This window comes from Sus scrofa, chromosome 7 (genome assembly GCF_000003025.6).
Source record: "Sus scrofa isolate TJ Tabasco breed Duroc chromosome 7, Sscrofa11.1, whole genome shotgun sequence".
NCBI classification, from domain to species: Eukaryota; Metazoa; Chordata; class Mammalia; order Artiodactyla; family Suidae; genus Sus; species Sus scrofa.
In genome coordinates, this window is record NC_010449.5 from 30282348 (window position 1) to 30514202 (window position 231855).

A 231855-nucleotide genomic window follows, 5' to 3' on the forward strand; every position below is an offset into this window, starting at 1 on the left:
ACCTAACTCCCTCCTGCTGCATTGGAGTCTTTCTTCCTGCTCTGACTCTGGCCTCCCTGGCAAGGGAAGCAACTTGCCTGCCTTTTCCCACCCACTGGGTTGGCAACTCAAACTCACCCGGCTGCTTCTATGACCTCTCCATTTCCAAAGAATCCCAATAGGAGAGGGCAATTGTCTTTGAAATCCTGAAGTTTAGAATTTGTTGAAATATATCAAAGTGAGCTTGAGGGTGCAGGGGCCTGGGGAGAGCCCAGCAGGCCTGGAACACCTGATAAATGTCCCCTTGTGGAACACTGACACAGCCACCACCCTGGCCTCGGTGGCTGATGGGTTTCAATTCTGGTTTCCCCCAAACCAGGCCACCTGATGGAAACATTTCTTCCTGGTGGGGCAGTTTGTCTAAACAATAACTGTCCCCTGGCAGGATCTTTCCAGGTGACGAGCTGAGCACAAGAGAAGGCAGGGCCCAAACTCAGAGCCCTAAGTGACCCTATGTGCTCAGAGGAGCTGAGCAGGGCTGAGGTCAGAGGCTGAGACCCGGGCAAGGGTACCGGGCTCTGGGACAGGCCAGAACAAGGTGTGCGTGACCCCCTACCTTGAGGCCGGTATAGGTCCAAGTCCAGGAGTCCTCCCACACCTTCTGGAACTTTCTCAGGCTTTCGGCTTGGGGTTATGAGTTGGCTAAAGGTGCCACCCCCTCTCCACGATTGCAAAACCCTACATGTCCTTTAAGCCAGTTTGTTCACAAAAGTTCAGCAAATTCATCTGGCTGCGAACCTGATGTGACAGCGAGTCACAGTCACTGGGGGAAGATCCTGTTTCACAGCAGGAACCTGAGCCAGCGTGTTTGTTCTGGGGACACAGCCCCAGGTTGCCGGGGGCGTTGCCCGGCCCGTCACCTGTGCCACATCTTCCTTCTCAATTCCAAATCAATGGGGCCCCGGGGCCTACGCACCTGTAATCATCGCATTTGGACCAAAGCATTTTCAGGGCCCACAGCACAGCTGTACTGAGCGCCCCTCCAATGGAGCAGAGAAAGCAGGCAGGGCAGACTCTGCTCTGCTGAACCCCCCTGCATGAGACCAGGTGCCGGCCCTGATCGGGTGTGTAAGGACTTAGGGGGCAGTAGACACAAAATCGCTAGAGGGTGGGGATATGAGGAAGGAAACTTGGGGGAGGGAGTTACCAGCGCTGCCTCAGGCTCCTGGGCATCGAGGAAGGGAGGGGCGATGATGGCTAGGTCAGGGCCCCCAGAGGAGCGGGGCACACAGCCAGGCTGTGCACTGCACATCTGACCCCCTACGGGCTGCGACCATGCCAAGCATCCAGTAGGTGCCCAATAAATATTCATTTGTTCAATGAATGACTGACTCCCCCATCCCCGGCCTCTGCAAGAAGGCCTCTTCCTCCTGTCTCTGCTCCTCTCACCCTCTTTTTTCTGAGATTCAGGATGTTCCAGCCTCTTTGCCACGCTGCAATTTAAAGCTACTTATCATCCCTCTCCCTCCACATGTCCGAGGACTGTCAGCTGTGAGCCAAATGTCATTAGGATGGATGTCACCAGCGGAAATGTCAAAATACAATTAACATCTTAAAGCCCCTCCCACCCCGCCCTGGGCCCCTTGGCCGGCATGCTCCTTCTGCTGAGTGGCAGGGCTCTGGGTGTCAAGGGAGCCACCAGGTGACAGGCGCGGAAGGGGATGGAGGAGGCGGGGGAGGGGACGGTGGGGGGCAGCCTGGAAAGGGAGGGTCTTTGCTTCCCTGTGCCCCACCTGCAGCCCCTTCTCCAGATCCTACGGTTCTTTCTCCGGCTCCACACACTGCGCCAGGTGCCAGCCCCAGCCACTGGCCACAGCACCGCATTCTATGCCACTGCCCTACTGTGAGCTCAGGGGCCGTGATGCTGCTGCCACTCACGGCTCTTTGGGGATGAAGGGAAAGAATGGGGCTGAGGCACTTCCCCAGTGGCACAGCAGGTTAGCAGTCCGGCATTGTCCCTGCCGTGGCACGGGGTTCGATCCCTGGCCCAGAAACTTCCACATGCCGTGGGCATGGCCAAAAAAAAAAAAAAAAGAATTGGGCTGAGAAGCGCCTTTCAGGTATCAGGGATCCTGAGCCGTATCTTGTCCTCTGCACGGCCCCAGGCCCCTGGCTTGGGACAAAGGCTGCACAGCCTGGCTGCCAACTGACTGCTGGGCTAGGAATTCCTGGCGGGCCCCTTGGTCAGTCCCCATACATGGTACCCTTGGTCCTCCTTGGGGACTTCCTGGGCAGCACTGGAGGAAGCCCAGCATTTGCTTCCTCCTAAGGTGACAGCTGACAGGACAGAGCTAGAAACGACAACCCAGGACCTCTTGCTAGTGGAGCCTCAGGGAGGCTGTGTGGCCTGTAGGCTTTCATCCTCACAGCTGGTACCTGCAGGGGGCTCCCCATCCAGAGCCGGGGCAGTTAGGCTGCCCCGGAAGACATCCCATGGGGGGGGGTCATGGTCAGGTCATGAGGCTGGGGTCACAGGGGCCCAGCCCCACCCCCACACTCTCAGTTATCAGAGAAACCTGGGTCCCCCACACAGGGGTTCTGCTCCCCTCTAAGGCAGCAGTATGCACACAAACACCTCCCCTCCCCACCTCAGCTTTCTCTTGCCTCCTGAACCCACAAAGACCATCCATCACCTAGACACCCCAAAAAGGACAAAGCAGTGCCGAGAAAGGAAAGCCCACACCCGCTACTACCCTCGTGGGCTGCATTTTAATGGCGTTTGATTGGATCGGATGTGCTTTTAATTCCCTCCTGGGACATCAGAAGGAGGAGGGAGGAAAGAATCTTTAATTCATCAAACTGAAATATTAATAGAGCTCCAGCCAGCTGGAGTGGGGTATGAGGCCCCCACACCTGAAGACATAGGGGTCTGGCAGGAGCAAGGTGGGAGAGCGGCTGGGTGGGGAGGTGGGGTTCAGCAGTTGTGCTAATGGGCAGCCAGCCCAACCCAGAGAACCCCCCCACCCCGCACCCAGCTCCACCCCCCTCGCTCAGGGGTCTGCACCACCCCTTCAGGACACAGATGAAGCACTGAGGCCCAGAAAGGGGAGCCACCAGGCCAGGGCTGCACAGCAGTCCCACTGTGAAGCTCAGTCTGACCTCTGTCCCTGGCCCCAATTCTGCACAACCCCAGCTCCCAGCCCCTAAGCCCTTGGCCCACGGCTTCTCTGGCCCCAAGTCCAGGAGGAGCAGGGGTCCTAAAGCACTGGCTCCACCAAGTGTACCCTTCCTGCTGGGTGGCCTTCCCAGGGGCAAAGGCTTTTCCCAGTTAGTGCAGAGGACACCCCCACCCCCGCCGCCTCCCCGAAGTTAGGTGTGAGTGAGGAGGAGACAGACAGGAGAAACCTCAGGGGCACAGAGTGGAAGCCAGGAGCACGAGAGGCCCCATAGGATCCCGGCAGGCCTGTGTCAGGGTGTCGAGGACTGTGAGCTGGCACAGGCCGACCCTGGCCCCACGCTCCCTGTTAATGTGCTCTGTGCTTAAAGGCCAAGCTCTTTCTCCACCTGAGCCTAGTACACCTGCATTCAGCCCCAGCTGAACACCCATCACTGGGGGCCTTGGCTAAACACCCACCACTGGGGGGCCCCAGGTGAACACCCACCACTGGGGCTCCAGCTGGTCCCTTCACCTCTCAAGCCTCAGTTTCCTCCTTGAAAAGGGGGGGGACAATGAAGCCTGCCGCCCAGGTTTCCCAGATGGACAGCTGGGGAAGACGGTGTGTGCAGCTCCTGGTTCCCTCCAGCCTGTGTCCAGGGCCTTCTGCCCTCATCTCACCTCTATGGCTGAATCACCTGCTCTTCACAACCAGAAACCTCCTCCCTGACCTTCGAGGCCCAGCTTAACCATCACCCGGGGCCGAATTCCTGGGCCTGCAGTTCACTGGTTTGCCTTCCCCAGACTGAGGCAGGATAACCCTTTACCTTCCTCCCATATCTTCAGTCCCGCTGGTTTAGAGCCTGCAGTGAACCAATGTTACCTGGATAGACAGGTGGATGGACACACAGACCAACAGATGGAGAGATGGTCCTGCCCCCCGCCCCCGCCCGCCCCAAAAGATGAGAACTCTGGAAGCGCGCGGGAAACGTGAGACAAAAAGAAGAATCAGCTGGTGGGGACACGACTTTTCTCCCGGCCCCTGGGGATGGCTCAGCACCCGCCTGGCCACGCCCCGCCCGGCCCTCAGGATGAGGAGCCCATTCGGCCGCGGCCCAGCCCAGAAATGCAGAGAGACCCCTCCTCCCTGGGGACGCCCCAGGCGGAGATTGGGCAAGGGGAGTCCGCCTGCCCAAAGCGGCAGCGCCGGTCCCTCCCCACCAAGCCCGGCCCGGAGCCCCAGCCGCAGCGAGGGCTCCCATTGCAGGCCAGCAGCGCCGCCCGGTGGCCGAGAGGCCTCACTGCACGCGCTGACCCGGCCCAGGCGGCTTCGCGCGCATCCAAGCGGGACCCGGGCGCAGGTCTACGCTGCCCACAGGACTCGGCGCCTCCCCGCTCCGCCTCCCGGAGAGACACTGGAATTGAGAGGGGTGTTTCTCATCCGAGCAGATTCTGGGAGGAGGCAGAGGCGACGGCCGGGGTCTATCTCAGGGCTGTTTCCCGGCTGGGCACCGGCCCTCGGATTCGTGCGCGGCGGGCCTCACCTGCGGGGGCGCTTCCTCCAAATCCAGAGGGACCTGGGCTGACCCGGACAGGAGGCGGTCGGCAAGGGACGTCCTGGATTCCTCGGTGGGAGGAAGGCAGAGTAAGTGGGTTGAGGGTGCAATGAGGAGAGTGTAAGGGGAGCAGAGAGGGCGCGACAGCCGCCGGAAGTGACACCCTCTGTGTTCCCAAGATGTGCCTGGCCCCTGGTCACCGACTTCATTGCACCTTGGAGTTATCTGGGGCGCTTTTAAAATTCCCGAGGGCCACACCCCGAACATAAGAAATCAGAACCCGTGGGAGGGCGCAGGTTTGATCATCCTGGTGATAAAGCGCAGCCACGTCTGAGACCCCGGTGCCCGCATTGCAGGCACAAGGCTGGCAGGCTCTGCCATGGGGTAGCCCTGCCATTTCCACCACAGCCCTGAGAAGTTCATGGATGGTCTGCTGTTCCCGGAGGCTCAGAGACCCTAGCAACCTTAGCAAGGCTCAGAGACCCCCTGGGTCATGCAAGCTAAGGCTTATGCAACTGAAAGAAGTTGTCCCTAATGGCAGCATTATTCAGGTAATATTTTTACTAATAGAACAGCCACGTCCTCCCCCGGGCCAGAGACTGGGGACTGAGTGGACAGAGCGGAGAGTAGGGCCAGGGGCACCCCAGGACAGGAGCTGTTTCTAAATGTGGAGGTGCAGTGGGGGAGGGGTGTGGGGGAGAGGTGCCTGTTTCATATACTGGGGCCAACCCAGCCTGGGGCTGAAGCCAGAGCAGCTACCCTTTCTTTCTTTTTTCTGTTTTAGGGCAGCAAGTATGGCATATTGGCATATGAAGGTTCCCAGGTTAGGGGTCAAGTCACAGCTGCAGTCGAATCAGAGCTACACCACAGCCACAGCAACATCAGATCCAAGACGAATCTATGCCTCAGTTTGTGGCAACAGCAGATCCTTAACCAGGGCCAGGGATCAAACTCACACCCACTATACCTGGTTCTTTTTTTTTTTTTTTTTTTTTTTTTTGTCTTTTTGCCTTTTCTAGAGCGCTCCTGCAGCATATAGAGGTTCCCAGGCTAGGGGTCAAATCAGAGCTGTAGCCGCCAGCCTACACCACAGCCAGAGCAACACAGGATCCGAGTGGTATCTGCGACCTACACCACAACTCACAGCAACGCTGGATCCTTAACCCACTGAGCAAGGCCAGGGATCAAACCCGCAACTTCATGGTTCCTAGTCAAATTCGTAAACCACTGCATCAGGACAGGAACTCCTATATTGGGTTCTTAACCTGCTGAGCACAGCAAGAACTCAGTTCAATTACTTTTCTATTGCTTTATTTTTCTGTCTTCTAGCACTCCAATTATGTGTATGTTGGATCCTCTTGGCTTATCTTTAACCATCTCTTTGTCTCCGACATTTTTTGGCTTTGTTGTTGATTTTATTTTTGTTCTCTCAGATTTTTTCATTCCTTTTATGATGTGACTGCCCCTTATTACATTTTCAGTTGAGTACCTTGCAGTTTAATCTGGTGAGATGACTTTGACTTTTTCTTCTATTTCTTTCCCATGTTTGTTAACTCTCATTTCCTGCTACTCATTTTTGGGCCCATTTCTGTATGATGCTTTAAAATTTCTGATTTAAAGTGTTTTTTCATATCTACAAAACCTTCTTTAAAGATATTTAGTATAGGCTAGAGTTTATATTAGAGTTTTCCTCTGCCTGGTGTTTTTCTCGAGAACTCTCATCAGCCGAAATGACTGATTCTCATTTTCTATTTTTTTCTTTGTTTTTTTCTTTCTTTTTTGCCTTTTTAGGGCCGCACCCATGGCATATGGAGGTTCCCAGGCCAGGGGTCAAATCGGAGCTACAGCTGCCAGCCTACACCACAGCCACAGCAACACAGGATCTGAGCCACATCTTGTGACCTACACCACAGCTCATGGCAATGCTGGATTGGCTGACCCACTGAGCAAGGCCAGGGATCGAAACTGTGTCCTCATGTATGCTAGTCAGATTCGTTTCTACAGAGCCACTATGGACCTCCACCTGCTTTTCTCTGTTAATGTTGAAATGTCTTCTATTTCCTTTGACCAGAAATAAAAGGCATTTGTAGAAAAGATGAGAAGTTTGGGTGACACTCATTAGGTTTCTCAGTTTAAGATCGCCCTGGAGTTTTCCTTGTGGCTCAGCAGTAACGAGCCCCTACTGGTATCCATGAGGATGCAGGTGAGGACTTGGCCTGGAAGGAACAGAACCCCCTTCAGCTGGCACACGGGGACTGTGGTTAGAGCGGCGGGGGTGGGGGGGATATGGTCAGGCTGCTGGAGGAAAGTGCATCTTTCCCTCCTTCCCCTATGGATGTGGGGGTTCCTTCCCACTGGGTCACAGGGCAGTTCATAAACCATGATCCAGGCACATGATGACAACCAATCTCTCATTTCCTCTTGCCCCAAATCCTGGAAAAACAACATTGGGCTGGGTTGGGGCAGGGGTGGGCAAGACAGCCTCCAAGTGCCCACCACAACAGGCTTCTCTGAGATCTGGAAGGTTCCGTCCTTGGTGTCTACCTGGGCAGGTGGCAGGCCCTCCCCTAGCCCCCGCCCCCAGCTTCCCTGTCTTACTTGGGTCTGAGCCTGGTTTTCTCTCTAGGTTCACAGGGTTTCTTGAGTGCACCTTATTCGACCCCTAGCCTGGGAACTTCCATATCGTGCAGGTGCAGCCCTAAAAAGACCAAAAAAAAAAAGCCTACCTAGATGGCATTGTACACTGCCTGCCACTGCTTGGCTTGGCTCAGATCCTTTGCAAAACAGAGCAAAGCCAAATCCGAAAAGCCGGGACCAGTAACTCAGGGGCTTTAAGTCCAGTGGGTGGTGGGCCAAGGGCAGAGGGGAGGCTCTCGATGAGAGGCCACATGAAGGACGTGGGACTTGGACTCAGGACTGGGGGCCCAGACTTAACCCCAAAGCTTGGCCTTGACCCAGTCACTTCACCCCTGAAAGCAGCTGTCAGGCAGCAACAAAATCTCTCTCACTGCGCAGCCATGGAGGGAGAGCCATTATAACCACAAAGGCTTGGGTCTGGTGGGGGGTGTCGGTCCCCAGGGCCAGAGACGACCTGAGATGGGGAGCCTCGGCCCTGAGACCAGGTGACTGGGGTCCAGGCCTGCGTACAGCCTCCTCCCTCACTTCCTGCACCTGCTGCCTCCAGCCAGGCCTCAGCAGCAAGTGTTAGCAGCCAGGAGACCCTTCCAGTGCAAGTTCAGGTTAACAGACAGCCATCCCTGTAGGGACAAAACTGCTCCCTCCCACCCCTGAGGGACCTCAGGACAGAGGTCAGGACAGCTCGGCTGGCCCCCCCTGCTGCGCCCTGGAACACAGATCCTTGGGAGGTGAGTACAGCCCCTCCTCCCGCCTTGGAATGGGTTCCAACTTCCCACTGACCACTACTGGCCAGCAGAGGGCGCACCAGCATCCCCTTTGGTCACTTCTTTCCACCCCTTCCTTTATATATAAAGTTTATAAACTGGGGCAGATGTGAAGGGAAGGACACCAACCCTCCATTTACTGAGCACCTGCTCTGTACCAGGCGCTGTACCAGACCCCTTCTATCTTTCAAGGAGCCCTGATAATAACCCTTTCAGGGAACTATTATTACCCCATGTACAGGTGAGGAAACCGAGGCTCCAAAAGCTGTCTTTGGAAGCGTTTTCTGCCAGGTGTGCACAGCTCCTGGAAAGGGCCCTCCTGCATTGACTCAGCAGACTGGAGGCTTTTTTTTTTTTTTTTTTTTTTAGGGCTGCATTGGCAGCATATGGAGGTTCCCAGGCTAGGGGTCTAATTGGAGCTACAGCTGCTGGCCTACACCACAGCCATAGCAACACCGGATCCAAGCTGAATCTGCAACCTACAACATAGCACACAGCAACGCCAGATCCTTAATCCCGAGCGAGGCCAGGGATCAAACTTGCAACCTCATGGTTCCTAGTCAAATTCGCTTCCTTGCGCCATGATGTAACTGCCCAGGCTAGAGGCTTAAACTAAAAGGCCTTACAAAAGCAATGCTAATGGAAACACTCCCTCCGAAGAGGCCGTAACCGCAGGCAGGCCAGGGGGCCCTGAGAGAGAGACTCCAGCTGTGGGCCTGAGCCTCTGGGAGCCCTTCACTCTGGCCTGCTCTCCTCAGCTGGCCCGGGGCAAAGGTGTCGGCCCTGGGCCTTCCAGCTTTGCCCCCTCTGGGCCCTGAGGGGCCCCCCAGTTCTGACCCCCATCACATTAATTCATCATTAAGCCCATTTTACTTGAGGCCACACAGCTTGCTTGTATCAGAACCAATGAGAGAAGGATATGCGATGCCCGACTCCGAACTGCAGTTTGGCAAAGTCACTTAAACAAAACGTTTCCTGCCAGTTCAGTGCTGGGTGCTGGGGGCACCAGTTGACTGAGGCAGCCCCTCAAACATTACTGCCAGTGAGGCAGAGGCAGAGGCTGGGACTCACTCAGGGAACCCCAAAGCCACAACCCTGTCGGCAGGCACCTCCAAGGCTGGGCTGCTTTTCCTGGGAAAGGTGTGTATCTCACTCAGCATCAACAGGATGGACACACAACTCCTCACCTGCTCCAGGGCTCCCTGCTTAGCCAAATCCAAGACAGGGAGCTCTCATTACACAAAAGCCAGTTAGGGTGAAGCCATGTGCTTCACTGAAGACATGAATGCAGGACTTTTTCATAGTAGTTTTTTTACTTTTAGAAAGTATATAGGAGTTTCCATTGTGGTTCTGTGGGTTAAGGGCCCCAGTCTTGTCTCTGTGAGAATGCAGGTTCAATCCCTGGCCTCACTCAGTGGGTTAAGGATCCGGCATTGCCACTGGCTGCAGTGTAGGTCACAGATACAGCTTGGATCATAGGTCTGCAGCTCCGATTCCATCCCCTGCCCAGGACCTTTCCCATGCCACAGGTGCAGCCATAAAAAGAAAAAAAAAAAAAAGCATATGGATGATAAAACACTTTTAAAATACAGAAAGGCAGAAAAAAATAATAACCATCCATCATCTCACCATGTAAGAGGCAAGACTGCAAAAGACAGAAAACCTAAGCAGCAAAGGGAGGCTGTGCTGCCTCAAGGATCAGACCACAGACAGCACAGGAGAGACGTAATCCCACCGTCCCTTGAAACTTCTTTCATCTCTTGCCGGCTTTCACTCTCTGCAAGCCTTCTCCCCATGCAGGAGCAGCACGACCTCAGTCTCCCTGAGCTCACATCCTTGTGGTGCTGCTCTGAAGAGGAAGAAGCTTCTCGGAGTCTCCGTCGTGGCGCAGCAGAAACTAATCCAACTAGGAACCATGAGGTTGCGGGTTTGATCCCTGGCCTTGTGCAGTGGGTTAAGGATCTGGCATTGCCATGAGCGGTAGTGGAGGTCACAGATGCGGCTCGAATCTGGGGTTGCTGTGGCTGTGGTGTAGGCTGGCATCTACAGTTCTGATTAGGTCCCTAGCCTGGAAACCTCCATATGCGGTGGGTGCAGCCCTAAAAAGACAAAAGAAAAAAAGAAAGGAAGGAAGGAAGAAAAGAAAGAGACACAGCCAGAACTAAAAAGAAAAGCAAGGCTATGCTTAACATAAAGGGATAGTTCCTAGGGTTCCCGTCGTGGTGCAGTGGGTTAAAACTCCGACTGCAGCAGCTTGGGTCATTGCAGAGGCCAGGTTTTGACCCCTGATCCAGCGCCGTGGGTTAAAGGATCCAGCGTTGCCGAAAACCTGCAGTTCAGAGTCAGTCCCCAGCCTGGGACCTTCCATGTGCCATTAAAAAAAAAAAAAAAAAAAAAAAAAAAAAAAAAAAAGGAGTTCCTGTCGTGGCGCAGTGGTTAACGAATCCGACTAGGAACCATGAGGTTGTGGGTTCAGTCCCTGCCCTTGCTCAGTGGGTTAACGATCCGGCGTTGCCGTGAGCTGTGGTGTAGGTTGCAGACGCGGCTCGGATCCCGCGTTGCTGTGGCTCTGGCGTAGGCCAGTGCTGCAGCTCCGATTCAACCCCTAGCCTGGGAACCTCCATATGCCGAGGGATCGGCCCAAGAAATAGCAGCAACAACAACAACAACAAAAGACAAAAAAAAAAAAAAAAAAAAAAAAAAAAAAGAGGGAGTTCCCGCCGTGATGCAGGAGAAACAAATCCCGCTAGTATCCATGAGGATGCGGGTTTGAACCCTGGCCTTGCTCAGTGGGTCAGGGATCCGGCATTGCCGTGAGCTGTGGTGTAGGTCGCAGACTTGGCTCAGATCTGGCATTGCTGTGGCTTAAACTGGCAGCTACAGCTCTGATTCCCACCCCTAGCCCAGGAACATCAATATGCCATGAGTGCGGCCCAAAAAAAGAAAGAAAAAAAAAAAAAAGAATAGTTCCTGAGGCGTGACTGTTTTGGGAACACGTTGGGGTCCAGCATTCATTTTATAATCATTCTGTCCATTTTTGTCTTATGCACTTTGCTGTACATGTGTTATAGTTTGTAATTGTTTAAAAGTTCCAAACAAAACAGAGCTGGGAGTGCATAGGACTCCCAGCTTCCACCGGGAGATGGACTCCAGGAGGAAGGAGAGTCTGCAAAGCATGAGGAAACAACACATCGAGTGGTGAACACACAAGGAAGCTCAGACAGACTCTATCATATAAAACATGGATTTTTTTTTTTTACCACGTTTAAAAAAATGTTTTAGGCTGGAGCAGCCACGAGGCATGTCCAAGAGCCACCACAGGTGGTATTAATAAGGACCCTGGGAAAGGTTGTGAAAAGGCTGATGTTTTGCCCCACTTGCGAGCTAACTAGTTAACCAGTCACCGTTTCACCAATGCTGGCAGAAGACAGGCAAGTCCTGGGTGGATACAGGACTTTATTACTCACAGCACAGCAAGCAGCATGAGTTCTCTCTTTACATCTTCCTTTTGGTCCCAGAGGTCCTGTGGGGCCCACGTGCAGGGCCCACGCTCTGTGATGACTCTCCTGCTAAGGATACACACACCCTACCATTCAATTAGAAAAATGCTAGCAGGGCCAAAAGCCCTATGGGCTTCTGAGAGTTTTCTCAGAAAACATTTCAGAGGTCTGATTTGGGCACCAGGCCCTCCCCTGTGACCTGACTTGCCTAGACCTGCTCAGGCCTCATTACTGAGTCTCATGCCCATGATGGAATTTCCTCACTGGCCCTGGTCTAATAACTGGGCCTCTGGACTATAGCTTTAACCCAAAGAAAGCCCTTCTGGCTTCCCCTCCTGCAGCTGCGGCAGACATCACTAATCCATCCCAGCACCAGTCCTCAGTCCCTGTCCAGGATCAGATGGAAAGAGGCCTCTGGCAATATTTGCAACCAGTAGAAGATCTCCAGAACTCCTTTATGTCAGCCAGAAAAAGATCACTAACCTAAAAGAAAAATAAGCAGACACGGATCCAGCGTTGCAGCTGCAGCTGCAGCTGTTGTTGTACCCCTAGCCTGGGAACATCCATATGCCGCATGTGCGGCCCTAAAAAGCAAAAAATAAAATGAGTTCCCTTTGTGGCTCAGTGCTTAATGAACCTGACTAGGATCAATGGGGATGCGGGTTCAATCCCTGGCCTCGCTCAGTGGGTTAAAGATCTGGCGTTGCCATGAGCTGTGGTGTAGGTCTCAGATGCAGCTCGGATCCCGTGTTGCCAGTGTAGGCCGGCAACTGTAGCTCCAATTCGACCCCTAGCCTGGGAACTTCCGTGTGTGGCAGGTTCGGTCCTAAAAAGCAAAAAAATAAAATAAAATAAAAATAATCTTTAAAAAAAAGGAAAATAAGCAAAAGATTTGGACAGAACTTTGAAAGAAAAGGAGCAGCCCAAGGCTATTATACATGAGAAGCTGTTTAGTCTCACTAGTAAGCAGAGAAATGCAAATTAAAACAAGAACAGAATACTACTTCACACCCCACAAATGGGCCAGAATTAATAGCCCTCATGGGAGCACGTGGAGAAACTCATGGAGTTACATGGTTTGTTCTCGGGAGTGTGAATCGGAGAATGATTTGACAACATTTAGTAAAGTTGAAGATGCGAAAACATTACGAACAGAATTTCCTCTTCCTTGCTTGTCCGGGGAGGCATGTTTAAGAAGATTCGCTGTGCCCATTGGTCATAATCAGGAACTATTATTCTTAGCAGGAGAGCAGATAAATGGTGGTCGGCACAGAACAAAAGCCATGCAGAGGTTACAAAGAGCGGATTCGATTTGCATGGAGCAGCCTTCATAGGTCTCCAAGCACAATGTTGAGATAAAGCAATTTGCAAAATGATGTTACATTATGATACCACTTATGTAGAATTTGGAACACAAAACAATACTGCATCTTGTTTACAGATGTATACCTACTTGGCAAAAGTTTTAAAATGTGTTTGGGAATGAAAAAAACTTCAGGGAAAGGAAAACGAAGCTGGCTAAAAAAAAAAAAAAAAAAAAAAAAAAAAAAAAAAAAAAAAAAAAAAAAAAAAAAAAAAAAAAAAACGAAGCTGGGCTTTGGTTCTTTCTGTGACATTTTTTTCCTTTCAAAAAATACATATGTACAATCGAAAAAACTAAGTCAAAATGTTTGAACAAGATAAACTAGTTGGAGGATTATAGGTAACTGTTGTATCATTTTTCTCTTTTTTCTTTTGCTTTCTTTTTTTTTTTTTAGGGTGGCACCCACGGCATATGGAGGTTCCCAGGCCAGGGGTGGAATCGGAGCTGCAGCTGCTGGCCTACACCACAACCACAGCAACACGGGATCCGAGCCATGTCTGCAACCTACACCACAGCTCACGGCAACACAGGATCCTTAACCCACTGAGCGAGGCCAGGGATTGAACTCTCAACCCCATGGTTCCTAGTTGGATTCGTTTCTGCTGTGCCACAATGAGAACTTATGTTATATCATTTTCTGTACTTTTCTGTGTACTTCAAATATTTCAAAATTTGTAATTAAAAGCAAAGCCAAAAGACAGTGCTCTGGTCATGTAGTGATGCCAGGCAGGGCAGGGGGATGGCAGCCAGAGGTCACTGTTCGCATCCCTGCCTGGACTCCCATCTCTGACACATATACCCCCTACCCCCAACAGTGTCCCACAGCCCCCACCTGACCACAGGCCTGGCTGGCACCACCTGGATCTCTGGCAGTCACCTGCCCTTGGTTTCCTCCTGAAAAAACTTCCTGCTTGCCCCCCCATCATATATTCTCACTGGATTCACACCCACACAGCCCCCCACACACACACCTCCCTGGGCCCACAGGGCTGAGCAGAAGACACAGGATTTAGAGCCAGGAGACCTGGGTTCAAGCAACAATTCGGCCACATCTTGGCTGTGACATTCCTGAGGGCCATTTCCAGAGGCCCTCTCCCTCCAGTGGGACTTCAGCAGCCTGGACACTGCTGGTGAGGGTCCCGAGGCCTCCTAGGGAGTCCCGAGGCACCCAGAATACCCCCACTGCTTCCCACAGCACTGGGCTGCCCTGCCTGGAGCTGTCTCAGGGCCGTAGACAGACTGCCCTGCTGACCACCAAGCTGCCTTGGAGTGGGAGGCCCTGCAGGAGCAGAGCTGGCCCAGGAGGCTTGCCTCCTTTCACCGCCAAGCTCAGCCTGGACTGTCAGGGGCTGGGCTGTCCGCAGCTCTCACCACCTGTCCTCAGCCATCAGGAGAGAGTGGATTAGCTCATCGCCATGCCGGGCTCTCTGCCGGCCACAGATGAACATCTGGAAAGGTTGTGGGATTCAGTCCGTGGGCAAGAGAGCCTCAGTGTGGATGCTGGAGTGGTTTTTCCACTCCTGAGCCCCAGGGAGAGCTTCACCTCCCTCCGGGCCTCCCTGGACTGGCTCCCCCTCGATGCTTCCTTCCCTGCCTTTTCTCCCCGCCACAGGCCTCAGACGCCCTTAAGCCTTGGTTTTTCCTCAAAAGACAAGAACAAGGGTTAGGGGTGAGTCGCAGTGCCACAGTCCAAGAGCCCAAATTGGCCCAACCCCAGCCCACGCGCCCCTCGCCAGCCGCCCCTTTCAGAGCAGGCGTGGCAATGCCGGATGTGACCACGAGGTGGCGCTAGGAGGCCGCCCGAACTCGGACCCAAGCGGGCCACGTTTCTCTTTGCCGCAACCCAGTCCCCACTCACTATCCCCGCTCGCCCGAGGCTCTGCTTCCTAGGGGACCGGGCTGGTGGGCAGCTAGCTGGGGGGCGGTGAGGGAAGCGGTGCGGCCGCTATGACAAACCCGCGGAAGGAGCCGAGTGACCGCTTCGATCCGGAGCGACCTGGAGGGGGACCGCACCAGCGTTATCCGGGTCCTGGAGGGGTCCCTTTCAGGTGTGCAGCGCCCTCTCCCTGCAAGCCCATTTGGGTGAACCTTGCTACTCCTGACTGTAAACGGAAGGGGCCGGGAAGAGAACATGGAAGAGAAATAGAAGACATTGCCATTGGCACCCAGCTCTGCCTGCGCCCGGCCCTGGCCCAGCCTCTGTATTTCTAATCTCTACGCAGATGCTCTTATCACGAGCTATTCTGCACGCCTGGTGGGACTCCGTGCCCTGTCCAGGCTGCACAGCTCTTGGTGGTGGGAGGGTGGTGGGAGCTTGCTGGAATCACAACTCAGGACTGCCACCCCGACCCCCACCCCAGACCTCCCCGTCCATACCTGGGCGCCCCCACCCCGGGGAAGGGCACAGGTGCTGACCACTGTGCTTGACCAGGAGTCACAGCCCAGGCACCAGGCATGTGCCTAACCCGAAGCCCAGGCTCCTACAGCCTGAGGAAGCTGAGTCCCAGGGACGGGATCCCCACCCCACCCAGTCCCACCCCTGAACTGGACTCACCTCCCCCACACCCCACACCCCACACCCTCTATGGGGAAGCAACATGGAGTTCTGGAAAGATCAGGGGCTTTGGAGCCCCTGCAGACCTGGGTTAAAACTGCTTCTGTGCTGACTGGCTCTGTGATCTTGCCCAAGTCGTCGGACCTTTCTGGGTCTCGCTTTGTTCATCTGTAAGATGAGTGTGCTCACGCTCATCCTGGAAACACCACACCCGTGAAAGAAAATTCCTGGTGGGAGTAGATGCTCAGTAAGCTCTGCTTACTCAATATTTATCGATCCCTGTTTTGTGCCAAGTCTTATTTTGGGGTTCAGGGACCCCAGACAATGAGATGTGACTGCTGACCTCCAGGAGTGACTGTTGGGGAAGATAAAATTCGTATCTCAGAATTCAGGCAGCATTTTGCTGCTGTTGAATGTGGAGACATTGAGATGCTTTCAACCTTCCAGACTATAAAGGTGCTGCAGGTCGCAGCCATGGTGGCTACCCTGTACTGACACATACCATGTGCCAGGTTCTTCACCTACCTTTATTCAGCAGATACCTACTGTGGGCCAAGTGGGTGCCAGGTACTCTTCCGGGATCTGGGGATCAAGGTTGAACAGGGCAGTGACCGCCACACGGAGCAGACAGCCTAGTGGGGGACAGAGGACAAAGAAGTCATGACACAGATACACTCGTATTTGAGGTAAGCGCCTCAGAGGCACGTGTGCCAAGCCAGTAGCAAGGAGGGTGTGCCGAGGATGGGGCAGTGGGAGCATGTGCCCTGATGCAGGCAAGAGAGGGTGTCCCCAAGTTCCCGTTGTGGTGCAGCAGAAACAACCTGACTCGTATCCATGAGGACACAGGTTCAATCCTTGGCTTCGCTCAGCAGGTCAAGGATGCAGCATTGCTGTGAGCTTTGGTGTAGATTGCTGACATGGCTCGGATCCCGTGGTGCTGTGGCTGTGGTGTAGACCGGCTGCAGTAGCTCTGATTCTACCCCTAGCCTGGGAACTTCCACATGCCTAGGGTGCGGCCCTAAAAACCAAAATAAAGGGGGGGAGGGGTTGTCCTCAGTAACAAACTGTAAAACAAAAAGAAACCACTAAGCAATTCTAAACAATGTCCTCCCCCCAAAATTCTTCTGTGATTTAAGACCTCAATGATTGTTTCAGCTACTGTTGATTTTTAATAAAATATGTGTAACTTGCAAATTAGCACATTTTTATTACTTATCCTTTAAGCAGCATTGTATTCTGTGTGTAAAGTGTTTGGGAGAATTCTCAGTGATTTAGCCACCCGCACGCAAGGGGACCCAGCCACCCCTGGTCATGTGTATGCAGAATTGTTTGTGTTCACTTCAGAGGAAAGCTGTAGCTGGAATCTCTATTGCACTGGCCTTCATTTAGCTAGAGGGTTTGAACTAAATATTGGGGTTCTACGTGATTTTTTTTTGCTTTTTTAGGACTATACCTGAGGCATATGGAAGTTCCCAGGCTAGGGGTCAAATTCAAGCTGTAGCTGCCAGCCACAGCCACAGCCACAGTCACAGCAACACAGGATCCGAGTCACATCTGCAGCCTACACCACAGCTGGATCCTTAACCCAATGAGTGAGGCCAAATATCAGACCCACGTCTTCATGAATACAAGTTGGGTTCGTTTCCACTGCGCCATAGCAGGAACTCCAGAGCTTTTATTTGTTTAAAGGTTTTCAGCTGAGAAGATATTTGAAAGCTGCTAGAATTAATCCCAAAAAAACAGACATGGATAGGACTGTGGTTTCTGGAATTTATTGTGAAATAGATTTTTTTCTGAATTTCTGCCAAACTTATCCTTATGTTTAAGGCTCTCCCTAACTATTTGTGTATCTGTTGCTTCATGTGAGAAAAAACATTTGCAAATAAAAATTAATAAAGTATTTCTTTGGTCAGTTATGACCAAAGGTAATTTGACAAATCTGCCTAAGCTATTTCCTGAACATAAATATACAAAGATAATTTTGACAGTCATTGACTAATTTACAAAAGGCTGGAAAACAGAAAGTATAATGTTATTCATTACTATGCATTTTTCTTTTTTCAAAGAAAAGACAATGTAATTTAAAAAGTGTTAATCCATTACTTTTTTTTTTTTTTTTTTTTTTTTTTTTTGTCCTTTTAGGGCCACACCTGCGGCACATGGAGGTTCCCAGACTAGGGGTCTAATCAGAGCTGTAGCTGCCGGCCTATACCACAGCCACAGCAACAGGGGATCCGAGCCATGTCTGTGACCTACACCACAGCTCATGGCAACGCCAGGTCCTTAACCCACCGAGCGAGGCCAGGAATTGAACCACATCCTCATGGCTACTAGTCTGGTTCGTAAACCACTGAGCCACAACGGGAACTCCCTGTGGAAACCATTTGACTCGGGTGTGAGTTTGACGTCCTGACTCTTGCTCCGGCAGAGAGTACTTCTCTCTCTCTTAGAAGTGTTGGGAGTCCACCCAGGGCAAAAGCCCAGGTGGGAAGTGCTTCCCCATGAGAGACAGAGCTGGCCTCACCCAGCGGGGTGGGGGGCAGTAGCTCCGTTAGGGGTTTTCCTCACCTAAACCGTGGAGAACCCTCCCTGTCTACCGAGCAGCAGAGACGGGAGCAGTTGGCTTGTCAGGGCCCCCTCCAGCTCTGAGCTCCCTGGCTCTGTCTTGCCACCTCACTCCACCCCAGCACAGCTGCTCCTGCATTCTGGGGAGAAGGCTCAGGGGAGGGACCCCTTCTTCCTGCGGGGGGATGGTACACGTAAAAGGGATGGAGGCAGGGGCCAGTGCCCCTCGAGGCTCCGGCGGAAGCTTACTCTGCCTGGCATTCCTCACCACGGAAGCCCCATTGGGCCCTGAGGATGGCCCTCGGGCGCGGGGGGGCAGGTTTTGACAAAGGGCAGCCACACCACCTTGGCAGTTGGGGTTACTCAGAGGGGAGGCCAGACCACCAAGTGTGACTTGGGGGTTTGAGGGTCCCTGAGGAGGAGCCAAGCCGGGTGACACACTCAGTGGTTTTAGTGTAGCTTGGGGCTGCGGGTGACAGATGGTTTGTGAGATCAGTTCATCAGGACTAACGGGCTGTGCCGCCCACAGAACACACCGGGCGCAGATCTGAACGGAGCTTTCTGGAGACACTGACTTTCAAGCCAAACATGATTCTAATAGGGAGAACTTCAGGTACCTTGAACAAGCTGGTGGAGGCTATTTGGGGGAAAGGCAGGGATTTTTATCACCCTTCAAATCCTCAAATGACCCTCCTTCCAATTCAATTTAAAAGCAACTGTTGCGCACCTAAAGTATGCAGCTGAAAAAGCCACGATCGCCACCCACTGCTGGCAGGGGTTTCCATTGGCCTCCCAGGGCAGGCTCACTTCTTCCAGCAGCTTTTCCAGAGCGTCCCCCTCCCCTGCTCCTTCCTGCTCCCCGTCAGCCAGCCCCCAGGGGTTAGCCCCCCCCATCTCAGGTGTTAGCCACCCCCGCCCCCATTGAAACTGTTCCAGTGTGAATCCCTGATCCCCAGGCTGTGCCCAGCATGATGCCAGGCACAAGGAAAGGCAGATAAACCAAGGAAGGGGCTGTAAGGGCAGAGGCAGAGAATAAGGGCACAAGAAGACAGAGGCCAGGCCCTGGGTAGGGGTAGGATTCAGCTGGTGAGCCCGAATGAAAGAGGCTTTGAACAGCTTTGGTGCTGCAGCCTGGGGATTCTAGGCACCGAAGTTAACCATCATCAAGCTTTTTTTTTTATTATTATTATTTTTCTTTTTTTTTTTCTTTCTTTTTTTTTTTTAGGAAGTTTTTTTCACCTTTTTAGGGCCGTACCCTCGGCATATACAAGTTCCCAGGCTAGGGGTCCAATTGGAGCTATAGCCACTGGCCTACGCTGGAACTGCAGCCACAGCAATGCGGGATCCAAGCTGCGTCTGTGACCTATACTACAGCTCATGGCAACCCCAGATTCCTAACCCACTGGGCGAGGCCAGGGATCAAACCTGCATCCTCACTGATACTAGTCAGATTCGTTTCCGCTGCGCCAGGACAGGAACTCCCAGGAAGCTTTCTTTGGGCTTCAGTGTTTTACATGTATGTCCTTTTTCCGTCCTCAGGACAAATCTGTAAGATGGAGATTAGCACCCCATTTGACGCCTGAGGACACTGAGGCACCACAGCGACCAGGTGGCAACGCTGGGACTTGGATCTGCCCCTCTGGCCCTAGACCCACCAGGAGCGAACACTCTGAGCACTTGCTGTGGCCACAAGCGGTGTAGATGGCATGAGGCATGACTCTTACTCAGCACAACTGCCTTTGCTGGAACTTTTCAGAGGCCACGGCTATGCTACACTTCCTCCCCCCCCCCCCCCCCCGAGAAGAGGCATCAGCCTTCACTCGGGCAAAACTTTCAGCTCAGGGCGGGCACAGGGCAGGTCAGCAGCAGGTGAATGAGCCACCTTGGGAATGGCTCCTCGGGAATGGCTTCTCAGGCCCCATCAAGCCTTCAGGTGACTGCAGCTCCAGCCAGCATCTTAACTGCAATCTCACGACAGACCCCAGTCTAGAACCATCCAGCAAGGCAGTTCCCGGACCCCTGATGTCCCCTTGCTAAGTTTGGAGTTATTTCTTTCTCATCAATAGGTAACATACACACTCATTCAGGGCGCAGGGCCCCCTAGCTGTGCGACTGGGGGCATCTTCACCCCTCTGATTGTATGTTTTCTCCAGCTCAGACCTTTCTGCTCAAGCCCAGATCAATGCAATCAGCAGCCCTGTTTAAATGGTCCCTCCCTTAGGCGTGGGACCTTGGCATGGCCTAGACAAATGTCTCTTGAAGCCACTTCCCACCATAGTTCAAGTCCTCATGGTCTCTGGCTTCAGTTACTAAACCAGTCTCCTCACTGACTCTCCTGCCTTGTTTGCATAAGGCTGCAAATAACAAAATCCAAAAATATCAATGGATTAGGGGAGGCAGGTAGGGGGACAGATGGAATAGGTGAAGGAAAATAAAACATACAAATTTCCAGGTATAGGAGCTTCCTTCGTGGCTCAGTGGTTAACGAATCCGATTAGGAACCATGAGGTTGCAGGTTCAATCCCTGGCCCTGCTCAGTGGGTTAAAGATCTGGAGTTGCCGTGAGCTGTGGTGTAGGTCACAGACGCAGCTCAGATCCCATGTTGCTATGGCTCTGGTGTAGGCCAGCGGCTACAGCTCCGATTGGACCCCTAGCCTGGGAACCTCCATATGCCATGGGCGCAGCCCTAGAAAAAAAAGACAAAAAAAAAAAAAAATTCCAGGTATAAAATAAATAAATCACTGAGATATAGTATATAACATGGGGAATATAATCAATAATATTCTAATAACTGTATGATGACAGATGGTAACTAGATTTATCAGAGTGATCATTTTGTAATATATAAAAATATCGAATCACTATGTTGTACACTAGAAACTAATATAATAGTGTATGTCAACTATGATGCAATTATAAAAGACATGAGTGGATTATACTAGACAGAAGTACATTTCTCTCTCACATTCTGGAAGTCCAGAGGCAGGTGGTAGAGAGTTAGCCTCGGATCCCGCCTTGCTGTGGCTGTGGCAAAGGCTATGAGTACAGTGCCGAGAACCCAGCCTCTTCCTATTTGGTTACTCTACAGGGTGTGGCTTTCATCATCAAAGTTTCCTCATGGTCTAAAATCGCTGCTTGTGCTCCAGCCATCATGTCCACAATCTAGCCTTTAGAAAGAAGTAATTGGAGAAAAAACAAAACATACCTTCCATTTAAAAACATTTATTTTTCCATTGACCACATCTAGCAAGGAACGCAAGGAAACAGTCTATCAGTCTCTTTTGAGGGTCACCATATGTCTGCTAAAAATGCAGTAGTGGTCCCCAGGCAGAAAGGGCGGTCAGGCACGAGGGACAACAGCAGTCTTTGCAGCACCCTCCACACTGCGGCCTAGTAATAGTTTTATGCTTACTTTTGTTTGTTTGTTCTTCATTATAAAAATAATATAGCACAGACAGCTGAGGCCCAGAGAGGAATCACAGGGACTTGGGGGCTGTGCCAGAAGTGCCTTTGAGCCTCAATCCATGAGGACACAGGTTCAATGCCTGGCCTCGCTCAGTAGGTTAAGATCTGGCGTTGCTATGAGCTGTGGTGCAAGTTGCAGATGTGGTTCGGATCTCAAGTTGCTGTGGCTGTGGCGTAGGCCGGCAGCTTCAGCTCCAATTCGACCCCTAGCCTGGGAAACTCCATATGCCACAGGTTTGGCCCTAAAAAGACAAAAGACAAAAAATAAAAAAGTTAAAAAAAATAAAATAACGAAGTAGGGTAATCCCACTTTTTTTTCCTTTTTTTTTTAGGGCCACACCCGTGACCTACACCACAGCTCTCAACAATGCTGGCTCCTTAACCCACTGTGAAAGGCCAAGGATTGAACCAGCAACCTCATGGTTCCTAGTCAGGTTCGTTTCTGCTGCGCCACAATCGGAACTCCAGTCCCACATTCTGAGGAAGCAAACTCTCCTAGTTCATTTCTTGGAATCAAGAAAAATGATTATTAAAAAAAAAGAAAAATGATTATGGCTCAGATTCTATGTCTCAAACCTACAGAATAAAGGTTGTTTTCTTCCTTGTAAATATAGAACTTCCATTGTTATGTGATCGTAATGGCAAACAAAGATGGAGTATGTTTGAGTTGCTTAGTTTTTTAAAGATGACATAATGTGAAATAAATGAACCTGAATTTAAGATTTAGCCTTAAGTGTTCCCACTGTGATACAGAGGGTTAAGGATCTGGTGTTGTCACAGCTGTGGCATAGGTCGCAGCTGCAGCTCAGATTTGATCCCTGGCTAGGGAACTTCCATATGCTGCAGGGGAGGGAGGGAAAAAAAGATTTAGCCTGTAGGGTACACACAAAATGATAACAGTGTTGGGAATGAGTATGACGGCCTTTCCCTATGGGTTACATATTTCTGTACTGTTTAAACCTTACAAGAAGCGGGGATTGCACATGTAATTGAAAAAGAGACATTTAAGAGACATAAATAAAAATAGTCTATACCCTCCCTAAATAAAATGTATGTGCTCATTTTAGAAAACAGAAATATATTTTAAAAATTTTTTTCTTTTTCTTTTTCTTTTTTTTTTTTAGGGCCACACCCATGGCATATGGAAGTTCCCAGGCTAGGGGTCGAATCAGAGCTGAAGCTGCCAGCCTACACCACAGCCACAGCAACGTGGGATCTGAGCTGTGTCCGGGACATGTACCACAGCTCACTGCCACGCTGGATCCTTAACCCACTGAGCAAGGCCAGGGATCAAACCCAACTCCTCATGGATACTAACCGGGTTCGTTACCACTGAACCACAATGGGAACTCCTGTAGCATTTTGGGTGCACTTACTCTCTTCAAAAAAATTATATTATTGCTATAAAACATTCCATAATATCACACTCAATTTATTTTAGCAATTCCCTCTTGTTGGACATTTACATTGTTTCCTTTTACTATTATTATTAACTTTTTTTTGTCTTTTTAGGGCCACACCCGGGGCATATGGAGGTTCCCAGGCTAGGGGTCCAATCGGAGCTGTAGCCGCTGTCCATAGCCACAGCAACATCAGATCTGAGCCACATCTGCAACCTACACCACAGCTCAAGGCAACACCAGGTCCTTAACCCACTGAGCGAGGTCAGGGATTGAACCCTCAACCTCATGGTTCTTAGTAGGATTCGTTTCCGCTGCTCCACGAGGGGAACTCCCAATTATTTATTTATTTATTTTTCTTTGCTTTTTAGGGCCACACCTGTGGCATGTGGAGATTCCCAGGGGTCAAACCGGAGCTACAGCTGCTGGCCTACACCACAGCCATAGCACTTGGGATCCAAGCCGCATATGAGACCTACACCACAGCTCACAGCAACGCCAGATCCTTAACCCACTGACCAAGGCCAGGGATCGAACCTGCATCTTCATGGATGCTAGTCAGATTCGTTAACTGCTGAGCCATGATGGGAATTCCACTATTATTATTAATGACAGAATGAATTTCAGATTCTGGGACATAAATTTCTGACCTCTTTTCTAATTATGTCAGAGGCAAGATTCCTAGAAATGGGATTAGAAGGTCAAAGGGCTGAACCCTCCACAAGCACTACACACGGCTCAGCTGCTTTTCACAAAGGTCAGACCAACTCCATCCCCTCAGGTACATGTGAGTGTGCTCGGTGTACTGAAATGCTGTCAGCATTGGAACTCTCATATCACTTTAAAGCTCTTTGCCATTGGAGGAGAAAAGCAGTGTATCTCCCTTGCTTTTTTGAGGGGGGTATTTTTTAGGGCCACACCCATGGCACAAGGAGGTCCCCAGGCTAGGGGTTGAATTGGACCTACAGCTGCCAGCCTATACCAGAGCCACAGCAACGCAGGATTGGAGCCACGTCTATGACCTATACCACAGCTCATGGCAACGCTGGGTCCTTAACCCAGTGAGTGAGGCCAGGGATCAAACCTGTGTCCTCATGGATACTAGCCAGATTCATTTCCGCTGCTCCACAATGGGAACTCCCATCGTGCTGCTTCTTAAACTCGTGAGCTAAATGTTTCTCATCATCAAAAAAGAAAGAAAAGAAAAGAAGAGTTCCTGTCGTGGTGCAGTGGTTAATGAATCCGACTAGGAACAATGAGGTTGCGGGTTTGATCCCTGGCCTTGCTCAGTGGGCTAAGGATCCGGCGTTGCTGTGAGCTGTGGTGTAGACTGCAGACACGGCTTGGATCCCGAGTTGCTGTGGCTCAAGCGTAGGCTGGTGGCTACAGCTCCAGTTGGACCCCTAGCCTGGGAACCTCCATATGCCGCAGAAGCGGCCCTAGAAGAGGCAAAAAGACAAAAAAAAAAAAAAAAAAAAAAGGAAGAAAAGAAAAAATAAATGTTTCTCATCAAATGAAGCTAATAATCCCACACCTGTACCTGCTTCACAAATTCACTGTGATGATTTAAAGAGCGAACAGGCATCCGAGTGCTTTTTACGTTGTATATCACTCTGCTGAGAGTTACCATCTCCTACCTTCGGAAGGAAGGAGCAGGATAATGGTAGGAGCTCTGAATTACTGGGTGCCAGTGCTGAGCTGCTTGAGTGTCCGCCCCTGCAGTGCAGCAGTCCGGGCCCTGCCAGGATATGGGACTCAACTCAAGGGCTTCAAGGCGCTATAGAGGAGGGACTCTTTACAGGGGTTCTGGTGGGGTGAAGGGGCTCAGTGAAGGGTGGTGTGGCCCTGGGACCAGCAATGGCAGGTAGTTGTGACTCCCAAGGCTGAAAGGGCCAGGGGTAGAGGTGACACTCCTGGAGCTACAGCCAGACCAGGGGCCAAAAGAGGGTCAGGACAGAAGGAGAACCCCGGCTTCTCTCAGATCCCCTGCAAGCAGTCCTGCCCAGCAGAAAGCCACCCCGAGAGGGCCCAGGGCCAGGTGGGGAGGGGAGGGAGGAAGAGCAAGCTCGGGGAGACAAGATTATGCTGCACGACTGCAGACTCCCATTTGGCAGATCAGAAGTCCGAGGCCCAGAGACAGGGAGTAACGTGCTGGCTGTCACACAGCTGACAAGGTGGAGCTGGGAGAGAAGAACAAGGCTCCAAGGCTCGAGGCAGCGGTCCCCCGGCCCAGCCTCCCAGGAGAGGCCACCAGCCTGGGCGTCGGCGGGACCCAGGGGAGGCAGGACCCAAGCGCTCCGGCCTCCCCCGCCTCCTCCCTTATCACCTGTCCATCCTCCCACCTTCGGTCGGTTATCCTGGGCCTCCGGGAAGGCTTTTGGCTCGCTCTTTCCCGTCTCCGTGTCCTTCTCCGCGTTATGCACCTCTCCTCCCATCCTGTCTCCTCTCTCCCTCTTGCAGCCTCTGCGACAGCGGGCCCTGACTTTCATCCCTCCCGCCGGGGCTGTTTGTCGGCAACTCTTCTCCAGACTGTACCCCGTGCCCCTCGCCCCCGCCCCCCCGCCGCCAGAGCCTGTCTCCCGAGCTCTCTGCCCGTCCACCCCGTCCCCGCACGCCCCGCCCCTGTCGCCGCCAGTCCCTCCGCCCCTGCGGCAGGCGCGGTGGCAGGGCCGGGGGCGGGGAGCGCAGGGCTGGCGGGGCGCCCGGCCTGAGTCACACGCATGAGGCAGCGTGAGTCAGGCGCGGAGGGAAGTCCCTACGGAAGGGGCTTTCGGAGCCGCAGTCGAATCGCAGGGAAAGAGAAAGTGTTCCGAACGCTCCTTTGACACAGTGACCTTGTGTGAGCCCGAGCCGGACACACCCCCACACCCTCCCCGCAGACGACAACGCGCACACCGCCAGCCCACCGAGGCGCAGGACCCGCCCCGCGCGGCTCCCAGGTGTCGGCCCCGCGACTCCGGAGGGTGGGCAGCCGGCGGCCGGGCAGCCGGCCGCCAGCATCAGGGTCTCAGCGGCTCTTCCAGTCTGTCCCCTCCACAGGGTGGTCCCTCTCCTAGCTTCCAGCACAGCTCACCTGCAGCCAGACCCCCAGACCATTTGCCCACAGGTAGTGGGGGGCAGGGTGTGGAGAAGGACCCCTTGGGGGTGGACCCTCACCTTGCGGAGCCCTGGGGGTGCTAGAAGGAGACAGGCAACCTGGGGTCCTGTAGGGATGAGAGATCCCCTCCCTGGTATCCCTCAGACTGACCTGGAATCAGATGGGCTTCATTCAATTAAACAAATATTTATCGAACACGTATAATAGACAGCAGTGCCAGGCTCTGAAAACCTGAAATACAACCATGAACAAAACAGGACAGCGAGCAAAATATGTCAACTCCTGCCCTCCAAGAGCTGACATTCTGGGTGTGGGGTGGGGAGACAATAAATAATAAATAAGCAAATGATCTAGACCAGCCGCTGTCCAACAGAAACAGAATGGGAGGCACACATGCAATGCGAGCTATTAGGACGGTAAAAAGAAACACATGAAATTAATTTTAATAATAGATCTCATTTAAACCAATATACCCAAATATTATCATATATAGAATATTAGTATTTTGACATTTTAAAAAATGCTTAGGCTTGGAAAGCCAGTGAAGATGTTATAGTACTTCTAGCACATCTAAATTCAGACTCACTACAGTTCAAGTGCTCAGCTGCCACCTGTGCCAAGTGGCAACGTGGTGGGCAGCAGAGTCTAGGGGTTAGGGCTATAGAATTTTAAAAAGTAGAGCAGGGTAGTGGGTGGGGTGAGCCCAGTGGGGTGGGGCAGGATTCAGCAAAGTGAGACTGCAGATATTCTGAATCCTGGCTCTTCCCCTGGCCTTGGCAAGTCCCTGACCTCATAGATGAGCCCCAATTTCCTCATCTATGAAATGGGGACACGATTGCACCTGTGTAGATTGCAGTAAGTCATACTCATTAGCTGTTATTTTTGTTCCCACCCCCTCCAGCTGTCCGTAGCCATGGCCAGTGCCCGGCCTCCCAACCTCAGAATCACATCCCCTGTACTCCTAATACTTAATGGGCACCAAAGGCAGTCTAGCCCCCTACCCATCCCCTAGACCCTCCATCTTTTATCCATTTCTACCCCTTGCCACAGCAAGATACATTACATCTCTGAACCTCAATTTCACTTCCTGTGTGATGTGTACTTGAGCTCTTGAAAGAAAAGTATTATAGGGGAAACAAGCCATCAACTTAAGCTGGATCAGGCCAAAGCCGAGAGGGTGAGGCACCAAGGTAGCAGCCTCACCATCCTGGAAAGATGAATTCCTTCTTTAGAAACAAGGATTTCTGCCCTCAAAAGCCATCCTGTTCCCCCAAATTCCCCTCCCACTAAGAGCAAAACTGCCAGAAAAAAAGGGATGCATAGGAACTGTGGGCAGAGCCCAGGGAGCAGAGGTGGAGGAGAGAGACAGGAAGGGTTGGGGATCACCTTGACACCCCCCTCCAGGGCAGGAGATCCACAAGCCAAGGGGAGGATCAACAAGCAGCCAGTTCCCCAGGGCCTCTGGGGCTCCTGAGGCCTCAGCAAGGCTGGAAGGGGGGATGGGAGCAGGGCCCAGAAGTACCCAGACAAAGGAGGCAGCGGGGGTCTGGGCTACAGATGCAGACCCGCCCTCACTCCACCCCACTCCCAAAGCCTGGGAACTGGCAGGGCACCCTGGATGGTGACCCAGAAACCTGGCTGTCCGCAGCTCCTGCCTGGCACTGCCCACATGGAGCTCCACTGCTTCCGGCAGAAGTCCCTGGCGGCTGCCAGCAAAGCAAGCCTTTGGTTTTCTTTGCTCACAGGCTCACCCTCTACCCCTCAAGACCCACCCGAGATGCTCTAAGGCTGTCCAGATCCCAGCAGCAGGATTTCCCGCCATCAGGACCTCAGAGATAAGGCCGGGTGGGGAGAGGGGAGCAGGGAGGAGGGCCTAGGCCAGCGATCGCCCGTCGGAATGACAATGCCCCCCACCAGGGGCCACTCAGGTATTCGAGTCCCAGAGGGCCACCGACCCCCTAGTGGCTGGAAAGTGAGAAAGTAAGAAAACAAAGCAGCGGCCACTCCGTATACAGTGAGCACAAGGCCCTGGAGGACTGAAGACCCCCAGGATTCGGTTGGTTGGAGACGACCCGGGGCTGGGTGAGCAGGGAGTAGCCAAGTTGCACGCCAGGCCGGTGGTGCGGAGGGGAGCCGCCTGGGCCCCTCCCCGCCGCCACCTCCTCTTAGCCGGATTCTAGCCCAGCAGGCTCGCCCAGCTCTGCCCGCCTCCCGCCTCCTCCGCTCTCCCGCCAGTGGCTACCTCCCCTCCCCCACCGCGCTCCTCTCCCCTCCCCCAGCTGCCCGCTTCCTCCGCCCCTCCCCCGGCCCCCATCGCTCTCATTCATCCATCCATTCACCAAACTTTTGCAGAGCGCCAAGGCCCCCCTTAGGCCTGGTGCGAGGCTCGCGGTGTGGAGAAGAACCAAACAAAGCCCTGGAGGATGCCGGCGGATCCCGGGCCTCGTGTGGGCTCCTCCCCCCACCCCCAGCCCACCGCCTCCTCAGCCCGGGCCCTCCGCCCTTCGACCTCCGTCCACCCTGCCTTCCCGGGCACGTCGACTCTGCTGCGCGGCCCCCCCGTGGGGCTCTGAGCCCTGCGTGGCGTCCCACGTGCTTCCGGGTCGGGCGGCACCCTCTCCTGCTCGTTCCCAGTGTGGAGACCCAGAGCCACGCTCTTAACCCTGAGAAAGGTTCACGGGGCAGATTCAGAGTTGGCCTGGAGGAGACAAAGCCCCGTGAACCAGGGCACGTCTCCCCCTCAGAGGCAGAAGGAACCAGGCAGGACTGGGGCAACTCCCAACTCCGGAGAGCTAGTTATGGAGAACAGTCCCTTCTGAAGGCCCCAGGGGTCACTGTTCCCCTTCCTCAGCCAGCGACATCATCCCACTGGGAAAGCAGGCAAGGAATGGACAAGAGAAACGGAAATCAGAGCAGATGAGAATCTCCTGAAGCTTGCGGGCCTGTTCCCAACGTGTGACATGGGTGGGAGCAGGTGACTAAAACCACAGGACTTCCCAAGTCAAAGGACTTGGTTAATGAGTTGACGTGGACATCCAATCCGTGGCTGAGGGAACCAAACCCAGAGCAGGCCCTCAAGGACTCGGGAACACACCCCAGCGCCCAGGTAACGAAGTCACAGGCCCAAAGTCACTACACTTCCTTCCAGCGGCTCACATGCACAGGGCTTTTAAAGGCCGCGCGGCATTTATTTATTTATTTGTATTGCTTCTTAGGGCCGCCGCCAGCATATAGAAGTTCCTAGGCTAGAGGTTGAATAATAGCTGTAGCCGTTGGCCTACACCACAGCCATGGCAACCCCAGACCCTAGCTGCATCTGCGACCTACACCGCAGCTCACAGCAACACTGGATCCCCGATCCACTGATCGAGGCCAGGGATCGAACCGCATCCTCGTGGATCTTAGTCGGATTTGTTTCCACTGATCCACAAGGGAAACTCCCTCCACAGTCTTTAAAGTGTGTGTGTTTACAGCCATTCCTGAGTGGGAGGAGGCAGCTTGCATGGGGGAGCATTCTACCTGCAGAATCGGTTGCACTGGACATTGTCAGAAAGTTGTTTAGGCCAAAAGGAAACCATTTTGTTCCATGCAAAGCATAAATCTTACAGAATCCCAAAGCACACACTGGTGAGCTGCCACCACTGCCCAGTCACCAACAAGCCACCCAGCCAAGGGGCCAAGATGGTTGTCAGGGGGCTGCCAGTTTCTGATGACTAAACCTGAGATCGAGGGGGGAAAATCCCACACTTTCCCATGGTTGGTGGCAAACTATAAAACCCAAAGGTAATGCCCACTAGAAATGAGTCTGGGCCCCAGGGGAGCACTTGAAAATGATGGTGCAGCAATGGTGACTTTCTGAGACAAAATAAAACAGGTGGGCCTGTAAGGAGCAAAAGCCCTGACTCCCTCTGTGATGGGCCACTCCATCACTACTACGAGGATCTGCTGGGTTCCTTGCCCTTTTTTCTGCCTTGAAATCTGAGGACAGAACCCTAAACCCCTGCCCTGTGGCCTGAGGCCAGGCCAATCACTGGGCTAATCGTTCTTTATTCAACACTTTTTTTTTTTTTTTTTTTGTCTTTTTGCTATTTCTAGGGCTGCTCCCTCGGCATATGGACGTTCCCCGGCTAGGGGTCTAATCAGAGCTACAGCTGCCGGCCTACACCACAGCCACAGCAACTCCGGATCCGAGCTGCGTCTGCAACCTACACCACAGCTCATGGCAACACTGGATCGTCAACCCACTGAGCAAGGGCAGGGATCAAACCCTCAACCTCATGGTTCCTAGTCAGATTCATTAACCACTGCGCCATGACGAGAACTCTTTTTTTTTTTTTTTTTTTTTTTTTTTTGTCTTTTCAGGGCCACACCCGTGGCATGTGGAGGTTCCCAGGCTAGGGGTCTAATCAGAGCTACAGCTGCTGGCCTACACCAGAGCCAGAGCAACGCAGGATCCGAGGCACATCTGCAACCTACACCACAGCTCCTGGCAACGCCGGATCCTTAACCCACTGAGCAAGGCCAGGGATCGAACCGTATCCTCGTGGATATTAGTCGGATTTGTTTCCGCTGCGCCATGACGGGAACTCCCATTCAATACATTTTTTGAGCTTGAATACTGTGCTAGGCCCTGGGGATACCCAGTGAACATAAAAGATAAAATTCTCTACCTTCATGGAGCTGGCCTTGCAGTAGGGAGAACTGAAAGAAAATGTAATACATTATCACTTTTATTGATAATAGTTCAGTAGAAAAGTTAATTATATAGCACGTTAGAAATTGGAGTTCTCCTGTGGCACAGTGGGCTAAGGATCTGGCATTGTCACTGAAGCAGCTTGCGTCACTCGGGTCACCAGAGGCTGGGTTCAATCCCTGGCCTGGGAACTTCTGCATGCCGTGGGCCTAGCCAAAAAAAAGAAACTGCTAAGTGTTACTGGGGAAAAACATTCACCCCACTTTACAGGAATAAAGTAGATGAAGGATTATTGGAGGAGATGTGGAATTTTAAATAATATGGACAGATAATTTTTTTTTTTTTTTGCTTTTTTTTTTAGGGCCACACCCACAGCATATGGAGGTTCCCAGGTTAGGGGTTCAATTGGAGCTACAGCTGCCGGCCTACACCACAGCCACAGCATCGTGGGATCTGGGCAACATCTTCGACCTACACCACAGCTCACGGCAAAGTCAGATCCTTAATCCACTGAGCAAGGCCAAAGAGGGAACCCGAAATCTCATGGTTCCTCGTCGGATTCGTTTCCACTGCACCACGACGGGAACTCCTGGACAGGTAATGTTGAACAGAGGGTCCTGAAGGCAGTGAGAGGGCAGGCCCTGAGGATGTCCAGGGGATGAGCACGTCAGGCAGGGGGCACGGTCGGTAAGTGCAAATGTGGTTCTGAGGTGAACTCATTCCTGGCAGGTCTGGAGAACACCATCAAGGCAGTTTGTGTGGCTGAAACAGAGCAAGCGGTAGGAGAGGAAGAGGGTGAAGGGGGTCAGATTACAAGGCCTTTGTGAGGACTTTGTTTCCACACTGTGTTAGGTGGGAGCCCTGGAGGATTCTGAGCAGAGGAGGGACATGCCCTGTGTTTAACAGTGGGAATTAGGAGCTTACAAAACCACTGGAGGAACTGGAGGAGTGGGCTCTGGGCTGAGCCTCCTGGAACAACACAACCAAACTGCCCCTCTCCGTCCTGATGGAGGTGGGTGGGACATCAGGAGGTCCCACCTGAATGGCTGAGCAAGAGGCCTCTCTGCCACCATCTCCGCCTTTTTATTTTTTTCATTTAATTAAAAAAAAATTTTTTTTTTTGGCTGAGGAGTTCCTGTTGTGGCTCAGTGGTTAACAAATCTGACTAGGAACCATGAAGTTGCAGGTTCAATCCCTGGCCTCATTCAGTGGGTTAAGGATCCGGCATTGCCATGAGCTGTGGTGTAGGTCGCAGACGTGGCTCGGATCTGGCGTTGCTGTGGCTGTGGCGTAGGCTGGTGACTACCGCTCTGATTAGACCCCTTGCCTGGGAACCTCCATATGCCTCGGATGCAGCCCTAGAAAAGGCAAAAAAAAAATTTTGGCTGAGCCTGTGACATGTGGAAGTTCTCAGGCCAGGGATTGAACCTGCGCCACAGCATTGACTTGGGCCGCTGCAGGGACACCACCAGATACCTAACCCGCTGTGCTAAAGGGAACTCCCCCATCCCTCCCTCCTGACCCTCACAACACTGGTGGGGAGATCTGTGCTGTAGAAAACATCACATCTCCAGGGACCACACAGCAGTATCTCCGTCCCCCAGGCTTCCTCCCTCCAAATTTCAGTCTTTCAAAGGGGGACCTAATTCATCTCCCAAACTGCAGCTTCAAAGGAGTGTGGGAAATGGTGCCGAATGCCAGCCCACCGTATCTGCCAGATGCCCTGCTCCCCCACTCACTTTCCAAGGCCTCCCGGGATGCTCCAGCCACAACCCTGTGCTCCCCAGGCTCCTTGTACAGCAGGTACCACACCGATGAAGCCATGTATTTGTCTGTCTCCCCAACTCACTCAAAGTAAGCCCTCTGAGGACAGGAAATGTAGCTACCTAGTTCAAGGTCACATTCCCTCTACTGGTGCTTGAAGGATCAATCTGGCCAGCCTGGGAGAAGGCAGCAAGCCTACCCAGCCTAGGAGAAAAAGCAGTGAAGAAGAAAGTGGTAGAATCCCAAGCTATTTAATCTCCCTGAGCCTCAATTTTAAAACTGTGGGTACAGCATTACTGACCTGATAGGGGTTGAGGAATCTGAGAGAACATATGCATTTATTTTCATTATTTTTTATTTTTATTATTATTCTTAACGCACTGAGCGAGGCCAGGGATTGAACCTGCGTCCTCATGGACACTAATGAGATTTGTTTCCGCTGAGCCAAGACAGGAACTCCAGAACATATGCATTTAGTGTGTGCTCATCAATTCCCCCTTCTCCTGAGTTTTTTCTGAAGGTTGGAGAGGAGCTGGGCTTCCTTGGGTTCCAGCCCTGAAGAGGGCTGATGAAGCTCATGGTGTCCTGGGGCCATGCAGGGTGGGCTGCTGGCTCAGGGCAGAGGGATAGAGAGGTGCCCGTCTCCTGGGCCCTCCTATTCATTGGAGAGTCTTTCCCTAGAAAGTTGGAAGCAGAAAAGGCCCTCCTCCACTCTAGGCCTGCCAGGCTTCCTGGCAGCAGAGCTTGTGGTCAGCAGGGCCTGGAGGCCGGATCCTGCCAGATGACCAGATGTACTAGTAGCTGGGTGACTCTCCAGGAGAGTGGTCAAACACTGTGTCATGCTTCCCTGGGCCAATCCTGTTGATACGGTCCAGGTCAACCTCGTTAAGCTGCTAGTCTAGTCCTAACTAATAGTAGCTGCTTTCGTTCTCAAGTGCTCTGCTTATCTGTAACAGCTGGGCATACAGATCCTATGATTCAGAAATTCCTCTCCTAAGCATGGACCCAACAGAAGTTTGCATATCTCCTCACGAGGGAATACACTGGAACATTCACAACAGCACTGTGTGCAATAGCCCCAAACCAAATGTCCTTCGGCAGAATGGACATGTAAACTGTGGTATATTCAGGCCACGTAACTCTGCAGCAATGAGAAAGAACATTCTGCAGCCACGTGCAATAATGTGAATGAACCGCAGACATAACGTTGAGCAAGGGAAACTAACCCACACGAGTACCTGCTATATGATTCCATCCATATAATGCACCTGAAAAGTGAAACCAGAGGATGCTATTAGAAGTTGGGACGCTGATGACATAAGAGGGTCTGGAGATAGTCTCTTCATCTGAGTGCTTGTGACACAAAAGTGATCACTTTATGAAAAGGCCTGAACTGAACAAAGCATCTGTGCATTTCCTTTTTATCTTTTTAGGGCCACACCCACGGCTTATGGAGGTTCCCAGGCTAGGGATCCAATCAGAGCTGTAGCCACCAGCCTATACCAGATCTGAGCCGCATCTGCAACCTACACCACAGCTCACGGCAACGCTGGATCCTTAACCCACTGAGTGAGGCCAGGAATGGAACCTGAAACCTCATGGTTCCTAGTCGGATTTGTTTCCACTGTGCCACAGCAGGAACTTCATCTGTGCATTTCCTGTATGTATAGTTTCCATCAGTACAAGGTTTACTTTAACATGTATCCTGGTTTGGACAATGGGTTAAAAATTCCTGGAGTTCCTGTCATGGCTCAGTGGTTAATAAATCCAACTAGGAACCATGAGGTTGTGGGTTCCATCCCTGGCCTTGCCCAGTGGGTTAAGGATCCGGTGTTGCTAAGAGCTGCGGTATGGGTTGCAGACGTGGTTCAGATCCCGAGTTGCTATGGCTCTGGCACAGGCTGGTGGCTACAGCTCTGATTTTACCCCTAGCCTGGGAATCTTCATATGCTGTGGGTGCGGCTCTGAAAAGACAAAAAAAAAAAATTCTTGTCCTCCTCTGCCCACCTCCTCCCACCTACCGTCCATGTTGGGCTGGACCTCATACCTCACCTCTGTGCCTTTCAGAAAATCCCAATTAACCCAAACACTAAATGGAAGACCCACTCACACCAGTCTTTTTCTTTTTCTGGCCTTTTTAGGGTTGCACCTGCAGCACATCGAAGTTCCCAGGCTAGGGTTGAATCAGGGCTGCAGCAGGCAGCCTACACAGCCACAGCAATGCTTGATCCTTAAACCACTGAGTGAGGCCAGGGATTGAACATGCATCCTCACAGATACTAGTTGGGTTTGTTCATTACCCCTGAGCCACAATGGGAGCTCCCACACGAGTCTTTTCCTCTGCTCTTCTAAGAGCTGCAGTTGACTCGGAAGCAAAAGGTGAACTGATAAGCCACTATACTGACTGCAAGGATGAAGACATGAATCCCCAAAGAATGCTCAGGGACACCCCAGCCTCCACAAACCTCTGCATTTCCAAGCCACAACTGAGAGACTATCAGGCTCTGCTACTCTACTTAGCAAGGCAGGAAAAGAACTAACAGACATCAGGAAGAATTTTCAATAGCCCAAGTGAAAATGAGCTTAACCTTCAGCTGTCCTGAAAAATAACATTGACCCGAATTCCCCATTCCCTGGACATTCCTGTTGGGTTCACTGAAGTTCATTGGGTTGTCCTTGTGAAAATGGTATAATCCAATTCGGACAGTAAGAAAATGCTTCCTGTGGGGAAGCCTCCTTCTGATATGACCGATTCCCCTGGCACCCCTGGCTTAGGCCTTGACCAAAGGGGTGGATGCCCCAGGCCTAGAATAACTCCCTCTCCCAGCCTGCTCCCCATGCCCACCACCCCAGTCCCATTAAAGCCTGCCCAAGTCCATCTCCTCCAGACTTCTCTGACTACCGGAGCTCCCCTCGTCTCTCCTCCTGCAGCACCTGAGTCTCTCTTTAAGCATCCAATCCCTGAATTCAAATGTCAAGAGTGTAGGAAACATTACTTTGTTCACTGAATGTACCTCCAAGAGCTTGGACTAGTCTTTGGCACATAGTAGGCCCTCAATAAATACTGACTGACTGAAAGCTTTCCCCTCACAGCATCTCAGGGACTGTTACTCAGCTTTCTCTGGTGTTTCTGGTTTTGATTCCTCTAGATAAGAAATCTGCTGGGGCAAGAACCAGGTCTTATTCATCTTTATCCCTGCCAATCACCCTTCTGTTTAATATATACTTAGAGCGAAGAAAGGAAAGGAAGCCGGTGCCCAGCATTTGCAATCCAGAAAGAATGGAGGTGGGGGTCACTGGGTAGAGCTATTTGGATTCAAGGGTGTGGGTCATCCTGCAGAGGCACAACCTCCTATATTTGCCTATGATTTATGAGTTATTTATACCTGCCTCCTTCCAGAGGGTTTGAGCTGGCTTACAAAAACAGACATGACACAAGGTAAAGAAACGAGTTGGGGAAGAAATCAGAACGAGAGGAAAATAAGATCAAGTCAGCTCCTTAGACGTGGGCCAAAAAGTTGGCCAAGTTTTCCCACAGCCATCGGGGGGTCGGACGTCCCTCCTGCTCAGAGACCACCACTGGGCACGCGAGGCCTGGAGAGAGGTCCCGAGGCCAGCAGCACCCAAGGGAGAGGGCCTTGGAAGGACCGCCGGCCTAGAAGCCCGGGCGGCCTTGGGGAGGGCTGTGGAGCGGCGACGGGCGCTCGCTCTGGGCGGCCTCTCCCCGCCCAGGCGTGGAGGCCCGGGGTGGCCGGCAGGAGCCCGCGAGCCGAGCAGGTAGGGTAAGAACTTAAGGATCGTTCTTCCACTCAACGCTGCGTAGGTTCTCCAGCCAGCAGCTCAAGGCCCTCCGGGCACATCGCCTCGCGGCCTACTAAGCGCGCGCTCGGCACACGGGGCACAAAGATGGAGGGAGCAGCGCGCCTTCCCCACCGCCCCACCCCCACCCTGCGCTCCAGACAAAGGGGCAGGCCGCCCCTCCCCCAGCCTCGCCCTCGCGGTTCCCCGCCACCCTCCGCTCCCTTCAGGCCGCCCTTCTGTGACTTCCTCTCCCCTCCAGGGACAGCCCGGGGACTTCAGAGGAACTGCCTTTCACCTGGGCGCGGGGCGGGGAGCCGGCGCGCGGAGGGCGGCCTCCCGGCCCACCCCTAGCCCGGGTCGGCCCCAGGCCCGCGCCCTCCTCTTTGAACCCACTCCATTGGCCCCCAGCGCCTTCCTGCCCCGGCGTCCCCGCCCCCACCCGGCCGAGCACGTGCTGCCCCCGGCCCCGGGTGGGGGCTGGGCCCACTCCCGACTGGGCTCCCCACCCCCACCGGAAACATTCCTGAAACATTCCTGAAACTTGGAGGCCCGGCCCCTCTGGTTCCCCACCCCGCCTCCACGCCGCGCTCAGGGTTTTCCTGGCGTTCCCCCTCCGCCGCCGGCTCGCCCCCTGAGGAGGGGGCTGGGCCGGGGCCTCGGCCGACCCGGGAGGAAGAAGGGGAGCAAAGAAAAACATGAGTCACAGCCGTGTGTCACTGGGCCGCGTTGCAATTCCCTGCCTCACGGGAGGTGTGGAAGGCCGCCTCGGGGATCAGGGGCGGGGAGGTGCGCCCGAGGAGCCCCCGGCCCGGCCTGCAGGGTGCGCCTCTGACAGCGCCCTTTCTTCTCCCACCGCCCTCCCCGCCATCTTCCCACTTTGGTTTCCTTCTCGTTCGTGCAACAAGTCTTTGTTGCGCCGGGCGGGCCAGGCGTGGCGGGTACCGCGTGCGTAGACCCAGTCCCTGCCCTCAAAGCGCTTCCACGCGACCACCGGCTCCCGCTATTTTAAAAATGAGTCACGGCGGAAGGAGCCAGGGCACCAAGTAGGACCGCTTGTCTCCCAAACACCATCCGGGTCACCTAAAGGAATGACTCCTTCAGGTTTGCCTGCAAACGAGCCAATCGTTTGCCTCGCTTTTAGGGCTGCACCTTGATTGTGGTTCACTCGGGCCCATTAAAAAATTTAAACTCTGGATTTCACAAGTTTCACGTGTCAATTTCACAAGGCCCCTATTTCACCAGCCAGCCAAACGCGGATTGGCCCCGAAATGCACAGGCTGACACCTGTCCGCCCAGGGGAAATCTAGGAGCCGCGTATCTGGGCGAAGGTGGCAGCGGGTAGGCCGCGGAATTCTCCAGCCTGCGCGATTCTCTCCACCCTTGCCACCCGCGCACGTCCACGCGCCCCTGGCCCACACGCCCGGCAGGCCCCTAGAGGTGACTCTCCCCGGGACACCGTTTCCACGAGTGAGGACGCCCTCCCCCGGCAATGGGCTCCTTGGTGATTCCTCTCAACAGCTCCCCACGTCTCCCGGCCCGGGTCCGTGAAGACTGGGCCGTGGCCTCGGGTTCGCAGCCCAGGCCTCCCGCGCGCCCGCCCCCAGACGCCCAGCACCGCACGCCCCTCCCCGCAGTCAGCACCCACCCGCGCGACGGCGGCTGGCTGGCGGCCGCCCTTTTAAATCTCCGGGCTCATTTGCATGGTCCCGCCCCCCTCAGTGACACGGCTGGCGCGGGCGGGCCCGTCCCCCCTGCCCCTGGGTCGCTCTTTTTAAGCTCCCCTGAGCCGGGGCTGCGCTCCTCTAATTGGGACTCCGAGTCCGGGCTATTTCTGGCCCTGGCGCGGCTCCAAGAAGGCGTGAGTTCGCGGCCCCTTCGGTGGCTTCTTTTTTTTTATATCTATCATTTAATTAAATTATTTATTTATTGAGGCCGCGCACGGGCCGTGCCTAGCTTCCTGCCCCTCGCCATCCTTCGGGGGAGGGGGAATATTTTTGTCCTCCTGCCTGGATGTGACATATAAATACCCCGCGGGGGCCTGGGCGGCGAGCACGCGGCGGCGGCGGCGGTCTCTTGAGCGCCTCTGCTCTCTCTCCCGGTTTCAGATCCGCATTTGCTACCAGCGGCGGCGGAGCCAGGCCGGTCCTCAGCGCCCAGCACCGTCGCTCCCGGCAGCCCGGAGCGCGCACCGCAGGCCGGCGGCCGAGCTCGCGGTGAGTCGTCCCCGGGGCCCGCGGCGGCGGCGGCGGAGGGGGGCGCCCGCGCCCCCGCTGCACGCCGCCCCTCCTGCGAGCCGCCCGGGGCTGCAGCGCGCGCCTCCGGCTTTATTCCCAGGCCGGGGCTGCGCGAGCCGCCGGCGGGGGAGGGCCGCGGGGGCGGGCGGCTGGGCCCGGCGGCGCGGGGCGGGCGCCCGCACCCCTTCCCCCGCGCCGCGGGCGCCCTGCGGGGGGCGGGGACCCGGGAAAGGCGCGCGGTGGGGGAGGGGGGGCGCGCGGCTGCGGCGAGCGCGAGTTCTGCACCCGGCAGAGCCCGGTGCACCTCGCGCGGCCGCCGCTCCCGCCCGAGCCCGAGCCGGGGCCCGGGATGTTGGGGGCGGGGAGAGGAACAGGCTGCGGCGCCGCAGGAGAGTGGGGGGCCGGGCGCCCCCCGCAGCCTTGGGAAGTTCTAGAAGTGAGGCGGATAGGCAGGAACCCCGCAATTCGGCCTAACTCCAGTTCGGCCTTACTCCGCAGATGAGGCCGAATCGTAGGGAAGGGGGGTTGGGGCTTCACCCCGACCCCACCTCTGGCCCGGCCCGCGCCTCTTCAGCCCCCAGGGCCCGGCCTGCCCTCCGCCCCCACAAACTGGTTTCTCTGCTTTGCTGGGCTCTGTTGGAACTAGTCCCTTTGACTCCCCGTTTCCATTTTTTTTTTTTCTGGGGCTTTTATTTTGCGGGGAGGGCGCAGAGGGTGGTGGCTTTCTTCCTCTCTGCGCGCGCCAGGTTTCCTGCCCCAAGGCGGGCTTGGGTGCCCCCTCTGGCAGGAAGTGGGGCCGGGTGCACCCGCGTGGCGGTGCATGCAGTCGGGGTGCACCGATTTCCCGCGCCTGCAAGAGCGGCCTGTGCCCCTCCCCCCGCGCGCGCTGGCCCCTCGTCCCGCCGGCCCATCTGCAACCGCCGGGCGCAGACACTTGCAGAGTCACCCTGGGCCAAGGTCTGGAGCAGGGGCCACAGGGACTTAGCCAGCCCCCCGAGGGGTGAGGAAAGCGGCGGGCTAGGAGTGTCGCTGGGAACCCATTCCATCCTGCTGGCCAACTTGCTCCGTGACCTTGGGCAACTCAGCAGCCCTCTCTGGGCTACTTTTTTGGGGAAAACAAGGTAGTTCCAGGCTGGTTTCCTAGGGTCATTCCTGCAGATGGCCCTGGCATTTGTGGAGCCCACATTGCCAGCACAGTGTGTAGGGAGGACAAGCTGGAGGCTGGAAAGGCCTTAATGTAAATCAGTAAGGATTTAAGGAAGGATCGAGGTTGGGCCCTAAACGTGGCTTCACCAAGCCAGGCCTCTCTGATGTTCAGAAACAGGTGGAAGAGACAGAGCATTTGTCGGTCTCACCAGAGAGGGCCTCAGGCCTTCCTTCAGTTTCCTGGAAGCCTCCATCTGGGGTGGGGGCGAGTGGATTAAAGGGTCCCCAGCAGCAAGAGGTGGGGGGAAGCACCAGATGATGCAAGAGCTTCCAGGGACACCCACCAGGATCCCCAGGCAGGCCGGCCCAGCCTTGCTGGGATTAGGGGCTGGCTTCGCCCAACTGGAACCCCCTCTGAGGGGGCCTTCAGCAGACCTCATGTGAGGTCAGCACTCATTTAGCTGATTAATTTTGATGTTTAGTTCTGAAGGGGGTCCTGTGGTGTAATATAAGATTCTAATCACTGCCTGTAATTACAGAGCAGGCCAAGCCACTAATGATGGAGCAGGGTAAATCACCAACCACCTTGTTTAAAAGGGTCTTCAAGTCTTGAAATATTATAAAATAGAATAATTACCAGACAAAGTCTCACCGTCTGGAGCATTTCGAATCTTGAGGATCTGGGCCTTGGGCCCTGTGAAAATCACGAGTTTGCAAAAACGGTTTTTCCTCTCATTGGGTTAAAATTGGAAATTGTCTGAATCTGAAAAGGGGGAAGAAGTCATTTTCAAATGTTGGCCTTCTCGTTTTGATTGGAGTGAAGATTTCCCTTGTTTAAGAACTTTTAACTTCTACTTGGTTTGACCTGCAGTCTGGAGAGGGAGTTGAGGCAGGTGCATTATCGTTCCCCCCGTTTGACAGATTGAAGGGTTTTCAGAAGTGGAGCCATTTGGGCCCACCCTTCGCCAAGGCCAGGAAGAGATTGGTTATCAAGGAGGTGTGGGACCATAGGCCTCCCTAAGACACATCTATCTGTAACTGGGGCTAACTGGGAGGATAGGGATGGGGGTTGGAGTCGGGAGGACCCTCACTGTCCTTTCTTAGCCTCTGGAAGAGACTCCCAAACCAAGGGAGATTTTAGGTAAACTCCGCTAGTAGAGCTGATTAAGCCTAAACAGGCCTCTAATGAGGGAGAGGATGCTAGAAAAGAACCAGGAAGCTTTTAGGATCAGGCCTGCTAGGGCTTCCGGGGGCCAGCTAGCATCTTTTAGGAGGGTCCCTCTCAGGAGAAATCCCCACCCCGCCTGTAAGCTCGCATCAAGGAGAAAGATCTTACCTGACTCCACATGGGTGGGGTGATGGGCAGGAGGAGACTGGTTTCTTTCCTCCCCTCACCCACTATGTTTTTAGCCCCCTCCTCCCTTCTCAAATTGTCCCCACCTTTGAATCCCCAAGGCTTTACCCAGGGAGAGGGCAGCAGAGAGAACTGGTGGGGCAGGCCCCAGCCCTGGCCGTGCTGTGGCCCTGACGGGGCTCGGTCCTGAGGCTGGGGCCCTGGCAGATGGGCGGTACTGTGGACAGGGTGGGCCCGTGGTTGATGTCCATGGCTGTGGGGGGTCCCTGGGCTCCCCCTCTGCTGCCCCCTTGTTCCCTGTGAGCCACCCAGGCTCGGCTTTCTCTTAAACAGGAGGGGCAGCTTGGTGGAGGGAGGGGGCTCTGGCAGTGTGAGGACACCCATCTCACCCACACCTTTGCCGGGGGGGGGGGCACCCATGGCCAGATCTGAGCTGGCCCGGGCCCTGTGGGGGTGGCAGGACAACAAAGAGCCCTTCTGAACAGGAGATAAGGAGCTGATTAGGGCCAACGGCCGGGCCCGCCCTGCGGCTGCATTCTGGGACTGGGCAGACCCCCCCATCAGCCGGAGTGGGAATCAAGGGTCCCCTTGGGAGCAGGCATCCTGTTGGGTGTATGGAAGATGGGGGTGGGTAGGAGGTGGCTAAAGCAAGATGCTTTGTTTCAAACAACTTTTCCTGTCTCCCAGCAGCATCCCAGCCGTCGCTCCTCCACCTGCTCTATAGACAAGGAAAGATGAGCGAGTCGAGCTCGAAGTCTAGCCAGCCCTTGGCCTCCAAGCAGGAAAAGGACGGCACTGAGAAGCGAGGGCGGGGCAGGCCGCGCAAGCAGCCTCCGGTGAGTCCCGGGACTGCGCTGGTAGGGAGTCAGGTGGGTGTCAAACCTTTGCCTCTGTTTACTTCTTTGGGCTAGGGAGGTGCCAGGCGTCTTGGCAGCTGAGAGCAGAACTGGCGGGGCGCAGAGTCCTTCCTGTACATGTGTGTTCTGTCCACACGTGCACATACCTCTCAGAGGAGTGCGAGCCTCTGCCAGGGTCCAAGCCGAAGGGACCCGGTGGTCAGGCAGGCCAGTGCTCACACCGGGGTAAAGCACCCAGCCTTTGTTTCCACCTCATCGGGGCACAGTGCATTTGTGAAACGTGGTAAAGGTGAATTATAGAAACGCGAAATGACACATGTGTAAGCCCGGGGTTTTCACTTGTTATATTCCTCACACACAGTATTAGCCTGTTAGTTTACTCCAAAGGTTTCTAATTACTTAACTTACTGTCCATTTCTCTAGTTCCTCATTCCAGTACAGTAAAAAGTTTCTGGGCTAGCACCTGTTCATGGGCCTCCTTGAGTGGCCCTGGGTTGGGCTCTGCCTCCACTCTCTAAAAGGAAATTGAAGCCCAAGAAGTTGACAGTGTTGAGGAGTTGGTGCAGAGTGACTCAGAGCCCTGATTCTGTCCCACCCCTCCCCCCAAAGGTCACGTGAGGTTAAAAGGCCACCCTGGCACTTTGTGCGCCCCAGGGAGCTTGGCCCGTCAGGCTGTGGGGACCACCTGTTATATGGTGGAGATCTTGGTGTCTGTTACAGGGGGGCAGCTGTCCCCAAGTGAGGGGCAGCGGCTGGTGGTGAAGCCCAGTTACTTCCTTTTCAGGGGGGAGAGGAAAGGAATTGAGGTCGATCCCTGGCCTTTAGATGGCAGGCAGTTTGTGTACCTGGGCCTCCGGCTTCCCCGTCTGTAGGTGGAGAGACCTGGCGGAGCCAGGGGTCATGAGAAGTCTAATGGGTGCTGGACTCGAGCTGCCTCATGGAGGGCCCTCAGCTCGTGGGGAACTTGTCCTCTTCATCTGGTCCTTTGGCCTCTCCCAGCCTCCTGTTAGCGGCGGTCATGGTTGTGGGGGGATCAGAAGGGGTGTTGGGTTACTGGACCACGCGCAGCCTGGGGAAACCATAGCTGACGTGCCTTTGCTGCCCAGAGCCTGTGCTGCATGTAGCAGCTTTTTATTCTGTCTTGGGCTTAGTACAATTTCAGTGGCACTAATGGGCAGGGATCTGGGGCTCCAAGATCTGGACAGAATCCTCTGGGGGAGGCAGCCTGGAGGTCCCTTCTGTTTGGGGGGATGTCCTCTCCCACCTCCTGCATCGCCCTGGACACTGGCACGTCCTTCATTGTACATTGTTCAGTTTTCGTGACTCTGCAAGGTAGGTCTTGTCACCTTTGGCAGATGAGGGGAACTGTAGCTCAAGCATAAAGCATCTTGCCCAAGATCTTAGACCTAGGCAATGGCAGAGCTGGGATGCGAACAGAGCAGCCTAAGAAGGGGTTTCTGTCCCCATGACACCCTTCCCAATGGGCTTCTAGCCTCTTGTCATTTTACTGTCACAGGGAAGCAAGGGGAGAGGCCTTGCAAAGGATGTTCAGACTGGGCACCTGAATCCCCAGGGCTGTGCCTGCCATGATTCCTGTGGATTCTGGAGTGGGGCTGTCGGGGTGGGGGTGGGGTGGGGCAGAGACTGTCTGGTGAAAGAGGTGGGACACTGGTGTCTATGCCCTGACCGTTCCATCTGTCTTTGCAGAAGGAGCCCAGCGAAGTGCCAACACCTAAAAGACCTCGGGGCCGACCAAAGGGGAGCAAAAACAAGGGCGCCGCCAAGACCCGGGTGAGGCTTGAAGGGGTGGCTCCTGGTGGAGGGAAGTGGGAAGTAACCCCCGTCCCCTGCAAGCAGCTGAGGGAGGTCTGGGAAGGGGTGGGCTTGTCCTGATTCTCTGCATGCCCTTTCTCTGGTACGTGGGCCCGATGGGTCTTGGCTAGTTGAGGAAAGTGGGGTGATGGCCGAGGCCTAACTTCTAGGGCCTTGTCTTGCCCAGGACACTGGGGAAGTCAAGTCAGATGTCCCAGAGCTTTCCTGGTCTGGAGGGAGGCCAGTTGGGCAGAATGGAGGGCTGTTCCCCCTGGGCTGAGATGTCACCTCCCCCCCAACCCCAGGCCGCCTGGGTCCTGAGGGTGGGGGAGCAGGCAAGGCCAGATCTACAGTGGCATTGGCCTTTGGAGAAGTTGTTTTGTTTTTTATTTTATTTTTTCTAAGACACGACTCATATCCTCTGAGTCACGGGTGAAGGAGGGAGTGGGGGCGTGTGTGTGTATGTTGGGGTGGGGGGCGGTGTGGCCGGCCAGTCATCCCCAGCTGGACTCCGGTGGGCCTGCTGGGCTGAGAGTCCCGGCTGCCCCTCCCTGCTTGCCCTCGCCCTCCAGGGCACTGGTCACTGCGGGGCACCCGCCATTGGGTGAGCACTGTCAGGGACATTTTTGACAATGGATCTTTTCTCTGACCATCTAGAAAACCACCACAGCTCCAGGGAGGAAACCAAGGGGCAGACCCAAAAAACTGGTAGGTGAAGAGGCTGGGAAAGCAGCGGCGGCAGCTTGGCTCCTCTGGGGAGGCTCTTAAGACTGGGTGGAGCCCCCTGTCTTGTGTGTCCGATACAGAGAGACAGACTTTTCTGACCTGCGGGGCCAGGAGCGCTGGGACTTCGCACTTAGCCAGGCCCAGGAGGGAGGATCTGCCCAGGCCCGGGCTGTTGGGGGGCTGTGTCCACGAGCAGTGAAGCGGCCCAGGTGCAAAGCAGCCCGCACTCCTTGCCCTGCCCCACTGGGCCTGGTCTCACGCTCTCTTCCCTCGACTTCTAGACCAGGCTCAGAACTTCTAGGGCGAACGAAATGAGGGAGGGATCAGGTCCATTTTGACCCTGGGGCAGGAGGAAGCAGCAGCAGTGGAGCCCCATCCTGGGGCGGGTGGTGTCCGTGTTGGGTGGCAGCTGAGGTGGGACACCTCCTCACCAGGAGGCACCATCCACTTCTGGGCCCCAAATAGCTGAGGCCAGAGGCTGCCTGCAGGGGGCGCACTGCAGTGAGGGCCACCAGGGCCTTCCTCTAGGCCTCCCCTGCTCCCCACCTGTGCTCCCTGGGGCCTTCTTTCCTCCACCGCCACCACCATCACTGGGTGCAGGGGGTGAGGGGGTGAGGGGATGCTGGCAGGGCCCCAAGAGTGAGTAACAGGAAACAAGTTGTTTTGGAGTTTGTGCCTGGCACGGGGGCCCCCATGTGGTGTCCCAACATTCCGGCCCAGTGAGTGAGCCCCACACTTCCCCTTCCTCCCCGCCCTGGCCTGGGGTCAGCCCGCGGCCAGCCTGTTGTGGCCGCTCCACAGCCCAGCAGCTGCCCCTGCGGGCCAAGGCCACCTGGGTCCCCGGCACCCACCAGTGCAGTGAGGGGGCTCATTGCACCCTCCAGGCACCCTGTCCCATTTCCTCCCCTGACCACCTCCCTGCTCCCCCCACCACCCAGCCAGTCACTTCCTCCAGCCTAGTGCTGCCCTGGGCCCTGCCAGGTCCCTGCCTTGGGCCTGGGGGCCAAGGGCCTGGCTCGGTGAGAGCAGCCCATGTGTGTGGTTTTTTTCCCTCCCTTTAAATTCTTCCTTTTTTATGAATGAAACTGGGCCGTGGAGGTTGCTGAGTCACCCACACACTCAGCCCTGACTCATCCCCCTTCTGGAGAGCCAGGGAGTGCAGGGAGGGGTGGGGGCCAGCTTGGCCTCTGGGGGTGGCGGGGGGCAGGCCTGGCATTCCTGCTGATGGCCCTGCCCACCTCGCAGGAGAAGGAGGAAGAAGAGGGCATCTCGCAGGAGTCCTCAGAGGAGGAGCAGTGACTGCACCGCGCCGCCTGCTCCCCCGCCCGAGGAGCAGTTTCCTGCTGGGACTGGACAGCTCCGCTCCGCTCCCACTGCCCCCCCTCCCCCCAGGCCCGCGCATCCCTGCCACCCACCTGCACCCTCACCACCACACTACACTGCACACCAGCCCGGCCCACCAGCCCACCAGCCGCTGCAGGGCCCCGGCCCAAGAGGGAAGCAGTTTTCCTTGAAGAGATTTCGGTTTCCGGCAACCCCTCAGCCACGCGCGCCACACCTGCCCCCGCCCCACCCTAAGCTGACTCCCCACTTAGCCACTCCCTGTGCTGCTGCCCTCCCTGTCCCTCCCTCGGCCGTGGGGACATTGCTGGCTGGGCTCTTGGTTTGGGGGCCCCTTCTATCCCCAATTCTTTCCTCTGGCTTCCCACTGAGGGGCCTGGGAGGGCTCCCCTGGCCTTAAAAGGGGCCCAAGCCCCTTCTCATTAGACATGCCCCACTCCCTACCCACAGCAGCAGCAGCAGCAGCAGGTGTGGCCACTGCAGAGGGGGGACTGGCCCCAAGATGCCCCCGGCCAACCTGGGTCTCCCCAGGTGTGGCTCACCCACTTCCTTCCTTCCCCGCCTTGCCTAATCCCTGTGCTAGGCTGGGCAGCCCCTCTGGGGGGCGCAGGAAGGCAGGCAGGAGGGGTTTAAGCCCCCTACCCTGTCTAAGCAGGCTCCAGCCCACCCTCCCCCCCCCCCCGGAATCTACTGCAGTGATGGAAGTGCAGAGTCACCTTTATCCAGGGGAGGCCCAGGTTCCTGGGGCAGCCACTGAGGGTGGGCTCGAGTCCCTCCCAGTCCCTGTCCGCTTCTAGGCCTCCGTTTCTTCCCCTTCCCTCACGGGGCACTAATAACAAGGAGCTAGCCTTGCCCACTCCCACCCTTCTGCTCCTCCCCCGCCCCCCAAGGTTCTGGTTCCATCTTTCCTCTGTTCACAAACTACCTCTGGACAGTTGTGTTGTTTTTGTTCAATGTTTCATTCTTAGACATCCGTCATTGCTGCTGCTACCAGCGCCAAATGTTCATCCTCATCGCCTCCTGTTCTGCCCACATTCTCCTCCCCCAAGACCCTCTTAGGGGAAGGGGCCTGGGGCAAAGCAGGCTGGGTCACAGACCACCCCGGTCCCAGGGAAGGTGGGGCCCTGCCCCTAGGATGCTGCAGCAGAGTAAGGAGGGGGGCCTGTGTTGACTGTCAGGTGTAGGGGCCGCCTTCTCCCCGTTCTGTCAGGGAGGAGGCAGCCGATATTTGTCCCAGCCTGGGGGCCCCCCCCTCTGGTTTCCTATTTGCAGTTACTTGAATAAAAAAATGTCCTTTTCTGGACTGAGTCTCTTATGTCTCTGGGCAGGGGTCGCTCCTGAAGGGCTCTGCCCAGGACGGGGGAGGAAGGGGAAAAGCTGGTGTTGGCTCCACAGAAGGTACCTTAAGCCCCCCCAGAAGACATCAGCTGCACCCCTATAGCCACAAAACATTTTATTTACAAAATATACATACAGAGTACTATACATCAGGCCCTGTCACCACAGAAGTGGCTCCACAGCTGGGTCAGGGAGGGCGAAGCTCTGCCCTTTGGCCCCAGAAAACTGAAGGCCTAGCTGGGGGTGAGATGCTACTGGGGCTTGGCTGCTATGTGGGGCTGAGGGAACAGGTGCTGCCAGGCACAGGGGGGTGGGGGGCGTGGAGACCCAGGAAGGTGAGCTGGGAGTTGGGGGGAAGCAGCAGGCTGCAGGGTCCAGGACCCCATGGTTCTGAAGATGAGGGCAAGGGGCTCGGGTCACGTCTTGACATCCAGCAAGGGCATCCGCTTGTGCTGGTAGCCACTCTGCCAGCCATGTACCACCTGTGAGGGAGATCATGCCACGGGCTGTGTGCCAGGAGTCTGCCGCACAACCTTGGAGGAGGTAGCCCTCTAGCCACAGCAAGGCTCTGGCTTCAAGGGTGCAAACCGCGGGCCCACCTCTCCTGATTGTGCCTGTCCCAAGTGCTCACCTTGGGGTCTCCCACGTCAGAGAGCAGCTCCTGCTCGGCCTCGTGCAGCTCCTCAGCAGGGTCATAGCTGTACATAGGGAGCAGGTGATGGCGAAGCCGGTCTACCCTGGGGAGCATGGGACGGGTTCAGCTCCGGGGGTCCACAGACACCTGACTGCCCCGTCTCTACTGCTCCTGGCGGGGGCGCTTCCAGTGGGTGCCTTTTGGGGTACACTAGAGCTCTAATACATGTCTGGGTGTGAAAACCGAACAGTGGAGTGTAGGGAATTCCAGGCTAGTTTCATAATGCCTGAGGGGCGTCTTAACCTGCGCAGGGAGCTGAGATGCCATGGGGAGAACTTTAAGCAGAATGTTCAGGGGGCGGGGACACTCACCGCTTTTTCTTCTGGACATACATTACCTGTAACAGAGACACAGCACTGTGGAGGCAGCTGAGCCCAGCATGGCCCACGAGTGAGTGGGGCCCATTTCCACACCCTCCGCTCCCGTAACAGGACAGCTGAGGTGCCCTGTGCAGGCTGGACCAGGCCCACCCAGCCCTGCCTTAGCAAAAGTGTGGGTATATATGAGTGGATGTGGGGGCTCCTTACCACAGCCACCACCACCCCGACCAGGGTGATGAGGAAGAAAGGCCCCAACACATAGCCCACCATGGAGTCGCTGTTGGCCTGGGGGGCATTGGGCACTGTGGTGTTACTCATGACATCGGCAGCTGGAGGGCTGGGTAGTCAGCATGGGCAGTGCTGCCTCGGGAGGGCGCCTCCACTGGGCTCCCTGGGGAGGAGGAAGGAGGTTGTCAATGTCACCCAGAGAGACACCTAGGCTCTGGATCCCTCCCCAAGAGCCAGTAATGTGTGAAAACTTAAGTCAGGTGCTGGGACAAGGGATCTTCCAGGTCAGTGTGCTGGGGTTAACCCTCCAGCAACTCTGCAAATCCTGGGTGTAAAGGGCACCCAGGAAAGGCCCAGAGTCAGGGCCTGAGGCCCTTTCAGCTCCTATCCCCAAATCAAGGTGGGGCCCAGCTCAGGGTGCTGGCCGAAACATTTGCAGCTATCAATTTCTGGGGAAAGGTTAGGTGTATGGTCCCAGCCCCTGCCCAACCTTCTAGGGCACTGGGCTGCCAGCAGCTCCAAGGGAGCAAAATAAGGAGGTTAAGATTAAACTATGAGGGTCCTGGACTGTAGCCTAGGGGTGAGGTAGGGGCTTCTGAAGGGGCGCATCTCCCTCAGTCCCGGTCCAATTCCCACACTTCAGGCCATAGGTCCTATATGCCCTCTTTGTCCCTGGTGTCACTCCAGACATATCTCCTGGGCACCATTTCCCCCACTGGTCTCATGTGCCAGGGTAGACACAAGTGGGCAGGACTGGATTGCATCTGCGAGGTGATGTCACCTTCCCCTGATCCCCACTCGGGGCTCCGCCCTAGTCCCTCCCCTCCTGGCCCGGGTTTGACAGGCGGAGGTGGAGAGGGTCAGTTCCCATGACAGAGGGAAGGAGATTGCCCGTGGAGGCTCAACGCCGATGCCCCGCGGTCTGCGACCTCGGTTCGCCTCGGTTCCCATCGGAAGGCAAGGTATGAGCTTGGGCCGGTCCCGGGGCCCGTGGGGGCTGCGGGCTTGCCCAGTCGCATCGCACCGTCCCAGAATCGCACCGTCCCACAGTCGAGGGGACATGCCGAGATAGGGAGAGTGACAGGCCGTTCTTAGGACGCGGACCAGCAACGGCGTGCGGGAGGTAGTTGCCATGGCGCTGGGAGGCTCAGGCCGGGGGAGGGGAACTTGGGAGCGCAGAGGGGCCCGGGTATCCCGGAATCCCGACACCCCGAGGCGTGGACTTGTGCCGGCGCTCTGCAGCCCATCCAACCCGGCCATGCCTTACCTCCCGCCGCTGCAGCCCGGAGTGGAACGCCCTCGGTTGGCTCCCGGGCCCCGGAAGAGCCGGCAGGCGCGTGATCAAAGGACCCGGGGAAATGGGCGGGGCCACAGCATCGGAAGGCAGAAGGCCCGGAGACTCCTGGAGCGGCCAATCAGGAGGCGGGGAATGGGCGGTGCGAAGGCGGAGACGGCCCGGGCTGCAGGGACCACCACGCGACGGCAGGGGGCAGCCGAGGGCTGCGCAGCGGGGAGGGGCGGGGCGCGCGCGGCTTCCCGGCGTCCCCCGGGGCGGGAGCGCTTGGGAGTTCACATTCCAGGCAGAGCTTGGTCTCCTTTGCGTGCTGATCTGGTTGGAGCCCTGGCCCCACAAGCGCCCCCGTTAGTCTTTTTTTTTTTTTTGTCTTTTGGCCTTTTCTAGGGCCTCTTCTGTAGCATATGGAAGTTCTCAGGCTAGGGGTCGAATCGGAGCTGTAGCCGCCGGCCTACGCCAGAGCCACAGCAACTCGGGATCCGAGCCGTGTCTTCGACCTACACCACAGCTCACGGCAACGCCAAATCCTTAACCCACCGAGCAAGGCCAGGGATCGAACCCGCAACCTCACGGTTCCCAGTCAGATTCGTTAACCACTGCGCCACGATGGGAACTCCGCGCCCTGTTAGTCTTTATAGAACCGCACAGACGGTAGTATTGCAGCCTGGCCCTCTGTGCTCTGCCCAGAGGGTAGAATATGCAGGTCCAGAGTCGCACCTGCCCAGCCCATGGACCTTGGATACACCCACCCAGCCATCCTCTCTATGCCTCAGTCTTAAAGTTGGCAAAACAGGCTGCTATAAAGATTACACAGTGACATGGGTAGAGCCTGGCACATGGCATACCCTGTATTTTAAATTCCCTGTTAACCTCCTTCCAGTTTTCTGAGGCACAGACGGAGCTATGAGGTGAAGTCCCCCTGGGTCACAGGTAGCTTGATCAGTAGGTGAGCTTGGTTTGGTAAGTAAAATGTCACAATGTCACACACTTAACTGGAGAAATGTGAATAAGATTGTTGGATTTTACCAGTGTCAGTGTCCTGGTTGTGATGTTATACTACAGTTCTGCAAATGTTAGCACTGGGCGGAGCCGGCCAAAGCATATGAGGGATTGCTAATATTTCTTACAACTACATGTGAGTCTAAAGTTAAGTCAGGGGTTCCCGTTGTGGTGCAGCAGAAACAAATCCCACTAGTATCCATGAGGATGCAGGTTCAATCCCAGTTCTTGCTTAGAGGGTTGGGGATCTGGCATTGCTATAAGCTGTGCCGTAGGTCGCAGAGGTGGGTGGGATCCCATGTTGCTGTGGCTGTGGTATAGGCCGGCAGCTGTAGCTCCAATTCAACCCCTAGCCAGGGAACCTCCATATGCCACCAGTGCGGCCCTAAAAAGCAAATAAATAAATAAAGTTACGTCAAACTGTGTGTGTATAGTTTATACCACACCCTCCTCTCCACCACCACAATCACATGCAATTGGGAAAATTCCAGATTGGCAGGTGATGGAAAACGTCCAAGGACATAAAAGTTGTGGCAGGTTAAGGTCTCCTGAATCCTCAAGTGCTAATGGAGATACAGGGGTGGCATGGGTCATTGTTCTTGCCAGGGGCAGCCAATGGCATGGACATGGTTGAGCCACTTCACTTCCTCAAGTCCTACCAGCGGCAATTAATTGAGGGCAGATCTGAAGGAGTAATACCCAGTTAGGAACCAGAGGACAGGTGAGAACTCTGGCCTTTTGCTTAGAATTGCCACCATCTGACTGATGGGGAATCAGATAAAGGGAAAGGAATGAGAGAAAAGCTTGGGTTTGGAGGCTGCAGGTAGATTTCCTGGGGTTCTCAGGCTTTTGAGTGTGGAGAGTAGGGAGACCACTCATGCCAGGCTTTTACCAGAGCTGAGGGCAGAGGGAGGAGGCCCCTACCCATGTAGTGCCCCTCTCATCTTACAAGGAAGTGGGAATTAAGTAGTAGGTTTTAGAAACCAGGCCCCCTTGTCTGCCCACACATCCAACCTTTGTCCCTGTTCTCAGGACTTCCAACCACATAAACTGAGGGTCTAGTGATACTGGGATGATACTCAGCATGTATTTACTTCCTTTACCCCAGAACACTATTCAAGGTAGTAGGGGCAACTTCAATTTAAGGAGTTCCCGTTGTGGCGCAGCGGAAGCGAATCCAACTAGGAACCAGGAGGTTTCGGGGTCAATCCCTGGCCTTGCTCAGTGCGTTAAGGATCTGGCATTGCCGTGAGCTGTGGTGTAGGCCGGCAGCTGTGGCTCTGATTAGACCCCTGGCCTGGCAACTACCATATGCTGTGGGTGCGGCTCTAAAAAAGACCAAAAATAGGAGTTCCTGTAGTGGCGCAGTGGTTAACGAATCTGACTAGGAACCATGAGGTTGCGGGTTCGATCCCTGCCCTTGCTCAGTGGGTTAACGATCCGGCATTGCCGTGAGCTGTGGTGTAGGTTGCAGACACGGCTCGGATCCCGAGTTGCTGTGGCTCTGGCATAGGCTGGCAGCTTCAGCTCCGATTAGACCCCTAGCCTGGGAAACTCCATATGCCGCAGGAGCAGCCCAAAAAATAGCAAAAAGACAAAAAAAAATTAAAAAAAAATAAATAATAAAAAAGACCAAAAATAAATAAATAAATAAATACAAATGAACAAGCTGAGACCCTGAGCAGCTCAAAGACTTCTGAGAGCCCTTGGTGTGATAGACAAGGGTAGGGCATAATGGGAGGATGGGTGGGGCACCTCTTTCTGACCAGCTGTGTGCTGGCTGCTGCTCTAGGGCTGCATTTGAGGCCTGGTTTGTTCCTATGATGACATAAACTTCAGTAAGTTAAATCCACATACTGTAAACCCTTGCAACTAGTAAAATAACAGAGTTATAGCTTATCAGCCAACAAAAGAGACAAAACAGAAGAGTTCTCTTTTGGTGCCTCAGGTTAAGGATCCAGTGTTGTCACTGCAGTGGCTTGGGTCACTGCTATTGAGTGGGTTTAATCCCTGGCCTGGGAAATTCCACATGCCATGGGCATAGCCAAAAAAAAAGAGATAAAATAGAGTAAAAAATTCTCAGAGTTCCCACTATGGCACAGTGGGTTAAGAATCCGATTGCAGGAGTTCCTGTTGTGGCTCAGTGGAAATGAACCTGAACCTGACCTAGTATTCATGAGGATGCAGGTTGGATCCCTGGCCCCACTCAGTGGGTTAAGGATCTGGCATTGCTGTGAGCTGTGGTATAGGTCACAGAGACAGCTCAGATCCTGCATTGCTGTGGCTGTGGTATAGGCCAGCAGGTGTAGCTCCTATTCAACCCCTAAACTGGGAACTTCTATATGCTGCAAGTATGGTCCTAAAAAGCAAAACCAAAACAAAGAAAAACTGACTCAAGAAGAAATAGAGACTCTCAACAGACCTGTAATAAGTAAGAAGGTTGGATCAGTATTCGAAAACCTCCCAAAAAAGAAAAGTCAGGACTAGATGTCTCCACTGGCCAATTCTACCAAACATTTAAAGAATTAATATCAATTCTATCCCAACTTTTCCAAAAATTAAAGGAAGGGGAACACTTTCTAGCACAGTGTGTGAGGCCAATATTATCCTGATACCAAAGCCAGAGAAAGATTCTGTAAGAAAACTAAAATAGGCGAATATTCCTTACGAATATAGATACAGAAATCTTCGAAAAATACTAATAAACAACATCCAATGGAACTTTAAAAAGGATTATACACAATGACCAAATGGGATTTATCCTAGAATGCCAGTGTGTTTCAGCTATAGGAAAATCAATACCACACAGCACATTAATAGAACAAAGGAGGACAAAGGAAAACAGCCACATAACTCAATGGCTGCAGAAAATCTGACAAAAATTCAACATTCGGAGTTCCCTTCATGGCTCAGTGGTTAATGAATCCAACTAGGAACCATGAGGTTATGGGTTCGATTCCCTGGCCTTGCCCAGTGGGTTAAGGATCCAGCATTGCTGTGAGCTGCAGTGTAGGTTGCAGACGTGGCTTGGATCTGGCATTGCTGTGGCTGTGGTGTAGGCTGGCAGCTGTAGCTCTGATTCGACGGATTGGACCCCTGGCCTGGGAACCTCCATGTGCCACGGGTGCGGCCATGGAAAAGCCAAAAAACAAACAAACAAACAAAAAATCAACATTCTTTTGTGATAAAATCACTCAGCAAACTAAGAATAAAAGGGTAGCCTTTTCAGCAAATGGTGCTGGAACAACAGATAAACTATATGCAAAAATTTGGAGTCCCTGTTATGGCTCAGCAGGTTAAGAACCCAACTAGTATGCATGAGGATGCGGGTTTGATCTGTAGCCTTGCTCAGTGGGTTAAAGATCTGACATCGTGAGCTGCAGTGTAGGTTGTAGATAATGACTCGGATCTGGGGTTGCCATGGCTGTGGTGTAGGCTGGCAGCTACAGCTCTGATTCAGCCCCTAGCCTGGGAACTTCCATATGCTGCAAGTGCAGCCCCAAAAAGAAAAAAAAAAAAAAAAAAAGAAAAAAATTATCAACTTGAATTTATACCATGTAATATGGTATATACATTATGATGCATGATTTTATTATACAAAATTCTAGAAAATGCAAACTAAATTATAGTGACAGAAAGCAGATTAGTGTTTATTTGAAGAAAGTGGCATGAGGGTCAGGAGAGACCCTCACACACACAAAGAGGCACGAAAAAACTCTTTGGGGTGATGGATAGGTCTCTTTGTATGAACACATATGTCAAGCCTTATTATACACTTTAAATATGTGCAGCTTATTTAAGTTACTTATATCTCAATACAGTTTAAAAAAACATGAGTAAGGAATGCCTTAATGGGGAGTTCCCACTGTGGCTCACTGGGTTAAGGATCTGGTATTCAGTGCACATTTACCTGATAAACGAGATAATGGACTGAATGACACGTGGGACAGTGGGCCCCTATCCAGGGCTTGGGAAGGGGGAGACACATAAAGGAGGAACCAAGACTGTAGCAAAATCTGTCGGCCACTACCATACCGGCCTGGTTCAACCTTGCCAGGCTGGCCCAACGTGTCCTGACCTCATTACTAACTACTCTGTGGCTTCAAGTAAGTCAATACCTTGGACTCTCAGCATTCTTCACTCTAAGATAATACCCACCTCAAAAATAACAACGTTTATGAGATTAAGTATTAGGTAAATGATAACATGGTCCATAAATGTAAGGGACTATTTCCTTTTGACTACAAAAATCAAATTGCTATCAAGAGGTAGAGGAGTTCCCTTTGTGGCACAGCCAGTTAAGGATCCGGTGTTTTCTCCATGGTAGTGTGGGTTTGATCCCCAACCCAACCCAGTGCAGTGGGTTAAAGGATCTGGCGTAGGATGCAGCTGTGGCTTGGATTCCATCCATGGCCTGGGAACTTCCATATGCCTTGGGTGTGGCCATAAAAAAAACAAACAAAAAACCCCCAAAGAGTTGGAAAAAATACAAAATCACAAAAAAGAAAATAAAATTCCTCATAATCCCAACTTCAAAGGGTACTTCCTTCCCAGCCCTGTCTCACACAAGTTCACTTACTTTTGTGCACTCACCTGGTGTTCTGCGTGCAGTCCCTGTCTTTCCACCTCCAAACCTTTACTCCAGCTGTTCCTCCACTCCATCCAGAAGCCCACTGGCCTCTTTCAGGAGGGCGGGGCTGCTCCACAAGGAAGGAGAAGTGGGGGACGAGCTTCACTGAGACGTTGCCCCCTAGAGCTGGGGGGCCCCCACACCATTCTGGGATAAGGGTTAGTGGGATTGAGGAACCACAGTTCCCACGGCTGCTGCTCCCATCCCAGCAGTCTGAGGAGGGGAGGCGTGGGGCTCTCTCTACTTCAGGGTACTTTGGGGTTGTCATGGGTGTTGCAAGGAGTCTTAGGAGCAGGGTCCCTCTCCACCTGGCCCCCAGCCTCTCTCAAGCCCTGAACTTGCCCTGACTTTGCCTAAGTTCTTCCATGGTGGTTCCAGGGGTCCCCTTCCACCCCGGTGGTTTTTCTATAACAGGAGGCTCACCTTCCTTCCAAAGCTGGGCAGGGCCAAGGACAGCAGGGTGGGGCTGGGGTGAGGAGCGAGGAGCGAGGAGCGAGGAGCGAGGAGCTCCCCTTCTACCCCCATGGGTCTGCATATCCTGAAGGAGTTAAGTGAGGAGGGCCTAAGTGAGTCCTGAAGAAGGTGGGAAGGAAGGGGTGGCTGACGGGGAGGCCCTGCTGGCCAGCCCCTGACGGCACCTGAGGCCTGACCTGCAGCTTTCCTTCACCTGCTCAGTGTGACCCCCGCCAATCCTACTTTCCTCTCGTCCTCTCGTCTCCTCCAGGCTTCAACTCCCTCAAGAGTGAGGTGAAGATCACAGTACCTGCCTCTTAAGGTAGATTCCGGGGCCAGGGCCCTGGTCCCTAGCCCTGTACACAGTAGGGGGTCAAGGAATTGTCTGATCTGATGAGAGAGGACTCGCTAAAGCGCAAAGCACTAGTCAAACAATATTAGCTGTTATAATTGGTCCACTCCACTTCCTCAGATCCAGTCCCCTCCAAGTAAAACAAATTCCCCTCGACTCCACCCCAGCAAACTGCAAACCCCCTCGCAACGGCTCCTCCCTTCTCCAGTCTCAGCCCCAGTTCGGCTTTTCTCGCCTGTCTCAGACTCAGGCCCTGCAGGAAGTGACCAGCCTTCCACTAGCTCCTGCCCAAGCCTGGGAAAGTTCACAGGCTCCTGTGCCGAGAGATAAGGGGGTGGAGAACTGGGGCTTCCTTCCCACTTCCCCTCTAACACTCGGACTCAAGGCAGGAAGAGAGAGCTGCAGAGGGGCCTCGGACGACAGGCTTCCCTGGGCTGTTTGTTCGGACTGGTCCGTGGGCACCAACAGCCTTACACCAGAGGGAAGAGGCTCTGCCCCTCTACCTGCTCCCCCGCTCCCTCCCCAGACCCCCAAGGGGACATTTGCTTCTAGGTTTTGGGGGACAGTGAAGGTGTGAGTGTGTGGCTGTGCACTGATGAGAGGACAGAGTGACACTACGTATACGCTCTTTGGGCTGTGGACACTGCCCCAAAGCCATGGCTCTCTGCTCCCTTCAGCCTGCACTCCTAGGCGCCTGCTCTAAACCACTCAGCTGGAGACCAAGCAGTCTCCCTGCCTTCAGAAGACGGGCTCTTTGACCTTTCCAGAAGGATGCATAGCGCATGTGCATTGTGAGCCGTGCAACGTTATATGGTGCATTCAGAAAACCGCAAAAAGTCTACGAGGCTCAGGGAAAAGAAAGGCAAGGGTAAGTGGTAAGAAATGAGTCTACTGAGGTGGGCAGGGGCCAAATCCCAAAAGGTACTGGGTACTACTCTAAGGTCTTAGAGCTTTACTCTGAAAGTTGTGGGTACGAAGAACCAGATTGTGGCCAGGACTCTGGTGGCTGGGGCGGGGGGCGATCAGTGAGCCACAAGGGGAACTCCAGGACAATCATTTTAAAAGAGGTATTTTTGGAGTTCCTGTTGTGGCTCAGTGGTAATGAACCCGACCAGTATTCCTGAGGATGCGGGTTCCATCCCTGGCCTAGCTCAGTGGGTTAAGGATCTACTTGCTGTGAGCTGTGGTGTACGTCCCAGATGTGGCTCAGATCCTGTGTGGCTGTAGTGTAGGCCAGCAGCTGCAGCCCCAATTCAGCCCCTAGCCTGAGAACTTCCATATGCTGTAAGTGCAACCCTAAAAAATGGCAAAAAATAAAAAAGATATTTTCATGTCAATGGAGCCAGAAGAGCTGGCTATTTACAGCATGGCCAGAGATCCGCATTCTTTGCTCAGGGTTCCAAACTGGAATACTGGTGCAAAGCCCCTTCTCACTGTGCCTGTTTCCCAATCTGTAAAATGAGAGGAATGGACTCCATGATCCCTAAAACCCTCCCAGCTTACCACACAGTGATTCACCACTGTTGCCTTATTTTTATCCTTTTTACACCTCCGCCAGTGCATGACTACTCATACACCCTCGATAAATATTCATGGGGAATTGCCATGAGCTGTGGTGCAGGTCGAAGATGCTGCTTGGCTCCCATGCTGGCAGCTCCGATTAGACCCCTGGCCCAGGAATTTCTATATGCCGCAGGTGCGACCCTAAAAAAAAAGGTGGTTTGCTTTCCTAGGTCTTCGCTTTCTTGACCATACAAAGGTGATGAACACAGGTCCTCTGTGTCACAAAGATGGCAAAGACTAAATGTAAAGCAGTGAACACCTCCTGGCACCGCGGGCCTGGCACACAACCCGGGAGCGCTCAGTAGGCAGCAGTGTCGTCTTCCCCAAACGCCCAACCAGATGTAGTCACTGCTGTTTTAAAACCTTTGTTGGCTTCCCAGTCATGCGGAGTAAAGTTCAAGCAGCCAGCCAAGCCACCTGACCCCAGCTGACCTTTTCTGCGGCACCTCCTGCCCCTCCTCCTCCCTCTCCAGTACCCCTATCATGTTCCAGCCCCAGCAAACTCACTGTTACCCGAGCGCAGCGCCCTTGCACATGCCGTCCCCGTGGCCGAGAATCCCTTCACCCCTCGTGAAAGCCTTTCAGATGGTGGTGGTGGCTCCTCTGGGAAGGGGTTAGTCACTCTCTTGGCCTTTTTTTCCCCTTTTTTTGGCCATGTCCATGTCATGCGAAAGTTCCCAGGGCTGGGACTGAACTGGCACCACAGCAGTGACTCAAGCCACATTGGTGACAACCCTGGATCCTTAACCTGCTAGGCTACCAGGGAACTTCCTGGCCTTCTTTTGATTGCATTTGTCACTTTGCACTGTGCTTGCTTGTGTCTGTTGTGACTTGTCTTAGTGAACTCAGTACAGACCTTGGCATTTCCCAAACAAGTGTTCACTCACAGCCACTCTAATGATCACACACACTCCTTCACTTATTTAACGCTCAAGACAGCCCTGCGAAGTGGACTTCTTCCACCGAATAGGGAGGAACATGGACAGTAACTTCTCCAAGATCACAGAGCTTGTCCACGGCTGAGTGGAGACCCGAACCCTGGTCTTGTTCCAATGCTCACAGCTTCTGCTACGGCGGGCGGTTTGTCCTGTCCTTCCTCGCTTTTCTGAACCCTTTACTCGTCCTGCCCTTCTGGGTCCTCTGGCCCAAGCTCTCTCCTTTGGCCCCTCTCACCCCAACCCCTAAAGGCTCACCTCCCCAGGCTGTCACCTCCTCCACTATGTGCCATCTGTCACCCAAGCTGGTGCCTCTGTGAGGACTGCATGTCCTGGGCTTAACACACTGCTGGTATTCAGGACACAGAACATGGAGCCTCATGGCAGCATCGCAGATGCCGTGATGTTAGCTGGGTGTCACAAGACCAAGGAGATAAAATAAACCTTTCACACCTCAAACGTGTCTGAAACCAGAAAGTAAACAAATCCATGGTTTATAACAACAGGCTTTCCTGAGCATGATTATCAGGTCTCCTGAGAGGGTGGGAGCCAGCCTGACTGGGGTTTGAATAGGAATTCTGCCAACTCAGTCTGGCTTGGGTGGTCAAAGCTGCCACCTGCAAATGACAAAGGGTGTAGGAAGTGCAATGCATGTTACACCACTGGCCCTGGTGCTGGTTCCAGCAATGTCAGAGCTGCATTCACTTTCTTTAGGCTAACTTCCTCTTGTCACTCATGCTCAAAGCTTTGGGGCCTCTTGAGTCTTTCTCTCTCATTTGTTTTCTTGCCACAAGTCCTGCAGGCAGGCTGTTGGGAGACTGGGCTGCAGCGAGATAATCCCAAAGTTTGCATTTACACTCTGAGAATGAAGAGCAATCAACATTAGAGAACGTGCTGGTGGTGGGCCACCTTTCGAATGGCCCACGATGGTCTGACAAGAGCCAGTGGAGTTTCTGGAAATCCAGACCCCAAGCAGAGGTGGCTTCCTGATTCACTTGCACCAGCATTCAGAAGCTCATAGGCTCATTACACACACTAAATCCGGCAAAACAAAGGATCCTTTGATAGAGGAAGGAAACTCATCATAGGATAAAGGAATCAGAATTTCGGGAGGAGAGGGCGCCCTGAGCAGCTGATAGGCAATTTGCCCTGTGGCAGAATGAAGTCATCAGGTTGTCACTGTTCAGCAACCCACTTTCTGCTTATTTTTGGCCACCTGCACAGGCAGCTGGTTCACTAACCAGATAACTTGGTTTGACATTTATCATCATATAAATGAGCCAACTGTCATCCAGGCACATACACTTCAGTCTCCTGTGAGTTAAACTCATGCGAATCTTGCCCTGGTCCATGGACCACTAGGTTTCTTGGCCCCTGGTGGTGCACAGTGGGGTCCCCAGAGGTCAGCTGCCCTGGGTGGATGAACACGTTCATCTGAGTGTGATACCCCTTTTATTCTTGCCTCTCTAGCCTTCTCTTCATCCCCAGGCCTACTCCTTGAGTCTGCATGGCTGGCATCACGAGCTTCCAGAAGGCTCCTTTCTAACCTCCCCTGCTGCCTCCTCTCCAAACACAGCGATTTTCCATGATGGCCTTGCTCCAGAACACGTCACATGTACGCAGCCAAACTCTCTGGCTTGGCTTGTGGGGTTTTCCACAATTTGGCCTCATCTTGCTTTATTTTTCCTCCAGCCCATAATGCTTGTCATCCACCTCTGGCCTGGGGGAAACAGCTCACTCAGTGTTGCTCTCCCTCTCCTGCCTGTTCTCTGCCTGCAAGTCCTACCAGTGTACAACTTTAAAATGCCACTCCAGGGAGAGTTCCCTGGTGGTCTAGTGGTTAGGATTTGGCACTGTCACAATTGCCACCCAGGTTCAATCCTATTCTGGGAACTGAGATCCCACATCAAGCTGCTACGTGCTGTGGCCAAAAAGGCAAAAACAAAACAAACCAAACCCACCACCAACACTGTCCCAGCCCTTCATGGCTCTACCACATCTAACTCCTGTTTCTACACAGGGGAGCAACCTCTTGTGCTCCTTGTTGTCTTGGGTGTGGCCCACCTTTGTTTCCCCAGCACTGGGCATCTGCTGAGGGCTCCCTGGCACCTGGCGGCGGTGCTGACCAGAGGAAACGACACTGACCCTCACTGTCTGCCTGCTGCACTTCATTCCTCACTTGAATTCCCTCAACAGTAAATCTTCTGTGGGGCCACCTCTGACCTCTGTGGTAATCCCAAGAACCCAGCAGGGAGTGGGGGTAAAATCAAAAGAAGGCTAGTGAGAAGGACTCGAGGAAAACTTTTAGAAAGAAGAGACCAGACACTGAGCAGGAATGTGTGTGCAATACTGGTTTTTATTGGTTGGCACAAAATTACAGCCTACAATGCAATGCCCTCCCTCCCACACAGCTCCACTGGAGGGACGCCGACGCACACAGAGAGGACGAGCACACTCACGGGTGTAAGCATTTGTTTTTACAAAAAGGTGGGGTATGAGGTGGTGGAATTGCAGGCGGAGTACCAAAGCTCCACGTGGTCTACAGGCGAGGGCTCTGTCCTCTACTGCTGGCACCCGGGGCGGGGGGGGGGGGGTTGGTGAGGGGAATGGTTACATTATCGCTGGCGTGTTACGGAAGGGGGAAATGGGACGCGCATCTGTTGTGCACGTCTCGGACCCAAACCTGGACCTTCTTTCCAGCCCTCCTCCTCCACAGCCTGCCTGTGCCACAGGAAGAGGTGTGAAGGGAACCTAAGCACACAAGAATATTCTCCTCGGGACAGGGACACGGGAACACTTTCCTTCTACCTCCTCTGAACCAACTCTGCCCCCATCAGCACCTAAGAGCCCCGGGCAGGCCTTCCTTACGAGCGCTTTGGAGATGACGGGGAGAAGCCAGGCCTGCGCAGAAGGCTTTGAGTGGGCAGGCAGGACAGTGTATTTCCCACACAATACCAAGCAGGGTTGTTTCGGAAATTGAAAAATGGAAAACAAGACCACGCACCCATGGGCTGCAAGACCCTAGTCCTGGAGGGGCTCTGGACTGCAGGAGGGGTGGCATTATTCCAAACCCTGGCTGCATGACACAGTACCAGGGTCTAGGAGGTTAAAGGACCACCACCAACCCCTCTTGCCACACAAACGCCATTCCCTGGAGTCGCCAGTTTTGTTGAGCTCATTCGGAGTTGTTTCTGCCATGCTCGCTCTCCAAGGATGTGCGTATTCAGCCCACTGGCTGTTCCATTTTCTACCCTTTCTACAAATATAAAGCGCCTTGTCTAAACTGGTGACAGCACCTCATTCTGCAGAACAGCCACCAAGGAATGACGTGATGGTGGAAAGGCTGAGCTGTTAGCTTTTCGGAGTGGTCCTGATGGAAGCGGACAGCAGCAGAGCTCTGGTGGGATCACAACAGTCTAGTCTGAGTCTGTGAGGTCCCCAGGGGACTGGTCCCAGGTGTGCGAGCCCCTGGCTCTCGGTCTCAGTTCTGGAGACTTGGTCACTTAAGCCCGAGCTAAAAATGTATGAGCATGAGGGGCAAGGTGCAAAGACGTCTGTCCTTCAGAACAAGGTAAACTCAATTCATCTTGGCTCCTTTGCCTCCATCCAAAGGGTTCCCTGGAAATACCTGTTGACCTTGGCCAAAGGGAGACTGCATCTGGGCAACACACTTCAAACAGGGGAGGAGGAACATCAGGTTCAGACTGGTCCCAGGCCTTTCTGATGCTGATGAGCGATGAGTGGAGTGGAAGTGATCACAGCGAGCAAAGCCCTCAGATGAGCCTTATGCTGTTTGGAGACCACACCCTGCAGCTCAGCAGACAGAGCTGGGACCTCGCTGTTTCCTCAGAGCCCACCCCGACCAAGGCCACTGGATAGGATGGGAGAGAGGTCCTTGAAACAGACTGGGCTCCTTACACAAGTTGCCACTAGTGGGCTTCCATTTCCTCTCTCTTGACGCTGACACACTTGGGCAGGTCGAGACACCTGCTCGATCTACCTTTACAACAGTTCCCAACGTCCTCAAATGCTCCCGATTGCATTAAACACATGGCAGACTGGCAGCTATCTTTCTTCAGAGGCACTAACTGAAATTTTACGTATTCTAATCACCAGGTTTTTCTTCAATCATCAGCCAGTTTGAATGCTTTCAGACCACGAAATAAAAAGACCTGACATTTATAAAACTGCACCACACACTCTTCCTCTTTCACAAGAGAGCGGACCAACTATTTTTCTAACTACAAAACACAACACTATGCTCCTGCAGGGCCCCGGACTTCCTCATGCATCTGTGTCCTGCCTGTGCAGCATGTCTAGGCCCATGCAGGGTGAGTGAAAGAGTGAGGTCTTCAGAGGTTAAACAAAACATCTGAAGCAAACTGGATTTTGGAGAGAGCTGCCTTGGATTCTGAGCAAAAAGTACCCTCATCATATGGGAGGAGGCAGAAGGCAGGGTTGTGTCTGCGCCCCGTGGCTTAGATGCTCGCCGCTCCCCTCCAAATCCTTCCTGTCCTCGCGGCCCTCCCCTCCCCCAGCGTGTGGAAGCTCTCTAGGACCTAACGTCCACCTGCCCCCATGGAGGCTCAATGTGGGGCAGGTCTGTCCACTCCGGTTCTGAGGTCCTGATAATCAGCCTCTATCTTCTCTGGAAAAAGTCCTATCTGTTATGTAGCCGGAAACGAGGAACCAAACTAGGTGTTTTCTTTGGATCATTTATTAGTGATATATTTTCTCCACAACGAACAGATACAAAACAGACCAAGGTTTAACCCTGAAATGCTGTTTGTTTGTTTTTTTTTTTCAGTGGGACAGTAATGAGGTGAAAGAGGATACCTATCTTCTATTGCAGCTTTAGGTTAGTATTTTCAATCTAGCACAAAAGTGTTCAGAAAGATAGGCTTACTTCTCGTACGGATTTATGGTCAATCTTAACTGGAAAAATGATTTCCTTAAGGTGAGGCACCCCACCCTACACTATGAAGAGGGGAGTACAGTCTCAAGGTCCAGTATTGAGATTGAGGCAGCTTGCTTTTCTCCTAAGGAGTTCCAAAGACTTTTAAGATTTTGATCTTAATGCCCGATTGGGACCTCAAACTCAGAAGAGCGATTTCACTGTATCGTTAAAATATTCTCTGAAAGGTGCACCCCACAGATGGTAAGCAATTTAGTTGGTAATTGTTCCAGAACCCAAATTTATGTTTCCCAATTCATAGATTAACAGAAACTTCACATCTGGCCTGGCTGCAGTGGGGAAAGGATGGGTAGCAGAGCAAAATGGTGATGAACCTGGAAAATGACAATGCTGCTGTTTCTGTATCTTTTAAAGCCCATCTTCAGGGGTTTAAATGCCTTTTTTGGTGTTCCAGTGGCCACTGTTTGGGGTTAGAATTGGGAATGTAAAGCAAAGGAAACCTAGAGTATTTAATTAAACAACTCATTGCTGGCGGAACAGAAGCAATGACTTGCCACCTTCTAGATATTAATCTTGCTTTTCCAGCCAAAAGCACTTCCTTCTCCAGCAGAGTCCCCCCTGGTGTGCTGACTTGTGAATTAAAGTGGCTTCCCTTTTCACTCCCCTAGCCAAATGGATGGGCTCATTTTCTAAGACAATCTCAAGCTCACCAAACCATCACTATAAACAAAGCTTTAGGGGAGAGAGATGCCTTTTCATCTGGAAAGCTTCATACTGCAGGGACAGAGAAAACCAGATCATGTGACGGCCAGCCTCTGCTCAAGGGATCTGTTCAAAGCAACACCAAATGGGATATTCTCCTCTCTCTAATTTTTAAGGGCACTAAGAGAATTGATTAACCTGAAGGTGAGAGGTATCATTTTTTCAGATGTCCTGATTAGGCTTCTCATATCCCTGAAAGGTTATCAGCTAAAGCAAAAATATTGTCAAAATGTGAAGCTGCCTTTTCAGAGGCCAGAGTCCTTTCAGAGGCTTCTGGCCTCCAAAGAAGAGTCTGCCTAAGCTCTCCAGGTTCCCAGGACCCCTGGTGACCTCAGTCAACCTGATGCAGTATCTTCTAACGAACTGCAATCAGTGGATAGCACTTCACGGTTACCTGAAGAAAGCAAATGTCTTACTGCTTTAGGTAACAAACAAGGTGACATGGAAAACACAGCTCTCCTGGAAGGTGGGGTCTCCGTCACCAGGCTCACTCCAAAGCACCGAGGCTGACTCTGGGGTGCTTTCTCCCATATTCCAGTTGAGGTGGGTGCCCTGATGACCAAGGCTAAGGCCACACTGCCAGCTGCACAGCCTTAGGGAGATAGGCTCCATCCTAGCCGGGCTCAGAAAAAACGACTGCCACCCTGCTGGACACTATGAACCACAAGGCCTCAGGTCTGACTTGGAATCTTCAAGAATGAGAACTAGAAGAGGCATTTGCATTATCTAATCATCATCAAATAATCTCTCCCCAGGGCTGCTTGGGTTGACTGTCTTGCATGTCTCCTATTTTTTTGTGAAATGCGGATGGGACCAGGATGAAGCTGTATTATCAGTCATAGCTAACTCTCATTTCTCTTAAAGCAAAAATTCATCCTACTATGGAGATTTCTCCAGGTATTTCTTCTAATTCTAAATCTACTCTCAACTCAACCAGGTCGGGCTTAGAGAATAATTCAGAAATCTAAAAATCATAAAGTCGTGGCAAAAATCACATTGTGGTTATCAAATCCTTCTTTTAAACTAAACTAAAAAAAAAGTGGCTCAGGCTAAGCTCTTTTAAAAAAAAAGATCAAAGTAGGGAGGCAACAAAGGTATTAACGCACAGCACTGAGACGGAAATGACAAATACATTAAGTTCAATGTGTGAAAAGCACACTCAGGTGCAACAGAAGACTGATGACTCGCTGGTGCAAGAGGTTTAGAATAAACCCCTGCACAGGGTATGGGAGGAGGAGAAAAGGGAGGGTGAAGGAGCAAGCAAAGTTCCATTGGGAACTTTTTCCTTCTAGAATTCTGAAAACAAAACGTGACCTTTTTTCTTCTAAGCAAGTCTAAGAGATTTTTACATGGGCCAACTCCTAATACCAAAACAGAGAACAGTTCTCTGCCATGAAGGAAGCTGACTATGTGGCAACGCGTGTGCAAAACTTCAAGCACTCTCTGAGGGCGGTGACCCGCTCTGCTCCCCGGAGGCCACGGGTAGTAGCAAGGCCTCAAGTGCCTCACTTTGCACAGGACTCGCAATGCAGCGCAGAGGGCAGAGGTCCTGCCGCCAGGCCAGCGTCCAGGCCTTCCTCAGCCTCCCAGGGGGTGATACTCCCACCCTCTTTGATCCCTCCAGATGGCCTCGGCTCAGACTCAGTGAGGGAACTCTCCGAGCAGGGCACAAAACAATCCATTCATTAACTTTTCCATCCGGTTATGTCTGCTATGAGAAAAATCAAGACTCCTGTGTCACGGACTGCACTGTTCTGAGAGCCTACCTAAAGATCTAAACCCTTGGAGCCCTTACCCACCCCCCACCTCCCAGTCCTGGTCCAACAAAAACAAAAACAAAAACAAAACAAAAAAAAACAAACAAAAAAAAAGAAAGGCATGATCTCACTAGTGTTTCCCAAAGGGCTGTAATTTATAAACTAAAAACAAATTTTAATTAAAAAAGAAATCCACAGCTCTCTTTCTCTATCCTGAGTATGGTGCACTTTGAAGGACACTCCGGTAACAACCAAGAATCTACGACATGCAAATTCACTGTGGGAAAGACTTTATATCTGCCCTGAACACAGGAACCTGCTTCTGTCAAGCCCAAATAAAATGAGTACTTACAGGATTAATGGCAAATCAGTGTCACTGGAATATTCTGCAAGCAGGGTAAACTTTGTGCTTTCTTTTGTCTCTCCTCACTCTCTCCAGGGGAGAGAGAAAGGTTGCTGCAATCACGGGTCTAAGCAATCTACCCCGGAAAGTGGTGCCTGCTACGCCAGTAAAGACAGCCATGGTGTTTATGGTGCCAGGGAGGGAAAACACCAACCCCTGCTCCTCAGGATCCCAGTGCAACAGAAAACAGCACCAGTTTCAACAATTCTAGTGTTGGACAAAGCCTTCTTTTGTCAGTTAGGAAAGCATCAGCACAATCTCTCCAGTAACCGCATTAATGGGATCCATTCACGTCACTAAAAAATACTTCTTGGCACAGTTCACTTTCCTGACCCAAAGACGCCAACAACAATCCAAACTGGATTCTGTAGGGTGGTATACTGTTACACCAGCCCAGTGAAAACATCTTCAGATCATTAAAAAAATGCACAAACTATTATTAACACTGCAATTCCTATTTCAGGACCACTGACTATTTTCCTGCAAAGCACTTTCAATCCATATCACAAAGGAAGAATTTATTTGGAAGAATGTGTTTTTGGGGATTGCATTTAGTGCTCAGTTGAATTTATTTTATTTTCTTCTTTATTTGGCCAGAACCTCAGAATGCCCTACATCAGGTAATAAGCAGCAGTGTGTTCGTTTTAAAGTAGGACATGGGAACAGTGAGCTGGCCTTTAGACTCAAATCCCATGGTGCTATCTATCCACTGGGACCCTTCCTTGGGAGCAAAATTTCATTCCCAGAGGTAGAGCGGTGTCCTAAGGAAACTGCTGGCCCTGTTTCTGGCTCCGTGTTTCAAGACTAGGAAAGAAGATGCAAACTGAGAGCAGAGAGCAAAAATTAAAAAGTTCATCGACTGATGTCCCCCAAAATGCTGAACGTTAAATGACACAGGCCTACCACATACATACATTTTAGTGGGAGGGAAGAGCAAAAGGTTTTCAAAGTCTGAGTATTTATTAGAATTTTTAAATAAAGAGAACTACGATTTTAATTTCACATCTTGGCTATGTTCTGACAAAGGAGGTGCCACTAAGAGTATAGCAACAAACTCCTGTCCCCAGCCAGGGACCGATCAGTGCCCCCCTCCCGCACCCGCCCCACCCCAAGACCCTTTTCTGCATATTTTTCAACTAAACAACACAACTGGCAAATGAAACCAGCATCAAACCTGTAGCAAAAACCAACAAGACAGTCTGCAGTGAGCCAATGCACTATGTAGCTGTTCTGGAAAGGGATTAAGCCTCCTCCCATACCACTTCTCAGTGGAGGACGGACCTTTCACATCCCAGGGGGGAGACAAATTTACTATTTCTGAGCATGCTCCATGGTGCAATTACAAGTGTTGTATACCTGACAAAGGCAAGCAAAGACCTGAATTCTCCTCCTGTGTACTCCTTAGGAACTTAACACGGTTACTCAGAATGCGGACGGGACTGCACAGCTGCACTCACCAGGTACAGCCGGATGCTTCGGAGCACAAGGACAACATCCAGTTCAGCACGATGTAAGGCATGTATGTACAAGGAGAGAGGCCGCTGTCAGCGGTAAGTAGCATTATGGAAAAAATTCCAAACCAGCAGGATAGAAACAGTGCTCGATGCTCCAGTTTTTTAGATAGTAATTCCAAGAATCCAGTTCAAATCCCTATGGTTAACACGTAGGGAGGAATACAATTTCTATCATTGTTTCTCCAGATCTGAGCTGAGGCTTCGGAATAAAAAAGAAAATGGGTTTCTTCCTGTTTCTTTCTTGGCGTGGAAACAGCGTCGGGAAGAGAAGGCCATGAGTCCTGGGAGCACCTACATGAAGGTAGCGAAGCTCTCCCTGCACCCACATAACTACGGCCAAGGCCGGGGGAAAAACAGAGGGCGGGGAAACTCACCTAGCCACTAGCATCAAAAACAAAAAAGGTGAATTAATTGTGAGGCTCTCCAGAAACACCCCAAATGTAAAAAACAAAACCTTTAAGAAGTAAACAGTTAAATTCCCTTCCTACAAGCCATTTATTTACATATTATATGCCCAGTATATAATGTGTAGATAAATGTATCCTGCAGTGAAAGTGACCAACCTACCAGACTTAAGAGCACATTATAGGACAAATTCTTGAAAGGTTTCATCTCATATTGGTATCTTTTAATAAAAAAAAAAAAAAAAAATTAAAAATCAAAGAAAAATATCTGGCCAGGATTGGAATGAGGCAAACAGGAACACTTCAGAATCCAAGGCAGAAGGAAGGCTGTTTGCCTCTTCAGAGGATTGAAGGGGTGTGGAAAGGGAGACAGATCATGCACAAAAGTACTTACAAATTACATACCCAACCCCCACCCCCTCAATAAAAAGAGAAGAAAAAGCCCGATCACTTAACACCAAACAGCAACGTTATCAATAAACCCTTTCTCTGCTGCCCATCATGCCTTATTTGAAAGAGGAGGCCTGTGAGGAGAGGTGAAAAGAGCAAGGGTGAGAGGGAAGATCTGCACTTCAGTCTAGTTTCCAATTTCCATTTCTCTTACAGGAAGTCTTCAGTCATCTAATGCCTGGCATCGAGCTCTGAGCAGACACTGAGTACGTGGTGGCCACGACCGGGGTGCCGTTGTTGGCTGAGTAGCCTTGCCTCAACGTTTCAAAATACGACGCCTGCACCGGTTTGTGATACTGCAACACTTTTATGGCATCTTCTATTTTAAACCATTCCCTCTTCCTTCCTGTGGAGGCAGCGAGAAAAAGAAGTTAGTACAAAAGGGAAGCAGTGAGGGAGTTCCCCTTGTGGCACAGCGGAAACGAACCTGACTAGCATCCATGAGGTCTTGGGTTTGATCCCTGGACTTGCTCAGCAGGTCGGGCATCAAGAGTTGCTGTGAGCTGTGGTGTAGGTCACAGATGCCGCTCAGATGCCGGATCCCATGTTGCTGTGGCTGTGGTGTAGGCCAGCAGCTGTAGCTCCAATTTGACCCTTTGCCTGGGAACTTCCATATGCCGAGGGCGTGGCCCTATTTAAGGAAGGGAAAAAAAAAAAAAAAAAAAAAAAAGAAGGGAAGTAGTAAAAGGGTTCTGATCTGATAACACCCCCCCCCCGCCCCCCGCTTTTTAAGGCCACACTCTGCATGCGGAGGTTCCCAGGCTGGGAGTCTAATGAGAGCTACAGCTGCTAGCCTACACCACAGCCACAGCAACTTGGGATCTGAGCCGCATTTGCGACCTATACCACAGCTCATGGCAACACCGGATCCTTAACCCACTGAGCGAGGCCAGGGTTCAAACCTGTGTCCTCATGGATGCTAGTCAGGTTTGCTAACAGCTGAACCACTATGGGAACTCCTCTCTTTTTGATTTTATTTTTATTATTATTTTGTCTTTTTGTCTTTTTAGGGCCACACCTGCAACATGTGGAGGTTCCCAGGCTAGGAGTCGAATAAGAGCTGTAACTGCTGACCTACACCACAGCCACAGCAATGTCAGATCCGAGCTGCATCTTCGACCCACACCACGGCTCACAGCAACACCAGGTCCTCAACCCACTGATCAAGGTCAGAGATGGAACCCGCAACCTCACGGTTCCTAGTCGGATTCATTTCCACTGCACCATGATGGGAACTTCCTCGACTTTAAATTGAAGTATAACTGACCAACAACACTGTTAATTCTAGGTGTATAACATAATGATTTGATATTTCTCTAAATTACAAAATGATCACTATGATTAACATTTAAAAAATATGCATTATAAATACATTTTTCCTTATGTTCTTTTCTTACAAGAGTGATGCAAGCACAGTTTTTTTTTTTTTTTTTTTTTTTTTGGTCTGTTTAGGGCCACACCACAGCTTATGGAAGTTCCCAGGCTAAGGGCCGAATCGGAGCTGCAGCTGCTGGCCTACACCACAGCCACAGCAATATGGGATCCGAGCCGCCTCTGCAACCTACACCACAGTTCATGCAACACCAGATCCTTAACCCACTGAGCGAGGCCAGGCATCAAACCTGCATCCTCATGAATACTAGTCAGATTCATTCCCGCTGAGCCACGACAGGAACTCCTATTTTCCAGTATATTTAAAAAATGTTTTTCAAACGTATGCTTTAAAATCCTTTATTATTTTTTCTCTTACAAAAGTAATAAAAGAACATAGGTTAAAATTGAGAAAACAGGGAAAAAAGGTGTAAAGAATAAGATAATTACCTGTAATCTTATAAACCAGAATACCTTAGTGTATTTGCCTTTCTTTCATTTTACTTGAAGACACAGTAAATCAACAACTATGACTAGGATCATGCTGTAAGGTGCTCCACATCCTCGGAGGCTCTGCTGATGGAGTGTTGGTGCCCGAAACATGGACACTGAAGCCAATATGCTGGGCTCCGATCATATCACTAGATCTAATGAACTGTGTAGCTTTGGGCAAGTTACTGAACCTCTCTGTGCTTCACTTTCCTCATCTAAAAATAGAGATAATTATTTCTATCTTGTGAGATAGGACCTATCTCACAGAACTGTTGTGAGAGCTAATATGTAAAGCATTTGAGGAGTTCCCGTCGTGGCGCAGCAGAAATGAATCTGACTAGGAACCATGAGGTTGCGGTTCGATCCCTGGCCTTGCTCAGAGGGTTAAGGATCTGGCGTTGCTGTGAGCTGTGGTGTAGGTGGCAGACGTGGCTCGGATCCTGCGTTGTTGTGCAGCTGTAGCTCTGACTGGACCCCTAGCCTAGAAACCTCCATATGCTGCGGGTGCAGCCCTAAAAATAAATAAAGAAAGCAAGCAAGCATTTGAATAACACCAGGCACAGAGTACAAGCTGTAAGAGTTTGCTTTATTATTATTACTGTTATTGCTTCTTTTCTCCTTCACACTGTTCCTCAGGCATTTTCTATGTTGTGAGAGTATGACATTTAATAGCTGCATTACATCATAATATCTAGCGTGGATGTTATGTCATTCACTTAACTATTTCCCTATCACTGGAAATCTATAGCCTGCAACTTTAGTTATTATTTTTTTTTAAAGCTCTCAGGGAAAGATCCCTAGAACTGAGATTATAAGAAAAAAACATCTGAACACTCTAGGGCTTGTACATAAACTGCCAAACTGCTTTCCAGAAAGGATCTCCAATCCTGACTGTGTGTGTTGAAATGTAGGTCTCACCACACTCCTGCCAGCCCTGTTAATTTTCATTTGTCATGGCCACTTCTTTCTTTCTTTCTTTCTTTCTTTCTTTTTTAGGGCTGCAGGTATGACATATGGAAGTTCCCAGGCTAGGGGTCCAACTGGAGCTACAGCTGCCAACCTACACCACAGCCACAGCAACACAGGATCCAAGCTACATCTGCGACTGATACCACATCTTATGGCAATGCCAATCCTTAACCCACTAAGCAAGGCCAGGGATCAAACCTGTATCCTCCTACTGGTAGTGATTGTTACTGCCACAACGGGAGCTCCCACTGTCATGGCCAATTAGTTATGTGAAAATCAATACCTCATCTTTGTTTCACTTCAAATTTCTATTCTGATGAGCTTTAAGTAACGTATATATAATTCTATACGCTGTCTTCATTCACCAACACAATTGCATAAGCTCTTTCCCATGGTATAGCGCTTTCATAAGTATGTATTTAATAGCTGCATAACATTCCATCAGGTAAATGGAACTTAGATCACTTATTTCGCTGAGATGTACATTTAGGACCCAATTTCTCATCTGAAAAAGGCTTATCTGAAGGAAGGCTCACAGGCTTATTCCCCATATTTTAGAATATTTCATTAGGGTCAATTCTCAGAAGTGGGAGTTCAGGCGAAAGGCTTGTTTGGATATTAAAAGAGTAATGGTACCTTAAAAATTAGTATCACAAGTGTGTGACTCCTGCCTGAAAGAGCACTCTGAGGACAGGACCATGCCACACTCATCTCTGTCACTTTTTCAGGCCCCAGTACCAGCTGTCAAGGAGTCTATTTTTAATACCCTCACTGAATTTATTTATACTTAAGCTTACTGCATTCTTAGCAAATACAAAGCAATTAAGAGCTGAAGGGCTAGGAAATAACCAGATCAACAGAGAGAGGCATGGTGGCAAAGCACATACTAACAATAAAGGGAGAGGTTGGGCAAGTGAATTACATCTGTCTGCCAATTTATAACATCAATTAAATATCACACCTTTCTAGAATATACTTTCCTTCAGAGCCAACAGATTAAACTATGAGCCAACCACTAAATCACAATTTCTGCCCAAAAGACAAAATATACATACCACATGTGATCCGAGATCAAAGAAAACAGCTCCTTGGGAGTTTCTGTCGTGGCTCAGCAGAAACGGATCTGACTAGTATCCAGGAGGATGCAGCTTCCACCCCTGGCCTTGCTCAGTGAGTTAGGATCTAGCGTTGCATAGGTGGTGGATGCGGCTCGGATCCCATGTAGGCTGGTGGCTACACCTTCAACTAGACTAGACCCCTAGCCTGGAGACTTCCACATGCCACGGGTGCAGCCCCTTCCAAAAAAGAAAAAGGCTCCTTGGGAGAAAGCTGGGTGCATCTGAGGGGTAAAATGAATACAGCTGGAAACTACTCCCACTGCTCTGTACCCGCTATGCAGCTCTGGAGGGATGGGCTATACCACCAGACCAAGAGTTTTCTCCAACAATATGAATAAGCATAACAAGGAACAGCCAAGGTTCTGCTCTCACTTGGGGTTGGTGGCCAGTGGGGAGCCCAGCATTGTGGAGGCCTTGAACAGTTTCTGCTCAGGAGGACCCAATTTATTATTTTTATTATTATTTGTCCTTTCTAGGGCCGCTCCTGCGGCATATACGGAGGTTCCCAGCCCAGGGGTCTACCTGGAGCTGTAGCTGCCGGCCTACACCAGAGCCACAGCAACGCCAGATCCGAGCCACATCTGTGACCTACACCACGGCAATGCCAGAACCTTAACCCACTGAGCTAGGCCAGGGATTGAACCTGTAACCTCATGGTTCCTAGTCAGATTCGTTAACCACTGAGCCACGATGGGAACGCCCCAATTTTTTTTTTTTTTTTTTTTGTCTTTTTGCCTTTTCTAGGGCCGCTCCCACGGCATATGGAGGTTCCCAGGCTAGGGGTCTAACCGGAGCTGTAGCCAGTGACCTACACCAGAGCCATCTGCGACCTATACCACAGCTCACGGCAATGACGGATTCTTAACCCACTGAGCAAGGGCAGGGATTGAACCAGCAACCTCATGGTTCCTAGTTGGATTCGTTAGCCACTGCGCCACAGCGGGAACTCCCTCCCCAATTTATTATTATATTTTTTGGCTGCACCCACAGCATGAGGAAGTTCCCGGGCCAGGGATCAAACCTGCACCACAGCAAGTGACCCGAGTCACTACAGTGACAACACCAGATCCTTACCCTGCTGTGCCACAAGAGAACTCCCCAATTTGGCTTTAGAAACTACAGGTCTTACTTTTATGGGCTGTTTTTCTAATTGTTGACTATGTTCCCAACTTTTAAAGACTTCAAAAGACCACCTTTCAGCAAGTTCAAACATGGATACCCTTCTGTCATGTCTTTTCTTTATCAGGCTCCCATCCATGGCTCTGGGTAATGGCTGTGTCATGGCAAGGGCTGGTTGCGGGGAGCTCTTTGGAGGTGATCTGGGGATGACTTACCGATGTTAACTGAATCTTCCCAGTCTTCCAGCACTTCCGTGACAATGAGCACATAGACATATGTTCTGTGCTTCCTTTCCTGGTTCTGAAGGGCAAAGAGAAAGGGACAGAGATGTTTTTCTTTAGAGAGCTGAGATTTCGTCAGTGGAACTCACTCTAATGCATGTGTCCAGAGAGCTTAGGACCAAGGACTCCTTCTACTGCTCTACAATCAGCTATGGAATAGTGCCAGCTGGCCTACTGAAAACACACCACACTTGAACTTGAGGGTGTGCTCTTTCGCTGGGCTTCTACGGTGAAGGCTTTACTCTTTTTTTTCTTCTCCTTCTCTAAAGTGCAACTTCTCAGGAAAACTGACAGAAGGATTCAGGACTGCTTCAGAAAAAGGCACCAAGTAAATTTAACTATCCAGAACACGGGAAGGAGAAAAGACTGGGTGGGCAAGGGCCCCGTCGATGCAGGCAAGCTGATCATCTCACACACCTCCTCTTTTCCTGCTAACCCTGCTCATCTCTAGTCTCTGACTTCTTACTTTCTACTCCTGTCTACATCCCTGTTCCCTCTTTTGTTATAGTTATACAGCTTTTATTTTTCCTCTGTTGCCCCTACACTTATCTACCCCTCCTCACATCTTTTTTTTTTTTTTTCTCCTCCCTTTTTTGGCTGCCCCGAGACATATGGAGTTCCTGGGCCAGGGATCAGATCCAAGCCTAAGTAGTGACCCAAAGTGCATCTGCAACGAAGGATCCTTAACCCACTGTGCCAGGCCTGGGATCGCACTTGCGTCCCAGCACTCCCAAGACGCCACCATTCCCATTGTGCCACAGCAGGAACTCCTACCCCTCCTCATATCTTAGGAGGAGAGAACGATAGGTAAGGATGGGAAAAATAATCCATACAAATAATTTTAGCCATTTTGAGGAGATTATGGGGTTTTTAAAAAAGAAAGCACGTTATTCTCTGCTGATGCTGCGATGTTTTGAAAACTGGGTGAAGATGGCATCTTTCCTAGACTGAGACTGAAATCAGAGTTCCGGTTGTGGCTCAGTGGTAACAAACCTGACTAGGATCCATGAGGACTCAGGTTTGGTCCCTGGCCTCACTCAGTGGGTTAAGGATTTGGCGTTGCCATGAGCTGTGGTGTAGGTCGCAGATGTGGCTCAAATCCTGCACTGCTGTGGCTGTGGTGTAGCTGCAGCTCCAACTGGACCTCTAGCCTGGGAACTTCCATATGCCGCAGGTGTGGCCCAGCACGAAGGAAGGAAGGCAAGAAGGAATAAAGGAAGAAAGGCAGACAGGCAGACAGACAGACAGGCTGACTGAAATGGACAATGTTTATGCTCCCCCTCCAAATCCGTATGCGGAAATCCTAACTCTTGAGGTAATGGTATCAGGAAGTGGGGCCTGTGGGAAGTGACTGAGTTATGACAGAAGATGCTCATAAAATGGAATTAGTGGTCTTACAAAAAAGACCTCAGAGACACTCTGCCGACAGGTGAGAAGACAGAGAGAAACAGCTGTCTATGAATCAGGAAGTGGGTCCTCACCAGACAATGAGTCTGCTGGCACCTTGATCCTGGACTTCCCATCTTTTAGAACTACAAGAAATCAACTTCTGTTGTTTATAAGCCACCTGGTTTCTGTGTTTTGACAAAAGCCTTAACAGACTAAGATGAAGATATATGTGGTTACTTAACATGATACCAATTGCACCAAAGATTTTTAACGGACTTACCTCAAAAATTCCAACTAATCTTCCCAATGTCCCTTTTACTCCAGCCTGAAAAGTAAAAACGAAAAATCATACATTTGTAGAACAGAAATAAAAAAACCACGAGGACACAGCTTGGGTGGGCTGGAGGTCTGTGGAGGTCACGCTAGTGTTTCCTGTGTCACAGACTGCTAGGAGCAGAGTACACTGGGGGGAGACAGAATTCCTTTCATCCCTTGTCTCTCTCACCACTGCAACCTGGCCAAGAGAGCAAGATAATCGAGGTCAGAGCCATGCCAAAGATTATTTTGAGGTATGAATTACTTCGCTCAATTACTCATTCATTCAACCAATATACACTGGCTGCCTAACTTGAGCCAGATAACAGGTGCAGGTGCCAGAGGATAGTAATGAACAGGCTAGAACACAAGGTACACGAGAGAAAGACCCTCACCTGACTGGTTCTTGGCTGTCTGCACACAGTATACCCAGAACGGAGTTCAGAACTCTGTAGGAGCTCAGTAAAGCGTAAGTCAACTAAAACATAAACCTGGCAAATTTCTGCTAAATGACAGTTTTTTTGGTTTTTTTTTTTTTTTTTTTTTTGGTCTTTTTTGGTATTTCTTGGGCACTGCCACGGCATATGGAGGTTCCCAGGCTAGGGGTCGAATCGGAGCTGTAGCTGCCAGCCTACGCCAGAGCCACAGCAACTCGGGATCCGAGCCACGTCTGCAACCTACACCACAGCTCATGGCAACGCCAGATCCTTAACCCACTGAGCAAGGACAGGGACCGAACCCGCAACCTCATGGTTCCTAGTCGGATTCATTAACCACTGCACCACAATGGGAACTCCTTAAATGACAGTTTTTATGACAGAAATGCATAGAGCATGTGATGGACAGAGAATGATGGGGAGAGGGGCAACTTTATACAGTGGCGAGGCCTCTGTAATATATACTCTGTATATTCCTTCAGCCCTTTGGTGTCTTTCTGATGCATTACAGGTGAATTTTTTTCTCCTCCCTCCCTCCCTCCTACCCCCTGACCATTTTTGGCTGCCCTGTGGCATATGGAGCTCCCCAGCCAGGGATGAGATCTGAGCCAGAGTTCCACCTAAGCCTCAGCTGTGGCAACGCCGGCTCCTTAACCCACTGTGCTGGCCCAGGGATCAAACCTGAGCCCCAGCGTTTCCAAGATGCTGCCAATCCTGTTGGGCCACAGCAGGAGCTCTGTTGAAATTTTCACTTCACTCCAATTTACCAATTTTCTTTTCAACCATATACACTCTGGAGTTACACATTCTTAGCCCACTTTATTTGATATTTTTCATCTCTACTTTTTCTTTACATATTTATTTCCATCATGTACACCTTTATTTCCATGATTTTTATTTGTCTTTTATTTTAATTAATTAATTTATTTATTCATTTAGTCTTTTGTCTTTTCAGGGCCTCGCCTGTGGCATGTGGAGGTTCCCAGGATAGGAGTCTAATCAGAGCTACAGCTGCTGGCCTACACCACAGCCACAGCAACGCCAGATCCGAGCTGCATCTGTGACCACAGCTCACGGCAATGCCGGATCCTTAACCCACTGAGCGAGGCCAGGGATCAAACCCAAAAACCTCATGGTTCCTAGTCGGATTAGTTAACCACTGTGCCACGATGGCAACTCCTATATGTATTCTAAAATAGAAGTTATTCCTTCATTTACTTCTTGAACATCTTGAACATATTTAAGTTCTTTGTCAGGCCATGCTATAAAATTAGACCAAAGTCAGGCCTTAAAAGGATAATTTAGGTTTGCTCCAAGGCAAACTGAGGAATAGTACAGCTAGAGCCCATCCTTTATTGAGCACTGCACCTGTGTCCTCTTCCTACCTGAAAGTCTCAGCTCCTGGTATCCTTTCCACTTGGCATGTGGACTGCCCCTTACTTCGAAGGCTCCAACCATCAGCTACCCAAGGCCACACAGGCCGCAACTTTCCTGTGCTATTCTGCAGCTCTGCTCTGTTTCGGCTCTCTGGAAGTATCCACCTTGTTTCTGAGTCAGGCTATGTCTTTTTTCTTTGTTTTTTAGGGCCACACCACTGGCACACGGAAGTTCCCAGGCTAGAGGCTGAATCAGAGCTGGAGCTGCTAGCCTACACCACAGCTCACGGCAATGCCAGATCCCCGACCTACCAAGTGAGGTCAGGGATCCAACCCGCATCCTCATGGATACAGTCGGATTTGTTTCCACTGAGGCACAATGGGAACTCCCAGAGTCAGGCTATGTCTTTTTAACCTTTGTCTTTTATGTATGTCTCTGCTAAGAGAAGATGGGCTGAGAAGCAAAGGAGAGTTCTCTGGAAGTGCTTGGAGGATGCAGGTACTCGTTTCCTCTTACTACTGCCACATTATTTTGTATAGTATGTTAAAAAAATAAGCCAAATATGCTTTCTAAAAACAGTAGGTGCTCAGTAAGTTTGTACAGAATGAACAAAAATTTTAGATAAGTACTCCAAAAGTTCTTTAGAAATACTTAATAGGAGTTCCCGTTGTGGCGCAGTGGTTAACGAATCCGACTAGGAACCATGAGGTTGTGGGTTCGGTCCCTGGCCTTGCTCAGTGGGTTAACGATCTGGCGTTGCCGTGAGCTGTGGTGTAGGTTGCAGACGCGGCTCAGATCCCGCGTTGCTGTGGCTCTGGCGTAGGCCAGTGGCTACAGCTCCAATTCAACCCCTAGCCTGGGAACTTCCATATGCCGCGGGAGCGGCCCAAAGAAATAGCAAAAAGACAAAAAAAAATAAATAAAATAAAATAAAATAAAATAAAATAAACTGGCTCAACCAAAAGGAAATTAAAAAAAAAAAAAAAGAAATACTTAATAGAGACAACAGATGCAATTTAAAGGTCTAGATTCCTGGGTGAGCTGTATTTTGAAATTAATTTTTGCTAATTATCTGTCAAGGAATTCTTTTTCTTGCCAACATACCTGTTTCTTTTCCCATTCTTTCCCCATCTATTCTTTCTTCATGTGGTTTTTGGGCTACTTGAATGGAAAGTCTACCTTTAGTTATTTACATTGTTTTACATTTTAAAAAATAATTGCACTCCACAGCCAGCTAAGACTAGCTAGATTGTACTTCATGAATTAACCAATGAAGCTGCCTGAACTAGTGGGACGAGCTGGCAGGCTGTCCTCATCTAGAAAAGCCAATTCCATACTCTGATCCAAAAACACTCAGATCAGCTCTTGAGATGGTGTCACTTGTGCTCCTGCCACAGGTCTCCACAGACAGGTCCTGGGCACAGAGCTGTCAGGCTTCTGTGGAGGGAGGCCTGGAGCAGGGGGAGGGAGAGGCACAAAGAATGATTTATAGAGGCTCACAGAAGACATCGTTTACATTTCTATACTGCACAGTGGAGGGGGTCTCTTCAGCAGGTATTGTTCAATTATTTATTTTTCTTAAGCCAAAAGTGCAGAAAAGGGAATAATCTCCAAATTTTAAGGGCATAAATAAACTCAATATTATGACAATACAACTTATTTAAAAATTTTGGCCACAACCATGGCATGTGGAAGTGCCTGGGCCAGGGACTGCACTCGCACCACAGCAGAGACCTGAGCCACAGCAGTGACAAACATCAGATCCTTAACGTGCTGAACCACCAGGAAACTCCTAAAACTTTTAATTACAGTGATTTCTTTCTTCCTCTTTTTTTTTTTGCTTTTTAGGGCCACACCCGAGGCATATGGAGGTTCCCAGGCTAGCATGTGAATCAGAGCTGCAGCTGCAGGACTACACCACAGCCACAGCAATGCCAGATCCAAGCTGTATATGTGACCTACACCACAGCACACAGCAACACTGGATCCTTAACCCACTGAGGGAGGCCAGGGATTGAACCTAAAATCTCATGGTTCCTAGTTGGATTGCTTCTGCTTCGCCAACACGGGAACTCCTAATTATAGTACTTCCTGCATCAATACCAACACATACCTGTGATGTACTGGGTATCAGAGGCAGCTTGGAAAATACAAAAGCATTTTTCTTAATTAAATAAATGCATTTGATTTATTTAGTGTAAGTCAAATAATACTGCCATCTGTACACTGAAACTCAGTGGCATTTATTTTTACTTCTTTTTTTTTTTTTTTTGTCTTTTTGCCTTTTCTAGGGCCACTCCCGCAGCACATGGAGGTTCCCAGGCTAGGGGTGTAATCAGAGCTGTAGCCGCCGGCCTATACCAGGGTCACAGCAACGCTGGATACGAGCCGCGTCTCTGGCCTACACCACAGCTCACGGCAACGCCAGATCCTTAACCCACTGAGCAAGGCCAGGGACCGAACCCACAACCTCATGGTTCCTAGTCGGATTCGTTAACCACTGTGCCACCATGGGAACTCCTACCTTCCCTTCTAATTAATCACTTCTAATCATTAATAGTTCTATTCTTTAATATTTCTTTCAAATTTTATTTTAATATTTGGGGGATCTACTTGGGGAGAATGCTAGAGTGATTTTACCAATGATTATCTATGGTAAAAAGCGAAAAGAAATTTACTACATTTATCAGTTTTTAAAATTGGGGTTTATGGGAGTTCTCTAGCAGCTTAGTGGGTTAAGGACCTGGTGTTGTCATTGTGGTTCAGGTCACTGTTGTGGCATGGGTTTGATCCCTGGCCTGGGAACTTCAGCATGCCATGGCCAAAATAAATAAATAGGAGTTCCCACTGTGGCATAGGGGGTTAAAAATCTGAATGCAGTGGCTTGGGTTGCTGCAAAGGCATGGGTTCAGTTCTTGGCCCAGTGCAGTGGGTAATGATAAATAAATAAGTTAAATTGGGCTTTAGTAATTTTCTTAGGAGTTTATTCCAGTAAGAAAGAAGATTTCAGTTCTTTAAAGCCACATTGCTGATAAGAGAAAGATTCCTCATAGGTAAATGTTCTCCAGGACAGAGTTCACTGTAACCATTTTTACTTTTTCACAATCTTCCACAGCCCAACTATGGTCTCCCAGCTCTGTCTCAAATGCTGCCACCAGCGACAGGAGAGATATTTTTATCTCTCACATGACTCTTGCACACAGGTTGGGGTAGGTGTCAGAGGCACAGCTGACAGATATTTGGCTCAGACATTTGGCAATAAGATTTGATTCAGGGTATATATAAATTCGGTCCATGGGGGTGCTGGCATAGACCTGTTTTTCTCAGAATCATACAAAAACAGTTACAATCAATCTGTATGGCAGAAGTCCCTACTCCAGAGACTTTATAAAATCCCATCTTAGTTGTAAGGATTCCAAATGATAATATCTACTGCCCTTCATTTGTCAATCATATGTAGGCGATTGATTTCTTTTTTCTTTTTTTGGCCTCTCCCACAACACATGGAAGTTCCTGGGCTGGGGATGGAACCTGGCCACTGCAGAGACAATGCCGGATCCCTAATCTGCTGTGCAGAAATTCTGGTGAATGCTTTCTTGAAATTCAAAGTATGAAATACAACATCAATTCTAACACTTGAGGTCTAGTTAGCAAAAATTATCTAAGCAATTGCCTACTTTTTTTTTTTTTGTCTTTTTGCTATTTCTTGGGCCGCTCCCGCGGCATATGGAGTTTCCCAGGCTAGGGGTCTAATCGGAGCTGTAGCCGCCGGCCTACGCCAGAGCCACAGCAACGCTGGATCCGAGCCGCGTCTGCAACCTACACCACAGTTCACCGCAACGCCGGATCGTTAACCCACTGAGCAAGGGCAGGGACCGAACCCGCAACCTCATGGTTCCCAGTCGGATTTGTTAACCACTGCGCCAGACGGGAACTCCATTGCCTACTTTTTTAAAAGAAAAAACCCACAAATGTCTTTTTTGCTTTTGAAGTGTTTTACTGAGATTGCCAAGTACTGACCTCTAGCAGACTCCTGGGGTGTGTACTCGCAGCCTCGGCAGAAGCACTGACTTGACGTACCCTAAAGTGATATCCCACCACAAAGAACCTGCGCTTTGTTACTTACTTAGGACGAGCATAACACAGATTATGCCCTTCTGAAACCAACTTTTCACACTAAGGTGGACACTGTGGCAGACACTGAGGGCGATCTAGCCCACAAGCTTTCTCCCTCCTGGCTACCTGAAGACCTAGATTTGTTCAGGTGAGGGCTATGGCACACCTGGATCTGCACAGGGAGTTCTGCTGCCCTCTGCAGTGACAGATTCAGGGGTGCTGTGTGACCCAACTCTGGGTCAATGGCTCCTGAGAGGATGTCTCTTGGAGGCTTCTGGGAAAGATTTCCCATATGATAAAAAGAGCTGCATAGAAAGACACCCTATCCCTGCTTGTCAGGTGGAGACCTGAAACTTGGAGCTGCTCATCATCTTGTGATCCTAAGGATAAGGCCAAGAGAATCAATGAGAAGCTGAACCAAGTCCTGACTGCTACGCTGCTGAAGCCATGGGGTAATGGCCAACCTCTAGACTATCTATGTGAGAAAAATAACCAGTGCTATGAAGCCATGTGCTGGTACCTGTATCTGAAAGCTCTCTGCTACTTGCCCTGATTTAAAAGGCAGCTCTATGCGCAAAACTGCTCATCCCCAAACAAAAACTCTGAATATCTGAGGGGGCTGTAGTATAAAAGTTTCCTCTACTAAAGCAATAAGCCCAGGCCCAAAAGCAGCTTGGCAACAACTCTCTAATGCCACTGTCTGTATGAGGCAACCCATGAACAAAAACTAGACAGTGTTCAATACAAGTTACTTTCTGGAATCCACCAAACTTAGCAATTATAGAAGGAAAGGATCACAGTGAAGACGGATGGATGTAGATAAGAAGATAGTCCAGTGAAATCCTATCCCAGGATTTTTTGTTTTTTCTTTTTTCTTTTTATGGGCACACCTGTGGTATAGGAGTCGAACCTGAGCTGCGGCCACAGCAACGTGGGATCCAAGCCACATCTGTGACCTACGCCATAGCTTGTGGCAATGCTGGATCCTTAACCCACTGAGCAAGGTCGGGGTTGAACCCACATCGTCACAGACACTATGTGAACCTGCTGAGCCATAACAGTAACTCCTTGTTTTATTTATTTTATTTTATTTTTTTTTTGTTGTTGTTGCTATTTCTTGGGCCGCTCCCGTGGCATATGGAGGTTCCCAGGCTAGGGGTTGAATCGGAGCTGTAGCCACCGGCCTACGCCAGAGCCACAGCAACGCGGGATCCGAGCCACGTCTGCAACCTACATCACAGCTCACGGCAACGCTGGATCGTTAACCCACTGAGCAAGGGCAGGGACCGAACCCGCAACCTCATGGTTCCTAGTCGGATTCGTTAACCACTGCGCCACGACGAGAACTCCCCTTGTTTTATTTTTTAAATGAAATATTTTAATATCACAAAAGTAAAGAAAATGATAAAATTCAGGTAGTCACTAGCCAGCTCTGTCAAATAGTTATGTATCATTTTGTGTCGTTTTTTTCCTTAAGAAATAAATCTACTAGTACAATGGAAGTCTCTCATGCACGCCCACCCTCTGCCAGCGGTCACCAACTACTCACTCCCTGCCCCCTTTTTTTGGCCACATTCATGGCATGCAGACATTTGGGGCCAGGGATTGAACCCCACACCACATCTACAATCTCAGCTAAAGCAGTGACAATGCCAGATCCTAACCTGTTGTGCCACTAGGGAACACTGCTACTCACCTCAATTTGGTGTTTATCATTTTCTTGTATGTTTTTACACTTCCACTAACTAGGTATATATCCACTAGTAACAGTATACAGTATTTCTTGCACATGTCTCTACTTGATTAAAAAAACATTATATGGGAGTTCCCGTCGTAGCTCAGTGGTTAACGAATCCAACTAGGAACCAAGAGGTTGCGGGTTCGATCCCTAGCCTTGCTCAGTGGGTTAAGGATCCGGCGTTGCCATGAGCTGTGGTGTAGGTTGCAGACGCAGCTTGGATCTGGTGTTGCTGTGGCTCTGGCGTAGACTGGCAGCAACAGCTCTGATTACACCCCTAGCCTGGGAACCTCCACATGCTGCAGGTGTGGCCCTAAAAAGACAAAAGACCAAAAAAAAAAAAAAAAAAAGATTAATTATACTTTCAACTTTTTCCTCAATATCATGTTTCTGAGTTTCGCTTATTATTGATACATGTGGTTTTAATTCATTCTAATTATTGATCAATAACCTTTTTTTTTGCTTTTTAGGGCCACACCCATGGCAAATGGAGGTTCCCAGGCTAGGGGTCTAATCAGAGCTACAGCTGGCAGCCTACACCACAGCTCACAGCAACATCCGGATTCTTAATCCACTGAGCAAGGCCAGGGATCGAACCCGCAATTTCATGGTTCCTAACTGGATTGGTTTCCATTGTGCCATGACAGGAACTCCCCCCCCTTTTTTTAAAGGCTATACGTGAGGCATTATGGGAGTTCCCAGCCTAGGGGTCAAGTCAGAGCTGCAGCTGCCAGACTTCACCACAGCCAAAGCCATACAGGATCCAAGCCTCGTCTGTGACCTACACCACAGCTCATGGCAACACTGGATCCTTAACCCACTGAGCGAAGCCAGTATTGAACTTGCATCCTCACGGACACTATGTTGGGTTCTTAACCTGCTAAGCTACAAGAGGAACTCCCAATAATCTATTTTAAGACTTTATCACAATTTACGGCTCTGTCCACTTGTTGGCAGACATTTAGTTATGCTATTATAAAACACTGCTGAAAAAAAACAAAACAAAAAAACACCCCACCTTTTCTTCTTATAGACATCCTTGTTACTTACCATGTGTGGGAGTTTCTCTACGATCTATTACTAAAAGTCAAATTTCTGGATCACAGGGTAAAAGTACCTCCAATTTTCCCACTTATAATCAGATTACTCTGTCCAGTAGATCAGCTGCAGAAATGGTTGCAATTCTCCTCACCCTGGGTCCATGTCCTCCGAAATGTAATTTTACAGCTACTCCTATCAAGAGATAGAATCTATTCACGCATCCCTGGTCTTGTGACTTGCTCTGGCCCACAAAATTCAGAAGGATATACACCAGTTCCAAGCCTTGGCCTTGAGAGGCCTTGAGATTTCCACTTTTTCTCTCAGAACTCCACTACTGCCATCTGGTCTCCTAAAGGATGAAAGACCAGTCTCAGCTGAGGATATCACAAAGCAGCCTACAGCCAGCTAATCTCCAACTGAGACAACCTAGCCAAGATCAGCACAGCTGCCTCGCGGACGCAGAGACGGCTGTAGACAGCTGAGTCGTCCAGCTGACACAAGAGGCTGACTCATGGGCTTGTGAGCAATAATTAATAATCAATAAAGTTCTCATCATTCTTGTTTCTCTTTAACATTTGGTGTTTGGGGGAGTTCCCGTCATGGCGCAGTGGTTAACGAATCCGACTGGGAACCATGAGGTTGTGGGTTCGATCCCTGGCCTTGCTCAGTGGGTTAAGGATCTGGCATTGATGTGAGCTGTGATGTAGGTTACAGACGCGGCTCGGATCCCACGTTGCTGTGGCTCTGGCGTAGGCTGGCAGCTACAGCTCCAATTCGACCCCTAGCCTGGGAATCTCCATATGCAGCGGGGGTGGCCCAAGAAATGGCAAAAAGACCAAAAAAAAAAAATTTGGTGTTTGTAATCAGTCTTTTCTGTTTTGGGTCAATATAATCAGTGTAAAATTATAATGCAGAATTTAAAGGTTGAAATTGTGTACTTTTTCTATGTTAAATGGACATTCAGATTTCTTATTCTGGGAATTCATACTCTTCATCTATTTTTTATGTGATCATTGACCATCTGAATGACCTTTAGAAATTATTTATATTTTATTCTCTGTGGTAAATACCTTCTCCCAATCCGACACTTGTCTTTTCTCTTTATTTTTTATTTTAAAATTTTTATTCTGGCCATGCTCACAGCATATGGAAGTTCCTAGGCCAGAGACTGAACCTGCACCACAGCAATGACCCATGCCGCTATGACAACCCCTGATCCACATGAGAACTCCTATTTTTATTTATTTTTTATTTATTTATTTGTCTTTTTACCATTTCTTGGGCCGCTCCCACGGCATATGGAGGTTCCCAGGTTAGTCTATAGCCGTTGGCCTACGCCAGAGCCACAGCAATGTGGGATCCGAGCCAAGTCTGCAACCTACACCACAGCTCACGACAATGCCGGATCCTTAACCCACTGAACAAGGCCAGGGATCGAACCTGCAACCTCATGGTTCCTAGTTGGATTCGTTAATCACTGAGCCACGCGGGAACTCATTTATTTTTTATTTATTTTTTATCTTGTCTAGGGCTGAACCCGAGGCATACAGAGGTCCCCAGGCTAGGAGTCTAATCGGAGCTGCAGCCACCTGCCTACACCACAGCCACAGCAACGAGGGATCTGAGCCGTGTCTGCAACCTACACCACAGCTCACAGCAATGCCAGATCCTTAACCCACTGAGCAAGGCCAGGGATCGAACCCACAACTTCATGGTTCCTAGTTGGATTCGTTAACCACTGAGCCACAGCGGGACCTCCCCATCTTCATTTTTTATGTCCTTTGTTAAACACTTTTTTTTTTACCAGATGCTGCTGATTTTACCTATGTTTTCCTTTGTGTGTGTTTAATATGGTTTTAAGACACCTACCCCAATCTCAAGAACATAAAGTTAGTTTCCCATATTTTTTCTAATAGTTTGATAGTTTACAACTTTGGGAATTTATTCCCAAATAGCCAATAGTCTAAAGACTCCAAAAGAGACCCATGGATATTATTCTGTTTTACTGATATAGTGGTTAACTTATATACTAATATCACATGGTTTTAACTAATACAGCTTCATACCTAGAAAGGTAGTCTCCACCTCTGTTCTTCTGCAAAAACTTAAAAGCCATTTTATATCTTTCTTTTTTTTTTGGCTGCACTTGTGGCTTATATAAGTTCAGCTGTGGCAACGTTGGATCCTTAACCCACTGTGCTGTCACTGGATCCTTAACCTACTGTGTGGGACTGAGGATCAAACCTGTGTCTCAGCAGCGACTTGAGCCACTGGAGAGACAATGCCAGATCCTTAATCCACTGAACCACAGTGGGAACTCCTATACCTTACTCTTCTATACAAATTTCAAAAATCAGTTTGTCAAGATCTCTTGAGAAATCCTTTTGGGATGTTTGTTTACTTTTTAGGGCCGCATCTGTGGCATATGGAAGTTCCCAGGCTAGGGGCTGAATCACAGCTGCAGCTGCCAGCCTATGCCACAGCCACAGCAAGAACAATGCCAGATTCAAGCCATATCTGCGACATATGCTGCAGTGCTAGATCCTTAACCCACTGAATAAAGCCAGGGATCGAACCCGCATCTTCATGGATACTAGTTGGGTTCTTAACCTGCTAAGCCACAATGGGAACTCCAGGATGTTTTTATTATTGAATTTTTGGATTAATTTGAGAAAAACAGATCTTTATGACATAATCTTTTCATTCAAGAACACACACTATCGCCTATGGAAAGCAGTATGGGGGGGTTCCTCAAAAAACTAAATATATCCAGCAATCCCACTCCTGGGCATATAACTGGACAAAACTTTCTTTCAAAAAGATACACACACCCCTATGTTCATTGTAGCACTACTGACAATAGCCAAGCCATGGAAACAAATTGTCCATCGACAGAAGAATGGATTAAGGTGTGGTACATATATACAATGGAATATTACTCAGCCATAAAAAGAACAAAACAATGCCATTTGCAGCAGCATGGCTGCAACTAGAGATTCTCATACTAAGTGAAGGAAGTCAGAAAGAGAAAGACAAATACCATATGACATCACTTATATCTGGAATTTAAAATACCCTATCTACAAAATAGAAACAGACTCACAGACATAGAGAACAGACTTATGGTTGCCAAGGGTAGCAGGCAGGGAGTGGGATGGACTGGGAATCTGAGATTAGTAGATGCAAACTATTGCATTTAGAATGAATAAGCATTGAGGTCCTACTGTACAGCACACGGAACTATATCCAGTCTCTTGGGATAGAACATGATGGAAAATGATATAATATCTCTCTCCATTTGCTCAGGTCTTTTTTAATTCCTTTAATGAAGTTTTATTATTTTTATCATAAAGATTTTACACCCAAGGTATTTTAGTTTTAGTACACTTCTGTTGGTAAGGTGAATAACATTTTTTAAAGTTACATATTTTCTATCTGCTGGTTTAAAGAAACACGCTGGTTCCTGTGCATTTGTCTTGCAACCTTTTAAAATGCTCTTACTAGTTTCTGTTGTGTTTTTTCTTTTCTTATTTTTTAGGGCCACATGCACAGCATATGGAAGTTCCTAGGCCAGGGGCTGAATCAGAGCTGCAGCTGCCAGCCTAAACCACAGCAACACCAACACAGGATCTGAACTTTGTCTGCAACCTACACCACAACTCACGGCAATGCTGGATCCTTAACCCACTGAGCGAAGCCACATCCTCATGGACACTGGTCGGTTCATTTCCACTATGCCACAAGGGAACTCTAAGTTGTTTAAAACATTTTTTCTGTTCTTTTCTTTTGTCTTTTTAAGGCTGCACCCGAGGTATACGGAGGTTCCCAGCCTAGGGGTTGAACTGGAGCCACAGCAATGCCAGATCCTTAACCCACTGAGTGAGGCCAGGGGTTGAACCTGCATCCTTACAGATGCTACTCAGATTCGTTTCTGCTGAGCCACCGAAGGAACTCCTAAAACATTTTTTTGTTTCCAAATATGTTTCTTTCCGTCAAACCATCTCTAATTACTTTTTTTTGATTTTGTTTTTTTTTCTTTTTGGCTGCGCTCACCGCATGTGGAAGGAAATTCCCGGGCCAGGGATCAAACCCAAGCTGCTGAACTAACAATACCAGATCTTTAACCCATTGTGCCAAAAGAGAACTCCATGCTGTCTCTATTGCTGATTTCTAATTTTACTGTACCACTGATGCTCTAGGACTTTTATGACAGACAACTTTTACGGCTTTATAGGGTTACTTTTTTTGTAATCCTTTCATGTGTTCTTAAAAATTTACATATTCTTTGTTGAATACAAAGTTATCCCTCAATAGAGCTCTTTGCTCAACCCTGTTAATTGTGTTACTTAAGCCTCTTTGCCACTTTTTCCTTTCCTTTTTTTTGGCCAGGCCTGGGGCATGTGGATGTTCCTGGGCCAGGGATCAAACCTGTGCAACAGCAGCACCCTCAGCCACTGCTGTGACAACAATGGATTTTTTTTTTTTTTGTCTTTTTTTTTTTTTGCTATTTCTTGGGCCACTCCCGCGGCATATGGAGGTTCCCAGGCTAGGGGTACAATCGGAGCTGTAGCCACCGGCCTACACCAGGGCCACAGCAACATGGGATCCGAGCCACATCTGCAACCTACATCATAGCTCATGGCAACGCCAGATCGTTAACCCACTGAGCAAGGGCGGGGACCGACCCCGCAAGCTCATGGTTCCTAGTCGGATTCGTTAACCACTGCGCCACGACGGGAACTCCACAACACTGGATCTTTAACCCACTGCACTACAAGATAATTCCCTTTGCCACTTTTCTCAGTTTCTAAATGAGATGTTTTAAAGTTTGCAATATGGTTGTAGATTTGTCAGTGTTTCCTCATAAGTGTCAATTTGCTTTATGCAGATGAAGAGTTTGTGAGGTACACACAAGTTCATGACTGCTATACTGTTTGGCAGACTGTTCCTTTTATCAGTATTAAATGTTCCTCTTGTACCTCTAATATTTTTCACTTAAATTCCATTTTGCCTGATATTACAATTACTAGCCCAGTTTTCTTTTGGTTAGTATTTGCCTGATCCATTCCCAGCGCTTCATTCTTAGTCATTCAGTATTACTGAGTTTGAAGACAACATATGGCAAATTTGATTTTCTTTCTTTTTTTTTATGGCCACACCCATGGCATATGGAAGTTCCTGGACCAGGGACTGAATCTAAGCTAGAGCTATGACCTATACCCCAACTGTGGCAATGCCTGATGCTCTAAGCCACTGCACTGGGCCGGGGACTGAACCCACACCTCCCACCTCCATAGTGACCCAAACCACTGCAGTCGGATTCTTAACCCACTGTGCCACAGTGGGAACTCCTATTTTCTTTTAAGTCAAGTATGTTTCTATTAATTAGAAAGGTAACTAAGTTACATTTATTGTAATTTAACCTGGACTCCCTAAGTATAATTTTAGTGTTAAGCTGAGCCACATGGGGTATCTTTGAGATGAGTTAAGAATCAGAATCCTTAAATTTACTTCCTGAAATAGGCAGTTTGCATTTGTAAATTGTGGAAGTTCCTGGGCCAGGGATAGAGCCTAAGCCAGAGCAGTAACCTGAGCCACTGCAGCATCTCAAGCCACTGTAGTGACAACGCTAGATCTTTAACCTTCTGAGCCACTTGGGAACTCCAAGAGCAAGCTGTTAAATGGCACTTCAGCCATATAAGATAGACCTGCCCAGGTCCAGTGGCTGTTGGTAGTTTAAAGACTGAGGAGTCTCCAGGTGCAAGGACTGAACTTAGTATCCGCTGAAGTCACTGTAATTTGTATTGAAGTCAATGGATATACTTTCTTTTCTTTCTTTTTTTTTGTCTTTTCTAGGGCCGCTCCTGCGGCATATGGAGGATCCCAGACTAGGGGTCTAATCGGAGCTGTAGCCGCCGGCCTACACCAGAGCCACAGCAACACGGGATCTGAGCTGTGTCTGCGACCTACACCACGGCTCACGGCAAAGCCCGATCTTTAACCCACTGAGCAAGGCCAGGGATCAAACCCGCAACCTCATGGTTCCTAGTTGGATTAGTTAACCACTGAACCACGATGGGAACTCTTGGAAGATACTTTCTAATGACTAAAAATCCTTTCCTGGAATGTGGAGCTGGATGGGATAGCAAATACAACTGTTTTGGGAAGAGTCATCTGGAATTAATTCATGGCAACTGGCACCTATCCCAGTTAATTCATCTCTACTCAGGGTTCCAACACAAACCAGCTCAAATACAGTATTATATTCTCTAACCGGGCAGATTCTAATTTCCACATTAAACCACTGAATTAACTATTCATCAATGTGTAGCATTCAATTATGTGTGATAATGTAGACAGATAAATTGAGTAAAAAGATACCTTCTTAAATTCCAGTTTTAAAAAACAATAGTTGAAAAGATAATTTAGGAGTAGTTATTTGCAGCAAGATAGCTAACCTTTAACTTAGGTTCTCCTAATAAGTTTAATATAAATAAATTCCTTGACTAGAGACTAATTCTTTTAAAAAGCTGCGAGTATTTAGGATAAGTCATAAATAAAGACAACTGAATTTAGGAGTTTCCGTTATGGCTCAGCATTAATGAATTGGACTAGTCTCCATGAATCTAGGGCCATACCACCCTGAACGCGCCCGATCTCGTGTGGCTAGTCTCCATGAGGGTGCAGGTTCAATCCCTGGCCTTGCTCAGTGGGTTAAGGATCCGGTGTGGCCGTGAGCTGCGGTGTAGGTTGCAGACATGGCTCAGATCCCATGTTGCTGTGGCTGTGGTGTAGGCTCTCAGATGCAGCTCTGATTCAACCCCTGGCCTGAGAACTTATGTATGCTGTGGGTGCAGCCCTAAAAAAAAAAAGAAAAAAAAAGATAACTGAATTTATAAAAACATGACCTACTTGCAATTTTTTCGAGGAGGGATATATATTGAAAGCAAGATACTCTTGCTTATTAGCATCTTAGATGATTAGCATAAAGAAATAAATATATTCATAGTATCATTTTAGATTTAAAGGAAAAGAGAAAAGACAGAATCCTAAAAATAATTTTTTAAATTGTTGGAGTTCTCTTGTGACTCAGTGGGTTAAGGATCCAGCATTGTCACTGCTAAGGTGTGGGTTTGATCTTCGACCTCGAACTTTTTTTTTTTTTTTGGTCTTTCCAGGGCTACACCCATGGCATAAGGAGGTTCCCAGGCTAGGGGTTGAATCGGAGCTGCAGCTGCCGGCCTACGCCACAGCCACAGCAATGTGGGATCTGAGCCATGAACTGAACTCTGAGAACTTTTATTTTATTAAAAAAATTTTTTTATTAAAGTATAGTTGATTTACAATGTTGTGCCAATTTCTGCCATATAGCAATGTGACCCACTCATACATTTATATACATTTTTTTCCTCATATCATCCCCCCATTATGTTCTAGCTCAAGAGATTGAACACAGTTCCCTGTGTTATACAGTAGGATGGCCTGGAAACTTTTTATATGCTGTGGGCACAACCCCCAAAAATTGTTAATGTACAAGCACATCTTGTTTTATTGTGCTTTGCAGACACTGTTTTCTTTACAAAATGAAGGTTTGTGGGAACCCTGTGTGAAGCAAGTCTATTAGTGCCGTTTTTCCAACAGCATTTGCTCACTTTGTGCCCTCTGTGTCACATTTTGGTAATTTTTGAAAGATTACAAACTTTAAAAATTATTATTATATTTGCTATGGTGATATGTAATCTTTGATGTTGCTCCTGCACCTCACTGAAGGTTCAGATAGTTAGCATCTTTCAGCAATGAAATATTAAGGTCTGTACATTGTTATTTATTTATTTATTAGGGCCACACTCTGGGCATATGGACGTTCCCAGGCTAGGAAGTGAATCAGAACTATAGCTGCCAGCCTACACCACAGATGCAGCAACAAAGGATCCAAGCCGTGTCTGACCTACACCACAGCTCTTGGATTGCAATGCTGGATCTTTAACCCACTGAGCAAGGCCAGGGACCGAACCTGCATCCTCATGGATACTAGTCAGATTTGTTATTGCTGAGCCACAACGGGAACTCCCCATACATTGTTTTTTAGACATAATGCCATTGCACATTTAAAAGACTACAAGACAGTATAAACATAACTCTTACATGCACTGGGAAACCAAAAAACTTGTGTGACTTGCTTTATTGTGATATTTGTTTTACTACGTGGTCTGGAACTGAACCCACAGTATCTTTGAGGTATGTCTGTAGTGGGAGACTAAGCACAGCATTGCTTCTTTTTCCTCAGACCTCATTACAATGGGCACAGGGGAATAAGACTGGAAGGGAGCTATTGGAAGAAAGGCAATTAAAAAAAAAATTCCAATAAGGTGAAAGTGATGAATAAGGGTTGAAAATGAAGGAAAGCAAAAGAAGTCAGCTTAGATTCCAAACTGTGGAGAGGTTCCAGAATAGGACATGGCAGGAACACAGATAATGGAAGTGAGAAGGGGTCCTGAAAAGCCAAATGTCTAAATACCACACAAGTATCCCGTACACGGAGAACGGTCTGAACCCAGGCACCCCTGACAACTCTGAGGGCGCTACTTAAAGCAGGAAAAACAAAACAAAACATAAAAACTGGGAAGAACTACTGAAGCTTATATATCTATAAACATCCCCAGAATAAAGTCCTCCTATTGTGGCACTCTTTCAGAGAGGCCTTGTCACAACTGCTCCACTTCCTTCCAGGTCACTCCACACACCCACCTATTTACACAGAGCCCCCCACTCAGTGCTGCTACAGCCTCAGCTCTAACTGTGATGTGACAACCATGGATCACCAGACATCCAAGGAAAGTGGCAAAAAGAAAGATGAAAATAAGCAAGTGAAAATTAGCTCTGGTCAAAAGAAAAATCTAAGGAACAGAAGAAAACTTGGGGAAAATTAGTTATCCTTTAAAGAAATATGAGGAGTTCCGTCATGGCGCAGTGGTTAATGAATCTGACTAGGAACCATGAGGTTGCAGGTTCGATCCCTGGCCTTGTTCAGTGGGTTAAGGACCCGGCATTGCCGTGAACTGTGGTGTAGGTTGCAGACGCAGTTAGGATCCCACGTTGCAGACGCGGCTAGGATCCCACGTTGCTGTGGCTCTGGCTATAGCTCCGATTCGACCCCTAGCCTGGGATCCTCCATATGCCACGGGAGTGGCCCTAGAAAAGGCAAAAAGACCAAAAAAAAAAAAAGTTAAGGCATCCTAAACAAGAATAAAATGTATGTAAAAGCAAACAAGAAACAAGCAAAAAAAAGTATGATTGCTGAAATAAAACACTGATTAGAAGGGTTAGAAGATGGAGTTCCCATTGTGACTCATTGGTTAACAAACCTGACTAGTACCCATGAGGACTCGGGTTCGATCCCTGGCCTTGCTTAGTGGGTTAAGGATCTGGTGTTGACGTGAGCTGTGATGTAGGTCATGGACGAGACTCAGACCCTGCGTTGCTGTGGCTGTGGTGTAGGCCAGCAACTATAGCTCCAATTCCCCACCTAGCCTGGGAACCTCCATGTGCTGTGGGTGCAGCCCGAAAAAAAAATTTAGCAAAATCCTCAGTGAAACAATGAAAGTATGAGGTAAGAAATAAGATATTACTTACTGTGTGTTTTTCCTTAGGAAATTACTTAAGGAGTATTTCTTTTCATTCTAAGTCTTCCAGTCCTATTTTATTTTGAATCATGTACCAGGCACAAATATTATTTTGATACAATTTTAGAACTCAAGGGGAAAATTTACCTTAAAAAAGACATTCTAGATGGACAGGTATATTATGCCCATCATATATTTGACTCCATCGTCTTTTTTTTTTTTTTTTTTTTGGTCTTTTTAAGGCTGCATCTGAGGCATATGGAAGTTCCCAGGCTAGGGGTTGAATCGGAGCTGCAGATGCTGGCCTATACCATAGAGACAGCAATGCAGGCTGTGAGATGCATCTGTGACCTACATCACAGCTCATGGAAAAGCCAGATCCTTAACCCACTGAGCGGGGCCGGGGATCAAACCCGAGTCCTCAAAGATACTAGTTGCGTTCTTAACCCCATGAGCCACAATGGGAACTCCTTGACTCCATCGGTCTTAATCTCCTTCTATAATAAACAATATAAAAAAAACACTGAGGAGTTCCCGTCGTGGTGCAGTGGTTAACGAATCCGACTAGGAACCATGAGGTTGCAGGTTCGGTCCCTGCCCTTGCTCAGTGGGTTAACGATCCGGCGTTGCTGTGAGCTGTGGTGTAGGTTGCAGACGCGGCTCGGATCCCGCGTTGCTGTGGCTCTGGTGTAGGCCGGTGGCTGCAGCTCTGATTCAACCCCTAGCCTGGGAACCTCCATATGCCGTGAGAGCGGCCCAAGAAACAGCAACAACAACAACAACAAAAGACAAAAAAAAAACAAAAACAAAAAAACACTGAATCTTAGCCTTGTATAATGGGAATACCAGAAGAAGAAAGACAAAGGAACAGAAGCAATATTTGAAGCAATAATGACTGAGAATTTCCCCAAATTAATGTCAGACACAAAACCACATGTCTAAGAAGCTCAACAAGGATAAATACACAAAAACCTACACCTAGCTAGACATATTATATACAAACTACAGAAAATCAAAGACAAAGAAAAAAAGATCTTGAAAGAAGCAGGGGTGGTGGGAGTAATTCAACTAAAGAGGAATAAAGTTAAGAATTATATCCAACTTCTCCTCAGAAACCATGCAAATGAGAAGAGAGTCAAGAGAAATATTTAACCTACTGAAAAGAAAAAACCATCAGCCTAGATATCTTTTAAAATGAAGGAGAAATAAAGACTTCCCCCTCAGACAAACCAAAGTTGAGAAAATCTGTGGCCAACAGACCTGCCTTGAAAGAAATTATTTTAAAAAATTCTTTAGTGAGAGGAAAAATGACATAGATCAGAAACTCAGATCTAGGTGTTCCTTTTATTTTATTATTGGTGGCATCTTTGCAGTGCCAGGAGGCAGGTTTGATCCCTGGCCCAGCACAGTGGGTTACAGGATGCAGTGTTGTTGCAGCTGGAGCATAGATTGAAACTGCAGCTTGGATTTGATTCTCCCTGGCCCAGAACTCCATATGCTGCGGGGCAGCCAAAAAAGAAAAAAAGAAACTTAGATATACATAAAGAAAGAAAAGCATCAGAGAAGGAGTAAGAAGTAAAATGAGTTCTGGTTGTGGTACAGTGGGTTAAGGATCTGGTGTTGCCGAAGTTGCAGCAGCTCTGATTCAATCCCTGGCTGACTTCCATATGCCGACGGTGTGGCCATTGGGGGGGGGGGGTTTGCAGAAAAAGGGTGGAAGACAAAAAAAGAAATAAAGAATAAAGGCAACAAACAGAAAGCAGTTATCAAACATGGTAGCTATTAATTCAACTACATCAACAATAACTTTAAACATCAATGATCTAAATAGATCATTAAAGGACAGATTGTCAGGATGAACCAAAAAATAATACATTGTCTCCAAGAAACCCACTTTAAATATAAAAACACAAATAGTTTAAAAATAAAGGGATGGAGTTCCTTGGTGGCTCAGTGGGTTAAGGATCCAGAGTTGTCACTGCTGTGGCTCAGGTTCGACCTCTGGCCCCAGGAACTTCCGCTTGCCATAGGATGTCCATATTAAAAAAAAAAAAAAAAAGTAAATAGATGGAAAAAGATATCTCATGCTAACACAAATCAAAAGAAAATATGAGTAGCTATATTAATTTCAGAGAGCAGATTTTAAAGCCAAGGAAGATTATTAGGGACAAAAAGCATTTACATAATGCTTCATAAGAGCATTACATAATGATAAAGGGATCAATTCTCCAAGAAGAAGGCAGACAATTCTTAAAATGTATGCATCTAACAACAGAGCATTAAAATATATGAGGCAAAAACTGACAGAACATCAAGAAGTAGATGAATCCACTATTACTACTGGAGACTTCAACACTATCAGAAATGGACAGATCAGCTGGTAGAGAGGCAATCTGATATAACTGATATCTACCAACTACTTAATCCAATAACAACAAAATCCACATTTTCTCAAATTCACACAGTACAGTCACCAAGACAGAAAACATTACGGGCCATAAGTCACACCTTAACAAATTAAAGAGTATAGAAATCATACAGTGTGTTTTCAGATTACAATAGGATTATATGAGAAATAATAGGAAAGATAACTGAAAAAACCAAAATACTTGGAGATTAAACAACACAATTCTAAATAACACATGGTCAAGAAATCATAAGAGAAAATTTAAAAATACTCTGAATTAAATAAACCTATACACACAACTCACCAAAGTTTGTGAGACGGAGTAAGAATAGTGCTTAGAAGGAAATGTACAGCACTGAATGCACATACTAGATAAGAAAAGAAAAATCTAAGGAGTTCCTACTGTGAAACAGTGTGTTAAGAATCTGACTGCTGTGGCTTGGGTTGCTGCAGAGGTGTGGGTTGGATCCCCAGCTTGGGACAGAGGGTTAAGGATCAGGCATTGCCACAGCTGCTGCATCTCTGGTTTGGTCCCTGGCCTGGGAACTTCTATATGCCACAGGTTCAGCCAAAAGAAAAGAAACTTTAAAAAAAAAAAAAAAGATCTGGAGTTCCCATAGTGGCTCAGTGGTTAATGAATCTGACTAGGAACCATGAGGTTGCCGGTTTGATGCGTGGCCTTGCTCAGTGGGTTGAGGAGCCGGCATTTCTGTGAGCTGTGGGTGGGTCGCAGACACGGCTCGGATCCATGTTGCTGTGTCTCTGGCATAGGCGAGCAGCTATAGCTCCAATTAGACCCCTAGTCTGGGAACCTCCATATGCCGTGGGTGTGGCCCTTAAAGGACAAAAGACAAAAAAAAAAAAAAAAGATCTAAAACCAATAATCTAAGCTTCCACACTTCAGGAAACTAGAAAAGGATGAAGAGCAAATTAAATCCAAAGAAAGCAAAAGAAAACGCACAATAAAATTAGAGCAGAAATCAATGAATTTTGTTCACAACAAAAGATCAACACAGTCAACAAGTTTCTAACTGGGCTAACCAAAGAACAAAAGAAGACTCAAATTACTAATATTAGAAATTAAAGAGAGGAGTTTCCGTCATGGCACAGTGGAAACAAATCCAACTAGGAACCATGAGGCTGCGGGTTCGATCTCTGGCTCAGTGGTTTAAGAATCTGGTGTTGCCATGACCTGTGGTGTAGGTCGCAGATGCAGCTCAGATCTGGCATTGCTGTGGCTGTGGTATAGGCAGGCAGCTGTAGTTCTGATTAGACCCCTAGCCTGGGAACCTCCATATGCCGTGGGGGGCGGCCCTAAAAAAAGGCAGTTTTGTATATAAAATGGATAAAATAGATAAAAACAAGGCCCTACTATATAGCACAGGGAAATAAATTCAATATCCTGTGATAAACCCTACTGGAAAAGAGTATACAAAAGATATGTATGTATAACTGAGTCATTTTGCTGTATAGGAGAAATTAACACATCACTGTAAATCAACTATACTTTAATAAAATTCAAAACAAATTATTTCTCTGTGACAATATGCCTGGAAATTGTTATAATGAAATATTGGAAGGAGTTCCCATTGTGGCTCAGTGGTAACAAACCCAACTAGTATCCAAGAGGATGCGGGTTTGATCCCTGGCCTCACTCAGTGGGTTAAGGATCCAGCATTACCACAAGCTGTGATGCAGGTCACAGATGTGGCTCAGATCTGGCATTGCTGTGGCTGTGGCTTAGGCTGGCAGCTGTAGCTCCAATTCCATCCCTAGCCTGGGAACTTCCATATGCTGCAGGTGTGGCCCTAAAAACCAAAAAAAAAAAAAAAAAAAAAAAAAAGGAAAAAACTTCACAAATGAAAATTTTCAGGACAAATAAAATCATTTTAGAATTGAAAAATAAAGTATTCCCCTTTCCATTTCAACCCAGCTCAGATTTGATCCCTGGCTGGGAACTTCCATATGCTGTGAATGTGGCTGAAAAAGAAAGAAAGGAAAAAAAGGAAAAAGGGCTTAGGAAAAGCTGGTCTAGCAATTTTAAGCAGTTCTGGTATTCTTTACTTGATAGGCCCCTCTATTTTTTAACAATGATCTAGCTTTTATTTTAAAGGCAGAACTGGCAATATCAGTTTGCAATGACAAAAAATCTCATTTTGGCACTGTAAAGGTGATCTTGCTCTTTCTGAAACACTTAACATTGCATATATTTAATTCACTCAACAGAGATGAACAATTTGAAAGCAACAAGAACCTACATTTTTTACTCTCAACCTGCTGATGAATGGCATGCATTTTAATTAATTAATTTATATTAAAGTATAGTTGATTTACAATGCTGTGAAAATTTCTGCTGTACAGCAAGATGACCCAGTCATTCATTCATACATACATACATACATACACACATACATTCCTTTTCTTTCTTTTTTTTTTTTTTGGCTATTTTCTTTGCTCTTCCATTATAGCACTTGCATTAATTCTGTACCTCTCCTCTCGTCTCAGTCATTTAGACTACGTGGAAATCCATTGTCTATTTTTCTTTTTTTTTTTTTTTTTGTCTTTTTGCTGTTTCTTTGGGCTGCTCCCATGGCACACGGAGGTTCCCAGGCTAGGGGTCCAATCAGAGCTGTAGCCACCGGCCTACGCCAGAGCCACAGCAACTCGGAATCCGAGCCGAGTCTGCAACCTACACCACAGCTCACGGCAACGCCGGATCATTAACCCACTGAGCAAGGGCAGGGACCGAACCTGCAACCTCATGGTTCCTAGTCGGATTCGTTAACCACTGCGCCATGACGGGAACTCCCATTCCTTTTCTTATATTATCTTCAATCATGATCTATCCCAAGGGACTGGATATAGTCCCCAGTCATTCTTACTCCCCCCCCCGCTTTTTTCAGCCATACCCACAGCATTTGGAAGTTCCTGGGCCAGGGATCTAAGCCGAGCCACAGCTACGACCTATGCCACAGCTACAGTAATGCTGGATTCTTAATCCACTGCACTGGATGGGGATCAAACTGGTGCCTCCAGAGACAAGCCATATCATTAACCTACTGCACCAAAGCAGGAACTCCTGCTTATGCATTCTAAATGTAATAGCTTTCATCTACTAACCCCAAGTTCCTAGTCCATTCCACTCTCTGCCCCCTTCCCTTTGGCAACCATGAGCTGTTCTCTATGTCTGTGAATCTGTTTCTGTTTTGTAGACGGGTTCATTTATGCCATATTTTAGATTCCACATATAAGTGATATCATATGGTATTTGTCTTTCTCTTTCTGACTTACTTCTTTTAGGATGAGAATCTCTAGTTGCATCCATGTTGCTGCAAATGGCATTATTTCATTTTTTATGGCTGAGTAGTATTCCACTGTGTATATGTACCACTTTCCTTAAATCCATTTAGTTGTTGATGGACATTTAGGTTGCTTCCATGTCTTGGCTATTGTGAACAGAGCTACTATGAACATAGGCGTGCATGTATCTTTTTGAATTATAGTTCTGTCCAGATACAAAATGGCATGAATGTAAAAATTTTAGCTGTTCTCAGAGTTCCCGTTGTGGCTCAGCAGTTAACGAATCTGACTAGCATCCATGAGGATGCAGGTTTGTTGGCCTTGCTCAGTGGGTTAAGAATCCAGTGTTGCCGTGAGCTGTTGTGTAGGTCGCAGACACGGCTTGAATCCCATTTACTGTGGCTGTGGTGTGCATAGGCCTGCAGCTACAGCTCCAATTCCACCCCTAGCCTGGGAACCTCCATATGCTGCAGGTGTGGCCCTAAAAAGCGAAAAAAAAAAAAAAAAAAAAAAAATTTTTTTAGCTATTCTAATGTATGTAGTGGTTATTGCACTGTTAGATGGCATTAAAGGTAATTTTAAAAATTAAACAAAAAATTAAAAAATGGAGCATGAAATTACTCATTTAGATAACGTATAACAGTATCTTTTAAGCATACATATTAAAAAAAAAAAAAAAAAAAAAAAAAAGGAGGAGGCTTGAATGATTTCAAGGCTTGGCTCTGCTTGACCAAAAGTGCAGATTTAAACCAGATAACCTCTTAATGTCCTTTTCAACACAGTGATTCTATAACCCTATAAAAATTAATTCCACTTAACATCATAGTCCCTACATAGACAGGCACACCCCCGGTTAAAGATCTTCCCAGCGAGGTCCTCACTCAGTTTCGCACCCAGAACTTTGCTGGTCATACAGCCATAAATAACTAGTTGATCGTCTTTCTTTCAGATCTCATAAATCTCAACGAAAGCACGTCATGGAGGAGCTCTTGGTTGAAAATGATACTCTTCCGCTCTTTAACTGCCTCACTCTCCATTCTAAAAACCCACTTCAAAAGCTCAGTCCTTTTCGGTATTTTTATGGCTTACTTTGAAACCAAAACTATATCTATTCTAGGGTCTGACATGGAGTCCTACCAAATCTCAACTGATAAAACAGGCTACTCAGATGGTGTCCGAGATTGCCCACTAGTCACTCCTCAACCCAAAAAGAGAGTAAAGAGAAACAAAAAATCAAGCCAAATGAAAGGAACAACTGCCTCCTCACCCAAAGGACAGGGCTGTTTAGTCTGTAAGGATCTAAATAAGCAAGAATGGCAGGAAGACAGATGGAAAAGGTATTTCACTTGGCACAGATGTAAATGCATAAGACTTGCTGGCTATGATACAAACATTACATCAGTTTTTTGAAACTATTAATTTCCCATCCTCAATATCATGGCATTTCTTCACCAACATAAGACAATTACTACATAAGCCATTAGGAAAAGCCAGTAGGATGGAGTTCCCTCTCCTTCAGATTCAATGTCTAAGACTGTATATACCATGGTGATTAGGCAACAGGAATAGCCAGCAAGTCTGTCGTTAGAGAAGCAGCAAGGGTGTTACCATTATTGATGGAGGACAGAGAGCAAGAGAGAAATGAGAGATGAGGTGACAGAAGGGCTACAAGTGACAATATCCGATCTGGTTTTTTCAACAGGATCATTCTGCCAGTTGTGTTGAAAATAAACGTAAAGGGATAAGAGTGCAGGGAGGAGCAGAGGAATCTCTGTGAGAGGTGACGGCGGGTTGGACCAAGGTGGTAGCGACAGAGATGGTGAGAAGTGGCTGGGTTCCACTTACCTGTATTTTTAAAGTACAGCCAACAGAACTGGCTGATGAAATAAATACTGGATGTAAGAAAAGAAAAGAAATCAAGGATAACTCCTAGAGCTTTTGGTTTTGTTTTAAATTTTTTGGCTGCTCCCGTGGCACGGCATGTGGGACGTCCTTGGGCCAGAAATGAAACTCTTGCCACAGCAGGGACCCCGAGTCACAGCAGTGACAACACCAGATTCCTAAGCTACTGTGCCACAAGTAAACCCTGCTAACTCCCAGTTTTTTGAGTTAAGCCACTGAAAGGATGGAGCTGACATTTACTAAGATGGAGAAGACTGTAGAGGAGCAGCTGGGAGAAGATAACGGGATCACAGGTTTAGTTTTATATATCTTAAGTTTCAGATGCCCACTGGACATCCAAACAGAAACACCAAGGAAGCAAGTTAGGGTAAACTTTGTTTGGGGAGGAATGGGGTCATCCATCCGCCATCCATCTATCCGTCCATTTACCTACCTACCCACTAACCCAACCACCCACCTGCTGTGTTTAAATCCTTGAAGCTGGATGAGACCACAAGGGGTAGATGAGAGACAGACAAAGAAAGAAAAGACAAAGGACTGAACTTTAGGATAGTCAACCTTTAGGAAGGAATCAGCAGGTAACTCAGACGCAGAAGAAAAACCAGAAAAGTGTGGCGTCCCAGAAGCCCAGTAGAAAAAGTTATTCAAGCTTTTGTTCCCCAACAACATTCTGTTCCCAGTCTTTGGTTCTTCCTGCTGAGGCACCAGACATCATGGACAAACCATCCCTGCTATACTTGGTCTGCATTTGTGTCTCACAGGAACTATGAGATACCATGATTATTCTTGTTTTAGGTTTTGTGAGGCAGCAATAAGTAACTCACACTGTTTCTGAATACACAATCATGTCAGCATCACCAATAAAAGAGTTCATATAAATACGTCCAAATGCAATACGCTTTAGCTCTCAGGGAGATTAGCACACTTGATGCTTCTTCATGGACTACTTCTAGTCATCCTCCTTCAAGGACTAAGCTAGTCATCTGCCAATAGTACAGTGCCCTGATGGTCTCCATATGAACCATCCCTCGCTCCACTAACCCTATCTCCACCAGTCATTCAAATTTACACTAAAACAAACCAAACCAAAACAAAAAACAAATAGCAAGATCAAGTTTCATAGCTAAAAATAAGTTTGTATCAAAAGGAAAAATAAAAACTGTTAACTGAAGCTTTGCCATCTGCCCCAGGGATGGCTTTGCTTTCATTTCCTTGTACCCAAGGAGAAGACAACACAGAACAAAATTTTAGCAATTCTAATTTTAACTTTTCTAAACTCAACTATATCCCCTTAGAATTCCTTGGTAGACTGAGGCTAAACCATAACGTTCTTTTTTTTTTTTTTTTTGGCCTTTTTAGGGCTGCACCCATGGCATATGGAGGTTCCTAGGCTAGGGGTCAAATCAGAGCTGTAGCTGCCCGCCTACACCACAGCCACAGCAACACCAGATCCTTAACCTACTGAACGAGGCCAGGGATCAAACCTGCGTCCTCATGGATGCTAGTCAGATTGGTTTCCACTGAGTCATGAGGGGAATTTTTTTTTTTTTTTTTTTTTTAATGGCACCTGCAGCACAGAGAAGTTCTTGTGCCAGGGATGGAATGTGAGCTGCAGCTGCAATGTGAGCCAAAGCTCCAGCAATGCCAGATCCTTTAACCCACTGCGCCAGGCCAAGAATCGAACTTGCACCTCCACAGCGACCTCAGCCGCCACAGGTGGATTCTTAACCCACTGAGCTACAGCAGGAACTCTTTTTTTTTTTAACGGCCACACCTATGGCACATAAAGGTTCCCAGGCTAGGGGTCGAATCGGAGCTGCAGGTACCAACCTACGCCACAGCCACAGCAACACGGGATCCAGCCGTGTCTGTGACCTACACCACAGCTCACGGCAACGCAGGATCCTTAACCTGCTGAGCAAGGCCAGGGATCGAACCTGCGTCCTCATGGATGCTAGTCAGATTTGGTAACCACTGCGCCACGACGGGAACTCCTCTTTTTTTTTTTTTTAATTAAAAAAAAAAAAAAATGTTTTAAGGAGTTCCCGTCGTGGCGCAGTGGTTAACGAATCCGACTAGGAACCATGAGGTCGTGGGTTCGATCCCTGCCCTTGCTCAGTGGGTTAATGATCCGGCGTGTCGCCGTGAGCTGTGGTGTAGGTTGCAGACACGGCTCGGATCCCGTGTTGCTGTGGCTCTGGCGTAGGCCGGTGGCTACAGCTCCGATTTGACCCCTAGCCTGGGAACCTCCATATGCCGCGGGAGCGGCCCAAGAAATAGCAACAATAACAACAACAACAACAAAGACAAAAGACAAAAAAAAAAAAAAAAAAAAAAAAAATGTTTTAACCTCCTAGTTGACTCTCCTGTCTGATATTTGAGGATACGGTTGAGAAGTCTACAATCAAGTAGGAAGGCTGACAGGCAAAAATAAAGAATACACCAAAATGTTACTAGTAGAGAATATGATGATTTAAAATTTTGTTCTTTCTATTCTGTTTTTTAAAATGTCCACACTGGGAGTTCCCATTGTGGCTCAGCAGTAATGAACCCTACTAGGATCCATGAGGATGCAGGTTCAATCCCTGGCCTGGCTCAGTGTGTTAAGGATCCAGTGTTGCTGGGAGCTGTGGTGTAGGTCGCAGATGCAGCTCAGATCCTGCGTTGCTGTGGCTGTGGTGTAGGCCAGTGGCTGCAGCTCCAATTCAACCCCTAGCCTGGGAACTTCCATATGCCATGGATGAGGCCCTAAAAAGCAAATAAATAAACACAAAATAAAAATAAATAAAATGTCCACACAGAATAAAAATACTGAGAAAAACATACTTGGAACTTATGTTCCAACTTATGGGATGGTGGAAAAAAACACTTATGTATCAGCCTGAAAGTCACACAAGCATTCATAAAATGTGGTAACTGAGCTGAAAACTCAGAGATGTTCCCAGGGAGCAAATAAAGGAAGGCTTTCTAGCTGGACGGAACCATATGCCCTGTGAGATATGCAGGGTGTCCTAAAGCGGACCGCAGTTGGAATGACTGGTGTGCACTGTCCAAATAATATAGACACTCCTTCATCATCATGAATACAGTTAGTTTTTCCATCCCAAAGGTTCATGGGCAGCTGCAGCACTGATTCAGCCCCTATCCCAGAAACTTCCATATGCTACAGGTGTGGTCCGAAAAAAAAAAAAGGGCATGAACCCTATGCCTGGCTTATAATTTCTTTAGGAAAACAAAAACTTCAAAGAATTGTAGATGAGTGTATCAGTTTTCCATGCAACATAATCAGGCTTCGCTCAGTGGGTTAAGGATCCAGCATTGCTGCGAGCTGCAGCATAGGTCACAGATGGGTGGCTCAGATCTGGCAATGGTGGATCCTTAAACCACTGAGCGAAGCCTCGGATTGAACCTGCGTTCTTCATGGATACTGCTCGTGTTCTTAATACACTAAGCCACAATGGGAACTCCAGGTTTGTAGCACTTTTATAACACCAAGAAGTGCCTTTTTGGAGAAGGGTGACTTTCAACAGTTTGCTAACTTGACATCTCTGTCATTTTACTTTCTGGGCACATGCCATGTATCAATGTCGCCTACCCGCCCTCCTGTTTCGGCATGAATCATAGCGTTTGGTGGAGGTAGAATATAAGTGTGTATGTGTTCATTTTGCTTTGCCTGGACAGCCGGTAGCTGCTCCCGATCAGCATTTGGTGCATAATTGGACCTTGAATCAATAAGTGTAAAAAAAGCTTTGGATCTATTATGCTTTTATACAAAGTTTCTTATTTTAACAATAAAACATTTAAAAAAAAGGAAAATCACCGTTTTTCAGTTTCTCGTGTAATATCTGATTTGGTAAGGTTCAGCAGTAGATGCTAAAACTATTAGTTGAAAGATTGTTGGGAGATAAGATATTCATATAGTGTGGAAGAAGTGTTCAATGGATTATTTACAAATTTTGCTGCATAAGGAGAAATGGACATTTACAATGGAAAGACTGTCAGTTATTACCTGATTAAACATTTTATTACTAATGACAAAGCAACCTGACATTAAGTGCCTCCTGACATTAAGTATTAGCACATGGCATCACTTATGCAGCAATTTGTTAAAAATGCTTATCATGGAGTTCCTGCTGTGACACAGCGGAAATGAATCCGACTAGTATCAACAAGGACTAGAGTTCGATCTCTGGCCTCACTCAGCAGGTTAAGGATCCTGTGTTGCTATGGCTATGATGCGGCCCTAAAAAGCAAAACAAAAACAAAAACAAAACAAAAAAGGCACCTGTATATTTATTTATTTTTGGTTTACAGGGCCACACCCATGGCATATGGAGGTTCCCAGGCTAGGGGGTAAATCGGAGCTACAGCTGCCGGCCTACACTGCAGCCACAGCAATGCAGGATCTGAGCCACATCTGCAACCTACACCATAGCTCAGGGCAACGGCAGATCTTTACCCCACTTAGCAAGGCCAGGGATGGAACCTGCAACCTCATGGTTCCTAGTCGGATTTGTTTCTGCTGCACCATGACAGGAACTCCAGCACCTGTATATTTAAACTAACATGGTTACTAACATAAATATGTAATAACTTTTTTTTTTTTTTTTTTAGCTTTTTTAGGGCCGCATATGCAGCATACAGAAGTTCCCAGGCTAGGGGCTGAATCAGAGCTGCAGCTGCTGGCCTACACCACAGGCCACAGCAACCCAGGATCTGAGCTGCATCTTCGACCCACACCACAGATCTCGGCAATGTTTGATCCTAAACCCACTGAGTGAGGCCAGGGATTGAACCCACAACCTCATGGATACTAGCCAGGTTCGTTACCACTGAGCCACAGCAGGAATTCTGGTAATAAATAATACTTTGAATATCACTTTTCATAAAGCCAAGAGTATGTATTAAGTATTTTTACCAAAGCCAAAATGACAGTCACTCAAAACTCTCTATCATTTTAGGGCTGATTCCAGAAGGAACTGTGGAGCAACCTCCCCACAGTCATTTGCTACTGCATGACAGTGCCCAGCAGAGAGGCCCTCCTCTGAAAGAAGAGCAGGGCCTGCCCTGCTCTGGGGCCACAGCTGAATTACCCTCTCAGTCATGTGAGCACAGAGCAAAAACTGAGCACGGGGATTATCGCAGCTGCCTCAGGCAACCCTTCACTGGAGGCGGTGTCTATGCCAAGGTCTCCTTTCATCCCTGAACTGTAACTGAGAGGAAAGGCCCTTTCTAAGTTCTCAGCTGCCAGAAACAGGAGATTCAATCCGGATTTACTCAGGGCCTTTGCCAAAGATCCACAGGATTCAATCTGTCCTCAAACACAGAGCGGCCTCACACCAGCTTCCATCTAAACACATGGTGTCTTTTCTCCATTCACTTTATATATTCAAAACGATTTTTCCTGAAGAAAAGCTCTTAACGTCTTTTGTTTATATTTTTGTTGTATGTGCTTTTCTTTTTTTTTTTTTTTTTTTTTGTCTTTTTGCCATTTCTTGGGCCGCTTCCGCGGCATATGGAGGTTCCCAGGCTAGGGGTCTAATCTGAGCTGTAGCTGCCAACCTGCGCCAGAGCCACAGCAACGCAGGATCCGAGCCGTGTCTGCAACCTACACCACAGCTCACGGCAACGCCAGATCGTTAACCCACTGAGCAAGGGCAGGGATCGAACCCGCAACCTCCTAGTTGGATTCGTTACCCACTGCGCCACGATGGGAACTCCTGTATGTGCTTTTCTAAGCGGGCAGAATAAATACATTTCCACACAAACATGTTATGTTCATGTTAGGTGAACAAAAGGCTTTCCTGAAATGTTTTATCACTCAGCCACGTTTCCTATTAAATTCTTAAAGAAAATAAATTACCAGAATACGATAATTATATGTAATACATTAAGAGACATGAATCTTACATTTTATAATGCTGTGACCAAAGAAACAAATATATCTATCTTCTTACCAAGTAAAAATAAAGGCTTGTTAGTACCTATAAAAACACAATTTATTCTAGGGAAAGTGGCATCCATCATACTGCTGTACTTCATAGTTTGCCCCTGAAGATTCTGAATGTAGTTGGCAAATAATAAGTATTCGTGTTTACTTTCTTCCCAATTTTTTACTTGGAAAAATTTCAAACATACAGAAAAATCCTTTGCCTATTTTTGTACCGATTTTAAAGATAAATCTATATAGTTGCATGTAGCTGTACATTATTATTGATAATTCATATTCATGTGATTTTTAAATTCCTCAAAAAGTAAATAATGGAAATTCAGAAAATGTTATCTAATTAAAGTCTGCTTTTCGACAAAAATGGGGTTGGGGAGTTTCCATCATGGCGCAGTGGTTAACGAATCCGACTAGGAACCATGAGGTTGCGGGTTCGGTCCCTGCCCTTGCTCAGTGGGTTAATGATCCAGCGTTGCCATGAGCTGTGATGTAGGTTGCAGATGTGGCTCGGATCCAGCGTTGCTGTGGCTCTGGCCTAGGCTGGTGGCTACAGCTCCGATTAGACCCCTAGCCTGGGAACCTCCATATGCTGCGGGAGTGGCCCAAGAAATAGCAAAAAAAAAGACAAAAAAAAAAAAAAAAAATGGAGTTGGTTTATGGTCTCTGCTGATTTCTAGTAACTGACATCTGGATATATTTCCTCATAGTAATAACACTTCCAGTAAACAATGCAAATATTTACTTGCCTTCGTTTATCATTTAGGAGACTAAAAACTGCTACTGCTGTTTAATCTATTATGAAATACTATTATTAACTTTTTTTTTCAAATGGCCACATCTGCAGCCTATGGAAGCTCCTGTGCTAGGTAGGGACTGAATCTGAGCTATAGTTGGGACCCACACCGTAGGAGCAATGCTGGATCCTTTAACCCACGGCACCAGGCCAGGGATTGAACCCACACTGCAGTCTGATTCTTTTTTTTTTTGGCTTTATAGGGCGGCACCCACAAGATATGGAGGTTCCCAGGCTAGGGGTCTAATCAGAGCTACAGCTGCCAGCCTACAACACAGCCACAGCAACTAAGGATCTGAGCCGCGTCTGCGACCTACACCACAGCTCACGGCAATGGTGGATCCTTAACCCACTGAGCAAGGCCAGGGATCAAACCCGCAACCTCATGGTTCCTAGTCAGATTTGTTTCCGCTGTGCCATGATGGGAACTCCTGTAGTCTGATTCTTAACCCACTGTGCCTCAGTGGGAACTCCTTTATTAACATTTTAAAAGCAATCTTAAGGAGTTTCCTGGTATTTTAGAAGGTTAAAGATTTGGCATTGTCACTGCTCTGGTGTGGGTTGGATCCCTGGCCCGGGAACTTCCTCATGCTATGGGCGTGACTAAGGAGAAAAATTTATTTTAATTAGTAGCCTATATGTAATGTATTAAGAGACATGATTCTTACATTTTATGATGTAAATATCAGGAGAACTCATGTAAGAATCCACTTCACGCTTCTCTTAAAACATTATAGACATAATGGGTCTAAACTGCCACATGAAAACTACCGGCTGGAGAGTTCCCACTGTGGTGCAGGGTTAAGGATCCAGTGTTGCCACTGCTGAGGCACAGGTTGCAGCTGTGGCATGGATTTGATCCTGCAACTTGAGAACGTCCATATGCCACATGTGGCAAAAAAGAAAGAAAGAAAAAACTGAAACCACTGGCTGGGCCTGAGCAGGGCAGCCACTGGACTAGGGACTAGGGCAGTCTCTTTCCCCTTTGTAGAGGCACACCACCATCAACTGCCTGTCTGCATCCCTACAAAATTATGAGCGGGAGGCCCCTGATCTGTGTTACTTCCCCCTGTTTTATTTATCATGTTGAAATGACTGAAAATATTCTTAATATATGTATTTTATGGTTAAAGTTCTGGATTTTTTTTTTAATTTATTTTTTTTGCTTTTTAGGGCCATACCCACAGCATACAGAAGTTCCCAGGCTAGGGGTCAAATCAGACTGTAGCCGCCAGCCTATGCCACAGCCACAGCAACACCACATCTGAGCCTTGTCTGCGACCTATACCACAGCTCACGGCAATGCCAGATCCTTAACCCACTGGGCAGGGCCAGGGATCGATCCTGTAGCCTCATGGATAATAGTCAATTTCATTATCACTGAGACATGATGGCAACTCTGAAGATATAAACTTTTAAAATAAAGTTCACTATGGCATTTTCCATATTCTTACCTGAAAATACAAATGAAATCAAGAAGGATTACAACAAATTCTTGATAGTAAGGCTACAGATCATCAGGAAGCAGCTCTGTGCTCTTGAGGCAACCATGATCCTTGATACTATATCAAGGCATCTACACATTCAAAAAACTTTCTTCAATGAAAAACACTGTGAATGTTTACTTTATGTAAAACAGTACATCAAAAGCTTGAGAAAAGATACAAACTATTGCCTTTGGAATGGATTAGCAATGAGATCCTGCTGTGTAGCACTGGGAACTGTCTAGTCACTTAGGATGGAACATGATGATGTGCAAGAATAGAATGTGTACATGTATGTGTAACTGGGTCACCATGCTATACAGTAGAAAAAAAAATTGTATTGGGAAAATAACTATTAAATAGTAAAAAAAAAAAAAAAGCTTGAGGGACTGAGGGAACCACCTTATACCAGCCAGAATGGCCATCATCAAAAAATCTACAAACACTAAGTTCTGGAGAGGGTGTGGAGAAAAGGGAACCCTAATACACTGTTGGTGGGAATGTAAATTGGTGCAACCACTGTGGGAAACAGTGTGGAGATTCCTCAGAAAACTAAAAATAGAATTACCATATGATCCAGCAATCCCACTCCTGGGCATCTACCCAGAGAAAACCATGACTCGAAAAGACACGTTGTACTCTGATGTTCATTGCAGCACTATATACAATAGCCAACACATGGAAACAACCAAAATGCCCATCGACAGAGGAGTGGATAAAGATGTGGTACATATACACAATGGAATATTGCTCAGCCATCAAAAGGAAAGAAATGATAGCATTTGCAGCTGTTATTGGATGGACTTAGAAATTATCATGCTAAATGAAGTCAGTCAGATAATGCAACACCAACATCAAATGCTATCACCTCCACGTGGAATCTAAAAAAAGGACACAATGAACTTCTTTGCAGAACACGTACTCACAGACTTTGAAAAACTTACGGTTTCCAAATGAGACCGGTTGTGGAGGGAGGGGGGGGATGCACTGAGGGTTCGGGACAGAAATGCTATAAAACTTGGTTGTGATGATCATTGTACAACTATAAATGTAATAAAATTGAGTAATTAAAAAAAAAAGCTTGAGGGAGAGCAGCAAGGTACAGGAAAATCTGAAGAGACATCACTGAGCTGAAAAAATTTCCAAGGTGGTGAGTTTATAGGCAGCAACAGGTGATGAGACAGAAGAGCAGCAGAAAAGTATGATCATTAGGACCCAAGTCAGGAAATCTGAGAACATGATACTTTTTTTTTAAGCTAGGCCTATGTCACAGGTTAATTACCAAGGTTCTACAAATACTCTATAGTTTATATGCTAGAAATGGATATGGATCTGGGCCTTGCCCAGACAGGAGGCAACAGAGAAAAGGAACTGGCATGTGGCCACATTCTCCATTATCGTCACTGGCTACATTTCTCTAAAGCCAGAAGGAGCCTGTCTTGGTCATCCTTGAAGAGAATGCTGACGAAGGTACACACATAATTTTCTCCTGTTTCTGTTCTCATATGTTCTGTATCTCTGTGATAACTCTTTTGATTTAGCTGAGGTGAGAATGGGTGAAAGAAATGAAAATGTTACAGCTGAAGAGAAGACAGAATAGGTTCAGGTCCAATCCAACTTCTCTCTTTCCTGTCAGCCAACAGTCTTACCTTTCCCATTGATTTAACAAGAAACAGCTCTGAAAATCGCATCAAGAGGGGCTTTTCTTTTTTACCTCAGGGAGAGCATGACACGGCTGGCTCATACAAGCCTTTGCCGTCCTCAGCTAGAGAGGTCCTGTTACCAAGGCCTATGGCCTGCCCTGGGAGACCACCCTGTCCCTCTCCCCCTTGGAGGGGTCACTATCACAGGACTTTAACTATAAGCAGCTAAAAAATGGAGGGCAGTTTCCACAAGGGAGTATTTCAGCCCTTTAAATGTGACCGCTAATGCTCAAGTGCTACAGACTTACCTCTTTCTGAAATTCAGCCAATACGGTAATTTTTTTTTTTTTTTTTTTTTTTTTGTCTTTTTGCCTTTTCTAGGGCCACTCCCATGGCATATGGAGGTTCCCAGGCTAGGGGTCCAGTCAGAGTTGTAACCGCCAGCCTGCGCCACAGCCACAGAAACGCAGGATCTGAGCAGTGTCTGCGACCTACACCACAGCTCATGGCAATGCCAGATCCTTAACCCACTGAGCGAGGCCAGGGATCAAACCCACAACCTTATGGTTCCTAGTCGGATTTGTTAACCACTGAGCCACAACGGGAACTCCCAATACGCTAAAATTTTTTAACTGAGTTCAACAAAACTTCAAAAAAGGTTGAGTTTTATGGTACCCAGGACTGACAATGCCATGATAAACTACTTAACAATCTCATCCCATTCATCTTTATATAGAAAGTTTTCTAGTAACAAAATAAATACATGCTCAATGAAGAAAACCTGATAACCTAAGAGATAACCCAAAGAAAACTGTGAACATTTGGTGATCCATATGCCGTGGATGTGGCCCTAAAAAAAAAAAAAATTTGGTGGACATTCTTTCAAGGCCTGAGGAGTGCAGGTGCTAAGACTACATGTTCTGGAGTCAAGTCTCCCCTGGAGCACTTGAGCACACTGAGCTGGGCACAATGCGTTTGGACAAATTACTCGATCTCATTGGTGCTCAGTTTTTTCTCACCTGTAAAATGTAGATAGTAACAGTTCCTATTTCACATCATCAGGCGAGGAAATGAGGCAACCTATGCGAAACGCTTAAACGGAGCTTGGCACATAGTAAGTGTGCAAGTAGTGTTATTTGTTCTTTCTGCACAAACAGACGCATATATTTCTTCCCCACTAAACAGTTCTATACCGTAAACACTGTTACATAACCTGTTCTGATCTGATCACTTAGGAATGTATTGTATTTTTCTGTGTTAGTAAATATCTTTTTACTACACACACAAGACCTGCAGTAAAACTGCTGAAGGCGGTACTTAAGCACAGGTTGCCCTGCTTTCACAGCACACGAACTCGCCACTCTGAGTGCAGTTAGAGGAAGAAGAAACCAGCAACCCATGCAAGTTAAGGCAGACATCTTCAAAATGGCTAGAAGCTCTGGCCACAGGTCATAAGTGGGTAAAAGTAATTAAGGCCTTTCTTGGGAAGGCTGAAGGTGAGTCAACAGAAGATTAGTGATGCACAGGGAGGTAAAACATAGAACAGAAAGTAAGAAGCAGACACCCAGAGGCTGAGAAGAGGTTAGAAAGGCAGCTCCGGAGTTCCCGTTGTGGCTCAGCAGGTTAAGAACCTGACTCATGAGGTTGTAGGTTCCATCCCTGGCCTCGCTCAGGGGGTTTAAGGATCCAGCATTGCTGCAAGCTGCAGCACAGGTCGCAGATGCAGCTTGGATCCCTCGTTGCTGTAGTGTAGCTCAGCAGCTGCAGCTCCAATTCAACCCCTAGCCTGGGAACGTCCATATGCAGGGGTTTCCCTGAAAAGAAAAGAAAAGAAAAGAAAAGAAAAGAAAAGAAAAGAAAGAAGGAAAGAAAAAAAGGCAGGCAGGCAGCTCCTCCACAGCAGACGAGAGAGGCTGGGCTGCTGGTATGGTGACCAGGCTCCTGAGCTACACTGTGCTCCCAAGGTCCATCCACCCACTGCGAGTGAGGCCTGCCTGGCACTGTGACCAAAGTTTTCCATTCTACAGCCTAACCGGGCAGCTGCTGTAATACTGGCATGTCCTTCTCCCTCAATTAACTGAGGGCCCTAGAGACGTTTATCTACTCCCGACAACCCAAAAGGACCTACCTCAACTGCCTTTATGTGGCTGCTCTAGTGGTTACGCCAGAAACTGTAGCACTTACTCTGTCAAGCACTTGTTATGTGTTAAGCACTGGGAATTCAACAGTGAGTAAAAAGAATGGTACCCAGCTATGCAGAGTGTAAAGCCTAGTACAGAAGACAACTAGACAAGCAGTATCAATAAAACATGATAAAAGTCTGCTACAAGTACAGACTGCAAAGGAAACACACAGGAAGAACAAGTCTGTAAAGAGGAAGCCACAAAAATAAAAGACTTCATGGAGGAAAAGACCTGAAGGCTGAAACACAGTCAGCCAGGTGTGCCAGACTCAGTACCACTGCCACCCACGTGGACGCCCTGATGGCCAGTCAGCCTTGTGAGGGTACAGTCTTATTCGAGCTACGTGAACTGGATCAGCGTTCCCCATCAAGCCACTTGTGAGTCCTGGCCTCATTTAACAGGAGGGGTGAAGGAGACCAGACATATTTTATGATTTGGTAATGTTTAAAATAATTACTAGCGGAGTTCCCATCGTGGCGCAGTGGTTAACAAATCCGACTAGGAACCATGAGGTTGCGGGTTCGGTCCCTGCCCTTGCTCAGTGGGTTAACGATCCGGTGTTGCTGTGAGCTGTGGTGCAGGTTGCAGACGCGGCTCGGATCCCACGTTGCTGTGGCTCTGGCGTAGGCCAGTGGCTACAGCTCCGATTGGACTCCTAGCCTGGGAACCTCCATATGCCATGGGAGCGGCCCAAAGAAATAGCAAAAAGACAAAAAAAAAAAAAAAAAAAAAAAAATTATTAGCTAGTAACCTCAATTTTGAAAGTATAATTGAATAACTTATTTCTGACTTGTGATGATAAGTTGAAAACCTTAAGTTTATACACACTATGGAAATATTTAAAGACTCTAAGACTTGCCTTATTTGTAAGTTTAATATATGACATTCACAGTACTTTTATGTCGAAGAGCTTCATAAGATCTTCATTTTTTTAAAGTCAGATAATTGAAGTTCCTTAAAAAGCAATCAAATAAATTAAATTTATAATGCAATCTGAAACACCTGAAGTCTTCAACAAATTGGTCTAGGCCCCTTAAAAGTGACTAGTAAAATCTCTGATGCTTATAACAGTCAGATATGTAAGCATTAGAAAAAAATTAGTTTTTGACTGTGCTTTTAAAAAGTCATAACTTTTTTTTTTTTTTTTTTTTTGCTTTTTAGGGCCACCCCGCGGCATATGGAAATTCCCAGGCTACGGGTCGAATTAGAGCCACAGCTGCCAGCCTACGCCATAGCCACAGCAATGCAGGATCCCCGACCCACTCAGCGAGGCCAGGGATGGAACCCGAATCCTCACGGATAATAGTCAGATTCATTTTCGCTGTGCCACAACGGAAACTCCAAAAAGTATAACATTTTGAAAACTAAATAAACCCCTAAATAGTGGCTTTCACTTACAAAAGCTACCCTACAAGTGCAATAATAACATCTATCTTCATCCTCTCTGATTCCAAGTCTTCTTCTCTGTTGACAGACATGGAACTAGGAAAAAAACAAACACACACCCCTTCCATTTCTTTTTGATGTAAGTCACGGAAATGCCTCTCTTTGTAATGACACACTTCTCTAATTTTTATTGTTTGTACAAACATTGAATTTATTTGGTAGCTTATTCTTTAGCCTCTCAATAATGCTGGAATAAAATACAGTATATGGTATGACTCTCTTTTGAAAGGAGGGGAAAAAATTTGCTCAAAGTCAGGCAGGATTCTTCAGAGCTGAGAATGGCAGGCAGGGTTTAATTTCAAGCTCACTGTCCCTTTCAAGTCAGGAGGTCGGTAAGATACTGAACACGTGAAAAGTATGCTTTAATTACCCTGCTGCATTGCTCACCCTCTCACATCCCAGCACTTTATTCCAACTCCACTCTAGTCTCACTTTTATCTCCTGAAGGGTGGTATGTAAGTTCCTGGAAACAAAAGGGTAACCCCATATCCTTTCCCATAGCTCCTTTTGCAATCATCTAGTTTTCTACATCTTAGCTGCACTTGTATAACCCAGGGACAATTCAACCATCACACTCAGAAACAAAACCGCAATGGTAACAACTGACATAAGCCCTCCTGAGACAAACTGCAAACCCAAAAGTGCTCTATGGAGGTAAAGCTGGCAGATTTCCCCACAAATTTAAAACCAACCAGTAAGTTCTGCCCAAGGTCTCTGAATTATTTCCTTCCTCTCTATTCTAAAGCCATCAGCCTGTTTCAGGTCTTCCAATAATCTATCTGAATCCAAAGGGCCTCAGTAACTCGACCAAACATCACTGCTGCCTTAGGTGCCTTAGAGCCCACAGGAGTCAACTGGATTTATATCAAAATTATGCAGCTTAGGTCCACCAACTGGCCCTGCCACACTTATATGAACGGCCAACCTTTTGAGATCCTCCGGAAAAAAACACTGATAATTTCCAATTAGGGTATTTCTTCAGGACTTTATGTCTCATCCTTTGTTCCATCTGTCACAGAGCGTACATTAATTACTTTCTATTCACTTCACTGTATACTGGGCACAAGAAGGGAGAATTTAAAATAGGAAACATAGGAGTTCCCACTGTGGTGCAGGAAAAATGAATCTGACTAGTATCCATGAAGATGAGGGTTCAATCCCTGACCTCACTCAGTGGGGTTGGGATCTGGTGCTGCCATGAACTGTGGTGTAGGTCGCAGATGAAGCTTGGATCCTTGGGGTGTAGGCTGGCAGCTGTAGCTCCAATTTGACCCCTAGCCTGAGAACTTTTATATGCTGCAGGTTTGTTTCTAAAAAGCCAAAGGGAAAAAAAAAAAAAAAAAAAAAAGAAACACTATCTTCATCCTCTGAGGTTACAATCTAATTAAACATACCAGATATATGATAAAATGAGAGTGATACAAGCCAACATGAGTCTGCAGGAGTTCAGGACAAGAAAAGAATTCCTTGGGTGTTCCCAAGTAAAATTAGTGTAAGAAGACTTCAGCAAGGCCTTAACCCAAAAGAAATGCAAAATTTAGAGTATTTCTAGGCTCTGTTTTATGTGCCATTAGAATCAGCCTTAAGTCCTTCTGGAACAAGGAAATGAATCTAAAAAGCACGTGTGGCCAGGGCAAATTTGCATGGGTGGTGAAACGTACACACTGAGTTAGGACTCCTTAGCAAGGTAGCAGAGCAGACAGAGCACCATGTTGACACAAGAGGCTATGGAGAAACATTAGTTCCTTCCCCCTGATGTGAATTGTAATCGATTTCTCAGTTTCCCCAACAAAACTGTAAGCTCCTAAAGTAAGGGAACCAAGACTTGACTTTTTCTGTTTACTTTCGAGTATCTAGGAGGCTACACTGGGCACGGCCCAAGAACTCAGTACGTGTATGTCGAACATCATGTGACTACATACAAAAGATACTATTTTCTCTCAGGCTGCACCATTAATGGCTGCTGGCTACAAGAAGTGTTGCTTTAGCCACTGCTCTACTGCCAGGACCCAGAAAGCAAAGGAGAACAGCGCTGCCTCCTCCTCATCCAAAGGTTAATGAGAATAAGCCACTCACACCAATAATGCCTATTCCTCTTACTTCTGAGGGCTGAGGAACTATCTGATTCTCGATCTTCTGCCAGAGGTAACAGAGGTGGTGTTGGAAGAGATCAATGGGTGACTACAAAGGACTGTCTGGCACAATCACACAGTCACTGCCACGAGCCCTCCCCCCGCAGAAAGGGCGGGACAAACCTTACCTCGTCACAACCTGCTCACCCCTTTAAGCAAGGAGGCATGTGGTAGCTGTAAAGTGCCTTCTTTCTATGAGCATGAGTCTGTTCATCATTCAGTGAGTGGTGATGAAGAACTACACAGACACGACAGGTTCGAGATGACAAGGGACAGTCAGCACATACCTCCTCACAGACTTCACGGACTGCCGCCACACCTGGCTCCTCCTCGGGCTCCATGCCTCCTCCAGGGACAATCCATCGGTCTGGATGGCGACTACTGCTCACAAGTAGCACCTGAAAGTCACAGAAGTCATGTAGGCAGTTTAAAACTCAAAGACACATTCATACAAATTCAGAGTTTAAATACCACAAAAACAGAAGTGCCTAAGGCCCATTCACTTCCTGAAAGGTAGCTTCATTTCTTTTGAAAAAGCAGTCTGCCTGGTAAAAGCAGAAGGACATCTGCACCAGTGGCCACTACATGTACCCCCTAGACACTCAGTCACTTGTCTTATCTATCCCTCTTCTTTGTCCCTTTCTCTAAAGCCCTTTGAACACACAGCTGAAAGACACTCACAAAAACAAAGGACAAAGATTGTCAATGATGAGCCTGTGAGCACTGTGAAGAGCTGGCCTTGGCCCTAGTTGGCACCACAGTCCCAACTTTCCCTCCAAGGTTCTCACTTCTGTGTGTCCCAGTTCCTGCTCATCAGATGGCTAAAGGCCAACACTACACATCATCCTAAGCTCTGAGCCTGTGCTGAGAACCTACCTCTCTCACTGAAATGAGAAAGAGAAAAATTTCCCTTTGTCGTGCTTTCAGCTGAGATAAAAGTAGAATTCTTGGAGTTCCCTTTGTGGCTCAGCAGTAACGAACCTGACTATATCCGTGAGGATGTGGGTTCAATCCCTGGCCTTGCTCAGGGGGTTAAGGATCCAGTGTTGCCATAAGCTGTAGGCAGGTCGCAGAGGCGGCTCAGGTCCTGAGTTGCTGTGGCTGTGGTGTAGGCCAGAAGCTGCAGCTCTGAGATGACCCCTAGCCTGGGAACTTCCACGTGCCACAGGTTCGGTCCTAAAAAGAAAAAAAAAAAAAAACAGAATGGATAAGCAATGAGGTCCTACTGTACAGCACAGGGAACTTCACAAAGTCACTTGTGATAGAACATGATGGTAGATGGAAGATAATATGAGAAAAAAGATGTGTGTGTGTGTGTGTGTGTGTGTGTGTGTGTAAAACTGGGTCACTGCTGTATAGCAGAAACTGACAGAACACTGTAAGTTAAGTATAACAAAAAATTGATAAAAATAAAAAAGTCCTCTAAAAACTACAAAGGCATAAAGTCATATCCATCCAATCTGCAAGGAATCTCCAAGAAGGAAAAGTAGAAAAATGGATTAATCCGGAGTTCCCGTCGTGGCGCAGTGGTTAACGAATCTGACTAGGAACCATGAGGTTGCAGGTTCGATCCCTGCCCTTGCTCAGTGGGTTAACGATCCGGCGTTGCCGTGAGCTGTGGTGTAGGTTGCAGACGCGGCTCGGATCCTGCGTGAGCTGTGGTGTAGGTTGCAGACGCGGCTCGGATCCTGCGTTGCTGTGGCTCTGGCGTAGGCTGGCAGCTACAGCTCCGATTAGACCCCTAGCCTGGGAACCTCCATACGCCGCGGGAGTGGCCCAAGAAATGGCAAAAAGACAAAAAAAAAAAAAAAAAAAAAAAAAAAAGGATTAATCCTTCACTGATTTGTTACATAAATAACATGCAGTCTCTCTTCCTAGAGTTCTGCCACTTCCTGGCAAAGTGTTTACTAGCGATTCTAAACCTCAGCATTTGCTTCAAAGGCTGACTAGGGCCATCCAATTAGGTTACAGACCGAATGAAAGACCTTTACAGGGACATTTCAAAGCTAAAGCAAAGGAAACTTGTACCACAGAGTATAATTTAATTTGTAAATATCAATCAATGTGAAATATTAACTAGTAAATCTGGCCAGTGTTATTGCTTTGTATATTCAAAGCATGACTATATGAGGTAAGACTACATATAACAGAGGCTGGAGAAAGCAAGCCACATTACTTTGTAGTCATACTTCAAAGCAAACACTATTACCAGCAAATAGTTTTTCTCCTCAGTAAGTTTCCTTGACAACACATTGAAAATTTACTGCAAAAAACAAAACAAAATATTCTTTAGCCAGAGGCTTTACTCCTTTCTACCTTATAAAATAGTTAAGTAGTATTCTGATGAGCAAATTCTTATTCTTAAGCTTGATTAAAAAAAAAAAATTTTTTTTTTAATATTTTTTCTCTATGGCTGGACCTCAGCATATGGAAATTCCTGGGCCAGAGGTTGAATCAGAGCTGCAGTGGCCAGCCCACAGCACAGCCACAGCAACACAGGATCCAAGCCACATCTGTGACCTATGCTGTGGCCTGCAGCAATGCCATATCCTTAATAAGACGAGAGGCAGAGATTAAATCCTCTGCAATTTTAGGGAGATCAAGGTTGGGGGCTGGCTCTTCTCATCAGGAGAGGTAATATCCATGCAGAGATGGATAAACGAATCCACAGAACACACCCACTCATGTATGAACACCTAGATTCAAGAGACTGGTGATCCTCCTGGAACAGCTTGATATCTTCACTACACAGAGCAAAATCACTACACTGATTAGAGACAAGTGTGCAGTGAAAGAATAAAGAAATGTGTGGGAATGAAAAACCTAATGTGGGAGGATTTACATAAAGGGTTTCAGCTGAAACAGTAATGTTTTATTTCTTAAGTTTTTAAGAACTGCTTTAAAATTGCTTAACACAGGGAGTTCCCATCATGGCACAGCGGAAACAAATCCGACTAGTATCCATGAGGATAAAGGTTCGATCCCTGGCCTTGCTCAGTGGGTCAGATGATCTGACATTGCTGTGAGATGTGCTGTAAGTTGCAGATGCGACTCGGAACCTGCATTGCTGTGACTGTGGTGTAGACTGGCAGCTGCAGCTCCAATTTGACCCCTAGCCTGGGAACTTCCGTATGCTGCAGGTGTGGCCCTTAAAAAAAAAAAAAACAAGGAGTTCCCATCTTGGCTCAGTGGTTAACGAATCTGACTAGGAACCATGAGGTTGCGGGTTGGATCCCTGGCCTTGCTCAGTGGGTTAAGGATCCGGCGTTGCCGTGAGCTGTGGTGTAGGTCGCAGATGCGGCTTGGATCCCATGTTGCTGTGGCTGTGGCGTAGGCTGGCGGCTACAGCTCCGATTCGACCCCTAGCCTGGGAACCTCCATATGCTGCGGGAGCGGCCCTAGAAAAGGCAAAAAGACAAAAAAAATAATAATAATAAAAAATAAAAACCAGTGGATAAGATCAATAAGAAGGCAAATGATTATATTTCAGTGATTGTGCTACAGACCATAATGCTCCCCAGATATTTCATGTTCTCCCCTAAAGTATCCAACTTCCCCTTGCTCTCAGTGGGACCATTTGACCACTTTTGGGTAATAAAATATGAGAAGGGACATGCGTCACTTTTGGGCTGAGACAGAAAGAAGCCCATCCCATCTCTTCCTCTGTCCCAGTGCCAAAGGATGCAGTGAGTTCCAGGTGGTGTAGCTACAAGCCTGAGCCCCCAAATGCAAGAGAGTTCCTGTGTGGAGCAGAGCCTCTGAAATCTCATGATATACAGGCATCAACACAAGTAATAAAACTCTGTTGTGTTAAAACAATGAGATTTCAAGGTAAATTTGTTATGTTAACATAACCTCGTCTATCCTGATTAACAGTGTGAAAGGTCTAAGAATGCTTCTGCTGACTGCCTTACACCCAATCCTTAAGCATAGTGTCTAAACCATACAACTGGACAACAAATGTTTTTGAGCAAATGAAAGAATGGACCAGTGACTGAGGGAAGAAACAATCGCTTTAAAAAAAAGATGCAGAGAGCATATAGACAGGGTTATTTAGGGAGGCTGAACAAAAAGGCAGAGGTCCAATTATAAAGAATTTGGGGCGTTCCCGTCATGGCGCAGTGGTTAACGAATCCAACATGAGATTGTGGGTTTACTCCCTGGCCTCGCTCAGTGGGTTAAGGATCCACTGTTGCCGTGAGCTGTGGTGTAGGTCGCAGACACGGCTCAGATCCCGAGTGGCTGTGGCTGTGGTGTAGGCCGGCGGCTATGGCTCCGATTCGACCACTAGCCTGGGAACCTCCATATGCGGCGGGAGCAGCCCATGAAAAGGCAAAAAGACAAAAATAAATAAATAAATAAATAAAAGAATTTGGATCAAAACCTGAAGGCAATGGGTAACTCACTAAAGTTGTTAAAGAAATGACAGAACCCAACTTGAGTTTTAGAAAGGTCACTCTGAGAGTTCCTGCTGTGGCGCGCAAGAAACAAATCCTACTGGTATCCACGAGGATGCGGCTTCAATTCCTCGCCTTGCTCAGAGAGTTAAGGACCACAGCGTTGCCATGAGCTGTGGTGTAGGTCTCAGGTGCGGCTCGGATCCCGAGTTGCTGTGGCTGTGGTGTAGGCCGGCCTGGGAACTTACATAAGCTGCAGGTTCGGCCCTAAAAAGACAAAAAAAAAAAAAAAAAAAAAAAAGAGTTATGGCAACTGAAGGCAACTGAAGGCAACAGCTCCTCAGTTTCTGAGGAGGAAAATGGCAATCTATCTGGTCTCTCTGAAGTCTGAATCTGGAGGCTAAATGAGCGATGGGAGATGGGACAGAGTTCAATTAGAGAAGATAAGGGAGTTGGACATAATCAGCCTCCCTGGGGATGGGGAGCAGCAAGTGGATTCAAGTCACATTTAGGAAACATTTACATGAAAGGGATAACTGAGGTCATTAGGTGGACAAAGATACCCATTTCTCAATAGAGAGAAATACAAGAGAGAAGCAAGTGGGAAAGGAAAAAAGTTTCAGATACTACAGGCAAAGTTAAGCTTCCTACACTCTCTGTATATTATGGGACCTTCAAAACCTCAATTTAAACATGTATTTGAAAGCACTCATCCAAGAAACAATATTGCCTCTGTACAGTACAACTGGCGATGCTAAGGAGGAGGTAACATTTCACTTTAAAACCTTGTGTACAGCTTGAATATTTTACAACAAGTATTTCAGATTTTTATAATTGGACAAGAAGAATGCCAAGCATTATTCCCTAGGAAATTTCTGAAAGCCAAATGAAATGAATGAAATATTTAGAATGTTCAAGTTTCTTGAGGCCATTAAAACAAATAAAGCCACAGGAACAGCATTCCTGACATCCCTAAACTACATTATTTTCCCACACACGGTCTTAGAACTAAAGGAATATACTGTAAAAAGGCAGTTACTGGGAGTGCCTTTTTGTGGCTCAGCAGTAACGAACCCGATCAGTATTCATGAGGACCCGGGTTCGATGCCTGGCTTCGATCAGTGGGTTAAGGATCTGGAGCTGCCATGAGCTGTAGTCACAGATGTGGCTTGGATCTGGTGTTGCTGTGGCTATGGTGCAGGCTGGCAGCTGCAGCTCCAATTCAACCTGTAGCCTGGGAACCTCCATATTCCAGATGTGCAGCCATAAAAGAGCAAAAAAAAAAAAGGGCAGGTATTATATCCCCAAAGTAGATCAACATATTAATCACATTTCAACTTAATTTAATTTAAGATGTCAAAGTAGTTTTTTTTTGGTCTTTTTAGGGCTGCATCCAGGCATGTGGAAGTTCTCAGATCCAAGCTGTGTCTGCTGCCTGTACCACAGCTCACGGCAACACTGGATCCTTAACCCAGGGATTAAACCTGTAACCTCATGGTTCCTAATTGCTATTACAGCATTAATCAGATTTTTATATTTCATGTGTTTCAATCAACTGCAGTCATTAATCTCTTAACTCACTGAGTGAGGTCAGGGATCAAACTCGCATCCTCATAGATACTAGTAGGGTTTGTTTCTGCTGAGCCGTGCCAGGAACTCCTACACTGATTTTTTAAAACGAAGATCCAAACTAAGTCCATACATTTCATTTGGTTGATACGACTCAACCTTAGTCTGAAACAGTTTCCCCTCCTGGCCCTTTGTTTTCAAGCCATTTATTTGTTGAAGAAAACAGGTCATTTATCTTGTAGTATTTCCTACATTCCAACATTTGCAAGTACGGTCCTTTGGGGTAATATTCAACCTGCTCCTTTAGGCCCCATATTTCCTGTACCTAGGTCATTAGATCTTGAAGCTTGGTCAGTTGTGGATTTGGTGTTTTTGTAAGGAAACTTCCCTGAAGGTGCTATATACTTCCTGTAACATTATAGTGTGAGTTACATAAGATCTTACATCACTTTTTGTGATGAGAAAACGAAACTGGCATTTAGTGTTATCACCTGATCTGTCCATTACAGAGCTCACCACTAGCCATTCATTTAATGGTTTTATCATCATAACTGCCATCTTTATCCATGGACTTATTAGGGAATGCAAGTGGCGATTTTCTAATTCTATTGGCCTGTCTGTCTGTCTGTCTGTCTGTCTGTCTGTCTATCCATCCATCCATCCATCCATCCTTCTATCCATCCATCCTTCTATCCATCTAACTATCCGTATTTTTTTTTTTTTTTTTGTCTTTTTGCCTTTTCTAGGGTCGCTCCCGCAGCACATGGAGATTCCCAGGCTGGGGTCTAATCGGAGCTGTAGCCACCGGCCTACACCAGAGCCACAGCAACGCCAGATCTGAGTTGTGTCTGCGACCTACACCACAGCTCACAGCAACGCCGGATCCTTAACCCACTGAGCAAGGCCAGGGATCGAACCCGCAACCTCATGGTTCCTAGTCGGATTCGTTAACCACCTCGGGCCCTTCTATATTTATAAATTAGCTGGAATTCCACAAATAAGAAATTTCCTTCCTTGACTGTTTAATTACAAGTAAATATAGGAAAGGTAATGGAATGTCTGATTATTTTTTCCTCCTTTACTAATTTTCAGAATAACAAGACAGTGCCAGAACAATCCCCAAACACTGTTACTGTTACAGCATTAATTTGATTTTTATATTTCATGTGTTTCAATCAACTGCAGTCATTAATCTCTTGATGCTCCCACCTTTAACTAGCAAGAGACACTTTAGGGTGGCTCCTCTTCCTCGTTTTTTGGCTATGCTTGCAGTATATGGAAGTTCCAGGGCCAGGGATCAAACCCATGCCACAGCATTGACAACACCAGATCCTTAACCTGCTATACCACCAGGGAACTCCTCATGTCTCCCTTTTCTCCAGCACTTCATTATAAAAATTTCCAGGGAGTTCCCTTGTGGTGCAGCAGGTTAAGGACCCGGCATTGTCACAGTAGCAGCTTGGGTCACTGCTGTGACAGAGGTTTGATCCCTGGCCTGGGAACTTCTTCATGCCTTGGGCACAGTAAAAATTTTTTTTCAAACACATAGCTAAGTTGAAAGAATTGTACACCAACCACCCATATGCCTGCCACCTAGACTCTACCAAATCTAGGTTTTACGGATCTTGTTTTTTTTTAATCTTTTTAATAGACATCTCTAATCTTGGATTGTTTTCTTGCTTTTTGTCATTATAAGATATCTCAGGCTCACTTTAAGTAATTCCTGCTCCAGATATGAATTCGGCTGTTCAGCTGTTTCTCTAAGGAGACTTGGCTCATTTTAGTGTGAAATAACATTTAGAGACCTCAATTTAGGTACTGGCTGCAGTTGTGTTATCATCGTTTCTAGGGCTTTTCAATGACAAATAAAAAATATATATTATTAGAAGGAGTTCCCGTTGCGGCTCAGTGGTAACAAACCCGACTAGTATCCATGAGGATGCAGGTTCGATCCCTGCCTTGCTCGGTGGGTTAAGGAGTCTGCGTTGCCATGAGCTATGGTGTAGGTTGCAGATGTGGCTCGGATCTGGCATTGCTATGGCTGTGGTATAGGTTGGCAGCTGCAGCTCCAATTAGACCTCTAGCCTGGGAACTTCCATATGCTGCAGTTTCTGTCATGGCTCAGCAGTTGACAAACCCGACTAGTACCCCTGAGGATGCGGGTTCGATCCCTGGCCTCGTTTATGAGTTAAAGATCTGGTGTTGCCGTGAGCTGTGGTGTAGGTCGAAGACGTGGCTTAGATCCCATGTTGCTGTGGCTGTGGCATGGGCCAGCAGCTGTAGCTCCAATTGGACTCCTAGCCTGGGAACCTACATATGCCTCAGGTGCAGCCCTAAAAAGACCGGAAAAAAAAAAAGGAAAGAAAGAAAGAAAGATAAAGAAAATGATTTAAAAAAAAAAAAAAGTAGTAACTGAGGAGTTCCCACTGTGGTACAGTTCCCACTGTGGTACAGTGGGTTAAGAATCAGACTGCACCAGCTTAGGTCACATGGGTTTGATCCTGGCCCAGTCTAGTGGGTTAAAGGATCCAGTATTGCAGCTGTGACATAGGCTGCAGCTGAGACTATGATTCAATCCCTGGCCCGGAACTTCCGTTTGCCATGGGTATAGCCATTTAAAAAAAAAAAAAAAAAAAAAAGGGAGTTCCCGTCATGGCGCAGTGGTTAACGAATCCGACTAGGAACCATGAGGTTGCGGGTTCGATCCCTGCCCTTGCTCAGTGGGTTAACAATCCGGCGTTGCCGTGAGCTGTGGTGTAGGTTGCAGACGCGGCTCGGATCCCGCGTTGCTGTGGCTCTGGCGTAGGCCAGTGGCTACAGCTCCGATTCAACCCCTAGCCTGGGAACCTCTATATGCCGCGGGAGCGGCCCAAGAAATAGCAATAATAACAACAAAAAGACAAAAGACAAAAAAAAAAAAAAAAAAAAAAGGAGAATTGAAAAGAAAAATAAATTATGGGTCATACTGAAATTTCCATTCTATATTTAAAATTACTAAGATTTTTTTGTTGTTGTTCATAGCCACACCTGTAGCATATGGAAGTTCCCAAGCCCCGGACTGCATTTGAGCTGCAACCTACAAAGCCACAGCTACAGTAATGCCAGATCCTTTAACCCACAGTGCCAGGACAGGGATTGAGCCTGTGTCTCCTCAGTGGCCCCAGCTGCTTCAGTCAGATTCTTAACCCACTGTGGCACAGCAAGAACTCCATCTTTGTAGTTTTTCCTAGACTGAGGACAGCTCTCACTAGGGACAGTAAATCTAAATTCTGGGGGGGGGGTTGTTTTATTTTTTTGGTCGTGCCTATGGCATGTGGAAATTTCCAGGACAGGGATCAAACCCATGATACAGCAGCAATCCAAGCCACTGCGTGATAACACTGGATCCCTAACCCACTGTGCCACAGGAGAACTCCTCTAAACACTGTTTTTTTGGGGGGAAAACACTATTTTAAAGTCATATGACAGATTTACTTTCTGTATAATGCTGCTGCTAGGTTGATATGCAGTGAAATTCATCTGTTTATGTTGTTTTCCATTTTAGGAACTGTGCTTTGTTGTAGCAAATACAATTCATGCACACTGGAATGTATAGCTCAACAGGGGACAGTTTGATAAGTCTGACTTGTGCATGTACTTGAACCCATACCCCATAAAGATACAGATTCTTCTTCTTTTTTTTTTTTTTTTTTTTTTTTTTTTTTGCTTTTTAGAGCCACACCTGCGATATATGTAAGTTCTCAGGCTAGGGAGTCAAATCAGAGCTGTGGCTGCCAGCCACAGCCACAGCCACAGCAACGCCAGATGGAGCTGCATCTGTGACCTACACACAGCTCAGGGCAACGCCAGATCGTTAACCCACTGAGTGAGGCCAGGCATCAAACCTGCATCCTCATGGATACCAGTCAGGTTCATAACCTGCTGAGCCACAACAGGAACTCTCAAAATACATACATTTCTATCTCCCCAGAAAGTTCCCTGTATCTCTTTCCTCTCAATGTCCCTGACCCAGAAGCAATGACTATTATGAATTATACTACCACAAATTAGTTTTGCCTGTTCTGGATCTTCGTATAAATGAAATCATACAGTAACCATGGAGGTTTTCTTTTGGTTTTTTCTGGTCTTTTAGGGCTGAATTCGTGGCATACGGACGTTCCCAGGCTAGGGGTTGAATTGGAGCTGCAGCTGCCGGCCTACAGCACAGCTCGTGGCAATGCCAAATTCTTAACCCACTGAGTGAGGCCAGGAATACTAGTCAAGTTCATTTCCACTGAGCCACAACAGCAACTCCCCACCAGAGATTTTTAACCACACAGATATACCGTAATCTATTTAACTAGCCCTCTTTTTTTTTTTCCTCTTTTTTGGTCTCCCTGAAGCATATGGAATTTCCAGGCCAGGAATCAGATCAAAGTCACAGTTGCGACCTATGCTGTAGCTGCGACAACATCAGATCCTTCAACTCACTGTGCCAGCTAGGGATGGAACCTGTGACTCAGCACTGCAGAGACTCTGCCAATCCTGTTGTGCTACAGTGGGAACTCCTCACCAGCCCTCTTCACTTTGGGCACTTCCAGTTCTGCTATTAAAACAGTGCTACAGGAGTTCCTGCACAGTGGGTTAAGAATCCAGCCCAGCACAGGGGTTAAAGTATCTGCCATAGGTCACAGCTGCGGCTCGGATTCAATTCCTGGCCAGGGAACTCCCATATGTCATGGATGCAACCATAATAAATAAATAAATAAAACAATGCTACAATAAATAGTCCTATACATGAACCATTTCCCACATGTGATATGTAGAGCTCATACATTCATTCTCTCACTCCTTCATTCAACTAATATTCACTTAATGCCTACTCAGTGCCAATCACTGTTCTAGGCATTGCAGATAGAGTGACAAATAAAGATTCTGCTCTTGTGGAACATATAATCTAATGGGAGAAGACAGAAAATAAAAAAATAATAATAATGTCAAATGGTATGTACTAACAGGATAAATAAGGTCAAATAAGGAACAAGAAATTGAGTACTTTTTTTTTTTTTTTTGCTTTTTAGGGCCGCACCCGTGGCACATGGAAGTTCCCAGGCTAGGGGTCAAGTTGGTGCTACAGCTGCCGGCCTACGCCAGAGCCACAGCAATGCAGGATCCGAGCCTCATCTGCGACCTACACCACAGCTCATGGCAGTGCCAGAGATCCTTAACCCACTGAGCCAGGCCAGGGGTCAAACCCGTAACCTCATGGTTCCTAGTCGGATTTGTTTTCACTCCTCCACGATGGCAACTCCAAGAGTACTTTTTTAGATAGGAAGATCTCTCATAAGAGGTAACATCTGAGCACAGACCTGATCAAAGCAAGGAACAAGGCTTTGGCTTTCTAGGGAAGGGCATCTCAGGCAAAGGTACCCTCAGGAACAAAGGTCCTGCCCTGAGGCAATGGGATATTTGGGGCAAAGTAAGAAAGCCAGAGGCTAGAGCAGAATTAGCAAAGGAGTAAGAGGAGGCGAGAAGTCATAGAGGGCTCCTCAGAAGGAGTTGCCCAAGTGAAGACGCATGCGCTCCCAGGGGTTCTAAGCAAATATGTTAACAGTCACTGGGGTTCGGCGCAGAGAAGAGACTGCAAGGTACACAAGGATGGGATAAGGAGACTAGTTAGGAAGATCTGTAACAGTCCAAGGAGAGAAATGATGATGCTTCAGACTAAGTGATAAGGTTTGACTCTACTTTCAATGGGAGAGCCGAGAGAATTCCTGATGTGGGCTGTGAGAAAAAGAAGGAGTCAAACATGACTCCAGTTCCTTGGCCTGGGCAAATGCACAAAATGGGAAGACAATGGGAAGAACAGATTTGGAGGTTCAATTCAGTTCAGTTTTGCGTGTGTTAAGTCTGAGGTGCCCATTCAATTCACAAAGGGAGCTGTTGAGAAGGCAGTTGGAGAGGGGTCTGCAGCTCAGCAAAGTGGTCAGAGATCAACATGTGGCAGTACGTGGACCCTGCGGCTGGATGAGATTAGCCTGTGGCTACGTTGTGCTTTAAAGGATCCAACAAAGAAAAGAAGAAACAGTGAGGGAGAAAGAAAACCAAGCATGGGGCATGCAAGAAGCCAAGCCAAGTGTTTGAAAGAGGAAGTAATGATCGACTAGGTTAAACGTTACTAAGAGGTCAAGTAAGATGAAGAATGAGAACTGACCACTGGGTTTGGCAACAGAGAGGTCACTTGTATCGTGGTAAAGGCAGTTTCTCCATAAAACCCAAGACAAGAACTGCCATGTCAAAGATAGACACATTTGTAATTTTAATAAATAATCACGAAGAGGTCTAGTGGCTCAGTGGGTTACGAACCTGACTAGTATGCACGAGGACTATAGTGTTTGATGCTGGCCTTCCTGAGTGGGTTAAGGATCCACTGTTGCAGTGAGCTGTGGTGTATGTAGGTTGCAGAGCGGCTCGGAGATGCACTGCTGTGGCTGTGGCAGGCAGCTGCAGCTCTCAAATTCAACCCTTAGCCTGGGAACTTCCATATGCTGCAGGTGCAGCCCTAAAAAGCAAAACAAAACAAAAAAAAGGTATCTACTATTTGATTCTAATTCATTAGTGTGTTTATTTACTTATCAATAAAAGGTTCCAAGTTGCTGGCAAAACAGAAATCCTCTTCCCTCAAGGTATTGTCCCCCTAGGGTTGGGGATCAGTACATTAAATGAATTACCCAACATAAATTCTGTGAGATGGCACAGACTCTCAAGTTCAATATCTGAAAGAAATCCTAAATGTTCTATCATGGGAAAACCCAGTAGGATTCTGAAAGGGTTCACAACCAAATACACACACACTTTGGTTGGGCTAATACTCAAGGTTATCACTTGTCACTAAGATTGGGAATAAAGAACGAGCTGGTGTCTCTGTGGAAGCACTGGTCCGATCCCTGGCCCAGTGCAGTGGGTTAAGGATCCTGTGTTGCTGCAGGATTTGGATTCGGTCTGTGACCCAGGAACTTCCATATGCCATGGATTCAGCCAAAAAAAAGAAAAAAGAAAGAGCTGGGAGACTTGTATGAAATATATCTGAACACATTACTGATAGACACTAGCATTTAGTATATTTTGGTTACTTTCAGTTCCTCCACTAGATTGTAAGCTTTTTTTTTTTTTTAAGCGAAATTCGTTTATTTGGTTAAACATTCTATATACAAAGAGATTATTTTTTTAAATTATTTTAAAAATTAATTATAACGGGAGTTCCTGTCATGGCTCAGTGGTTAACGAATCTGACTAGGAACCATGAGGTTGCGGATCTGATCCCTGGCCTTGCTCAGTGGGTTAAGGATCCGGTGTTGCCGTGAGCTGTGGTGTAGGTTGCAGACGTGGCTCGGATCCCGCATTGCTGTGGCTCTGGCGTAGGCCGGTGGCTACAGCTCCGATTCGACCCCTAGCCTGGAACCTCCATATGCCGTGGGAGTGGCCCAAGAAATGGTAAAAGACAAAAAAAAAAAAAAAAAAATTAAAGTATAACGGTGTATGATTTACAATGTTGTGCCAATTTCTGCTGTACAGCAAAGTGACCCAGTCACACACATATATATATATACATTCCTTTTCTTATGTTATCTTCATCTTCCATCATGGACTACCCCAAGAGATTGGCTAGAGTTCCCTGTGCTATACAGTAGGACCTCATTGCTTATCCATTCTAAACACAATAGTTTGCATCTACAAACCTCAAACTCCCCTTCCATCCTACTCCCTCTCCCCTCCCCCTTAGCAACCACGAGTCTGTTCTGGATCAGACTGTAAGCTTTTTGAAAGTAGAGATTATGCATTCATTCATTCATTCATTCGCACAGTCAACAAATAATATTGAGCTACTACAACTCTAAGCACTGAGGACACAGGAGTGAATGAAACAGTCAAAAGAGATAAAAATTCCTATCCTCATGGACTAGCCTGCATTCAATTGAGAGGAAAAACAATACACAGATGAATACATAATGTCTTGATGGTGGTGTGTGCTGCCAAGAAATAAAGCATAAGAGACATACAGTAACGATGAACTGGTGTTATTTTATATAGGGTGATCCTTTTAAAGACCTGTCTGATAAGGTGAAAATTAAACAAGTGAGGGTGCAAGCCACGTAGATTATGTGGGAGAGAAAGTACAGAAGCCAGTGTGATGAAAGAGAGGGACAAGGAAGAGGGAGAGTGGTAGGGGATTAGGTCAGAGAAAGGCAGGAAACCAGATCATCCAGAGCACTGGAGATCATGGTTAAGGACACACTGGAGCCACGGTGTCACCACTGTAGTGACATGATTTCTGTTAGAAGAATCACTCTATTAGCTGTAGCAGTGAAGACTGGAGGAGTAAGGGCAGAATCAGGGAAATCAATGAGGAAGACAGCAACAATCTAGGCAAGAGGCGATAATGGGTTAGGCTAAAATGGCACAGAGGAGGTTGAAGAGACAAAGTCACTCAGGAATTGCTGTCATATTAGACCGTGGGTATAAGAAATGGAGAAAATGGAGTTCCCGTCGTGGCGAAGTGGTTAACGAATCCAACTAGGAACCATGAGATTTCGGGTTTGATCCCTGGCCTTGCTCAGTGGGTTAAGGATCCGGTGTTGCTGTGAGCCATGGTGTAGGTCGAAGACGAGGCTCGGATCCTGCGTTGCTGTGGCTCTGGCACAGGCCAGCGGCTACAGCTCCAATTAGACCCCTAGCCTGGGAACCGCCATGTACCATGGGAGCCACCACAGAAAAGGCAAAAAGACAAAAAAAAAAAAAGAAAGAAAGAAAGAAATGGAGAAATTGTGGATAAGCAATGAGGTCCAGCTGCATAGGAAACTATATCTAATCACTTGTGATGGAACATGATGGAGGATAATGTGAGAAAATGAATGTATATATACGTACAACTAGGTCACTTTACTATACAGCAGAAATTGACAGTACACTGTAAATCTACTATAATTTTTTTTTTTTTTTTGTCTTTTTGTCTTTTGTTGTTGTTGTTGTTGCTATTTCTTGGGCCGCTCCCGCGGCATATGGAGGTTCCCAGGCTAGGGGTTGAATCGGAGCTGTAGCCACCGGCCTACGCCAGAGCCACAGCAACGCGGGATCCAAGCCGCGTCTGCAACCTACACCACAGCTCACGGCAACACCGGATCCTTAACCCACTGAGCAAGGCCAGGGATCAGATCCGCAACCTCATGGTTCCTAGTCAGATTCGTTAACCACTGCGCCACGACGGGAACTCCCTAAATCTACTATAATTTTAAAAAAAATTAAAAAGAAAGAAATGGAGAAATCAAGGATGACTTCAAAGTTCCTAACCTGAGCAACTAGTAAAACAGAGATTTCAATTACTAAAAGAAGAGTAACTACAGGAGAAGCAGATTTCTTTGCTGTTTGGTTTCTGGTGGATGGAAACAAGAATTCAGTTTGGGCATTTTAAGTTTGAGATCCTATCAGATATCCAAACGGGAATACTGGAGTTCCCATCGTGTTGCAGTGGAAACGAATCCAACGAGGAACTACGAGGTTGCAGGTTTGATCCCTGACCTCGCTCAGCGGGTTAAGGATCTGGTGTTGCCATGAGCTGTGGTGTATGTCGAGATGTGGCTTGGATCTGGCATTGCTGTGGCTGTGGTGTAGGCTGGCAACTGTAGCTTCGATTAGACCCCTAGCCTGGGAACCTCCATATGCCACCAGTGTGGCCCTAAAAAGTAAAAAAAAAAAGGGGGGGGGGAATATTGAGTAGACTACAAGATATCCTAGTCTTTTTTTTTTATAATGGTTTATTTTTTTCTTTTAATTTTTCTTTTTTTAGCTGGGCCTGTAGCATGTGTAAGGTCCCAGGCCAGGGATGGATCCCCAGCAACAGCAGTGGCAATGCTGAATCTTTAACTACTGGGCCACTGAGGAACTCCCAAGATATCCTAGTCTTGATTTCAGTAGAGAAGTCAGGGCTAAAGATAGTCATTTGAAAGTAATCAGTATAAATACCGTACACATTTAAAGAAGGGGCTAGTGGGATCACCCGCTGCATGAATATGGGTTTGGGCGGGTGGTTTTCAAAGACTGTGCCCTCATGCACTGCAATGAAATGGAACACCAAGAAGAATACAACAGTACCAAGGAGCAACCAGAGAGGGAGAGAAGAGTAGAGAGATGCCCTATAGATGCAAGGTGAAGAGAGCGTTTCAAGAAGAAAGGAATGATCAGGCAACACAAGGCTTGAGAAGTAGATTTGGACACTTGTGGGATCTTGGAAGAGTGGCTTCAGCAGAGTCCTAGGGAGAGAGTGCCTAACTGGAGTGAGCTCAAGAGAGCATAGGAAGAGGACTTCACTGGTGGCTTAGCGGGTTAGGGATCAGGTGTTGTCACTACTGCAGCACAGGTTCAATCCCTAGCCCAGAATTTCTGCAACCAAAAAAAAAACAAAACAAAACAAAACAAAAAAAACGGAGACAGAGAGAATGGGAACAGGAAAAGTGGAGACAGTAAGTACAGAAAAGCTTTTCTGTAAAAGGGAAGAGAGAAATGGGATGGTAGCTAAAAGGAATATAGAAGTCAAAGGAGTTTTTTTTAAGATGGGAAATATTATAGCCTGTTAGCTCTTTGAATCACACTGTAGAGAAGGAAAGGCAATGAAACAGGAAGGCAGTGACAACTGGAGGAATGTGGCAGCTGGGGAGGCAGGAGGGATGGCTTCTGAGGGGACACAATCTTATGTATCTGTGTGGTCCCAGGATCTTGCACAAAGACTAGTCCGTAGCAGGGCTCTCAAAAAACATGTGAATGGGGAGTTCCTCTTGTGGCACAGGAGAAACGAATCCAACTAGTATCTAGGAGGATGCAGGTTTGATCCCTGGCCTTGCTCCGGTAGGCTAAGGATCCAGTGTTGCCGTGAGCTGTGGTGCAGGTTGCAAACACAGCTCGGATCCCACGTTGCTGTTGCTGTGGTGTAGCCCGGCAGCTGTAGCTCTGATTGGACCCCTAACCTGGGAACTTCCATATGCCTTGCATGTGGCCCTAAAAAGTCACAAAACAAAACAACATAAAACATGTGAATGAACGAATGAATAAACAAATGTATTCCTGAACAAGGGCCCTTCCTTTCTGTACTACTTTGTGAAAAAGAATACAGATTGTTTCACACCCAGTCAATAAACCAACACTCTACTGAGAAATAAAAGTCACCCAATAGCAAAAGATTAGGGCAAGGAGAAAAAAAGAATGAAGACTGAAGTACAATTTCAGGCCAGAACTGAAATCTCAGGAAGCAAGCAGGTAAAAAAGGAGGTAACAGGAGAAATGTCCAAATGACTAGCCTGTATTTATTAGGCAGGCACATGGAAAGTGCACGCACGCACGCGCGCACACACACACACACACACACACACACAGCCTCAGAAGATTTAGAGAGACAAGGACCAGAACTGTGCAGATGACTGGATCCATGCACACGAGTTGATCCTAGAGCAAGGTAATATGGGCAATGACCAAGATATGCCATAGAAGGGCTCCCAGCCAGCCAGGGATCTACTGGAAGCCCTTTGTCATGGTTATCGCCCCTGGGATTACACCTGGGCCTCTCTAGGGCCTGGGGAAAGGTGTGGTCTGCAGTGACGTCCTTCTACCTGCTCCTCTGGGACAGTTTTACTGAAAAACACTCAGGCCACCAGAGTCTCCACTCACTGAGGATTTTCAAAGTCAATCACCTCCCCAACCAACCTAGTGAGCTCAAGCATCTGAGAAAAGGAGAAGCAGGAACTCCTTACCAAGAGACACAGAGCTCTTGACAGAAACGCTCAACAAGCAAAACTAAGACCTTTGAGGACAATTTTGTCCTTTCTTTTTAAAATCAATTTTAGGAAATCCCGTTGTGGCTCAGTGGGTTAAGAACCCAACTAGTATCCACAAGGATGCAGGTTTGATCCCTGGCCCTGCTCAGTGGGTTAAGGATCCAGTGTTCCTGCACCCATGGTGTAGGCGGCAGCTGTAGCTCCAATTAAACCCCTTGCCTGGGAACTGCCATATGCTGCTGCTGAGGCCCTAAAAAGCAAAAATAAATAAATAAATTAAAATAAAATAAAAATAGTTTTAAGGTATGGGGAAATCTGATCCAATCCTCACTTTTCTCCCTGAGTAAACACAGACCCTTTAGGAGCAACTTTAATTTCCCAGGCACTGTGATATCAACCCATGTATAGTCCTTATCACTGGCCTTTCTCTACTTTTTGCTTTTTAGGGCTGCACCCGCGGCACATGGAGGTTCCCAGGCTAGGGGTCAAATCAGAGCTGCAGCTGCTGGCCTGCACCACAGCCACAGCCACACCAGATCCAAGCTGAGTCTGTGACTTGTACTACAACTTACAGCAACACCAGATCCTTAACCCACTGAGAAAGGCCAGTGATCGAACCCATGTCCCCATGAATAATCAGATTCATGACTGCTGAGCCACAACGGGAACTCCTCACTGGCCTTTCTGAGAGGGTATTTCACGCTGTTAGATATTTCAACCATTTAAAATGCCTGTATTACACTCCCCTACCCCAGTCTAGGGAGGACACACAGAATTACAAGCAATCCCACCCCTAGTATCTCTCACTGTCCGTAATCACAACAGCTCCAAAAAAGGAAAGGAATGGGGGAGGAGGGAAAATTTCACTGGAAGTGCTTTAGGAAGGTCCAAGGTGAAAAACATGACAAAGATGAATGTCATATTACTCAAGTCAGTAAATAAAGTCTTACTCAAGAAAGATGTTTCAGTCTTCTGTACTGTTTATGATAAAATATTAATTGGAAAATATAGTAGATAAAAAATATAAATGTATATTTATTTGCTAATCTTTGTTAGCAGGTCCACAATCTTATGTGGGTCTATTGCTGAAGTGTAAGTTGTCATTCATATCCCATAGCCACCATGTATGACCTATATTTTCCAGCTCTAGTTTCCACAAAAACCTGAAAACATGAAGTGATCTATATGCAGAGTCCTAGACTTTTAAGACTCCCTCTCCATTTTTTCTAGCTTGCTCATCCATATAACTGAGCAGCAATTTCTTTTAGTGACTTGAAATTATTAGGTCATTTCAAAATATTTGAAATACTTCTCACAAAACCATTCTTTTTGAAAACAAATTTCACCAGCTGATGTCATATTTAATTACACTGTATAATTACAATAACAAGACAATGAACACAAATAGACATAGGGATAAATACAACTAACTCTTTGTAAGCACACATGCAGGAGGCCACCTGGTCTAGGGCATGTCAGACCCAGTGGCCCGCAGAGTAACAGCAAGCTGGCTAAAGCAAGGGTCAGGAAAGAGCCTGTCCACTGTGCATCAGGTTCAAAGCACTGTAATAAATGTTAGCTATGGTGAATACCCCAAACTTAAAGATTTTAACTTATCAAAATGTCACCTTTACTAGTAAACATCTAAGGAGGGGGACTTTCCTGCTACTGATCCTTGTTTATCAACAGGAAGAGCAGCCAGAAGTTTGAAGGAAACAGAATTCAATGTCCTCATGTTGGTGAATCTGTCCCACTGGTCTCTAAGCTCTAATGTCTGTCTTCTTTGTAACTGTATCACAGAGCCTGACACTCTGTGAGTGCTCAATAAACTCCCTCCGGGAAACTTGCTGAATATGTTCACACATCCTAACCTGGATCAGTATTTCGGCTGCTATCACTGTTGGCCTATAAATAAAATTTCCCCGGGCTGAAAAAATGGAATGTTAGAAGGTTTGACTCATGGTCTATTACTTGTTAATATTTTCCAGCTCCCTTATACTTTACATTGTATGCATGCTTCCTGAGACTAGTTAATTAAATTTATAAATCAGGGGCCTATTCATACTGACATTATTACTGTATTAATGCTAATAGTACTCTGTAAACTAGTCTATCTTGATTAAAATCATTAATGCCCATTAAAAAATAAAATTGGTTTGAATGTTGTACTGAGTTTGAATTTCACACTCGCACAATGTGTGGCAGCTAATACTTCCAGTTTCTGGCACTACCATTGAGAACATAAAAAGTTCTCCTGGAACTAACAAATTACTTCCCTTGCAACACAATTATATAATCTGAGAGTTGAATGGCACCCTAGAGATTATTTTGTGGTCCAAAATCCCTCCCAATTAAGGGTTCCAATCAAAAACTACTCAACTTTTTTGGGCAAGGAGGGATGTTTATCTTTAAATCCCACACTACAGAATGCTGCACCTATAGTAGGCTCTTAATACATACCTGTTTAACTGAACAAATCTAAAATGGGCCCATCTCATTAATTTTCTTATTTTTCCTAGGCTTTAGATGTACCCTCTACTGAATCTGTAATTAAAGATTTGCATGAATCTTCTGTTCATTAACCAATGTTCAAAAAGAAACTCAGTAAATGAAACTTCATGATCAGTCACACATTTTAATATTACTGCTGTGTGTGCCAGTTCATAATAAAACTTTTAACAGAAAATGGAAATTCAAGTCTTCGTTAGTTTGCTTATGATCTATAAAGGATTTCCTATTTATCCAAAATACTCATATGTTCTCAATTTCTAGTATGATTTTTTAAACAAATAAAGTCTTGCACCATTCATACAAGTAAATAATACACCCTTCTACTTATAATTGGGGTGCTCACAGATTTAACCCTAGTACTGTAGTAAGACATGCTATTATGCTAATTAGTGTTCTCTCCAGTTAACAGCCTGTGATCCCATCTGATTTCCCATAATATGATATGATAACTGAAGAGAACAAAGCCTCTGGAGCAGTAAACACCACCAATAATTTTACTTGACTCAAGTATGTATTCCTAAACAGAACATAATTTACAAGGCCCTGCTTAGCACCGGTATTACAATGCAAGTTTCGAGGACTTTCACAATATATTCTAGGACACAAAGTACACATTTCCAAATCCAGTTTCTTACTGTTTTGCTAAAAAGGAGCACACAAGATCCTTCAACAGCACAATTACAGTGCTTTATTAACATTTTTTTTTTTTTTCCCAGGCAATAATTTAAATTCCCACTTCCTCCTAAATGTCTCTGGACAGCAACTCCTGGCAACCCATCTGTCTCTTTCATCACAGCTTCTTTTCATAACTAACGGGTCAAGTTCTTTTCTCCCCGTTTCAACACGACGCACTGTACTTGCAGCCCTGCCACCACAGCCCACTGCTGAATGCCGGAATATAGCATATTGAATTTCACTGTCCTTCATTGTTTCCAGTGTAACTGCCATTTTACCACCATACAGACGAGAGAAACGCGTTCCCACAGGCATCTTATGAATTTCCAAAGCAGCTATTCTTTGAGGATTTACAAAACACTTGCCTTCTCTGAATTCCCTTTATCACCACAGAAACGGCTTTGGGGAGCTGAGATTTTTTTTAAGTACCCCATGCAAAAAGAAACATTCCAAGCATTTCGATTTTGCTAGCAAATTTAATCCTAAGGGCCTTCCTATAGGACAGTGATGGAATGTCAAGGCAAAGATCTTAAATACCGCTTTGGCCTTCCCAATTAAAAGAAAAAATTTTCAATCCACAAAGATTATTTTATCAAGTGTCCTCTCTTCCCAGGCTACACCCTAAGGACTACCCAGCGCACTGTAAATAAACAACTGGTTTTGGCTTTTGCACAACGCCCTAAGTCTTCCTTGGGCTCAGAGCCGCACATAATCCCCCGGCAAACCCCAAACCTGCCAATGAAGCGGATTCTTTCTCTGCCACAAAGGGCCGGCCCGCGCCTCGTGCACGGCGGCCTCTGCACACATGTGCTGGGCTGACAAGTGTGGAGCTGCCCTGCCTGGATCCAAGGCTGTAGGCCTGGACCGAAAGCCGCACACTCCTCCCCATCCACCGCCTCCTGCCCGCAGCCACTCTCCCCGGTGACAGGCGGTCCGCTCTGGGGTGCCCCTACCGCGCGCCGGCGTCCCCGTCCCCCGGCCAGGACGGTATGGCCACGCTCAGACCCACTTCCCCTCCGCCCACCGTTCTTTTTCCTTCCCCCTCGTCTTCGTCTCCGTCGTAACTTCATTCTTGCCGAGAGAAGCGGCCCAGCCCCGGGCCCGGGCACACCCTCCCCCGGCGGCCGCGCCCCCAGCGCCTCGGCCCGAGGCGGCCGCCGACCCGTAGGACCCCGGCCCGCCCGGCGCCTCACCTCCTCCTCACTCTCACTGCGGAAACACAGGCACGCGGCCCGCTTCTTGTAGCCGTCGCCGTCATAGGTGCGGGTCTGGTTCGACTTGAGCTTCATCATCCTCCGGGCCCGAGTGGGGGTGCGGTGCGGGTCGCGGGAGTCGAGGGTGGGGGGGGGGGGAGCCCGCTCCGGACGGCCACGCGCGCGCGCCCCCGGCTCGACCAAAGGAAGCTGGGAGGGGGAGCCGCTTCTCCGCTACACGGCTCCGCCGCTGGCCCGCCGCGGCCGCCTCATTCTCCCCGGCCCAGGCCCCGCGCCGCCGCCGCCGTCACGGCTGCCGTCGCCGCTCCCGCCACGGCCGCCGCCCCCTCTGCCGCCGCCACCCCCGACGACGACCGCGCCGCCATCTTGGGCGCGCTGCGTCAGCGGCGTAAAGCTGCGCCGGCCTGCGGGACGACCGCGCGTTCGCAGCGCAGGCCGCTTTCGGGAATCGCGCCCTCCCAGACCGCGCGGCGTAAACGAGCGTCTGGAATGAGTGGGCCACGGGACTGGAGGCGGCCACATGCCAGTAGCGAAGGGGTGGGGAAGGTGGGGCGCGCTAGGAGAAAGCTAGGGGAGAAAGGGTTACCTTTGCAGGACCGCCCGGCTCCGCTCTGCTGAGGAAGGGGAAGCAAGGATTTGCCCAAGGTCACGCCGCCCGGGCCTTGACCCTGCCAGTCCTTCTGGGAGTGGATGAGGGGGAAAGTCTAGAGGTAAATGTGGGATGCAGTTAAAGGCGACGGAGAGTGCCTCCTGAGATGCTTGGGCTTTAGCACTGCGTGAAAACGGGTTAGGGGGTGGTGCACGTTGCATTGATATCCAGAAGTTCTGAAGTCATGGGTTGGAGCATAAAGAACAGATGTTTATACTACATAACCTTTATTGGTGCAAAAAAACAAATGCTTTCTCTTTAGATATACAGGAGGGCCAGAAAGGAGTGAGTGAGGGTGTGCGTGTGTACAGACATCATCCAAATCATGAGGCATCATCATTTTTGATAGTAAAGGAGGAGGATATATTTATTGTGGGTGTCAAACAGATGTTCCAGGGAAAGACATATAGCCTGACACCCTCCAGCAAGGAAACGAGGTATAACTGGTGAAAGTTCTCAGCAGTCCAAACCAAACCTATATCATGCTCATGCCCTGAAAGTGCTGAAAATCCCTGCAGGATTTGTCTGTGAATTGCTTATTACTCTTTTTTGAATTTGCTTGTATTTAGCATAATCAAAAAAGATCAGGATTGAAGCCTAGCAAACCTACCTTGGATTCTCATTTACATAATTGATTTACCCCTGTAAAATAGAGAAAATAAAGGCATTTCGCACCTGGCACTTAATACATTGTAATGACAGGAATACCTGATTTTATTGTGCTTTACAGATACTGCATTTTTTTACAAATTGAAGGCCTGTGGCAATTCTGCATTGAGCAACTTTTTTTTTTCCAACAGTATTTTGCTCACTTCATGTCTCTGTGTCACATTTTGGTAATTTTCAAAATATTTCAAACTTTTTCATTATCCTATGATCAGTGATCGTTGAGGTCCCTGCTGCAACTTGCTGAGGGCTCAGATGATGGTTAGCATTTTTTAGTAATCAAGTATTTTTATGCCACTGCAGTGACAACGCCAGATCCTTAACCCGCTGTACCAAAAGAGAACTCCTTTAAATTAAGGTATATACATTGTTTTTCACACATAATGCTATGTATGACACACTTAATAGACTACAGTGTAATGTAAATATATGCCCTAGGAAACCAAAAATTCCCGTGATTTCCTTCATTGCAATATTTGCTTTTTGTCTGGTCTGGAACTGAATCAGCAATATCACTGAAGTATGCCTGTAATATTATTGACATTTCACTAAGCCCTTGACACATAAGATGTGAAATTTCAGGCGTTTCTGTTGTGGCTCAGGGGTAATGAACCCAACTAGTATCCATGAGAATGTGGGTTTGACTAGGTCAAGGATCCGGTGTTGCCATGAGTTGAGGTATAGGTGGCAGATGCAGCTCGGATCTGGCATTGCTGTGGCATAGACCAGAGGCTCTAGCTCTGATTCAACCCCTAGCCTGGGAACCTCCATATGCTGCAGGTGCAGCCCTAAAAAAAAAAAAAAGAGAGAAAAGAAAGAAAAACTGAAAGTCTGATTCCAGAATTACTTTTAACATACACATTGTCAAAAATTTGAAAAATACAGTAGTTTTTATTAAAAAATTAAATTATGGACTTCTTTCAGCACATTCTGTAGAAATTTGTATCCTGATTTTTCTCTGGTCTTTTCCATGTCATCAAGATTTTTTTTTTTTGTCTTTTTGCTATTTCTTGGGCCGCTCCCACGGCATATGGAGGTTCCCAGGCTAGGGGTCTAATCAGAGCTGTAGCCACCGGCCTACGCCAGAGCCACAGCAACGTGGGATCCGAGCCGCGTCTGCAACCTACGCCACAGCTCACGGCAACACCGGATCGTTAACCCACTGAGCAAGGGCAGGGACCGAACCCGCAACCTCATGGTTCCTAGTTGGAGTCATTAACCACTGCGCCACGACGGGAACTCCCGATTTTTTTTTTTTTTTTAGGGCCACATGCATGTGAAGGTTCCCAGGCTAGGGGTCTAATCGGAGCTGTATATGCTGGCCTACGCCACAGGCACAGCAATGCTGGACCCGAACCGCGTCTTCTAACTACACCACAGCTCACAGCAATGCCAAATCCTTAACCCACTGTGGAAGGCTAGGGATCGAACCCATAACCTCAAGGTTCCTGGTCGGATTCGTTCCCACTGTTCTGACGGGAACTCCAAGATTTTTTTAATACTACTTCTAATTACTACCTAATAGTCCATCATAGGGATGTACCATTTCCCTACTGTTAGAAGCTTAAATTGTGTCCTCTGTTTTATTAGAACAGCAGTGAATATCCCTGTACATAAATCCTTGTCCCTGACTTAGTTGCTCAACATCAATTCCCAGAGGTGGGTCAAGGTGGGTAGGAACATATTTACGGCTCTTGTTTTTTTTTTTTTGCCTTTTGCCAAAAGCTTCCCAGAAAAGTCATATGAGTACAATTATGCGTTATCCCAGTGGTTAGACAACTCCACTGTACTATCTGCCACTTTCATAAGGTTGAGAGCAGAATGCAAATGACATTCCAGATTTCAGTACACCAAGGTAACGATAATAAGCAAGTTAGATTGTCAGCTCCTTGAGGGAAGCACTGTGTCATTTACCTTGATATCTCTACTCCGAGCACAGGGTTTTGTCCAAAATAAGAGCTCAGTAATGTTTTTGGTTTTGGATTTTGGGGTTTTTTTTTTTTTGCTTTTAAGGCTGCACCCGTGGCATATGGAGGTTCCCAGGCTAGGGGTCAAATTGGAGCTACAGATGCCAGCCTATGCCACAGCCGCAGCAACACAGGATCCAAGCTACATCTGCAACCTACACCACAGCTCATGTCAATGCTGGATCCTTAATCCACTGAGCAGGGCCAGGGATCAAACCTGTCTCCTCATGAATACTAGTTGGATTCATTTTCGCTGAGCCATGACAGGAACTTCTAGACAGACTTCTTAGATTTGACAGCAAAAACAAGATCTATGAAAGAAAAAATTGATAAATTGGACTTCATAAAAATTTAAATATTCTGTGCTGTGAAAGACACTGTTAGGAAGATGCAGGAGTTCCCGTTGTGGCACAGCAGAAATGAATCCGACTAGGAGCCATGAGGTTGCGGGTTGGATCCCAAGCCTTGCTCAGTGGGTTAAGGATCCGGCATTGCTGTGGCTGTGGTGTAGGCCCACAGCTGTAGCTCTGATCGGACCTCTAGCTAGGAACCTCCATATGCTATGGGTGTAGCCCTAAAAAAAAAAAAAAAAAAAAAAAGATGAAAAGACAAGATACAGACTGGAAGATGTTTGTTTTATTTATTTATTTATTTTAATTTTTTGTCTTTTTAGGGCCGCACCCGTGGCCTATGGAGGTTCCCAGGCTAGGGGTGGAATAGTAGCTGTAGCCGCCGGCCTACGCCACAGCCACAGCCACGCCAGATCCTTAACCCCCTGAGCAAGGCCAGAGATCGAACCCACAACCTCACGGTTCCTAGTCGGATTTGCTTCCACTGCACCATGATGGGAACTCCCAGGAAGAGGTTTTAAATCACATATATGGGAGTTTCTGTCGTGGCTCAGTGGTTACTGAATCCGACTAGAAACCATGAGGTTGCGGGTCGGATCCCTGGCCTTGCTCAGTGGGTTAAGGATCCGGCATTGCTGTGGCTGTGGTGTAGGCCCACAGCTGTAGCTCTGATTGGACCCCTATCCTGGGAACCCCCATACGCCGCGAGTGCAGCCCTGGAAAAGCCAAAAAAAAAAAAAAAAAATCCACATATATGACAGAGAACTAATCTCTAAAATAAAATGGTCAAAAATAAAATACAATGGTCAAAAATAATCCAATGGAAAGTGGGCAAAAGATGTAAACAGATATTTCATCAAAGAGGATATACCGATGGCACATGAAAAGATGTTCAACGTCATTGGTCATTAGGGAAATGCAAATTAAAACCTCAATGAGATATCGCCACAGACCTATGAGAATGGAAACAGGGACTGAAGTTAAATGCTGGCTGGCACAGATGAAGGAAAACTAGATCACTCATACATTGCTGGTGGGAATGTAGTATGGTACAGTCACCATGAAAAACAACCTGGCAGTTTCTTAAACTAAACATGCAATAACCACAAAACCCAGCAATTATACCCCTGAGCATTTATCCTAGCAGAGTGAAGATTTATGTTTACTCAAAAACCTGTACAAATATGTTTATAGAGGCTTTACTTGTAATAGCCAAAAATTGGCAACAGGAGTTCCTATTGTGGCTCAGTGGGCTAAGGACCCAACATTGTCCTTGTGAGGATGAGGGTTCTATCCCTGGCCTCGCTCAGTGGGTTAAGGATCCGGCATTGCCACAAGCTGTGGCGTAGGTCATAGATGTTGCTAGGTCAGAGATGTGGCATACTCTGATTCGACTCCTGGCCCAGGAACTTCCATATGCCACAGGTGCAGCTGCAGAAAGAAAAACAAAAAACAAAAACCTGGCAACAATCCAGATGTCTTTCAATAGTGAATAGTTAACCAAACTGGTATGTTCATATCACGGAATACTACTCAACAATAAAAAGGAATAAACTACTGAAACATGAAACAATCTGGATGAATCTCCAGAGAATTATGCTGAATGAAAAAAGCCAATACCAAAAGGTTACATACTGTATGATTCCACTTATATTTTTTTTCTTTTTAGGGCCACACCTGTGGCATATGGAGGTTCCCAGGCTAGGAGTCACAGCAGACCTGCAGCTGCTGGCCTACGCCACAGCCACAGCAATGCCACATCTGAGCCACGTCTGTGACCTGCCTGCACCACAGCTTACAGCAATGCCAGATCCTTAACCCACTGAGCAAAGCCAGGGATCAAACCCGGTTCCTTATGGATACGAGTTGGGTTCATTTCTGCTGAGCCACAACAAGAATCCTAAAAGTTTAATTTTTGAGTACTCAATTTTATTTTGTCTTTTCCAGCTTTCTGGAAATGTAATTGACAAAGTTTAATTTTAAAAAAATTGGGCAAAAAGATTTAATAGAGACTTCACAAAAAAGATATGAGGAATAGGAGTTCCCGTCGTGGCGCAGTGGTTAACGAATCCGACTAGGAACCATGAGGTTGTAGGTTCGGTCCCTGCCCTTGCTCAGTGGGTTAACGATCCGGCATTGCCATGAGCTGTGGTACAGGTTGCAGACGTGGCTCAGATCCCGCGTTGCTGTGGCTCTGGCGTAGGCCGGTGGCTACAGCTCCAATTCGACCCCTAGCCTGGGAACCTCCATATGCCACGGGAGCGGCCCAAGAAATAGCAAAAAAAAAAAAAAAAAAAGAAAGAAAGAAAGAAAGACAAATACCATATATCACTTACATGTGGAATCTAAAATATGGCACAGGATTTCCTGTTGTGGTTCAGTGGTTAACGAATCGGACTAGGAACCATGAGGTTGCCGGTTTGATCCCTGGCCTTGCTCAGTGGGTTTAAGGATCTGGTGTTGCGGTGAGCTGTGGTGTAGGTCGAAGACTTGCTTGGATCTGGCATTGCTGTGGCTCTGGTGTAGGCTGGCAGCTTCAGCTCCAACTGGACCCCTAGCCTGGCAACCTCCATATGCCGTGGGAGTGGCCCTAGAAAAGGCAAAACGACAGGAAAAAAAAAAAATCAAGTTAGGATTCACAATAAAAAGAAAAATAAATAAATAAAATATGGCACAAATTTATAACAGACTCACAGACAGCCAACACACTTGTGGTTGCCAAGAGGGCGAGGGGGAGGGAAGGACAGGGAGTTTGGGGTTAGTAGATGCAAACTATTTCCTTTAGAATGATTAAACAATAAGGTCTTACTGTGCAGCACAAGGAACTGTATTCAGTTTCCTGGGATAAACCATAATGGATAAGAATATAAAAAAGATAATGTGTACAACTGAATCACTTAGCTGTACATCAGAAATTAGCACAACAGTGTAAATCAACTATACTTATTCTTTTTTTAATTTATAAAGATGCTGGCATTAAGATTTTGGAAAGGAGCCATGGAATGCAGGTGGCTTTCAGAAGCTGGAGAAAGCAAGAAAACAGATTCTCCCAAAGCAGCCAGAGGAACACAGCTCTGCTGACCCAGTTAGGACTTCTTACTCCCAGAACAGTAAGATGATCAACTTGTGTTGTTTTAGGCCACTCAATGAGTGTAAATATGTTATAGCAGCAATAGGAAACTAATACACCTAGCAAAAATGAAAACATATGTCCCCAAAAGGACTTGTCCAAAAAGTTCACAGCAGCTTTCTTCATAATGGCCAAATAACAGTGTCCATCTGTGATGGGGGTCAGATTAACTGGGAAGAGACATAATGAAATTTTATAGGAAAGTGAAATGTTCTGGTGTTGATAGGGGCATCAGTGCCCTCCAGCCTAAACCCAAGCACATACCTGTAGTTGAACAAGTTGGGATTTTTGCTCCTTTTTTGTTATGTTTTTTGTTTTTGTTTTTGTTTTTTGCTTTTTAGGGCCACACCCCTGGCATATGGAGGTTCCTGAACTAGGGGTCTAATGGGAGCTACAGCTGCTGGCCTACACCACAGTCACACCAACAGTGTCTGCGACCCACACCACAGCTCACTGCAATGCTGGATCCTTAACCCACTGAGTGAGGCCAGGGATCGAACCTTCATGGTTCCTAGTCGGATTTGTTTCTGCTGTGCCACGACAGGAACTCCTGCTCCTTTTGACGATGGAGAACACACCATAGAGAAACACACAGTGTCTCAGGAAGAAGGTGTTAAAAACAATTTCGGTGATTTGGAGGAGGTTTTAAGAAAACAGGGCTTTTTTCAGGATTAGATGCTGTTAGGAAGCAGGGTAATTCTATGATTAGATATCTTAAAAAACGTTTCCTAGAAGGAAGGCAGAATGAACATGACTAAAGCCATAACTGGTAGAGAAGCAGTCACTCACATCAGCTGGGAGAAGGATGTGTTTTATTTATTTATTACTTATTTATTTTGTATTTTTAGGTTCTCTCCCGAGGCATATGGAAGTTCCCAGGCTACGGGTCGAATTGGAGCTGTAGCTGCCAGCCTACACTATAACCACAGCAATGCAGAATCCGAGCCATGTCTGCTCACACCATGGCTCACGGCAATACGGGCTCTTTAGCCCACTGAGCCAAGCCACGGATCTTACCCGAAACTTTATGGATCCTAGTTGGGTTCATAACCCACTGAGCCAGAACGGGAACTCCTTTTTTTTTTTTTTTTTTAACATTAAAAAAAAATCTTTATTATGTAATCCTTCTCTGTTAGGATTGCATATCCTTTTTTTTTGGCCGTGCCTGCAGCATGCAGAAATTGCTGGGCTAGGGATGGAACCTGCACCACAGCAGTGACAATACCAGATCCTTAACCCGCCAGGCCACCAAGGAACTCTGGGGTGTGTGTTTTATTTTTCCTCTTTACGGCTGCACCTGAGACATATGGAAGTTCCCAGGGTAGGGGTCGAATCACAGCTGCAGCTACTGAGCCTACGCCAAAGCCACAGCCACACCAGATCTGAGCTGCATCTGTGACCTACACCGCAGCTTGAGGCAATGCTGGAGCTTTTGGGGTTGCACCCGCGGCATATGGAAGTTCCCAGGTTAGGGGTCTAATTGGAGATATAGCTGCCGGCCTACGCCACTGCCACAGCAACACCAGATCCAAGCCGAGTCTGAGACCTACACCACAGCTGACAGCAATGCCAGATCCTTAACCCACTGAGCGAGGCCAGGGATTGAATCTGCAACCTCATGGTTCCTAGTCAGATTCATTTCTGCTGTGCCACGATGGGAACTCCAAGGCTGGATCCTTAACCAACTTATAGAAGCCAGGGACCATACCCGCATCCCCACAGACACTATGTCGGGTTCTTAGCCTGATGATCCACAGCGGGAACTCTAGGATTTGTATATTTCAATGTCAGTGGTACCAAAAATGCCTATAATAAAGAAAATCAAAATGAATAAACTGTAGTATATCCACGCAGTGGAATTCCACTCAACAACAGAAAGGAATAAACTATACAGGCAACATCACAGATAAATCTCAAAATACTGAGCAAAAGAGGCCAGACACAAAAGAGGACAAACTGTATGGTTCCAATTTCCTGATATTTTGGAAAAGGCAAAATTATGGAGACCAAGAACACTGGTTATCAGGGTGTTGATGAGAAAGGGGCAGCATGGCTGAGCTTTTTAGAGTGATGGAAAGGTTCCATGACTTTGCTGTGGCAGTGTTTGCACGCCTATATGTTTATTAAGACTCAGAACTATACCCCTAAAAAGGGTGAATTTTACGCTACATAAATTTTACCTCAATAAACTTGGCTTTTAAAAAATCAGGCAGTTCCCTGGTGGCCTAGCAGTTAAGGATCCAGCATTGTCACTGCTGTGGCTTGGGTCACTGCTGCAGTAAGAGTTTGATCCCCGGCCCAGGAACTTCCACATGCTGCAGATGCATCCAGAAAAAAAAAAATCAAGTTAGGCGTAAGAGGGGAGTGCGTACAGGGATCAGTGTAACAAGACTGGCAGGACGTCGATGCCTGTTGAAACTCGGTGGCAGGTATATGGTGGTTTGTTACACGCTTATGTTTATCATATATGAGTTCTTAGTTATTTTAACAGAAGGGGAAGTCTCTGTGTGATGGAGACAAAGATGTCACTGGGTCATTTGACTGTTCATCTCTCCCCACCCCTCAGCCCTTTGCACATTAATGAACCGATGACCCTAGATTCTCAAACTGACCTCCTGCTTTTCATGTGCTTAAAGAAACTAGAACAATTTACTTTGACAATTCTTGCTGGTAGTCTTTAGAATTTTTTAATGCCATTTGATTTGTAGCTTTCACAAGTTTGCTCTATTTTGAAGTCTCTTTCTTCCCTCAGCCTGGGTATCCTTTCCCATTTAATATTTATTTATTTTTAAAGATGCCCTTGTCCTCACAATGGTCTCTTTGATATGTCAGTAAACCATGCAGGCCTTATTTTTCAAGTGGCTGTTCTTTTGGATTTGTGCCATGCATTTATCACGGGCTTCCAATAAAGCACTTTTAATAGAAATGGGCTCCAGGCTTTCTATGGGCTGTAACTTTTAAACAATTCCTTTCATTTCTCCCCCCTTAATGCCCTCATTCTGTCCTAGTTTCCCTTTCTAAAACTGAGCAATCAAATGATGGATTTTCCCCCCTCCCCTTCCCGTTAGCAGACTGAATGTGTATTGTGGGCACTATTGACTGGGTGGTTTACCCATGACCACTCAGTGCCCCAGTGTGGTCACCACAGACCCAGATTCACTCCACTGCTTCCTGCAGAGGGGTTTCAAGTAGTTGCCAGGCATCCAGCACTCCTGACTGCACCAGTCTTCACCTTTCTATTGTTGACTGGCTCACCATCAATGTACAGGATAAAATCCCAACTCTCACAGCTGTTAGAACAACCTGAACAGACCAAGTATTGATGAAGATGAAAGCAACTGCAATTCATATGCTACTGGTGGGAAATGAGAAATAATGCAGCTACTTCAGAAAACCGTTTGGCCATTCCTCAAAATGTTACAGAATTAATATATGACATGGCAACTCCATTCCTAGGGATAGATACCCAAGAGAAGTGAAAATATATGTCCACGCAAATGAAAATGAATGTTCATTAGTCACAATAGCCAGAACTGGAAACAACCCCAATGCCCACTAAGAGGTAAATGGGCTAAAAATTGTGCTTTATCAGAGCTCCTGCTGTGGTGCAATGGGATTGCCATCATCTCTGCAACACCAGGACACAGGTTCAATCTGCGGCCCGGCACAGTGGGTTAAAGGATCTGGATTTGCCACAGCTGCAATGTAGGTTGCAGCTATGGCTCTGATCTGATTCCTGGCCCAGGAACTCCATATGCCATGGAGTGGCCAAAAAAAAAAAAAAAAAAAAAAAAAAAAAAAGTTGGCGTTCCCATTGTGGCTCAGCAGATTTAAGAACCCGATGTTCTCTATGTGAGATGTGGGTTCAATCCCTGGCCTTGCTCAATGTGTTTCGGATCCAGCGTTGCTGTCAGCTGTAGTGTAGGCAGCAGATGCAACCACAATTTGATCCATAGCCCTGGAACTTTCATACCTCACAGGTGTGGCCAAAAAACTCGTGCTATATCCACACAATGGCATACGACTTAGCAACAAAAGGAACTACTGATACATACAATGACTCTGATGACTCTCAAAACAATGTTGCTAAGAAGTCGGTCATAAAAAGGTGCATATTGTATAATTCCATTTTTATAAAACTAGAAATTGCAAACTAACCTATACCGACTGAAAGCAGATCACCAGTCAGAAAGCCTGGGGTGGGCTAAGGGATTACAACTCATTATCTTGATTTCATGGGCTTATACTTATATCAAAAATCGATCCGATCTAAATACAGGCGTATCTCATTTTACAGCGCTTCACAGATACTGCAATTTTGTTTTGTTTTGCTTCACCTCCTGTGGTATATGGAAGTTCCCTGGCTAGGAGTTGAATCAAAGCTACAGCTGCCAGCTTACACCACAGCCACACGGGATCCAAGCCTCGTCTGTGACCTACACCACAGTTCATGGCAACACTGGATCCTTAAACCACTGAGTGAGGCAGTGAACGACAGAGATACCATGTGTGAGGCACTGAGCTAGGCTCAAAGTCAGAGAAAATGGACACGTGTGAGCAGTTCCCACACAGCCTGCTAAAGCTGACTGCAAGGGCACTCACAGAACAGCTTACTGGACTTTGAAGTACGGTGGGATCTGTCAGGAAATATCACTCAGAGGTGATATTCCTTTTTTTTTTTAAATGTCTTTTTAGGGCCACACCAGCAGCATATGTAAGTTCTGGGGCTAGGGGTTGAATTGGAGTTGTAGTTGCCGGCTTACACCACAGCCACAGTAATGCTGGATCCGAGCCGTGTCTGCGACCTACACCACAGCTCACAGCAACACTGGATCCTTAACCCACTGAACGAGGCTAGGGATGGAAAACACGTCCTAATGGATACTAGTCATGTTTGTTACTGCTGAGCCACGATGGGAACTCCCCATTTGGTTTTTTCTTTTCTTGGCCGCACCCACAGAATGTTGAAGTTCCCTGGCCAGGGACAGAACCCGTGCCACAGTAGTGACGCCAGATTCTTAACCCCCTAGGCCAACAGGGAATTTTGAAAAAACCTTAATTCTTCACATCTGTTTCGTAACCTGACACCATCCAACATCATTTTCCAATCAAACTTCAAGATGCCCTGACTGGTCTCCCCACTCCCCTGCTCCACAGACCACCCTCTGGGTCGCTCCAGCCTCCATTCACTCCCCAGCCTGGCATTGCCTTTCAGTCTGCACTAACAGGCCACGTACACAGTATTTGGCATTATGGACTCAATGTATAGCTTTAGTTCTGCTTTCTTAACTAGACAATGAGGTCCTTGAAGGCAGATTTCAAGCCACCTGTTTACCAGAGCATTTATCAACACTGATCCCTAAAACAGCAATTCCATGCCAGGGGCCATTCAATTTACCTGCCAAGGTTCTGGCAGGCAGCAAGAACCACTTTCATCTGTGTACTTTTATCCACAGGATCTGACTCTACCTAGTGGACCTCTTCGTTTTCCCAGAGTCCATGGGGGATCTTAAAGAACACTCTCTGTAACCAATTCAAATCACGAGGGGAAGGGTTGGCAAAGAGTGACATTTTAGGGCCAGGAAAATCACCAAGGCCATAGAGGAAACCCATCTGCTTGCTTGCTGGCCTCGATGGGAAGCAGAAAAGCTGAGAGCTAACATTTCACAGTAGAATCCAGGTTAAACAATCACAAGGCGTGTGAACACGGGCAAACCACTTGACATGGCTTGAGCCAGCAGAAAAATTGGATAAAAAGCAATCTTTGGCAAGGCAGCCAAGGCTGCTCTGAAACAGCTTCCCCCAACACTACCCCCTCCTGCCAAAGCAAGCTTCTACTCATTGGTGGTTCAGAATACAAAGCTCACCCCCCAGGACTCTAAGCGCACATTCAGGGTTGCTGAGGGCTGCCATCTTGTGGCCTAAACTAGAACTGCCTTTCAGGACTGAAACAGGTGGTTACTATCCAGCCCAGAACCACTTACAGTTTATCAGTTACCAGCTTCCCTTCCTCCCTTCCCATACCAAGCTGGGCCCATAGTACCCCACGAATGATTTCGAAATGCCCAAATCCCATAGGAAGATACACTTCTATTAGCTATCAGTCTTGTTAGCTTTCCTTACCATGGTGGGCCTGCTGGTTGACTCAGACTTGCTGCCTCAAATACCTTTGACCCCGCGAAGGAAGTGTGTGTTCACTGCAACCAGAGGCAGTGGTAGTTTGATCTGCAAACCAAAGTGGGCACCTCACCCACCAAACTGGCCTGCAGCTCTCATTCGACTGCACCTTCAAGGCTTAGCACTATACCAGGCACCTGGTGTTGGCAGTGCAGGATTGCAGAAATGGTCTCAAGAAACTCTCTGGGTGGGTACTTAAAAGATGACACTTGGCCACACCCAAAGACTCACTGTGTCGTCTTCAAGTCATAAGCTGGGTCACCAATGACAGACTCCAGAAAAACCAGATAGTGCATTTTCTGTTTTCAAGGAGGCTAAACTCCAATTGTCCTGTGTTTATTTGATTACAAAGATGAAAAACCCAGGGGATGGCTGGGCAGCCCTTATGTTTTTGTGCATTGTTTTCTCCCGATTCTTGTAAACCCTGAGCTTTGAAGATCAGTAATTCCAGGACCACCATACAGCAATTTTCTTTCCCACCACGCAGAGCTGCGTGAGCCTGCATGGTTAGTGTGGTGAAGACGCCCAGCTTTCCAACCACCTCCCAGAAGCGTAACCGCCCTAGAGCTGACTCTAGCCATGTGCTGGAACAAAGAGGGCCCAGGTAAAGTCATGTAATGCAGCTCTGAGAGCAACAAGTGATGTCACCCTGCCTAAGGACAACTCCCTGAACCAATCCAGTCTTATCCCATTAACATTCTGATCTTTAAACCATTACTGTTCAGGATACACAATGCAAACAAAACAGGGCACAAGAGATAACGGTCTTCTCTGGCTACAGGTTTATTCAACACAAAACAATCTCTTCCAACTTTACTGAGGAGGCTGACCACGTCCACGACCAAAGCCGCCTCTCTGCAAGAAAAAGCACATGATGCCAGCGTTAGTGGTATCCCACAGACCTGTTTCGCTGGAGAGGCCCCCAAATATCAGGGCTCAGAGAATCTAGGCCATAAATCCCAGCCATGGCTCTTACAGGCTACAGGGCCACATTCACACCTTAGGCCGGTTCCTCATTTGTAAACTGGGAACATGAACAGTGTGCCCATACACAGACACGGAAGCACCCAGTAAAAGGACATGATGTTTTGTCTGCCGCACACACTTCTTTTTTTTAATGCCTTTTTTAGGGCCACACCTGTGGCACATGGAGGTTCCCAGGTTAGGGGTCTAATTGGAGCTGTTGTTGCTGGCCTACACCACAGCCCCAGCAACGTGAGATCCGAGCCGAGTCTGTGACCTACACCAAAACTCACAAAATCCTTAAGCCACTGAGCAAGGCCAGAGATCAAACCCATAACCTCATGGTCCCTAGTCAGATTTGTTTCCGCTGTGCCAAAACGGGAACCCCCGCACACACCTTTTTACAAAGGAGACCTCAGAGAACAATCGCGTGCTGTCAAGACCTGCCAGACAGCTGCTGTCCCAGAAGTGATCTGCCATGACTGTGCTGAGCACTTTATAGTTCATGAAAACGAATTCATGGGGGTGATGACGGCCATTAATGAATAGAAATCACCACTATGCCTCGTGCAGTATTAATCTGTGAGGCTCGTTTCAGTAATTATATATTTTCAGAAGCTTGTATACTGTGACTCCAACCTACTTGATTTTGTGATTGGGACTGGGCATTCCTGGATGTGTAAACGCCAAGGGCTACAAGCAGAGGGGTAACTGTTATGAGGAGCATAAGGGGATACTCACAAATTGGAACTCTGTTGCTGACCCAGCTCCGGCCTCGGCTTTCTTGTCAGCACCAGCTGGAACAAGAAATCGATTTATGGTCATGATCCAATGGACTAGAGAATAAGCAGACAAGTCACCCAACCCAATCTTGCAGGAAAGTGGCAAACACGATGAAAGAACTAGTCCTGCTCTGTCTCAAGTGGCAGCCACTAGTCCAAATTGAGACATGTCCAAGATTCCTATCAGATTTCGAGACTTATGTAAACTATCTCATTGATGTTTATACAGATTATATGTTAAAATAACATTTTAATAAAATACAGTGGGTTTTTAAAAGTTAACATCCACATAAATCATCTCTAATTGCTTTAAGCGTGACCACTAGGAATTTTTACAAATGCACACCTGAGGGGCAGCAGTGGGAGGGCTAGGAGTGAGTAGTTTCAGTAGATCTTATCGAATCCAAGCCTCCTTTCAGCCCACTTCAGGCTACGCCCTTTCTGACCAGCAAGCCACTCTACCTTTCCCATCTCAGAACCTTTGTTCAATCCAATCTCTCACTCCCCACCTTGGGGACTCACATTCTCTGACCCATTCCCCGGGCGACAACTTCTAAGAGCAACCATGAACTTTCTCTGAACTGAGAGCGTTTGGTGGAAGAACTTTCCTACGATCCTGTAAGGTATTTATTTAACTCAAGAGCTCACTTCTATTTCACCTATGAAGAATCAGGCACGAGGAGGTGGCAAGAGTGGTACAAGTTGGTAAAAATTCTTTCACACCTTGCCTTTATATCACAAGTAACTGTTTAATTGCGATATAAGGAAAGAGTCACTTTAAAACAAGTTGAGTGGATCCCCATTTTATCCAGATTAAAATCTCAAGTCCAACCCAGAGCTATGACATCCACATCTTCACGGGACTCTCCCACTAACCTCTGTTCTGCTAAGCCAGGTGCCTCCCCCATAGGACATTTACCTGGAAGCCTCTTCCCCTAAGCAGCCTCACCACCTCAGATGTTCACCTCAACCTCACATTTACAGAACTTTCCCTGAAAACCCCATCAAATACTGCAACACCCATCCCCCCACTTTAAATTTCCCCTGTAGCACCCACACCATGGACACAACATACATGTGATTTTGCTTATCTCCTACTCCTAAACTACAAGTTCAACAAGAGAAGGCCCTTTTGTCCCTCAAGTATATTACTAGCCCCCCAACTGGTAGAATCACGTCTGGCATACCACACTCAGTACGTATCTATTGAATGAGCAAACACCTGTTGTTCCAGGAAGAAAATGCAAGTGCCTGCTATTTAAAAACAAGATGTTGCACTATTTTTGCAATAAAACAACAAAGGTAATGAGTGTGCCCTGCCTTCAAGTGGCGTACCACAAGGAACAAAACCACAAAACAAAGAAAAGCATACTGCTTTCCTGAGAGGTTCCAGTTTTGCTCTAGTTAACACACCTCAAGTCTTCTGTGTCCCCTGCTCAGAGGCCTTCCTCCTAATCCCCATCCCTGGCATGAGGCAGGAAGCACAAAGGACTCCAGCTGGAGATGATCTGAGACTGAAACCAAGGATCTTTCCTGGTCACCTTGGGATCCTCAAGGACTGAATCCCAGCCAGGGCAGAATCCAAAGATTCTACCACAACACCCAGATACTCACGGGGCACAGCGCTTCGTCTGTAGGTGTCTCTGTCAGCTTCCCCTCGTGTGAATCGTGCAGGTCGCTCTCCCTCCAGACCTACAAAAATTAAACCATACAATGAACACAAGGCAAGAAAACTAGAACTGTTCTCCATTCCCACTGGGCAACGTAGTTATGATGGTTAATGGGGACAGGAACATCTACACTCAAAACAGCCCGTTAGAAAGTTGTCATCATGGACATCTGGCTCCTCAAAGGCCTAGAAAAACTCACATCTTAATTAAAACGTCATATGTAGAGTTTCCTGATGGCCAAGCAGGTTAAAGATCCACCATTGTCCCTGCTGTGGCCTGGGAACTTCTGCATGTGTGGGCCTGCTCCCTAACTAAAAAATATCATATATCTGCAAAAGGATTGCTTTCTCCCATTGTATTTCTCAAAATAAATATACATTATTTCCAGAGTTCCCATCATGGCTCAGCAGAAACAATCTGACTAGCATCCATGAGGATGTAGGTTCGATCTCTGGCCTCGCTCAGTGGTTAAGGATCCGGCATTGCCATGAGCTATGTCGGTCACAGACACGGCTCAGATCTGGCATTGCTGTGGCTGTGGCATAGGCTGGCAGCTACAGCTCCAATTCAACCCCTAGCCTGGGAACCTCCATGTGCCACAAGTGTGGCCCTAAGAGACAAAAAAAAAACGACAAAAAAACCCACATACCTCAAGTACTTGGCAAATTAAGAAATCCAGCCATTTCTACAAACATTTGAAAGGTCAAAATTTTGAACTTAACCCATCTTTGAAGAGGAAAACTTTCTGTGCAAACAGGAAACAAGTACCATAAGCTGCAAGCCACATCCCCAAGGTAAGCACAGAAACACGGAGACCACCAAGAATCCTTTAGTCCCCTCCCCTTGGGCTTCTCCTAGTCCCCTGCAAGGCTGTGGGATGTAAATATATGAAGGCAGATTTTAAAAGCTACCTTAAAAACAGTCTCATAAACTGGAAGATTAGGCTAGTTTACTTTGTTACCCTGGAAAATTAATCGAGAGTTCACGTGATTAGAGTATGGACTTTTGGGGATGGCTGCAGAGTCTTCATGCCGGATCTCAGTTCCCAGAGCAGGGGTTGAACCTGGTCCACAGTGGGTTCTAAGTCCTAACCATGAGACCACCAGAGACCTCCCAGACTTTTTTTCTTTTAATTTTTCAATTCATTTTTTAGCCACCCCACAGCATACGGAGTTCCCAGGCCAGGCTCAGATCTCAACCGCAGGTGTGACCAATGCCGCAGCTGTGGCAACGCTAGATCCTTAACACACTGTAACAGTCTGAGGATCAAACCTATGTCCTAGAGCTCCCGACATGATGCAGATCTCACTGTGCCACAGCAAGAAACCCCCTCTAACGGCTGCACCCATGGTTTATCGAAGTTCCTGGGCCAAGGAATAATGCCAGATCCTTTAACCCACTGCACCAGGCTGGGAATGGAACCCTCTCCTGGGCAGTCGAATTCTTTATTCTTTTTTAGCCACCCTGCAGCATATGGAGTTCCCAGGCCAGGAATCAGACCCGAGCTGCAGCAATGCTGATCTGTGACCCACTGTGCCAGGCCAGAGACTGAACCTGGGACCAAGTCTGTGTCCCAGTGTTCCTAAAGCACCACCGACCCTGTTGCGCCACAGTGGGAACTTCCTGGACCTTTTTTTTTTTAAAAAAAAAAAAAAAAAAAAAAAAGAAGGAAAGATACAATTTAATCTGTAGTGAAGTAGCTAAAGTAAATGAAAACCAGGCCCTACCTGTGGCAAATCACTGCTTGTGTGGGAACAAACAACAGCATCAGAACCGACCTGCCCCCCAAAGGTGTCAAGATGCAGTGAAGAACCTTTGCTCTAAAGGCACGTAATCCTACCTGACCACCAGATCTCCTAGGGAGCTTCTCCAACTCTAAGATTCCTAAGCTCCACCAAGTCTCTTCCCAGGGAACCTGGTCAGATGACCATGCTTTGAGGAATCTCTACATTCCATCTCTTCACTCAAATCCACAAATTGCTCCTCCCTACAAAGTTTCTATAACAAGTTTTCAGAACCTAAGGAAAGGAAATCATAACCTTTACAAGTGCCATCTGTGAGCCGGCAATGATCCTGAGTCAGAAGGTAATCCCCCCACAAAACAGCCTATCACACACCACAAACACACACTCTCTCTAGATCCTGTTCTCCTCTACTTGACTTTTGATTATTTTTGTTCCTATTGCCAAGAACCTCTGGAAAATCCTTCATATGTTTCACATGTGGTAAACAGCTTTGCTCTGGACTTCTGGGGAATGAGCACAACCTTGCTCTACTGGAAAATTCCTCAATTCTCTTAGACTAATATTCTGCACTTAATGCCATCAAAAGATGACCTTTACTTAATATTTTTGTCCTTATAAGGCCACACCCACGGCATATGGAGGTTCCCAGGCTAGGAGTCTAACTGGAGCTGGAGCTGCTGGCATACACCAGTCATAGCAACGCCAGATCTGAGCCAAGTCTGACCTACACCACAGCTCATGGCAACGCTGGATCCCCAACCTGCTGAGCGAGGCTAGGGACCGAACCTGAAACCTCATAGTTCCATGTCGGATTCGTTTCCACTGTGCCACGACAGAACTCCAAGAGATGGCCTTTAGACCTGAGTCCATCCAGTTCCATCAAAGTTTCCATGACCTGACCTGAGGTTTGCATGCCAGAGTCCCTCAAAAGCTGTTTCCAATGGCATATTATAAGACCATCTCGCAAAACCCCCAGATTCTCACATGCCCCTCAGCCCAGAAAGAGCAATTTCAGAGCAGGTCCTCGGAGGTGCTGGGGACACTACACTATACCTTTGGGCCGTGGCCTGCCAGTCTCAGGACGGCTGCGGCGCAGGGTAGCAGGCACAATCTCAGGGGGGAGGTGGAGGTAATCACGGAGATACTGGATACCCTCGTTGGTAAGGTACCAATAGAAATGTCTCCAAGCAAACTGTTCCTTCACGAAGCCTCGTGACTTGAGTGACTGTAAGAAAAAAAACTACAGTTTAAAACCCAACTAGACGCTGGAAGCTAGAAATGCAGTGTAAAGGGGAGGCTAAACTGCACAACAGACAAGTTTTCAGGGTGTGTCTACCTCACAGCCCTTCAAGATATCAAGCTGCTCTGGCTGTCCTGACCTCTCCTTAGAATCTGCCTTGAACACCATGGAAAATCCCTCCATCTGCACCCACGCCTACCTGCATGGCCTTCATGACGTGAAGATTAGGCACATTCTTGTCCGCCAGCTCGGGGTGCTTCGGCATGTGCACGTCTTTTTTGGCCACCATCACTCCCTCCTTGAAAAGGAGTTCATAAATGGCAATCCGGTTCTTCTTGGGCATCAGCATCTGCAAGAAGGAAGCGATATAATCAAGATTACTTCTGGGGAGTTCCCGTTGTGGCGCAGTGGTTAACGAATCCGACTAGGAACCATGAGGTTGCGGGTTCGATCCCTGCCCTTGCTCAGTGGGTTAACGATCCGGCGTTGCCGTGAGCTGTGGTGTAGGTTGCAGACGCGGCTCGGATCCCGCGTTGCTGTGGCTCTGGCGTAGGCTGGTGTCAACAGCTCCGATTAAACCCCTAGCCTGGGAACCTTCATATGCCGCGGGAGCAGCCCAACAAATGGCAAAACACAAAATAAATAAATAAATAAATAACTTCTGAGCAATGTGGCCAAGGGCCAGGAACCATCATCCCGAAACGACAATAACCACTGTTCAATGGAATAAAATCTGTGGAAAACAGTAAACAAGGATTCAAACTCCACAGAAGGGAACCCTAACAATTACTCGTTCCCTCCTCCACCCTTGAAAAACGATTCAGATGAGAAGTTGCCAAAACATTAAAAAATAAACCTGTAGGGGCGGGGGGAGTTGTGCACATACTCGCTCCGGACTTTCGCTCTCACAACAAAGGTGGAAAGGGGGCGCAGCTCCTGCACGCGCGGACTATTTCGGCACCTTCAACCACGGTTACCTAGTGCGGAATGGCGCGAGGGACCCAGAGGAAAGCCCTCGGCCCTTAACAGGCCACTGACCCCAAACCAAAGGGATAGAGCCTTCTCAGCCTACCGTTCTCTTCCCGAGCTAGAGCTCCAGGGCCGGGTAAGGACGCAGCACGGAGTGCGGAGTTCTGCCCCGAAGGAAAAGCGCGCAGGAGCGACAGCCTCCCAAGCCGGATCCTCCCTTCCTCCGCCCCCGCCATGGGATGCCAATCTTCGCAAGCCAGAATCCCACTGCCCTGCGAAATGCGCCCCTGGCCGCTCTCACTACTCGGAAATGGCCGTGCGGGGAGCGGGAGAGGGCCTCCTCCGCCCCACGCCTGGGGAAGCACAGCGACTACAGCAGCCAGAGGGCCAGGATGGGGGCCGATGGAACCCAGACTCCAGAGGAACTCACCGCGGCGGCTACTGCGTACGGGGCCGGAGCTAGAAAGGAAGGGGCATGCGCGGCGCAGCGTCTCTTCCGGGCTGCCTCGCCCCGCCCCCTGTCAGGACCCTCGCGCGGCCTGGGGTGGCCTCGGCAGTGCCTGAGAGACTGGCGGCTCCTGGCAGCCGCTGAGAAGCCTGACAGCACGCACGTGGAAACCGCTGGGGCCGGCTTCTGAACCTGTGGGTTTTGTCGATAAATAGCCATTTATGCTTGGGCAGGCCCTTTGCAAGTGCGCTACTCATTTATTTTCTTTGTTTCCTGTCGGTGATTTAACTTACTATTATGTAAGTAATATATGCTCTTTGAGCGGGAAAAAGAGACCATTCAGACAAAAATAAACAACAGTAATAACAATTATAAAAGAATAAAAGTAGAATACTATCGACCAAAGAATCGCTATTAACAATTTGGTATACATTCTTCCAGACTCATAGGAAATCTATATATTTTTTTAACAAAAACGGAATGTTTTGTGTGTACATCATGATATGCTGTTTGACAACCTGTTTTTTCCTTTCCCAATAATACATAATGAATTTTTTTTTTCTTTTTACCGTCACACCTGTAGCATATGCAAGTTCCCAGGCTAGTGGTGGAATGGAAGCTGCAGCTGCCGGCCTGCACCACAGCCACATCAATTCCAGATCAGAGCTGCATCTGGGACCTACGCAGCTGTTTGTAGCAACACTGGATCCTTAACCCACTGAGTGAGGCCAGGGATGCAACTTGCATCCTCAAGGAGATTAGTGGGCTTCTTAACCTGCTGAGCCAGATGGGAACTTCCACGAATTTTTCATGTCATTGCCTGCAACTGTTATGACTACATAGTAGTCTGCTGATGAATGGTTTAATCAATGCCATGGTTGGATATATATATTAAAAATCCTTCACTATTATAATAAACGATGCCACGTACTTATCCACACCTTTGTCCAATATTTTCCTTGTGACAAATTCCTGGAGTGTAATTGTTGAGTAATAAAGCACACATTTTTAAGTTTTTGACACATGCCACATTGACTTCTGGAAGGCATTATCAATTATATTTTGGTCAGGTGTTAAAACAAGGCTCACTCCCTATTAACCCTGCTGACATTGGATATTCATTTCTGTCAGTATGATACATAAATATTAATCTCATAGTTCTTTTGATTTGCTTTTCTTGATTACTTCTGTGGTTAAACATTTTTTTTTCTTTTCTTTTTAGGCATTTTTGTTCTTTCTTTAAAAATTCATTTCCAAGGAGTTCCCTTCATGGCACAGCGGTTAACGAACCTGACTAAGATCTATGAGGATGAGGGTTCGATCCCTGGCATTGTCCAGTGGGTCTTCAATCCAGTGTTGCCTTGAGCTGTGGTGTAGGCCACAGACGCGGCTCGGATCTGGTGTTGCTGTGGCTGTGGCTGGCAGCTGTAGCTCTGATTCAGTCCCTAGCCTGGGAATCTCCATATACTGCAGGTGTGGCCCTAAAAAGAAAAAAAAAATTTGCTCAGATCTGGTGTGGCTTTGGCTGTGGTGTAGGCTGGCAGCTTAAGCTCTGATTCCATGCCTAGTCTGAGAACTTCCATATGCTATAGGTGTGGCCCTTAAAAAAATTCATTTCCATTACCTGTTTTTTTATTGAGGTTTTTTTTCTTATTAATATGAAATTCCTATTTACATAATCACCCTTTAAAACCATAGTAAGCTCTTTGTCACATGTTTTTAAGGATTTCTCCTAGTTTTTAAAAATTTTATGGCATTTTGAAGAAGTTTCACTTTTTTTTTTTGGTCTTTTTCTAGGGCCCCACCTGCAGCATATGGAGGTTCCCAGGCTAGGGATCTAATCAGAGCTGTAACCATCGGCCTACACCAGAGCTACAGCAACAGGGGATCACAGCCACATCTGCAAACTACACCATAGCTCACGGCATTGCCGGATCCTTAACCCACTGAGCAAGGCCAGGGATTGAACCGGAAACCTCATGGTTCCTAGTTGGATTCGTTAACCACTGAGCCACAATGGGAACTCCTCTTTTTTTTTTTTTCTTAAACTGAGCTCTCGGCATGTGGAAGCTCCCTGGATCAGGAATGGAATCCTCACCGCAACATCAGTTTTTGGTTTCAGGCTTTGGCACAATGCTTAAAAAGTCATTCCACGTCTCAACATTATATAAATATTCACCTATAATTTCTTCAAGTGTTTTTGTGATTTCACTGTTTAAAAACATGTGTTTGTCAGTTTTGCAGGATGAAAAGTGTTCCTCTGGAGGATGATCACAAAACAATGTGAATTACTTAACACTACTGAATTTTTTTTCTTTTTATGGCCACTTTCGCAGCATATGGAAATTCCCAGGCTAGAGGTTGGATTGGAGCTGTGGCTGCCATCCTACACCACAGCCATGGCAATGTGGGATTTGAGCAGCATCTTCGACCTATGTATGCCACAGCTTACAGCAATACCGGATCCTTGACCCACTGAGTGAGGCCAGGGATCAAACCCACATCCTCATGGATACTAGTCAGGCTCTTAACCCACCAAGCTGCAGTGGGAACTCCATAAAGTTTAAGATAGTAAATTTTATGTTATATATATTTTGCCACAATTTAAATAAATTTTAGGAGTTCCCATAGTGGTGCAGCAGAAACGAATCCTACTAGTAACCATGAGGTTGCAGGTTTGATCCCTGGCCTCGCTCAGTGGGTTAAGGATCTGGCGTTGCCATTAGCTGTGGTGTAGGTCGCAGACATGGCTCGGATCTGGTATTTCTGTGGCTATGGTGTAAGCTGGTAGCTACAGTTCTGATATGACCCTAGCCTGGGAACTTCCATATGCCGTGTGTGTGGCCCTAAAAAGCAAAATAAATAAAATTAAAATTTAAAAAGCTCAACATGTTTTCAGACATTTAAAAAAAACTTTAAAAATAAATAAAAATAAAAATAAAAGCTTTAACCTGTGGACAAGGAACAACTTAATCTATGGACTGGTCAAGAAGATTTGGAAAAGAATGCAGTAAAATTCCTGGTAATGTAAACTAAAATGATTAAAATTTAAAACAATTTAAAAAAAGAATAAGCAATAGATTTGACACTCTTGACGAGAAAAGTCATGAAATGGAAGATAGACGTGGAAAAAAATGTTTACAGTGTAGGCCAGAGGTGAAAAGAGATGGGATAGTTGAAAGAAAGGATTTGCAGTTTGAAGGACAGAGGAGGAAAGTCTAGTCCACGTCTATGAGAAGTCTCCTAAGGAAATAATAGACAATGTGTGACAGAGGCTCTGTCAGGGTAGCCCCCAGAATTCTTGGAAGACAAGATACTTCAAATTCACTGAGATCATCAGATCCCAAGTTGGATAGATAAAAACAGATCCATGCCTAAACATAGGAGAATGAAGTTGCGGAACATCAAAGACACACAGAAGATCTTGAAAGCAGGGGTGACTGCTCCACTTGCCAGCAGCAACATAGGAATGCAGCGTCCTGAGATGCGAGCCTCCAGGTCTCTTTCCTGACAGTAGCTAGAGTGAGCCTGCCTGCACCTCACCACGTTGCTCCTCTGCCTAAAACCCTCCAATGACTCCCCAGTTCACCTACAAAAATATTCAAAGTCTTTTTTTGTTGTTGTTTCTTTTTAGGGCCGCGCTTGAGACATATGAAAGTTCCCAGGCTGGGGGTTGAGTCAGAGCTGCACCTACTGGTTTGTACCACAGCCACAAAAACATGAGATCCAAGCCCCATCTGCACCCTATGCCACAGCCGAGAGCAATGCTGGATCCTTAACCTACTGAGCCAGGCCAGGGATCGAACCCTCATCCTCATGGAAATTAGTTGGGTTCTTAACCTGCTGAGCCATAACAGGAACTCCCTCAAAGTCTTTATGTAACTAAATTGTTTATGTTTTGATCTCATCCTCCTGGAGTAGCTCTCCTGATGTAAAAATATTCCTTCCAAAGAGTTAGCTGATATCTCAACATCACTTCCTCGATAAGCTATGCTTTGATTTATCTGAAACACTGCTAAATTGTTTATGAGAGATGAATTCAGTTTTAGATTTCGTTGCATTTGCGCCTGAGACACGCTGGTGAAAAAAACCCCAGGATAATTTTAGATGAAGAGCTCAGAATTTGTCCTAATGGAGAGAGCTGGGTTAGATTAGGAGGGAGTGGAGTTCTCATTGTGGCTCAGCAATGCCAGATTTGAGCCACATCTGTGACCTATGCTGCAGCTCGAAGCAACACTGGATCCTTAGCCCACTGAGTGAGGCCAGGGATCGTATCCGCATCCTCATGGATACTGGTTGGTTTCTTTTCTTTTTTCTTTTCTTTTCTTTTCTTCCTTCCTTCTTTCTTTTTTTATTACTCAATGAATTTATTACATTTACAGTTGTTCAATGATCATCACAATCCAATTTTATAGGACTTCCATCCCACAGCCCCAGCGCATCCCCCCAACCCCCAAACTGTCTCCTTTGGAGACCGTAAGTTTTTCAAAGTCTGTGAGTCAGTATTTGTTCTGCAAAGAAGTTCATTCTGTCCTTTTTTCAGATTCCACATGCCAGTGAAAGCATTTGATGTCACCATGGTACGTATTCATTTGGGTCTGGCTCCCCTCCCGTCTCCATCCTTAGGTCCACGAGCACCCATGTCGTAGCTATGGTTTGTCCTTTTTGCTCAGAGTGACATTCCACTGTGAAGCTGAACCGCATTTGTTTATCCATTTACCAGTTGGTGGACATCTAAGTTGTTTCCTGGATTTATACGTAAGGCTGCTAAGAATGTTCTTTTTTGTCTTTGCCTTTTTAGGGCCACACCCGAGGCATATGGAGGTTCCCAGGAAAAGGGTCTAATCAGAGCTACAGCTGCCGCCCTACACCTCAGCCACAGCAGCACCAGATCTGAGCCGCGTCTGTGACCTACACCTCAGCTCACGGCAACACCAGATCCTTAACCCACTGAATGAGGCCAGGGATTGAACCTGCAACCTCATGGTTCCTAGTTGGATCCATTTCCACTGTGCCACAATGGGAAGTCCTAAGGATGTTCTTATACATGTTTCCTGGTGAACAAGGGTAAGGGCTACAGCAGTTTGAAAGCCATCAGTGTTGAGAACCACCGACTTTAAGGAAGCTCTAAGATCTGGAGTGCTTCTGCTAAAGATGGAAGTCAAGGACTAGGTCCCCAGGGGCCCCTTGGGGTTCCCCCAGATTGGAAGCGAATTAACTGTGGCTTGCAGAGATGTTCTAGTTGCAGGTCCTTTCCTTTTGAGGTCCTAGAGTCTTGAATAAAATCTCCTGGTCACAGAGGGAGTGGAAGGAGTCCTGGGGAGCAGTGCCCTCTATGGCTGCATGGCGACCTCTATGCCTGTGGCTCTGGGAACAGGGTGGAGGGCACCGTCTCAGGGCCCAGGTACAGGAACAGGGAGGCCCTGGCTGTGACAACATTAAACCAGACATCCTCAGCAGACACTATCTAGAATAGCTTCCTAGTCCTGTAGCATGTCACCTCCCTCCTCCTGAAGAAACCTCCTCAAAAGGGCCATCTGTGCTGTGAATTTTCATTTATAGCTCACACGGCAACATGTGAGTTTGTGATCCGCAGAAGGATGGCTGCCGATATGTTCCCAGACACACACACACACACCTCACCCACATCTGTTGCCATGGGGCCGAGAGTGTGTGATTTCTCCTCTATTTGCTTATTTTTTTGTCTTCCTTCCTTTCTTTCTTTTCTTTTTTTCTTTTTCTTTTTCTTTTTTTTTTTTTTTTGCTTGTTAGGGCCATACCTGCAGCAAATGGAAATTCCCAGGCTGGGGTCGAATTGAAGCTGCAGCTGCCGGCCTGTGCCACAGCCACAGCAACTGGGATCTGAGCGGCGATTTCGACCTACGCCACAGCTCACGGCAACGCCAGATCCTTAACCCACTGACCAAAGCCAGAGATTGAACCCGAGTCCTCATAGATACTAGTCAGGTTCGTTATCCCTGAGCCGCAATGGGAACTCCTATTTTCATTTTTGGCTGCTCCGCAGCATATGGAATTCCTGGGCTAGGGAACTGATCTGAGCTACAGTTGCAACCTACACCGCAACTGTGGCAGCAAGATTCTTTAACCCACTGTGCTGGGCTGGGGATTGAACCTATGTCCTGGTGCTGCAGAGAAGCTGCTGAAACTCCACAGCTCATGGCAATGCTGGATCCTTAGCCCACCCTGAGCAAAGCTAGGGATCAAACCCGAGTCCTCCTGGGTACTAATTGGGTTTGTTTCCACTGAGTCACAACGGGAACTCCACATCCTTACACAATTATCACACATCCTTAATACTCTTCCTTTATAGATAGACCTGAAATCAGATAGTGTAGGTCTTCAGACTTCATTCTTCCTTTAAAGAAATTGCTTTGGCTTGCTCATTGAGAAAATATTATGATCGGTGTCATAAAAGGCAAGGAGAGACTTACAGATTGAAGGAGACTACGGAGAAATAACAACAAAATGCAGTGCGGGATTATGGATCAGATCCTGGAGGCAAAAAAGAGACATTAGTGGGAAAATCATGAAATTATTAAAGTAAGGTCTGTAGTTTAATTAATAATATTGTACCTGCCATGGTGCAGCAGATTAAGAATCCCACTGCAGTGGCTCAGGTCACTTGGGTACAATAGCTGACCCAGTACAGTGGGTTAAGGACCCAGCATTGCCACAGCTGTGGCATATGTCGCAGATGTGAACTGGATTCAGTCCCTGGACTGGGACCTGCCCTATGCCACAGATGCAGCCAAAATTTTTTTTTAGAATGGCTGGAGCTCCTACTGGCTAAGATTTAGCACTTTCAGGAAGTTCCTATTGTGGCTCAGCAGATTAAGAACCTGACTAGTATCCATGAGAATGCAGATTCGATCCCTCGCCTCACTCAGTGGGTTAAGGATCAGGCCTAGCAGTGAGTTGCAGTGTAGATCAAAAAAGTGGCTGTAATCCCACATTGCTGTGGCTGTGGTGTAAACCAGCGGCTATAGCTCCGATTTGACCCCTAGCCTGGGAATTTCCATATGCCTGTATGCCTTGGGTGCAGCCCTCAAAAGACCAAAAAGAGTCACTCCATCCCTTTCAGTGGGTCAAAGCAAGTCACAAGACAGGCCCCAGATTCCAGAGAGGGAAACGGGCCCCACCCCCTGATGGGAGGAGCAGCAGGTGCACCCAGGGGAAGGGGGTGGGGCTTTGGAGATTCCAACTCGGGCTGGTCTGAACCGGAGCCCAAGCTGATACCTTTCGGAGACTCGAGCCTGGGGCCTCCCCCAGCCGGCTCCAGTCACTGAGGGATGGGGCTGGGAAAAACGGAAGGGTGGTCTCCGATTCCAGAAAGGAATGCCAGGGCTCCACTCTCAGCCACGGGGTGGGCGGGGCCCTCCTCCCGCAGGGCCAGCGCGGGGAAGGCCTGGAATTAGCTTTCGTCTTTCCTCTCCGCTCCTGTCTCTTGCAGTCCGTCGAGGGCTGGCAGGACATATGGCCCTGCGGTGGTAAATCAAGCCGGGAGCCCTGCCAGGGAGGGCCAGATGGAGCAGGAGGGAGGCACAGATCGGCCCCCGTGGCCGGTGCCATAAATAACGCTCCTGGTCGTGTGGGGCAGCTCTGCAGGCCCACATCACTGGCCTCGAGAGCACCCAGTCCGGGCTCCCTCCCTTGTTCACGCCCCCTGGCCAAGTGGCTCCCTGCAGTCTGCAGCACCAGGCAAATTACCTGCAGCTGAAGGGGAAGGCAGGTAATTTGACGACGACGTGTAGGGGCCACTCCAAAAGTCACGATTCTCTTCCTACCTTGCTGCTCCTCCCCGCGGGGAGCCGAGCCTCCCGGCTGAGTGTGGGAACAAGTCAGCCAGAACCCCGACATTCTGATGGACGAAAGGCAGGTCATTTCCCTCTCTGATGCCTCAGCTTTATTTCTGCCGCGGGCTGGGAGTGCTGGCAAGGCTGATGCCATATGGCAGTTCCACTTCCTCAGCAGTAGAAGTGGTTTTTAGCAAATTGGAGAGCAGTTTCTTTTGTGCCTTCAAGGTGAGGGTTTGACTTTCTGCCTCCGGGCAAGTTCCACAGGCCCTGCCTTTCTTCCCTAAGAAGCAGAAACAGGGAGTTTCAGCTGCCAGAACTCCGCAAGTGCCGGTGGCTCACCAAGAGCCTGCCGTGTCAGGAAGATCAGAGGGTGCAAGAACCCTCGCGCCAAGACCTGTGAACCATGGGGGCTCAGCACTCCCTGTCCCTGTCATCGCTGGGTGCTTGTTCCTGGAATACTCTGTCACTGAATTGATTTGAACTGGGAAACATCTTAACAGCTCTGATCCTCACAGTGTAGCCCAGGTACCATCTGGGAATCACCCAGGAGCCCTTAAAAGATATAGGTTCTGGAGTTCCTGTTGTGGCATAGCAGGTTAAGGATCTGGCATTGCACAGCAATAGCGTAGGTTGCAGCTGCAGCTCAAATTTGATCCCGGGCCTGGGAATTTAATGAATGTCGTGGATGTGGCCGAAAAAATGATATCTATGTATGTATGTGATGGAATATTATGCAGCCTTAAAAAGAAGGAAATTCTGTAGTTCCTGTTGTGACAGATGAGGTTAAGGATACAACCTGGCACTGTTGCTGCAGTGGTTGGGATCGCTGCTGTGGCTCAGGTTTGATCGCTGGCCCAGGAACTTCCATATGGTGCACCTGTAGCCCTTAAAAAAAGAGAGAGAGAAGAAAAAAGAATAGTTAAGATGGTAAATTAGTATTATGTGTGTGTTTTTAAATTTTAAAAAATTTTCTTTTTCTTTTGACTGCACCCACAGCTTGGGGAAGTTTCTGGGACAGGGACTGAACCTGCACCACAGTGGTAACCCAAGCTACAATGCTGGATCCTTAAGCCACTGATCCAGCAGGGAACTTTTTTTTTTTTAATCTTTTTAGGGCTGTACCTGTGGCATATGGAAGTCACCAGGCTAGGGGTTGAATCAGAGCTGCAGCTGCCAGCCTATGCCACAGCCACAGCAATGCTGGATCTAAGCCTCTTCTAGGACCTATACCACAGCTCACAGCTCATGGCAACGCTGGATCCTTAACCCACTGAGCAAGGCCAGGGATCAAACAATTCATCCTCATGGCTCCTAGTCAGGTTCTTAACCCACTGAGCAACAACAGGAAATCCCACCAGGGAACTTTTTTTTTTTTTTTTTTTTTTTTTACAAAAGGAAGCTCATATCCATTTGGAAAAGCAAACATTAGAAAACAAAAAAAACAAAAACAAAAAAAAACAGATCCTTGAGCTTTGCCAGATCCCCAGAATCACAATCCCTGCAGAAGAGGCTCAGGAAGCTGCCTTTGAAACAGTCCTCAAGAAATCCTAAAGCCAAGTAATATTGCTTGCCGTAGATGTCATGACTAACAGGCCCGGGAGTTCCCTGGTGGTTCAGTGGGTTAAGGATCCAGTATTGTCACTGCTGTAGTGCAGGTTCATTCTCTGGCCTGGGAATTTCCACATGTGGCAGGTGCGGTCCTAAAAAGACAAAATAAAATAAAATAAATTAAAAAAATTAAATAGCACCTACTCACAGAAGGAGTGTTGTAAGGAATAAATTATTTAACAATCACAAAGCATTTGATCCATGTACTTTTTTTTTTTTTTTTCTTTTTAGGGCTGCACATATGGAAGTTTTTTAGGGCTTGTCATATGAAGTTCCCAGACTAGGGGGTGAATCGGAGCTGCAGTTGCCGGCCTACGCCACAGCCACAGCAATATGGGATCTAAGCTGCATCTGCAACCTACGCCATAGCTCATGGCAACGCCAGATCCTTAACCTATGAGGTGAGGTTGGGGACTGAACCCACATCCTCATGCATTCTAACTAGTTTATTACCACTGAGCCATGATGGGAACTCCCTGATGTATGTACATATTATTATTATTAATTTTGCTTTTTAGGGCCTCATCTATAGCATATGGACGTTCCCAGGCTAGGGGTCAAATTGAAGCTGCAGCTGCTGGCCTATACCACAGCCACAGCAGCACCAGATCCAACCGTCTGTGACCTATACCACAGCTCACGGCAACACCAGATCCCTAACCCACCGAGTGAGGTCAGGAATTGAACCTGCATCCTCATGGATACTAGTTGGGTTCCTAACCCACTGAGCCATGATGGCAACTCCTGTCCTCACATTATTGCTAGTCCTTCTGATGACCACTGTTTGCTCGTTTTTCAGATGGGAAAGCTGAGCCCGTGGTGTTCAGCCTGGGCCCAGGCTCACTCTCACACAACCAGTATGTGGCAGAGCCAGGCTGAGGGCTCAGTACTGCCTGGGTCCAAGGCTGGGCAGGCTTCACCTGGCCAAGCTAGGGGGCCTAAAAGAGGTAAGAAGATGGGCTTCATGATAAATAGATTCAGCATCATCTCTATTAAGTGCCCAATAGCCTTTTTTTTTTTTTTTTTTTTGTCTTTTTAGGGCCATACCTGAGGCATAGGGAGGTTTCCAGGCTAGGGGTCCAATTGGAGCTGTAGCTGCCGGCCTACACCAGAGCCACAGCAACGCCAGATCCGAGCCTCATCTTCAACCTACACCACAGCTCACGGCAACACTGGATCCTTAACCCACTGAGCAAGGCCAATGATCCAACCTGCATCGTCATGGATGCTAGTTGGGTTTGTTTACCGCTGAACCACAATGGGAACTCCACAATAGCTTTTTTTACATAAATAGAGAAACTCATTATAAAATTCATTTGGGGAGTTCCTGTCGTGGCTCAGCAGAAATGAATATGGCTAATAACCATGAGGTTTCAGTTTCAATCCCTGGCCTCGATCAGTGGGTTAAGGATCTGGCATTGCCGTGAGTTGTGGTGTAGGTCGAAGATTCGGCTCAGATCTGGTGTTGCTGTGGCTTTGGCGTAGGCCAGCATCTACAGCTCCAATTTGACCCCTGGCCTGGGAACCTCCATATGCCTCAGGTGCGGCCCTAAAAAAACAAAAACAAAAACAAACAAACAAACAAAAATTGGAATCTCAAGTGACCCCAAATAGACAAAACAATCTTGCTTGTTCATTTATTTTTGGTTTTGGCCGCATCTGAGGCATGTGGAAGTTCCCAGGTCAGGGACTGTACCTGTGCCACAGCAGAGACCCAAGCCACAGCAGTAACATATACACTGGATCCTTAACCTACTGAACCACCAGGGAACTCCTAGACATCTTGAAAAAGAGCAAAGTTGGAGATCTCACCCTTCAGGATTTCAAAACATACTATGAAGCAGCAGTAATCAAGATGGTGTAGTTCTGGAATTTCCGTTGTGGCACAGAGAAAATGAATCCAACTGGGAACCATGAGGTTGTGGGTTTGATCCCTGGCCTCGATCAGTGGGTTAAGGATCCGGCATGGCCGTGAGCTGTGGTGTAGGTTGCAGACACGGCTCGGATCCTGTGTTGCTGTGGCTGTGGCGCAGACCAGCAGCTGTAGCTCGGATTTGACCCTTAGCCTGGGAACCTCCATATGCCATGGATGAGGCCCTACATGGAAAAAGAATATGAAAAAGAATGCATGTATATGTATAACTGAATCTCTTTGCACATTAGCAATTATCACAATATTGTAAATCAATTATTCTTCAATAAAACTTGGAAAAAGATGGTGTAGTTTTCGCATAAAGATAGACATGTAGACAAATGCAGCAGGATAGAGAGCCCAGAAATGAACACCTGTGTGTATGGCCAAATTTCTGCCAAGGGGTCCAAGACTACACAATGGGGAAAGGACAGTCTCTTTGAGAAATGGCACTGCGGAAACTGGACACCCACAAAGCAAAGGGTGAAGCTGGGCCTCTACCTAACACCAAAAATAACTCCAAATGCATCAAAGGCCTAAATATAAGAGCTAAAACTAGAAAACTCTTAGAAGAAAACGCAGGGGAAAATCTTCAGGATTCTGGATCTGGCAATCATTTCTTGGATATGACACCAAAAGCACAAGCAATAAAAGAAAAAAGAGATAAGTTGGGCTTCATTAAAATTAAAAACTTTGGCGATTCCCGTCATGGCGCAGTGGTTAACGAATCCGACTAGGAACCATGAGGTTGCAGGTTCGATCCCTGCCCTTGCTCAGTGGGTTAAGGACCTGGCGTTGCCGTGAGCTGTGGTGTAGGTTGCAGAGGCGGCTTGGATCCCGTGTTGCTGTGGCTCTGGTGTAGGCTAGTGGCTACAGCTCCGATTCGACCCCTAGCCTGGGAACCTCCATATGCCACAGGAGCGGCCCAAGAAATGGCAAAAAGACAAAAAAAAAAAAAAATTAAAAAAATTAAAAACTTTGGGAATGCCTGTCGTGGCTCAGTGGAAACAAATCTGACTAGCATCCATGAGGACACAGGTTCGATCCCTGGCCTCACTCAGTGGGTTAAGGATCTGGTGTTGCTGTGAGCTGTGGTGTAGATCACAGACACAGCTTGGATCCTGTGCTGCTGTGACTGTGGTGTAGGCCTGGGGCTGTAGCTGCCATTCGATCCCTAGCCTGGGAACCTCCATATGCCGTGAGTGCAGCCCTAAAAAGATGAAAAAAAAAATTTAAAAACTTTGCGCATCAAAGGACACTATCATAAGAGTAGGGAAAATGTTGACCGGGTGGTTTGTAGGCTCCAGCTCTAACACATGATGCCTGATCCACTCCCAGTGATTTGGTGAGGAAACTGAGATCTGAGAGGCGGTGTTTCACCCCAGGCCATAGGCTGAGTTGGTGGCAGATCCAGGATCAGATGGCCAGCCCCTGGCCCTACACCCCCTCATGTGTTCCCATCTCACCTGGGCTCTGGGATATGGGGAGCTGGCATGGAAGGGGACAGGTGGCCAGAGGCGAGGGTGATGAGTAAGCAAATGTACCAGTGCTGTGGTTTTCTCCTCCTTGGTCTATCACTAGGCTGCATGGAGAAGGAGAAACGGTTGGAAGGAAGACTCCGGGTTCTCTGACTGAAAAGCAGCAAAACAGAGACCTTGGGCTGGAGAGGGTACTTTGCAGAATTGAGCTTCATGGCGGTAGCTGGGACTGGCTTCATTTCCTCATTCAGGTTGGGTTTGCTTTGGAGGGAGTCAAAGCTGAACCACTGCCCAGGCTTGGAGAGGAACTCAGCTCTAAAGTTAAGGAGGCCTGGGATGGAGATGCAGGTCTGCCACTGACTCACGGGGTCCAGTCCCCATCCTCCCTGGTTCTGAATGGGGGCTTTGACCCAATGGGGCCTCTCTTATCACCAAGAATACATTCCAATGCCAAGGCAATCAAGCTCCCTTGAAAAGTATCATTCCTCATCAAAGAAAGTAGAAGTCAAAGTAACATCAGGGTTGATAAACAACATACGTGCAGCCCTTGGAAAACTAAAAATCAACACCCCATGCAGATGCATAGATTCCCCTCTTTCCATGTATTAATTCTGAAGCTGACATTACCAGTACCAAACTCTGCCCACAACCACATCTTCATTATAAAATGTTATTATGAACAAACCACATCTCTTTGCTGTTCAGGACACAGAAATTAAAAACTGAAGCGCAGGAGTTCCCGTTGTGGCGCAGTGGTTAACGAATCCGACTCGGAACCATGAGGTTGCGGGTTCGGTCCCTGCCCTTGCTCAGTGGGTTAAGGATCTGGTGTTGCCGTGAGCTGTGGTGCAGGTTGCAGATGCGGCTCGGATCCCGCGTTGCTGTGGCTGTGGCGCAGGCTGGCGGTTACAACTCTGACTGGACCCCTAGCCTGGGAACCTCCATATGCCGCGGGAGCGGCCCAAGAAATAGCAAAAAGACAAAAAAAAAAAAAAAAAAAAAAACCCAAAAAACTGAAACGCAAACACAATATCTTTATTGGCACCCAGGATCTGCTTAGGTATTCTGCCTGCATTTAAGGTATAATGCCACTAGGTGGCGATGGTGTACAGGCCCGGAGGTCTGTTCCAGAGCAGATTCCTTAAGAATCACTCAAATGTCCTTTGAGCAGCCTCATCAAAGGAGGGAGCCTGTTTCCTTATCTGTAAAATGGGGATAATAGTACTAAGTGGGATCATCTAAGATCCTCCTGCGTACAGTAAGGCCCACAGTTAATGTTTGCCTCTTTCCTAGCTAAGCGATCATGAGCCTGGAGTTTGGAAAGAGACTGCCTGGTTTGAATTCCACCTCCATTACTTATCAGGTGTGATCTTGGGCAAATTACCTAACTTCTCTGGGCCTTAATTTTCCTCTTGGTAAATGGGTCTAGGAATCATGCCAACCCCCAGTAGCTTATATGTGTAAGGTGCTCAGAAGGGCCTGATCCAAGAAAAGTGCTGTTTGCCACTGTCTGTGTATGTGCTAGATAAACTCTCAAGCATTGTCTGGGTCCTAACACTGGCACCTCCTAAGATTGAGTGTCTTGTCGAGATCATATGTCTTCAGGGTGTTTAGCCCCCCCCCCCCCGCCGCCCCCACCATGAGTCATGGACAGAGAAAGCCACAACTCCAAGTCTCCTGACACCCTAGTCTCCAGATCCGAGGCACAGCTGGCGACAGCCTCCGTCCACCAGACAGGTGATGGAAACCAATTTGCAAGTGTGAAGCCAGCTGATGGGAAGATAAGAAGAAGGCTGAAGGGGCTGTGAGGCTCTTTTTTAAGTACTTTCGTCCCTGGGGGGTGTCCTGCTCACCTCTCTGCATATTGCTGGGAGGCAGCTCAGAAAATAAAGCACTGTGGGACTACTGGGCCATTGGCTTTCCCGCGCTGTCCTGCCCCACCTCCAAGTGCAGGTTTGTGGGGGAGGTAGAGGAATCTGGTGACGGCAGCACCTGACCAGAAGTCTGATCCGTTTTTAGCCCAGCTCTGTCACGGATGCACTGTGTGACCTTGAGCCAGTCACTTTTCCTCTCTGGGCTTCAGAATCCTGCTCTGCCAAAATTGGGGCATGCTCCCTGCCCTTCCTTTCCAACCAGAGATGTGATGAGACTAGAGAAGCTCCTCAAAATGTCACCTCCTCCTGGAAGCCTTCCATGTTGGAGGAAACAAAAGGGAATTCAGACCTACCCCACCTCCCTCCAGCTTTCCCAGGCTAAACATGCGATCCAATCACCAGTTGTTATTTGCTCAGTGATTGATTGATTGATTCCACATGCATGGTCAGTGCTGGTCTCCCCTCCTGTCTACATGCCCTTTCTGTTTTGTCTGCATTTGAAACTCTTCTGGGGGAGTTCCCATCATGGCACAGCGGAACCGAATCCAACAAGGAACCATTAGGTTGTGGGTTCAATCCCTGGCCTCCCTCAGTGGGTTAAGGATCTGGTGTTGCCTTGAGCTGTGGTGTAGGTCAAAGACATGGCTCGGATCTGATGCCACCATGCCCGTGGCATAGGCCAACAGCTGCAGCTCTGATTGGACCCCTAGACTGGGAACCTCCATATGTCACAGGTGGGGCCCTAAAAAAGCAAAGCAAAAAAAAAAAAAGCAAACACACACACACACACACACACAAAGAAGCTCCTCTGGAGAGAGCCACGCCTGCCTCCTTGCTCTGAATGGCACAGAGAGTCTAGCAGAGGAGGCTTCTGACCGAGGGCTAGCTTGGGGCTCTAGGTGGGATGTGAAGGTCCCATGGAATCCCAGGTGGGTCAGAACTTAATGGGACTGAGAAAAGTAAGTTATTGGGGAGATATGAGATCAGAAAAGTACTTTGCTGGGGTTTGTTTGTCTGTTGTTTTTGTTTTGTTGTTGTTGTTGCATGTGTGGCATATGGAAGTTCCAGGGCCAGGAGTCAAACCCTCGTGGCACAGGGGAACTTCCAGGAAAAATACTTTGAAAAGTGAAAAGAGGAGTTCCTGTTGTGGCTCAGAGGGTTAAGAACCTGACTAATATCCATGAGGATGCAGGTTCAATCCATGGCTGCACTCAATGGGTTAAGGATCTGGCACAGGTTGCAGACATGCCTGGGATCTGGCGTTGCTGTGGCTGTGGTGTAGGCCAGTAGCGGGAGCTCTGATTCAACCCCTAGCCTGGGAATTTCCATATGCTGCAGGTGCTAAAAAGAAAAAAATAATAATAAAATATTTTTTTTTTTTTTTAAAAAGAAGAAAAGTGAAAAGAACTGGGAGAATGGGAGAAAGTCTTAGTTTCTGGATCTGGGCACAAAACACTAATGGAGGGAGAGGGAGATGGGGAAAGGAGTGGTTCAGCTTTGATGAACCTAAGTTTTGCAATCAGAAAATACAGAAGAAAGCTAGAATCTGGTGTTGCCCTGAGCTATGGTGTAGGTCGCAGATGTGGCCCGGATCCCCTGTTGCTGTGCCTGTGGCATAGGGTGGCAGCTGCAGCTCCGACTGGACTCCTAGCCTGGGAACTTCCATATGCTCAAAGAGCGGTCCTAAAAATAAGCATATTCTATAGACTGTTTGTTATATTTAACATCTGTCTTCTCTCACAAATACGAACTACCCGAGGGCAGAGATTTGGTCTGTATCATATGCTCTGCAGCCTGGCCCCTCATCAGTGCCCAGCACATAGTAGGCTCTCAATAGATAAGTATTGAATACATTCTTATAAATCCAAGAGAGCCCCCTTGCACGTCCGCAGTGTCCAGGCTCCCGGAAGCATTCAGGGTTCAAGGCAGCCAGAGTGACGGCATTGGGGGGGGGTCACAAGGAGCCCCCCAGAGAGCCCCAGGAGACGGTCCGGACTCTGTCGTGGTGACAGTAGGTTCACCTGGAACCAGGGCGGGAGGGTGAGTGACTGCCCCGTGGGGTCGAGGGGGCCCTTCTGGGCGAAGCTGCTGCGGAGTCGAGGGATTGGGGTGGGGGTGGGGTGGAGGAGGGGCCGTCACCCCTGCGCACCGTGCCTGGGGGGTATGTTTGGGGTATGTGTGAGCCGAAGACGCAAGATTATGAGAGGTCAGAAGCAGACAGACAGGGCGGCAGGGATGTCCTAAGAGGTGGAGAAAGGGCAGAGAGGGGGGAGAGGAGCGACACCTCCGCGTCCCGAGCGCTCCCGCAGGAGGGCTGCGGAAGAGGGTGCAGGGGCAGCGCTCTCGGCACCCGCCCGCCGCGCAGCCCCTCGGAGGAGGGCGCGGGCCTCGGAGCGGGGGGTGCGGACACCCGCCCCCAGACCCCCCTCCCCCTGCACCTCCTAAGCCGGCGGCTGCAGCCTCAGCAGCCGGGGCGCTTCCACCTGCGCAGACACGGCGCCGCCCTGCGCCGCGCTGCCATTGGTTCGCTAAAAATGCCTCTCTAATCTGCGCCCATCTGTGCACGCCTCCCGCCAGCCTCCCCCTCCTCCCTGGCTCTGACCTTCCTCCTTCCCGCAGCCCCAGCGAGATCTGGAGGGACGCGGCGGCGCAGCCTCTCTCCCCCGGGAAGAGGTCCGGGCTTGAGGCCGGGCCCGACACCCCGCTTTGCCCCGGGGCGCCGCGGATGGTGCGGGGCGCGCCTGCCCCCAGGTAGGGGGTCTGGCCCTTGGGTAGGAGGTGGGGAGGGAGGGCTCTCCTTCGCGAGTGCGTGTTTGCGGTGGGCGCACAGACGCGCATCTCTCCCCGCCAGAGCGCGAGGGAGCGTCGACCAGTTACCTGGGGAGAGGTGAGCGCCTGGGCCGGGGGGTGCTTTCAAGCGCCGGCTTCACGGGCATCACCCAGGCAGTGTCAGGATGTCCCTGCGCTGGGCCCTCTGCGAGAGGGAGCTGGCGTTTTCCCTGGGGAAAACGCAGGAAATAGGTTCCTTGGGGAGGTGGGACCCACGCCTGAAGTGGGGAGAGGGGGTGGGGGTCTGTCTCTGGCCTGGCTTGTTCCTGTACGGGAAGGGTAGGTGGGCTGGTGCCAGCCTGGTGCGTAGGCTATTTCTGGACCAGAGTGGGCTGGGGAGAAACACAGCAGCTGATGTGCGCCCTGTCTGGTTTACAATTAAAGCTATATGTATATTTTTTTTTTTAATTTTTTTCTGTTTCTCTACCCCTTCCCCCATTGCTGGGATGGGGCGGGGAGAGGAAAAGGAGGTGACTGATAAAAGGCCTGCAAATACAGCAGAAGCCACGGTCTGTCTGGCACTGCCCCCCCCACCCGCCCCCCGCCAGGCCACTTGCTGCCTGTTAGAACTCTCTCCTCCTTATTTTTGCCTTACAGGAGGCCCCGAAAAGATTAAAAGGTCGTCAGGATGGGAGGGACAGAGTGGCAAACCACAGAGCTTGGCTAGACCTAGCTTCAAGCCCCAGCTGCCCCCACCCTCCACCATCCAGCTCTGCACCCCACGTGCAGGGACACATGTGGCCGCTTTTCTCTGGGCGCCACCGTAAATAACTCACACTGCCCTGGCTTGGGCATAGCGGGGGTGCAAACAGGGCCGTCCCTGATTTTGGAGGTTCTATCCCTCACCACCTGGCTTTCCTATCACATGTCCATAAGCCATGCAGAAGCCACCCCCTCCAGGCTGCTTCCTGATTCCCCAGGTGAGAGAGATCCTTGCCTCCTGCCCTGGGTCCTCCTACCTAGCCTGCCCTGTGGCCTGGTTATTTGTGCCTTGTTGCCCACTAGACTGGAAGTGCTTTAGGGTGGGAATCTGTCTGATTCATCTGTCATCGTCCCTGCACCCCAGACCAGGGTCTGGCACCGAGTAAATGTTTGTGGAACAAGTGAATGAGTCAATTTGAACTCCAGGAAATAGCAGGCAACCTGAGGGAGGAGGGTGAGCCCCCTCCTGAACGTTCCTCCCACCCACCAGGACCAAAGTGCTACCTAAAGCAGACAGGCCCCTTTAGGCCCTTCCTGGTCCTGGAAGTGATGGGCAGCTGTGGCGTTTAGAGGCATCCCTGTAGTCCCAATGGCCCTGGAGAGTCTGGGGGCCTCCTGGTTCCAATCCCTGGCTGCCCCAGGCTTGGTGGAAGGCCCTGGGGAAGATCTGGCTCTGCTCAGTCCCCGGGGTTGGCCCTTTCCTCCAAGGGTGCCAACTCACACTGGGGGTCTCTACCTTTGGCCCAGCCCTGGGGAGAGTGCTGTCACCCCCAGCGAGTCAGAGACTGCCCAAGCCAGGCCACCCTCAGCCTCTGAGGTCCTCATGGTGAGTTCTGAACAGATCTTGGGATTGTGTGCAGAAGAGGAGGCGGCCAGCAAGGGATCTGGCCTGGCCACAAGGCTATGTCTGTGACATGGACGTTCCCAGAGCCGTCCCAGGCCTTGTTGTCCTTTGACAGCCATGCTGATAAGACTGCAAGGGGCTCTGTCCTCATCTCATGGAGGGGAGACGGAGGCCCAGACACGGCCGCCTGCAGCGCCAGGGCCGGCCCTCAGTTCCTGGCCCCAAGTCCTGTGCTCTCTCTGCTGGGCTTGAAGGAGCTGGGGCAAGACTTAAAGGTTCCTAGTGATGGAGAGAGTGCGGGAGCGATGCTTGCGGAGGAGGAAGTGGAGGATGGCTTACTTAGTGCCTGCAAGGGGCTGGCCCAGGGGGCCTTGCAGGGAGGGAGGCAGTAAAAACAGGAAAAACTAACAGGGCACAGCATCTGCCACGGGCTAGGTCCTCCGACTGCTTTTTTGTTTTGTTTTGGCTTTTTAGGGCTGCACTCGCAGCACACGGAAGTTCCCAGGTTAGGGGTCAGATTGGAGCTGCAGCTGCCAGCCTATACCACAGCCACAGCCACGCGCCACAGCCACAGCAACACAGGATCCAAGCTGCATCTGCGACCTACATCACAGCTCACCACAACCCCGGATCCTTAACCCACTGAAAGAGGCCAGGGATCAAACCAGCATCCTCATGGATCCTAGTTGGGTTAGTTAACCTTTGAGCCACGAAGGGAACTCCCTTTTCACATATTGACCCATTCAGTCTTCACCGCAGCCCAGCAAGGACGGTGCTGTTATTACCCCCATTTTACAAATGAAGAGACTGAGGCACTGCGAGGTTGTCTGTCCAAGGTCACACAGTTTGCAACTGGAGGAGCTAGGATTTGAACCTAGGCCCCAGAGTCCCTATTCCCTAATGCAGAGGGCTGTGGACCTTGCTGCTGGGGGCGTGTCTCTGTGGGGACAGAGGGGGCTCCATGGCTAAAGTCCATGCACGTGGGTCGTGTGTGCGTGATTAATAAGTGTGCCTCTGATGGTTGTGGATGCACAGAATAACAACAGCCATTTCAGCGAGGCTCCTTGAGGACCTACTGTGTGGCAGGCAGAGTGGTCTTTATAAGGCGCACATCTGAGTCTGCCCCGCCTCTGCTCTGCATCCTTTAGTGGCTCCCCATTGCCCTGAGGGCAGGCAAAGTGCAGCCTCCCAAATGTGGCCCTGCTGCCCTCCCCAAGCCTGGGCTTCCTCTCCCTTCTCATCCTCCCTCTGCCCCCAGTGGCCCTGAACTGCTTTCAGTTCCTCAAATAAATCACACTTCTCTCACCTAGCTGTTCCCCTGCCTCGAACACACTCCCTCCCCCGCTCCCCATTCCTTCTCACCCTCAGGGGTCTGCTGAGACCCTGCTTCCTTCCAGAAGCATCTACAAATTCCTCCTTGCCATACCTGGCTCACCTCACCTCACACCATATCCTCTCTGGCTTTTAATAATTGCTCCCCACCCACCAACCCGACTCCAGCTGTGGAATCCTTTGGGGCAGGGTCTGTGTCCTCTCCCAGGGTCCCCAGTGCCCGGCACAGGCTAGCCTAGCTCCTACTTGTGGAATGAGTTAGCAAATAGGTGTCCCCATCTGTATTTTCTTTCTTTCTTTTTTTTTTTTTTTGGTCTTTTTGTCTTTTTAGGGCTGAGCCTGCAGCTAGGGGTTCCCAGGCTAGGGGTCGAATCAGAGCTGTAGCTGCTGGCCTACACCACAGCCACAGCAATGAGGGTTCCAAGCCGCATCTGCAACCTACACCACAGCTCACAGCAATGCTGGACCCTTAACCCACTGAGCAAGGCCAGGGCTCGAACCCACGTCCTCATGGATGCTCGTCAGGTTCGCTAACTGCTGAGCCATGACGGGAACTCCCCTATCATATACTTTCTCTCCTCACCATGTTCAGGACCCTTTTAGCCTTCTCTTCCCCAAAAGAGATGAGGACCCCTTCCGAATTTGCATATCCCCCCACCCCCTCCTCCGCCCAAGGACTAGCTGGTGATGGAAAGCCTTCAGTGGAGAAGTGAAACTGCCCCTGAGCCTGGCAGGACCGGGGAGTGCCCTGGGGGTGGGAGTCAGCAGATCTGGGGGGTGTCCCCCCCAGGGAAGCCGGGAGGATGGGTGTGATGTCATCTAGGAGGAGGGCTGCTTGGTTCGGTTTCACATTTTTCTTAAAGGGAAAAAATGGTTTTTATTACCAAAGTTAATATGTGCCTGTGTGGAAAATCTCGAATGTACTGGGAAGCTAAGCTAAATTTTAAAAACTATCAGCCAGCACCCGACTCACCTGCTCTGGGCTCTTTATGGCTGGTTTCTAGCCAGGGGCCGGAGGACTGGAGGGGGAGGTGGGGTCTGGGACTGGTGGGGCAGGTGAGAGGCTTGGGATTAGCAGATGGACAGGAGAAGGAAGCAGGACGGGTGGAGAGAGAAGTGGAGCTGTGCTCAGCAGGGACCCCAGGGTGCTCTGGTGCTGGAGGGGCCCTTCCGAGTTGCTTTGGAATAGTTGGGCCTTAGGACTTCGCCATCCTTCTGGTGCTGGTATGGCCCAGGGTATGCTCTTAGTCTGGTGGCTCTGCAGCTGAAACGACTGCCAGCTGAGGGCCATGTGCTGACCGCACCCCCAACAGATAGTGTTCACCCCTGGGAGGGATGGGCGGGAAGGTGGGAGATGGGCCAAAGGGAACCTGGCCCCAGGTGGCTCTGAGGGGACAGGAACTCTAATGCCAGGGCAGATGGTGTTATAGTTCTGTCTGCGGGGGGTGGTGCCTGTGAAGACTGGAACATGGGTGGCAGTGGTGGCAGGATACCTAATGCCTAGGGCAGACTGGGCCTCCACTAACTATTTAAAAATCACTTGTAGAGGAGTTCCCACTGTGGTGCAGTGGGTTATGAATCTGACTGCAGCAGCTCAGGTTGCTGCAGAGGTGTGGGTTCAGTCCCCAGCCCAGTGCACTTGGTTAAAGGTTCCGGCATTGCTGAAGTTGCAGCTATGGCTCCAATTCAATCCCTGGCTTGGGAACTGCCATAGGCTGCAGGCGAGGCCATTAAAAAAAAAAAAAAAAAAATCACTTGAGGAATTCCCTAGTAGCCTAGTGGTTAAGGATTCAGTGTGGTCACTGCTGCAGCTCTAGTTAGATCCCTGGCCTGGGAACTTCCACATGCCATGGGGGACGGAGGGTGGCCATTACTAAATAAATAAATAATATTTGATATTTAAACACTGAGTGGGGCTGTGGTTGGCTTGCCAGGTAAACTCCAGCGTGCCCAGTTAACTTTGACCTTCAGATAAACAACAAATTTGGCGGGCTTTTTAAAGTATGTTTCAAATATTGCATGGGACATACTTGTACTAAACATTTACTACAAATTTTAGATGTCGTGTACCTGAAAGTCAAATTTAACTGAGTGTCCTGGGTTTTCATTTGCTCAGTCTGGCCACCCTACAGGGGAGGGGTTATTTTCTCGTCTTTTGTATTGGGAGGAGGGGGTCAACGGATACTTGTTGGAAGTTGGCAGGTTTTTTTAAAAAAATTAACATATCCGCTTTTAGAAATTAATAAGATTTTAAAATTTCGCATCTGTAAACTGTTTCTGTTCCTTGTCTAGAAAGTAGCTCCGCATTTGTGAATTTTGGCTCCCTAGAGCTGCTCAGAAATAATAAAAAGATCTATCTTTTCATTTATTCATGAGGGGCAAAAGGAGATTTGATGATCAAGGGTGGAGTCACTAAAGAAGGCTAATCCATTCGAGAAATCAAAGTCATCATCATAATAAAGCTCTTAGGGGGCAGAGGCTGTGGGAAATTGAACCTCTCCCGTCAGCCCAGAGCGCAGGTCAGCCTGCGGTTTAGGCAGTGTGGCCACATCCACGTTTTAACCCGGCATGTTCACGTCCAGGGCTTTCTCCTCGGGCGCCCTCCTAGTCGGTGCAAAGAGCTGGGTGAACGGGCCGTGTGGCTAGGCTGACATTCATCAGGAAGGCTGGTGACATAATTAGGCCCTCTCAGGATGCTGTGATTTTGGGCAGCCGTTCCTTCTTTCGTTTGGTCAGTGAATGGTGGTGACTCTTGTGTGGCAGGAGGAGCTGTTTTAGGTGCTGAAGACACGGAGAAAAGAACGGATCAGAGCTTAATAACTAGGGTGGAAAGATGGCCAGGATATACTGGCAAGTCAAAACACATGACTTTGTAGAATGATGTGTTTAGAATGATCCTATTTTAAAAATACACAAATGTGGGAGTTCCTGTCATGGCTCAGCAATAATGAACCAGACTAGTACCCATGAGGCTGTGGATTTCATCCCTGGCCTCACTCAGGCACTTGGCCTCCCAATATTTGTCCCAGAGATAAATTCCAATAATCATCAGGTGCCTTTTGTCCATCTTTATGCTGTTGGTGCAGTCTTAAAAAAAAAAAGACAAAAATATACAAATAGATCTGGTGTTCATGTTTGCATGAAGACGGCCAGAAGGCTCCTGATGATTATTTAGAGTTTATCCCTGGGGCAAGTATTGGGAGGCCAAGTGCCAGGCAAGATGGGGAATATTTCCAAAAGATGAGCATTTGTATCTGTTTTTTGTTTTGTTTTTGCTTTTTGGGGCCCCACCTGCGGCATAAGGAGGTTTCCAGACTAGGGGTCAAATGGGAGCTACAGTTGCTGGCCTACACCAGAGCCACAGCAACGCAGGATCTGAGCCGCGTCTGCGACCTACACCACAGCTCAAAGCAACGCCAGATCCTTTACCCACTGAATGAGGCCAGGGATCGAACCTGCAACCTCACGGTTCCTCATCAGATTTGTTTCCACTGTGCCACGACGGCAACTCCTAAAAGATGAGCATTTAAATTGCATCCCCCTCAAATGCAAATGTGATGCCATTTGAGTCAGATGCTGCCACTGGGGTCGGAAGAGTCTTTATTTGTCGCTGGTTTCTCACTGGTCCCCTCATGGGCTTGTTTCTCCTCTCTGTCCTCCTCCCAGTCTGGGGGTAGATGAAACCTGCTGGGATGGGAGAGGAGGTGGGGGAGTGTGGGCATTGGGGGGGCTGCAGAAGAAACACTGGAGAAGCCAAGTATCCATAAAGTGGTGATTGAGCACCATGGCACACATGGCACTGGGGTGTCCTGTTGGGGGCACAGATGAGGGAGGCAGGCCCTGGATAGCCTGGGGGCCGGGCTGAGGTCCTCTGACATATGCCAGGCACTGTTCTGTTTATCCATACTGATTAACTCATTTCGTCTTCTCAGGGACTTTGTGAGGTTCACCCATCTTACAGGGGTGGAAACTGAGGCAAAATGACTTGCCCGAGGTCACACCGGTGAATACGTGGCTGAGGCAGGATGCACAGCCATGCAGTCTGCATCCAGAGGCTCTTAGCCTGGATGCCACAGCCCCTCTCTCAGGGTGTGGGAGGACTACTTCTCTCAGGGGGAGGCGTGCTCCCCAAACTGGGAGTGACCGATTGTGGGAGGATCTGCAGGAGCCGATCTGGAGGAAGGGATGGAAGATTCGGAGAGGGCGAAGGTGCCTTCCAGGAAAAGCAACGTCAGGGACAACAGGGCAGAGGTTGGAATTTGAGAGGTGGGCATAGGGGCAGAGCAGGAGATCAGCTCAGGAATCTGAAGGAAGAATCAGGAGAAGAGCTGGGGGGCAGGTGCTAAGTAGTTTAGATAGTCGGCCTCATGGGCCTGGCTGGGACAGGTGGCCCAGGTGAAGTCCTGGCCCTGATGCTGACATACGGAGGGGCCTTGGGCCATGCAATGCCTGCCCTTGGACTTGGTTTTCTTCTCTTTTGTTTTTAAACTTTTTATTATAGGGAGTTCCAGTGTTGGCACAGAGGTAATGAACCCAACTATGAGGATGCGGGTTTGATCCCTGGCCTTGCTCAGTGGGTTACGGATCTGGCGTTGCCATGAGCTGTGGTGTAGGTCACAGATGTGGCTTTGATCTGCTGTTGCTGTGGCTGTGGTGTAGGCCAGCAGCTGCAGCACCAGTTCAGCCCCTAGCAGGGGGGAACCTCCAAATGCTGCAGGTGCGGCCCTAAAAACAGATGACTGGATAATGAAGATTAGGTACATATTTATAATGGAATATTACTCAACTGTAAAAAGAATGAAATTTGTCCATTTGCAGCCATGTGGATGGACATAGAGAATATTATGCCTGAAATAAAGTCAGAGAGAAAGACAAATACTGTATAACATCATTTTTTCCCTTTTTTTTTTTTTTTTTTTTTTTTTTAAGCCACACAGCAACACTGGATCCTTAACTCACTGAGCCAGGCCAGGGATTGAACCCACATACTCATGGATACTTGTTGGGTTTGTTACCACTGAGCCGTAACAGGAACTCCTATAATACCATTATATGTGGAATCTAAAAAATAATACTCCTATAATACCATTATATGTGGAATCTAAAAAATAATATGGCTCAGTGGTAATGAACCTGAGTAGTATCCACGAGGGCGTGGGTTCCATCCCTGGCCCTGCTCAGTGGGTTAAGGATCTGGCCTTCTTGTGAGCTGTGGTGTAGGTTGCAGACCTGGCTCTGATCCTCAGTTGCTGTGGCTGTGGTGTAGGCTGGCAGCTATAGCTCTGAGTAGACCCCTAGCCTGGGAACCTCCATATGCCTCAGGTGGAGCCCTAAAAAGACAAAAAAACCAACCAACCAAACAAACAATGAATGTATATAGAAAACACAGACTAACAGTAGTTACCAGAGAGGAGGTAGGAGGAGCAAGATAGGGGTATAGGATTAAGAGATATAAACTACTATGTATAAAATAGATAAGCAACAAGGATATATTGTATTGCACAAGGAGTTATAGCCATTATCTCATAAAAACTTTTAATGGAGTATACAGTGTAAAAATACTGAATCATGGAGTTCCTGCCATAACTCACTGGAAATGAAGCTGACTAGCATCCATGAGGATGCAGGTTCGATCCCTTCCTTCACTCAGTGGCTTAAGGATTCCGCATTACCGTGAGCCGCGCTGTAGGGTGCAGACGTGGCTCTGATCTGGCTTTGCTGTGGTTGTGGTGTAGGCTGGCAGCTGTAGCTCCGATTCGACCCCTATCCTGGGACGCTCCAGATGCTGCTGGCGCAGCCCTAAATAGACAAAAAAAACAACAACAAAAAACTATAGTGTGCACCTGAAAGTAATATTGTAAATTAACTATACTTTAATAAAAAACTCAACCAACCAACCAACAAGAACTCCCAAGAGAAGGGAGCATCTATGAGCCATTAGCAACCCACACGTGCAGAGACTTGGGGTGGGTACCCCATCTGAGAAAGGGGTGCTGACAGCATCAAGTCCACCCTCATGTCCAATTTCTGCTTTGACACTGTGAGAAAGGTATTTATTAATTACCAGTATTCCTGTTTGGTCCATGAGGAAGCTGAGGTTGGGGGCAGGGATGCCTTGCCTGGGGTTGCACAGCCAGAAAGGGGGCAGACCTGGGATTAGAGTTCGGATTCTTACATGGGATGCTCTAATTTGTTAATACATTGTGTTAGTGGATATGGGTTCATAGTTTTACTCTCATGCATTCATTCAACAAATATATGTTGAGTGTTGTGTGCCCAGACTGAACCGGGCACCGGCCATGGTGGTGAAACCCTCTTTGTCCTTATCCCCTGGGGCTTTCCCTCTGTGGATCTGTGTTGCATTGAGCTGACCCCACCCTGCTTCCCCCTGCTGAGCCCTCAGCAGCAGCCCCAACTTCCATAACAGCAGCATGTGGTGTTTGTTGAGCACTTCCGATGTGCTGGGCACCATGCAAGGCTGCTTGTGTCAGAGCTCGTGTCACCTTCCCAGCACCCTGTTTTCAGATGGGTGAGCTGAGGCGGCAGAGGGGCTTAAAGCTCCTGGTTCCTGCTTGTGTTGTTATATAGCTGGGATTCAAAACGCCCTCTGGGAGTTCCCATCGTGGCTCATCGGGTTAAGAACCTGACTAGTATCCATGGAGGATGTGGGTTTGATCCCTGGCCTCGCTCAGTGGGTTAAGGGTGTCGCATGGCTGTAAGCTGTGGAGTGGGTCACAGATGCGGTTTGGATCTGGAGTGGCTGTGGCTGTGGTGTAGGCCAGGGGCTATGGCTCCAATATGACCCCTAGCCTGGCAACGTCCATAGGCAGCAGGGGCAGCCCTAAAACAAAAACAAAAACAGAAACCTCACCCTTTGAACACGGCTGTCTCCACTCCTGCCTCCCCTCCTCCCGCCCCACCTGCAGCAGGATATCGGGTGTCACCTCTTATCAACAGCTTCATCGGGCACCAGGCGGCCACTGCCGCCTGCTCTCCTAGTGTTGGGTGACTGGCTGCCATCTCACCTGCCCCACTTGGCCCTGTCCCAGACAGGGTGCCTCTGATGGGAGGCCTCCCCACGCCACAGGGCCCAAGATCCCTGCCTCTGCCCCCTTTCCTAGCACTTTGTCACTGGCCCTGGGTGGGCATTGGGACCCATCCCCCTCACACCAGCTGGCCAGGTAAGTGACAGAGCTGCCTCGGGTGACCCTGGACCCAGCCACAGGCGGGGTGGCAAGTCACAGTCTGCTTCCTTCCCTCCCCACCACTCCCAAGTGGGACCAAGAAAAGCCCCCCCTGGGAGAAATCAAGTCCCAACATTTCCATCTGAGGGCCGTATGGGTAGGGAGCAGCCTCCAGGCTGCCTTGGTGTTGGGGATCCATGAAGCAGTAGACCCCAGCCTGCATCAGCACCAGACCCTGAGCCCCCCTGCTCCTCCTAGGACCCCTTGACTGCCTCACCCCGAGGCTGCTCTGGACCAGGGCCGTGAGGCTGGGCCTCTGCCCTGAACCTGAGGCCTGGACGCCTCCTCCACCGGCCATGCTCAGGAGGTGCCTGCCCCCGCCCCCAGAACTCTGCACAAATTTGTACAAATTCTGGAAACAAAGTAACATGTACAGCACCTGAAGATAAGCCCATGTCCCTGTTGGCATGGCCATAGAGTGGTCCCTCTGCTCACAGCCTGGCTGGGATGGCTGGAGTTGCTATGGTCGTCAGGGAAATGCTTGTTGCTAGCAGTGGCCCGGGTTGGGGGGGTAGGGTGTTTGAGAGGGGGATGCCTCCCACCTTTGTGGCAAGTCAGGTTTCTATCACATTTTTCTCCCTGCCCGATGGAGAGTTTTCTAATTTGATCCTTTTGTTTGCTGGACCTCTAGAAAGACCTTCCTCTCTGCACCTGTTTTGTGATCCTGCATTATGGTATATACAGTAGGAGAAAGGCTTGACTCTTTCCCTTTATCAGTTTTTAGAGAAATGAGTTGGTGCTCTAACAACCTCCAAAGGGGACCAGTGAGTATTTTCCCCAGTTTTAAAATATAAAAATGCATAAAATAGAAACAAACTAATAGAAAGCCAGCACCCAAATTGCTACCATATAGGTCACAACAGAAAGTTGTTGCAGCTGCAGGGCCCCCCCCGCACTATAAGCCCCTCTCTTTCCCTGGAGGGACCCACCATTCTAAATATTTGGGATTATTGGCTACTTTGTTTTGGGTTTTACGACATAGGTGTGCATCCAAAACTAAATAATCGTCTCTTTTTGAATTTTAATTAATAGAATTATGTATTCTTATATGTCTGCCTTTTTTTTTTTAATCAACATACTCTTGGAGTTCCCTTTGTGGCTCACTGGTTAATGAACCCTACTAGTATCTGTGAGGACTCTGTTCAATCCCTGGCCTCGTTCAGTGGGTTAAGGATCTGGTGTTGCCATGAGCTGTGGTGTAGGTCACAGACATGGCTTGGATCCCGAGTTGCTGTGCCTGTGGTATAGGCCTTCAGCTGCAGCTTGATTCGACCCCTAGCCTGAGAATCTCCATATGCCACGGATTCTGCCCTAAACAAACAAACAGACAGACAAACAAACAAAAAACATTCTTTTTACCTTGCATCTAGATTGTTCTTTGTAGCAGTAGTCCTTTCTCGTTTTTTTTTTTTCCATTGCATAGTGTTCCTTTTTGTGAATTTACTCTGATTTACTTACTCAGTTTACTTGTTTACAGACATCAAGGTTGTTTCTGACTAGCTGTCGTGAAAAAGTGCTACTCAGAATGTTCTCATCCTTGTGCATACAGTTCCACAGGATGTATCTTAGGAGTGGAATTGCTGGGTCATGGGACAGGTGCATCAGCAAACTTACTAGATAATACTGTTTTCTAAAGTGGTTGCACCAGTTCACAAGAAATACGTACTCTACATTCTTGCAGATATTTAGTTATTAGCAAACTTTTGGGTTTGTTAATTAAAAAATTTTTTTTTCTTAAATTTTTTTGCTCTTTAGGGCCATACCTGGGGTATATGGAAGTTCCCAGGCTAGGGGTCAAATCCGAGCTGCAGCTGCCAACCTATACCACAGCCACAGCAATGCCAGATCCTTAACCCACTGAGTGGGGCCAGGGATCGAACCCACATCCTCATGGATATCAGTTGGGTTTGTTTCTGCTGAGCCACAGCCAGAACTCCTGCCCCCATTTTGGGGGGTAATTTGTCTTTTTTTTTTTTTTGGTCTTTTTAGGGCCGCACCCGTGGCACATGGAAGTTCCCAGGCTAGGGGTCAAATCAGAGCTGTAGCTACCACCCTACACCACAGCCACAGCAACTCGGGATCCGAGCGAGTCTGCACCTACACCACAGCTCACGGCAACACTGGATCCTTAACCCACTGAGAAGGCCAGGTACTAAACCAGTGTCCTCATGGATACTAGTTGGTTTCATTACCACTGAGCCACCATGGGCACTCCCAGTTATTGTTGAGTTTTGTTTGTTTGTTTTTTGGCTGCCCTTTGGTATATGGAGTTCCCGGGCCAGGGATCAGATCAGAGCCACAGTTGCGACCTAAGCTGTAGCTGTAGCAACACCGGATTCTTAACCTACTATGCCCGCCGGGATTGAACCTGCATCCCCCAGCACTCCCAAGATGCAGCTGATCCCGTTGCACCATAGCAGGAACTCCTATTGTTTGAGTTCTTTCTGTATTTTAGATACTAGCCCCCTTATCAGATAGATGCTTTGTGAATATTTTTTCCCTCCTTCTGTGGGTTGTCTTTTCCCTGTGGATCCAGTTCATGGAGAATAGTCTTCAGAGACTCAGTCTGGGTGTTACAGGCATTGGGCTTTTTCCATTTTAGAAACCAACCTAACGATCCACTTATAGCCTCAGCAGTTCTGCGCAGTAGGGCCTCGTGGTACGGTGGCAGAGGAGGGAAGGGCCGGGCACTCAGGTGCCACGCGGCTGTGGGACACCAGAGTTGGGTCCCCAGTTTAGTTCCCATAGCTTCTCTTGGGGTTCTCCAGCCTAACCCACATCCTCCAAACCCCCAAACTCAAGCACCCCCTTGAGTATCCCCCCACCCTGGGTACCCCCACCCTGCTCTGAGGCTCTCAGCACCTCTCCTCCAAGGGAAGCCAGGAGGGCAGCGGCTGGTGCCCAGTGGGAGGGAGGCAGAGCCCAGGGTGGGGAGCGGCAGGGGGGCACGAGAGCAGCTCCTCTGTAGCCCGCATCCTTTTCTCAGAACACGCAGCAGGGCCGAGAGCCGAGAGCCGGCAGGCAGAGGTGCTGTGCGACACGGGTCCTCACTGCTGTTCCCACGGCCGCTGTGGGACACAGGCACCATCGTTCCCGCTTTGCACATGAGAAAGTGGGCCCAAGGGTGACTTGTCAGGAAGGGACGGGACTGGGGTTTTGAACAGGGTCTGGTGGATTCTGCAGGCAGGGGAGCATGGATATCAGGATGTGAGTCTACATCCTGCTCTTCCAGCCTCCCCCCCAGGGCCCTTCACCTGCAGGGCAGACACCAGGCCCAGACAGGGGCCGTGACTGCCCCCCTCTGTCATGCAGAGGGACACAGGGTGGGCCCAATGGACTCCCTGGGAGCCACGCCTGGGCCAAGAATCCATTTATCACCTGGGGAGTTCTGTCGTGGCCCAGCATTAATGAACCTGACTAGCATCCATGAGGTTGCGCGTTCGATCCCTGGCCTCGTTCAGTGGGTGAAGGATCTGGCATTGCCGTGAGCTGTGGCGTAGATCACAGACAGGGTCAGATCCTGCGTTGCTGTGGCTGTGGTGTAGGCTGGCAGCTATAGCTCCAATTGGACCCCTAGCCTGGGAACCCCCATATGCCACGGGTGTGCCCCCAAAAAAAACCCCATTTATCACCTGGTCCCCATATGCTCCCACACTAAGGGGAGGACCATGACTTTTAGGGTCCCTGGGGCCGATGTCTGTTGGGACCCTGTGTTTAACAGTCCCACAAGTGCCCGGGTCCTCCTCTTTCTCCAGTGAGTCTTCCCTTACAAAGAGCCACGTCCCCCTGGGCCGGCCTGGGGAATCGTTACTTTACTTATTTGTTCCGGGGCCGCGGGGCCCTCACCCAGGGCACCTGGCCTATGTATGGCCTCTCCTTCAGTCACCTGGACCTGACACCTTGCTCAGGTCTGGAAACTGGGCAGGGGCTCACGACTTTTTATTGGGGCGCACCCCTTGGCCCCCGGATGGTCAGGCCTTGGTCTCTTTTGGTTACAGAGAGCAGGCAGGGTCCTGGGTGGCTGCCCGACTGGCTTACCCCCAGGGGCGCTGGGTGCTAGTAACCATTACCATAGCTCTGTGGGCCAGGTCCCCGCCCCCCCCAGCTGCCCTCTGACCTTGCCCATTGTTATGATAATTGCTCCCACCTTGCTTCTGACCAGTAAGTGCTGCCACCCGGCCTCTTATTTGGGGACTCTGTCATCATTGCTGTCAGGGAGCCCAGTTCTGTAACAGTGGCTCCTGCTCTTAGGTCCTCAAAGGACAGTCACCCCTGAGTTTGGCAGGCTGCCCCCACAACCCAGTGCTTCCCTGTGGCTTTGACAAAAGGAGCGTCCGTCAGGCTGCCCTGCAGAAGATAGACCCCTGGTGGCTTTTCTAGCCTGATGTGCAGTATTCACTTCTCTGGGCCCCTTCAGTGGAAATCTGTCGCAGCAGCCCTGGCATTTCTGCTTCTCGAGCTATGACATCGCTTTCTCCAAGCTGGGGGCTAACACTGTCTTTCGGGGTGTTAATCCTTGTACGTGGGATTAACTCTCCCATATCCAGCTCCCTGCCTGATCCAGCCCCGGTGCTGCCAGCACTGCAGCCGGCTGAGCTGTGACCTTCTCTGGCCTTTGCTCTGCTGGCCTGGGGAGGAGGGGGCGGTTCTGAGGGAGCCTTTCAATGTCATTGTCAAGCAGGGGCTGGGCTCAGAGTGGTCACTTCCAAGTCCCACTCTTTCCCAAGCAGGGCCTGACCTTGGTGCCGCAGACTCCCCATGGGCTGAGAAGTCATCCTTCTCTGACATTCTGCTCCGCGTGTAATTAAGCCCTGCGCCTGCTCCTCGGCTCCCCCCGCCCTCCAGCTGTAGGAGGGAGTTTATACGCAGCCAAGGAGGCCCTTGGCTTCCACACTTGGCCTTACGTTAGTGATTAGTCACTCTCAGCCTTTTAGAACTGTCTTCAGTGCACAAAGCCACCAGCAACAGCCAGCCCATCCCTCACACTTTGCAGTTAACAGCTACTCCCCCAACCCCTCAAACTTCCAGATAGACCCCCCCACTGCCACCCCCGCAACAGTGAGCTTCATCGCTGCTGCTTGCAGGCTGCTAGTTCTGCCACCACCATGGGTCGCCCAGCTCCGTCCCAGCATTCAGGGGCTGCTTCCTAGAGCCACTCCAGAGGCCAACTGGCTGGTTTGGCTTCCTGGGGAAACAGCCATGGAAATGGAGATTTGTGCGCAGGAGGATCATGGGGTCTTGTTCTCATTGTAAGAAGTGAGAGAAGCCGGGCTGAGCAGAGAGGAAGTTTTTTTTTTTTTTTTTTTCAACTGCCCCTGGCATGCGGAAGTTCCTGGGCCAGGGATCGAACCCATGTCACAGCAGTGACCCAAGCCACAGCAGAAACCATGCCAGATCCTTAACCTGCTGAGGCTCTGGGGAGGATGTTTTCTTTGTTGTTTTCTTTTTGGCTGCATCCGGGGCATATAGAAGTTTCCAGCTCAGGGACTGAATCTGAGCCTTGTTTTCGACCTACACCACAGCTATGGCAACACGGGCTCCTTAACCCACTGAGCCAGGTGGGGGATCGAACAGGCAATGCCACAAAGAGACAAGCCAGATCATTAACCCACTGTGCTGTGGAGGGAACTCCCTGAGGGAGAAGTTTTTAACACAGGCTTCACTTGATCCCATGAGGAGTGTGGAGGCTGGGATGGCACTTCCGTGTTGTCGTGAATTCAGGATCCAGGGATCCAGGCCTGTGCTATGGATGTGAGCTGTCATTGGATCTCTGTGAATCCCACTGCTATGGGATTTTGGTGAACCTGTCTTTTGGTGGCTGTGTGTTCTCCTTACTGATGGGTGTCGACTCAAGTGTGGATGCGTTGGTCTCAGGTGTATGTGGGCTGAACTTTAGTAAATATTGCTGAAGAGTTTTCCACAGTGGCTGTACCATTTGGTACTCCCACCGCAGGGTTTCAGGTTCTGGTTATCTGCATCCTCACCAACGCTTGATATTGTCTGCTTTTTTATTTTAGCCATTCTGGTGGTCTAGACACTAGTGATGCTTCTGTGCAATCAGGGCGGGGGGTTGGGGGGACCACTGCTTCCTGGTAGTGGGTGGATGTGAGTTTGGGGAGCCCTGCCCCCCGCCGCTTGACTGTACCTGATGTCCGTTTACAAGAGTCTTTTTCAAAACCAAATCCTGGCAGGGACATTGAAACGTGGTCGGGTAGTAACACCCTCACGTGACTTGGTTTGGCCGCCTCCTTTCAGCCTGAGAGTCCAGCTCCACAGGGCTGTGAAAGGCTACAGATTTTGCTGCCGGCCAGGCCCCGACTCTGGGATCTCAGGAGGACACCAGGAAGCAGCTGCAGCGAGGCAGCAAGGCACCCCATCGGGCCCAGGGTTGTTTCACCGGCGGATTGGCCAATCACTGTACACCTAGCCACAGCCTCCCCGTCTGCCCACCCGCTCCCCCCTTCCCTGGCCAGCGCCTCACGTTCCACTGCGCCATTGCCCCAACACTTTCTCATCTGAGCTCCTTTGGGCCTCACGGCAGTGCCCAAAGGCTGCGGGAGAACGTAGTATCAACTCCATATCGCGGAAGAGGAAACCCAGGCCCGTCACCTGTGCAAAGTCCTACGGCAAGTCAGCGGCCAGGTGACCGTGAGCCAGTGGTGGGTTCCAGGTTGAGGGCTCCAAATTTCCTTCTTAGTTTTATTGGCCCCTGCTGCTCCCTTGCTTTAGAAAGCAACTTGGGGAGGGCCCTTCATGGCGCAGCAGAATCGAATCTGACTAGCATCCATGAGGATGCAGGTTTGATCCCTGGCCTCACTCAGTGGGTTGAAGTGAGCTGTGGTGTAGGTTGCAGATGTGGCTCGGATCCCATGTTGCTGTGGCTGTGGCGTAGGCCAGCAGCTGTAGCTGCTATTCGACCCCTAGCCTGGGAACCTCCATATGCCACAGGTGTGGCCCTAAAAAAAAAGTCCCTTACTCTTAACACCTCTCTCAGGAACACCTCCCTTCCATCCCTCTTCCTGCTGTCTTCTCTTTCCTCTTCTAGCAACCCTCCTAATTCCCACCCCCACCTCCAGGAGGGCAGGATCTCAGCTAGGCATTAGGCAGAAAGCTGGCTGAGTAAAAGAACTTATTTATACTAAAGTGTGTATGACTCGCATCTTGTCCCTTAACCCCTCAAGTGCTTATTTAGATATGGGGGAAAAAAAGGAGCTTTCCATTATTGGAAAAGTTGACAGTGAGAGAAGAACAGGAAATATTCAGGAATTCTGTCCTGTACCCCCTAACATTTCCCAAACGTGGGTTGATGATTTACCCATAGCCCACTGTGCACTTGTTAGCAGGAGAGTGGAGAGGCAGCAGGTTGCACGGATGCAGATTATGCCATGGGACGAAGGACAGCCTTTGAGGGGGAAGGCAGGGGCTAGTGTTGGGGGCTCAGCACCTGCGCTGAAGCCTTGTTGCAGTGGCTCATTGTGAATAATTGCTGCGGTAATTATGAAGATTGCACAGGCAAATGGATCCCAGTTTACATTCTGCTCCCCTGCAAAGGTCGTCTGTAATTGCCCAACTTCCTCCCTATGGGGGGTACAAGGCCGCAGAGGGGGGCTGTCGGGGTTCAGGGGTTCTGGGCTGCAGGCCTGAGCTAAGGGGGTTGGGTGCTGGGAGTCTCTTGGGTGATCTTTGCCAGCCTGAGGGTGGAGCCAGGTAGGTGATCTTTCAGCACAGAGGCTGCCTTCTCCCCCAGTTGATGCTCCAGAGGCCCGCGCGCACTCTCCCAGCTGATCTGGCTGGAAATGGGCATGCGGTGACTGCTTGCAGAGGCAGTGACCTGTCCTGCCCATCAGTCTCGAAGCCTTGGCCCCAGATTCCCCTAGTCGGACATGCCATGGGGCCCTGCGCCTTCACCTCCCTTCTCTGTAAAGGGAAGGAGTTGGGCCACATACTATGTCCTTGGGAAGCCTCTTCTGGATCTGGATCCCAGGAATCCAGCCTCTGTTTCCCAAGGTTTTTTTGTTTGTTTTGTTTTGGCTGTGCCCACAGCACGCGTAAGTTCCCAGGCCAGGTATCGAACCCTCTGCCACAGCAGGGACCCGAGCCAAGCAGTGATAATGCCAGATACTTAACCAACTGAGCCACCAGGGAACTCCCTGGTCCACAAGTTTTGTGGAAGACTTGTGCCTAGGCTTTGGAGTCAGACAGAGTAGAAATTGAATGGTGGCTCATTTCTGCTGTGTGACATTGGGTCACCGACTTCACCTCCCTGGACCTGTTTCCTCTTTAAAAAAATAAAGATAATGGTATACATCTCTTAGTGTAGTTTTGAGATTAAAGGAGATAATAGCAATGGACTGTGTAGCTGGCATAACTGAGGGCTTCCTCTGTGCCAGGCACGGTTCCAGGGGCTTTTCCTGTCCTTGCAGCTGCCTTGTGACGTGAGCGCTGCTGTTATCCCTGTTAAGATGGGGAAGCTGAAAAAAAAAAAAAAAAAAGATGGGGAAGCTGAACGTGGAAAGCATGGCAGACAGGTTTCCAACAGATGTCCGCTGCCTCTAAGACGGCTCCTTCTCTTTTCCTTGGGAAGCTTCTCCAGGGAGGCGTCCCCGTTTGCTCTGCTTGTGTCATCTCTACACCACGGCTGAAGCTCCTCCGCCCCTCCGTCCCCCTTCGTCTCTGACCCTCCGGCCCTGTCCCCCCTCCCCGGCTCTGTTCCCCAGCCTGCCCCTCCCCCACCGTGTCCCCTGGCCCTGTCTCCCCCCCCCCCCGCCCCCAGGGACCCTCAGCCGCCAGACCTCTCTGACTCCATGGCAGGGACAGCCTGCCCCACACTGTCCAGTGGTCTGTTAGGTCTGACTCTGACCCTTCTCAAGTCCACCCAGGCTCTCCTGGGGCTGAGCCTCCGGCTGATCCAGGGCATAGAAGGTGCTGGGGAGTCCATGTGTTTGAGAAGTTCCAGGACTAGAGTCTCCTACAGTCACCCAGACCCAACAGAAACCCCCACCGAATACCTCCATGGGCCATGCCTGGTGCTAGAAAGCAGGAATACAGAGACTAACATGAGAGGACTGGGGACGGGGAAGGTTTCAGAGCAGCAGGACAGTGGCTGTCAGCCTGGGATGTCCTTGGGGACACCCCAAGTGAGAAGCTGTAAATCGCTGATGCCCGGGGTGCAGCCTGGACTTGAGGATTCTGAAAGTGGCCTATGGAAGAAAATTGGATCTCCGCAGGCAAAGAATAAAGTCGGACCCTTCCCTTACACCATCTACAAAAATGGATCAAAGACCTAGCTGTCAGAACTAAAACCAGAAAACTCTTAGAAGGGGAGTTCCCTGGAGGTGCAGTGGGTTAAGGATCCGGTGTTGTGCCTACCATGGCTCAGGTCGCTGCTGTGGTGGGGGTTCGATCTCTGGCCTGGGAACTTTGGCATGCCGCAAGTGTGGCCACACACACACAGCCACAGACACACACACACCCCTCTTAGAAGAAAACGTAGCAGGGAATCTTCATGACATTGGATTTGGCAGTGATTTCTTGGATGTGACACCCAAAGTGTAGGCATCAAACAGAAAAAATTAAGTAAATTGGGCTTCAGCAAAATTTAAAATTCTATCAAGAGAGTGAAAAGACAACATACAGAATGAGAGAAAATATTTGCAAATGATATATCTGATAAGGATTGATATTCAGAATGTATGAAGAACTCCTACCACTCAACAACAAAGAACTAAACAATTGGTTTAAAAAATAAGCAAAGGCCTTGAATAGTCATTTCTCCAAAGATATACAGATGGCTAATAAGCACATGAAAAGATGTTCAGTATCATTAATCATTAGGGAAGCGCAGCTCAAAACTGCAATGAGATACCACTTCGTGCCCATTAGGATGGTCATTATCAAAAAAAGCAGAAAATAACAAGTGTTGGTGAGGATGTGGAGAAATTGGAACCCTTCTGCATTGCTGATGAGAAGGTAAAATGGTACAGCTGCTGTGGAAAGCAGTTGGACAGGTCATCAAAGTGTTAAACACAGAAGATGATCCAAAATCCCACTTCTAGATGTCTACACAAGATAACTGAAAGCAGGGATTCAGATACTGAAACCCCAGGGTTCATAGCAGCATTATTAACAGTAGCCAAAAGGGGAAAACAACCCATTGTCGTTGTGGATGATCAGATAAACAAAATGTGATAAATCCATACAATGAGATATTATTCTGCCTTAAAAAGGAATGGAATTCTGATGCATGCCGCAACATTGCTAAGTGAAACCTTGAAAATATTTGAAACCTTGAAAAAATTGCTAAGTGAAAGAAGCCAGACACAAAAGAACAAGTATTGAGTATTGTGGGATTCCCTTTTTTTTTTTTTTTTTTTTTTTTTTTTGGCTTTTTAGGGCTGCATCCATAGCATATGGAGGTTCCCAGGCTGGGGTCTAATCAGAGCTACAGCTGCCAGCCTACACCACAGCCACAGCAACGCCAGATCCTTAACCCACTGAGCGAGGCCAGGGATTGAACCTGAAACCCTGTGGTTCCTAATCAGATTTGTTTCCACTGTGCTGCAACAGAAATTCCAGTTCCATTTAATATAAGGTAGCTGGGAGTTCCTGTCATGGCGCAGTGGTTAACGAATCCGACTAGGAACCATGAGCTTGCGGGTTCGGTCCCTGCCCTTGTTCAGTGGGTTAACGATCCGGCATTGCCGTGAGCTGTGGTGTAGGTTGCAGACGTGGCTCGGATCTCGCGTTGCTGTGGCTCTGGCGTAGGCCGGTGGCTACAGCTCCGATTCAACCCCTAGCCTGGGAACCTCCATATGCCGTGGCAGCGGCCCAAGAAATAGCAAAAAGACAAAAAAAAAAAAAAATATATATATATATATGGTAGCTGGTGAGAGAAATTGGTAGACACAGAAGGTAGAATGGTGGTTGCCAAGGGCTTAGAGGGAAGGAGGGGAGGGGAGGTACAGAGTTTCAATTTGGGATGATGAAAAATGCTGAGATGGATTATGGTAATGGTTGCATAAATGTGAATATACCTAATTGTACAATTAAACAGGGTTAAAATGGTAAATTTTGTGTTACACGTATTTCACCACAATTAAAAAAATATATTCCGGGTGATTCTCAGGTGCATCTGGGTTGAGAAGGGCCTGAGAAGGCCAGCAGATCAGCATGAAAATAATAGTTGCAGGTAAGCACTACAGGTGCTGGGATAGACATGGGTGCACCTGTGGAAAGACAGGCACTTCTGTGTAGAAAAGTCAGGGGGTCAGGGAAGATTCTTTCTCCCTATGAGGCGGGCTACTGTAAGGATGAGGTCAGTTTTAGAGCCAAACTGCTTGGTTGCAAATCCCACCTTGCTCGGTGAGTTTTGTGCAGTAACTTAGGCAAGTTACTGCTCTGTCTTTTTGTCTTTTTTTTAAGGGACACACCCGCGGCATAAGGAGGTTACCAGGCAAGAGTCTAATCGGAGCTGTAGCCGCTGGCCTACGTACGCCACAGCCATAGCAACGCCAGATCCGAGCCGCATCTGTGACCTACACCACAGCTCTCATGGCAACGCTGGATCCTTAACCCACTGAGCAAGGCCAGGGATGGAACCTGCAACCTCATGGTTCCTAGTCGGGTTCATTTCCTCTGCACCCCGACGGGAACTCCCAGGTTACTACTCTGTATCTCAGTTTCTTCATCTATAAAATGGGAGTGATAATAACACCCGCCTTGCAGGGAAGCTGTGAGGTTATACAAGGTCATCCACGTAAAGCATTTAGGACAGTATCTGTTTGGTAAAGGGTAGCTAATGTTATGGTAATGCATATACCGTAATTTATTTATCAATTTCCCCAAGTATGGACATTTAGGGTTTCTCCCTTTTCCTATATAACAAAATTGCAAAGGACATTTCCGTGTTTGTTTTCTTGAGCACATGTAAGATTTTCTCACGAGTGTATGCCAAGAAGTAGAATTCCTAAGTTGTTGGTATGGACACGGTCAAATTTTTTTTTTTTTTTTTGGCTGCGTCTGTGGCATATGGAAATTCCCAGGCCAGGGATCAAACCTGGGCCACAGCAGTGGGTTAGGGATCCAGCAATGCCAATCCTGAATCTTCTGAACCACAAGAGAACTCCTGGACATGGTCAACTTTATGAGACATGGCCGCAAAACTACCAGGTCTCTCTTGAAAGAATTATCTCAGTATGATTTAAATATGTGAACTCTGTTCAGATGTGTGAGCAGATAGCAACACTTGGGAAGCCAATATCAGAAAATGACCTTGAAATCGTTTAAACCATTGTGTCTCAAATTCTGTTGTGTATAGAGGTCACAGGTTACCTATTAAAATGCAGACTCTGAGTCAGGAGGTCTCAGAGTGTGGGATGGGGCTTGACAGTCTCCATTTCTAACAGGTTTCCGGGTAATAGTAAGTCTACCAACCCCACGTTCAGTAGCAAGAGCTCTTAGACTTGGCTGCCATTGAAACACCTGGGGGAACTTTTAAAAAATACTGATTCTTGGGTTGTTCACTCAGAGACTTAATTGGTATGGGGTGAATTTTTATTTTATTTTTTAAATTTTTATTTATTTATTTTGCTTTTTAGGGCCACATCTGTGGCATGTGGAAGTTCTTAGGCTAGGGGTCCAATTGGAGCTGCAGCTGTAGGCCTACACCACAGCCCAGCAATACCAGGTCTGAGCCGAGTCTGCGACCTACACCACAGCTCACGGCAACACTAGATCCTCAACCTGCTGATCGAGGCCAGGGATGGAACCCGCATCATCATGGATACTAGTTGCGTTTGTTACCGCTGAGCCACAGTGGGAACTCCCTGGGGTGCATTTTTAAAGCTTCCTGGGTATTCTCTTTGGTAGCAAAGTTTGGTAACTATCTACTTAAACAAAAAGGAAAGCTCATTATCTTGTTCACCAGGATCTCCAGCTTTGGTTAGTTCTGAAATTCAACCTCTAGGAACCAGCTTCTTTCTGTCCTCACTGGTAGGTTTTGCCCTCCACCTAGCTTCCCATGTGGGGGCGGCGGGTGTGGATGTGTGTCACAGAATGGCTGCCACAGCTCCAGACATCACATGCAGACTCCACAAGGTCCAGGAACATAAGAGACTATAGCTCCCCATGTGTATCTTATGATCCATAAGGGATCCTCTCCTGGAAGCTCTTTCAACTCTCTAGTCTACTGGCCAGGGGAGCAGGAGTGCTGCAAATCACTTAGACCAGTGGTTCTCAAAGCAGCATCCCTGGCGAGGCGCATCAGCATCACTTGAGCATTCAATGAAAGGCAGATTCTCAAGCTCCACCACAGACCTATTGAATCAGAAACTTTGGATGTGAGACCCAGCCATCTGTGTTTTAACAAGTCTTTCAGGTGATTCTGATGAATGTTCAAGTTTGAAAACCACTGGCTTAGAGTTTATGTCTTGGACCAGTGTTCTTAATCTGGATTGCAACCCCACCCCCACCCCCTGCCACCGCCCTGGGGACATTCAGCAATGTCTGTAGAGGTTTTGCTTATTATAACTGGGGGGCAGGTGCTATTGGCATCTAGTGGGTAGAGGCCAGGGCTGCTGCCAAACATCATATAGTGCCTAGGACAGCCCCACAAGAATGATCCAGCCCCATATGTGAATATTGCTGAAGTTGAGAAACCCTGCCTTGGGCCAATCAGCCTTTTTCTGGGTCAAGTGAGGAATGGCTGTTGGGTAGACCACCAACAGTGTCTGCTCCTGGAAATTCCTTCCACAATAAACCAGGCATCTCCCCCCGCCCCACCTGCCTCATCTTTCCCACCCTGCCCCCTTGCAGAGAAGCTCTTTCTTTAGAAATAGAGAAATACTATAGAATGCAAAGTATGGGGCCGTCAGGGTCAAAGAGGTTTCTGTTGTCAGGATGAGCAAACAGATGGCTCCTGGCTCTCTCCTCTTTGGCTGGGTGAATCCTGGGGGTGGGGGAGGGGTTGAGAGGGTCATACTTGGTTGCTTACTCCAAATGCTATGGGTACTGAAGCTTTGTCAGGAGATTAACCATATCTCTCTCAACATAGTACATAATTTTAAAGATTGGCTGCATCCCTAAGTGTAATTTTTTGCACTGTTTTGGAGCCAATTTTTTTTTTGTTCCAGAAATGCAGCCACATCATGTCATATAAGCAGGGGAGCAGCTAGAATGGGATGTGTATGGAATTCTTCCTTTGGGTCCCATCAAGTGTGTGACACTGGGCATGCCTGCATTTGTATTGACCATACCTTCTTGTACTGTCTGTTCGAATTTTCTGCAAGGATGGATATGTCCTATTTCTGCATTTAGGTGGCATCGCCACTGGCCACATGTGGCTGTTGAACACATGAAACATGGTCAGGGCAGCTGAAGAATGTTTTTTTTTTGGCTGTACCTGAGTCCTCTGGAAGTTCCTGGGCCAGGGATGGAACCCAAGCCACATCAGTCAGATCCTTAACCCACCGAGCCACCAGGGAACTCTAATTTTTCTTTTTTGGGAATTCAATTTTCATTTAATTCTGTTTAAACAGTCAAATGATGGAGTTCTTGTTGTGGTACAGCAGAAATGAATCCAACCAGTATCCATGAGGATGCGGGTTTGATCCTTGGCTTTGCTCAGTGGGTTAAGGATCCAGTGTTGCCGTGAGCTGTGGTGTAGGTTGCAGATTCGGCTCGGATCCCGAGTTGCTGTGGCTCTGGCAAAGGCCGGCAGCTGTAGCTCTGATTTGACCCCTAGCCTGGGAACTTCCATATGCTGCAGGTATGGCCCTAAAAAAACAAATATATGTGTGTATTCTGAGCTGACAGTTCTGTCAAAGTTTGGAAAATATTCTGCCACTTTTGGCCTCTGATTTCTGATGAGAAAGTCACTGTCATTTGAATTGTTTTCTCCTGTTAAGTGAGCTGTCATTTCTCTGCACGTTCAAGATTTTTTTCTTTGTCTTTAGTTTTCAGAAGTTTGCTTCTGATGTGTCTTGGAGTAGATTTCTTGGGGTTTACCTGTTTGGAGTTCACTAAACTTCTTCAATCTGTAGGTTCGTAGCTCTTGTCAAATTAGGATGTTTTTCAGCCACTATTTCTTTGTAAACTTTGTCAGTCCCAAACTCTTTCTCCTGAGACTATATTGCAATGTTGGAGCTTTTGTTACAGGCCTAACTTTCCTGAGGCTTTATTTATTTATTTATTTATTTATTTATTTATTTTTTCCCCATCTATCTTTTCTCTGTTGTTCGGATTGGGTAATTTCTATTCTTCCATCTTCATATTCATTGATGGTTCCTTTCTTGTCTCCATTCTGCTATTGAGCCCACCCAATGAGGTTTCAGTTCTAAAAATTTCACTTTGATTTTTCTTCATACCTTCTGTTTCTTTATAAGGATTTCTATGTTTTCGCTTGTTTCAAGTATGTTTATTATTGCTTATTGAAACCTTTTTAAGATCAGCTTTAACATCCTTGTCAGATAATTTCCCAATATCTGTGTCATCTTGGTGTTGGCATCTGTTGGTTGCCTTTTCTCATTCAAGCTGAGATTTTCCTGGTTCTTGGTATGACAGACGATTTAAAAAAAAAGTCCCAGGAGTTTCTGCCGTGGCTCAGTGGAAATGAATCCGACTAGGAACCATGAGGTTGTGGATTCTATCCCTGGCCTCGCTCAGTGGCTTGAGGATCTGGCATTGCCGTTAGCTGTAGGCCGGCAGCTGTAGCTCCGATTAGACCCCCTAGCCTGGGAACCTCCATGTGTGGCAGGTGTGGCCCTAAAAAAAAAAAAAAAGCGGAAAAAAAAAGTCCCAGACATTTGGGGTATTATGTTATGAAACCTTGGCTCTCATTTAACTCTTCTGCCTTAGCTGCTCTCCTCCAACCCTGCACTATATTGATGCTAGGTGGAGGTGGAAGTCCAGGTGCCCCACTTGGCCTTGGTTAACACCCTGCTTGGGGAAAAGGGTGCCTCTTTATCGCTGGGCAGGGGTGGGAGTTGCATCTTCCCACTAGAGGGGAGGGGGGGACACTCATTGCTGCTCCTCCCGTCGTCTCCACCGACCTGGTGCTGCGGGGTCGGGAAAGTCCTGATTAGGTCTCCTTTGATACCAACCTAGCATGGAGGGGAGGGGCACTTGTTCCACCGGGTGGGGGTGGGAGTCCCGCTCCCCCCCGGTTCTTCTCTGTTACCACCTGGTGGTGGAGAACGAGGCACTGTTTACTACCAGGCAAGGCTCTCCACTTGACCCCTGCTCATGGGAGTGGTGGGGATGGGGCTGCAGTTTTTCCATGGTGTTTGGCTAGAGTAGGGCATGTATTGTTTAAAGGTTTTTGTCTTGGGAGCCAACGGGGACTCCCAAGACTAGGAACCATGAGGACTAGGGGACTCCTGACTAGGAACCATGAGGACTTGAGTTCCATCCCTGGCCTCGCTCAGTGGGTTAAGGACCTGGCATTGCTGTGGCTGTGGCGTGGGCTGGCGGCTGCAGCTCCATATTCCACTCGTGGCCTGAGAACTTCCATATGCCGTGGGTGCAGCCCTAAAAGCACAAGAAAAAAAAAAAGTTTTTGTCTTGCTAGATTGCACCTTTCCTTGTTCTTTGGCTAAAGAGAAGAGACTTTTCTTGGGGCTGTTTTTGTCCATACCTATGGGCATTTCTGGGTTGCCAACTTTTCAGCAACCAAATCTTGGAAATATCAGGCACAAAGAAAACCCAGGGAGCTCACTGTCCTATTGTCCCTTGGGTCCCTAGTCAGTCTTCCTTCTTCTTTCCACCTTTAGAGTCTCCTAACAATTATGTAATGTATAATGTCCAGGGTTTTTAGCTAGACTTTGAAGAAGGAAAAAAGTAGAAGGTAGAAAAGTATCTCTACTCCCTCTTACCCAGAAATCAGAAATCTGGGTCTGCCTGTTCTTGAACTTCATATAAATATAATCCACTATGTATGTTCTTTTAAGTTTGGCTTCTCTTGCTCAGCATGATGTCCTGAGATTTTTTTTCCTGTGTGGTTGTATGTAGTTGATGCTTTTCATTGCTGTATAGTATTCAACTGTGTGAGCAAACCACATGGTAGAACTTGTGCGGCGGAGTCCTAGACAGCCCTGAAAAAGCAAACTACTTCAGCTGCAAGCAATAGACCACACAGTTTGTTTATCAGTCCTTCTGTGGATGGGCATTTGCGTTGCTTCCAGTCTGAAGCTATTATGAGTAAAGCTGCTATAAGTGCTCCTGGTTGTGTGTTTTAGTGGCCACTGACACTCCTTTCTGTTGGGAATAAACATTGCAAAACCCTCCTAAGTGGCCTCTTTGCTGCAGCTGCTGCCTCCTTCTAGTCACTTTCCCATATCAAAGCCACAGTGATCTTTTGAAAACATAAATTGGATCCCTTCCCCACCCTGGCTCAAAAGTACCATCGGCCTCCCTTCCTGCTTAGAATAGAGCCCAGAGTCCTCACAATGGTCCGCATTTGTTTACTCCCCTCTGCTGGCCCTTCATCCACTCACCCACCTGTCCACCCACCCCCCATTTGGTCGTGGGGTGCCTTCAGTGTGCCAAGCTCACTGCCACTTCAGGATATGTGCCCTTGCTGTTCCCTCCACCAGAAACACAGTTTCCTCCAAATCCTCACACGCCCCCCCTTCCCCTTTATATAGGTCTTTATTCAAATATTATCTCTTCAAAGAGAGATTCTAAAAACGGCCCCCTCTCACCCTCTCTATCCCTTTAGCCACATTATTTTTCTTTCTTGTACCACTGGAATGTTCGTTCTTTATTCGTTCTGTCTTCCCTTTCAGCATGGCTGTCGGCAGTGTCCCACTGCCTAGAGCAGTGCTGCACATAGTAGGTGCTCAGGAAATGTTTGTAAAATGTATTAAAGACACTAGCTGGGGGGATTTCCCTGGTGGTTCCGTGGGTTAAGTGTCCAGTGTGGGCACTGCTGTGGCTTGGATTGGTTGCTGCTGAGGCATGGGTGCGACCCTTGGTCCATGGAACTTTCATGTGTCTCAGGTGAGGCCCAAACCAAACAAAACAGAACAGGAAGGACCCACGCAAGGGATGGGGTCATATGCCTCACCCCTGACATCAGTGTTCTCTTCAAGCTGGATCACAGGCCGCGTCCCTCGGCCTAGTACGTCTCACACTCACACTCCAGCCTCCTGGGATCTTGTGATGATGCAGACTCTGATCAGGAGATCTTGGTGGGATCGGAGATTCTGCATCAGAGATTCCTACCAGCTCCCAGGTGATGCCCAAGCTGTGGGTCCGGGGACCCAGGCTTTGAGCAGGGAGGTCTTAACCGCTCTGAGCCTCCGTTTCCACACCTGTAAAATGGTTCATCGTGGAAAACAAGTGGGGAAAGTGTGTCACGCAGAGTGAGTTTCGACTGCCCCTCTCTGGGAGGCTTTCAGGGTCTGAAAGTCAAAATAGTCACCAGTTTTCTCCCTTTGCTCCTCCCATCCCTCTGTGCCTAGTCCCTACACAGACCCTCAGCAGAGCCTTGTCCATTTTATTTCTCTCCTGCTGGCCAGCCCCACCTGTAACGGGCGGGGGTTTGGAGAGGCATCTGGCATTTTGACAATCGTGGGGACATTATGCAAATGAGATGCAAAGCAGAAGCTAACGAGCTCTGATTGCACTGGGGAATGTGTAGCATTACTGTGGGACTGGGGAGGGACTGTGATGCAGGTGGGCGAGGAGGCTGTGACAGAAGGGGTTGGCTTCTCCTGGGGGGCACGAGGGCAGCTGCTCTGCGACCTGGGTGAGTTCCCTTCCTCCTTTGTAGACTGATCCCCGCTGTGGGACTGGGACATGGTTAAGGTCCAAGAATAGGGGCTGAGGTCTAGTCTTGTGTGTGTGTGTGTGTGTGTGTGTGTGTGTGTGTGTGTGTGTGTGTGTGTGTGTTGGGGGCGGGGGGGGGTAGGCAGTGTCCCTGGGCCTGTCTGGGGCCTGCAAATGGGGAGTAGGGGGTCTGCAGATGGCAACTCCTTGATGCTTTTCTAGCCCATCAGCATATGCAGAGGAAGCTGTAACAAAACTGTGGCAGAGGACAAATTTCCCCTAAATGGGGTTCCACTTGGGAAGAAGAAGGAGACAAGAGAGGTAGGAGGTGGTTAAAGCAGAGTAGTTTTAAAGAACACAGGCTGGAGTTTCCATTGTAGCTCAGCAGGTTAAGAACCTGACATTAGTGTCCGGGAGGATGTGGGTTCGATCCCTGGCCTCGCTCAGTGGGTTAAGGATCTGGCGTTGCCGTGAGCTGTGGGGTAGGTTGCAGATGCGGCTTGGATCCCACGTTGCTGTGGCGTAGGCCGATGGCTGTGGCTCCAATTTGAACCCTAGCCTGGGAACTTCCATATGCTGTGGGTGTGGGCCTAAAAAGAAAGCAAAAAAAAGGCACAGGGGCTAGGACATGGCACAACCTGTTGCCATATTTTTGCTGGCTTTGGGGGCTTCTCTTACTGGTGTGTCAACTTTGACAAAAACTAAGGTTATCCCACTCTTTCCTTTTACTGCCTCCCTCGGGCCTGCAGCAGCAGATGGGCTGATCCTGCTGACAGTAGCCCGGGCGGAGGCAGATGCTCTCTGGGCTGCGGAGGGAGGGGGCGACAAGGGGTCTACTTCTCCCACAGAGGCTGAGTGTGGGAGGGCAGAACTCAGGGGTCTGCCAGGCAGCAGATGGGCCGGATCAGGCTAACGGGGGTGGGCAGGGGGCAGCTGTGTTTGGTGCCCTGGACAGAGTCGGCTCTTTAGGAGAAAGATGATCTGGGGCTGGGGGCTGGCAGGCGGGCAGGGGGCTCTGCTTACAGCACCTGGGAACTCAATCCCTCCCTGCCCCCGAGCTCTCCTGGGAGCCTCTCCTCTCAGGCACCAGGCTTTCCCACTTTCTCGGCCTGAGTATCAACGGCACCCTCTACCCTTCAGGCTGGCCCAAGGAGGCCCCGCTGGAAGTCCCCTCTGAGGTTGTTTGGGGAGGTCCTCACTATTTCACCGAACATTTCGAGTCCATGTGACCCTGCCCTGCCTTTGATCTAAGGATGAGGAGCACCCTGGCTGTGAAACTCCTAGCAAATGCGTGGCTGTCACCTTGTTTCCGCATCAGATCTTTCTTAATGGAACCAACATGGAGCACTGGGAAAAGCTTGGCAGGCAGAGGGCTCAGATCCCAGCCCAGGCATTTTCTAGCCTGGTCCCCTTGGGCAAATTGCGCAATCTCTGGGAGCCTCTGTTCCCTAATCAGTCCAGCGGCCTCATCTGCAGGGGCTGCCTCCACAGCCAGAGGCGCTGCAGGAGAACGGAGTTCAGTAAATCCTCTAGCTCGTACCCTGAGGGCAGGGGCTTTCATTTTGCTCCCAGCCACTTCCTAGCACCTAGAACGGTCCCTGGGTCCCTGGCGCCTGAGTGGTAGGTGCCTAGGAAACATCTGCTGAATGAATGAAATGCCCTAGTTCATCTCTTCCAAGGTGCTTTCTCCGTGCATTTGACGTCATTGATACTGGGATGCTTCATTCAATTTGTAGCATGTCTTGGTTTAACTGGCCGCAGTCTTATGATTGAGAGGGGTCTTAGATGGGCTGAAATAAGGAAGAGGTTCTTTCTGAGTGTGTGTCCTGTCTCTGGGCTGCCTGGGGTCCCTGAAAATGATCCCTGCCTGAATTCTTTCTGGGGAGGTGCTGGGCCAGGGACAGCACATCCTGCGGGGCCCGCTCTGTGTCCTGGACTCTGTTCCTTGCTTGATCTATACCCCCTCCCCCCACCCCCACTGGGTGTTCCCTCCCGGGGGGCGGCAGGACTGTCTGAATCTGGAATTCCCTTTGAGGAGGGGGGGCCCATTTTACTCAATCCGGTCATAATTCCAAGTATCAGGATTGGACAGCAACTAGGGGTGGGGTGGGGGCAATCTCTGAGCCCCTGGGGCTTGGACCGGGCAGAGGACTTTCAGAGGGGGCGGGAGGGAGAGGGGCAGGGTGGATTGTGTCTCCCCCCCACCACCTCCAGCCCCTCCAGCAGCAGAGCTGAGACAAAGGTGGGCAGATTAGTGTCTAGAGGAGCAGAAGTGGCTCATTGTTCGGTGCCCTGGTGGGGTCACTTACTTGTGTCACTGATGCCCTCCCACAAGGCTAGGGTTGGGGGCTTGTGTGTACAGCTGTGACTTTGTGTAGGAAGGTTTGTGTGTTACATGTTCTGGATCCATGTAAGTGTGTACACACGTCAAGGGTGTGTCTACCCTGATATGTGTTACAGTTATGTGTATGTATGTGTGTGTGTTACCTGTGCGTGTATAGTTAGATACAGACTTGTGGAAATGCATGCTTGCAAATATGAGTAACGGGTGTTTGCATATAAGGGTGGGGCACATGTGTACAGGTATAGCACAAACCGAGATGTCTACTCTGCGGGCAGCATGTGACAGCTCTGTGGGCATGTGACAGCTGTAGCCTGTGGGAGGCGCACCAGAATTGGAATCACCAGGTCTCCCTGCCAATAAGAGTCCAGGGGTCTTTGATGCCCAGATAAGTTGTTTCACTATTGTGGGCCTCACTTTCCTTTTTTTTGTTGTTTTTTTTAATCTTTTTAGGGCTGCACCTGAGGCATATGGAGGTTCCCAGGCTAGGGGTCTAATCGGAGCCGTAGCCGCCCGCCTACACCACAGCCACAGCAACGCGTCTGTGACCTACACCACAGCTCACGGCAACACTGCATCCTTAAGCCACTGAGTGAGGCCAGGGATCGAACCCGCAACCTCATGGTTTCTAGTCGGATTCGCTACCCACTGAGCCACGACGGGAACTCCTGGGCCTCACTTTCCAATCTGTAAAATGGGTATAGAATCTCATTGGCATGCATCTCACGCTCGGCCTACTTGGAAAAATCTGACAGTAAACGTCTGGAATTGAGGAATGTTGGAATGAAAATAAATGATAAGCAAGTAGAAATGTTTTACAGAGCAGCACGCCGGTCGGATTTTAAGGACCTGAGAGAAGTGCGTGGAAAGGTGCAGCTTACAACGTCTGGGATGTTGGGAGGCAGGCTCTGGGGAGAAAGAGAAGACGCGGCTGGGGCAGGGAGACGGCCCCCCCTCCCCCGCCGCCGCACTGGGGGGTGGCTCCGCGGCTCCGGGAGGGTGACGTGTGTTCGCATCCACCGGGGATGCAGGCGCCAAAGAAGGCGGGCGTCCCCTGGTGTATGCGGGAGGGAGGCCGGCTGTGCCAGCATTGCCCTGTTGCCATAGAAACGAGCAGAAGGAGGTGGGCGGCTGGAGAAGGAGGCGGGTCCGGAGGAGGGAGGGGGCGGTGGCGGCGGCGGCGGCGGCGGCGGCGGCGGCGGGGAGCTGGCTTCTGCGATTCTGGCGCTGCTGCCTTCCCGAGCGAGCGGTGGAGGGAACTCAAGAGGCCAGAGCCCCCGGCCCGGGCGCCAGGCCCCCTCCCCGCTCGCCACCACGGAGAAGGAGGACGGCCAGCCCCTCCGGCCCTGGCCTGGCCCACCGGGGGCTGTGCACTCCTACGTGCCCCTGGCTGGGTGCCCTGACGGGCCCAGGTAGGCACCCCGATGGGGACAGCTGGAAGAGGCTGCGTGGAGAGTGGGGCGTCCGGCCGCCCCTGCCTTCCTACCAGCAGCACCTGGCAGCAGGCGCAGGGGTCCGATTGGCCAGGGCCAGTGGACCTGGTGGGGAGCAGCCAGGATCCTGAGAGGCCCTCTTCAGAACCTGGGTCCTCCCCACCAGGGGCGGTCCCCCTCACCTTTCCTCCCCTGCACTTCCAGCCCTCTTGCCACCAGTGCCACAGGTCCTTCCCAGGCAGAGTGGGCCAAGGGGGGCTGGAACCTCGGGACCCACAGTGCCCTCCTCCCCAGGCTGAGGGTGTCCCCCACCCAGACTCAGGGCACTGCTGGGCCTTGGCCATTTGGAACCAGCAGACCCACCTCTGCTGGCCCCTGGGTGGTCTCAGGCCCTGGGCTTAGAGGCCCTGGTGGGGAGGGGCTTGAGGGGGAGGCATTTCTCCTTCTCCCCCTTGTTCTCCCTGAGGACCTGGTTCCTCCAGATCTCCCAAACGACCCCTGGCAAGCCCAGGCTCCATACTGGGGTACAGGAGAGCAGGTCCTGATTGGGTGAGGGTGCCCGTGGCCCTCCCTCCCCCTCCCGACGTCCCTCTGCTGCATTGCTCCTGGGGACAGACTCTGCTGCTGTTGGGAGAGCTGGAGCACTGCAGACAGCCTCTGCCTGCCGCTCAGGCTCGGGTGGGGCTGGGCCTGGGCAGGACCTGGACTGCACTGCCCGGCTCTGGGCCGGAGAGAGCAGGAGGGCCTGCTGGAGTTCGGTGGTGGGTCGGCCGTGGGACATGGCTGAAGGGCCCTGGCCCACGTGGGGGCAGGGGTGCTGTGTGCATCCTCAGGTGGCCTAGGATCCCTGGGCCTTGAAGGCTCTGCCCCCTTCAGCCTGCCCTCCGCACCCAGCCCTGCTTTGTGAGCTTGGTTGGGCCTAGCACCACCCTGGAGCTTCCCCTTCCCTGAGCACTTGGGGGTGAGAGGACCCAGTGCAGGGACCAAGCAGGGATTCCCGGCCTGGGATGGGGTAGGGGGTGTGTGCTGAGAAGCTGACATGGCCCCATTCATTTCTGCAAATGTTGGTTGCACCTCATGAACATTAGGCACAAGGGTCCCCCCCTGACTCCGGCGTTGAGGGCCCAGGAGGCGAGAGGGTGGGTCTCAGGTGGCGGGATCAGGGTGGGGGTGCAGTTCTGCCCAGAAGCCGGCAGCCAAGAACCCATGTACACTGTCACCATCTCCCCCCTGCTTTTCTGAGCCCCACCCCCCACCCCTTCCTTCCAGCCAGGGCCTGGGGCCAGCACTGGCATCTGTCCAGACTCTGGGGCAGTGAGGCCACCAGAATGGCCTCCTGGGGTACATTTCCCAGCCCCACCCCATCACACCAAGTGGGCCCACAGCCCAGGGACCCGCCCCCAACCCCCAGCAGCCTCCCCATGTCAGAGGGAGCTGAAGGGAAACCCAGGAGCACCCAGAGGCTGTGGCCCCAGGACTAGAACAGTGTGGCTCCAGGCTGGCCTCTCCTCACCTGCCCCCAGCATGGGGGCAGGTGGGAAGAGGGAGGAACAGCTCCGCTTGGCTCAGGGGACCTCGGGGCACCAGAACTCCCATCTCCTTTAACTGTTCCGCCTGCCATGCTCCCCATCCTAGGAAGCAGCACCCCACCTGCCAGTGGCTCAGGCCCCAACCCTGGAGCCCCTCTTGACTCCTCCTCCCTCTCACACTCACATCCAAACCGTCAGCAGATCCTATTGGCCCCAACCTTCCAGTACCTTCCTGACCCCACCCACTTCTCACTGCTTCCAGAAGGACCAGCCAGCAGGCTCCCTGTCCTTCTTGCCCTCCCTCCCTCCTGCCCCCAGTAGCCTGCTCTTCCTCCAGCAGCCAGAGATCCTTTAAAACTTAAACCAGTTCCTGCCGTGGTGCAGCAGAAACAAATCCGACTTTGGAGTTCCCGTCTTGGCGCAGTGGTTAACGAATCTGACTAGGAACCATAAGGTTGCAGGTTTGATCCCTGGCCTTGCTCAGTGGGTTAAGGATCCAGCGTTGCCATGAGCTGTGGTGTAGGTTGCAGATGCGGCTTGGATCCTGCATTGCTGTGGCTCTGGTGTAGGCCGGCGGCTACAGCTTCGATTAGACCCCTAGCCTGGGAAACTCCATATGCTGCGGGAGTGGCCCTAGAAATGGCAAAAAGACAAAAAAAAAAAAAAAAAGAAAAAGAAACGAATCTGACTAGGAACCATGAGGTTGTGGGTTCGATCCCTGGCTTTGCTCTGTGAGTTAAGGATCTGGTGTTGCCGTGTGCTGTGTTGGGCATTGCTTTGGCTGTGACGTAGGCTGGCTGCTGTAGCTCTGATTAGACCCCTAGCCTGGGAACCTCCATATGCCACAGGTGCGGCCCTAAAAAAAGACAATAAATAAATAAATAATTAAAAATACCTTAAACCAGGAGTTCCCATTGTGGCTCAGCGATAAAGAATCCGACTAGTGTCCATGAGGATGCCGGTTTGATCCCTGGCCTCGCTCAGTGGGTTAATGATCTGGTGTTGCCATGAGCTGCAGTGTAGGTCACAGATTTGGCTCAGATCTGGTGTTGCTGTAGCTATCTATGGCTTAGGGCGGTGGCTACAGCTCTGATTCAACCGCTAGTCTAGGAACCTCCATATGCCTCAGGTGGGCCCCTAAAAAGAAAAAGAAAAAAAAAAAAAAAGACAAATAAAACCTAAACCAGCTCACAGAGTTCCCTTGTGGTACAGCAGATTAAGGATCCAGCATCCATCAGTCCCTGGCCAGGGAACTTCCACATGCCATAAGCTCGGCCAAAAATCCCCCCCAAAACCTAAGCCAGATCACATGCCACCTCTTCTCAAACCCTGCCGGGGCTCCCATCTCACTTAATGGGGAAAGTCACAGGCCTCCCTCTGACCTGTGAGGCCCCACATGTCTGCATCCTCTGCCCCTTCCCTGCCAACCACCTCTTTGACTCTCTGCCTCTCGTCCTCACTCACCCTGCTCCAGGCACACGGCCCTCTTGTTCCTCAACTGTGGCAGCCATGCTTCTGCCTCGGGGCCTTGGCACTGGCCATTCCTTCCGCCTGAGATCTGCATGGCGCCCTCCCTCCCTGCTCAGGTCTTTGCTCAGAGCTGCTTTCTGAGAATGGCCTTCTCTGTCCAGCCTGAGAGCATCACTCCTGAGCCCGCACACCCCTCCCTCCCCTGCCTGGTTCTCCTCCAGAGCCTCCGTCACCTTCTCACACACTTGGTCGCTTACCTTTTCCTCCGGCTTGTCTGTCTAGCCCTTCTAGAATGTCAGCTCCACGAGGCAAGGGGTTTCTGTCTTGCTCACTCTGTAGCCCAGTGATCTTACTGTCTGATCAGGCCTACGGTTAAAGCCAGGAGCCTCTGGCTCAGTGGCTGGGCCCCTGCATTTGGGCTGTAATGTGGGGCCTGTCGTTCGGCCCTCAGGGGAAGGGTGCAATACCCCCTGGTTAGGCAGGTGCCGGTGGGGGGGGCGCTGAGCGGGACAGGATGTTCTGTAGGGCCCGGGTGCATGCTTCCTGCCTTATTCTGCTCTTCCTGGCCAGGAAGGCAGGGAGAGGGAGCCGCATGCATCCCTCCCCGACAGTGCTGCTGAAGATGGAGGGCCCCTCGTCCTGGTCAGAGTTCTGTGCCTTCGAGAAAGACAGGAGCATTGCCCACAGGGCAGGCAGACCTAGTTCCTGCCCTCCCGGGAAACAGATGCGGAGGCCTCAGGACAGGACACACCCTGTCAGGACCGAGGGACCAAGTGTGGGATGACTGGTCTCAAGGAGAGAAAGACACCCAGAGCAGAGAGGATGGGGGTCTGTCTTCCACCCGCTCCCAGTCGGGGCTCCTGGTCTGTAGGGTCTCGGTGTGGGCTCCCCCAGAACCAGCAGCTGAGCCTGTGACAAGGGTGAGATTAGACTGGTTCACTGGGAGATGGTCCCTGGAAACACGGGGTGGGGGGGAAGAAGGGTGATTGAGTGAGCAATTCCCACTGTGGGCATCTAGGGCTCAGTCCCATGGGGGCCCCTGAGAGCCAGTGTAGGACACACCCCAGCTTAGCTGCGGGAAGGTGGGGATCTGGGCTGGGTATCCATCAGGCCACTGTCACCGCTTGAGGCTGCTCCTGCCATCCCCTTCCCTCCCCTCCCTGACTTTTTTCCTTTTTAGGGCGCACCTGAGGTTCCCAGGCTAGGGGTCGAATCAGAGCTACAGCTGCTGGCCTCTACCACAGCCACAGCAGTGCAGGGTCTGAGCCACGTCTTCGACCTATGCCACAGCTCACAGCAACGCTGGATCCCAACCCATGGGCGAGGCCAGGGATCAAACCTGTGTCCTCATGGATGCTAGTTGGTTTCGTCACTGCCAAGCCACAGCAGGAACTCCCTCCCTGACTTTCTTTAACTGTTGTCAAATCTCCATCACCTGGTGGAGGTGATGTTTCTTCACTGCTGGGCTTTCTGTCTGAGCTGGGGTGTAGGCTCTGGGGGGGAAGCTCGGTTCCCTTCCCAGCTGAGCCTGCAGTACCCAGAGAGGTCTGCCTAGGGAGGGTGGGCCTAAAGCAGTGTCACCCATCGGCTCAGCCTGGGAGCAGGGGAGCATGGGGGGAGGGCCTGGGGGTGCTGGAGGAAGCGAGGAGAGTCTGGGGAGTGGCCAGGGAGGAGGAGAGGCCGGGGGCAGCTGGGGTGCGGGGCCCTCCACCCTTCTCAGCCGGGAGCAGCCCGCCGTCCGTCCCCTCAGCTCTGCGCCTCCCACCTCAAGCGAGACCGACTCTGCCTCCCCTGGTGTTTGGGTCCTTCTCCCACCTCCACACCTGGGGATTTACATTTCTGAAGGCAGGGCCTTTGGGGACTGGCTGGGGAGCCTTACCTCACAGGAGATGGAGTTGGGGTGCCTGGTTTTTAGACCCAAAGAGAAGGTAAGAGAAAGCCAGGCCTGGAATCTTCTTTTCACAGGGAGCCTGGAGACCTGGGGTCCCAGCTGAGGCCCAGCCATCATGTCACGAGGGAGTTGGTCTTAGCTCATAGCCTGGGCAGCTTAAAGGCCAGACATCACAGTCTGAGGCTGCAAGTCAAGGTGTCAGCCTCTGGGGTCCCCGTGAGGCCTCTTTCCTGGCTTGTAGACAGCCGCCTTCCTGCTGTGTCTTCACACAGCGTTCCCTCAGGGCTTGAGCCTGGGGAGAAGGAGAGAATTGTCTTTCCTCTTTTTTTTTTTTTTTTTTTTGTCTTTTTAGGGCCGCACCTGTGGCACATGGACGATTCCACACTAGGGGTTGAATCGGAGCTGTGGCCACCTGGCCTACACCACAGCCATAGCCACGCCAGATCCAAGCTGCATCTTCAACCTACACCACGGCTCACGGCAACGCCAGATCCTTAACCCACTGAGCGAGGCCAGGGATGGAACCCGTGTCCTCAGGGATACTATTGGGTTCGTTTCCGCTGCTCCACAGTGGGAACTCCCATCTTTCCTCTCCTTAAAAGGACACCGATCCAACTGGATTCGGGCCTCGCCCTTATGAACTCATTTAACCACAATTGCTTCCTAAAAGCCCTGTCTCCAAATGCAGTCACATTGGGGGACTTTATTTTACAACTTAGAAATTATAAAATAAATTTATAAATTTGTGGGGGACACAGTTCAGTCCCTGGCGCAGGTCTGCGAGGCTGTTACTCTAAAGTGGGGAGAGGGAGCGGTGAGGTCATCCTTCAAGATGATCCAGAACGATCTCCTGTTTTGAAAGCTCTGCAGCTGTGGGGAGTTGCTGATGACACCTATGGTAGCAGTAACAGTCACAGGGCTTCCTGGGCTACTTATTTCACCTCCGTTTTGCAGATGAGAAAACAGAGAGTTTAGGCATTTACCAGAGGTGCACAGCCAGTAGTGTGGCACAGCCGGGATTTGAATCCAGTTGCTCTGCCCAGCTCCACACAGGGCTCTTCACTCATCAGCTCTTAGTGCTAATCTGGTGGGAGCTGCTGTGCCTGCCAGGAGAGCAGGCTGCATCCTGAAGCAGCGGGAGGTGGTTGAAGGCAGGGTGTGACTAGGAGCTGCCACAGGGCACCAGGGCACGGGGTGAGGTAGGCAGGGCTGGGAAACTCAAGGAAGGCTTAGGGAGGGAGGGGGCTGAGCTGGCCCTTGAAAGGAAGCAGGGTTATTTTGTAGACCCGTGATCAGTGGGAGGAGGACAGCACGCCCCCAGGCGGGAGGGAACTGTGAGTGAAGGAGCGGAGCCTGAGTGAGCTTGGGGTCTGTGTTGCAGGGAGCGGGGGAAGGACAGCCTGTCACAGCTCAGCTGGATGCTGCTTGCTGCATCTGAAGCCCCAGCGATGCGGTCCATCATCCCTGGGTGGGGTGAGGGTGACCCCATCATCCCTGGGGGAGTGGCTCCATCATCCCTGGGTGTGTGGGGGGGGAACCCCGTCATCCCTGGGTGGGGTGGGGGTGAGCCCCATCATCCCTGGGAGGGTGAGCTCATCATCCGTGGGGGGAAGACCCAACATGCCTGGGGGAGGGGGTGCGGGGAGCTGCTGGGAATGTCTGTGGGATCTGAAGCCCAGAGTGATGGGGCGGCAGCTCTGGCTTTTCACGGCCCTGCCCACGTTTGAGCCAAGCTGGTCCCTTAGGCTGGGAGGGCTGGGGCAACACCCAAGGAGTGCTGGCTCTGAACTGGGTGCCCGGGATGTGGGGAGGGACCAGGGAAGGACTCACCTCTGGCTCTGGGCCTGACTTACCTCCTCACTGCTGTGTGACCTTGGACATGTTATTTAACCTCTCTGAGTCTCAGAAAAGGCAGGGAACTCACTGTCCATCTCCATGGGTCATTACGAGGATTAGAAGTAAAGTGTATGAAGAGGCTGGCACATAGTAGGTATTAAAAAATGGTTGTAGTTGATATGAAGGGAGCGTGGAGAGATGGGTGACGTGACAGCCCCAGGCTGTGCTGTCTGTGCTGCGAGCTCCCTCGGCAGGGAGAGATCTCCAGGGCAGAATCGTCATGGGGGTCAAGAAGGAAGAGACCCTGGAACTGGAGCCTGGGACTGACCAAGAGGAGAGGAAGGGGAAACAGAACAAGTGGTTTTCTGGCTCTTGGTTGTGTCACCATGATTATCAACATTTATCGAACACCGACTGTGTGCAGGTGACTGGCTCTAAGGTACAGAATTCAGTGTCTCTGCTGTTTATGAATGAATGTTCCAGAAGGTCCTTGGCATTTATTCATTCACTCAGTATGCACTTACTATGTGCCAGCCACTGCTCTGGATGCTGAAAATACAGCAGAGAATCAGACAGACAAAAATCACTGACCTTTCAGAGCTGACATTCCAGCGGGAGAGGAAGCATGGTGAATGATGTGCTGTTGAGAGCCTGTCATATGGTGACACGTGCCCTGGAGAATGAGAAAGGGAGGAAAATTGAGAGGCAGGGAGGCTGGGCGTGAAAAAGAGTGGCAAGTTGAAACGAAGAGAGGTCAGGACTTTTGAGTGGAACTGGTTATCTGGGGGTGGGAGTAGGGAACCATTCCTAGCAGGTGCAAAGGCCCTGGGGTAAGAAGAGCAGGAAAGTCAGTGGAGGGGAAGGAAAGTGAGCGTGGTGGGAGGGGAGGGCCAGGGGGTGAAGGGTGGGCAGCAGATCGTGCAGGGCCTCCTGGCAGGAGCTGGACCCTTCCCGGAGAAATGGGGAGCCTGGGAGGGATCTGAGTAGCGCACTGGTGGGATCAGCTTGGCTTTTACCAGTTTCCTTCTGGTTGCTGCCTGAGGAACAGACTAGAGCGGGGAAGAGACAAACAAGGTCAGAGGCAGGAAGACCAGTGTAGACGCTACTATGGGGCGGGGGTTGTTTCAAAGCAGTGCTCAGGATCTGCTGATGGGTTGGGTGCGGGGTGGGAGGAGAAAGAGTAGTTGTTAGTGACTAATGCCGTAGGAATCCACACGGGGCGGTCCACACCAGGCTTGCCCTCCCTGGGCTCATGCTTTTAATTCCTCTGTCCATCCCTAAGCCAGGGTCATGGTCGGAACATGACCAAGGCCCCTGCCCTCCAAGGTCTTATAGAGGCAGCTGGCAATCTCCTTTCTCCCTAAAGGAAAGGTTAAGGCCAGCAGTAAAACTTCAGATTTCCATGGAGTTCCCTGGTGGCTCAGTGGCTAAGGATCTGCTTCGGTTCAGGTTGCTGCTGTGGCACAGGTTCACTCCCAGCCCGGGAACTTCCACATGCTGTGGGCACAGCCAAGAAAACAAAACAAAACAAAACATTCACATTACCATCGTGGTCTGTGTTTTTCAAAAAGAGCTTACTACTCTTGTCATTTGATCTTCGAAGGCTCAAGTATTATTTTCTCCTCATACAAGTTAGAAAACCAAGAGCCTGGGTGACGGAACCAAGCTGAAATCTCATTGGTGGGTGGTGGTGCTGCCTGCCAAGTGCTCCACCCACCATCCTTGGGGTGAGAAAGGCCCGGCACCTTCACAGAGGGAGCTGCCCCGAAGTGAGACCCCCTCCCACCCCCGTTACAGCCGCAGAGATGACAATCAGCAGGGAGAGCTGAGTGGCTCTTTCGGTCTGGGCTCTCACCTGAGCGGTGCGGCTGGGAAGAGCTCCTGCCTTCAGGGGCTGCGGTGGGGGTTAGATGAGTTGGGGCACCAGTAAATGCCAGCTGTTGTTATTAACGATCGAGGGCTTTCAGGGCCGCGATAACTTTACAGCCATGGTGAGAAGAGTCAGATGGGCTTTGTGCCCGTTGGACAGGCTGAGAGCTAAGAGTGGATCTGGCTTGTCCATTGGGAGCAGCGATTCCAGCCACAGCAGCTTCCTGACTCTGAGAGATGCAGGGCTTTTGGTGACCGCCATTCAGGAAGGACCTGACATTTGCCAGAGTTAAGCCTCCCCTCTGCCCCCTGCGTGTTGGGGGATGAGGCTCATTTGGAGGATGCAGGGGCAGGGTGGGATGGTGTGTCTGGCCATGTGGGGCTGGGGGCTCACATGCCCACTCTTGCATCCCCCTCCTTGAGCCACTTCAGCGCGGGTCTGCCCCCCGGTTAGAGCAGGCTGCACCCTCACCGTCTCATCTAATCCTTAAGTCCAGTCGCGTCACCCCCACTTCACAGCAAGGCGCAGCAAGGCCATGTGAATTGCCCAGCATCACACACCAATTTGGTGACAGAGCAGGGACCCTGGGCTAGAGTTCCTTCCACTACACGCTGGGAGCGCGAGAGACCCTGCCTACACGCAGGGTGGGACCACAGCAAGCCCTGCCCTCCCTGGACCTGGGCAAGGTGGAGAGTGGTCTCTGCCATCCGGCATCCCCTTCTAGCCTGACTTGCCAGGTCCGTGCTGCTCCCATCCCCTCCTTCCTTGTTCCCTCTGTCCTGGCTCCCAGCACAGGCTGGAGGCTTTAAAAAACAAACAAAAAATGCAGTTTATGCAAGGCTAAATCTAAAAGGCACAAAAGGACCCATGGTAATAAATAAATAAGTAAATAAATAAATTAAAAAAAATCCCTCCCTCCCCAGCCACCCAGTTCCCCGAAGGCAGCCACCATTACTCAGCTTTCCAAAAATATCCTCTGCTCCTCTATTTCCCCCCATAAAAATGGAAGCAGCCAGCCAGGCTGTGCTGAACCTGGCTCGTTTTGCTTTAGTGACAAATGACTAAAGCAGGGAAGGTTGGAGGGTTCCTTCCATTCAAGACCAGAGCATCCTGATACAAGCCTGCACCCTAATTGACTTAACCAGTCCCCTGTGGCGGACATCTGGGTGGTTTCCAGCCTTTGGCTTTTCCAAGCAGGGCTGCAGTAAATAAAATTGGGCGGCATCCACTGGCCCAACTGGAAGGTAAATTCCCAGGAGCGGTGCTGCTGGGGGAAGGATGCATCCCCGCCAGCCCTCTGGCTGCACTGCTGGGGATCCCGAGGAGAGGACGTCTGTGCCTCCAGGGTTCTAGACCCGGGCTCTGGCCCCAGGGGTACTTAGCCTTTCCTGGCTGATCGGCCTTCATTAACGATCCCTGCCCTTTACTTCTCCAAACTGAAAATCAGAATGTTCTTTAGGAAGCAAGGACCGCTTTATAAGTGGAAAGTGCCAAATTAAGAAAAGAAATTCAGACTCCCTTCTTTGTCCCTTGATGAATTCAGCTGCTTTGCCTCCCACCCACCGCCGCTGTGCATGCGGGTGTGGGAGAAAGTGTCTGAGGTTTTGCTAAGGCGAGAGAAACAAAATATATTTAGTGCCTGAGAGGAACAAGGAGGCGATAATGGGCTTTGCCTGGGGAAAGAGCGTGAGCCTCTGGGCCGATGGGGAGTCGAGGCCAGGACCGGGAGGGACACCCTTGACCAGGGATCCTTGGGTGCAGGTGCCTTCTGCCCCCAAGCCTGAGGGCCTGCTGTTGGTGAGGGGTGGAGGGTCCCTGGGCCCCCTGGTTGGGTGGAATCTTGCAGAGACTGGGCTCCCCCAGCGTCCTCGCAGGGCAAGGTTCGCAGAGCCCGAGGCTCACAGCTCCTAGTAGGGTCAGGCCTGGCCTGGACTCATTGCCCCTGTGAAGCCCAGGCCCCTGGCTCTCTGTGTCCTGTCTCCTGACTACTGAGCCTTTCCTGTCCAGGGTAGCAGTGAGGACTGGGTGGGGGATGGGAGCAGGGCAGCGCCTGCCCTGGCCTGGGGCAGCACGTGGCCTAGATTGGACAGGCGTGATGCTGCGACAGATCCAGGGCACACGCAGCTTCTGCCATGCTCACCCAGATTGCAGGGGTCTGACCTGTCGGCCAGGAAGCCACACGTCTGCGACTCCTAGGAGAGATGTAAGCAGCTAATGGAGGCTTTGAGGCTGGGCACCAGAGCAGCCGAAAGAGCGTCTATAGGAGCCCATTAGCTCAGAGAACTGAGGCGGCGCTGGGCCTGGGAGGGAGGTAGGAGGGGGCCTGCTACCAGCTTCCCAAGGGGCTTGGGTCCAGGCTTCAGGTCGGGGGGGTTCAGAGAGGTCCTGGGGGCTGAGCCCAGGGCTTTGCATTCCTTGGGGGTGGGGTGGAGAAGCTGAGTTGGTTCTTCGGGGCCTGGTGCAAGGATTCAGCTGTGTCAGGACAGGCAGTGCCGAGGGGGCGCCTACTGAGAAGACTTCTGGGGTTCATTGGGGGTTTACGGGGTACCAGGTCCTGGGGAGGGGGTACAGGACACATACAAGGCAAGCCTGATTGCTGGCTTTGAGGAGCTCTGTGTGTGTCTGTGGAGCAAACTGCAGGTTTCTATAAAGCAAATATGCAATTACGTGTCCCTAGCTTTTACCGCTAAGAGTCCAGGAGCTGGAAAGCAGTTGCAGGCACATGGTTCTGGTGGGTGAGGCAGGCCTCTGAGGAGAAGGTTCCACGCGGGAGCTGGAGGATGGATGTGGTGTGGGGGGATGCGGCGTGGACGGCTTCCCAAGGGGCTTGGGTCCAGGCTTCAGGTGGGGGATTCAGAGAGGTCCTGGGGGCTGCGACCAGGGCTCTGGGGAGGTGGGCACGACGGTGCTACAGGACGGCTCTTGGGGTTCCCCTCGGGATGGTGAGCCACAGCCGGTTGGGGGCCAGGCCTGGAATGGGGCCCCGGGGACACTGCCCTCACCTCCAGGGATCCCTCTCCCGCCCTCCCAGCGCATGAGCAGCCGCCCTGCTGACTGCCGCTCTACACCCGCCCATCCCTCGCGGCCACACCATGTCCAGCTCCTACGACGAGGCCTCGCTAGCTCCGGAGGAGACCACCGACAGCTTCTGGGAGGTGAGGCTTGGAGGCTTCCTGGATCCTGGGGACCAGACAGCCTGGCTGCATGGAGGCCCAGGCTCTCACTCACCCAAGACCGCAGGCCTTGCTCCCCAGCCCCTTGGGCCCCTCCAGAGCCCCCCACGTCTAGGTCAACTGTGCCATGAAGCGGAACCCGGAGCCCCTCTGCCCCACAGCTGCCCCGGAGAGATCCTGTGGATTTAGGCCATGACCAGGGCCCTACCTCTGCTCTGGGGTCCTAGGCTCAGCCTCCTCACACTCCACGCCGGCAGGTGTAACACTTTACAGCTCCCGTGAGCTTTGGCAGCTGTGAAGCGGGCAGGGGGTGGAGCGCTGGTCACAGAGAAGGGTCGTGAGTTCAGGGAGCCCCACAGCGGCCAAGCGGTGGAGACCAGCCAGCCTCGCGGGAGCCTCCTAGATTATTTGAGACCCAGAAAAAAATTTTCCATCGGCTTCTGAAAACCAAAGCGAAAACTGCCAAGCCCAAATTAATAAGTGTTTAATGAGCTGTCTACAAAACATAATATTATGTCAAGAAGCTGCAGCTCAACTCAGTGCTTGCATAGCTCTATGTAAATATAATAGATTTAGCTCATAGGAACAAAATGAATAATTCATTCGCGTCCAAGTCCAAATAATAAAAATCCTTCTGGGAGTTTCCTGATGGCCTAGTGGGTTAAGGATCCGCGTGGTCACTGCTGTGGCTTGGGTCACTGCCGTGTCGCCCCCGGATTTGATCCCTGGCGGGGAACTTCCGCATGCCTAGCGTGTGGCAAAAAACCCCACAAAACCCCAAATTTTGCACTTTGTGGCAGCGAGGAAGTTGTGCTTAAAGTGGGATGAGGGAGTGTGTAGACAGTGGGGTGTGAGGAAAGGGTCCGGAGCCCCCCTTGTGTTACCGCGGGCCGGCGGAGGCGGGCGCTCCTGCGGGACGCGGCGATCTGGGCGGGCGGCCGGGCGGGCGGCCGGGGAGCCCGCGGGAGCCGTGCTCTGTGCTCGCCGCCAGGTGGGGAACTACAAGCGGACGGTGAAGCGCATCGATGACGGGCACCGCCTGTGCAACGACCTGATGAACTGCGTGCAGGAGCGCGCCAAGATCGAGAAGGCGTATGCGCAGCAGCTCACGGACTGGGCCAAGCGCTGGCGCCAGCTCATCGAGAAAGGTGCCCCCCCCCCACCCCCACCCCCACCCCGCGCACATCCCCGCCACCTCGATGCACCTGCTCCCTGCAGTCACCTGGCCCCTCGCCTGCACTCTTCCCCTCCCAAACCCGGCAGGCCTCCTCCTCCCTGTTCAGCTCTACTTTGTGCAATTTTAGGTTGGATTAAACAATTTTTTTCTATTTCGAAATAATTTAAGCTTCAAGTTGAGACTGGCATAACCTTTCACCTAGATTGACCCGCTCATATTTTCCCATGTTTATTTTCACTCTCTCGCCCCCATATATATGCATGTCTTTCCTAAACCATTTAAATTGGAGACATGCCCTGTCCCCCTAAATTCTTCGTGTTGCCAAAGAATAAGAACATTTGTTTACATAACCATAGTTCAGTTATCAAATTCGGGATGTTTCATATGGCCCGTGGAAATTGTGTTACAGCAGTTGTTTGTGCTGATCCAGATCCTGTGGAATGTCTGGTCCCAGTGGCTTCCTGCATCATCTGTCACCAGTTGGCTCGTCAGTTTTATATCCAGTCAACTTTCCTGGAGCACCAACTTTGTGCTTGGCGCTCTGCTGGCTTGGGGGAGCTCACAGGGTCCAGGTTGCCTGCCCCCCCGCCCCCTGGGGGGGAGTGCTCATCAGCTGATGGAGGGGACAGGGACTGGGCCCAGAGGCAGATGCTCTTATGAATTCATGAGGGCTGCAGGCCGAGGTCTGTAAGGATAGAGTGTATTCAGGGAAGGCTTCCTGGAGGAGGTGGCTGTACTTGGGTCTTTGAGAATGAATACATCTATAGGGAGAGCAGAGAAGGGCACTTCTGCTGCCACGGGACATACGAGGGATGTCTCAAAGAAAGGAGGTGTGCGGCAGGCCTCTGGGCAAGGGGTGACAAGGACCTGGTGACCCTATGGCCGTTTCCTCAGGTCCACAGTATGGCAGCCTGGAGCGGGCTTGGGGCGCCATAATGACAGAGGCAGACAAGGTGAGCGAACTGCACCAGGAGGTGAAGAACAACCTGCTGAACGAGGACCTGGAGAAGGTCAAGAACTGGCAGAAGGATGCCTATCACAAGCAGATCATGGGCGGCTTCAAGGAGACCAAGGAGGCTGAAGACGGCTTCCGCAAGGCCCAGAAGCCCTGGGCCAAGAAGATAAAGGAGGTGCCTGGGGGCAGCTGCCAGGAAGGGGCGGGCTGGGGGGCTGGGGGCAGAGGGGCAGACCGATCAGAGGGAGGGTGTCTCACAGGCGGAGGGCAGGGCACCACCTGCTGGGATTGCGCCTCCAGGGGAGCAGCCCTGCCTGCTGGGAAGAAATATCCCAAGGCAGGCGCTGTGGTGCCCGACAGGAGGGTGTCCCTGGGGCGGGCAGCACAGGGAAGCGTCCTCAGACCAGTGGGCCCTGCTCCTGAGTACCTGGGGCCCAGGCCTGCTCATCCTTTGGGCCTTTTCCGAATGTGTGCTCACAGCTCCCGGTGGAGTGAGCAAGTGGGAGGGCTTGCGAGGGACCACGTTTGCTCCTGCTTACAAGCCGGAGCCCTGTCCCCTGTCCGCCTCCCACAGCTCGAGGCCGCCAAGAAGGCCTACCACCTGGCCTGCAAAGAGGAGAAGCTGGCTGTGACCCGGGAGATGAACAGCAAGACGGAGCAGTCGGTCACACCCGAGCAGCAGAAGAAGCTGCAGGACAAAGTGGACAAGTGCAAGCAGGATGTGCAGAAGGTGCCGGCCGGCCAGGCTGGGAGCTGCGGGCCCAGGGGAGCGGGTGGTGGCTGGGAGCTGCAGGCCTGGGTCTCACCCTCCCTCTGCTCCGGTGCCTGCAGACACAGGAGAAGTATGAGAAGGTGCTGGACGACGTGGGCAAGACCACACCCCAGTATATGGAGGGCATGGAGCAGGTGTTTGAACAGTGCCAGCAGTTTGAGGAGAAGCGGCTGGTCTTCCTCAAGGAGGTGCTGCTGGACATCAAACGTCACCTCAGCCTCGCTGAGAATAGCAGGTGGCTGGGCGTGGCAGTGCGGTGGGCACAGGCAGGGGCAGCCAAGGCTGGAACCAGCACGCAGGCATCCCAGGCCGTGTGTCATAGTGACAGGAGGGGAGGGCTGAGCTGTGGGGGCCAGATGCAGTGGCTGCCTGGGTGTGAGCTGACACCTACCGGCTACTCAAGAACCATGCTTGGAAGGATGGGTGAGTGGCTAGAGCGGGGGGATGGAGAAGGGTGCCCCCCCCAAGAAACTGCTGCTTGGGAAGCCTCTGCTTCCTAGTGGGGGCGGGCATGCCAGCACTCTGGTCTCCTGAATGGGCTCTGGCCCCCGCCGAAGCTGAGAAGGGACCGTGGGGCCTCTTGCCCTCCTCTCCCTCTCCCTCCCCCTTCCCTGCGCACAGCTATGTCCATGTGTACCGGGAGCTGGAGCAGGCCATCCGGGGGGCGGACGCCCAGGAAGATCTCAGATGGTTCCGCAGCACCAGTGGCCCTGGCATGCCCATGAACTGGCCCCAGTTTGAGGTGAGGCTCCTTGGACATGGGGAAGGGGAATCTGAAAAGGCTGGAAGGGGCCTCGGGGCCTCCCCCTAGCCTGACTGCTCCCCTGGCGCCCCCCCACCAGGAGTGGAACCCAGACCTCCCCCACAGCACCACCAAGAAGGAGAAACAGCCCAAGAAGGCAGAGGGCGGAGCACTGACCAACGCCTCCGGGGTGGTGGAGTCCACGTCCCAGGCTGGAGACCGCGGCAGGTGGGTGCCTCCTCTGGAGCCTCCTGGGGGCTGGAGGGGTCCCCACCCTGGGGCAGCTGAGTTTTACCCAGGGAGACAAGAAACGGTCTATATCACAGCAACCCATGCTCCTCTCAAAGACAGCAGTAGCTAATCCTGTGAGAGCACTTGCTGTGTGCCAGGTGCTGCCGTAAGCATTGTCCCTGGATTAACTCACTGAGGGGCCCCAACACTCTAAAGAGGGTGCAAATATATATTCCCGTTTCACAGATGGAGAAACTGAAACCCAGAGAGCTTAAGGGACTTGCCTAAGGTCACACAGCTAGTTAGTAAGCCAAGAGGTCTGGCTCCAGAATCCTCACTCATTAAATATGTATTTGCCTTGGCCTCCTTTCTTTCTTTTCTCATTTTTTCCTCGAGGTATAGTGGACACACAGCTCTGTATCAGTTTAGGGTGTGCAGCGCAATGATTTGACTTATCTACATCATGAAATGATGACCACAATACGGTTACTGAGCAGCCATCATCGCAGATAGATCCCAAGTTAAAGAGTTAGACAATAATTTTTTCCCCTGCTGGTAAGAACGCTCAGGATTTACGGCCTCAACCTCCACAGAGGACACTCAGCCGTGTTTGTTCTATTTACCATGTTATGTGTCATATCCCTGGTGCTAGAACTCCCACTCTTTGCCGCTATGGCCCCTCTCAGATGCGGGCTCAGATGTTCCCTGGGTCCCCTGGGTCTCCTCCTCCATCAGGGGTTGGGCGATGCTAAGAGTCCCGCCTCCATCTGTTAGAAGAGCTGTCAGTGAGGGTCTTGGGGCTCCAGACCCTGTCTTACAAGGCCCAGCCCGGCTCTAGTCCTGGTGGAGTTGGGGGTCCAGGCTCTGGCTGGGCGGAGGGGAGGCCCTGAGGTGAAGGTGAGAGGCCATTCACGCTGAGTCATCTCTGCGGCTCAGTGTTAGCAGCTACGACAGGGGCCAGCCCTACGCCACCGAGTGGTCAGACGACGAGACCGGAAACCCATTCGGGGGCAATGAGGCCAACGGGGGCTCCAACCCCTTTGATGACGACGCCAAGGGAGTGCGTGTGCGGGCACTCTACGACTACGATGGCCAGGAGCAGGATGAGCTCAGCTTCAAGGCTGGTAAGGGGGCGAGACCTGGTGCGTGGGCGTGGCCAAGACCTGGAGGGTGACCGTGCCCCCGGGGGACAAGACTTGAATTAGACAGCAAGCGCAGGGGCTGAGTGTGGCAGGGCGGAGTACGCCAGGGGCGGAGTGTGCCAGGGGCGGAATCCGGACCTTAGAATAGGGTGAATGTAGGGGCAGAACTTGGACTGGGGGCGGAGCCTGAGGGCCGGGGATGCCAGGAGGAGGGGCAGGACCCGGGAAGTAAAGCTGGAGGCGGGGCCTGGGTTTCGTGGGGCGCAGCCAAGACCCAGATTAGGTGCGTGGCTGGGACACACTCGGGTCCCCGTGTAGCTGGGGCTGGGTCGGGCCATAATGGGGGGCATTAGGGTCGGCCCAGCGTAATAGTGTCTTACCCAGCAGGTGGGGTGGGGATCAGTCCTCTCTGAGCTCCTGTCAACCAGCTCCTCTGTGTCTCTTTCCTAGGAGATGAACTCACCAAGCTGGGCGAAGAGGACGAACAGGGTTGGTGCCGCGGGCGGCTGGACAGCGGGCAGCTGGGCCTCTATCCCGCCAACTACGTGGAGGCCATCTAGCTGCCCTGCCTGCCCACCGGCTCCCCTCCCTGCCCACTCTCGTCCTCCTGCCCTCACCATAGAGTTCCAGACATATTTTCCGATCAAGCTTTTATTTTTTTAAAAGTCAAAACAGAACAAAACAAAAAATACAAAGAGACAGAGCATTTGCAGGGCCGCCTGGAGGCCAGGGTGGTGGGACTTGGGGGGGATGGCCCCAGGGTAGGTGAGGGTCTTAGGACTTAGCCCAACAGTGACATCGCACATCACTACACCTTCAGATCCCACCAAAGAGTCTCCTGAGCCTCGAGGGGTGTCTTCCAGACCCTTCTATCCTGCTTCTGTCCCCCAGCCCGCCCCTCTCACCCCAGGCTGCCAGCACCTGCCCCACTTCTCTGGCCTGGTTTTCTGACCTCTTCCTCCTGCCCCCCCTTCCCTGCCTCCTACTCAGAGGCCTGCCCTGCAGAGCCTGGAGAAGAGGGCCTCCCTTTTAGTCTTCCACTTTGCCCTGGGGAGAGCCCTTCTCCTAGCCTGCTGGGGCTGGAGGAGGCATGGTCACCTTCTTCTCCCTGGGGTCCCTAGACTCCCCAAGACATGAAGAGGGGTCAGCTGGAGTTGGTGACGGTGTCACTGGGGCATAAGGGGGCGAGTGAATGGCGAGCAGACCCTTGGCCCTCCCAAGGCCCAGCCAGGCTCATGGCAGAGGGTCCGACACCCTGCCGGGACCCTTTCCATCTGTCAGCACAGGCTCTTCCTCTGAGCCAGCCCCCGGCCTCACTTGCAGAGACCCCCCGCCCCCATCAGGCAGGGGGAGGGGACCCACAGCCCAGGGCAAAGCCAGCAACAGTAGCAGCCGCCTCCTGTTTCCTGGGAAGGAGGGCATCTTGCCCACACCACCCGCCCTGTCCCTCCATGTCCATCTAGAACCATAGAATCACTAGTCTAAGGTGGCCTCCCCTCCCTCTGTCCCCTTCTCCCACCTGCCTGGGAGATACTGTGGGCCCCTGGGAGCTTCCAGCCTGGGACAGGGCAGGGGAAAGCTTGCAGCCAATGGGAGAGGTGAGGGTTTGCAGGAGGGAGAAGCCCTGGCCCTTGGGAGCAGGACAGTCTCCAGGTCTTTTTTCCTTGTCCCCTCCCCCCACCCCCAGCCCTAGGCCCTGGCAGCCCTTCCTGCTGGCACCCCCTCCAAGCCTGAGTCTCCATTAAAGGACTTTTGTGGGTGGGAGGAGGCAGAGGGCCTCCCGAGAGCAGGAGGATTTCCTGTGGTTGGTGAAAGGAAGTGGTGCTGGGTACCCAGGTATTCGGACCAGGTGCCAACCAGCCCGCCCACAGGAGTGGGTACCTGGGAAGCCAACCCGGGGGCAGGGCACAACCCCATGGGGAGGGGCATGGCGGGAAGGGGAGTCTCTCGGGACCTCTGGGGTGAGGCACCAGCCTTCCTGCAGCAGCCAGGGTGAGGCTTGCTCGGGCTGCTGCTGCTTCTCAGCTTCAGGGCTGCAGGCACCGCACCTGCTCCCGCAAGGCCCCCTGGGGCTCTAGGTAGAGACAGTGGGTTGCCCCAGCCCCTCTGTCGGTCTCAGTCCTCATTTGCTCCCTGCTTTGAGGTCGCAGACCTCAGCCTCAAGGCCCTCCCCCTGTTCACCTGGGGGCAGAAGCTCCTGGCAGGGTTCAGGGGGCTGAGCTGGGGCCGGCCTCCCTCGGGGCCAGGGGAGTTTGGGGTATGGGGACGATGGCACCCCCGTCAGGTAAGTCCCCTCCCAGCTCCCCTTTTCTTGTCACCTTCTGCCCTCCGGGCCTCTGCTGCAACCTGAGATGTGCTGTCAGCAAGATTTCGGAAGCCCTCAGCCCTCCCAGCTCCAGAATGAAAGGCTCTTCCGTCTCTCCTCCAGGCCAGAGTCGGGCTGGAGGCTTCTGCCCCTTACCACGTACCTGTGGAGGCAGGAAGCAGCTGCACCTTGGGGCCTGGGCTCCTCTCTCTGTACCAGCGGCTTCTCAGCACCTGGGGAGGGGCCATGGCCCTGGCTGGACCCCAGGCCTGTCCCCCTCAGCATTCCAGCTGCCCACTCTGGGGCAGGGACTCGAAATTCTATTCCTTCTGAGCAACCACCTCCATACCCCACCTTGGGAGCACTCCCTCTCGGGACCTGCGGGTGGGAGGTCTCCCAGCCGGAAGTTCCCCTGCGCTCCCTCCCGCCCGCCCCCGGGGCCCAGCCCCACTTGTCAGTGCCCGGGGCCTGCCCACTGCCTCCTGTAGCCCGCCTGACCCCTCGATGCTGCGCGGCCCGCCCTGCGGGGCTCGGCGAGTACTGTGTTTTGTCCCCAGTTAAGCACCGTTCTGCAGCCCAGCTCTGCAACGAGCCAGGGCTGCCCTGCCGCCCGCCGTCGTCGCCCTAGGCTTCCTGACTCCATTAGTCCAACACTTGTGAAACTCCGAGAAGTGCTGTGGTCTCAGCAATGCACCTGTTTTGTATATGATTGTGTAATTTAAAGGTATATAAATACAAATATATATATATATAAGTTGTGATTGTATGACTGTGGATAAAAACCAGAACTGTGTCAACCTGGCTGGATGTTGTCATCTTGTGTGTCTTTTTTGTTTCTTTGTTTCTTTTTTTTTAGGGTCGCGCCTGCCGCATATCGAAGTTCCCAGGCTAGGGGTGAATCAGAGCCATAGCTGCCAACCTATGCCACCATTGCAGCAACACCAGATCCGAGCCGTGTCTGTAACCTACAGCACAGCTTGTAGCAATGCTGGATCCTTAACCCACCAGGCGAGGCCAGGGATCAAACCCCAGTCGTCATGGATACTGGTCAGGTTCTTAACCTGCGGAGCCACGATGGGAACTCCCAGTCTTGCGTGTCTTTTGAGCCCTCTGAGGGTTCTTCTTGGCTGAATATCTGCTGGGGAGGTATGACCTCCATGGGCTGGTCTAAGGCCCCAGGTCCTCTCTGCACAGAGAAGTTCACACAGGATGCTCTCCGAGGCTCCAAGGCTGTGGCCTTTAGGGTCCTAGGTGCCTGGTGATGAGCTCTGACCAGGAGAGCTGGGGTGTTCAGGGGTCCCACACTCGTGGTTCAAGGGTGAATGTGATGCCAAATAGGTTTCAATTTTTTTTTTTAATTTTTTGTCTTTTTGCCTTTTCTGGGACTGCTCCTGCAGCACATGGAGGTTCCCAGGCTAAGGTTCTAATCAGAGCTGTAGCTGCCAGCCTATGCCACAGCCACAGCAACTCAGGATCTGAGCTGCGTCTGCAACCTACACCACAGCTCACGGCAACGCCGGATCCTTAACCCACTGATCGAGGCCAGGGATTGAACCCGCAACCTCATGGTTCCTAGTCGGATTCGTTGACCACTGAGCCATGATGAGCACTCCTAGGTTTCAATTTTTAAAGCAAAGTTCTTTCTTTCCTTTTTGGCTGTACCTGTGGTATGTGGAAGTTTCCAGGCTAGGGACCAAACTCACGCCACAGCAGCAGCCTGAGCCACAGTAGTGACAACACTGAGCCCTTAACCACTAGGCCACCAGGGAACTCCCTAAAGTGACGTGCTCAAAGTGACTGCTGATGCCTGTGGCTCCTGGTTGTTCAGAGCCCCAGGCTCCCTGTGGTGTGACATCGGGCCATGCCACCCTCTCCTACGTCCTGCCTGAGCTCTGACAGCCTTTCCCTGTGAGACCCCTCAGGGGGCAGGATGGGGCTCTGGGCTCCCCATTCTGTTCTGCTAGACCCAGGCCTTGCTCGGGACTCAGCCCAGCTCCAGCCTCCCCTTAGACTCTGGCTAGATCTCCTCAGGGCAGGGCCGAAGTCTAAGGTCCAGATCTAGTCCTGCCGTCAGTTCACCGTGTCCCCAGCCCCAGCCCTGCCTCAGCCTCCCCCAGTCTAGAGAGCTGTCTCTCTCAGGCCCTGACAGCCTGGCAGGGTCCTGACCCAAACGCACTGTTCAAGGCCAGGCCACTCCAGTCCTTCACCCCCCACTGCTTCCCCAGCCTCAGGGGGGCTCGGGCAGGGTGATAAGGTCATCTGG

General features: G+C 49.4%; 5 protein-coding genes and 1 long non-coding RNA gene across 13 annotated transcripts; 2 read left to right on the top strand and 4 right to left on the bottom strand.

Moving 5' to 3' along the window:
- On the top strand, nucleotides 37743–47066 carry HMGA1 (high mobility group AT-hook 1). 4 transcript variants are annotated; one of them, XM_021098126.1, is made up of 6 exons: nucleotides 37743–37760; nucleotides 38399–38506; nucleotides 41718–41896; nucleotides 43592–43675; nucleotides 44354–44404; nucleotides 45668–47066. In XM_021098126.1, exons 3-6 carry the CDS (start codon nucleotides 41762–41764, stop codon nucleotides 45719–45721), a joined length of 324 nt encoding a protein of 107 aa, XP_020953785.1. In that variant the 5' UTR covers nucleotides 37743–37760; nucleotides 38399–38506; nucleotides 41718–41761; the 3' UTR covers nucleotides 45722–47066.
- Nucleotides 47200–49819, bottom strand: LOC100156657 (uncharacterized). Of its 2 annotated transcripts, NM_001190191.1 has the most exon segments (5): nucleotides 47202–47583; nucleotides 47733–47838; nucleotides 48107–48132; nucleotides 48323–48506; nucleotides 49611–49704. In NM_001190191.1, coding segments are annotated over 4 exon segments (309 nt in total). In that variant the 5' UTR covers nucleotides 48434–48506; nucleotides 49611–49704; the 3' UTR covers nucleotides 47202–47517.
- NUDT3 (nudix hydrolase 3) lies at nucleotides 60906–139672 on the bottom strand. Its single transcript, NM_001308410.2, is given in 5 exon segments — nucleotides 60906–69120; nucleotides 74059–74143; nucleotides 75794–75838; nucleotides 117685–117795; nucleotides 139544–139672. Coding segments are annotated over 5 exon segments (519 nt in total). The 5' UTR covers nucleotides 139643–139672; the 3' UTR covers nucleotides 60906–68941.
- On the bottom strand, nucleotides 152799–160444 carry RPS10 (ribosomal protein S10). 2 transcript variants are annotated; one of them, NM_001244106.1, is given in 6 exon segments: nucleotides 152799–153358; nucleotides 154208–154263; nucleotides 155863–155940; nucleotides 158717–158888; nucleotides 159103–159252; nucleotides 159976–160365. In NM_001244106.1, coding segments are annotated over 5 exon segments (498 nt in total). In that variant the 5' UTR covers nucleotides 159976–160365; the 3' UTR covers nucleotides 152799–153316.
- Nucleotides 170197–194814, bottom strand: LOC110261506. The gene is made up of 3 exons (XR_002345650.1): nucleotides 194466–194814; nucleotides 173769–173774; nucleotides 170197–170221 (listed from the first exon to the last, which is right to left on the bottom strand). It is a non-coding gene; the product is annotated as an uncharacterized LOC110261506 (long non-coding RNA).
- PACSIN1 (protein kinase C and casein kinase substrate in neurons 1) lies at nucleotides 177504–230389 on the top strand. 3 transcript variants are annotated; one of them, XM_021098608.1, is made up of 10 exons: nucleotides 177504–177760; nucleotides 222127–222250; nucleotides 223260–223416; nucleotides 224340–224575; nucleotides 224975–225130; nucleotides 225232–225407; nucleotides 225794–225914; nucleotides 226015–226142; nucleotides 227082–227269; nucleotides 227738–230389. In XM_021098608.1, the coding sequence occupies exons 2-10, from the start codon at nucleotides 222188–222190 to the stop codon at nucleotides 227845–227847; spliced, it is 1335 nt and encodes a 444-aa protein (XP_020954267.1). In that variant the 5' UTR covers nucleotides 177504–177760; nucleotides 222127–222187; the 3' UTR covers nucleotides 227848–230389. The 3 variants fall into 3 exon arrangements, with proteins under 3 accessions (XP_020954267.1, XP_020954269.1, XP_020954268.1); XM_021098610.1 differs by lacking the exon at nucleotides 177504–177760 and adding an exon at nucleotides 205011–206705 and having other exon boundaries at nucleotides 227738–230385; XM_021098609.1 differs by lacking the exon at nucleotides 177504–177760 and adding an exon at nucleotides 210240–210478 and having other exon boundaries at nucleotides 227738–230385.

What these genes read in the sequence shown, in the direction of transcription:
- HMGA1 (XM_021098126.1), top strand. Translation starts at nt 41,762, where the DNA reads ATGAGCGAGTCGAGCTCGAAGTCTAGCCAGCCCTTGGCCTCCAAGCAG. An exon ending in CTGCGCTGGTAGGGAGTCAG is followed by an intron (nt 41,897 to 43,591) that starts GTGGGTGTCAAA and finishes CTGTCTTTGCAG; the next exon opens with AAGGAGCCCAGCGAAGTGCC. An exon ending in GGGGCAGACCCAAAAAACTG is followed by an intron (nt 44,405 to 45,667) that starts GTAGGTGAAGAG and finishes CCCACCTCGCAG; the next exon opens with GAGAAGGAGGAAGAAGAGGG.
- RPS10 (XM_005665896.3), bottom strand. Translation starts at nt 159,252, where the DNA reads ATGCTGATGCCCAAGAAGAACCGGATTGCCATTTATGAACTCCTTTTC. An exon ending in TGGCAGGCCACGGCCCAAAG is followed by an intron (nt 155,941 to 158,716) that starts GTATAGTGTAGT and finishes TAATTTTTGTAG; the next exon opens with GTCTGGAGGGAGAGCGACCT. An exon ending in CAGACGAAGCGCTGTGCCCC is followed by an intron (nt 154,264 to 155,862) that starts GTGAGTATCTGG and finishes TTCTTGTTCCAG; the next exon opens with CTGGTGCTGACAAGAAAGCC.
- PACSIN1 (XM_021098608.1), top strand. Translation starts at nt 222,188, where the DNA reads ATGTCCAGCTCCTACGACGAGGCCTCGCTAGCTCCGGAGGAGACCACC. An exon ending in GCGCCAGCTCATCGAGAAAG is followed by an intron (nt 223,417 to 224,339) that starts GTGCCCCCCCCC and finishes CCGTTTCCTCAG; the next exon opens with GTCCACAGTATGGCAGCCTG. An exon ending in GCAAGCAGGATGTGCAGAAG is followed by an intron (nt 225,131 to 225,231) that starts GTGCCGGCCGGC and finishes CGGTGCCTGCAG; the next exon opens with ACACAGGAGAAGTATGAGAA.
- LOC100156657 (XM_021098094.1), bottom strand. Translation starts at nt 48,411, where the DNA reads ATGCCCCCCAGGCCAACAGCGACTCCATGGTGGGCTATGTGTTGGGGC. An exon ending in TCGGGGTGGTGGTGGCTGTG is followed by an intron (nt 47,839 to 48,322) that starts GTAAGGAGCCCC and finishes CATGCTCCCCAG; the next exon opens with GGTAGACCGGCTTCGCCATC. An exon ending in CTGACGTGGGAGACCCCAAG is followed by an intron (nt 47,584 to 47,732) that starts GTGAGCACTTGG and finishes TCTCCCTCACAG; the next exon opens with GTGGTACATGGCTGGCAGAG.